Consider the following 243,793-nt stretch of genomic DNA (forward strand, 5'->3'; position numbering starts at 1 on the left):
ATAGAATGCTATTTTTTTTTCCTGACTTGTATTTCAAACTAAACAGGTTTGGTCCACTTTGCTTAGGTCATGACAGTGTCCTGACAGAGGTTAACGGAAGTCACCAGACAAAACTGCTTCACAGTGTTGTTTAATCTGATTCAGATAATCTATTTATTTTTCAAAGATTAAGAGTTGGATCAGCATGTTTAATCATCAGATATCATCAGATACACACATTGCCAATACCCAGATATTCCTTTATTAATAAACTCTTAATACAAACATTACTTGAAAGTATTCCAAAAGAAAAGCCCAGCCTTAAGAGATTTACAACCTCATACATTGATAAGGTGTAAATGGCATATAAAAATAAAATAAAGTTTTCTCATTTGTTTTCTTCCCAAGAGGGAAAAAAGTGTTTCAAACGTAAGCCAGAAATGACATGCAAAAACGCAAACCAAACCAAACCAAAACACCAGCAAACTTCACAGCCTAGGAAAAGCCTAACTAAGAGAATTCCAGAGATGATGGATATTGAAAAAAAGCCATCCACTAGAGAATGGCAATTGCCACAGGAAGCTTCTGCCTTTGGATATTCCTTAAAAATTTATTAACCTGACAGCAGGACACTTTATAGAGATTGCCCCCTGACAGGGTGCCCAGTTTGGTATAAACACTTTGCTATCTTTCTCTTTAGCATAAAAAAAATCAAACCCATGTTAAGTGGAACCAGGTGCCTAGCTGGAGAAATGTGCTTTCTCTTCTTCGTGCCCAAGGAAGGTCTGATAATCAGTAGCCCAATAGCAGAGCTGAACTCTACCCTGCCTCTTCACATCTACTTTCTTTTTAATGTGTGAATGTCTGATGTATTATTAATTCCCAAACATAAACCAGCAAGGTCATCAATTAGAAAAAGTACTAGTTCCCTCACAAATTGTCTGTTTACTGTAATAACAAACAAACTTCATTTGTTTGAAATGGTCCACTTCGATCTTATTTCTGAAGTGGGAGAAGTTTCATTCGGTCAGTTTTTGAAAAGAATAATGCTAACCCTATAGCTAAATTGGTTAATTAAGAAAGAAGGCATTCTACAGGAGAACTGAGCCCCAGCAGCTGGAGGCTGCCATGCACCTCTATTTATTAATTATGACATAAACTAGCCTGGAGGAAACTACAAAAACACAGTAATTCCAGGTAACCTTTAATTCAGAAACATTCAAACAACTCAGATGGATCCTTTAAAAAGCGATGGTGTTCAGATGAATTTTGAATTCCTTGTCTTATTTCTTACTGTTTATGAAGCCACTTAACACAACATAAGAGAGTCATAGCCACTGAAATTAAAAAAAAAAAAGTAAGGGTACATCAGCACTTTGACTTGACTTGCTAATGCATGACCCACCACTTAGCATCCCTGGACACTTGAGAAAGAACTTTGTTCTTTAAGCTGACGCCAGGCCTGAGCCGTGCTCACCCAACCCCCTCCAACCTAAGGCAAAGGATAGGAAAGGAAACACTGCCAAGGTTCCCACTGAACCTTCAATCTTCTGCTGCCCACCGCGCACTGATCTCTCTGAAGTGCCTCTTAGAAATGAGCATGGCTTGAAGATGGATCTGGTAAGAACTTTGAACACCACTGCCTTTCTGTTTAGATTTATTTGTATTCCAACGTTTATACCTCCTTGCTATTTAAAGTCGATTTCTTTACAGTACAGCATTACAATGGTTTTCTGGGAATGGGGGAAGCCCTCTACTGAATCAAATTTGTCTAAAAACAGTCCCTAAGTATACTAGACTTCCTTAATATAAGAAACATATTTCCCTTGAAGAGGTCAGATAACAGTACACAAAGGGCTTGTTTGACTATTAAACCACAATTGGTATCTGACAACTATCTTATCATGCATCTCACTTTCTTGCATAAATACTGGTTTCTACTGTTTGCTGTCAAGTAACTGTTGGGCACACAATCTATCACTCATATTAATTGATTGGTCTTAAAAACAGGCTGTTTTAATATTTTTTCCTAGAAAAAAAATACACATTCTTCAGTAAAATAAAAGGCACACATTTTTTAACTGGCATAGAAACTTTTACAAATGTAAGAGCATGGTCCATATTTTAAATAAAGACTTCTCTCAACGATGTTTCATCTCCCAGCTAAATCCCCCTGGGGCTTCAGCTCTCTGCACTGATTACTGGTTCCAGCATATTTTATCAGAATGTTATGAATACCCAAGGTATTGAAACCTAGAGAGAGACGTTTAAATAAAGTAATGAAGACAGTGATCTCACAATGAAGCGCTCTAGTTACGCACCAAGACTCAGCTCCTCCCTGGAGAGCTGTCCCCAGTGGCCTGCTGTGACCTCTGAGCTAACCTGCAGAGACCACCATCTCAAGGGGTGACAGACAATTTAGTCCTGTATTCTTTTTGTCATTGAAAATGACTACACTGCCATAAATTCTAATCAAGTCCAACTGGATGGCAATTTGGAGGGAAAACAATCTTACAATGTATGTTTCTGTGAGAAAGATCAGTGAGAGGAAAAGAGAAACAATACAGAGGTATATTTCCTAAGATGGAGAGGTCACTGGACTAACTTTCAACCCTTTTTTAATAGTTCACATATAAATGACATTGAAAGCACCCACTCTCACAAATACCATTGTATGCAAGTTTTTCTAACCTAGAAAATGTCAATAGCATAGGAAAAAAACTAACCATAGCTTAAAAAAAAAAATTCAGGTACACTGTTTATAAACACTGTTGTCTTCTCATCTCAGTTCAAGGTTTTGAGCTCTGTGTCAGATTCCTGAACAGGACCAGTACAAGTGAGAAGCAAAGCCACGGAACCTCTCAGTCACCAGCATAGCTGGTACTTGAAGAAAAGCAATTGTGAGGTTTAACTTGAAACAATAAAAATTCTCCCAAGAGAAATACTGTTCATAATTCAGCCTTCACATCTCAAATATATATGGGGGAAAATATTTAGGGTGTGTTTTATGAGGCCTCACTTCTTCAGCAGGGAGTGCATGGAAAAACTTTACTGCAGACATCTTTCCAGGGATATATATTACTTTTTTTAAAAAAATCATTTCAGCATCCATTTTCCCAAGCAAGTTGTTGGAGCTACCATTTGAATTTTAGCATCCAACTGGTCTGAATGTGGAACACTGAATTCTTGATGGGCATAACTAAAAGTGAAGCACCACATTGACACAAGAGCCATAAATGTCACTAGAAAAACACAGCAACTTCTTCTCTTGGAAACTGTTGGCCAAAGGCCAATTTAGAGAATAGTTTCCAACAGGTTCATAACCAGTCAGGTATTAACTCATTAGATCCCATGTTCTCACACTCTGAAACCCAGACCCTGACTCCCTGAGAATCGCCCCCAATAGACAAGCCTGGGCTTCTCCACAGCATTTCACATGGTTCAGCCCTTCACATAGTGCATGTATGAGCTGAAAACCAAGCTAGTTAGCTTTCCAAGAATAAATAATATACCACTTAATGATATCGCAGAGAACTACTATATGTTTCTCAATGAAATGTGGATTTATCTCTCTTAAGTGTACTTTAGATTCCTCGGCTGTACAAGTTAAGCAAAGCATTACCTCTGATGTAATTACTTTATAAAAACACTAGGGCCCTTTTTCCTGAACTTTCTACTTAGGCTGGCATATAGCTTTCTCCTTTCTCTTTCTGGTATTCTGAGCAGCTCAGAGCACTGAAACACTGGGCTCCGTATGTTTCCCTTTGGATGCTGTTAAGTGCGGAGGTGCAATTTAAGGAGAGACATAAAACACCCAATGGTTTCTGGAATTTCCTTTTGTTTATCCATAGAGGGCATCAGTATTAGCCTTCCTCCTGCAGTTTTAGGCTGAAGGTGCCATACTGTGAGAGAAACAGGTTTGTCCTCTGGACTGCTAATTTGAACAAGACACAGGTAGGTGAATAGGCTTCAAAGAAATCTATTTGTTCTGAAATTTCAGGTGCAATGGGAAATCTGAGTTCCTCTTATGGCTTGTTGTTGAATAAGTCCTCCCCAGGAAACTGAAAAAATCAAGATGCACAGAATTGGCATAATCTGTACCTTTCATTAGAGAAGCATAGTTGTCAATAAGACAGTATGATAGCTATAGGAAGGAAGACTCATTATAGTCTATATTATAGGGAAAATCCTACATTCCCTCAACCAATCAGGAAGAACACAAATTCTTCTTTATAATCACAACTACACGTAGACGCAAAAGATAAAAGACCGGCACAGATACATGTCAAATAAAAGAGCATACACATGGCCTTTACTTTGTGTCACCAAAGGAAAATTTCAGAGAGAATTATTCTAGAAAGTTTTGGTCAATTATGGAAACTAAAAATACCAAACCAAAAATTCAAGAGCACACAGGCCTTGTGACTGAATGCTACAAAAGCACTGGAGTGGCCCCTCACTGCACTGCCTACCATCTCGTCTCTCATGAGCTCCAACTTTTACCTCAAGTTTCCAAATACTGTTAATCAGCTGACTGGTTCTCTACCTCACAGGAAACTGGGAAAGATTTCACCTGGTGTTTGGAAAGTAGAGACCAAGGGCATCAAGCCCATACAAATAACTACAACATCGGTGTGAAGATTGTTTTCCTGCATACTCTCACCAATTCAGAAGTTGAAAAAAAATTTCAAAATGAACTTCAAGGCCTTCTAAAGCCCACTATCATTTTTAAAAAATTAGGATTTCATAGGCTATAGCAGCCTCCTAAGTATATTTTCAGTGAACTTTTGATTCAAATTTCTTGGACCCTGTCAGATTTCTCAAAGATCATTTTTCCACACACGTTAAGTCAGGAAGAGTAGAAAATAAAAAACAATCCAGAACAGTTTCCCACATGCAGAAAGCTAAATAAACTAAGAAGTCAAAAGAATTATTCTTCTGTGGTTTTACATGAGAGAAAACAAGTTGGGGATATATAAAGCCCACGTTTACACAATGTATTTCCTTTTTTTAAAAGTGCATACAAAGTTTAGAACAAATTAGTATTTGCAACTATGTGTAACTCACAATTGATTACTTTCTTAAAGTTGAAGTGCTAACACTCAACATCAGAAGGGCTTGAGTTCCACTTCTGCCTTCGTGTAATTCACAATTTTATCTGACTTCTCCCACTGACCTCCAAAAACAAGATGTGTTCGATATATAGATAATTCACACAACAAAAAATTCCTTTGGAATGAAAATGCTCCAAAATTAATACCTAGGTTTAGGAAATTTATATCAAAGCTAATAGGCATTTAAGGAAAAAAAAAAGAAATCTTGGCAGAATTTCTTGATATGAGAAATCTATTCTATACTTCCGTATAAGTCCTGATTTTACCGATGGAAAACATAAAGAACATCTCTGCCACACCTAGCTGATGTTTGATTAAATTAACATTTAGAAATTAAGGAGATTCTCCTCTGTTGAAACTGACCAAGGGCTGTCCAGCTACCAAGGCAGCTTTCTAGAGGTTAAAAACAAACAAAAAAAAGAATGAGCCCATTTCTTACATTAAATTAGTGACTTTCTTATGAAGGTAATCGATGCAGTGGTGTTGTTTTCTGGAGTTCACGCTCATGGCTGTCTTTGAACCCCAGAGCTCCCAGCAGTGATCTGACATGATACATTTCTATCAGGTTAGCGTGTTTTCAGACGTGCGTTAATATGCACACAGCAAGACACACTTGAAAGTAATTAAAAGCCAGTGTTTCTGGGGCAATCGCTCTGGAAACCTGATGTCACTCTGCACCCTAAAGTGCTTCCCCATCAGAGAATCGTATCAGCCCTGACATCCACTCCCCTTCCTGACTAGTGTCCCGGGTTTGAATGACAGATGTCTTTGCTGGAGTGGCACTCTGCTTGTTCTTGTTTTGTTTATGAAACAAAGCATTCTGAAAGGTCCTGGGGCTGCTTCCGTGTTTAGCAGGAGACTCTTAACATAACATGAAAGGGGAAAGGGCCATGGGAGGGCTGGGGGAGGGCTGGGAAGGGACCCACTGTCTCTACTCTTTCCCCTCTTAAAGGAGGAAGCATGCCTGTGTATGGTGCTGTGCACAGTGCTCTTTCTCTGAGCAATTCTCCGTCACCACCTTTGTTTACCTGGCATAGCCTGACTTCCATTGACACTTTTCCGGTGGGTTTTTTTCCCCTCTATCTTTTGACTGCAGATAATAACTCTTTCCGGCTCTGTCCCCTTAACAAAAGGCTGCGAAGCAACCCGAAAACGAGTCGATAGTTATTCAATAAATGTTAACCAATTCTCACAATGGAACTGATTTCCTGATTTCTCTTTCTCTCTCTCTCTCTCTCTCTCTCTCTCTCTCTCTCTCTCTCTCTCTCTCTCTCTCTCTCTCTCTCTCTCTCTCTCTCTCTCTCTCTCTCTCTCTCTCTCTCCTTTTCTTTTGCTCCTTCAAAGCAAGGCATTTCCATTCTGAGGAAACTGCCTGCAAATATTTGCCAAGTTTAAAAAACAAACAAACAAAAAAGGCAGTGAATAAGTTCCTTGCTGCTTAAAAGTTTGGAGGACACCCTGAGAGGCACCTGCCACCGGCCAGGGTGGTTCAGTCCTTGCAAGACGCCAAGCTCCTTTTTTAGTACTTAGGAGGAAAATGGAATGAACGACAGAGGGGAAGGCAAAAGGGGCCGGTGGTGGCGGATTGCGCTCTCCCGGACACCAACCCAGGACTGGAATAAAATACCTAGACAGACTTACCGAAAAGCTTGCTGGGAGTGTCCTCGCTGTCATTTGATTCCACGGGCGCAAGCAGGGGCTCATTGAGCTCGCTGTCTGGAGTAGCAGCCTGGTCCTCACCTCTCAACTCCGCATTCATTTCACTCTGAACTGACAGCACCGGCTTACTGACTTGTCCAGCTATCATTGGATCCTAGGATGGGTGGGGGGGAAGAGTGAAGGGGAGGGAAAAAAAAGTAGCAGCTTTAGAGTGTGTGTCCTCTCTCTCCCTCTCTCCCTCTCTCTTCTTTCCCTCTCTTCCACATCCACAGTCTCCCTCTCTCCTCTCTCTCTCTCTCTTATCTCTGGCTGCTCCTGCTGTTATTGCTGGCTGCAGTCAAGTGAAGAGCTATTACAGATCCGACGACTTCTCCATTACTCCCTACCCTATTAAAGCTCAACTAGCATGTGAGAGATTCAGGATGCTACGGAGCATAGAAGGGGGGAAAAAAGAAGAAAGAAAAAGAAAGAAGAAAGAAAAACTTCTTTGAGAGCAACCTAAGCAGCACAGCTTTAATTGTGGGCTACGCTTTTGTGAGAATGTTTTCACACCTTGTTCTGTCTTTAATGCAGTAAGGTGGGGGGAAGGAAGTGCTGGGTTTGTACCTTAGCAAAGTACCTCTTTAGAAAGAGCCCCCTATAGAGGAACCACGGGCTATTTTAAGAAGCCTTCTCCCTGGGGGAGAAGCAATTAAGCCCTCTCCCAAAAGCCCAGAGAGCAAAGAGATAGGGAGAAAAGAGACCTAAAAAAAATAATAATAAAAAACCCTCTTTCAAGTGGAATAAAAGATAGTTCAAGATAGTTCTTATGTAAATTCTATAAGCACACTTACAAGTTGACTTTCCTGGTCTCATATTGGCGACTAAAGCTGACCCCTAAATCAAATGAATATTTGAAAGCAAACAATACACAATAAAATACACTAATATTGTTTTTTTTAAACCAAAAACATGTAAAAGGAAGTAGGCAAATACTTACAAATTGTTCAATAATTCGGATACCTAAAGCATCATACTCCCACAGCATTAAAGATAACACAAAAATCACTTCCAAAATGCAAGGCCAACCCCTCCTCCCTCAATAACTGAGATCAGTTTTATCTTCAGCTTGGTTAGAAGAGCTTGTGAGGATGAGAAGATATTTTCCAGGGATAATCTTTCATTCCATTTGCAAACTAAGATACATAATAATGCTTTGGCATAAACATCAAATTCAAAAGGGAAGGAAAATACAAGAAGTGCCCTTTTTCCCCGTGATCTGGGAGCTATTTATTGCCAAGTTCATGCCTAAATGGTTCCTGAGCAGGAAACAGGTGACTAGCACAGGAGCAGGTGGGCGGCTTGCACCATCACTGTTGGCTGCTCTATGCTTGTGGGCTTTTTTTTTTTAATGTATTCATGCCTGAAAAGTGAATTTGATATGACACATGATAATCTATGAAAATGTTAATCAATACAAATAGTTTAAGCTGTCATCAAATGCACTTCTTTAGTCAATACTCATAGCACTGAAAACAATGTCACTGTCACCAGGGCTTAATTTGCACAGCACTTAAATATTGGAGTCTGTGCATCAATGCACTTCTTCTTCAAATACTGTAGGTAAACACATTTTCTCCCTATTTAAGGCTGAGGCACTCAGCACGCATTTAGCTGAGCCGAATCCTCCCTTTTGAATACCTTGATAGGTCCACTGGAGGGCAAAATTAATACTTAATTGAATCTCACAGTCATCAAAATAATCAATACTTTTTTATTATTTATTCTTTACAGTCTGTTGACTGTTTCAAACCTCGGAGGGAATGGTGGAAAGGATTCATGGCTTTGAAACACTGTCATTTAACAAGGTAATTTTCAGTGGGGTATTAGGGGTTGTGAAACATATAATAAAACAAAAATGGTGGCTTATAATAGGAAGAAAGAAAAGAATTATATTTCTGCCATCTAACAAAACAGGATAAATAAAAAAAGAAGCATGTGCAGAGAGAGAGAGAGAGAGAGAGAGAGAGAAAGGAGGGGGATGAAGGAGAGAGAAAGACTGGCTTTTGAAGGGTTTTATCATATCAAGAGCAGAGCTGAGCTTTCATAATGCTGACATTTCTCATCCTGACAAACCTAAACAAGAGGAAAGGATGGGATCGCAGATATCATCTTTCATCACATTCCCCAGCTTAGGAACCAACATGACAGCTCCTCTCCCCTTTACACTGTTAATTACTAAATAAAATACTACTCTCTGTCAACATCAGATTATTGCAGATAGCAGCCACAAACATTTCTCCATTGTTTCCCCTTCTGTAACCCGTGGTACCTACCTTGAACTCTTTTGAAAATACATTAGGCTTGTCTCACTCTATTGTAAATATTTGAAATACAATCAATGTAATCAATGCAGTCAATTCACAGCATTGTCAGCCTAAATTTGCTGGTGATAGATTAGCATCTCCTTTACTGGGTTTGATAGCTGGGATTTTTTTGGGGGGGGCAGTGGGAGGGGAATGAGGGAACGGCGAGGAAACAAACAGCGAGGAAGGAGATACACAATTCTCAAATTTTCCCCTGGTTTCTTTCCTACCTATTTAAGACAGACCGTGGGGTTTAATCCCTTTGATTCAGCAAATGGGTTGGATGTAGAAGGGAGTAGAATTGTTTTACCTGACTGTGACTTGAGTACATGCATGATGTGGTGCAAAACCTGGGTTTAAATTCTACAACATTCTTTTTATTTTTGCTTTATAAATGCTTGCCTTTGAAACACCCAGCCTCTGGCTGCACTGCTCATTGGAGCTTTTGTTTTAAGGCAAAGTGAATGGTAAACTTCTGCTGGAGAATTGCCATTCCTAGGATAAGCCACACATGATTATTCCTGTGTCAATGAATATCTGGGTAGTAAACTCACAAAGGAATATTCTTCGGCTTTTTTTAATTTGTGAAGGCCAAAAGAAAAAACAACAACTAAATCTCGAATCACACAGAAAGGCAGAAGAAGCTGCTAAGTTCAAGAGCACTTAGATCTTTAAGATGTTCAGTCGGGCTGACGTGTGCAAAGCGTGGACTGGCATATGGGATATATTTACTGACCATTAGTGGTTCTTTTTAAAATTCCTTTTATGTACCTCCTGTATGGTTCCGATTCCTCCCAGTGACTTAAACTTAGAAAATCTAGGGTTTGTCATTCAAGGGTTTGTTTGATTTTTTTCATCTTTACAAAACATTTTATGGTTTCCATGAGGCAGTTGCAGTGTGCATGTATGTATGTAGTGTGTGTGTGTGTGTGTGTGTGTGTGTGTGTGTGTGTGTGTGTATGTAAGTGTGTGACATGTTTAAACAGCAAACCCTCCAGTGAGGCAGAGAGTAGACAGCTTTTAATCACATCTGTAACCACTGGGGGTCCATTTTGAAAATGTGTCCCAGGCAGTGGCCACTGAGTGCAGTCTTGAGTGACAGAAGAGCATCTTTTTGGAGCATCAGCTTGGAAGTTTCTCACTCTCTGCAAAGAGCTATGGCAGTCTATGAAATCCATTCTTGCTGGGGGAAAGACAAGCTTTTCCCAGGGAACACTGGCAGAAATGTAAGAGAACTGCAATCTCATCTTGCACGAGGATCTCTGCAGCAACAAACAGGAACAGAAATCACTAACTAGAGTTGATGAAGACTTTTTACTTTTAAAAAATCTGAAATTGTTAATACTAAGTAGAAGAAAAGGAGTCTTCCTTGCAATTTGCATATGAACTTGGTAAAAGAAAGTGACTGATACAATGAGGGAACATAATAAAAGGTGACACCTGTCAATGCAGGACACTCATCAGTAACCCAAGAACCCCAGACAGGGAAAGGAGAAAAGAGCTAATTTTCATTAGCAAAATCTTAACACCAACAACAAAAAAGTTATCATGCATAATCATGAACAAGAGAACAGAAACCCACATCGAAACGACACAGAAAATTTTTAAGTCTCCTTTAGGCACTGTTAAAGAATCAAAACAATCTCACTCATTAGACTCCTTTCAGACAGAGACATTGGAAGTCTCTAGTGTTACCCAAATTAAGTAAAATTCTCATTTCACTTTGTGGATTAAAAGACTGACACTCCGGTGGGCTGACTTGACCCAAAGAGAAATAGCTAAATGGCAAAGCTGTACTTTGAATCCTAGTAAATTTATCTCAAAGATCCTTTTATACTGCACAGTAGGCATTGAGTGGGGAAAAAAAAATACTCATGCACTTTGTAACTCCTGGAATTTGAATTATGGACCAATGATCCAGGGAGGCTGTGGTTAAAGCCTGAATAACCAATTCCCAGAGCAGGCTGTGTATCTTCTTTTCTACACAATGGAAGATAGAACATGTCTCTAGCTAGCTCTGCTTGGGTGAAATGTGTGTAAAATACCATACAGGCTACAGGATATATCAGATATTACCCAACATCCAGTACCTAGCACCCAGCTGCATTCAGCTTTCCCCTCTAGATAAACATAACAAGTCACTTAAGGGCTGTTGCCCTCAGTTTTCTCATCTGCAGGATGAAAGATTGGAATAAAACAGTATTTCCTAAAGGGTGTGCTATAAAACATCTGTCCCAAAAAGCTATTTCACAATGAGAGTTACTTGTACTCATGTTAACAACAGCAGGAAAATAAACCTACCAGGGAGGAAACAGATTTAACTCTGCTTAACCTTGTGCTTCTCCAAATCACCTGAGTAGAGGAGGCTTTCTCCTTACAAATGTGTATCCTAGCATTACCTGATAGATCTGTAACATGTAGTCTAAGTTCTCTACAACTCACAACATTCCTTTTTAATGATTCTACAACAGACTAGAAGATTTCCACCCACCTATCTGCCTAGTGCTTTTGACATTTCTAACAGATTTATGTAACTAACACTCCTTAAAAGTTCGTTAATGATTGGGTGTCTGTAGCTCCTATCTGTAATCCTAGCTACTCAGGAGGCTGAGATCCTGAAGATCACATTGAAGGTCACAATTCGAAGCCAGCCCAAGTAGGAAAGTCTGTGAAACTCCTATTTCCATTTAAACACCAAAAAACCATGAGTGGATCTGTGGCTCAAGTGGTAGACTGCTATCCCTGAGGGAATAAAAAAAGCTCAGCACCCAGGCCCTGATTTCAAACCCTAAGACAGGCACTCACACACAAAAGAGTTCATCAATGAACACCTAGTATGCATTTTTATATTTGGTTTTTACAAGTACACATGCTTTCATACTAATTTCTGATATCCTTTAATGCAATTTGAAATAGAAATGTCCCAGTGTATTACTGCACAGACCCTTTATTGGAAGAGTGGACACAAGGCACTGTATCAGAGTATAGAATTCAATACAAGCTGCAAAAAATATCAGATGAAAAAGATATCAGTTAAGCAACAGAGATTTATCAGCACAATCATTCTCATTTTGTAGTCAGAGAAACTAAAGAGATCAAAATTTAACTCAGCAAAGCACCCATGTCCACTGGCAGTCACAGGATGGAATACCTACATATCTTGCATTGGAACTTGAACTTGGTCCAGCATATTTTTGTAGACAAACCAAATATGAAACTGCTTAACAGAACAGCTTTGGAGGAAAATGGAAATAAGATAGGCAGCCTTTAAAAATCCAAGAAAACAAGTCATTTGGTTATGAGCAATAAAATGTTATATGCAACTGCTCTATTTCTAGATTCCAATAGGAAATTGATATTTATTACAAAGGGGGAAAAAAAAGGCCAGATACCAGTGGCCCACACCTGTAATACTAGCTTTTCAAGAGGCTGAGATCTGAGGATTCTGGTTTGAAACCAGCCTGGCTAGAAAAGTCTCCAAGACTTTATCTCGAATAAACCAGAAGAAAAAGCTGGAGATGGAGGTGTGACCTAAATGGCAAAGCAGCAGCCTTGAGCAAAAAAGCCAAAGCAGGAATATGAGGCCCTGAGTTCAAGTATGAGTGCCAGTGTGAACACACGCAAGCACGTGTGTGTGCGCACACACACACACACACACACACACACACACACACAAATTGTATTCTTTCTTAAAATACTACCTTTCTTTTTTTTTTATAAAAGGAAAAAAAAGTACTAATCCAATTTAAGATAAACACAGCATCCTATTCAGCATTTAATTTCTTCCACTGACAAGAGGTAAAATGAAAATTATAGAAAATTAAGAGAAAGAAACTAGATCATAGGAATAAGAGTGAATTTTGTTACCTTACTTATAAAAATCAATTTATTTTTCTTTTGTCAATTGCCAAATATTAAGTAATTTCTTTTCCAATATATTTTGTGTACTAGTGAATATTTCCACCACATATAGGCCCTGTTTAAGAGCCACCTCTAAGTTGAACCTCAGGTAAATACATTCCCTCAACCACTGGTATTCATCAATGTCTCTATTCTCCTCCATTAGACCCTGTTGTATTTAAATACACACATGCTAACAAACAAGCATAACAGCTCAACACAAACCTGTCAGTTGGGATAAGAAAATAACAATCCATCAGTCAAGAATATGTCTGTTGTCGATTGTTACCAGGCATCTTAGTATGCATGTGCTTTACTTGACATATTTTGTTTGGATGATCACTTCGAACTTCTACAGCTTCTTTGCTCCCAAGAGGCCAAAATGACTGCATATACATTGCATCACATCTACTTATCTGGGAAGAAAGGGAGACACTAGTATTGGCAACCTAATAGCACCACCAATTCAATTTCTTCTGCTTTTGTGCAAAAGCATCAATATGAGTTCAATCCAGGCTCATCTAGATCTGGTCTTTGGATAATGGGGTTACACAGCAATATTGACATTGCATATACATACCCTGTATTCATACATTCTTCATAATCTGATGGTTTCAAACAGGTATCAGGGCTCAATCAGACTATAGCTCAGATTAAAGTGAATTTATATTGTAAACTTAGAATGTACACTTGTCCAGGAATTGCTAAGAGAGATCATCTAATTTCTATCAAAAATAAAGCTTGTTTTGAGCATTTTAAAATTCTAGCAGAGGGACTGGGAAGGTGGCTCAGTGGTAGAGTGCTTGCTTTGCAAGCATGAGGCCCTGCGTTCAATTCCTCAGCACCACATAAGCAGAAAAAGCCGGAAGTGGCACTGTGGCTCAAATGGTAGAGCACTAGCCTTGAGCCGAAGAGCTGAGAGATAGTGCCCAGGCCCAGAGTTCAGGCCCCACGACTGAAAAAAAAATTCTGGCAGAGGGTCTCTAGTAAAAGTGTGTGTGTGTGTGTGTGTGTGTGTGTGTGTGTGTGTGTGTGTGTGAGATCGCAATATTAGTAAACTTTTGGAAAAGCGAAATGAGCAATTCTCAGAATGGCAAAATCTGTCTCAAGTGACAGGATTTTTAAACTTAGCACTAAGAAGCCTTTAGGATTATACAGAGTTGCCTCTAGGACTCAAAGGGAAGCAAGAAAGGCCCAAGGTGCCTAGTCTCAGTCTTCTAAAACCATATTGGCACCTCTCCTCTATTTTGTATGGAGTCATCAACTTATTTGATAAAAGAGGTTTCACAGTTGGTCCATATTGGGATTGATAATGCATCGCAGATTGGGTAAAATCATATTCATCTTTTACATTAGTCAATCATTTACCAGTTCAAAACAGTTTGGTATTAGACTTTACAGTTGAGATGTTTGAATGTTGGCACTCAACTACATCTCGAAATCTCCAACAATGGGCACTGTATCTGGTACAAAATAAGCTTTCAGTCAGTGTGATTGCTTCGTGGTGAAGAAATGAAAGGAGGGAGCAAAAGAGACCCCATCTCACCAATGCGAGCCAGACCCACAGTGGGGCCCAGTTCTCATTGTGACTGTGTACAGACCTTCTCCTGTACAATCTGGAATTACAACATCAAACACACAGAGCAGATGTGAAGTATGATTTTTACTACAAATATTCTAATTCTGTCATTTGAATAAATATTAGGTATGCCTCTAATTCTATCCTGAATGACAAAGGATGTACAGTGGAGGAGAAAGACATTTTATTCACAGAAAATGTGCTTATTTATAGTTTCAGAATTCAACAAATAAGTAAATAAATAGAAAAATCCATCCTGCCTCCCACTGACAGACCAATATGTCTAAAACTCCAGTTTAAAACTTGATGGGGTCCACAGAATCTTCCCTGTTGAGTCCAAATTCCCAACAAATACCTTAGCACTGTACACTTAGGCCCTGGTTTAGCTTTTCTTAGCCTGGGACACCCACTGAGACTGCACAACTGTAGAGTTCAGTCTGATGATTGTAGAACTACTAAGATGATTTTCTTGAAATACAGCACCGATGTATCTGGAAGACGCTCCGTCTAACTTATGCACAGATGTCCTTTGACCTACAGTGGGATGTCTGCAGTCAGCCTTGCCCCAGATCTTACGAATCTCCACTTCCCAGATGCTGGGTGCTAGGTGTGAACATTTAAGCCTTGGTGCCTGAAAGACTGTGCTTAAGCCTGGGGTCACCTTCAACTCCCTGAGTGGCCTGGAGCAAGGGACTCCCCTCTCTCTGAGCCTCCAATTCCCTGAGAGGAAAATGGGGGTAATAATAACCTAGGCCTCCTAGGATGGGTTTGCAGATGAAATAAATAATTCACAAATAGTGCTCAGAGCAGGCTAGCCATGGAGTAATAGAGCTGTCTATTTCTTGGTCCTCGCTCTTTGTCTGTGGTGCTCTGACAAGGTGCGGATGATATTTGTGTACTTTATTGTGAAGAATCTCCTTAGTTTGATCAGATCTTCAGAGGGATTCATGATTCACCTCCCTGTTTCCCCTTCCCCTGCCTTGATCCCCCAGACAAAATATAACTCAGTCTGAAACCAGTGCTAAGGAGCCCTGGCTTATCTCTGTGTGGGCCTAGCCTAAAGTTTAGGACAGTGCTTAGCACATAATAATACCTCACTAAATAGTCATTGATTTTATCTGAAAAACAAAAACAAGAATCAATATTTATAAAAGATGGAAGGTTTAAAAAAAAAAACCCTCAATGACTCCAAAGTCCATTGAGAAGGAATTTGAGCCATAAATCGTGAAGCCTTATTATTATAAGGAATAAGTAACTGTCAGAGGGCTGTAAATCCCATCGAATTTTTTATCTCTGAATTAAAACAGTACCTGGCTTTTAATTTGATTTTACATTCTGTAAAGGAGCCATCCTACTCTGTGCAAAGGCCATTGCCTAATTGATTTCAATAATAGGGGTTTTTTTTTTCCCTTCCCTCCACTCTGAGACTGTAACAGCAGCACAGGCTGGAGTGCTATTCCTGCAGACTGCTTCGGGCAGCCTCTTCCTTTCTGTCAATCCCATGTTTCCTCTCTTTCTCTGCCTTGGGTCTGCATTTGGTCTGCACATGGCAGCCCCAACCCTAGCTGCTTCTTGCCCTCCCTCTCACATATCCATTCCCCTTTAATATCCCAAGACCCTTCACTGTCCCGTGAACACTGCCCCAATTCAAAAGGCTTCTGAGCTTTTAAGATGAACAGAGAACATATAATTCCAAGGAGGTGGCAGTGGGAAGGGAGGGAGAATGCGATTGGAAAGATTAGCTAACGCTCCTCATTCCCAATACATGACGTGAGAGCTCTGAATTTTCTAGATTCCCTTCCCTGGCCTCAACGCTTTTTTTATTTATTCACTTCTATTTAAAATATTTTGAGGAAAAACAAATATTTTGTGGAAAAACAAATATTTTGTGCATTTCTTTTTGACCCAAGCTATAAACAGGCTTACTTAAATATTTCTTTAAATGTCTGGTCTTTGAAACAGAGGGTCAGATTTTGAAACCAGGATAGACTTTATTAATATTTATTTAGGTCTTCTTTAGTTTACATGGGTTGAGGCTAGTTCTGATTCTGGGCCTGCTTACGACAAAACTGTCACAATTTAAAATATAATACCTTGTTCATTGTTCATTATGAACAAGGTATTATGCTAAGGGCTGTGAAGAATGGAAAACATCAAGAAATGTCACCAGTAGGGCTGGGACGTTGGCTCAGTGATAGAGTGCTTGCCTTGCATGCATGAGCCCCTGTGTTCAAATCCTCAGCACCACATAAACAGAAAAGGCCGGAAGTGGTGCTGTGACTCATGTGGTAGAGTGCTAGCCTTGAGCTGAAGAGCTGAGGAACAGCACCCAGGATGAGAATTCAGGCCCACAACCAACAGAAAAAAAAAAATGTCATCAGTAGGGTGTCAGCCTCTCATGCCTGTAATCTTAGCTACTCAGGAGGCTGTAATCTGTGGACAGTAGTTTGAAACCAGTTTTGGCAGGGAAGTCTATGAGATTCTTGTCTCCAATGAATCAACAAAAAGCCAGAAGTGAAGGTGTGGCTCAAGTGGAAGAGTGCCATCCTCAAAGAAAATAGCCAAGGAAGAATGCAAGCAGGGCCCTGAGTTCAAGTACCAGTATTGACACAAAAACAACAAAAATGTCACCAGCTTATAGACATTACTGAAGGAGAACAGCAGCATCTTCAATGTGCCCAAATATATTTTTTTATTTTTTATTGTGAAAATACTGTACAGAGGGGTTACAATTACATGGGCAAGATAATGAGTACATTTCTTATCAAGCATTGTAGCCTCCTCCTTTGTTTCCCCTTCCCATCTCTTCCCATCCTCTCCCCACCCCCCCCCGCCCCTCCAAGTATATTTTCTTGCAAGTAGAACATCACTTTGATTCTTTTTATCTTCTTGTACAATGTCAATGCAAGATGCTATTCTGTCTGTGAATGAGGCATACATACACGATCTCTCCCTTTTAAGTACCATTTTTGGCACCATGCTGGTGTTGTTTCAGCAAGGATTTGAACTCAGGTTTTCTAGACTTCATTCTTTTTTTTTTTTTTTTTAATTGTATTTTATTTTATTTGAGAACATACTGTACAGAGGGGCTACAATTACATGGGCAGGATAATGCATACATTTCTTACCAAGCATTGCAGCCTCCTCCTTTGTTTACCCTTCACTTCCCTTCCCCCCCTCCCCCCTCCCCCCACCCAATTTTACCCCCCTCCCCCCACCCAATTATACCCCCCTCCCCCCCCACACCGAAATTGTAAAGCTGGTTTTGACATGACATTTTGTACTTCTCATTGTTGCAACAGGTCCCCCTGAATCCTTAAACGACTTGTTTGTCCCCATTAGACTTCATTCTTTAGAGACATAATCAGCAATGGATGACCGATAAGCTCTCACTCTGAAATATCAGCCCCTGAAACAAGTTGCTGTGGTGGTCATCTAGGAAAGGGGTTGTGCTGGCCATCAAAAACTAGAGTGATGATGGTGTTGATGAAATATTTGACATACTATGGTCAATAGGTGTTTAATAGGAACTGGTTGCTTAATACCTTGACATAGCTTCTGTATGTAAAATGGCTAATGTGTTGTCAAATGGAACATAAGCCTACTTTAACATGTCAGAACCATGCTCCTAAAAGCATAGACTATCCATTTGCTAAAGGCTTTATAAACTATTGTCTCGGGCTGGGAATGTGGCTTAGTGGTAGAGAGCTTGCCTAGCATGCATGAAGCCCTGGGTTCAATTCCTCAGTACTACATAAACAAGAAAGGCTGGAAGTGGTGCTGTCCCTCAAGTGGTAGAGTGCTAGTCTTGAGTAAAAGAAGCTTAGGATCAGTGCCCGGGTCCTGAGTTCAAGCCCCAGGACTGGGACAAAGAAATCTATTGGCTCTTTTAAGGGGATTTAGAAGGATTGGTCCATCTACACCATTTCTGTTCCTCTACCATCTTCTTTCATTCTACTCCATTGAACTTCTGTTCTGTGTTTCCATATGTGCCTTCTTGAAAAGTTTTCTGCTTCCTATTCTAGACAAATGAGAAATGGAATTGTATTGGGTTTTCCTGCTTTCTCATAAACTTCCATGACCAGGGCCCATGTACCTGCCATCCTCGATGTTCCCTAACAGAGCCCCCTGCCACTCACCCTGTGGGACTGTCCTTTAGCTGTGAGCTTTGAACTCAGATTTCTTATTTTGTGGGGGCCACCTGTGGGTACTATTTCCTTTCTAGGTCAAACAAATCTCTAATCAAAACTGCAGGATACTGTTAAAAAAATTTAGCAAGAAATCTTTTAGAAGTAATTAAAAGGTAAATTCAAATAAACAGCCAGATAAATTAGGGAGGCAAATTCCTAAGTTTTTTGATATAAAAATACCCAGTCCATTATAGTCCATTTTTAAACATTTGGAAAATGTTTGGGAAATATTTTTTCACAATCCAATGGAAAACAACTTGATTTGTTGTTGCAGAAGGATGATTGGGATTTTCCTTCTTTTCTTAACTTTGGTATTAGTAGATTCTTTTTCATTTTATTACTTATTCAGCAAATAACTGAGTGAGTGGTACACTCAGCCCACTCTTTTAGGTGATGGCAATATACTGTTGAGAAAGACATATTTAACTCAGGGCTCTTTTGCAGCTGAAATTATAGTGATGATAACTGATTTAAAAAAACAATAAGTGAAGAATGAAGGAAACATCTCGATGTGTTAGTGATAAGTGCTATGAACGGTAAACTCCCTTGCTATAAAAAAAGGATATAAATGATACAGTGGGGTTTGAATGCATAATATACACAGTGATTGCTCTGAAGCCACAGTGGATTAGTTTCTTCACCAAAATCCACAGATTCCCAAATCCTTTCTGCAAAACCCTTTGCATAGAACCCACTGGTGCTTTAAATTATCTACAGTTTAGTTAGGATGACTCATCAGATGCAAATACTGTTTAAATAGTTGTTATACTCTACTGTTCATAAAATAATGATTCGGAAGCAAGTCTGTGCAGGTGCCATATATGTATTTGAAACTTGCAGCTGCTTGAACTGAGAATACAGAACCTCACTCAGCTATGGGAGTCCAACTACATATGGTGACCAGAGTGGTCTCAAAGATAAGAAGTGCTAAGGCAGAGACCACAGTGACTAGGGGGACAGTCATCACACGGACATCACAGGAACCAGAGAAAGAGGCTCTCTAAGGCTCAGAGGCTGAGAAGTGAGTTGGCCTGAGTGTCTGAAAAGTGACCAGTAACACTGTCAAGAGGGGCTTGTGGGTTGAACTCGAAGGCTGAGTGGAGACCCCTAAAAATTCTCAGCAAGTCTCAGTAAGTCTGAGCAGATTTGCCTTTCACAGGCCTGCTTTGTGGGGAAAGCAGAAATGAAAACCCTTGCCCATTTAGGCACTAGCTAATGTTTTAATTAAAAAAATACATGATTGCAGAAGTTCTCTTGGGCCATAGAAGAGTTACTCTTCTGGAATCATCGATTCCACCACAATATAAGCCATATTGGTTTTATCGTCTCACCCTACAGCCTTGAAAAATCAACCTAATTTCTTTTGAGAAATGAATGAGATCAATTATCTCTCATCCTTTCCAACACCAGCACTGGTTGCTTCCTTCTTGCCAGTTAGGCTTAGTTGGATCATTGCCAAACGGTCCTGGACATAGGCAGCTGGTTAGGGGGGGAAGGGAGCAAGTCTCTTAACTGGCTAAAGCCCATTCTTATCAACACTTGACTGGCTCCAGATGCCATCTTAGAAAAGTCATTTAGTTTCTTCAAGTATTTCCCATGGGCTTAAGAACCACACACACACCAGCGCTGGTCAGGACTCTCCAGGCAGGATGGTTCCCCATATTAGCTGGGCCTTGTCCCAACAGGAGTCTCTGCTGGCCTTCTCTCAGAGTCTCCTCTTGAACTTGCATTCTGGCCATTTTCACTGTGTCTCCCATGATGAAAGGCCCTGTTCAGCTGTTCACAGCTTGTACTGACCTTGTTTAGGGTCTGCTGCTTTTAAGAGCCCTCATCTCCTTGCAGCTAGGGGCTGGCGGTCACTTCTGGCAGGAAGAATGTGCTATTTTAAGTCCCAACTTCAGAACTAGGCTGCCTAGTGTTATTCATTCTAGCCACTCAGACCTTCCGTGGCCACTGTCAAGTAGTAGGCTCATGTTCTGTATGATACTTCTCTCTGTGTTTTCAGATCTTTTAGGTTCAGAGTCACCTGCAAGGAGGGAGTTAAGTCATAGATTCCCGAACCCTTCCTCAAATCTCCATATGGCTCCGTGATCTATTCTTTAAACAAATTTTCTCACAAAATGCTTATGAACACTTAAGTGGGAGAAATCCCATATGAAGAGTAAGAAGGGAAGGGCAGCCAAGCTTCCCCAGCACCCAGGGGCACATGATAGCAACAGATTAGAACTTATATGATCATTTAAATAAGAGGAAAACTTACAACTTCTTCTGGTTCCTCTGGGTTATAAAATTTGGGTTCTTGACATGAATTTCATTTTCTCTGTATTTCAGGCTTATCTTTTCAAGACTGACATTGAATGTAATAAGCATATTACATTCAAACTAATGTTTTTAACTCATATGTGCTTTAGTTTTAGTTTAGCATTGGAAACTTGTAGACATTTCTGAAATATACTCACGGATGAGTATATATCTGGCTATATATATATTCCCTTATATAAACACACACATATATATGATCTTTATCTTAGTGTTTATGAAATTATGTGTATATGTAAATTAGTATTTATATTGTATTATAATATAATATGTGTATTATAATATATTATATGATATTGTATATTATATTATATTATTTGTTTTAAAGCAAGGTCTCCATATGTAGCCCAGGCTGGCCTTACAATCACAATCCTACTGCTTCAGCCTCCTGAGTGGTAGGATTATGGATATGGGCCATCTTGCCCAACTAGTATCCTGTTTCTATAATTTACTTTTCACTTGAAAAATATCTGCCACCATGTACTTTTGGCACTGGATCCTAGAGTTAATTATGGCAAGCCAGCTTTGAACCATGTAGATTCTCAATGACACTGTTTTGTCCTTACTCTGGTCCTACAGTGGAATCCTATGACTACTTGTGATTTAAAACAGCTTTATTGCTTTTACTCTGGTAGATGTACAGTGGTTTCTTCTTTGACTGCAAAGTGCTTTGAGATGTGGTATGCATTCCTTGTGGGATCTCTCAAGGCTGAGCTGCGGAGTCAAAGTTTCAGAATTCCCACTCATTTAATTTTTTTCTAATTCTTTGTCACTTATGTTTTATAGTGGTAAAAATGTAGGGTGTAAAAAGACCTACAGATACCTAAATATGCATATATTAAGAGCACGAGGTAAAAGAACTACAAATACATAAATACACGTATGCTAAGAGTATATGACAAAAGTTATTTTCATCAGTAAGTCTAGATGATCAGAAAACTATGGTGTCCCTTGATTTAAGATGTATCCAATTATTCACAAAAATAAAATTGTGACAGTCTTAAATACATTCTCAGGAATTAAATTATAGGTTAAAAGAAGGTGGACCATTACCAAATTGCCTTCAAGATCATGTCATGGAAAATTTATGCTACTAGTTCATGGTAAAGCTTTTCTTATGTACTATATTTCTATTTTTTTCTAATTTATTACATGGAAAGTGGAATTTTATTAATGTATTAATTTACATCTCATTAGCAAGGTTAAAAATTCCAAATTTATTGGCTAAGTTTCTTGTTTCATAAATCACTCAACTCATTTTCCTGTCTTTTTACTGTGGAATCTAAGTATTTCTCATTGAATTTGGTAGAGAGTAAAGACAAGGAGTTATTTTGGAACATAATAACGGACAATTATTGTATGGGCCACTGAGCTGTGTTAGGAATATATACTTTATTTCCAAGTTGCTCAACAACCATCTGTGTTATTTCCCCCATTTCATTGATGATGACATTTAGCCTAATGGAGTAGTTTTATTATTATATCCAGTGTGATTTTAATGTAATTTTTGATTATCGTGCTTAGTTGGTTAAAGTTGTTTACTTACTTCTTGTGTCAGTTTAATGTTGCATTTGTTTGTGTTTTATTGATCTTTGTCAGAAATTAGGGTGTATTAGATCTCCCATTAGTTGTTCAATTGGTAAACCACATAATCCATATACTTAAATGCTGATCTATGCACACCAACTTTTCATGTTTTAGTATCGGAGCCAAGACTAGACCACTTAAACACCTCTCTGATGTTTCCAAAACATTGGATTTATATAGCTTTACACAACCACCAACACATACTTTGTTCTAAGTCTCTAGATTGTACCCCAAATTTGCTATTACTACAAAAATATTCTATAACCCTGAAATTCCTTTCTATGCTTTTCTGTTTGTATCCATTCCTTAACTAGTTACCATCATTACTTAGTCTTCTTGAGTTTAAATGGTGACATCAAAATCTCAGTTTACTTCATACTTGTCCTTTCTGCAGTTTACCTTTCCTCATCTGCTTGTGTGAAAAAAGATTATGTGGGCAATGAGATATTTGAATCCTTATCTATCTGGTTTTGTATTTCTGTTGCCCTCACACATCAAATGAATTCATTTCTTTTGTTGTTATTGTTGTTGTTGTTGTTTGTTTTTTCCAGTCATGGGGCTTGAACTCAGGACCTGGGCTCTGTCCCTGAGATGCTTTGGCTCAATGCTAGCACTCTACCACTTGAGCCACAGCTCCACTTTCAGCTTTTTCTGTTTATGTAGTATTAAGGAATCGAACCCAGGGTTTCAGAATCCTAGACAAGCACTCTCCCACTAAGCCACATTCCCAGCCCATGACTACATTTCTTGTTTGTGCTTTTGGGTCCAAACTTTACAGATGCTCTGGAAATGTCTACTGAGATTTGTTTATAAGTAGAAATATTCTGAAATTAAGCTTGATTGTTGTTCCTTTGCCAACAGCATTCTTTTGATTCTGGCTTTATGCTTATAAAACAAATTCTCTTGGTCATTGTTTTCAAGATATAAATATATACATTAGCACTTACAGGATCACATGTATGCATATGTATGAAAACTATGACTGAAGTATGGATGTATATGCATGTGTGAGACACTATGATGAAAGGCCTTTGCAAAATTAATGTATTTTAATAAAAAAAGAATATTAGTAAGTTGAAACATGTCTGGGGTGTTGGTATTAGTGGGAGGGGGCAGCCAAATGGGGAGGTAGAAGGAGAGCAAAACAAAATACATTATCTTTGGGCAAATGGAGACTGGCTTGAGAATAGTAGAGAGGTGATTATAATAATAAAGCATATGCATCAGTTGGCTTGTTACAATAAACCCCCCTTGTACAACTAATTGATGTCAATTAGAAAATGCTTAAGCTATCTCTAAGGTGAATCTCTTCTTTGGTTTTCTTAAAAGTGAGAACCTTCCCACCCTGAAGTTCTCAGTGATCTACCCACACGTTTTCTGTTCCCTCTCTCGCTGCTACCTAACCTCTCAAAAGAACCTGTTTCACATTCCTGTCATTTGTGTTCTCAGTGTGTATTAGTTGTACAGAGGAGTTTCACCACAGTGTGTCACAGTACTTCACACATGTTTGTGTGTTTTACTATAGTCACATAACCCCCCTCTATTGCTCTCTCGCTGTCACTGTCCCAACCAAATGTTAAACAGCTTTCAGTGAAGCTCTTTATGCCGTTTTCACATATAAAATGCAATGGATCTTTAAAATTATCTTTAAATAATTGCACAAAGGAGTTTTGATTCATGTGTTTTAGTATTTGCCTTCCATCATTCTCTTTCCCTCTTCTCCCTCTCAGTTGACCCTCAAACTGCCCCACAATTACAATTATATACTCTCTCTTCCCCCATCCCGACTTTTCCTGCTAAGATTTCTGATCTTGTGACAGGAAGGCTTGTGTTCTTCCAAGTAGGCCAAGGAATTTCTAAAACATTTTTCTGAGTTGTAGCATAAATGATATTGAGAGGTTTTCTGTTATCTTGTTATGGTTCTTTTGTCTGTAGTATTACTGGAAAGGTCCAACAGTTTTTTTCAATTGATCCATCAGAAGAAAGCTACCCAGACTGTGTTTGACTAATCTAAAGGGAATCCTAGCCCCTTTTGTGGAAGCACACGTAAGTGGATTACTCAGTCTCATTCTCAGATCCACAGTGACCAGCTGTTAGTTTGCTCTACATTACTCTTAGTTTTGCACCCAATGTCCCTCCCTTTTTTTTCTCCTCCTATGAATTTTCCTTTTCAGAACATTATAACACTAAAGATCATTCATCAGGTAAAGTCTTACTGTGTGTGACTTTGTGGAACTAGCATTCTGTCCTTTTTTTCTCATTCTGCTGCCTGACATTCTGATATTGTGTTTGAGAAATTACATGTCTAGTATGCAAAGAGCTAATTGTAGCTCCCCGCATATATACAGACACACAGACACAGACAGACAGACAGACAGACACACACACACACACACACACACAGTGCCTTTGTGACAGATTTCTTATCTCAGGATAGGATGGACAAGTGCTTTCTACATTCGACTTTCTATTCAGCAATAACAAAGTTGAAGAATAGGGGTGCAGAAGAGAATGGAAAAATAGATTTGTGTTCAAGCTGCTTCCAGATACATTGCTCCATGAGAAAAAGCAAGGTTTTTCATTCAATAGTCCTCAAAACATGTTTTTGCATATTCATGAAATCCTTCAGATCCTTTGAGGGGAATCTGAAGGATCAAAATTGCTCTCATTGTAATAGTATAATAATACAATACTGAACATTTCATAATAAAACTTAAGCATTATTTGCTTTTTCACTGCATTAATATTTGTACTCATGATACAAAAGCAATGATGGATAAAATTGCTAAGGTCTTGATGTCAATCATAACAATGACACCAAATGACACTTGTCATACCCATGAACTCGTAGTTAAATTTTGTAAAGAACAAGCAGTCAGTTTTACTTTACAAGTCTGTAGTGGAGTGCCACAAATATTAATTTTATTAAATTGCATCCTTGAGTACATTTTCAAAAGTGTTCTGTGCTATGAACTGGGAAATGCACATGAAGGCCCTGGCTGCATGCCAAAATGCCAGGATTGTTTCAAGAAAAGAACCTTTGAAATTGTTTAAGTTGCACATATAGGAAAAGAAATTGCAGCTAGTCTCTCATCTATAATCCTAGTGACTCAGGAGGCTGAGATTAAGAGGATCCCAGTTTAAAGCCAGCTGGGGTAAAAAAAAGTCTAAAAGACTCCATCTTCAAAATAACCAGCAAAAAGCTAGATTAGAGAAATGGCTCAAGTGGTAGAGGACCAGCAAAACAAGAAAGTGCAAAGTCCTAAGTTCAAGCCTCAGTTCTAGCAAAAACAGATGAACAAACAAAATGCAACAGAACAATAAATACATATTTATACCTCTAATCATATGAATAACTTATTCTCTTAATACTTTGTCAATATTGGGATCACCTAAATCTAGTACATGCAATTCCAACTTTTGATAGTCATTCAGCCCTAATTTCTGATTAAAATAACTATTAAGAACCTTAAAATGACTATAAACACTAGACACAGAATGATGATGGATAAAAATGATAATTTTCAAAATGTCAGAGGGAACGTATAATGATGACAATATCAGTGACAAGTCATAAATTAGATTCAGTGGGAAAGAAAAGATTTTCCACAGTAATGTTGAGAAATTGTCTTCCACCCACTGAAAAGCTTCATATCTAATATAGGAATAAATTCAAATAGAATAAAGAGCTATTCCTACCAAAAAGAAAGAAAGAAAGAAAGAAAGAAAGAAAGAAAGAAAGAAAGAAAGAAAGAAAGAAAGAAAGAAAGAAAGAAAGAAAGAAAGGAAGGAAGGAAGGAAGGAAGGAAGGAAGGAAGGAAGGAAGAAAGGAAGAAAGAAAGAAAGAAAGAAAGAAAGAAAGAAAGAAAGAAAGAAAGAAAGAAAGAAAGAAAGAAAAAGACTACAAAAAGTAGAACTAAAATGTGAAAATTAACAAATCCTGGAATAGGGAGCTATTTCCCAAGCACAGGGATCTATTTTCTGAGGATGAGGAAATGGATGATTATAAAGGAAAATACCAGTGTATACAAAACTACTGAATTTCTTGTGTCAAGCCACTATAAACAATAAGAATGCCAGTAGTGGTACAATGTCAACAAACTAGACACACGATTATGAGGTAATGTTCTTTTGCAAACTGAGAAAAAATAGAAGCAATAAAAATAATTAAAGGTAAACTCAGCACCGGTGGCTCACGCCTGTAATCCTAGCTACAGAGGAGGCTGATATCTGAAAATCATGGTTCCAGGCCAGCCCAGGCAGGCAAGTCTGTGAGACTCTTATCTCCAATTAACCACCAGAAAACTGGAAGTAGCACTGTGGCTCCAAGTGTAGAGCCCTAGCCTCAAATATAAAAGCTCAGGCTCTGAGTTCAACCTCCACAGCCAACAATAAATAAATAAAATTAAAGATAAGAAAGAGAGCTGAAAAGTTTGTTTTGGTTTTGTTTTTGTTTTTGCCAGTCATGGGTCGTGAACTCTGGGCCTGGGCGCTGTCCCTCAGCTCTTTAGCTCAAGGCGAGCACTCTACCACTTGAGCCACAGTGCCACTTCCGGTTTCCTGGTGGTTAGTTGGAGATTGTGGTTTTGAACCACAATCCTCAGATCTCAGCCTCCTGAGTAGCTAGGATTACAGAGGTGAGCCAGCAGTGCCCGGCTTAATTTACAATTTCTTTAAGACTTCCTTCGTTTTAAAAATCTATTTTCAAGCCGGGTGTCAGTGGCTCACGCCTGTAATCCTAGGTACTCAGGAGGCTGAGATCTGAGGATCACGGTTCAAAGCCAGCCCGGACAGGAAAGTCCGTGAGACTTTTATCTCCAATAAACCACTAGAAAACCGGAAGTGGTGCTGTGGCCTCAAGTGGTAGAGCGCTAGCCTTGAGCTGAAGAGCTCAAGGATAGCACCCAAATCCAGAGTTCAAATCCCACGACCGACAAAAAAAAAAAAGAAAAGAAAAAAAGAAAATGTAAATTAAGCTAAAACTACAATCGTCTTTATTTTTCTAATCAAATTACAAAAGCATTTTAGCATATTATGCTTGGTTTGAGAATGCTGATATAAATGTGGCTTTCCACAATTACCTTCTCAAAACTATGCAAAAGTAATGTGGAAAATGAGAAACAGAAGTGCAAATTCCATTTTCAGCAAAAGAAGAATCATAAAAATCAGCAACAACTCAAAGAGGGCAGGAAAGACTTGGGAGCCGTAACTGCAGAACCCCACACACAGCCAGCACTACTCTATGAGGTCAAAAACAACCAGTGTTACTTTTCATCAATGGGTCTGGAAGGCTGGAGCTGACAGAGACATGAATCTTCTCTGAGTCTTGTTTGATTCTAATGAGAAGAAAAGATCACAAAGAAGAGTCAGATTTTTTTTAAGCAGTCTATTAATGAGACCAGAAAAGGAAAAATACCTAGAGTGTCAGCTTGTGATCTACCCTGCAGTACAATCTTCATAGCCTACATGACCACCCCTACATAAACAATCATGTTGTTCTCAAGCGCCTTGTTGATGTGGAACCTCCAACTGACAGCATCACCTAGACCATCTACACATGGGCATGCATAAGATGCACTGGTACACACACACACACACACACACACACACACACACACACACACACACACATGCACACACACAGGGGCACACAGGCACACAGAGATACATGACTTCTGGTGATTTTAAATTCTGAGTTTCTAAAGTAATAATTTTAAAAGGGAACCATCACTTTATCAAAATATTATAAGAAAGATGACAAGAGACAACTAAGAAGGATCATAAGAAGAACAAGCTTTTGCCATGAGGCAGTTCCAAGAACTCTTTATTATTGTACATTTTTAACTTAATGGCACAATATCTCTCTAAAGCAAGAACACAAAGCAGAGATTCAATAGCTCGTGGGAGAGAAGATCACAGAGATGAACCAGGAGTTGACTGGGCTCAAGATAATAGGAAAAAAAAACTCACCAAAGTAAAGACAAAATTAAGGCAGCAACTAGGAAGATAGACACTGATGAAGATATGATGGGCTAGATTGACAAAAATCAAATGAAAATAAATGACAGAAATGAAAGGGTTAAGCAAATATTGATAGGTGAGGAATTGAGGCAATAAAAGCAAAGTGAATACTAGAAGAAGAGAACCAAAACACCTGGGCAAAAAATAAAGCATAAAGAAACATCCTAAGAGTCACATTTTCCTCTTGGTCTCTACCCACACTTTATCCTTGAATCTAATCCACTCATTTTCCTATCTATAGTCTTTGCCTTCTTCTGCACCCTCACTATCTACCACTTCAAGTTCAAGTCACTTTCAATTCACTTTACACTTGAGAATAATTTCTGAAGGCTTAAGTAGAGAAATGGTATCATCTCTCAAATGTCCCTAAGTTTTCCTATCAGATGCCTCAGTCCATGAACAGCATGTGTACTTGTCACTACAAGTAGGCTCCTGAGCATCAGCCTCCACTAGCATTTCTTCCCAAATCTTTTCAAACATGGACAATAAAATACAAGAAAACACAAAAGCCAGCCAGCCCTACAGTTAGATCTTGAGCAAAAATGGTATGTGGGCTGTTGGTATAGATCAGTGATTGGTATAGATCAGCGACTTTCTTGACTCCCCTTGATATCCTCCTTTACCTGTAGTATTTTGCCCATCAGAAACTCACCAGAAGCAAAATTCTGGAGCTCATTTTGCATTTAAATACAGAAGAAAACCAGATTGTGTTCTTCTGATTTCTGGACATCTGAGAGCCATTGCAGAGCACTACATTGGGGTCTTCTAACTTGAGGTGGGCTTTGAGGTATAAACAAGTAACCCAAGATGTTGCTGCTTACAGGAGGTAAAAGGCAAAGGTAGTAGACTGGTGCATTGAGCATTTTCCTCCTAGCTGGTAATGATAAAGAGACAAATGTATGAAAACTACCATTTCAGTGCTTCAGAAATGGACCAAATGCTGAGAACAAGCTGATAGGCACCAAGTATTCAGGAATTGCTGGATTTTGACTAGAAGAGTAAAAATCAATGCTGTTATTGCCTGAATTCTCCCATTTCTTTTGCCCAGCTCTTTCTTCGTGGTGGTTCTAATAGGGAGCGCTGGAGGTGGGGTGGGTATATGGAAGTTTAATTATAGAAAGATAATTTGATTTATAACAGTAGTTGGATAATTCCACACCCAGTATAAATGTCAGTTACAGGAAATGATCTCAATGACAAGAGTATTGGGACAACCCACTACAATGATCACAGTAGAAATACAAAATACCAATTGTTGGCCAGATTTGTACAAAGTAGATCTCTCACTTGCTGGTGGCAGTGTGTGCAAATGGATATAACCAGTGTGGAAAACTGTTTAGAGGAGGGCTTGGAAGTAAAAAGCAAATTAACTAATATGGCTTCCAAATTCCACTTATACAACGCCACCTCAATGTGAAAGCAGACTCACACAACGCACACAAAGGGAAGTCATAGCAATGCTCATCATACCAGCAAAAGTCCAGAAATGACTCAGGCAGCCATCAGCTCTGAATGGACACATAAAATATGGTAAGATTAGGGAAAAACAGAAAATAATGGCAGCAGGGATAGCTTATACCTGTAATCCCAACTACCCAGGAGTTAACATCTGAGTAGTGACCAGGGAAGGAAAATCTGTGAGACTCTTATCTCCATTTAACCTACAAAAAGCTAAAAGTAGAGGTGTGGCTCAAGTGGTAGCAAGTCTTGAATGAAAAGGCCAAGTGAGAGCATGAGGCCCTGAGTTTAAGCCCCAATACCAGCACGCATGCACGCGCGCGCGCGCGCACACACACACATACACACACACACACACAAAGAGAGAAGGGGAGGGAACAGACAAGTGAAATGTCTGGTAAAGGTAAATTTATAGGACAGATCTCTGGGTGCCTGGAGCTAGAGGTAGGAACAGCAACTGACTGCAAATAGGCAAAAGGAAACATTCAGAGTGAAGGAATGCTCTGGCATGGGTAATGGTCATGCCACCCTGTCAAATTTACATTTACGATGAATAAAATTAGCACATATAACATGTGCCTTAGTCAGGATTTTTTTTAATATAAAGGCTATTCCCAAAGTAAGAATACAGATAATAATGTAAAGGTATTCGGGAGAGACCAAGAAGATTTACAACAAATAAGCAGGAAATGATGAATGCCATGAAGTCTACTACTTGCAGTGTGCCTGAAATCTTGGCAGGAAGTGAACACAGAACTCTAACCAGGCCTGGACACTCTGCCCTTATCATCTTTGGCTGATTGAAGGCTGAGATTGCCACAACGCAGAATTCAAGGACAGGAATAGGAAGCCCAGGACTCCTTCTCTGCCTCCCATCGGGTCCTGTAGCTGACCAGAGTGCTGACAATGTCTCATGATGCATGGACAGGTATGTTTGTGGTGCTTATTGCTGTAGAGAATAGAGGGATCATAACTATAGGGTTGAACAACTTTCAAGTGTCTTATGGAATGTAACTGGAATGGGGGAGGGACACATACGTGTCCACTAACATGAGTTCATTAACTAGAAAGCCATGAACTTCATGCTACATGAAGTCCAGCGAAAGAAGTAGAGTAAAAATTCATCTGATGAGGGTTCAGAGAAAGCATAAACCATGTCCCTGGAATCACAGTAGAAATTCACTTTCTGTATCTCCAAATACAACTGATGGTAGCCAGGAAAGGTGGCTCACGTGAGTAATCTTAACTGATTGGGAAATACTGTACAAAGGATGGCATGTTCAAGGTCAGCTGAGAAAAACCAATTTGCTCGAGTACATCTTGACCAATAGCTGATTGCAATGGTTACTTGAGGCACAAATAGGAGAATCACATGTCTAGACCATCCTAGAAATAAAGCAAGAGGCTTTCTTGAGAAGATAAGTGGAGACTGGTGGAGTGGTTCAAGTGGTAGAGCACCTGAATAGCAGGACTGAGCCTTGGGTTAAAGCCCCAGTATTACTTTAAAAAATAGCAAGTACTGATGGTAACATGTTACTGGACACTTTTGGCTGAATACGTGTTAACGTCTACCAGCTAGACATAATTACAAAAAATATCCTAGCCTCCATAAAACAATATTTGGAAAAATACTTTTTCCTTCTGAATGCTAACTTACACAAGCCTTTTTTCTGCAGAAATATACTCATACTTATCAACTTACACATGGGCTCTATCAGCAACTTGTAGCCTGTGAGATATGGCATTCAATGATGACCAAAACAACTTGTAAGAAAGAGAAACAGATTTCTTATTTAATTATTTGCAGTATTAATCCATTTGAGAAAACATTTATTATTGCATGATACATTTTGAGAGTAGTTTTGTTCATTTGTATTTGTTTCAGAAAAACAAAAATCAAAATGTGACAGCTTACTCTTTCATTAGTCACAATTTCCTCAAATATTTCAAGGCATTTCATTGTTGGAAAGGGAATTGGTAAACTCCAAATCATGTCTTTCTGTAAGCTATACTTGTAATTCCTATGTAAAGATAAATACAAGGACATATATCCTTACACACAAGTTTTGAACAACGCCCAGGCCCAGAGTTCAAGCCCCACGACCGACAAAAAAAAAAAAAAAAAAAAAAAAAAAACAAGTTTTGAAGGTGATGTGCCTTAAATGACCATCAAAATCCTTTGGAAAGTTGACGTAAATACAGATTTCTGAGTATCTGTGAATGAAAGCACCTCCCAAATGTAAAATGAGATGATAATGAAAATAAGTCCCACAATTCTTTAAAAATTCATATGAGTGGTAGTTTGTGTGGCTTCTTTCTTCACTCCTAAGTTACTAGAGTCTACTGTGCATAAGAACCTGCTGGGGTGCTTGTTTGGAATGCAGTTTTCATTTCTCTCCCACTGGAGATTCTGCTTCATTGGGCCCATGCAGAGCCCACCAACCCAGTGATTCCCATACAGAGGGAGGAAAAGCATTACTCCTGACACCATTGGCTGCTGCAGGAGAGGTGCTCTTTCTGAGCCTCTGCACTGGAGGCAGGGTATGAGGAAAACAGAGGCTGTCAACTAAACCAAGCAAACAACTTGGAAGATAGTTTGGATGATTCAAACACAGTGGTCCTCATTTTCCATTGGGGCTACCTTCCAATAGACTCATCACAAATTGAAAATATTCTGAACATATTTAGTATCCCCACGCTACTGAGCAACATAAGCTAGCCTAACTTTAATATGCTCAGAGCATTTATGTTAGCTACAATTGGACAAAGTCATCTAACACAAAGCTTATTTGATGTCCAAGTGTTAAACATCTCATGTCATTTATTGAATACCTATATCCAAAGACCACTGTCAAAGCAGTATGCCATGATCAGATGGCTGGGAACTGTGGCTCTGCTATTGCTCATACTTAAGATGGAATGGTTCTGGCATATTGCTATCCCAGGAAAAGATCAAAATACAGACATTGACTTATAGATTCTGCTAGATAGTTGTTACTTTCACCCCATTGTAAAGTAAAAAAAAAAAAACAATAATTGGAACATGCCTAAGTCAGGGTGCATGTCTAAGTAAACTAAAACTAAAGCTAAGTCAGCTAGCATCTGCACCTTTTCTGAATACTCAAGCAGGACAATCGCTAATAATAACTCCCTGATTACTGAACCACCATAAATGCTAGGCAGGCAGAGGAAGCTGTGTGGGCATTGCCATGTTCTTTTCTGGTCATAAAATCCAGTTGGTCTGCAATTACTCCAATGTGACACCTTGTATAAGCTAGAAATCATGTCTTCACTTTAAACATTGTAAATCAATAAAATTACATTGTAGCCATTGACAACACATACAATTTTGCCTGTTTGATGCCCCATTACTGCAATCGCACTTGCCTTGGTTTGGAAAGCAGTCCCTCACTTCCCCGAGGGAGTATTATAGGGCACTGCCCCCCTCCTTGCTCTTCTTGCATCCAGGACATATTTATAGACAGCGGAATAATGCCACACAAATTGCACTCACAAACAGTCCTTGATACTTTGCAACACGGAAGCCCATTTTCAGAAGAGATGGTGAAATTTCCAAGAGTTTTCTATTTTTCTTTTCTCCCAATGTGTTTTCTCACCATTTAAAAAATACAAATTGGTAATGGAGTTCAGAGCTACATGCCTGAATTAAATATGTCATGTTTAACACAGTAGAGCACAAAATACACTTGGAACTTTGCTCCTATGAAACACTTAGGAAATTCCTACAAGAAACACTTTCAAGGAAGATGTCTTTTGTGAGATACTAGGACGCTTGATACTCTCCCATGATCTCCTGTGATTACTAAGAATGTGCATTGTGGATTCCAACTTACAGAGAACATGCATGCATCAAGAACCATTTGCCCTGGTGTATACACACACCATGGAGCTTTACTCAGCCATGAGGAAGAATAGAATTATGTCATGTTAAGAAAATGGATGGAACTGGAGATGCTCAATCATGTAAAGTGAAGTAGGCTGGTCCCCCAAAGACAAAGCTCACTTATTTATTTTCTCTGAGGTGGGAGGAGGGCATGGACACTGCTAGGGTTGTGGAAGGGGAAGAAGAAATGGGGGGAGAAAACTGAGGATAAGAAAGAGGAGCAGAGGAGGGGGTCTATCCCTTTTACTAGATGATCGAAGTATATTATATGCATATATGGGAATGCCATAATGAAACCCCTTTGTACAATAAATATACACTAATTTAGAAATCTTAAAAAAAATTAAAAGAACTCTTTGTCCAGTGACTATTTCCAGTTTTAGTCGTTTCCTGGTAGGTGTCTCCAAGTCCAAAAAGAAAAAAAAGGATTTCTATACCCTCTGCTTCAATTAAAAACAGTTCAGTTTTCACTAAAAGCATGGAACTGAAAAGTTGAAACTAATAATTAAAAATAATAAAGTGTCCCACTAGGTCGCTGTAGGTTCTGATGCCATCCGTTTACCCACATCAGGTATGGATGCAGGTGACAGTCAGCTTAGGCTAGGATCAGCTACAGCAATAATTCCAAAACCTCAGGGAATTAAAACAATACTTTTTCCTGCTCATGCTATGTGTCCAATGCGTGTTGCCCCTACACAGTGACTCAGAGACTGCTAACAAAGGCTGCACTGTAACACTGCTTAGGGTCACTGCAGCTGAAGGTCTCACAGCCTCAAGTGAATTTTGCAGCTGGGCAGAAACACACCTCATCTCTCCCTACAATCGGCTGACCCAACCTCATCAACCAGCTCTTCCCAGCTTCCAAAGGATGGAGAGCTGCCATCTTCCCCTGAATTAGAGAATGACCAACATAGCAAGTGGCATTTGCCTTCTGTGTTTCTCTTAGCTTGATTACTCACAATGTAACTGCTTGTTTCCTTCTTCATCTTCTATTGTCTATTCCTTTCTCCGTAACAGGCATTGGAAGACACTTCTACATAAATGGCCACAGAGAGAATGTGTTCCCTCCATTCTCCCACATCATCTCCTCAAATTCTCTCATAATTTAAAGTCTGTGTCCCAGAAGCCAAGAAGCTGTGCCATTAGAAACTATAGTGTTTAACACTGTGCCCACACACTTGTAAATCTAGCCCAATAAATACTCAAGATTCTCACAGGTCAAATTAGCCACTCTTTTCCCCATGGGCAAAAGTAAAGAAGATTAGATGATTTCAATTCTAGGTCACTGAATGGGAATGGAGTTCCTCCTTCAAAAAAAAAAACTGGAGGGAATCTGAAGACATCACCTAATAACTTCAAAGAAACTTAGATATTACTAAGCAAAATTTTAACCCTTATTAGGAAAGAGTAGAAGGAAAGTGTCCAATAGACATAAAAAGTCTGTATGATTAGTGTTACTGGTACTAAAAGAACATTATTTTTCCTTTAAAACTCAGAAAAAAAATTAAAAATATTGCTAACACTAAGTACTGGACAGAAGACAGAAGATTGGTTGATGTACAAACCAGAACAGTAATTTGGTAAGGCAATTTTCCAAAATTAGTCAAAATAAATGCTGCATGCTTTATGACTAAGTTTCTATTTCGAGGAATCGCTCAAAAACAATCACATAAATATATGAGAATAGAAGCCTGATGCTTGCTCCAGTGTTGTCTGAGACATAAAAAGTTGGAAAACGCACAAAAAATTAATTCACAGAGAGATAGCTGTATCCATAAAAAATAAAATCATATTACCATGAACAAACCAGACAGGAGTTGAGAGACCTCAGGACAAAGCTACAATGTGTTGCTAGATAAAGAGCAAGTTGCAGAATGAAAAATAGAATATGGATAATGCCTGAAAGCCAACTCCCGTTGAACTAGGAAGCCTTGATTAGTGCTTGCTGTTTTCCCGACATAAACACTTTTACAATGGCTGTTTTCAAGCTACCAATCTTTAATGACTAACGAGAAATTTCCCACACTATTGGAGGGGATTATTCTCATTTTTAAAATGTGTTTGTAGCAGGGTGCAGCTCATGACTATAATCCTAGCTACTCAGGAAGCTGAGATCTGAGGATCAGGGTTCAAAGCCAGACTGCAGAAAGTCCCCTCGAGACTCATCTCCAATTAACTGCTCAAAAACTAGAAGTGGCATTGTGGCTCAAGTGGTAGAGCACTAGTTTTGAGTACAAAGAGGCTCAGGGACAGTGCCCAGGCCCTGAGTTCAAGCCCCACAACCAACACAAAAAAATGTGTGTGAACATCTTTTGTGTGTGAATGTAGAAACACTGAAAAATATGCCAAAAAGAATAAACAGCAAATAGCCCAGGAACAAAGTGGTCAGGAGACAAAGAACCATAGTCTAGTTCTCACACTTGGGTGTGGTTTGGATTTGTTCCACTCAACATTGCATTAATTTTGTTTCTTATAATCCAAGCCAGTGCCAGTCACTCACACCTGTAAGCTTAGCTACTCAGGAGGGTGAGATCTGAGGATCACAGTTCAAAGTCAGCTCAGGCAGGAAAGTCTATGAGACTTTTATATCCAATTAAACACACACACTCACACTCACTCACACACACTCACACTCACTCACACACACACATACACACACACACACAGAATGTGGAGCTGTGGTAAAATGCTAGTCTTATGCAAAATGCTGAAGGACAGTGCTCAGGCACTGAGTTCAAACTCTACGACTAACACCAATTTTTTTTCTTTTTCTTTTCTTTTCTTTTTTTTTTCTTTCTGGTTGTGGGCTTGAACTCTGGGCCTAGGCACTGTTCCTCAGCTCTTCAGCTCAAGGCAAGCACTCTACAACTTGAGCCACAGCACCACTTCTGGTTTTCTGAGTGGTTTATTGGAGATCAGAGTCACATGGACTTTCCTGCCCGGGCTGGCTTTGAACTGCGATCATCAGATCTCAGCCTCCTGAGTAGCTAGGATTACAATTATGAGCCACCAGCACCTGGCACCATTTTTTTTTCTTATAATCATGATTACTCATGGGGCTGAGATCTTAGGATCAAGGTTCAAAGCCAACTTGGGCAAAAAAAAGTCTATGAGACTCTTTCTTCAGTTACCCAGCAAACAGCCAGAAGTGAAAGTGTGGCTCAAGTGGTAGAGTGGCAGCCTTGAACAAAAAAGCCAAGTGAGAATGTGAAGGCCTTAGTTCAAGTCCCAGTAATGACATAAGAAAAGTTTTCTTATGTTAAGATTTAAGTATCTATTACTATAAAAGTAGTTCATGATTAGTACAGAAGAATAGCAAAATAGAAAAGAATGCAAATAAAAACATCAAACTTTCCCATAAGAATTGGATGTTGGTGACTCTCACCTATAATCCGAGCTATCCAGTATTTAAGCTCTACAGGATTTAAGTTTAAAGACAGCCAGGGAAGAAAAGTCTGAGAAACTCCATCTATATAATAATCACAAAACACTAGGTTGGTGATATGGCTCAAGTGGTAGAATCCCAGTTGGGCAAGCAAGCTGAGCCAGGGCAAGGCTCTGAATTCAAGCCTCTAAATATTCAATTTTAGAATAACCACTTTTACTATTTTGGTGCATTGTCTTCTATGTATTTTTCTTAGGAAAATGTAATGTTGGGGGTTTATAGAATCAACTTTACATTTTAAGGGCAATTTTTTTGCTCTGTATAAATTTTTATTCCATTTCTGATATGTTCCTAGGAAATGCCATTTATTGTCTTAGAAGAAACATTAATTATTAATGAAAGGTAAGGTTTCAAAATAGGTTTTAATGAGAGGGAAAGCAGATTATATTAAATGCAATAGTAGCATGCCACTAAATTTTCCAAAAAATATAGATACTTTTTTTGTTATTGTTTTTGTTTTTGTTTTGTTGTTGTTTTGGTAAGTTGTGGGGCTTGAACTCAGGGCCTGGGCACTGTCTCTGAGATTTTTGCTCACAGCTAATGCTCTACCACTTTGAGCCACAGAGCCACCTCCAGTTTTCTGGTGGCTAATTGGAGATGAGTCACACAAACTTTCCTGCCTGGGCTGGTTTTGAACAACAATCCTAAGATTTCCAGCATGAGCCACCAGCACCAGCTTATAGATAAGTTTTTATGGGAGTGGAGATGATGATATGCTAAGATACTCATTGTTTAACTACATACGTATTAGTTTTCATGCAGAGAACTATTTGCCCTGTGAGGCTTGCAATAGAGACAAAAGACAGTAAAATTGACAGAGTTAATTTCAGACAAAGGAGTTAGAGGTGGACAAAGAGGTTGTCATGGATAAGTCAAGAAGAAAAGAGACGGAAGTGGCGCTGTAGCTCAAGTGGTAGAGCGCTCGCCTTGTGCTGAAGAGCTGAGGGACAGCGCCCAGGCCCAGAGTTCAAGTCCCACGACCGACAAAAAAAAAAAAAAAAGAAGAAGAGGAAAAGAGATATTAGAAAGAGGACCATTAATAAATAGAATCATATAATTAGTAGTGATTAAAAATGGCAGGGCTACCAATGAACTGCCATGGAATGCATGTATATAAATATTGAACTTTAACAAGAAAAATAAAGCAAGCCAGTGCAGACATTAGGAAATAATGGAAATATTGTCAAAATAGCAAGCGATAAAAGACAGGTGAGGGAATTTGCTACAACTCACTTAAGCCTGGGATTCCCAGACCCCTGAGTGCACAAGGATTTGGAGTCATCCCATGGAGCTGACTTTAATCCTGTATCTCACCAAGTGGAGCCACAAGCAAACTTTGAATTTCCTAATGCATTCCCTATCTAACCTTTACCCATTGCTCAAAAACTGGAAATGCAAAATTTTAGGCCTCTCTTTCATTGGAGTTCTATTCAGAGATGTCTCAGAACCCAAATCTTGGGCATGATCTGTATCTCAAGACATTTTTTTTACGTTGGGATATCAACTTGCATGCCGATGGATCTTTTCCCAACATATCCCTACTTCTAAGCCATTTAAGTGATTGATGGAACTCTAGTATCCATTGAACTAATTAGAATTACTTGGGATTGCTATTGTACCTTTCTTTCATTTTGCAATTGTAAAGAATGTCTATAGTGATGAGCTAAGGAAAAAAGCAGAGTCTTTTCTTTTTACCTTAAGCAAATGCAGTTAGTTGATGTATCCACCATAAAAGGGCTTATTTATACTTAATAAAATTAAAGATGTAAAAAAAATTAAAGATGTAGTCATTAGAGGACATAGATGAGTAGGAAAAAAGTCATTTCAATGGCAATTAATTAAATACAGTTTCTCCATTATTGATTCCTTTTCTTTTAATAAATTCTGGAGCACAAAATGACATCCAAGAATCAAATGAACTGAATGTGACTAGTGTCCTGGAACTTCTTATATCTGCCGTACTCAAACAGGACTTTTGATCCTGGTAAAAACAGCAAGAGAAACATCAAGAAAATTAGGTAGAGAGTAATGGAATCGTGGAACCAATAAACTGCAAATCAGTAGAGAAAGAGACACCCCAGAGGCCCTAATCTGGACTTGAGTCAATATTGTGATACAATTGTCCAACAAAACTTATGTGAATTCAAACTGGCTTGAATACATGCCCTTAACCCATGTATTCTTCCCAAGGAACTAAAAGCATTTTACAAGCAGCTTTGTCTTCTATTTTCACCAAGTCCCTACATTTCCCCCCTCATGTGCTGACCCATTTTCCCCACCAACAGAAAAGAAACTTTTCATCTGTCCAACACAAACCACAAAGATGCAAGTTACTTTTGATGGTATATGCTACACCCATCAAAATTTAAGCACAGAACTAAGTTCATTGAGGTTACAGGAAAAAACTAAAGTAAATACAGTTAATTAATAAAAACAAAGATTTTTAAAGGAATTTACTGCACTACTAAGGAGGTTTTAAAGGGATTCACAAGAAAGAATAAGCACTTTCTTAATTTCAAGGTTATAATAAAATTGTCTCATTGAAAAACAGGAAGATATTTCTCCAAGATTCAATCACCTTAAGGCTAAATTTTTAGAGATGTATGCTGTTTTGTGTGGATGGGGGAAAGGATTTACTGTTGCTTCTCTTTTTTAAAACTAAGTCAAACTGTTAGGAATTTATGTACGTTAAATTTTGCAAAAGAAAGCAATCACCTTCTGTGAAATATAAAAGCCTTAAGATGTTCCCAGGAATGTTCAAATTCCTTAGTAGTAGCCAACCTCATTTGTCACTAAAATAAAGGCAAATTTTCATAGGCAGAGGGAACTCGGGGACCTGACGTAAGTATGAGTTTAACACAATCACCATTCATCTCTACAACTTCCACAGCCACACAATAATCAGCCAGCCTTAGATCAAAAGTCATCTGGCTGCCTCAAGTGGTAGAGTGTTTGCCTAGCTACCATGCACAAGGTCTTGAAATCACCACCAGTACCAGATTTGCATCTTATCAAAAGTAACTATAATGAACATGTACCGTTCTTTTCTTGTTATTATTCTCTAAAGTATATAGCCTAAGCAACTATTTACATAACATTTAGATTATTTAACTCTATGAGAATCTGGGCATAGGTTATATGCAAAGGCCATGGCATTTTTTCAAAGATACTTGAGCATATCAGATTTTGTTGTCTAGAGGGGGCCTTGAACCCAACCCCTTGCCAGACCATAGGATAACTATACAAAAGAAAGGAACACCTCAGTATTGTTTGAGCTTTACCCACCTTAGGGAGGGGCAGATTAAGTCCTCCAGACAGTTCTTTCTAGAAAGGTCTGATCTGATGCTGCAGAAGAGGGACTGCGGGGTTGGTAAACACTTGTTTCTATAACTCATGAATTCTTGGGTAGAGCTTCTACATAGATAACTAGTCCCTTCAGTACATTACCTGGGAATGTTAGATATTTCAGAATGTGCTCTACTCTAAAAGACAACCACTGTAAATCTACTGAAAGATTGAGCAGCTAGACATGAACAATAGGGAAATGCAGAAGGAACTGAACTTAAAATGGAAGATGAGATCACAAGGTCTCAGAAACATTGTTATGAAACTTCCTGACTCATAGGAAGCCTCTAACTGGATTTAGGGACAGGCGTTCCTCACAGACAATCTTAACCCCAAAGATGGCTGCCATCCTCACCTAGTGACCAACTGCTTGCAGTCTAACCTGTATTGTGGTGGCTACTTCAACTGTCTGGTCTGGCTTCTCTGGTGCCATTTTGTGCTTGTCATTGTTCTAAGCGATTCTCCCAATCATCTTGAGTTCCAGCACAGACAGGACTGTTGGATAGCACCTTTATGACAGAGAACTGAAATCATCCCTTCAGGAACAGCAGAGCCCTTAGGACACATCACCCCCAAATGGAATAGTTACCTGCAAAGACCAGGATCCACATTGGAGCCAGAGAAATCATCTTAGAGAAGCCAGATTGCTACCTTCCAGAAATGGCAGGGATCACTACTTCTCTGGAGAACCAGAATTAACATGATGACCACCCAGGCCACCTGGAACAGGAGCTCTTAAACTGCATATGCTTTAGTACCTTGCCTCTAATCTTTCCTTTACTTAAATCAAACACTCATATCTGTACCCCAAAGATGAATGAAAATGAACTGAAGTGCTGTCCTCCCATAATATCATACTATACAATCTCCTTCTCCTGCCATATTTCTTTCCTAATTAACTTGCCAATTACTTTGCCTGAATGCTCTGGCCAGATATAAGGACTGAGTTTGATGAGCGCTGACTTCCTAGTAATGAAGCTATGGATGGAAAACTACTTGTTCCATATTTCTTGTTTGCCTAAATTAATTTGGGGTGGTAAGTATTATATGGAAATGCTTGCTGACTCATACCCTTCAGAAAACTACTAAGATATCACTTTAATACATGGTGGTAGTTGGAAAAAGAATGGGAGTGGTGAGCAAAGGGGTGACAGGGTCATACCTTAACCACTAACCACAATCTTCCCCCAAAACTCTGGGGGAAAATGGACAACCATGGGTTGCAGTACTAGAAACATGGCTAGGGTCCCTAAATAAAATGGAAAACAAGTGAGAGCAGAAGGAATGCCTATAACCACCTCATTCATTCATCTTACACACAGCTGGACACACAAAAGACAAAGAAAACTTAACTAGGAAGGAGGATTTTTCCCAGAAAGAGCCCCAGCAAATGTCTTTTCCAAAGAAAAAAAATTAAGATAAAAGAGAAGGCAGCTGTCATCTCTACAATTAAAGAAACATCAGTTGGGATCTAAGATGTAGAAAGCCTGGTTCATGAGCAGCACATCTGGATGGAAATATGAGCTTGGTGATGTGGCCAAGGTCTGGAGACGCCAGTGCTGTTGAGTACATACGCGTGGCATAAGTTAGAGCGGTGAAGGGGACACTTTAATTTATGTGCTCAATTTTTCTGAGATCTCAAAAAAGAAAAGAAAAAATGAAAGTGGGGGAAAGGGATGAATGAGGTTAATTTTCCGGGTGGCACGTTCAGGGATGCTTTGGAGATTAAGGGTTTTTCCATTACCTCCATATCCTGATCGGAAGGGAAAGTGATTTTTGTAGCCAGAAGCTTCATCCTGGCAGTCTTAATTCACCTTCCCCCAAAGGGGCCCCAGTTCTTTCTTTAAAGAGGAACTAATTTTCTCAATTCATTTTTTGCAAATGAGAAATCAGTGAGAGAAATTTCAAAATCACAATCAGTGATGGATACTCTGTCATTTTATCATGACCTTACAAGTTAACATATTAAGAAATTGAGTTAAATGGATAACTTATCATAACCTATAAATATCAGAAAAAATAAAGATCAGAGGTTCAAATATAAACTATGGCAAAATGTAATGATATATAATGTCAATTCATCTTTGCAAAGTATACTTTTTTTCTCTTTACCAGGCTTTTCTTCTTGGAGTATTGACCATGATTTTTCAAAAGGAAATGGATGTCAGGGAAAATTTAAGCATCCAGTTCATGTCACAAATACAAGTATTCTGGAAAGTAGGAACCACAATCACAAATTATCAAGTTCTTCCTTCCTCTAATTGTGTTGTCTCACAGTATCACAGACAAGCAAAGAGGGGACAAATTCCTCTGCCCAAAATCAAATTATGTATTTCAGCAATGTAGGATAAATGTATATGGTATTGCTCATGTTAATTAATTACAAATAAACCATCCTTTCCATAACTTGCAGGTATTTACTAAAGATTCCTAGGGGTTAAAGTTTTATGCAATAGAAATAGATTTAAAATGCTATTTTCATTGGCTTATTTTTTAGTTGTTTGGAGATTATTTTTATTAAATAAAACTCAGAAACATGGTTAAGAAGAGCTATAATCAACTCTAGAGATAGCTAATTAAAAGAAACTTCTTGTTGAAGGATGACAAACTCCAAACTGTACAACTGGGCATACACCCATGTTTTGGGCACAGAGCCTGTCTCTGTTCCAACTGTCCTGCTCACAAGGTCCTGCAGGAAGAAGGCTTTGCCTTGCTTCCGAGCACTCTCTTCTTACCACACACGTCTTATACTCTGGGTTTTCTTCCAGTTCAGTAAGTAAATTTAGACCTTTTTTGGACCTGTCCTCCTGTCTTCTTTTACTTAATTAAAATCTTGTCAGTTCAAATTAAATTAAATTTGAATGAATAGCTAGGCTGTAATTTAGAATAGAGAGAGGGGAGGGGGGAAAGCAGTATAATAATTCAGTGGTAAATATGTTTCAACTTAATAAAAGGTTAAATGTAAACTTCTGTGGCTTTCTCTTACTTAACAACTATAAGTTTTCTTTACCTAGTTTCCTTAGTAGATAAGAAGCCTGATTTCCAGGAAGAAGTGAAGTTTTACTCTAAGCCAAATGCAGAATCTACCCATGGCCCTGAAGCCCTTCTCATAGTACAAAAACAAGAGTAACTGACATGCTCCTTCAAGCATTTTTTATAGCTCTCACCTACCTTCTCCCCAAACAGAACATAGAGTGGTTTTCCTCTGTAATATTTCCTAAATAGCCTTTCGAGCATCTTAGTAGCCCTATGACATAATGGAGAGACCCCAGAGAAGAGCCTGCGTCAGCTCTGGAGCTTTGATTCTGGTAGGGAAACTGCACTTACAATTGATCCTTTTAAATAGGTTCAGCTTGCCACAGAAGAGAGGAAGACTTAAAGCATCAACAAGAAATCAGAACTCTTCTAGCTGCACACATTAAATACACACACATACACACACACACACACACACACACACACACACACACACACACACACACACACACACACACCTTCCACTTGCTTTCCAACTACAGCTTTTTAAAAATTATTTTAGGAATTGATTTAAAAATGTACATTAGCAAATCCTTCCAATTGGCAAAGCCTGGTAAAAGAGAGAGAAACAGACACAGACACAGACACAGACACACACACACACAGACACACACACACACAGACACACACACACACACACACACACACACAGAGTAACTAGAGCAACAAATTAGAAATATTGTGGTTTTAACATTTAAAAACATTTCCTTATGTTTGATGGGCTAAAAATAGCAAACATAAACAGAAAACACGCTTCACTTAGCAGCCAGGAGACTCCAAATTTGGTCATTCAAATAAAAGGGTGGCAAACTTGATACAGATATTCTGTATCCCCTCTCCCATCTCAATTATGATCATAAACAACCCATATGCCTGGCACTCTATGCTTGCTCTAAAAAACAGACCAACGAAGATTGAAGCTTGGGACTCACACCAGCAGTGTCCACTTTAAATAGAAAAAGCGCACATTGATTGCATGAAACTCAAGGCTCATTTTGGTCCATCGATTCCCCTAGTGACCTTCAGTAGCATCAAAGCTCAGAGCGAACCCAATCTGACCCCGACTTTATGTGCATTATTATATCAACAGACAGGAGCTACTTACGGTCCATGCCATTGTCTCCAGAGACACGTTATAAAGTATTCTAGAGCTGCCCCTGCCCAGAACACCTCGGGTGCATGTCATTTGCTTCTCTATCTTCCTTTCTCCCCCCTCTCTCTCCTATTGTTGCAAGGAAACATATACACGCCAGTATACAAATTCTGTATACAAATTCTCCCTTCATGGAGTATTTCTTCCTTCTCGATTCAGAACTCAAAAAGCAACTTCAGACTTTGACTAATACTCACATAACTCCCAATAAACTACAGCCTTCACCCACATCCATAACTAATAATAATGCTCTTTATTATAAGCTCTTCTGTGAAACAATGTATGATACAAAGCTCCTCTCTGCACTGTTTTAATTATAATAAATCACCTTCATTATCAATATAACATGTCGGCTGTTTAGCTACCTTGGTTACTCCCATAATGAGATGACATCAGACATGTATGTCTCAAAGAAAGTTATTTACACCTACACTGAAAATTCCACAATATCCCCTGGTCTTGCAGCACAAATAACAATAACTTTCATCTTACCTTGCTGTTCAAACATCACAGGTGAGAAGACAAGGAGAGGGAAAAAAAACCACAGCACATCTGAAAAATACTGTTTACACAAATAATAGTACCCTGAATATATCCACCAGCATGGCAAAATAAGTCCTTGCCACACAATCCCCTCTATATAAATGTATGAAAGTATTTTACTGCCCAGTACAACAAATCTGCAATGAGACGCTAGGCTGTCGTGTGCAAGTTCCAAGGGACTGTGTGTCAGTCAACTGCCCCAGTAGTCCCCTGAGAACACACTGGGCACATTCTCATGAAAGGTGTGAAAATCTGATTTTCTAAAATGGATCAGTAATTCTCTATGAAGGGGGAGAGGATCGATAAATCTTTGCTAAGTAGATTGTAAAGGAAAAATTATTCTTTCAGTGACAGTACATTAGGCTCCTCCAAACAATCTCAATAAACTAAAGACATCCCATTTCTCCACCAGCCTCTTTTGACTTCTGATATATTTTTGTAATCTCAGATCATTCTGCAATGCACACACATTGATATTTGCTAAGCAATGTTCCGCACTGATGTTGATTTATGGTTTGTGCCATTATAATGTTTGCCTGTGACTAGAAAAAGAAAATTATGAGCTGCTTGTAACCCAATAGATCTGATACAAGAAAATGTCATTATAGCTGTACACGCATAGATGTTTCTAACTCTATCTAGTTTGGGAGTAGCCACATGATGTGATTTTGGTATTCCTCAGTCAAATATGTCCATATTGTTTTGGGGTAACCGTTCATCAATATGTAGCAGAAATTTTCCCAATGCCTAAAAATACTCTACATGTGCTATGCTTAGAATCATGGGATGTTGATGGTCCTTCTAGGAATTTCTCTCCCCCAAGGCAAAGACCAGGGAAACCTCACATAGCAGTTTTAGTGCATTCATTCAATGACATTGAACGAGTGTCACTCTCAGCCCTTTTGCTCAAACACATTCACTATGTATTTCACCACTGGGGAATCAGGGGGTCTCACTGCTCTGAGGCTGGAGAATCCTTGCTAAAGAATTCACACAGAAGACGTGTGTCAGGAGAAAACAAGCCTAGGAATGGACCAGGGAGTCCCAGGAGGCTCTCTGGTTATAGCATCTTGAGCTGTGTGTGGCTGAGATCTCCCCTGCTCTGTGTTAAAGGGGTTATTAAAAAATATGGCCTGTGTGCTAGCGAGGAATTTCAGGGGTTTGAGAACAAGCAGAACAGCATGTCCTGTAATACTGGGTCAAACAAAGCAGCGGCTCCACACTGGATTTCTCTGTGCTTATGCAAGCAGAGGTCAGAATTAATGCTAGTAAAGGGAGGGTCTTCCATGAGATGCAGTATTTTGATGTATTGCCTCCCTGTATATAAAAAAAAAGGAAAGAGGATTGATATGTCAAATTAGAACAAATAGGTATAATGAAGTCATGGAAACCCTGTTCCCCAGGTGTGTTACAGTAACTACCTCCACCAGTGTCTTGCAGAAATGCAGGCTACATGTCAAAGTTTGTATAAAATATCTAAATTTCTACTTTTTATTTTTGGTGCCAGTACATAGGACTTTGCTCTCTTGCTTGACTTTTTTGCTCAAGGATGGTGCTCTACCACTTGAGCCCAAATGCTACTTCTGATTTTTTGTTGGTTAATGAGAGATAAGAGTCTCAAATTTGTCTGCCTGGACTGGCTTCATACTGTGACCCTCAGATCTCAGGCTCTTGAGTAGCTAGGATTACAGGCGTGAGCCACCAGAGCCCACTCCATATTGACTTTTTAACCAAATAATGCTGCTTTTGCACTTATTCAGATATAAAAGGAGGTAAATATAATTTGGGGGACATGAAGAAAAGGTCATTGTGATTCTAGTCTCTTTCATCATTTGTTTTTGTAATGTCTTCTGGCTAGAGAATGTCAGAGCTCTAATACACAAGCTCCAGTTTCTACATGAAGTCCAAAGAAAATGCTCTGGATACAATCCTGAGCATTGCAAACCACATAAGAGTTCTTGGTATCTGCCAATATTTGGGAAAATGAGCCTTCTCTTCACCATCTAGAAGACAGCATTGGTTTAGAAATAGTAAGTGACATCTTTGTTGGCTCACTGGTCAGGTTCACTGACATGCAATCATTGAAATATGAAAATTCAGATTCCTCCAAACCAGAACTTGTAATAGCATAAAATTATATGACCTACCCATCAAAAGATGAGTGTAATTCTAAGAAAATAATGATAGAAGAGAAGAAGTAAGGCATCACAAATAGATAGTAGATAGATGATAGAAGATAGATAAATAGATAGATAGAGACAGATAAGGTAGATGAATGGATGGCAAGGAATATGAAATGAATATAGGACTTCTATAACATAAAGTTTTAACTTGAGTAGTGTAAATAGATTGTCAGGAAGTTACATAATAGGTATTTGTTGTTTACAAACAACACACAAAAATGACAAAAATATAAAACTTAAGGCTTGCAAAAGTATATGCCAGACATGTACTAATAAAAACAATCTTGGCAAAACTTACCAGTTCAGGCAAATAATCCTTAGGAGGACAAAATTCATTATGGGAGATAGAGATGACCTTTAATAATAAAGGATTCACTCATCTAAAAGGTAAATTTATGTGTTTCTAGTCAAAATAGCTTAATATATACATATATATAATATATAAGATATGTATTATATGTAGAAATAGAAATATTTATACTAAACAGTCATGTAACATGCAATAGTATCATATTAATTCATGGGTAAATATTAATGGACAACACTCAATAGTTAGTAGATATATGAGAAAAACTATAGCAAAAATTCAAAAGAATCAAAAAGAACAAATGAATGAAAAAGACAACAAATAATTCAGGGATGAGAAGGGAAATTTTAAATTAATATAATTGGTTTTATGAGAGTTTTTGAGCAGTTCTTTTTCTCTGTAGAACAAAGTACACGAATGAAATAAATGATTTGTGAAATATCAACATGTGCTTTTTGACATTTGAAAGCCACATAAAATTGTAGATGGGGAAAAAAATCAAGGAACTTTCTAGAATCTGGGGAGGAAATAGCATCTAGAAAATGTAAAAAAAAAATTAACAAAATCAATGCATGAGAATCAATATCTGTCACTGGCAATTCCAGGAATAAGTCAGTAAGAATAGAACGTGAGAAATTTGTCAAAGAAATAAGAGAATGAAATTACCCAAAGTTTAAACATACCAATCAAAAGAATGCAAGTCCTCATTTTGAGGATTCCATCTGATGCTGAAAGAATAGAAGAAAGACAGGAAAACACATTTTTTCTGAAATTTCAGAACACTCAGATTCTACAAAAGATCCTAAAAGCTTCCAAAGAAATTACAACATGTATCTTTAAAGAAAGTAAGTCTAAATTGGTTTCAGACAGATCGTGAGAAATGTTGGGTGCCAGAAAGTTCTGAGTAAAGATTATTTTGAACCTCAAATTATACTCTCCATAAAGACTAAAGGCAAATGAAAGTCACTTTCAGACATTCAGAGACTTGAAATTTTACCGTCTATAGATGTGATCTTGAAGACTTATTTGAAAATATATCTGAACCACCACAACAAAAATAAAATCTGAGAGTAAAGGACAGATGAAACTCAGGAATTGTAGATCAAACAGGTCCTAAAAATAACAGGAAGCTAAGCATTTCTGATGGTTTGCCCCTGCAATCCAAGCTGAGGCTAGGATTTGTAGGCTGATATTTGTAGCTCTAAGGTTCAAAGCCAGCCCAGGCATGGAAGTCTACAAAATCTCATCTTAACTGATAGAGGGACAGGGAGAGTCCCTACTTGCCATCCTAGCTTTGATGAGAATCTCATTTCACAAATAATCAGTACAGCAAAGGGCTAGAGATATGGCTTGGTGGTAAGAGTGACTGCCTTGTAAGCACAAGGCCCTGAGTTCAATCACCAGCACTGCCAAAAAGAAAAAAAAAAAAAAGGAAAGAGAAAAGGGAAATGCTAAGAAGACAGTTGTGAGTGGTTAGTCCTGGAAATCTAGGGCTACATTGCAGAGCCTTGCGAAGAGTAACCCCAAGAGACATATGAAGTTAATAGAACTAGATTGTGTGTGTGTGCGTGTGTGGGGGGCGGGCGCATGCATGCACAAAATCTGTTTAAAAGGGAGCTGACAAGTGAAGGTGATTAAGAAAGAATAAAATTCATGGGGATGAATTTGACCAAAGTACAGATTGGAAATATTACAATGAAACCCTTTTTGTGCAATAATTTATGCTCATTGATTCTTTAAAGAGTAAAAAAAAAGCAAATTAACCATAAGAAAAGAAAAAATATTTAAAATAAAAATGTTCACCCCTTCCCTTCTTACTTTGGACTTCTACTCTTTCTACTTCTGGTGGTTCTGATTTAAAGATAGTAGGTTATATGTCTTAACTTACGAATGGCTATTTTATTTCACAGAAAATATCTCATGCCCTGTACTTTTTCCATTTAACTAACAGATAATTAGAGACAATTTTTAGGCTCATAATCTCCCCCTCGGATTTCAGAGAACATGAATCAAAACTCAGAATTTTAGAAACCTTACAAAAGCAATACAATGCTCATGTTATATATGAAATAACACCTCCAACATATTCAGGAATATCACGCTATTTAATATTTCTTTCTGAAAAAATGAGTAAATGTTTGACTTTATGTCAAGTCAGATCAAGTTTTTTTTGACCAGTTATTAATTTCAGATCATTATTGCAAGTATAGGCAATTTTAGAGCCTGTTCTAGAAATTGAACTAAAAGGTATGTCTGTAACTTCAGCAAGATCAACTAGAATTGCTCCGTATGTATGACTTTATGGAGAGAACATTTCTGATCTTAAACTGATTCAAATAAAAGAAAGGTGAGAGACAGAGACAAACAGATAAACCAGATTGGATCACTTGAACCTTCAAGTTCACCTCTGCCTGAAGACGGTCTGCCCCGTGGACATGGCTAGGTGAAGTAGACACTTCTCCTGCTTAACAAAGCCTTATTTGAATTTCTGTTGCTTGCAACTGAATTAGTAAGAAAAATTCTTCATTTAATACAAACTACAAAACTTCTCAACAGACTGGGAAGAAAGCTGTGATGCTTGTTATCTCCAAGAGTTGCTTATATTGCTTCAAGAATGTTAGCCCAGGAAGAACACAAAGGCATAATGCCTATGTGCCTCTGATCATATCAAGTTTATCAAAATGAATTCCAGGAAATGGAAGCAAGAGGTTTTTTCTTTGTTGTGGTGGTGGTTGTTTTTGTCTTTTTGTTTGTCTTGGGAGGGTAAGAATGGCACACAAATGGAAGGAAAAAGGGTGACCAAATGCAACCGTGTTATTGACTGGACACTTTGTGGAAAATGAACGATACAACTTGTGGGTGGGGATGAGAGGGAAAAACTGACAGACAGTGAGGGAAAAGGTGATATTGTCTAAAAAGAAATATATTCTTTACTTTTTTATGTAACTGTAACCCTTCTGTACTTTTATAATAGCAATATAAAAATTAAAAATAAAAGACTATTAGCCAATTCAGTAAGAACAGAAAAAGAAATTAGTTATAACCAAATATAAAATCCATTAGAAACATCCCATGCAACATACCATGTTATCTAAGAATAGACTGAAAGTGTTACATATAGAGGAGAAGTCATGAAAGTACTTGGGAGAAAAAAGAGAAAATTCAAAGCCTCTGAGGTGAGAATCCATGTGGCAAGTTTGCTGAACTACAGACTGTTCGTTGTGGACACACCAGAGAGGAAAGGACAAGGGACGTGATATCAAAGGAATGAAAGCAGACTAGTTATAGGGAGGTAGAAGGTTAGATAGGTTCTTATTGGCAATTGTAAAAATTTGGACTTATTCTGGGTGATACCCCTAGGGGTTTCAAGTCAGGTCTAAAGCAATCTTTTTTTAGGTAACCATAATATTGCTTTGGCTGCTTTGTTGACAAGAAACAGTGTAAGGACAAAGACTAGTTTAAAAAAAAAAAGCTTGTAATGACTCACCTAACAATAACTCCAACAAGAGATGACAACTCAGGTCAAAGTAACAGCCATGGAATTAATATACAATAATCAGATCCCACATGGATAGCATGAATTATAGTCAATAAATATATAAGTCAGGGCCCAGGCTTCCTGGAATACACTACAAAATAGTGGGGATTTTTGTGCTGGATTCACAAATAAAAAACAGACCCTGGAAATTGTACACTTGTTTCAAAAAATCCTAACAGAAGGGAATAAAATGTCCTACCTCCATCCCTCTAGCTTTGTATTTTCAGTCCGGTTAATTGATCATGACCCTAGAGGTGAGAACATGTAGGGTAGATCTGACTGAGGATTACAGCTCAGGCCTATGACTTCACAGGTCTTCTATGATTGGTTGGTTGACTGATGCCTCATTTGCATAGGGTACAACCAATCAGAGTTCAGCATAGAGTGTTAAGTGCAGGACCAGCTCTGAGCATCTGCACCCTTCCCTGCTCCCACAGTAATCATAAATTCAGTGTCTTCCACCACTCCCTGGACAGAGACAGAATCTCCATATGGCTGAATCTGTGCCAGACTCAACTACAAGATTGGTATGGTCTGGTTCAGTCCATCTTTAAGGTCTTATTGCTCTCTGTGTGTCTGCCACAATAGCTGTCAGTCTTCTTTATGTCCCTTAAGCTATATTCCCTCCAGCCTTAGGAGTAATATTTATGCCATGAAGTGATTCAGAGCATCTGTTGCCAACTTGGTCCATCTGGCTTCTGCTCCTCTTCAGCCTTTACTCACAGGCTTTACTCACCAGAAAAAGCCCCACTACACACACACACACACACACACACACACACACACACACACACACACACACACACACACACACACACACACACACACAACACACCCCATGATGTACTGTCATACCTCCACCTTCCCAGGATATTTTTTTACCATGTTATTTTATATAACCCTTTTGTAATTGATTAGCTAAACTGTTTTCTAATATTAGAGGACAGAATCATACTAAAGCCATGCTTAGCACAAAGTAGGGATTTAATAAATATTGGTTAATTAGATGACTTAAGGTATAATCACTATATTAATATTACCTATTTACTTTTTTAAATGTTAAACCATAAGTCTCCTAAGGGGAAAACCATATATGGTTCACTTTTAAACTTTTTTCTTCAGCATTCATCAAAATGCCTGCTTCATAGCACAGGCTGAACAAATCCCTGTTGATTAGTGAAAACATAAGCCAATGAATGAATGAAAGAGGAAATGAATAAAGATTAGTCTTTTTCTAAAACTAAGTTCTGCTTGTGAACTGAAATGTTCCTACTTTATATCACATTATTATTATTATCATTATTATTATTTGGTTTTCACCAGTACTGGGGCTTGAATTCAGGGTCTTATGTTCTCACTCATCTTTTTTGCTTGAGGCTGGTGCTCTACCACTTTAGTTATGCCTGGCTTTTTACTATTAATGGCTTTGAACCATGATCCTAAGATCTCAATCTCCTAGGTAGCTAGGATTACATATGTGAGTGATTAGTACCTGTTTCTCTCCCTCCCCCCCCTTTTCTCTCTTCTTCCCTCCCACCCCCCCCCCCGGGTTCTGGGTCTTGCTAAGCACACGTGCTACCATTGACCCCAGCACTCTGCCACACTGATATTTTGGTGTTTTTATTAAAAGATAAAAAGCAAGCTAAAACAGGAAATTGTTGAACAACCAATCTTTTACCCTTGAACAATAAATATTTTGACATAATTCCTATCATAATTTATAGAAATTCTTTTAAATTCATAAGTAAATGCTAATTATTCTTAGTGGTCATCTAAATAGAAACCATAATAAGGAAACAATTTTTATAATACAGCATCCTTTCTTCAAAAGCTCTTGAACTCAACTAAGAGAAAAGAAGTGTCAATAGTCCTGGGAAAAAGAAAGTAGCAGATCTATGAACATAGTATGGCATGACTTTTGACAAAAGGAAACTAAGAAAAGGGAGTATCATTTACTAAAACAGGGCATATTTCTACTATCTCCTGTGAAAAAGAGCTCACCACCATTTGTAAAAGGACTTTCCAAGTCCTTCAAGAGGGGAGGAAGTCTGAAATGGGAGGCATCAGAACCTGCGGAGAGATTCCTTTCCAGGTCTAAACCATGAGAACACATAGAGAACAACAGACTAGGGAAGTGTGATACCTCTATAATTCAGTTTTGTCTGAATCAAAGATACTACACGTCATATTCTACTGGGATATGTCAGGTGAATTCACACTTACCCTTCACACAAACTTCTCATTCTGCTCAATATTGTCTTTGTGTTTTCCAAAACATGCCATAAAGGTTTTCTTGACATTCAAAGTAGCCAAAGAGTACACCAGCACTATCAATAGTCAATTTCATGTACAATAGAACACCAGAAATGTACAAAGATGTAGAATTTTATGTGACAATCTTTTTAAAGAGCATGAAAAGGAGACTAGCGTAAAAAGTAAGTTGCAAAACAACATCTGAAATGGTATCATTTCTATAAAAATCGATTGTACCTACATGCTTTTCCAGGTATCAGGAATACACCTGCCATTTAACACAAGCCTGTCTGGAACAATCTCCAGCAGGAAAAGTTTGCTTCTAGCCATGTTCCAGAACTGCCAGCATTGGTTGCTGCACCATAATGAGTCATTTTCTGCTGGCCAGAACACACATTACCACTGCATTTATATTTGATTTTCTGGACAACACATACTTGCCTAAACTTTACAGATGAGCCAGTATTTGCTGATTTTATTCTTATGTTTTTATAACTCATTCAGACAGCTCAGGGAGTAAATATTCAGACACAAAGTAATCCAACGAGCTGAGTACCTAAATTGAGTGGTTACCTTCTTTACAAATAGAGATCTTAATAGTACAATTAAAGTACAAAGAGTCATTCTATAGCACATGCATGGAGTTCTTTTTTAAAAAGAAAAGAAAAGGTGTTGGAAAAATAACATTTTAGAATTATTTTCCCCACTCATTGACTTATCACAGTTCTACTTGCTTAGTACTTTTTTGGTGGGGGAGAGGGTTGGTCGTGGGGCCTGAACTCTCAGCCTGGGTGCTGTCCCTCAGCTCTTCAGCTCAAGGCTAGCGCTCTACCACTTAAGCCACAGTGCCACTTGCAATTTTTTCTGCTTATATGGTGCTGAGGAATTGAACCCAGGGCCTCATGCATGCGAGGCAAGCACTCTGCCACTGAGCCACCTTCCCAGTCCCCTTGCTTAGTACTTTTAGAGAAATGTTTTTATTAGAAAAAAAGAAATCCTAAATAGTTTTGTAAATACTGCTTTCTTTTTGCTATATTAGACTCCCCCCTAAAAAAAACCACCACTACTACAAAAAAAAAACAGTAGTTGATAGAATTATCCCCATGATTCTAAAACTTTGTAAAACAAGATATTCTGAAAGGTGGGTCTATTTAAAAAAAAAAAAAAAGGATATGCCTAATATAAAGAGAGCTTTTGTTCCTAGATCCATCACCAGTGACCTAGGCCCTTCCTTGAAGACAGACTATACCCAACTGAAACTACCTCCCCTGCACTGTCCTCTTCATAAGAAAGGTATGAATATTATCAACTTATATTCCTCAAGTATTTGGGGCTTTCTAAATACAAATAGACCATAAAAACAAATGCAAAATAATTCTCAAGGATATTAGAGTATCTTTTCTGATCAAAGTTAGGTTTTCTCTTATTTTTTAATGAGGTATAATAAAAACAGCTAATTAAAATACCATAAGAAAGTCATTTGCATGCAATTTATATTTAGAACATAAACTCTAATGGTCACATAGGTGAGAAGTGAGGAGGAAGATATATTCAATGTAAGTGTACAGTAAAATAATTCAGAATGTCACCAATAGATTCACAACTAACCGTAAATGAGAACAATTAATAAACTAAGGAGAAAATCTGGCATCCAATGAACTTAGCCTTTAGGGGAAAGCAGCAAATCAGAGTAAAAGGGAATGTCCTTTATTGGACCAGAGGACACCTGGTGATGTTTTCCCTTCAATTTTATACAACGCACAGATTTTATCTTATGGGTAGGCATTCTGAAAAGTCAACATAATACTTAAAGAAGAACGCTCCCCATTTCCTCTGGATAATCACAAAAAACATCCAGTTCTGTCCTGTAAACAGCAAGGAGGGTAACGTAACTCAAGGAAAACCTATGAGAAAACCTCAGTATTTTTATGTAAATGATGTCACTGCAAGGAAATCTCAGCTGAACTGACACACAAACTTTTTGTAGAACTTGGCAGATGAGCCACTGATTTCTAACTCTGACGCAGCCAAAGATAGCCTATCAAGCCACATGGTAATTTTTTTTAAATTTCAAGTGAGTTCTCTCTAGATAAAATAATTTAGAAGGTGCAACTTACTTGATTGATGTTCAAAACAAAATGAAGAAAAGAAATCCTGGATGTCTCTATTAATAACCAGAGTGCAGGACTTAGAAGTGTGAGCAGATGTAATATACTTGCACAGACTGTGACCCTGACTGTTTTATGCATTTTCTTATTATTTTTGTTTGTTTCTATCAGTATTGGGGCTTGAACTTGGGCCCTCATGATTTTGCTTGAACTTTTTGCTCAAGGCTTGCACTCTACCACTTTAGCCACACCTCTACTTTCAGCTTTTTGCTGGTTAATTGGAGATGAGAGTCTCAAGGACTTTTCTGCCCAGGCTGGCTTCAAACCATGATCCTCAGATCTCAGCCTCCTTAGTGACAAGGATTACATGCATGACTTCAGTGCTCAGCTGACCCTGGCTCTTTTAAATTGAACTTTCCTTTAACACATCACACCACCAAACTATGCCTTGTGAATGCATATGAATTTTGGTGAAAATGGCTACTATTTGTGATGCTTCTTTCACCAACTGATGCCAAAATATAATGAGATCTGATTTCTTGTGAACAGAAACAGAATCGGAAGAGTTTGGATGGGTCTTTAACATAAAGCAATCCTGGCATTATGACCAATGACTTGTATTCAGAAAATCGGGATCCACACCAAAAAAATTTAAGACTTCAAACCAAAGCAAAAAGTAGTCCATTTTCTTGCATTTATTTTCTTACATCATCAGATCAGACTCACTTGAGGGATAAAATAAGACAAATCAAAACAAACCTACCATGCAGATCCAAGATAACATCTATCAACCAAATCTGCACACACACACACACACACACACACACACACACACACACACACACACACACACACACACACACACACATGCTCCCTACTCTTGGCCTCCAAATGCATTTCTCATAGATATCCATCACAAAAAAAGCCTCCATTTTTCCTACTGCTTTTGTGAGCTGTGGCAGGAAGCAGTTGTCAGCTGCTTTGGGGAAAAATAACACTGACACACCAGCCACAATGTTCCCGTGGAAATCAAACTCTGAGAAATTTTTTAAATGTTTTCAACACATCAGCATGAAGCATCGACCTAGTTGGAGTCACTTAGATCTAAGGCAAATGCACTGATTGTTTTCACAGCAGGCTTTTCTTCTCCCAGCCGAAACAGGCACACAGGCAAGGGTTGTATGGAAAGGTTTGCAGCCCCCTGCCTTGGTCTGCTATAGCCTGTGACACAATCAATATGGGGTGAGCAGTGCAGGAAGCTCAGGGAAGATTATGAAGATGAAGCGAGTGACAGAATTACCTTATAGGATTTGTTCTTTTTCTCACCTTCAAATGTCAGCCACCTTGGGCAGAGTTGAGGAACAGACCCAAAAGGAGACAGGGAGAGAAGGATTGTAGGGAAACAGAGGGCATCTGTGCGGAGAATCCAGACACTGCCTCTCTATTGGTGATCTGCAGAAAGAGAGGGCCAGTTCTGTGTGTGGCAAATCAGGGGTGGCGCCTAAGGAGTGAGAAGACAAACACCAGCATCTCTCACAGGCCTGGAGTAGAACAGGTGCACAGTATTGCTAGCCTTGGTCTTTGGTAGATTTTTAATTGCAATTAATACGAGTTCTCTTTGGCTTTTTAGTCCCAGAAAAGTACCATCCCTGTGAATTACATGCATAAAGTACCAGTTTGCCCGGTACAGCCTAGACCAAATGTACCCTAGAGTGCCATCATTTGTCTCCTGGGGGCCTTCCAGCCAGGTGATATCAGAACACAGTTCAAATCCCCTTACTCCATGGTCCAGCAATGCCTTAACAATTGGTTTAATTTATCCATTGAAGCTGGTCTTGGAGCTTAATTTGGGTATCTTCCAAATGTCCAGAACGGAAAAAAAAAACAAAAACCTTTAAAGAAGCTCTTCTATTAGCCTGATTGCACTGTTGTAAACCTTGAGCAGAATGGACAATGTGTCTAATTATCATATTAGGAATAACAGGCCCTGATAGGCACAACAGTTAACATCTGTAATCATTGCTACTTGAAAGGCAGAGATTAGGAGGATTGTAGCTTGAGGCCAGCATTGGTGGAGGGGAAAGAGTGAGGCCTTATCTCAAAGAACAAAACTAGGCATGGTAGGGCAGAAAGTATTAGTAGGAGGATCACAGTCCAAGGCCAAGCTGGGTAGAAAGCATGAGACTCTAGCTGGAAAAACAACTAAAAGTCAGAGTCAAAAAATGGCTCAACTTATAATGTACTTGAGGCCCTGAGTCCAAGCAATAGTACTACCAAAAAATTTTAAGTAACTATCATTCTTTATACAATCCAGAGGACATTTGGCTGAAGAGCACGGTAGAAAGAGGGGAGTGATAGATGGGGCTAGTCCAATGTGGTTCTTATTCCGCTGGGCAGCACAGGTGAGCACTAGATACAGCAAAATAATTATATGCAAGTCAGTATTAAGTCATAAAGTGCTGCCAGTCTAGACAGAGACAGACACTGAGGAATTTCCCTCTGAGATAGTGTGTGGAAGCTACAAGTAATGCAGGTGTATCTACTGGCTTAGGCCCCAACTCCCTAGCCAGTGTGCCCACTATCCCCCAAACAGGCAGTCAGGCGCTACCTGACTTCCTCTAAACTGTCTCCTCCCCTGGTCATTGTCTCCCTTTCCTTGCCTTTCATTCTTAAACTATTATAAGAACTAAAAGTTTGATCACTTTTCCAACTTTTGAGAGACTCCTCTGTACAAAATCTGTACTTAAGAAAAGGAAAATCATTATCATCTACCTCAAGGAGACAAATAATGATGTATCTTCTGTTACCATACACAGAATGTGAATACATATTGGGACCAGCTCTTGAACTGCTCTCTCTTTCCAAGACTGTGATTAGAATATAAAAGTTCTCCCCAACAAGTACTAGCCAATGTAAGAGTGGACTTTAAATGATTGTGTTATAGTATTACTTACAAAAGAGACCAAGGCCTGAGTTGTAATATAGATAACACATGAGCTAGTGATGAGATGCAATCTAGGATTAGGAGAGGAAGTTAGGCTTTACTTTTGCATTGAGAGGATGGCTGGCCAGGGCTTCTTTGAGATGGGGAAAAGTCTATGATTCCCACAACAACAGCAACTTAACCAGCCACATATATAGTGCATTATGACATGGGACTTGACACCACATACACATGCTTGATGGGTCCAAGTTATTGTCACTGTGGTAACTGTAGGTTCTGAGTGGCAATAGAAATAGAGTCAGAACTATCTCTGACTGGCCATGGAAAACAACCTTTATGGAAACCTCATGCACTCTTTACATTCCTCACATCTTTACTGAGTACCTATTATGTGCAAAACACTGTGCTAAGATGTGTAAAAACAATGGCTTCAAGTAGCTTATAAACAAAGACTTCCACTGGGACCTAAAGATTCTACAAGGAATGAGACAGTTCCTCTCTCTGTGGCCAAATGGTAAATGACAGCAAATTTCAAACATCCCATGGACATACCTGTGTCAATACTATTAGAATCTACGTCCAACTCTGGCATCTGTCTTCTAAAGCTAACCTTCTGATGCTCACTGCTGTGTTGGGTCATTTTGGGCTTAATGGGTTGGCCTATCCATTCTTCCCTTGCTCCTCCCACAACTAACACAATTTATATCATACTCTTTATGGGTTAAGTTTTCTTAAATCTATCCTTGGTTTAAAATTACTGTATAAAACATGTCCATAGTTTTGTTTTTATTTTTTATTGGGATTAAGTGATTACCTAAATTTCACAGTACTGTGGGATAGTGATACTTAGCTAAAGTCACAAACACATTTTAACCTTCACAAGGTGAATTGTCATTATCATAGTCTACAAAGCTTATGAACTCTACAAGTTTTGACAATACAAGTATTTCTTTTTTAATAACTTTTTATTGAGTGATTACATAAATTTTATAAATTTCAAAGTATTATGGGATAATAATACTTAGTTAATTTCACAAACACATTTTAACCTTCACAAGGAAAATTGTCATTATCATGGTCTCTAAAGTTTGTGAATTCTATGACTTTGACAATATAACTATTTCTTCCACATAGGGTGGTATGTACATTTCTTTCCTTTTGCTTAGTGTTAGCTGTTCCCTCTTTCCCTCTCCCTCCCTCCCTCCCATTGCTGCCCTTGAGCTGCTCAGTTCCTTTTCATCAATGTCCAGTGCAGCTGATGGGCCCCTCTGTTGTGTATTTTCCCGTTTCCCTCTGATTCTGAGTCCTCCTCCTAGCTTCCCTCAAATGTACACAAATATATACCATATATGTGGTCAGGAACATGGAGTCATTTAGAAATGATACGCAAGTCTATGGTTTTTATGCATGTTCAGTTATCTAATGACATCTACAAATCTCAAGATATTTCAGTATCTATATACTTATCTGTATGTCATCTCTCTATATTTTATCTATCATCTGTCTTGTCTACCTACCTACTCTCTATCTATCTACTTTCTATCACCTGTCTCTATCTTATCACCTATCTACTTACTGTCTACTATGGTCTATATAAATTCCTAAATGTAGGTATGAGTTTTTTTGAAAATGAAATCAAATTGAATACAGTGTAAGCTCTTTGGTGTTGGTAGGTGGGTACCACAGCCTTGTCATCCTGAACTGTTATTATACTCAGTTACACCTTAATCACTTAGGACAAGCTCAAGTAAGAACAAACTTAACAAAGAATGTGGGAGAAGAATTCCTCTATCACCCAAAACTCAAGATGTTTCAAGGCCTAAGAAATGTCACAAGTGATTTACTGACTAGGCTGAACGGTCCAGGGGTTACTGCAGGTATTTGTCATGTGGCTGGTGGGAGGGAGTTGGTGGCATGAGGAAAGAAAGAGGCAAAATGAAAAGTCTTTAATTATTGCAAAAATGCCCGTGGAAAATAGATATGCATATAAACACATTTTGCAAGAACCATCTTCTATATTTTTCTAAGTAGGAAAAGATCTTATGCTTAGGGACCAGTCAGAAAAAGCCTGGGATCTATGTTGTAAGAGATCTATTATGTAAGAGAGCTATGACATAAGAGATCTTACTATGAAAGAGATCGATAATAGAAGAGATCCAAACATAAGTAAGAAAAGGAGGCTCACCAAGATTTGGCTACTGAACACGGTTAACTTAGTTGACAAGTTGAGTTACAAACAAGGGTCTTGGGTCATGACAACTTCTTTCCCATGAACATTCCATAACCACATGTGATTTATACTTATACAGAAAAGGGAGAGATTACTGTGTCTGTTTACCTATATCTATATCTAGTTTCAATTCCAAAACATCTGGGACTTGGAAATTTGCTGAACAAATACTGGTAAGTATTAGTTGAATGGATAATTTTCTCACTATCCAAAAAAATTGTATATCTGAGTCTAGGTCCAAGGCTATATGCTTGTGATTACAGGACATAGATGACAGCAGAGAGACTCATAGAGAAACACTAGAGGTCATTATCAAGGGTAAATAGAGGACAAGTGTACAATTCTCTTCATTCAAAGTAGAATGTGGATGCTGACAAGAGTTGAGCCAAACTCTGAACATTCAGATGTAGCAGGAAGACAGGAGAGCATGTAAAGCAAGTTGTTTTTTTTTTTTACTTATTTACTGTCCCTTAAAACTCCAAGAAGAATAAATTCAGGAGGGAGGTACCTTCTTATTTTTTATTAATGTAACTAATAATTTGTCCTAAATTTAAATAACAGGTGGTGGTCCGAGAATATACTCTTCTATTCATTTAGTTTTCAGCATAATGTCAACCTCATGGCAATAACCCAACATATATATATATATATATATATATATATATATATATGTATATATAATGTTTCATGAAGCAGAACTTCAGATAAGTATCATTTCCTTTTCACATTTCCTTTTTCCAGGAAAAGATTTGATCCTACTGAGAAGAAAAACTGATCAAGAATATTGAAGGAAGAGATCCTGAATAGCTTTTCTTATCATGAAAAGAAGACTTCAGGCACAAAACCACCTCATGTCCTTGTCTACTGTGGAGGACCTAGTGTGTTTTCACGCTCTCCCCCCAGGGTCAACCCAATTCCTCACATTGCTGGGCCCTGGCAGGAGAGTATCAGCACTCAGCCCATCCATTTGAACAACATCCATGTGACCTCCCTGCGATTCAAAATAGTCATTGAGAGGAGGATGTATGTGTGGAGACATTGGGAGTATATGATATTAAATATATTATGCCTGACTAAAGGATTGTTGGCTACAGGCCAAAAACTAAATTGAAAAATACAACTCACTCTCATTACCAAGCATTCCCTTGTAATATTCCAAAACAGAAAGCACTCTTCTGTGAAAGGATGTGTCTGTTCATTTCACCAAGATTATTCACCAGATTATTTCCCAACCATATATCCAATGGGCTCTGATATAACTGAACTCCTTCTAATACTTAAAGGACATAATTGAGAGTTAAATCTGGTTGGAGCTAATCCATAACACACACACACAATATTAACATCTAATGAAAATTTAATGAACTTATTAGTTATAGAAGAGATTTTTTTTCCATCTCACAAATACTGGAAGTGCCATTTACAGAAAGAAACAGTAGAGCAGGATAAAAGATTAATTTCTAAAGAGATGGAATTGAAGTAGTATTGCTGCAACATGACTATAAAAAATTTCCCAACTCTGAGTTAAGAAGTATGTTTCTTTTTTGTAGAATTCCTGACTTCCCATTGTCATAATCTTAATGATCAGATCAAGGATTATAATTAGTGCCTAAAATGAACTGTCTGGAACTGAGTTGAAATTTTGGTGAAGAATGGAAAGAGAAAGCAAACTTCTAGCAAACTTAATACTCTGATTTCAGATTCAGGCCAAATTTTTAATCAGTTGAAAGACAAGTATATGCTGTGTAGGTTCATGGTCCATAGGTAAAAATGTTTGTTAGTTAAAAGTAAAGCAGACAAAAGTGTTTCTGAGGTTATTAATCTCAAATAGTCAGGGCGCCATCAGAATCATACTAATATGTCTCCTTTCAAAATGTCTCTGAAGTTGTCTGTGGGAATGTATTTCTCACACACAGCGATCTTGCTTTAGGTTTGCCCTGGCTGAAGGCACAGCTCTTGAACCTGTAGGAATTGACACTCTGAGGCCAGTGTGATTCTTGCTCAGTTAGGAGCAAGCCTTCTGATGTCATGGTCTATCCTAATATCTTGTATTTTATTAAAGAAACACCTTTCAGGATAACATGATACAGATATTGATTGCAACAACAAACTTCTTGTGTACAGTACAGGAAATAAATAGGTCATGATTTCTTAAAAGGGTAGGTGGGGAAGAGGAGGAGAAAAAGTAAAGAAAGAAATGAGAGAGGAATAAGTGGGATGTTTCTTGAAATATTTTATGAATTAGGAGGTTATCATTAATTGTGTTTTTGTCCTTTTGCTTATTTTTTGGGCCATTACTGGTGCTTGAACTCAGGGCCTGGCACTCTTTCTTAGCTTTCTTGCTCAAGGCCAGTACTCTACTGCTTGACCCACTGCTCCAATCTAGCTTTTTGCTGTATAATTGGAGATGGACTGCCACAGATTTTTCTATATCCATTGACTTCCAAGTCTCCTAAGTAACTAGGATGACAGTTGTGAGCTAGGATGACAGTCATGAGCCACCAGTATATGGATGTGATAATCTGACCATATGTGTATCTCTAGGAGCTATGTCATTCAATCTTCATGGCATTAATTGTAACAATTTTTTAAATTTTTGCTTGCTTTTTATTTTTATGGGTGCTTAGAAAGCCAAAGCTTACATGTTAAGCACACTTTGTAGGGGTAAACTCTACCTCCAGCTCTTGGAAAGCTTTTTCAAAAACTACTACTATTCGTATCCCACCTAGAGAATCTGAGTCAGACCTTCTGGAGAGAGGCCCTGTACCCACTACATTTTCAAAGGTTGGCCCTGGTAGTTCTAAGAGGCAGCCAAGGACCAGCGCTGCTGACTCAGGCCTGTAATCCTAGCTACTCAGGAGGCTGAGATCTGAGGACCTCGGTTTGAAACCAGGTGGGTCAGGAAAGTCCCTAAAACTCATCTCTAATTAACCACCAGGAAATGTGAAGTGGTGCAGTAGCTCAAGTGGTAGAGCACTAGTCTGTAAGAGCTCAGGGACAGCACTTCCGCACTGAGTTCAAGCCCCAGGACTGACAAAACGAAAAAAGAAGAAGACGACATTTTTTTAAAAAGGCAGTAGGTAGGCAGTGTGGTTGAGGGAAACCGTGTACTTTAGAAGGACTATCTGGGTTTAAGTCCTACATTTTCCAGTCATGAGCAGTATGACTGCCTTGTGGAGCCAGTCTCCACTTCCAGGAAACAGAAAGAATGATTGGCGCCTATTGGGAGAGCTGCGGTAATTTGTTCTTTTTGTTTGATTGCAAGTCATGGGGCTTGAACTGAGGTCCTGTGCATGTCCCCGAGCCTCTTTGTGCTCAAGGCTCGTTCTCTACCACTTGAACCACAGCGCCACTTCCAGCTTTTCTTGGTGGTTAATTGGAGATAAGAGTCTCACGGACTTTCCTGCTGAGGCTAGCTTCAAACCGTGATCTTCAGATCTCAGCCTCCTGAGTATGTAGGAATTTCAGGCGTGAGCCACTGGCTCCCAGCAACAATTTGTTCTTGACCGTCAGTTTCAAGCATCAAGAAGGGAGCCCGTTGAAATGCCCTAACACGTGGACAGATAAACAGAAGAAAAGCAAACATAGGACCTCCACACAGCAGGCAGATCCATGCAGTTGATTCTGGAAATTTGCACAGTGAAATAGTTCACAGTCAGCTCGCCTTCCTCCCTCTCATATTCAAATGTAAGACTGCAGCACCTACTTCATTTTCTTTTCTGTTTTTGTAAGGTAATATGATTGGGATAAATGAACAGAGACATATCCTAAAAGAAATATAAAACATAACTTCTAATACTTTCTCTTAAATAGTTGCTACATGTTTTCCTCTGAGAACACTGAAGTTAGTAAAATCCAAGAGCTGCATTTGATCCATTTTTATCCCGCCCTTCTCCAGGTTGTATTGTTTAACCTATGAATCAGAATTGAAAGATTAGCCTGACAACATGAAATATGGAAAATAGAAATTTAACTGACATTAATTACCATGAATTTTTTCTGGTCTCTTTTTCACTAATCTATATAGACTGGTGGAATGATGTATTGGAAACATAGATCTACATCAATTATCCGAATAAATATTATTGAGGCCCTTAAAAGAAAAGAGGTTATGTATTTTGTTCAACTTGGTTGTTGGCTTGAAACAACACAGAGGTTTCAAAGTCATAATGTGTACAGCTGAAATCTGCCCTTTTATGTAGTACTTTCTTGTTCTTATTTCTTTACTATTAGAGAAGATAATGTGATCTCCATTGTTCTTTTAATTACTTTGGGTGTTCAACATAACAGTATCTTTACTCTGTTATAAAGCTGCCTTTGACTTTAACTTCACCCTCTCTTATTTGTGAGTTCTTTCTGAAAAGCAAATTCTATTTGGAATATTCTAGAATCTTTTATGTTGAAAGAAGGGGAAATTTTCTACTTCTTAGACTAAAAAAATGACATACTCATCAAAAGAGAAAATTAAACGAACACTGAATGTCAATAAAACAGGATAACACATTGAAGAATGCATGTTTAGAGCTGGTCACAATGGTACACTCCTCTAATCCCTGTAACATGGAGGCTGAGAAAGGAAGATCTCTTGGAATCAAGGAGTTTCAGGTCAGCCTGGGGAAAATAGTAAAACCTTGACTTGAAGAGAAAATAATGTGAATATATTTAGAGTAATATGAGAAGATATTCACCACCAATTTTTTAAAAATCACCAGTAAATTGCAGAACTCTATGGTGAACATGAATCTACATGAATCCTATAAATATTTTCCAAGTATATACATGCATAGAAGAAATTTCTTGGGATTGTCCCAGAGGTGGGGCAAGTGCTATGGTAGGGCATATTATTTTTAGCTGCTGTTCAAATTGTTTGCTGGTAACATGCAAACCTGCTTTTATAATTTTTTAAAGTGTACCTTGTAGCTTTCCTAAATCATGAATTGTGTCTGCGTTCTGTGAACCTGAAATTTTCTATTGACTTAATTTAGTTACTCTGCTCTCTACCTGAACTGGCTGTTTCCATTCTATTTGACAAGGAATTGGAGAAAGGAAGAAAACTACCTCAGGTGATGTGTTTTAGCACATGGCCATACATTGAAAGTACATTGTAAACTAACTCTCCTCTCTCCCCTGGTTTTGTAAGGAAATATCCACAGCTAACCCTTTGCAGGACACTGATTCATGATGTACTCACATTCCTACAATAATCTTGACAATTAAGTCTCAAGGAATTTTTCCTTCTATTTAACAATTGAGTTGATACGAATACTTTCAGTCAGTAGGACACTGGTGGCTCACACCTGTTATCCTAGATATTCAGGAAGCTAATCTCTGAGGACTGTAGTTCAAAGCTAGCCTGGGAAGGAAAGTTAGTAAGTCTCTTACCACCAAAAAAAAACAAAAAAACCAGAAGTAGAGCTGTGGCTCTATCTAGTGCTAGCCTTGAGCACAAAAGCTGAAGAACAGCATTCAGGCCCAGAGATCAAGTCACAGGACTGGCAGATAGAAAAAAAAAAAGAAAGAACACTTTGTTACATGCAATTAAATTTTTCATAAATTAAAATTGAAAAAACTTTAAAATATCTTTAGGTTATTAGAGATGAAGTAATCAAGTATTTTTAATAGGCTTCAAGAGTTTCTGTGTATGTATATTTGAACTACTTTAATTACCAGATGGCCTCATTTTTGTTCTTACTCAAAATCCTTTAGTCTCTGAAAATCTAAATGTAAGTTTGTAAATGAAAAAAAAAAGTTTTCAAAAAAAATCATGAGTCTAGCTCATAAACGTTCTACCAAGGAATAAAGAATGATTGTTTTAGATTTAAGCAAATAATGTTGTCCTTCACTCACAAAAACCATTGAATATTACTATTGACATTTTTTTGTATCAGCAATGTTAGGCACACACCACGAAATACACTTGGAAATAGGTAAAAGATAGGTAAAATAGGTAAAAGATTAATCCATAACATATTTGAAACAGAAAAAAGTAAAAATTTAAAATCTGAAACATAAAATGATTCTGGCAGAAATTTCCCTTTCAAAGACATTTGAATACTCTCTGTAGACATGGAAAGAGAGGAATTTTCAAATGTGGAATGTGTCTATTACAGTCAGATTTCCACAAAATCTCCTATTTTCCCCCAAATTCTGACCTGCAGCATTTCATCTTAAAATTACCACCTCTGCCTTCCATTCAACCAGCATCTTGTCAAATCTGGCTGCAAGATTAAGTTCCCCGATTCAGAATTCAATATTGTAACCCTAAGGATATAAGATCCAAGCTGGAACATTCTGGTTTTTTTTTAAAAAGGGATAAAATTGTTTCAGCCCAGAGACCACAGTTTTCCCTGACCACAAAGATGAATTACCAGGGCTGACACTAAGTGAAATGAGTTTGATGTTCTTGGCTTTATTCATCCACATTAAGTAGCATTTTACATTTGTCCCATCTCCCAACCTTTGGAAGAAAAGGTTGAAAAGTCTTCTTTTCTTGTATTATTTAAGGTGGGCAAAATTAACCAGCTCTCTTGGAAACAAGTTTGGCTGGCTATAGCCTAGATCGGCCTGGCCAGCTCCATTTCTATCCATGCCAGCCTTGAATTGGAGGACTGGAGCTGACAATCTAAGAAATTATCTACTTTTTCACCTGTATATCTTCAATAATAATTAGGATTTCTGGTAACAAGCTTCTGTTGATACAATATTTATCGCAGCAGTAAAACATTTCATTTAAAAATTGTATATGAATTCTGAACTAAGATCTAAGTTTGGTATAAATGATTACATTGTATTCTTTTTTCATTTATTTTAACAGATTTATTGAAATGTAACTTAGGTATCATATAATTATGCATTTAAAGTATACAATGTCATAGTTTTATTGTATTCATACATAGCTACAACCATCAACACCGATATTAGTTACATAGTATTCTTTTAAAGAGGACTTTGCTCCAGTTGTTATATATGCTAGAACACCACATAATAGACGTTTAACCTTTTAAAAGTATACTTTTTTTAATTCCTTAGCATTAGCACCAGAGGTTTTCTTTAAAAAAAATCTCTAATCATGAAAAATTAAAAGTTCTGTGGCAGGACACCAATGGCTCATGCCTGTAATCGTAGCTACTAGGAGACTGAGATGTGAACATCATGGCTGGAAGGCAGTCTGGGCAGACAAACCCAAGAAACTTTTATATACAACTAACCAGCAAAAAGTGGAAAGTAGGGGTATGGCTCAAGTAGTAGAGCTCCAGCCTTGAGTGAAAAAAACAAGCAACAACACAAGGCCCTGAGTTCAAGCCACAGTATCAGCACACACACACACACACACACACACACACACACACACACACACACACACACCAACACACACACCAACACACACACATACACAATCAAAATTGTAAAATACACAGATCTTACTGTTTCACCGCTCCAGAGTGTTCTTTTGTTTGTTTTGCTGATCCTGGGGGCTTGAACTCAGAGCCTGTATACTGTCCCTGAGCCTCTTTATGCTCAAGGCTAGCAGTCTACCACTTGATCCACAGGACCATTTCCAGCTTTTTTAAGCAGTTTTTTGGAGATAAGAGTCTCACGGACTTTCCTGCCCTGGCTGGCTTTGAACTCCAATCTTCAGATCTCAGCCACCTGAGTAGCTAGAATTACAGGTGTGAGCCACCAGTGTCCAGCTTTGGTTAAAATCTTATTTTTTTTAAAGAAGAATATTAAGATTTCCTGAATTTTGAAATTAGTACTTGATGCAAACACGGAGAACTTTTGTTTGGGCTGTATTTCCTCTTCTTCTGGAGTATAATTTTACCCTCTATTTACATAATCTCTATTGATAGATGAAGATGAAGGATGCTTAGAAAATAACAAAAGTTCTAACTAAAGAAACAAATGTGTTGGTGAATTTTCAGCTACATGTTTGCTTCAGGTTCTTGAGGTCACGTCTTTTTTTCCAGTGTCCTTTCCTACCTGAGCAGCCCACATTCACTCACGTTTCACTTCTTACTCCTCACACCCGCACTAGTTTACAGAGGAAAGATAGGCTGATGGGGAAATGACAGTGACAGAAGAGCAGAAAATACCAGAGCAAGGCCTTTGAGACTCTAACCTCTCTATTAGTGTTGTCAATGCAGTCATTTGTATCTTTGACTTCCAGAAAGGAGAGCTAGGAATTATTGGGCCTCCCTTCCCACTGCAATAATTGACATCCTAAGAGGGAATACACGGAAAATGGGTATAATTTAGAATATTCATTTATTCCTATTTGCTTCCTCCCCTTGATCTTATGATCAGCAAAATGGTTGCTTAAAGGAAGGAGTGCTGTGGCTCACTAGAATCAGAACCAAGCATGCTCAAGAGCTAATCTCTGTGGAGAAAGTGCTTCATATTACAGAGGCTTTAAACCTAGTGAGAAAACAAAAGGTATTTTCTGGAGACCAGCTGACTTGAAAATAAAGTGTTCACAAAACCTAGAGAATATCATTAAATATAAATCATCACAGCCACTACCTATAAACTATAGTTTTATATTTATAAAGTTAGCTCTGAAGTAACAATATAATCATATGTACATGGGATAATGAAAATAACACAACCACAGGGCAACCCAAGAAGGAAATTTGTCAAATAAAAAATTAAACAATTTTCACCATAATTGGCTCACTTTATAGAACTGGGACAAACAAGAAAACAATGGAAAGGAAAATGAATCCTTACTGAAATGTGATGACAGTGTCTTACAATATTCCTCCAAACTGAAATTCAGAAGAAATGCACAAATAGCTAAACAAGTCAAAATCTTGAGTATAATTTTGATCCACTTAAGACAATATGGCTCCACAGAATAATTTTCTCATACGAAAAAAGACTTGACCTAGTGATTTGTTTCATTGGAAACATATTTGCCGACAAATGACTAAAAAAAGAAGGAAGAAAAGTAGTAGAAAGAGAATGAAGGAAGGGAGGGAAGCAGGAGGAAAAGAAAGGGAAAAATATAACTGAAGGAAAAGAGGCAGGGAGGGAAAGAAGGAGAAAGGGAGGGAGAGGAAGGAAAGAAGAAAAAGATAATTGTTGATTTAACTTTATATTTAGAACTGGTATTATCTCCCAAGTAAATGTTTGGCAATAAATACAAAATAATTTAGAAGTGATATAATTTGTATTTTCTTCTACAGTTCATATTTTTTAGCTTTGTTTACATTCTTTTAGTCATACTTTTTTTATTGTGAAAATACTGTACAGAGGGGTTACAATTACATGGGCAAGATAATGAGTACATTTCTTATCAAGCATTGTACCTTTTTAGTATTTGAATTTGACTCTCAACTTTATTTTTTACTCAATCAAATGCTAGATAAAACACAACGCTTTATATGTGATAATACAAATGAAAATTAGAGTCATGGAAAATTAGAATCATGTTAAATTCTCATTTCGATCAATGTTGAACAGTTTGGTAATTTGAGGTTACAAACCAAGGAAAGCACCAATGAGGAAATGTCTTTGGCTAACTTCTAGTAGATACTTTAGTTTCTACACACTCGAAGCATATACCATGCAAACTGCCTTCAAAAATAGCCACACCTAAGAATCAAAGCATAAATTTTAAAAAAGCATAAATTAAAAGAATCAAAGCCACCGTTCTATGTACACTAGAGAGAAGAATCCAAATAACACTTTGGAAACAAGAGGCGTTTTTTTTTTTTAATTGTACTGTTTGTAGTTCTTTCTTTTTTCTTTCTTTTTCTCCCTCTTTGGTTTATTTGCTGTTTTCACTTTTTTATTTCTGTACCCTTTTGTCTTATATATAAGTTTATTTGGGGGAAGAAACTGGAAGCAGAGAAATTGTGGAACAAAGGGTGAACTAATTCAGCAGTGATACTCATTAGACACTATGTTGGAAATGAACTTTACAACTTGGGGGGAGAGAGTCAGGAAGGAAAAATGTTGGGAGTAAATGGGGAAAGGGTGACACTGTTTAAAAAGAAATGTACTCATCTTATTCATGTAACTGTAGGTCATCTTTAGCTTTTTTAAATTAAAAAAATGACACGAGTTACATGGGACACTTTCTTCATAGATCTTGGAAATACAAAGAAAATTTAAAACTTGATATCAGAAAGAAGTGACATAAGTCAAAATGCTTTGTACTTATAGACTGACTTGTTGAATGGTAATTTGTTTGTACAACTACTTAAAGATAATAAAATATAAATTTTAAAACCTAATTTTATGTAATGGTTGTGTAGTATTTATTAGTAATGTTATTGTTACTTGTATTAACAGTATTACTACTTGGTACCATATTGATAATTTTACTTTAATTGACAAAATTGCTTTTTAAAATTTAAATGCATATTTCAATTTAAAAACACTGCAAAAAAGATCTTCTAAAGGTAATAAAAATGGAATGGATCTGATAAAACATAAAAGCTAAAATCAGACACCTCTAAATCTAAACAAATTCTTAAATGAAGTACTGAAGACCAATGAGAAATGCACAGCATAAATTCAGTTTTCATAAGTCTAACACTTACCAAGGGAATACAAGCACAATTTTCTATTCAGAAAGAGTAAACCTTAATTGATTTGTTTTTCTAGTATACTGATCATTGTATCATGCCATGGACCAAAAAGTATTCTCTGATTCAAAGCCAGCCCAGTCCTCCAATTAACCACTCAAAAACTGGAAGTGGCACTGTGGCTCAAATGGAAGAGAATTAGCCTTGAGCACAAAGAGGCTCAAGGACAGTGCCCAAGCCTTGAGCTCAAGTCCCACAAGTAACAAAAGAAAAGTATTCTCAATTAAATTCAAGCAGTTATGAATATATATCCCCAAAATATACAAATGTATTATCCATATACATCATCTACAAAACACTGCACACCCACACTTATAACCATGGCTCTTTCTTTGAGTATGTGCGAGTTATGTGTGTATAAAGAAGGTAAGGTTGGTCCCTACAATTTATTTCTTATGTATCAGACACAACATCCATCTGAATAGCCTGAGGGGGTTATTTACCTCCAGGGCCCCCTTTTCCCTAGGCAACTTCCATTTTGCATCAGTTTGAATATGTTCTAGATTAAGCAAATTATTCTTGAAGCTACACTTCAGAAAACAAGGGAGAGCATAAACTATAACATACATAATTAATTATTTTCATAATAAAACAGTAGATTTTTGGGGTTTCACACCAGAGCAGGAAGTGAGACCACACACTCACACACACACACACACACACACACACACACACACACACACACACACACAAAGTACATGAGCAAATTACTGCAAGCCAAAGGCGCCTGTAGGGGGAACCCACAACCTACCCTGAGCCAATCCCAACACACAGACTATACTGTCTTGGCTTTCTCAATTGTGCATTGTCTACATCTACCTGGGGAAAGGCCCATTGAACAGATAAGGAAAATTGAAAACAGCTTTTGATTACACTTATAATACTACTGGAACATACAGTGCTTAGCCTGTTCATGCTTCTATTAATACTTTAGCAATTTACACTTATTCCAGCTGTGGCTTTCCTACACCTGGAAAACCCTTAGATACTCTTCATAAATATTTAAATCTAATTTCCCTTATTTATTGTTTTAGTTAACAATTAATACCCTCTGTTCTGTCATGTTTACAAGAGTCATTCTATAGATACAACCAGGACCCTTCAGGCTTGCATATCAGAATGGTCAGCTAGCCAGGTCCTCTGGGGCCCAAAGCTCTGGGAGGAGATTTGCATAAGATGAAAAACAGCTGGGCGCTGGTGGCTCACGCCTGTAACCCTAGCTACTCAGGAGACTGAGATCTGAGAATCATGGTTCAAAGCCAGCCCGGACAGAAAAATCCGTGAGACTCTTATCTCCATTTAACCACTAGAAAACCGGAAGTGGCGCTGTGGCTCAAGCGGTAGAGTGCTCACCTTGAGCTGAAGAGCTGAGGGACAGCCCCCAAGCCCAAAGTTCAAGCCCCACGACCAACAAAAAAGAAAAAAAGAAAAAAAAAAGATGAAAAACAATAATAATAATAAAAAAACCAGGACGTCTGCAATACCGAAATACCGATGAACTAATCTGTCACTCACAAGCCCATATCTGAAGGAAAAAATATGCTGTAAACATTTAATGACCCTGAGAAGTACAAATACAAGCCTTTCATTTAAAATTAAATCAAACCCCTATGTCCTCCAATGTTCAGCTTGGATTGATTTGGAAATCAACTGAAGAGTAAAAACAGTACTTCCTAGGGTTGGGATGGCTACAGATAATCCCAAAAAATGCAGTCTGATTTCCAAAAACCAAGTTTCTTCATCATGACATACTAGGCAGGGAGTTTGTTCTTCCAAGTACTAGACTGCCTAATTGCTTGCTTGAGGGAGAGAAAATCCTGGGGGAGAGGCAAATATGAGCAATCTCTGTCCTGTGAAACCAGTGAGCTCCGGGGCCAGACCTTGCCCAGCAGCACTGATGAGTCTGCTCTTCATTCCAGTGACACAACTGTAGATATTTGATCCTAGAGGTGAATGGAAAAAAAAAATCCTACAGATCTTATTTCATGGGAATCGTTCAGCATTCTGAATGGGAGCTGGTTATTTGATATGCAACCCAAAGCCATAGAGGAACAGGAATAAGAACAGGGAGGAAAAGTACAAAAATAATTATTATTTTAGTATGCATTAAGGAAGAACAGACACAGCCTTCTCATGACCAAATTGGGCGATTCACACCTGCTCTGGAGGTTTATGATATCTAAATCAACACCTGAAAATTATACCACCTCACTCTGGCATTTGGGTGGCTGCAAAGCAATAACAATTATACTCTCTTTATTTTCCCTTTAATCCATTGAGTAAATGTTCTTATCTATGCTCTAGTGAATAAAATTAATTCATTTCAAATGTGCATACCACTTTTCTTTTTGTATTTATCCACATAGATCAAATTTAGATTTTCTGATTTTCATGGTATACATGCTGTACTGCATGCTATTTTTTCTTCCCTTTTAAATACTTAATGTTTCCACTTCAGATAAAAATAAGCATTTTAGCCTGTGTATTTTTAGAACTGAAACTTTTACAATCTTCAGAACCATTGCTTTCATAATTTCTGTCTTGACAATGGGCTTTTAAAACAAATAATTTACAAGAAAGAAGATCAGAAACCATATGACTACTTGGATGAAACTGTTTATAAAGCATTTGTAACATGTCATTAATATATATAGTTCCTGGCCATATGGAGCCTTATCAAAGAGTCAGACTGAAATGTGTAATAATAAGAATTAATTTTAAAGGCTGACAAATTAAAAATCTAGTTTGGTCAAATAGAGAGTGAGTCCTTTTAAAACTATATACTTGAAACTTTAGAATTGATTTCCAATAAACAATTTTGAATAACAAACTAGAAGTATTTTCTTTTTTTTTCACTAGAAATATACACAAAAGTCTCTTTCTTCTGTGGAAGAGAGGCATAGTAATTTTGCACAATTTTGAATACCATCACCATAAAATAGAGAAAGAAAAAACATGAAGGTGGGAAAAAGTTTTATTAAACAGACAAGACAGTTATCGAGGTCTCGAGCTTGATTTACATACTAAAAGGCCACCTGCTTGATCAGATATTTATTTGATTCTCTACACCACTATCACCTGAGCTCAATGTGATATATTTGTTCATCAGAGAACACTTACATGGAAGAAGGCATTAACAGTATGTCAAATCAGTTTGTATATTTTCTCCTGAAAATATGCTCACAGACTTCACTTTCTGTCAATAGAACCAACTTGCGAGTCCTAAAAAATATTTTTTTCTGCTGGAGCAAACATCTACTTCTTTTAAAATAGTGTGAGCCTGTGAAAACACAGTATTATATATCTGACATTTTCCATCTAAAAATACATTATGAGGCAAGCTGGTATTAATAAACCATGTGCTTCCAGCACCCTGAAGTGATTTGCTATAATTTTGTAGAAAACAGAGTGAGATGGTATATTCTCCACCATGCTATTAACATACAGCAAATACATTTTATGCCAGCACCTTGGCAGCTTGTCTTGATTAGAAAGTGGGCAAAAAGAAAAAAAAACTTTTAAGAGTTCATAAATATTCGTAACCATATTCTGATTTATGAGTTAACAATTTTTAAGTGAGCATAACTGTGAAATTTCCCATCAAAATATATTGTAGAAAAGTATAAAATCTCCAAACCATATATATTCCCTTTCTCCTCACCCCACCCCCATCACCGTCAGGGAAGAAAAAAAAAAAAAATCACCCTCCTGCTGCAGCCACTACTATCATTCTTCTCACCAGTTCAGTTATTGGAAGGCAAATGAAAATACCACGATCCTTTCCTCTTCTCCTTTAGCTTACAAGGCAAACATTTAAACACAAACGCAAAGTACCGATTTCACAGAGAGCAGCAGCATCAGAGAGAGAGAGAGAGAGAGAGAGAGAGAGAGAGAGAGAGAGAGAGAGAAGGACTCACTGACCCATTTGGAAGACAAAGACGATAGACCAGGAAAGCTCTAAAAATCAGCTGGGGAGGCCTCTGAGAAATATTCTCCTGGCATTTCATCACTGCAGTCCAGACGAGTTCACCTCCCTGGATACAAGGAGGAGGAACTACATAGAGCTGTTTATTAAAGCTGTTGTGCTGGATTGCATTAGGAACTGCGAGCAGACCACCTGGACCTTCAGATTCTGACAGTCTTTAATTTGCAGCCTGCCCCTCTGCAGCAGCCAGGAACATGACTAGTACTCAGACTCAACCACACATTACCAGGATTAAAAGTAAATATACTTGTATTTCCATATTTAGATTTTCTATTGGGAGAGGCAGAAGAATATCATCCAAATTTTAAAAAATACTAAATAACACTTTAAAATTTTTAACAACTACCTAGGAAACATAATAACTTGATTCTCTTCTCATACTTGATTTTTCCCAGAGATCACAATCTAAACAGAAAGAAAAAAAATCTTAAAATACACTTAAAGGAAAAAAAATCCAGGCTAAATCTTTGATTTAGACAGATTCTTGGATTTTTTCTTTTTGGTAGTTGTTGTTGTTGGTTTTGTTGTTTTAGTTTTTGTTTAAGAGCATCGCATTGAAGTTTTAAGCTGAGCTTTCCTGGCTGGATTTAATAGGTGGCTTCTGTCTTCTGCCCTTTCAGCACTACCCTGGCAGGTAGCTGAAGATACAGATAGAAAGATGGTACAGTAAATATGAATTATGTGAATCATATGGTGAGACCCTCGTGGAAAAAAAAAAAAACAGGGAGTTGAGAAATGGCTGACTCCATACCTGACCAATTACAGCATGCATGGTCCCAGGGTCCTGCCGAGCTGGGAGATCGAAATCCATCATATGCTGTCTTTGAAAAGGAGAATGGGGGTTTCTGGCATGCATCTGTCAATCAACTTCTGCACTCACAACCATCACCAAAAGCAAGGGGAAAAAAGTCAAGCTGCTTCACCAAATCCGATGAAACCATCATGTGACCTCCGGCAGACACGCACACACAGTCACTACCTCCATAAAGCGTAAGAATTTTCTGTAGATACGAAATGACATTGACAAATATCCAATACCAACTAAATAAAGTGAGACAAACAGCTATTCACCAAGACGAACGTTGGCTGTAATCTTCTGCTAAAGGTTTAACAAACCTAGGAGGATTTTTTTCTTTAATGCCCCCGAAATATATGTTCAAAACAAAAACAATTAACTATTTCACGTGAGTGGTAATTGAGACTGTGGTTTTTACGATCTAATATATATATTTTAAATTACAATCTATTAGCCTACTTCTCTTAAATTGTCTCTTAATGATTTTTGTTTTCCAAATCGCTAAATGACCTTTTGACAACAGCAGTCAGCTTTGCTGTTTACTATAAAAATCACCTTTAGAGCAAAGCTTGAAATGTTAACCAGCCCCTAACACAGAGGCTTTGGTATTTGTTGGTTGGGAATGGATATATACAATCATTTGTGTAAACCGTGATGATCATTCAAGTATAAAATATTCAAAGTGTATAAATACTAGTCACTAAACTTTTCGTCTTCTAAAAGGTTAGGAAATAATTTACTCCAGTCTTATCTAAACTGCTGCACTGAGATGACAAATATTTTTAACTTTTTTTCATTTATTTTGAGCAATTTGATCTCATAGACCTTAGGACAGCCTGTTGATGTATTATAAGCCACTTAATCTAGGACATGAACCTAGTATATTTTTTAACCCTTTCAAGATTAAGAGCAGAATCTGGCTTTCAAGACAACTCTAAAGTGTGAAGTCAAGCCCAAAGCCATAAACATTATCTATTAATTTAGTGATATTGTAGAATTAAGATTTATAGTTGTCTACTGTTTTAAATGCAAGCTCATTCCTATATTCTCTGTAACTGTTCAAAAACAATTAACAAAAAAATTGTGTTGCTTAAATGAGGGTCTTCTTCCCCCTGAAGAATCAAAGCTGGAGGTAGGAAAAATTAAGAGAAATATATAATACAAAATGTGCACGCCTATTATAGTATTATGTAATATCATTGCTTAAATGAAAAGGGAATCCAAATAAGAAATACACTAACAATCTGCAGCATTTTTTAGAGAAATCTTCGCGGAAACAAGAAAGGGTTGAAATCTCACAGACTTAACTCATTAGGAGTCGTGTTGCATAATGTGAAACTTGTGCGCACAGGCACCACGGACGGAGGCTGGAAACGCGTCCTACTAAACACGCCCCTCCCACCCCATGCACGGGTTCGCACCCCAGGCACTCCATGCCCTCCTGGAGACTCCCCCCCCCCCCCGACCCTGTGCTGTTGCCGTGGTCACCCCGGTCCAGCCCGCCCCCTCCCGGCCAGGAGCGAGGGTCAGAGGCCGCCCAGCCGAGCCCTTGGCGGCGGCCAGGACTGAGCCACACTGCAAGGAGCAGGGGCGGGGACCGGGCCATCGCCCGGCTGGGACTCCCGCAGATCCCAGACAGACCCTCGCTGCGCTAAGACGCGGGGAGGGCGGAAAGGAGAGGGCGAGCACAGGCGCTGCCCAGGGTGCCCGAGGCAGTGTAGGAGCCCACCAGCTGCTCGGGCGCCAGAATGTGGGGATCCAGAGTCCAGCGCCTGGAGCCCCGGCCCCGCCTGCTGTCCCAGCCCCAGGCTGGTCGGAGAGCCGGGGTGGGCTCAGTCCAGGTCCCCCACTCTGTAGCACACCCCCTCCTCCAGAGGCCCAATGACCCCACCGGGGCTAATTTCCAGGGACCGACACAGGTGGGGTGCGGCAGGGAGGAAGGGCCTGGCGGGGGGAGGGGATGGGGAAGGTCACAGGTGGGCTTGCCGGAAGGGAAGAGGGGGACCTGGGAGAATGGGGTTAGTAGTGACTCAAGGACACTGCTCTTTGCTTGTACTGTGTTTGTGAAGATGGTAATCTGGCTTATATTGATTATGTCTGTTATTAACCAAAATGGTGAGGGCCTGTACTCTAGGCACTGCTGTTCAACACATCACATTTCCTTAGCTCGCTAAATCCTCACAGTAACTCGAGAGGAGGGACAATTATTCCCATTTTACAAATAAAACCAACCAACAAACAAAAAAAACCTGCTCAAAATGATCAAGGATGTGATTTGAACCTGCTTTGAAGCTAAAGAGGAAATTTACCCTATGAAATCCGGTAACATTCAAAACGATTGCTGCCGTTCAACCAATTGACTCATTCCGCAAGTAAGTATGGGGGTCTTTCTTAGGTGCCCGGATTAATTTTGTTAGCGATCTAACAAAACAGTACACATTGCTTTAAAAACACAATGGAAATAAACTAAGCACTTAAAAGGTCTGTCTGTGGGGATTGTTTGCTTGAAGTTCATGGGAAGAAGCAGGCATGGTTGAGGCACTGTAATGTAAAGTTTAGCTACTCCATCCATTGCTTAGGATTGGGTGTGGCCTTGGGCAAGGGTCCACTTCTCTGAGTCTTGAGTTTCTGTTTTATGCTAAAGATAATTAATTCCTCGGGGATTGTGGGAGATGCTGTTAATGAAAGCTTACTGAGTTACATACTCAGTTGATACTCAACAAATATTAGTTACTTTTCTATATGGGTAGGCCTGGAGAGAGAGAGAGAGAGAGAGAGAGAGAGAGAGAGAGAGAGAGAGAGAGAGAGAGAGAGAGAGAGAGAGAGAGAGAGAGAGAGAGAGAGAGAGAGAGAGAGAGAGATGAGACAGATAAATTCTGCTAGGGAATTGAGGCCCAACCCATGCAGCTGGTACAAGGATTTGGACTGTGATATAAAGAGGACCGCTTCCAGATAGAGGACCAACATGCGCAGAACCATCTGCTCTCCATCAGTGTGGGTGAAAGACATTTTTAGGATTTGAGCCACGGCAATCAAATGGGATAGAATTTAGGTAATTCTAGAATAGAATTTAGGAAAGGAAACTCCTTAAGTGAAAAGCCCCATAGCCATCATCCTTGGTGCTCTCTCCTGTGTCCATCAAATTTGCATAAAATCGGACATTTTCAGATGTTCTAAGGCTTGCTCCCGGAGAAGCTAGACATGCCTTGATCCCAGCCTAGACCTCTTGTACACAGACAGCAACATCAGCCAGCGCTCACCAGAAGAGAGACCAGAAAAGGCCTCATCACTGTCCTTAACTCAACCCCCAGCTTCTCAAGATAGAATTGTCCTGCATTTGTGAACCTTAAACCCCAAAGGACACTGGGAGATATATGCAGTACTGATAAATCAAAAGTCTTGGTCATCTCTGTCTTGGCATTCAATGACTGTTTTGCAATCTTTGGGGTTAAGAAGATGTAATAACTTCTAGATGCTTCTTCCATGTGAAGACCAAAAATGTCAGACAGTAGATGGATGTTCAGACCAATGTCTCTAAGGAGAATTCCCTTACCCTAGAATTGGCATATTTCTACTTATACAATCATATGTGTGTGTAAATTTATTTCAGTTTGGTGTCATCTGTCCTTCTGCCTGTTGAGACCTATTTCTTATCTCTGTTATAGTTTCTTCATTTACAGGTTTTCTCTATTTGTTCATTTTCTCTTCTGTTCCTTGCTTTTTAAAAAACAAATATTTACTTTTCCTTCTCTCTAAAGGATTAATGTCATCACTTCTTCCAATTGGTTTTTGTTTTCACCAGACCTCTCAACTCCCTAGTCTATTTGACCCTAACGTTTTTTTCTTTTTCTTTTCTTTCTTTCTTTTTCTTTTTTCTTTTTTTCCCCAGTCCTGGGGCTTTTGACTTTGGCCTGGGCGCTGTCCCTGAGCTTCTTTTTTGCTCCAGGCTAGCACTCTACCACTTGACTCACAGCACCACTCTGGCTTTTTGTGTTTATGTGGTACTGAGGAATCGAACCCAGGGCTTCATGCAAACAAGGCAAGCACTCTACCACTAAGCCACATTCCCAGCCCCCCAACATTTTGACCCCCAGAGGACAAGACACCACGTAGTGAGAGCACATCAATACCACCAATATCCTCATTGGCCATTGACATACCTGCCTGATTTCATTAGCATAGTCCTTTTTCTTCTGCCCTCTTTTCCAAAGTCAGTTTTTCCTAGAGTTTATTTTGCATTATCCACCTCTGGAATGATCCATTGCTTTCTCAGTATTCTCTCCACTTCTCTGCTTCCCACCACCACTACATTTTTGTCTAGACTTCCAAGTTTTGTAGAGCATTTCTCTAAAATGGCCTTTTCAATCACTATCAATTTACCTTAAGCAATATTAGATGGCTGTGACCTCCATAGGACATTGACCAGCATAATGAATCGGTACCCTGGGATCTTTTGTTGTTGTTATTTTCATATTTCTAGAGAATTGAGGACAGGAAAAATAGCAAGCAAAAGCAAAATGATTATTTTTAAAAGTAGAAAGGGACGAGGAAAGAAATGCCAACACACTAAGACCCTGGCATTGCAGAATTGTGAATGGCTTGATAATGCTCAGACACTGTTAGTTTGCAAGGATCTATGCTTTACAATGTTCTTTTACAATGTGATTTAGGAGCTCTGGGTTTCCCCTTGAGAAATAGTGACACAATATTACCTTCACAATGATCATCTGAGAAGTTCAATAGCTTGGTGACTAACAGTTGTGAATATCCTAACACAGTATCTGACCTCCGACCATTTCCTTTTCTAGCACATGGACTGAAACTAGGACCAAAATAGAAATGGAAGCATGAGAAACTAATTTGTTGTTGTTGTTTTTCATTTCCACTGGACTCTTCCATGAAATGTTTTCTTTAGTCACAGTTAGGCATTTTAGTTTTCTAGAATATACTTTTTTTCTGCCTGAGTATGCTCAGAAAAATAAATACAAATAAAATAAGTACTAATAAAATAAATGGTCCTGAGCGTCACTGTACTTATGGTAGTTTTGGAGTCTGAACTTAAACACTAACAAATAACTTCTCATGGTGGTACAGATACACAGACTGCTTCCTTCCAGGCACAGTACACGAGGGAGACTTTTGTCTTCTTTATTTCATGGTTATTTCTCCCTGTACCTGAGAAAGCAAAGTAACACTGTCATTTTATTCCTAGGTTCCCAGCACATATGCCCAGTTCCAACATTGTGAAGACAAACGTTTTTCAAAGGATGTCTGAAGGGAACCAGAGCACATCACTGCTCTCTGCTCTGACTTTGGGAAACCCATATAATTGTAATCCCTCTACACATCACCTTTATAATAACAATAAAGTAAAATAATTTTTTAAAAACATTGCTGCTTGACCATTATCTGTAATCACCACCATCATCAATAATAATTATTACTGTAGGAGTGGTTCTCAAAGTGAACTGGGCACTCACAGAATGTACCAAGGCCCAACTTTTTTCAAAATAGTAGTAAAATAATCCTAGGCACTCTGGAAGATGAGATCTGAGGGTCATGGTTCAAAGCCAACTTAGGCAGGAAAGTCTGAGATTTTTTTTGGGGGGGGGTCCGGTCGTGGGGCCTGAACTCTGGGCCTGGACACTGTCCCTCAGCTCTTCAGCTCAAGGCTAGTGCTCTACCACTTGAGCCACAGCGCCACTTCTGGCTTTTTGCTTTTTGCTTTATGTGGTGCTGAGGAATCGAACCCAGGGCCTCAGGCTTGCAAGGCAAGCACTCTACCACTGAGCCACCTTCTCAGCCCGTCTGTGAGATTCTTATCACCAATTAACCACCAAAAGGCTGGGAATAGAGGCATAACTCAAGTAGTAAAACACCAGCCTTGAGCACAAATAGCTCTGGACAGCACCTAGGGCATGAAGTCAACTCTAGTACATATTCTCTCTCTTTCTCTCTCTCTCTTTCTCTCTTTCTCTTTCCCCCCCCTCTCTCTCACACACACACACAAATAAATAAATAAAAAGCATAAGACTTCTCCAATTCTAAATATTATTGTTGCCACTGAGGATATTACTTTATTTGATTATTTATTCAAAGAATAATTTATGTCCAATAGTGATTAAATGCTATGTTAAATGTTGAGTACATACTGTAACAAATATTTAAAAAAATGATTCCTACTCTCAACCAGACGCAATGTAGAATCAGATCTTAAACAAGCTCTCAGAGAAATCTTTAAATTAGCAATTTTAAGAAATGTTCTACAGGGAAATAAGAGAATCTGAGAGAATATTAGGCTGTTCTAGCCACAACTTGACAAAATCACCTCAGGTAAGGTATTCCTGAGGTTATAAATAAGTTTAAAATAAAGAATAAGAATAGGTTTTCCTTGATGTTAGAGAGAAAGAAATCTCTCAACATTCAGAGTCACCCTGTCTACCAGTTTAAGTTGTGCCATGCACAAGTCAGAGAATGCCACTTATTGAGATTATCATGGGAACAGAACTCCCAGAGGTGCCCAAGGCAGTGACCCTGCAATCTCAAGCAAAGTCAGAGGACTCCTGGTCCCCAATGATACCGTGAACAAAGGTACATACATACACGACTTTGTGCATACCACTTATATACCACTGAATCACAAAGGTATTGGTACTTAATATAACAGAGTATGATTTAGCAACTTTTTCTTCATTAAAGAAATGCATGGCTACTTTGATATGTATTACTGTTTTGAAAATACACACACACACACACACACACATACACACAACCAAGGCAATAGAATTTACAGTATCTTGTCACTAATATTTTGGTTATAATTTGATTAGAGTTAATTTGCAAATAAATGACATTGTTACTACATTCAGTCACCCGTGTAAGATCTACACTTTAAGCATTTTTCTTGCTTTGTGTTTCTATTACATTTCAATAGAAGGTTCTGATTTTCTTTTCATAATACCCTTGCAGCTCTTCCTGAGGTTGTTTCCAGGTGGCTTTTGCTTTGGGTTCTTATTGCAAGTTGGATCTTTTTTTTTTTTGAGATATGTAAATCTTGACCTTTCCGCTGTATCATACTCCTGTGAACTCTCCCAAACACAGGCCAGGAGCTGTTCTACACTTTATCCTTTGATTCTCTGCTCCTCAACTCTGCCTAATCTACACTGCTCAGTGCCTAGCTAGAGATCTTATATCAAAACCAAACCTTTGATAGTTTATGATTATTGAGTTCCATTCTGAGTAAATGAGTAACACTGTATTTGAAGTTGCTGATACTATGCTGAAAAAAATCTCTGATTCAAGACATCTCTTGCTATTTATTTACTTATTGATATAAAAGGCACATTCCTTTATAAAATGGCCAATCATTGTCATGTTCCTCCAAGTAAGATCTTGTTAAGGAATCCTGGAACAAACATTTCATTGGGCTTTCACTTTGAGTAATGCAATTGCATTCAACTTCAGTTACTTTAAGTAGTTCCTGCTATGAATACTTCTAACCCCTCTTCCTCTGTGTGCACAGTGATGTCTCACTGAGCAGCAGGCTAAGTGCATCAAAGGGAAGTACTGCTTTAACAGTCCAATGCAGTGAATTAAATGTCAAGAAATCTTAGACTGGTAACAGCTAAACAGAAAAAAAATACTATTTATTTCTAACTGTGTATGAAGACTGTGAAGGTGAATATTTTCTAGGTGAGAAAAATATTTGCCATTTCAAGTAGCTTGTACCATGAATATTGAACATGATAAAGAGACCTCAAAAAAAGGCTTTGATATGCCCTATGTTAAAAATAATTAGGGGATAGGGGAAGGAATCAAGGTGGCAAGCAATGATAGGGATTAACCTGAGTTACCTCTGATCCAGCAGAACAAGGCCTCTAATATGGAACTCCACTTCAACAGACCACACCAAACAAATTAGAAACAATCAGAGTTTGGCACTAGCCAAGAAGATTCTACAAGAGAGGAAACAAACACAGAAGAAACAAAGCAGGTGCCCAGCCCAGCAACACTGCAACCATGGAGCAGGTGTCCAGTGCAGCAATACTCTCCAACTGGAGAGTCATCCCCATATATATATTTTTTCTTTTTCTGCTCCTCTCCCCGCTCCCTTTTCCCCCCTCACTGGTGACTCAACCTCACCAGCAGACAGCAACAAAATATCTAGGATACAGAAGCTGAATCTTGGAACTGGATAGGCAGATAGAGCAGCAAGTACCAAGAACATCAGTTTAAGAGACAAAGCAACTCTGTGAATTGGGGAGGAGCCAGGTGGGAGTGGAGGGGGTCCTTTAACTCTGAAAGAGTCTCAGCAGGGTCAGAAGAGAATCTATGGGGCTCTACCTCCAGCCAGCGGAAACAGTGGGACTTCTAACACTTGGGGCATCTAACACTGGAACAGATGAGGTGGGTCTCTAATACAGTGACTATCCAGCCACACCTCCCATCTCCCACTCCTTTACCCCTGTTGCAGCCTTACCAAAATTGTCAATCTCAGAAACAGCTACTTCAAGTTCCTACAATTGAATACAAATGAAAACATCATCCTAGAAACTCTGGGATACAGCAAAAGCAGTGTTGAGAGGAAAGTTCATACCTCTAGGTGAACATATAAAGAAAATAGAAACAGTTCAGGTAAATAACTTCATGATGCAACTAAAGCTGCTAGAACAACAGGAACAAACCAAACCCAAAATAACAGAGTAACAATTAGAGCAGAAATCAATGAACCAGGGCTGGGAAGGTGGCTCAGTGGTAGAGCGCTTGCCTTGCATGCCTGAGGCCCTGGGTTTGATTCCTCAGCACCATATAAGCAAAAAGAAAAAAAGCCAGAAGTGGTGCTGTGGCTCAAGTGGTAGAGCTCTACCTTGAGCTGAAGAGCTGAGGGATAGCGCCCAGGCCCAGAGTTCAGGCCCCACGACCTGACCCCCCCCCCCCCCAAAAAAATCAATGAACCAGAGACTTAAAAAACTATAGATATATCTTGCCCATGTAACTGTAACCCTTCTGTACAGTATTTTCACAATAAAAAAAAGAAAGAAAAAACTGTAGATAAAATCGACAAAACAAAAAGCTGGTTTTTTTTTAAATGGATAAAATTTACAGACCACTAGCTAACTTGACCAAAAAAAAAAAAAAAAGTAGAGAAGAGACTCAAATCCACAAAATTAGAGATGCCAAAGGAAACATTACAACAGTTAAGAAATCAAAAGATTATGAAGGACTACTTTCTAATCTTATATTCAAATAAGATGGAAAGTCTAGTAAAAATGGATACATTTCTAGAGATATAGAAACTGTGTAAGCTGAATCAAGAAGATATAAATTACTGGGATAGGCCCCTAACACCCAAGAAGATTGAGGAAGAATAAAGAATCTTCCAACAAGGACAATCCTGATCCAGATACACTCAGAGTTGAATTCTATACGGCTTTTAAAACTAACACTTGTACTCTTCAAACTTTTCAGTGAAATAGAAACAGAAGGATCAATTCCAAACTCATTTTGTGAAGCCAGCATCCCACTCATCCCAAAACTAGGTAGGGATCCAATTAGAAAACTGTAGACCAACTTCTCTCATGATCATAGAGGCAAAGTTCTTCAGTAGACTACTACTAGCCAACAGAACTCAGCAACTAATCAAAAAACAATCATACATTATGATCCAGTGGGCTGGAAGCTACAAGCAGTGCTGGCCTCTTCTTGGGCATCTCTCCTTGGCCTGAAGTTGGCCATTGTTTTTGATTTCACATGGCCTTCCAGACTATGTGTCTGGGCTAATTGCAGGGGACTAAGGCCCTGTCCTATCCTATTCTTTAATTTAATTAACTTCTTCAAAGCCCATCTCTAAATACAGTCACATTCAAAGAAACTTCAACATGAATTGGAAGATGGGGAGAATGACACAATTCAACCCATAACATCCCCTACTTAAAAACTGCCTCATTCTAACTCTCCCTCATTCTCTTTAGTCTCCAGGTTAGCTGAGGTCCTTTCAGGTGCTAGGATGTGCTGGGATCCCTACTACCAGAGCTTTGCCCTCATTGGTCCCTCTTCTGGAATGCTTTGCCTCCCTACCATTGTCCAACTCCTTACCATTCTTGAGCTGTAGCTCTTTTCCAAAGAATGGAAAATCAAATTAGGCCCTCTTTTTTCATTGTACTCTGAATGTTTATTTCACAGGGCATACTACAGTTTGTGCATATATACTTTCATCATCATTTAAGTCATCATTCAATAACATTTCTAAAAAGACTTTAAAAACTTTTTGTTAACACATAGTTGAACAAGTGAAATTCCACTGTGACATTTTCATACAGGCATATAACACACATCATCTGTAGTTTGGATTTGCATTTCCTTTATAGCTAAGGATGGTGAAACTTTCTTCTTTTGTTAGCCAATGATATTTTTTCTGAGAATTGTCTGTTCAACTTGTTTGGCCTATTTAGTTACTGGGTTATTTGTTCTTGTTTTGTTTAAGTTTGTGGCACCTCCCTTGTATGTTTAGATGTGAGTTTTATTAGCTATTGAATAACTGGTAAAGGTTTTGTTCCATTCTGTGAGTTGTATGTTAGTTCTAGTAAATGTTTCTTTTCCTGGGTAGGAACTTTTGATTTGATGTCAACATACTTGTTAATTCCTGCTCTTATTTTCTGGGCAAATATGGTCTTATTCGGAAAATCATTACCTGTGTCAAGATCTTCCAGCATTTTCTGTTTTTCTGCAATAGTTACATTAAGATCTTCAATTTGGGACTGATTTCTGTTCAGAATTGGAGATAGGTGTTGTTACAGTCTCTTGTACATAGATAATGCATTTCCCCAGCACCATTTCTTGAAAAGACCATTTTATTTTTCTGGCTCCTTTGTCCAAAATCAGATGTCCATGTGGTTGTGGCTTTCTTTCTGGGTCATTTAGTACATAAAGCACATCTTAGCAAGTGTGAGACAATTGAAACAACTCTTCATATGTTATCACACCATAATGAAATTAGAATAGAATTTAAAAGAAACCACAGAAAATATTCAAATACATGAAGACTGAACAACACATTGCTGCATGACTCATAGGTCATTGAAGAAACCGTGAAGGAGGAGAATCCAGGAATTCCAAGCATCTTCTGAAAGTGAAAACAGCCTACTAGAATAGTTGGGATACAACAAAAGGAAAGGAAAGTTTATGCTATGATCACCTGTATAGACACACACAAAAACCAGAAAAACCTAAAATAACGTTGCTAATGGTGCACCTCATGCTTTTAAAACTAAACTAAACAAGCCAGGTGCTGGTGGCTCACGCCTGTAATCCTAGCTACTCAGGAGGCTGAGATCTGAGGATCGCGGTTCAAAGCCAGCCCGGGCAGGAGAGACCGTGAGACTCCTATCTCCAATAAACCACCAGAAAACCAGAAGTGGTGCTGTAGCTCAAGTGGTAGAGCGCTCACCTTGAGCTGAAGAGCTGAGGGACAGCGCCCAGGCCCAGAGTTCAAGCCCCACGACCGACAAAAAAAAAAAAAAAAAAAACTAAACTAAACAAAAAATCCCAACATTTGCAGATGACAATAAACAGTAAATATGAAGGCTCAAATTAATGAAATAGGGACTAAGAAAACTCTAGATTTTAGAATCATTGATTTTTTTAAGTTGCTTCATTGAGAAATAAACAAGATTGATGATTCTGCCGACAATATGACTAAAAGAAGAAGGGAGGAGACATGAAGTAAATACCGATTAAATCTAAAAGGGCATGATAAGAAAACTTCTTGGTTTTTGTGTCAGTATTGGGGCTTGAACTTCTTGTCTTCTGCTCCTACTTGGTTTCTACATAAAGAACCAGTGCTCTACCATTTGAGCCACACAGCCACACTTCCACTTCTGACATTTTTTTGCTGGTTAATTAGAAATAAGAGTCTCATGGTTTTATCTGACTGGATTGACCTGAACCTTTATCCTCAAACCTAAAACTCCTGGGTAGTAAAGATTGTCAATATGAACTACCAGCACTCAGCTTGTAATGGAATACTTACAAAACCTATACTCAAATAAACTGGAAATCTAGGAGAAAAGGTTGAATTTCTACGTACATTTGACCTATTAAAATTGAATCAAGAGGCTATAAACCACTTAAAACAAATTTATAACAACCAATGAGATTGAAGAAGTAATAAAGAATCTTTCAATGGATTTACTGCTGAATTCTATAAGACCTATCAAAAATAACTAACACTAATACTCTACAAACTTTTCCATGAAATAGAAAAGAGAAAATACTACCAAACCAATGAAGCCATTATAACACTATACTAAAACCAGACAAAAGCAATAAAAAATTAAAGACCAATTTTCTTCAATGAACATAGATGTAAAGTTTCTTAACAAAATAGTTGCAGACCAATTTCAATAAAATATTAGAAGATTCATGATCAAGTTGGTTTCATCCCAGGGATGTGAGGATGGTTCAATATATGTAAACTAAGAAATATAATACAGCACATAAACAGAATTAAAAACAAAAATCACATGATCAGCTCAATTGACACAGAAAACACCTCTGACAAAAATTCAACATCCTTTTATGGTAAAAAATCTCTGAGGAAACTAAGAACAGAAGGAATGCATCAACATAATAAAGGACATAGACCACAAACTAATAGATAAACATACTAAATAGGGAAAAACTGAAAATCTTTTCTCTAAATTTAGGACTAAGACAAGAATATCCATGCTTCTCACTCTTAATATAATACTAGAATTCCTAGCAAGAACATTGAGGCAAGTAAAAGAAACAAAAGGGATTCAAAAGGTAAGAAGTCAACTTGTCCTTATTTGTTGATAGCATGATCTTGTCTTAAAAGACCCTAAAGATTCTCCACACACACGCATGCACGTGTGCACTCACAGATGCCCACGCACACACATGCACACACATGCACACAATTATGGATCTATTAAACACTTTTGGCAATATGTAACATAAACATATAAAAATCAGTAATGTTTCTATACACCAACAATAGACAGGCTGAGAAATAAATCAATAAAACAATCCATTTTGCAATAGTTTCAAACAATAAAATACCTCCGTAATCAAGAAAGAAAAAAGCCTCTACAATGGAAGCTATAAAATCTGAAGAAAGAAACTGAAGAAGATTGAAGTTGAAGAAGACACCAGAAGATGGAAAGACCTCCTGGGTTCTTGGATTGGCAGAACATCATAAAATAGCCATACTACCAAAAGCACTCTACAGACCCAGTGAAATGCTCTTCCAAATCCCCATGTCATTCTTCAAAGTAATAGGAAAATCAATTCTAAAATTCATATGGAAATAAAAACAGCAAAAATAATCCTGGGCCAAAAGAGTACCATATCAAAAGAGATATGTTTGTTAACTTAATTAAGGCTATATCGATTAAAAATAACAGTGGCTTATGTCTATGATCCTGGCTACCCAGGAGGCTGAGGTTCGGGAATCAAAGTTTGGGGCCAGACCATGCAGATAAAACTAAAAGACTCTGATCTCCAACTAACCAACAAAAATCCAAGATGGCTCAAATGGTAGAGCACCAGCCATGAATAAAAAAACTGAGAACATGAGGCTCTAAGTTGAAACCCTAATGCCAGCTCAAAAATACTGAGCTGTTCAAAAAATAGCTAAGGCCTTAAGATTTTCAAGTTTTATCTAGTCTCATTTTGCTTCTGCCTAAAAACTTCCTTTAGGACTTCTTATGATGCTGGTCTGATGATAATAGAATCTCTCAGATTTCAGATGTCTGAAAAAGTCTTACAAGTTTTTACAAGGACATTGATAATAGTGGGTTAAGGTCTTGTGTTTTGTAGATATATAATTCTAGTTTTATCCAATTTTTTAGTACTTTTTTAAACTGTAATATTTATAGGATTTGTAGTCATGTTCCTCTTTCATTCCTGATTATAATAATTTTTATTTTCATTCTTCCTCTTGGAAATCTATTTAAAAATATATCTAATTTTGGTCCTTTCAATGAACCTGCTTTTGGGTTCACTGATTCTTGTTGCTTATTTATCTTTTTATATAATTATGGTTTATATTATATCATTTTCTGTTTATTTTGATAGCTAATTCCTCTTCTTTCAAAACTTCTCAAAACTGGAACTTTTCTTCTTTCTTAAAATATAAACATTCAGAGACAGAATTTTTTCTCTAAAGAATCTTGCTTTATGTGTGTCTCATAATACTTAATATATTGGGTTTCAATTTCATGCAAATTATTTTCTGATTTCCCTTATGTTTCTTCATTGATCTATGAGTCACCAAAATGTGTTGCTTAATTTCCAAATTGTTAAAGCTTGTCCAGCATTCTGGGGGGGGGGGGGGGCGGGAGAGGGGCCTGACTTACTGTTGTTGGGGTGAAAGGGCATACCTCATATAATTTCAGTCTTCAATATATCCAGAATTTTTTTTCCCCGTGGGGCTTGAACTCTGAGCCTGAGCGCTGTTCCTCAGCTCTATTAGCTCAAGGCTAGCGCTCTACCACTTGAGCTACAGCACCACTTCCATCCAGAAATTTTTATGGCACTGTAGACACGTATTTTGATAAGCCTTCCATGCACCCAAAACAGCAACACACTTTCTGCCATTGTTGAGTAAGAATGTCAAGTATGAAATGATTTGTACAACTTGGTGGGGGGTGTTTGAGGAGGGAAAGTGGGAGAAAAATGAGGGAGGGGGTAGGTAACAAGTTTGACAAGAAATGTACTCACTACCATACTTATGTAACTGTAACTTCTCTGTACATCACCTTGACAATTAAAAAAATGGGGAAAAAACCTGGTGGGAAGTGGAGTAGGGAAGAGTAAGCAGAAGAAAATGAGGGAAAGGGTAACAGTGTTTAAAAAGAAATGTACTCATTACCTTACTTATGTAACTGTAACCCTGCTGTTCATCACTTTAACAATAATTTTTTTAACATTTTTTATTGTGAAAATACTGTTACAGGGGGGTTTACAATTACATTGGCAAGATAATGAGTACATTTCTTATCAAGTAACAATAATTTTTTTTTAATGTCAAGTAAGTTAATTTGGTTTACAGTATTGTTCAAGTTTGTTGTATCCTTCCCGACTTTTTTGTCTACTTACATTTTCAAGATAGGATAATTAAAATCAACATCTACAATTGTGGATTTGGCAGCCTCATCAATATTTATTTCATGTACCTTGAAGTTCCATGAAAAACATACACTCTAAGATTCTTACATCAGTGAGAATATTTTCTTTCTGTAATGTTCTTCCATTCCTACTCATCAGGGAAGGATACTTTTTTAAAAGAAACTACATAAGCAATAATAGTCCCCTCAATATAAAGAATTTGAAAAAAATACAGGATAAAATGTCAAAGCCCTTCAACTTTCACCTTCCTCACCTTCCTCTGCTTCCTCTGCTCAGATACAATCTTGTCAACTTTTTGATGAAAAAAAATAGTCTTTTAAAAGAGCTTTCTGAAGCTCCCATCTTCAAGTCATACTTTTGATCCAGGGGCAATTTGAGACAGAGATGTGTATCTTTGTGTGATGCTGAAAGTGCTCACTTTCTGTGCCCTGCCATGGACAAGAGATATAAAGAGGAGATGTGTAGAAGTTAGGGTCACAGAAAAGAAACTAATGAATCCCTAAATCGAATGGGCCCAGATTTCAAAATATGCTTTAGCTATTTGGGTGATATGTAGGCCTAGAAAAATATCCTGGCTGCCATATGTGAAGGAAAATATACATGAATTTTTATATTAAAAGACATTTTGTACCATGCTTCTGTTATGCTCTTTGAGTAAACATAACTTGGATTTAGATATGTTCTATCAATGGAATCAATATTTCCCCAATGCTGAGGTGTTAGAAATATACACATAATTTAAATGAACAGGGGAAAGTTTGCTAAATATTTTATAAATACTCTATCTTTTAAAATTCTTTTTTTCTTTCCTTTCCACATTGCAATCAAGATTAGTCCATACATGAAAGTTAATCATTATTGAAAATAGATTTCTTAGATGGTTATAGCTCACCCTCATTTGTACTCTAATTTCATGAATGTAATTTATTTTCCTTTTCTCTTAGCAAAAAAATGGTGTGAAATATTGTGCACAGAAAACTATATAATAGTTCTAGGTCACACACACAAAAAATGTAAAACATTGTTTTGCACTCCTAAGGACTGAATGCAAGTCTAACCTAGCGATTTGAGTCTGACCTCTTCTTTTTCTTTAAAATGATGGGGTAGTTGCAACAATGAGATGTACAAGTCGTTATGTCAAAAAACTTTGGTGGGGGGGACAGGGAAGGGGGAGGGTAAGAAAGGGATGGGAAGGGGAAACAAAGCAGGAGGCTACAATGCTTGATAAGAAATGTGCTCATTATCTTGATAAGAAATGTGTAATTGTAACCTCTCTGTAGAGTATTTTCACAATAAAAATGAATTAAAAATAAATAAATAAATAAAATGATGGGGTAGGGGTGAGGGAATGGCTGTACGAGATTGGCCTGGCCTTATAATTATCAGACCTCAAATATTTATGTCCTAAAATATTTGTAATCTTCATTGCTTTATATATGGTCTCTGGAAGAATACATTTATCTTTTGAATCTATCTTCTACTTTTACCAGGCAAATGTCAAATTTCCAAAAGATAACTTCTGATACTCATGGACCAGAACTTGACAAGTCTATTATTTTTGTGTATCCACCAGGCTTGTGTTACTATCTGCTTTAGTACAGAAATAATAAAATCATGAATACTTATATGATACTGCTTCATTTGTTATGGCTAATTGTTTCTGCATTTCAGCATTTCCAAAATCAGGATGCATCTTATAGTTGATGGTGTTGTAGTTTCATGGACCATATATTTTTTTCTTTCCTTGATAGTCAATATTGGATGAAATTTCCTCAATAAGCTCAGCAGTACTGATTATGTAAAACAAAATATAACAAATATCAAGAAATGCACTGGTAGGTTTCAATCTACTTTTAGTCAATATTAACTTCTAGCTAAGTCTGTCTATGTGTCCTTATACCCTCCAGGCTCCTGAGGCCTGTCTTTAATATCTGAAATAACATGGTAACAGCCTTTCTGACATGTATCATATTGGAAGGAAGTCCAAGCCTTCCTCAAGATTTTCGAGGGTTCCCAGAGGAAGCTTCCAGTTCACGCGCATCTCCCATTCTGGATTTACACTCCTGAATTCTCCATGGTGACATGACACTCATTGGTCAACTCCTGGGCTGCTGTCATCTCTGAAGGATTTACCCCATCCTCAATGCCATCTCTCCTCCCTCATTTTCTCAAAGGGCCACTAACCATGGCAATTTCTCTAGCAGACATTTTGAGGAAGGCTTAGGCTAACAAGTGAATTATGCATAGACAGGTTAAAAATCATCAGCCTCCATAAAAACTGAATATTAGACATCTCTGTGCTAAGATCCAAAAGTCAGCCCCGTGCAGATTTTGAGTGGGTCCTTTTTCCATTGCTTATAGATACCACTTGATTCCATTGCCTGGCTCTCTGCTCTCAGTCATACCACATCTCCATCCTTCCTTTTTCTGCTCTGGATTCCAGAGTCTAAGCTTGGGGCATCAAAATGACTCCCTTAATTCAATGGCAGGGGGGCACATTTCTGTTACTTTATAATGCAAAGTAATTCATTTTTATTGGCCTGGATCTTTTCAGACTATGCCCTACAGACTATTTCAGTAAAATAGGCTATTTTACTGTATGAATGAGAAATTTTTATCCTAAGGAAAATCCTGCCTTTCTCTTATTTCAGTCTGCTTAGGTTGAGAAAGAAAGAAGGAAGGTGGGAAGGAAGAAAGGCAGGCAGGCAAGCAGGCAGGCAGGAAAGGCAGGCAGGCAGGAAGGCAGGAAGGCAGGAAGGAAGGAAGGGAGAGAGGGAGGGAAGGAGGAAGGATGGGAGGGGAGAGTCTTACATTTTTCTTCTTCTAACTAATAGTACGTTTAACCAGGCATGAGTGTTCATTCCTATCATCTTGGCAGTGGAGAGGTTGAGGTGTATTAGTCTATTGAGTAAGACCTTTTTAGAGGGGAAAAAATATATTTAACACAGAGAAAAACTCAAACCTTTTTTTCTTTTTCTTAGTTTCTCTCACTTGACTTAATTGCTCCCAGCTGGCACTTTAACTTTTGTGGCACCTCCAGTTCAGCTTTTTGCAAGTTAACTGGAGATGGAATTTCTCAGACTTTTTGTTTGGGCTGGATTTGAACCATGATCCTCTCATTTCAGCTTCCTAAATAGCTAGGAGTACAGGTATGAGTAACCAGCACCTGATTGCAAGCCCTGGCCTAAAATTCTTCCTGGACTTGTATGCTATTTGGAAGAAATAGCAATGTTATAAAACCGTATAATTGTATAGTCCAGTGTTGCGATTGCTATAATTTGTTTAAAAATGCTTCAGCAGAGACAGCATGATACAAATGGATACGTGTTTGTTGGTTTTAATCTATACTCTAGAAAGCCCATAACTTTGAAGTGATGGCTATTTTTATCTTCAAGCAATTATATAGCTAGTTTCCATATCGAGTATTGAATAGATTTGTGTTTGTTAAATTACTGGTGTCATAATTTGGAAAGAATGTTAGAATGGCAAACATGCCAGGCGCCGGGGGCTCATGCCTGTAATCCTAGCTACTCAGGAGGCTGAGATCTGAGGATCACAGTTCAAAGCCAGCCCGGGCAGGAAAGTCCTAGAAACTCTTATCTCCAATAAACCACCAGAAAACCGGAAGTGGTGCTGTAGCTCAAGTGGCAGAGCACTAGCCTTGAGCTAAAGAGCTGAGGGACAGCATTTAGGCCCAGAGTTCAAGCCCCACGACCTGCAAAAAAAAAAAGAAAAGAAATGGCAAACATAAGTAAATGAGTGAATCACTATTTATTATCTATGGATTGAGTAAACTATGTTAGTTATTTCTTGCCCTCAAATCTACCTGCAAGTTTTCAACATCGTGCCTAGGGCAAAATTTCAGTCTCAAATTTAAAGGCTAGTGGTTGTTGGCCTGTCTTTGGACTGTTGCTATACTTGCTTGAAGTGAAACTTTTGTTCAAGGTGTTTACAGATCACATAAAAGGACCGAGAGCTCAGCTTTCCTGGAACTTACAGAATGAGTTGTGTGATAGCTTATAAGCCTGCTTGCTAAAATTGATCACCTAACAATTAAATGTATGTGCAGCAGAATTTGTTCTGTACGTTTGTTTTCTCTAAAAATGGATTGTGGAGGATTAGCGAACAGTAGAAGTGTTGATTTTAATGGCTACAAATATCTACCTAAAAGAACCTAATAGTTGTGCACAATTAATCTGATTCAGATGAGTTCAAAACCCTTTGGCAGCCAGACCTCAACTGTGCCAGAGTCAACATATGTTCCCATAGCATATGTGCTGGAATGCACATTTAGTATTGCTTAATAAATTTTGGGTAAATGAATAATTAGGGTACACCATAAATCTAACTAGGCTACTCAGGAGATAGGAAGTCATCTTCCTATGTGGGTCACATGACCAATACCTATATGAACATGGGTCATATTCATTCATGTTGTCACTTCGGTATGTCATGATGATAGAAATCTGTGTGTAGACATACTAGAACAAGTATCTGAACACATGAGACAGACGCTCTCCAGCAGGCAGGGATGAGCAGGCACATGAAACTATTTTATAAGACAGAATGTTTTAAAACTAAGGCAGGCATCAGAACTATGGGATTTTGCTTTTTTACTGGGAAGTAAAAATCATATGAGCCGACAGTGTGACATCCCCAAGAAAATATCTAAAACTGTACCTTAGGAGAAAAACAAGCCAAAGTGAAAAAGTCACCAAATAAGCATGATTGTTAAGCAAACAAACAGGGAAGTCAAATGTTTGGCAGACAGGTTACACTTTTTCATCTTCTCTAGCTCTACATTAATGACACTATTGTCAGCAAAATACAAAGTTTATCATTGTCATGGCTTAGATATAAAATACCCCCAAAGGTTCATAGATGTGTTAAAGGGTTGGCCCCCTAAGCAAGCAGTGTTCAGAGCTGCTTGAAGACAAAAATAATCACTGAAGAAAAGTGACTGTATTCCAAAAGTCTGCCTTTATCAGTGAGCTAATCCACTGACAAAAATTTGAATAGCAGACTAGGAGTTGGTAGAGCTGTGAAAGGTCAGGAAGTATCTTGGAGGAGGTAATTTACTGAGGATGTATCTTTGAAGGCCATCTTGTGCTGGTCCCTTCTTTCTATCTCTGTCTCTTAGCCTCCCTCTCTGTCTCTGTTTCTCTCTTCCTGTAGCATTTCCTCTGCCTTGTCTGTCTCTCTGTCTTTCTTTCTGTCTCCCTCTCTCCATCTGTGTCTGTGTCTCTCCCTTTCTTCCTGGCTGACTTGAGGTGAGCCACCCGGCTCTGCTTCTTGCTGCCTTTCATGTTCTGGATCTCACCATGGGCCCAGAAACAACAAAGACAAGGAACCAAAACTGTCAGGCTGAATGCGTCTTTTCTCCTTTTGAATTGTTTTCTCAGGTATTTATCACAGCCATGCAATGTCTGACTAACAAAATTCCAAAAGTGTTAAAATATGTCTTTCTCCAGAAAAATTATAATCTAACTCTTGGTACTATTACATTTTGCCAACCTGAATGTATAATTTCAATTCAGGGTATTTTTTTTATTATTCTTTCTCTAAAGACCTACTAAAATTGCATACATTTGGCTTCCTTGGTACCACCACATGTAAATATCATCCTTGACTGTCAAGAAGCCCAACACTCATTGCAATGTCCTTCACAAATCATCTGCTTTACTTTTTCTGTGCCTTAGCTTTTGTGCTGAAGACTAGGACTCTGCCCTTTGAGACACTGCTCCACTTCTGGCATTTTGGCAGTTAAGTAGAGATAAGAGTCTCATGGACTTTCCTGACTGGACTGGCTTCAAACCAAAGTCCTCAGACCTCAACCTTCTGAGAAACTAGGATTATATGCATGAACCACCCAAGCCTGGCGGTGGTTCATGAACGTCATGATCCAAGTCATAAATACTGATATTTAAGTATTATCCTAAGTTAGCTCATCTCAGATATGGATGCTTAAATTACTCTGTGCAGCACTGTTTTTTTAGAGCTCTTATTAGGAACATGTTACATTAAACCTGATGGACATTTTTTTAGAAGCACCCAAATCGTATCTCTACTCAAGAAAAGTCTTAGACTTATTAAAGAAAACCTGGTTCAGTTACACAGCACATGAAGAAGAGTTACTAGAAAATAATCTAGTTGGTAGATAATCCAGTTTTGAATTCAAAAACTTCATTCATTGAATGAAAATTTTATAAATGCTACTTTGTGATCAGAATTGGAAAAGAAGGAATAGAGCAATCAAATTGTAAAAATGGGCTGGCTGGAATAAGAGAAGGGGATTTCTTGCAGATGCAGGTGAGTTGGACCTTGTAGAACATTTAGAATAAAAGAGAAGGTGGGAAGGTCCTTCTCCATTAGGGCCACTGCAAGGGAAAAGGCAAAGGGTAATAATGAACATGTAGAATGTAGAATGTGATGAAATGCAATGAAGCTAGGGACATAGGAACCAAATGACTAATGCATCCAACCACGGAGAAGAAAAATCACACTTCAGGTTCATATGCTCCAGACCATTGAGCCAACATAAATATTTAGATGTTAATACCCTCATTTACTGAGGAGACAGACCAAAGATCAGGAAGAATTGCTGGAACTTCCCACTCAAGAAGGAAGTAACACTGGGTTCGTCACAGCAGAAAAGCAGACTGTTCTACCCTCTCAGGATGAAATACCACAGAAGGATGATACAACGAAGCATCACCGGCTATATGTCTTGTCAACACGCTCTCTTTGGTTCACAACTTCTGCTTCTGTTTTTTTTCAACTTTGTAGTTGCCCACATTCAAATCACAGGACATTTCGATATACAAATACATTTGCATGGTCACCTTGGATCTGCATTCCAGTGAGACTGGTCTCAGAAAACAAGGGCTAATAAGCATCTGTCACTTCTGGGGAGGCAAATCCTCTCCAGTCATCACTGTGGCTAATCACATAGTCACTTTTTGTCAACAGCCTGGGCTTTGAATTTGCAAATGTTACATTAAGAGAACCATTTTGAGGAAAGGAAATCGCAAAAGAAAAATGAAAGAGGTAACTTTTCATACACATATTTCTATCCCCCCGAAGGCTCTTTTGTCCTCAGAATCTCTTCCACTCCTCGAAGTTCACACTCTGCAGAAATAATCCCTGAATGTAAAAGAAGCCCAGCCTTCTGGTCCAATGTGAATCCCTCCTTCCTAGTTTGCATGTGTTAGATTAACAGTCTACAAGGGGACAGGATATCTGGGCCATAATCACAGCTGTGCCACAGAGACAGGAAAATCAGCACTGGGGACCTGGCACGGGCATAATTCTACTGTTGTTGTAATGGAATTTTCAGCCTCAGAACAGAAGAGATTGTGATTTTATTTAGAAATGATATAAAATCGTTCCATGGATCTTCAAAGTGACTTCAAAAGGCATGAGATATTACATTTGATTCCTAAAACAGCTAGTGTAAAATGCAGAAATTGTCATATACAACAGTTTCCTAAAAGCTTTGAGTGCATGCTCTAGTCAAAAAGACATGTATTTTTGTACTAGAATCATTCATTTTCTTCTTATCACTAAAAAGCATGTTTTAGCATCTAATTAAATCTGATGCTATGCAAGGCACTTTACAACGTGAATTGCCTGTGCTGGGCATGGCAATAGGAAAAACTCATACCCATAATCTTATACCATGAGGGGGGAAAAAACTATTTTGGTAGCACTGAAAATTTTCACAGATATTGCCATGATTATAATCAAAGACAGACATTTATTCACTAACACATGTGTTAGAAACAAATGCAGCAGTGGGATTCAACAAACGATGTTGAAAATGAACTATATACAACTTGTGGGTAGGGGTGGGAGGGAAAAACTAGGAGAGAGCAAGGGAAGGGATGACATTGTCTAAAAAAGAAATGTAGTCTTTACCTGACGTATGTAACTGTAACTCCTCTGCACATCACCTTTATAACAACAATAAAAATTAATAAATGACAAATAAATACTTACAAAAGAAGCCTCTACTCTGAGGCCTGTGCCACAGCCAGTCACAGATGCCCTGCCTGGCATTATGTTTAGCTCCTTTCCTTTCATTGAAATCACATCTAATGATTACAAATCTTAGGTATCCTCTATTCCCTTGCTGAAAATGACCTTCTACACATGTCTTCTCTACAGTGAACCTGAGCAGGCTTTACACAATAAGTACTAATTGGCTATTCCCCAGAGAATTTGCTCAAATACTTACCAGTGCTTTTGGGGTGTTAACATTTCAAATAACATTTATTGGTGGCTCATGACTGTAATCCAAGCTACTCAGGAGGCTGAGATCTGAGGATTGTGGATCAAAGCCAACCTGGGCAAAAAAAAAAAAAATCATGTTTGATTATTATTCCCAATTAACCACCAAAAACCCAAAGTAGAAGTGAACTTCAAGTGCTAGTGTCAGCTTTGAATACAAAGGCAAAATGAGAGCACTCTAGCCTTCCTTCAAGCAGTATCAGCATACACACACACACACACACACACACACACAAACACACACACACACACACACACACACACACACACAAAACCAAGGCAGAAAGGTGAAAGTTGGTCAACAAGAGTCTTATTTCATTAATGGTTAATTCTATTCTTGTGCTCCTATCCCCACTCCAATTAAGTCTAAAATACACATTTCACCATTTGATGCCAAAACATAAAGGCTAGAGACAAGACCTGCCACCAGCAGTAAATATTAAGGGAAAGATTTAATGTAAACTGGAGTATATGGCAGTGTTGATGATTTCTCATAAACTACATAGACTAATTTAGAAAGAAAAAAAAAAGGCAGAGAAGCCTTCAAGGAAGTAATAACCCAGAGGTAAAAAATATTGATTAGGGAAAAATATTATCTTAATCAAAATATGTCTTTTAGCTGGAAGTTGTTTAGACTCCAGAAAGAGAAAACAAAGTAGGTTTCTGTGATGCCTATTTTTCCTTGTGGTAGTTGCCCAATAATGATCATGGTCATCACTCTTTCTGAGGTCTTTGTCTGTGTAAATCAAAATAAAGGCTTTACAAATTCTCCAGGAAACCTTATTTATTAGTCTGATAAACAGTAAGCAATAGTAAGTATTTTAAATATCTTGATAGAAACCTGGCGACTTCTGATTATTTCTTGATGATATATTCTGATAAATGTTACTAGGCCAGCCACAAACTATATTTTCTTCTAATGAGAACTTGTTACCCCTGATCTTTTTCATAAGTCTTCAGAGGCCATGACTTAAAAAAAAACAAAAACATGTTTTATTCATCTACATTGTTTAAACACATTCCTTCTTAACTCCTTCCAAACTCAAATTTGACTTTTTATACATTATGCTTGCACAATATTAGAATATGTCACATTTTATTTTGTATTTTAGGATTTATCAACTCAAACCGAAGTTGAGTTAAGTAAGAGCTCCTTCAAACACAGACACCTCCTCAGCTTTTCCAAAGTATTTTAATGCATGACTATTCTTAATTTTTTACATAGTAAAATGTGGATATGGTTTGCCTTCTGGATATTAAGAAGTTTTCCATATGAGAAACTATCTTTCCCTTCTGCCTTCCATGCCTGAAGTAGCCCAAGCTAAGAGATGTGGGGAAAGCAAAATTAGAGCCTATTTTCTGACTATTCACTCTGCGTCCACATACACAAAGTGAGAAATTGATAAATTGCCCAATAAATTTAGCCATTAGAGCCCAGAAAAGTTGATGATCAATGGTCCAAATCCTTCAGGGACCGGAGTCCCTTGGAACATCAAATATCCATTTTATATATAAATACTGACGCTCCCTCAGGCCCACTTTCCTGACCTCTGTATTTGCTGGCTTCAGTTCGAAATGCATTTGCAAAAACCCTTCGTACATGAGAAGAACTACAGTCTTTACTTTTTCACCTAAAGTAAAAGAAAAATGAAACTGAAGGTCCGTTCGTAGCCCATCTTTTCTTTTCCCCTCATCAAAATATGTAGAGAGCACCCCCTGTTGGCAGCCTAGAACCAGGCACCGCATAATTGGGAACCTTGTCCTTTACACAAAGAAGCCATGGCAATTTGGACTCTTGTATCAAGGGGAGAAGAGGAAATCAATATTTGCTTAATGGAAAAAGGCAACATTGTTAGGGAAGGAAGTTTTACTCACAGGCTTTTAATAGGGGCTTGCAAGCATTGGGAAGGAAAAACATTCTTCTCCTTTCTCTTTTGAAAGCCTCAGACTACATTCATTTTCAGTGCTAGATGAGTAAGAGGTTTTGAACAGAACTGTCAACAGAAAAACCTGGAAAATGTAGTTTCTTTTCCTTAAGTTTTGTTAGATTGTGCCTTTCTTCTACTCAAGTAAGAGCTAAAGACGTGCATGGTAAATTCCAGACTCCTCCTCATATTTTCAAGTGACCTGAACATAAAACAGGGTAGAAATGATTAGGGGAACCATGTACACACACATATGCATGAATTCATTTAGGCATGGATTTATGCAAATGTATACACATATATGTATATGTGTATCTGTGTGTATACACTATGTGTATGTGTATGGGATCCTGCCTTCCTAACATATATGTGTATGTGTGTAAGTGTATATATACATGTATGGTTTCATTTTGATAACTGATATATTCTGATATATCCTTACAGAATAAACATAATATCCTTTAAATTTACCACAAAGATTTTATGCCTCCAATCCTATCTAACCTATCTGCTAGAAAACTTAAAATCTGGTTTTACTTGTCTATAGGGGAGCATAGATTTTATTTCAAAATCTATGCTCCCCTATAGACAAGTCATAGGCATGAGATGGATTGGAAAATATTGTAAACATGTGTGGAACTGGAGTAATGAAAATCTCTCTCTCTCTCTCTCTCTCTCTCTCTCTCTCTCTCTCTCTCTCTCTCTCTCTCTCTCTCTCTCTCTGCAGCACTAATGTGAGCTAATAATTTTAAAAAACACAATAGTGTGTGTTTTTAAGAACTGATATTTTGGTTCCATATCTTAGCTATGGTAAATAATGCTACAATAAACATAGTTGTGCTGGTAGCTTTAGTGTGGTCTTGTTTGTAAACATTTGGGTAAATGCCCAAAAGTGGGATTGCTGGGTCATAGGGGAGCTCTATGTGGAGTCTTTTGAGGAACCTCCATACTACTTTCCAAAGTGGTTGAACAAGTTTACACTCCCACCAACAATGCCCCTCAGTAGATGAATGGATCAAGAAAATGTGGTATATATACACAATGGAATTCTATGCCTCCATCAGAAAGAATGACATTGCCCCATTTGTTAGGAAAGCCAAAGAAACATAGGTCCCATGGTTTCCCTTATTTGCAATATCTAGTATATGTATGAGTCAAGCAGAAAAGGTCAGATAAGGTGATGTTAGGAAAATGAACCCTAAAATATGTATTTAAATGTTTTTTTCTTTCATGCATTTATTTCTAACGCATTTATAAGATTATTTCTTTGTTGCTTTGTATGTCCCTCCCCCACAGTATAACCCCTGCTTTCACTGTATTTGATGTAGGTATAATTTGTGGAGGGGAAGGGGAAAAACAAGTCATTTAAATAAGGATACAGGTGGACCCGTTGCAGCAATGAGAAGTACAAGTTGTCATGTAGAAAACGAACTTTACAACTTTGGTAGGGGGGGCGGAGGATTGGGTGGGGGAGCGGGGGAGGCTGGGAAGGGATGTGAAGGGTAAACAAAGGAGGAGGCTACAATGCTTGATAGGAAATGTACTCATTATCTTGCCCATGTAATTGTAACCCCTCTGTACAGTATGTTCACAATTAAAAAAATGCTTAAATAGGAAAAAAAAAAAAAAGAACTGATATTTTGGTTCTGGGAAGGTAGCTCAGTGGTAGAGTGCTTGCATTGCATGCATGAGGCCCTGGGTTCGATTCCTCAGCACCACATAAGCAGAAAAGCAGGAAATGGGGCTGAGGCTCAAGTGGTAGAGCGCAGGTCTACAGCTGAAGAGCCGGGGGACAGCGCCCAGGCCAAGGTTTCACGCTCCACAACCAACAGAAAAAAAAAAAAAACAAAACATATTTTGTCAGTCCTGCCAATCTAGATTTTTCTTCCCAGGAAATGTCTTAGAACATTTAGATATTGTACTTTTATTTTTATCTTGGTATAACCTTAAATATCAAATATCTAATTAGTGTTCACATGGAAAGAAAACTAAACTAACCATCAAAGGAGCTCGATTTCTCACCCTAGCTCAGGCATCTTTTGTCCCAGTAACTGTGCAGGCTTCTTAAACAATCTGCATTCGTTTCCTCATCTGGAAATGGAAATCAATAATTGGGCCATCAACTTCAAGATACATGGAATGTTGCTTGCGTTTGGTTTAGTTCTGGATGCTCTTCAGAAGAGAGAGTAGTAGTGGTAACAACAAACTCAGATTGGCCTTCCTTATTTCCCTGTTGCTGGGAACATCAGTGACATGACGCACAGTGATGTATAGGTGATTGGCTCCTGTGTCAGATAGACTGTGTTCCACCGTGGCAGCCATTTTCCATGCCAGTAACTTTGGAGAAAGTAGTGAGTGTCTCTGAAACTCAGTTTCCTTATATAGAAGCATTGAGTTCTTTCTCCCAAGTCACAAGCACAGCAATGGCAGAGACAAGACTAGACACTAGACGGGACAATTATGCACTTGAGGACAGCAAAATCTGAAAGGAGAACAGTACAAGTAAAAGAATTTTAGTGCTAAACAAGTTTGGGGGATGGCATACTAAAGAATTTAGGCTTCATTTCATAAATAAAGGAGAGTTAATGAAACACTGTTGATATGGAACATGGTTTGCTTTAAGCAAACATATATACCTATAATGTGTTTGTATAAATTATTGCGATTACATTTATTAACAGTGGTTATATAGAGTCAAATACTTTAGGTATATGTGTGAAAATGAAACAATGAAGCTTGTGACTGGTTTAGGAAAGAGGAGATGGGGAAAATGACATGGGGGTGACTCTGATCACAGTACATTTTAGGCACACATGGACATGTCAAAGATGAAAACCCCACTATACAACTAATTGATGCTAATAAAGATACAGGACAGAAATTATTTTTAATAAAAATTAAAAAGTTATCAAGGAGATTGGCAAGTACTATACGTAGAGGGGAAAAATAAATAAATACATTCTGGCACCTTGCATTGTGGATGAGAATTTCTTTGCAGGTCTTGGTCACATTCATTGTCAGTAGCAAGTTTTTAAAAAATGATACTGTAATTCTTCCATTATTATTATATTTTGGAGCTAAAAATTTTTACAAAGTAATTCTTAACTTTTTTCCTTGTTTTGATAGAATCCATGAATTTTAGCTCTTATAATTTTAATACCAGTGTATTATATTCTTTGGACATTTTTTCTTGGTCATTCAGATCACTGGCTCTTTTATGGAGTCTCATTATTCTTATAACTTTCATTTTAAACAAAAAGTTTTGTGACATAATGTCTGTGGATGTTTCTTCTTCATATATATTTAGTTCATGTTTGTGGAATTGGATAACAAAATCAAGAACATATGAAAGAAAAAGGGGAGAAAAAAGATTCATACAGGGGCTGGGAAGGTGGCTCAGTGGTAGAGCGCTTGCCTTGCATGCTCGAGGTCCTGGGTTCGATTCCTCAGCACCACATAAGCAAAAAGAAAAAAAAAGCCAGAAGTGGTGCTGTGGCTCAAGTGGTAGAGCGCTAGCCTTGAGCTGAAGAGCTGAGGGACAGCGCCCAGGCCCAGAGTTCAGGCCCCACGACCGGACCCCCCCCCCAAAAAAAAAGATTCATACAATGTCTCTAACTCTAATGTTCAACCATTGTGTTCTAATGTGATGTCCTTAGGAACTAAAAGAAGATGAAGTCTGGAGAAGATCAGACATTGGAAAGTGAACCTTAATTGTCATTTCTCTCTCTCATTTCCAGGTGTTTCCCATTCTTTCTTCCTCTCTCTCTGTCTCTCTGTCTCTCTGTCTCTGTCTCTGTCTCCTTCTCCCTCTCCCCCTTCCTCTCGTTCTCCTAGATTATAAGAAAAGTCTAACAAGTGTATACACTGATGTGGAAAACTAGTCTCTACTAACAGAGGCACCAATGTTAAGCAGCTAGATTTTTCCAGTTGAAATTTCTTCCTCCAAATCCAGCCTGAGAATAGACCCGGGTCGCTGTCAGATGTGTAGTATATGGTCAGGTTATAACATTGATATCTTAAAGAAGAGGGGTACATACAAGGTAGCCATAATGCAAATACAAATAAATTTACAATGGAATTTAAAGCTCAGTATCTATTTCTTGTCAAGCAACAAAATAAGTCTCACTCAATATGACATCTGACTAGTCAATATATTATCAAACATTATGCCAGACTTCAGGCACAATTCCTAGTGCATTTAGCTCTGAATTTTATCCTTTAGTTCATTTTGGGGCTAGGAGGCAGGAGGGAGGGAGCTGTGGCTACTATGGGAACTCACTGCAGCAATTGCAGCTTTTCTTAGTCTGGGTCACAGGTTCATAAAAGCCTTAAGATCCATCAAAAGAGCTTTCTGAATCCACAGAAGGAAAAGAAAGAATGTAGAAGAGCATTGTTCAGGGGACTACTCTGCCTGTGATTAAGATGCCACCATTTCAATTATTAACTTATTCTGTAGAGCAATTACCTAAACTAGAATTCTCTTCTTCAGTCTTTGGAATGCCATGCAATCTTTTCAGAGTAGAATATTTTCCATTTGTGAAAAATTCATTGCTCATCCAACCCTCCCCTAATAAGGGCAGACCACCTCCTCCAGAAAGGCCTTTGGCTCCATTTTAACTACCTTGGTAGGGATGCCCCCCCTCTTTTTTTTTAATTCCTCGAAACCTACAAATATACTCTTTACCTTGGAAGAGGCTCTTGGCTCAAAATGTATTTCTTTAGAAAGTCTCACTGAGAAGAAGTAGGAGAAGGGGAAAAGGAAAAAGAAAGAAAGAAAGAAAGAAAAAGGACCACAAAGCCATGTACTTAAGCAGTCTCTTTCAAGCACCACTTAATGGCGTTGAGCTGAAGCAAGGAGATCAGGATTTGATGTGGGACGTTGTCACTCTGAAGCTCCTTAATCACCAGCTGCCCAAGGGTAATGCAGGGCCTGGGGCTCTGGGTTAGCCTCAATTATTGGAGGCGTTTGGAGAGGAAGAGAGGGAATCGGAAGGGCAGGTTATTTCTGTAAAGAGGAGAGACTTCATGCTGGCACTGGAGTGAAAATTGTGAGGAAGGAAACTGCCATCTGGTTGGCAAGGTAAAGTATGAGAGCAGAGAGACCCTGTGGGAGAGAAGGAAACTGACCAAACACCTGCAGTAGAATTTATTTATCAATGGTGGAAGAGGCAATGGGATGATCTACCGACTGATAAAAGTTATAGACTGATAATATACTGAAGATAGAAAAGTTAGGTGAGGAGTTAGTAGAAAAGTTAGTCGAAAAGCAAGCAGAGGATTGTGGCCTATACAATTTACAGTTGGCAGGATAAGCTGATATACCCAAACCTGCCTAACCATGAAATGGGGTCAAGGGGTTACAAAAGAATGAGGAAGTAAGAAGGCAAAAAGAATGAGGAAACAAGACGGAGCACTAAATCTTTGGCAGTTGGCATCACAGCCTTACAGGAAAAGAAAGGAGACTCAACAATTAGAAAGCCAACTTCAAGAGCTCCAGTTCTCACTTTTTAACCCTAGGCCAATCTCTGTAACAAGGAAGATAGCACAAAGAGGGCCAAGATGGGTTGCAGTACTATCCTCCAGGGCCATGTCTGTGCCATGCGCTCCCTTTTTCTCTGTCATAGTTCTTTTCTAATAAACATTCCTATCATCTTTACTATGTTTGGGTCTTGCCTAGGAGTTCTTCTCTTGCTAAGGTTGTTTAGCTGTTCTAAATTTTTGGTAACATATTTGGTGCAATGTTCAGGAAGTGCAGATTAAGTATGTCTTTTATTCACTTGCCCTCATTGAAGTGTAACAATGTTCTTGTTTATATGAATTATTTCTCTTCTTTCCCTTTTTGCATTTTTATTGTTATTTTATGTGTCATAGGCATCTTTTTTTTGTTAAGGCATCTTTTTTTAGTTTTCTGATGCTTATATTCAAAGAGATCTAACTGATACACACACACACACACACACACACACACAGAGTGGCTTTCTCCTGGAAGCATTCTTTGTGTTGTATCTTCCCTGACCTTTGCCCTCTCATAAGTGGGTTCTGGTAACCAGGGAAACCATCTTGGATCTCCTCCCTAAGGGATTAAGGAAAGGTATCACAGAATACATAGAAATGGGGCAAAGTCTCTGTCCTTTGATTGATGCATATAATTGCCACTTCATCTTTTTTTTTTTTTTACAAGTTTCTTTATGTACGTGTGGTGGTGAGGAAGAGTGCAGTTAACCATTCTTCTGATGCTGGCTGAACTGTACAGCAGCTGATTTGATCAGACCTTCTTTTAGGAAGTACTGGGCCAGAAAAGACCACTAGCCTCCATCTCAATGGAAGAAGCTGGGTGTGGTGTCACATGGTATCATCTATGACAGAAAGTGTGTAAATAGGCAGGTTTGGATCCAGATCAGAGCCTGGGTCAGAAGTGAGACACTCACAAATAACCAGTGCAAAAAGCAGGGGGATAGGGTGACTACAGACATGTACTGGGTCAGAGCACCTGCTAAACAAGTATGAGGCCCTGAATTCAAGCCCAATGTCATGCTATGTCATATAGCAGGGAATAGTTTGAGCTCTTAATTTCAAAAGTCTTACACAAAGCATAAAGATTGACACAGCATATTCAGAAGTAGAGCAGCTTCAGAGTCACCCTGTGGGTGATGAGCCAGAAGATTGGGCTGGTGGAGAGGTAGCTCCTAGGAAAAGGGTATTGAGCAGATAATCCAATAAATGTTGATGACCATATATCATAACTACTTTAAATGGAATTTCTGTGTGAGTTGGCTTGTGAGAATGGTAAGGCTAGTATTTTCTGGTTTGGAGTAGTCTATTAGCTCCCAACTAAGGGAAAAACATGAAAGGAAGAGCATTTCAGATGACCTTGGACACAATGGAGAGAAGAAATCGTAGGGAGACTTAAGTGTCAGAGAAGCCCATGATCTCTCAGCTGGAGATGGAGATGTTAGGCCTTTGGTTCAGGTACTGACATTTATTCTAGGGCACTGTTAAATACTCAAATGCTCAGATACTTAAGTTCTTTATATAAAATGGTCTAGTTTTGCACAGAACCTGAACACTTCACATAATTTAAATGATCTCTACATTATTTGTAATACCTAATGCAATGAAAAATCCTCTATTATATACATGGCTATTATATTATATTTGGGGAAGAGTCATGACAAGGAAAACTCTGTGTGCTCAGAACTTACACTCCACACCCTCCCCACTTGTGGAATTTCTTGATGTGAGCCTGGTTGAGCCCGCAGGTGCAGACTTCAACTGGACCACAGGGGACTCTCATAGGGTTTATCTAAGCAGGAAGATCTGGCTTCATTTTCCATTGTGGCATTAGCTTGCTTGCCCATTTTATGACAAATTTTCTTTCTTATGTTCTTATGTCAAGGGACACAACTTCTCTAGGAGTGGTCAAAGTCATTTCTCCCTTAAAGCCACCATCAAAAGGTTTTACACTTCATTTCTCAGTCACTGTCTTGTAACTAAGTTTCTGTTTTCATATGGTAACATTGTCATAAATGACGAATAAGCTACCTAGTGGTCATAGTCAAGCCTTCTTGGCCCAAAAGATGACAGAGATACTCCCCAAAACACAATAAAATAAAGATTAAGAACTGAGCACAGTGGCTCACATTTGTAATCCAAGTTACTGGGGAAGGTAAGATTGGACACAGTTCAAGGCCAATCTGGGAAAAACAAAAAAAAGCTCCTAAGAGCCCTTCTCCAATAAGAAGCTGGGTTCCGTTGTTGGTACATGACAGCCATGCTATAAAGAAGCATAAATAAGAGGATATGGTCCATACCAGTCCAGGCAAATAGTGAGTCCCTGTTCAAAAAATAACAAGAACAAATAAAGACTAAGGATGTGGCTGATGTGACAGACTACCCTCCAGTAAGCTAGAAACCCTGAGTTCAAGCCCCAGCACGTAGTAATAAACATGAGCTCTGTGGTAAATAGATTTGGTTTTGTTTATAAACTAATATTGGAACTAGGTTCAAAAAGTAGGAAGTTAAAAAGTGATTATTTTTAACGGTAGAATAATATTTTCTATTATTTTCATATTGTATATAGATTCAACTGCATTGTGGCTTCCTAGAAGCATTTGTATTACTGTTTTTTTAAGTGTATATTAAATTCCAACCCATTAACATACTGGTTATGTTGAAGTAGAGATGCTGAATCTAACCGGTGCCATCTTAGCCAGTTGGTGGATGATAGGGTATTGGGTTTAACTGGTGCCATCTTGTCTTCATGGTGGAGGCAGGGAAGTCCCCTCTCCCATGTAGGGCATGGTTGAATTCTTAGAGGCAGGGGTGGGGATTTGGACAATAGGTTACTGGTCCTGCTGCTCTTTCTTTCCTCTCCTGCTCTCCTGTCTCAGTTTTCTGACAGTGTTAAGTATATTTACAGGGCTGCAGGTCTTTGTGACAGGAGTTTGCCTGCATTTGCTGGCCTTCAAATAAAGACTCCCGATTCTACCTCTCAAAATATGGCTTCTCTGTTTTCTCACCGTATAACAATGTTAAATCTTAGAACATAAATTGAGGATTGCCATTGTCAGCACAGCAAAACCTTTCACTTCCTTCTTTCTCTTCCTTCTCTACTATATCAAGTTTTTGCTGCTATCTAAAGGATTCAAGATACATAGGAAACAAAGGTTTGTTCTGCAAGCATACCTGAAGTTGAAAAATAGACATTGCTTCACAAATCATATTTGAATCCAAGGGCAGGAGTGCTTAATATTTTGCTTCAAAATTTTGATTGAAAATGAAAGATGTTCTTCGGAAAATAATACATTTTCCTGGCACAGTGAGATATATTTGGATTCTGAAAAGATTAAATTCATTCTATAAGTTTAAAAAATTAGTATTGTGCTTCTCTATTAACAATATTAGAAACAAGGTCACAAGCAAGTTGGTTGCTCATTTGTCCGAAGAACACTCAAACACAGATTTGAACTACTTGTTAGAAAAACACATAGCATGAATCCAGAAGATGAATAAAACCCAATAACTCAAAATCACTGCGTTTCAGTGAACTTTTATGATAACTTTTATGATAACTTCCAAGGCTGCAATGACCAAGCTATTATATTTCAACATACTTTTCTGAGGAAATATTTACAAATTGGGCAACAGTAATGCTAATTACCTATTTATAATCAAAGTATACAAAGAAGAACAACAATATGAATTATGATTTTTTCATAGAATGCAATTATAACATGTGCCATTAAAATAATGTTTCAGGACATATTTTACAATGTTTTGGAAAGTGATCTTGAATTATAACTAAGTAAAGAAAATAGATGACATAATTTGTGTGTGTGTGTGTGTGTGTGTGTGTGTGTGTGTGTGTGTGCCAGTTCTGGGGCTTGATTAGGGCCTGGGCACTGTCCTTGAGCCTTTTTGCCCAAGGCTAGAGTTCTAGCACTTGAGCCACAGCTCCACTTCTAGTTGTTTTTATGGTTAACTGGAGATAAGTGTCTCAAGGACTTTCCTGCTGGGATGGTTTCAAACCATGATCATCAGATCTCAGCCTCCTGAGTAGATAGGGTTACAGGTGTGAGCCACTGGTACCTGGCTTGATGATAGAATTTTTGTTGGAAAAGTAGAAAGCCTAGAAGAGCCCAGAGTAAGCATCCAATTTAGTTTGCAATCTTGATGGGGAAGTCTCCCAGCAGAATCTGAGTGACAGATGAAAGAAGTATGTTCCTTGAAGAATTTGTTGGGAAGATTCTACATTTAAACCCAGGGTTCTCTGTCTACCAGGGAGGAAAAAAATTATAGGAATGTCAGGAGCAGTGACCATGGCAAGGGGCTGATTTGTAGTCTCAACAGATCTTTTCGTGTAAGGCTTTTGATGCCTGCCTTCCTCTCCCTTCCCCCGCCCCCCCCCCCCCCCCCCCCCCCGCCCAGTATCATAGGCACAGAACCAGATTCAGTGGTACAGGAGAAGATACAGCTTGGTTGGTTGGCTTCAGAGGCCAGGCAAGGTTAACAGGCAGTGTGCCAGCCTACAAGGAGAGATAAAAGCCAGCATCTTCCTTGGATTGTGCAGGCCTCAAAAGTTTAAAGGGCCATGACTGTTGGAAAGAAAAACAAAATTTTCAGAGAATAAAAGCAAAATCTTGTTTTGGATTTCAGTGGCAATTTCTGCAGCATTTAATCACTCTTTTTTTCTGGAGGTGCTGTTTGGCTTATCCTCTCCAAAATAAAATTGAGCAATAAAACAAAAATACCTTGGGGCTGGGGAGGGGGAGACAGCCATAATAATTGCCTATTTTCCTTTCCCTTCCTTATCCTGATCACGTCTGTGTTTCACCAAGCAGAGGAGATTGTCAATTTGAAAAAGCTGTAGGCCTAGAAGTTTCTGGGTAGATCTAGCTCATAATGGAAAAAGGAAATTGACAGTGTGAAGAAAGTAGAGAACAGCTAGGCTTATTTCTATTTCCTTTGGAGACTACTCAGATTCTTTCTATAGAGTCTTTGCTGTATATAAATACCTTTCTAGACTTGGGGTTCATCTTAAGGAATGTTTGATCCTGGGTTGCTTCGTAACAAATATGAGAAACTCTTGGATGGATAGGCTGAAATTCAGGGTAGTGGTGATTGCCTATGTATGCCTAAATGCTTCAGTCTGTCTACTTTCTATGCCCTGTGGCTGAGAGGTTAGCAGTCTGGAAAAGGGACCGCAGTAGGGTTTGGAAGTTATTTAGGCTTTAGGAAAAGACAAGTATCAGGAAGATGTCATTGATTTGGCTTCTAAACCACTGACAAATTAGAGGTCCGCAAGCCACAGCTAGAGACTTAGAGAAACAGAGTCCTGAGTCAATGTGGCACGGGAAGTTAAAAAAAAAAAAAAAAAAAAAGGAAAAGAGAAAAAAAAAGGCATAGAGGCATCTGTCACAGGTTTCCCACTATGAAGTTCTCTGTGAGTAGCCAAATACTCAAGTAATTGTAGAGCAGAAAACACTGTTTCCAGACAAGTCAGCACAGCACAGGTATCTGAAGAATTAAAATAGAACTCATGATGGTAGTGATACAGCAGTTTTACAGATACTATAAACCATATGTTTATATTTTATTTGAATATTTGTCTATAAAAGACACCACGCAAATGGTCAGCAAAATAACAATATAGCTTTTTAAAAGTTCAGTGTTCCTATTGTTGTAAGGCGAATCATCCCAGAAGCCACATTTTGGAATATGAAATATTGGAATCTTTATTATACAGTTTTTACAAAGGCTTGCAGCCCCACATAACACAGCTAGGAAACATGTTAGAGAGGAAAGAACAAAAATAATACCAACAAGCCAATTCAGCTCCGATGAAGAGCTGAATTGGGACATCATGATGATGGGAGATGAGCCAGGAGACAGGACACAGGCCTGGATTAGGAAGACACAGGGCATGGCGTTCCTGCACCTAAGCTGGTCCAGGCCTAAATAGGGTCTGGGTAGGGGCGGGGGCAGGGTCACAGGACACAGTCCAGTCCCAAGCACTGGACTGACAGATTCAGCAACCTATCAGCCAAGTGCCCACGGCTGTCTTCAGAGATCCAGGAAGGACTATCACCTGGTGGGGGACGTGGGGTGAGCCGGCAGGTGCATCACCCTCTCCCACCATGAAGACAAGTTGCCAGACCTTAAATGAACATACTCAGGTATCAGCAAAACTTTTCCATCTAGGCAAGATAGGCCTTAACCTTCTATATAGGCTCTACCTAGAGGCTACTCAGAAGCTGGTGATTCAAGCCAATTAGGAAGCTAATCAATGCAGAATCAGAGCCTTCAGCTTTCCTAAGGCTATGACTTCAGCATTTCTCCAAAACAGAGCCCTTCTAGCTCAGTCCATTGAGCCAGGCATCTGCACTTCAAAGGATGGCTTGTCTCGCCTCTAGGCCTTGGAGCAGGGGTGATGAGCCTCGAGTCTCCTTCCTAAGCACCAGGGTGGCTGCAAGAAATTATTTAGGCTCAGCCATCTTACTTCACTATGTCAAAAGGATGTATTTGAAAGTAGCCAGTAGTACAAGTTAAATAGTATGTTGGCTTTTCAAGGTAAAAAAAAAAAATCACTTTACAGTCATTTAATATAGTTAAGAAAGGGACTGGGGTGGAGGGTGGCAAAAATATTAGACTGAACAGACCTTGATGAAAATGAGATTTTGGCATCAGACAGGGACAGAGTCTGACTCTAGTGTGACCTCTGGGGCACGCTGTTCTTTCCTACAAATGGGGATAACAAAAAGGAATTGTGGAGTGGTCTAAACAACTTAATGCCACCTATAAACCAGGGGCTCGCTCTTAGAGTATGTGCTTAATAAACGTTATAAGCAGAACAACAACAGAACAAATCATAGCATCAGCAATGGTTCTGTCTGCATTCTCCAAAGCCATTCTCAACTACTTTTCCGAGCTAGATGAAGTGGCCATGGCAGGTGCGGCTGAAACTACATTTCCCAGCAGGCCTCGAGCCAGGCGCCGGGGCTCCCTCACTTCCGGGTAGGTCATGTGACTCCCCGGCAGCACCATGGCGGAAGCTGAGGAACAGGTAAAGCTGCCAGCGCTGGTTCTGAGCACAAGGGTCGGGTAGATGGACTGTAGTCTGGGCGCGGGGCGGCGCGCGGAGGTCTGCGGGAGAGCGAGGCCGGCCCGGGACGGGATGGGGAAGGGCGGCGGAAGTTCCTCCTAGGGAGCCGGGCGGGCCTGGGGAGAGCGCCCCGCCCCAGGTCCGGGGCGGCCCGCCTGCGGTCGCGTCCTCTCCTCGGTTCCGGCCTCTGAGCCTTTGGTGTCCGTGAGGTTTTGTCCTGGAGCCAGGCCCTGCCACCCCCTGGACCTGCTGTCCGGGGGAGCGGGAAGGGATGTCTTGAGGTTTGAGGTCAACCCCGAGCACCGTGGGAGATGGGAGAGTAGGTGAAGAGTGTTGTCTTGTTCCTGTTGGCTGTAGGTCCAGAGCCCAGGCAGGTGACGGGAGGTGAAGCCGGGATTAAGTACTGATTCTGGAGCAGACGAGCCTTCGCATAAACCTAGTGCCTACTCTTAAAAAGAAAAAGAAAAAGGCGTGACTGAACTATTTAGCTTTCAGATACAAGATGGAGATAATACTTGGTCTGTCCTTCGAGAAGACGTGGAGGTGGAATTACTTTATAAAGTGCTTCAAAGGGCTGGGCGCAGTGAAAGTTTAATCGACTTATTGTTGCTATTTTTCACTGGAGATAAATTTACAACATATTCCCCTTTTCCCCCTTAATTTAAAGTTCCTTCCTTCCTTCCTTCCTTCCTTCCTTCCTTCCTTCCTTCCTTCCTTCCTTCCTTCTTTCGTTCCCCTTCCTTTTCCTTCTCTCCCTCCCTACTTTTCCTTCCTCTCTCCCCCTATCTTCCTTTCTTCCCCTTCCCTTCCATTAATTTTATATAAAGGAGGCAATATATAAAGATGGCAGTGTCCAGTCAACAACTAGTGACATGGTATTGGAGTTCTGGTAGAGATGTATAATGAAATAATGTATTGTTTTTATGCAGCGATGATGGTGGCTACATGATGAAAGGACAAAATAAAATCAGGATGAGAAAAAAGAGAATATCTAGGCCAGACCTTGAGAGAGATCACTGAAGTTTCCATTTTTAGTGTCATTTCACTTTGAAGCAGTTTTCCCTCACTAGTCCATGAGTGATTGCTTCTAAAAAGTGATGTGATGGTTAGCTATTTAATATCAGACATTTACTTATTTAGTAGGTTTTATCATTTGTATAACACGTTCATTTCAAAATTAAAAATGCCATATATACACTTTATATATAGGAGTAATGAAGAAATTTGGCCAATTTTGGCCCTCTTCTATTCTGGGCAGATCAAAGGAAAATTTTTGTTTGTGTGTGTGTGTGTGATAATGTGGTTTGAACTTAGAGCCTCATAGCATAGAACTTGATAGGCAGGCACTCTATTACTTGTGTCAATCCACCAGTCTAAGGGAAAACACTAAGAATGCACCATTTCCTGTTACTGCTCAGTTTGATTAGTGATGAGATTGTTTTTCACTTCATTCTTATTATGTCATATTGAGTTGTAATTGTTCATGATTTACTATAAAAACAACCCTCCCCCCAACTAAAAACAAAATAAAACAAGTTCCTTAAGTTCTTAGATGCAGTGTAGGGAAAAGGAAAGATTTGTCCTTGATGTTTACCACTCCTGTGTGGAAGACACGTTTGCAAAGCTGTCTAATGTGAGGTATAGCTCTATCTAGATATTTATCTATATATCATCATATCAAGAGAGAATAAGTTTTCCGTATTTACAGCACTTTAAAAGCTTAGAAATCCCTTTCACATTGCATTTGTTCCTGTCCAAAGAATTCTGAGGTACATGTTTATACTGGTATGTAAATGAGATCAAATACCTCCTATGTCCAACCTTGTAGTGCTTTCCCATCATGCTTAGTAATTGCCAGTGTTCCTACAGTAGCCTGTTTGGCCTGGAAGACCTTGTCCCTGCCACCTCTTATTCCACATTTTTCTTCTTATTTTTCACTGTGTTCCTCCCCTCTTGTCACTGTATCAGCCACATGGTCTTCCTTCAACCAGTAAGGCATGTTCCTACATCAGGACCTTTGCTAAGGCTAATCTTCCTTTAGGGACCTCATATCTTCAGGGCTTTCTATCATTTCCTGACTGAGACTCTTCCTGACCAGTCTTTGAGGCCTCCTTCCTGTATTATTTTTTCCTATGTTCACTACTCGTTGACATACTGTGTTGTAAAATTTCTATTTACTTCCTATATCATTGTGTATATTCTATTAGAATATAAATTATATGTCATATTTGGATTATTGCTTGGTACTTAAGTTGTACTTGGTACTTAACTGGCTAAACTTCACTTGACTTGAAGAACATATTCAGGCATACATCTGTAGTAGATTTTAGTCTTCTGTCTCCAAAGTTCATGATTTTTTTCTTCACTAAAGCATCCTGCTTTAAAAAATATGTGAGAATGAAACTTTTTTTTTGGTTTTTGTTGTTTATGAAATAGAATTAGCACCTGTGACCTAAGTGATTATCCTTCTAGCCATTATTCCACCTTTGATACGTAAGCAGCAGTACATGGCTGGAATGAGCATTTGCCTCCTATGTAGTGTCAGTGTCACTCTTAGAAAAGACCAGTGGTCTGATGTCAATTGCAGAAAGAGACTGACATAAATACATTCCTTTTTTTTTTCTTGTAAGGAAGGCTAACACATAAGTGTTCTTATATTGTTAGTCCCTTAAAGGTTAAAAATAATTTGGCTTTGCTCACTCTGTGGTAAGGTTATGTTTTGAGTTAATTTCATAGGAGAAAGTCATTAAAATCTGATAGCAGGCTGTCAATTTTTTGAAGGTCAAAAGTGACAATAATGGAATATTGAAATTTGCTAATTGTTCTGTTCTGCCACTGTAAACCTTTTTGGAAGTCATGACAGTGACGCCTTTTTTTTCTCCTGAGCGTTTTAGGCTTTGAAATTTGTAGTAAATGAACTTAGATAACAAGATGGTGAGGGCAAAAGAAGGTATTTTCCCTGGTGCCAAACAAAAACCTGGACCTATCAACACTGACTTTCCTGAGTTGTATTCTTTTTTTTTCTTTCTTTCTTTCTTTTCTTTTTCTTTTAGCCAGTCCTGGGGCTTGAACTCAGGGCCTGGGCACTGTCCCTGAGCTTCTTTTGCTCAAGGCTAGTACTCTACCACTAGAGCCACAATGCCACTTCCAGCTTTTTCTGTTTATGTGGTTCTGAGGAATCAAACCAACGGCTTCATGCATGCTAGGCAAGCACTCTACTACTGAACCATCTTCCCAGCCCCTGAGTTGTATTCTTTTGTGATAGTTCCCTGCTTTTAGTTTTTGAAATGACCCAAACAGTGACATCTGCAGAAAGTTAACATACTTATAGAAACAACTTACAGAGTCTAAAACTAAAGTAACTTCTTAAAGTACGACCAGATATTTTAAAGCAATTGAGGAGTCCTTGCTTTTGCTGAATATATGAGGAAGTTTGCAAAAGTATTTATATTTTATAGTTCACAGAAAGAACTAATACCCTACATTCTGCCAGGCAATCTTCTAACCAGCAGTTTTACTTAGCTCCAAAACGATTTATAGTTGGCCTTCATAATCATGGATGCCCAACAGAATTTTTTCACTCTTCTCATGAATAACGCTCAGCTTGAAGTCTGGCTGTTTGTGTATTTGTCTTATCTTTCCCCAGGGATTGCTGAGTCCTCAAGAATTAAGGACTAGTGCTTACTCATGTCTGTGTCTTCCTCAGAGCTGATGGCTTTCCAGATTCTTGGTGTCTAAATGCATTTATTAGAATAACTCCTAATTGTCAAATTGTAAATTAGGATCAGTAGAATTTTTTTTATCTGACTTGAAACTAGAATCTTAATAATTCAAACGTAATATAGATTACATCTTCTGCATCCTTCATTTTTGTTGTTCTGGATATCCTTTTTAAATTAGTGCTTATCTAATTTATATCATCTTTTAATAGTTGTACACAGAGCTATCCTCTCATTTTCTGGGCACAAAGAGCCTTGAACATGACCCATTACAGTATTTGTGCAATCAGACCATCTATTCCTTGACTAGATGGGAGAGTTTCTACTTTACCTCTCCATTATAGAAATTTAATTTTATGTTTATTATAGACACTTATGGGTTATCAAGTGACACATCCATGCTCATGTATACTCTGTTAGGTTATTAACTTATACATATTTGAGTTCCTAAGTCTTCTTGCCTGTGAAGTAGGAATTTCACTAAGACTACTAAGTATGAAATATGATAGAAGGTATTAATGTGGTTAAAATGGTTAGCTTATGAATAGGACAAAGATGAATCATCCAAGTTTGGACTCAGCTTATATATGTACAGTTCTCTTTGTTTATATTTTGGCCAAGACAAATCTTTTAAAAACAATTTTACCACCAAGCAGCAATGGCTCATACCTGTAATCTCAGATATTCAGGAGGCTGATATCTGAGGATCATGGTTCAAAGCCAGCTTGGGCAGGAATGTCCATGAGATTGTTATCTCCAATTAATCACCAAAAAGCCAGCAGTAGAGTTGTGGTTCAAGTGCTAGAGCAGTAGCCTTGAGTGAAAGAGTCCTGAGTCCCAGGTCCTGAGTTCAAGCCCTAGGACCAGAAAAATGATTTTAACAGTAACTAAAGGTAAAAAAAAAGTTCTGAGTATAGGATCAACAGATTTTTTAGAGGGCCTTTTCTTTATCCTCAAATTAAAGTGTAGTCTCAAGTTAGCCTGCACTTACTTATTACTTTGTAAGTTTTTCTATTTTATGTGGGTTGGCTGGGGGCTGATGTGCTTCTTCTTGGTCTCCATAGCACCCTGTCATGTTACCACCATGGAGAGGTGGCACCCATCTGAGTAGGGCTTCTGTATCTCAGGCAGGACCTTTTCCTAGTGGTTCATTCACACCCGCCTTGGTCTGTTCTTGATGTCCTTCTTTGTGTTTTTTTGTTAACTAATGTAAGCTCCTTATTTTAAACCTGCTGAATCTGAATCTGAAGTATATTAGTGGATATGAATTAGCTCATCCTGATTCTGATTTAGAGTGTTAAAGTAGTCTTGTCCTTTTCCACACTGGGGCAGATCTCAAGGTTTTTCTTCCTTTGTACAATAAGAATGCATGAACTAGTTGAGTTTAGTGGATTGAGTGCATTGTACTCTTTGTTTTTGTACTCTTGCCAGCTCCCCAGATACTCCATTATCTTTCCTACTCAACCTGCCTAGTCTCTATGTACCCTAAACTTGTTCCCTTTGAGTTTTGAAAAATAGAACTTATGCTAGGAACTGGAGGCTTATGCCTATAATCCTAGCTACTCAAGAGGTTGAGATTTGAGGATAGCAGTTTGCAGCCAGCCTGGGCAGGAAAATCTTATTTCTAATTAGTCACCAGAAAATTGCAAGTGGCACTGTGGCTCAAAGTGGTAGAACACCAGTTTTGAGCGCAAAAGCTTAGGGACAGCACTCAGGCCCTGACTTCAAGCCCCACAATTGACCAGAAAAAAAAAATAATAGAACTTATGTGACATGATAGATCAAATACAAATCACAGAAAATATTTCCTCCTTCCTAAGGCCAGGCCAGACCTGGGGATCCATCATAATCCTCTTTCCAAATAAGCTCAGCTAGACACATAGTTAGTTTGGAAGGGAGGGAAGGTAGCTGTACCGTGTGGAGTATCTCATGTCCATCTTTTGCCCAGCCTGACTCCCTGAGACTGGGTCTCTGCTGTCTTTCTTCATACAGAATAGCCCCATGTCAGCCTCCTGCACAGTGTGGAGCTGCTCTCATGCTTCAGCCCCTCATTCTCCCCCCAGTTCTCAACAATGTATATGTTTGCCAAATCCTGGCAGTGTCACTAGTCCTTAGGGAGGGCCTGGCTTCTCTCTCCTGGACTACCTCTTTACCCCTCCTGGCCTCTGGGCCCCCCTGTGCTTGGTTCCCACACCACTGTCAGGCCTGTTCTGGCTCCAGCATTAGGGATGGATGTTGGTTGAAAGCCTTTCCATGGGTTTTCTGAGAGCACAGTGGGCTTGCTGGGTTGTAAACACTGTTGGAATCGCTTTGTCCTTGTTTGTTGTTGCCTTCCTTTGGGATCCCCTCTTGTAACTGTCATGAGGCAGGTTCAACTCTGTGTGGAGACAAGGTACTTGTTACTCATTAGGGAGAATTCTGGGTGTGAGTGGTGGAGCAGAGTTCCTGTTTTCAGTCCCTGCACGTCTCTTCTTGCCATCATCAGCAAACATGCTGAGTGAAGACCTTGAGTAGCACAGTGGGAGACAGAAGTGGCCAGAGCCTTCAATTTTATCCACAAAATGCATTTAAAATAGTTGTGATGAGAATAAGACTTGGTCTTAGGTGCTTTTAACTGAACAGTCAGAAAAAAGAAAGGCCATAGGACACCAGATCTGGACCTTGTGGCTTGGGCTTGCAGTTTGGACACAATTCGCTGAAGGGGGCAAGTCCTAGGTTGGGCTGTTAAAGAAGGTGAGCATTTAGAAATAGCTGGTGATTTTCAAACTTTAAACCTCAGATTGGCAACATGAGACTGTGAGACAGCTGGCTTGCCTGGCAGCATCCTTCCCCCTTCCTTCCCCCAGGGTTCTGGGAGTTGGATTCATATTAGCACAAGTGCTAAGATGGGCCATAGACTGGCTCAGTAGAGGGAATGGGGTCAGGGAAGCTTTGACAAAGATCACAAGTTCAGAGCAGCAGGTGGCAATGGCAGAAATGGATTGCCCCCATATAAAATACTGGGAATGGCCGGGCGCTGGTGGCTCACGCCTGTAATCCTAGCTCTCAGGAGGCTGAGATCTGAGGATCGTGGTACAAAGCCAGCCTGGGCAAGGAAAGTCCATGAGACTCTTATCCCCAATTAACCACCAGAAAACCAGAAGTGGCGCTGTGGCTCAAGTGATAGAGCGCTTGCGTTGAGCTGAAGACCTCAGGGACAGTGCCCAGGCCAAGTTCAAGCCCATGACTGATTAAAAAAAGAAAAATATTAGGAATAATGTTGGGGGATGAAATGGATTCCATTGCCAGCATAGCTGCTAAGTTCTAAGTGAAGTACAGTGGAAACTGTGTAGACATATTTATTTTTTTCATGGAGCCGTACACAATATCTGTGCACCAACCTCCGATCCCAGGCTACCAATTTGCTACCAGGCTGATTTAGAGACACGAGCAGTTGATATCTCATTGAAAAGGGCACCATTTATGGCAGGAGGTGCCTAAGTTTGTGGATAGAGTAGAAGAGCTAAAAGTCTCTTGTCTGGCTGCATTTGATCTTAGCCAAAAGGCTGAGGGGTAATCGGGGTCAGACTACCTTGCTGGTATATCTGAATTCTGTTCTTTAGGATGAAGACTGTGGAGGGCTCTTTGAGGAAAGGCACTGATCAGCATAATCTGTGCTTTGGGAAGATAATCCAGGTTGCAGCTGATAAATACGATGGGGAAATTGCATGTCATGGTGTAGAGATCATTAATAGGTGATTTGAGTTTGAGGAATTGCTTTGCAAAAGAAAGGTTAAAAAAAAAGAAGAAAGGTAAGTTGTTTGTCTAGGTATGTTTGTTTCTGGAGTTCTTTGTTCCACTGGAAGCCTTTGGCTTCAGCCTTACTGTCATAATTGAAATGATACTGTAGCATACTGTCATACCTAGCCTCTTGCATTGAGATGGTCTCTCAAAGACTTCTCTGTTTGGGTGGATCTCTTGTTCTCAGCTTTGTAAGAAGCTAGGATCCTGGGGATTGAATTTAGAGCCTGGGCACTGTTCCTTAGTTTTTTTTTTGCTCTAGGCTGGTGCTCTTCTACTTCAGCCACAGTTCTGCTTCTGGCTTTTGTTGGTGGTTAACTGAAGACTTCTGCCCAAGCTGGCTTTGTGCTGCAATCATCTGCCTCCTGAGTAGCTAGGATTACAAGCATGAGCTGTCAGCGCTTAGCTTTCTTACTATTTGATGAATGAAATAAACAGTTTTTAAACCATTAGAATATGTCAAATAAATTGAACTTATCTTGTTATTGAGTCCTAAGTGAGTAAAGAAAAAATGTACCTGGTTTTCTTTAAAATTTTCATTTTTTTCCTTGAAGAAATATTAAATCTAATTTGTCCTTGCCCATTTGTTTTCATTCTTTCTTTCCTCATCTCATGGATTGTTGTAAAATGCTTACATTCTGTGTCAGCATATTAGCAGTAACCTTTTATTGCTATTGATATCTATAAGTACGTTAAGTAAATCTTCATCTTGCTGACCTCTTGGAGGACGCATGGTGTCAGCAGATTCTGTCTTTCAGTGGACGGGTGAGAGATTAGCAAGATCAAGTCCATTTTTCCCTTTTTGCTTTGTTTCTTTCATGGCAGCGAGATTCATTGTTTAGCAAGAGAGGAACTCTGCTAAAGGGCAGAATTTGTCTTGGAGCCAATGGTGTAGTGTGCATGTAAATTATTCAGTCTTTTTGTGCTGGACCACATAGGTGCCATTGCTGGGAAGTTTCTTTATTAAAAAAAAAACAACTGTTTAAGCAAGATAGTCATTTGATTCAACTAGATTAACAGCATGATGATGAGTAATGCAGAGATATCTGAGTGTTTAGATGATCTGAGTGTTTCCCCCTCAAGATCAGTGAGGCTGCTTTGCTGGATGAAATGGTCCTCAGCTGTCAAATTTTGGGGAAAATAGAAGTGTGGACCCTGGAGGCTGAGGCAGCCCCAGAGTAAGGAGGCTGAGGCCTGCCAAGGTGTGGGTAAGCTGTAAGAGGTATGCAGAAGGCCAGCATTCAGGGTCCTCTATAGTGCAGTTACAGATAACTTCCAGAAAGGGCACATGGGATTTAGATGTAGGACACAGATGTGTTTTATTTTTTCTCTCCTGACCATTCCCTCCTTTGCTTTGTAGGACACTGGATCTCTTGAAGAATCTACAGATGAGTCTGAGGTAAGGTTTTCTGATCTGACACTTGAAAGGCTCCATTATATCCATCCCAGGGGACCACGCGGAGGCAGGCAGGAGAAAGATTATTACAATGTTTATTAGAGGAGCCATATTTCCCCCAGAACGGGAGCACATGGCACCCGTCCCTATCCAGGTAGCAGGAGGGGCTGGGGATGGGGGTAGGAGGTAAGGTAGGTGGGAGCTCTGGTGGGTCTGGGCAGAAAGGGAGTGGCCAGCTGTATGGTGGGGAACTCCAGGGCTGGGAGGAGCTCAGGTCTGGGTGGAGCTGAGGACCAAAGGTGGAGATAATGTTTACAACACTAACCTTAGAACTGTTTGGTCTTGCTCTGCTTTACTAAATCTTTTATTCTCAAGGTCTGAGCTAGCTAGGCTGGACTGGGTGGGTAAAGTAGGGTCATGGCATGGAGAAGAGCATGCTTACTGGTTGTCTTCCAAGATATTACATGGATTAGCTTTAAAAATGAGCCTGAAAAGAATCAAAACATTTTCTCTTCATCTTGAACAGTATTTTAATTTGAGCCATGTGGACACAGAGGAAATTACTGTAAAGTTTTAAAAGCGATTCTTGCCACTATGAAAATGTTTTTTAGTTTGTTTTTAATTTATTCACTATAAATTTTACAGTATTTCCCCCCTCTTCAGCTGGCTTGCAGATGTTGGGCAACCATGGTACCATTGAGCTGTACTTCTAGCCCACCTAATAAAGAATATTACATGAATAAGACATTCTCATATATACTGTATTCATTTTACTCGATAATAATTCCTGAATCACTGAGATTATAGTTTCCTCCCTCCCTTGCTCCCTCCCTCCGTTCCTCTCTTCCTTCCTTCCTTCCTTCCTTCCTTCCTTCCTTCCTTCCTTCCTTCCTTCCTTCCTTCCTTCCTTCCTTCCTTCCTTCCTTCCTTCTTTTGGTCCAGCCAGACTGCCTGCCTGCCTGTCTCCCCTCCTCCCCTCTCTTGTCCTCTCTTACCCTTTCCTTTCTCTCCCCTTCCTTCCCCTCTCTTCCCCCTCCCCTCCTTTCTTGGTGCTGGTCTTGGGGGCCATCCCTGAGCTTGAATTTAGGCCTCAGCGGTGCTACTTGTGGAGAACAGGGCAGCATCCCTCAGACTTGGTGGTGAAGGGACAAAACAAAGACCAGGAAACTAGGTGTGCCCAGGGACAAATGCCATCATAAAACCAGGAGAATTGCCTTTTCTCTCTCCTGTCACCCAAAGCAGATGCCACCTGTAAGAAAAGTACACTTCCTTTTAGTGACATAACATAGAAACCTGAACTATCACCCAGATGCTTTGCTCCTTTCTTATCTGCAATTCCATCTAGAAAACCTCAGACATTTCCAAATGAACTGAAATGGCAGGTAACTTCTGTACAAAGTTTCTGAAATTATAGTTATTATAGAAAATAATATTTAACACTCGATTTAAATAAGTGTCTTTAAGCATTTGCTAACTAGGCCTGGTGGCACATACTTGTGATCCCAACACTCAGGAAACTGAGGCAGGAGAATGAGCTCAGGAGTTTGAGACCAGACTAGGAAAATAGTGAGATTCTGTCTCAAGACAAAATACAAAATTTATAGTTATAATCAGTTACCTTCAATCTGAAAATTTTAGAATAGAAATGACAAAAACACCTATGAAGTTAGGGATGAGAATTAACAAGTGTAAGTACAGAAGTTGAAAGAAAAGGTTGTTTTAAAGTTGAAGAGACTAAGTTCAGTGGCTCAACTACATAGTAATTGTAATCTCAACTACTCAAGAGGTAGAAATTAGGAGGAGATTTGTTTTAGGCCAATCTGGACAAAAGTTGGCAAGATCTATCTCAGTCAATACACCAGTCATGGTGTTGTACCCCTGTAATTCCAGTTGGGTAGATCCATGACTGTCTGGACAAAAGTGTGAAACCCTATCTAAAAAAATAACCATATAAGGGCTGGGAGTATGGCTCAGGTAGTAGAATGCCTGCCTAGCAAATGTGAGACCCTAGTTCAGACTCTAGTATCACGAAAAACATAACTGGATGTGGTGGCCCAAGCTTGTAATCTTAACTACTTGAGAGGTGGAGATCAGGGAATTGCAATTTGAGGCCAGCCTGGGTATAAAAGCTTTTAAGACCCTACTTCACCAAATAGCAAGGGGTGTGGCTTGTGCTTTTTGTCCCAGTTGCTGGGGAAGAAGCATAATGGCTTCTCCATCATCTCCAATGACACATTGAAGCACTAGTGAGAGGATCAAAGCCCAGGACAACCTGGGTATAGATCAAGACCCTACCCAAAAGGAGCTGTAGGTGTGGCTGAGGTGGTAGAGCACCTACCACCTGAATTCAATTCAGGCCCTGTATTCAATCTCCAGTACTACCAATGAATGAATGAAGAAAGAATGAATGAAAGAGCAAAAGAAAGAAAAAAAGAGGAAACCAAAGGGGAGGAGACCCACAAGGAAGCTTGACACTGTCGTATACATGTAGTGTATAGCAAAAGTGGGTTCCAGTTCTGGGCTCTTTTTTTATTGCTTTGCCTTAAATGTCTGATGCATTTTCAAATGGTATTCCAGGACTGCCTCTTGGCCTGGAGTTCATGCCTTCCTTGGCTGTCTTCTGTACTTTGTGTGTGTCTAACTTGGACATCATACCCCTCTGTTCTGCATCTCCTTGTATGACACATGGGCTTATAGACTTGCTGTAGGCTTGAGATGCGGGTTAGATATGATGAATGCTTGTCAACAGTTTGTGGAGTGCCTCAGACATAGGGAGCACCCCATAAATGGTGGTAATCTTTAGCTTGTATTGTAGATGTGGAGTTCGGAGGGACTCCCCAGCTCTACAGAATGGTGCTGATTCTAGTGAGTTCTAATCAGCTGCTGATGGACCAGGTCCAGGTTGCTTATGTGTATTTTCTGCATTTGAGCCTTGAGAGGCGTTTTCTTGGGTTTCTTTTCTGAGTTTGATCACATTCCATTTCTCAGAGTTAAATTTGGAGGCATTTCAGTCTGACCAGGAGTCAGTTATCTTTTTTTCTTCTTCTTCTCTGTATCTTCTTCCCATTAGCTTTCATAATGTTTTCTCAGGACAGACATTTCCATTATGCACATCTTCCTTATTGAAGTGCTGGGATATAATTTCCATTTCTGTGAACAATAATATATAATGTTTTCAACCATGTGTCTAACAATTTATCATTTCTTGAAATAATGCATCTCATATGAACTGGGCTTTTACATTATATTAGGAGAACTATTGTTATTTTAGGTTTATCTCATGCTGCAATTTTAATGTACCTCTGAGAAAAGAATATTGTCTACCCTACATTGTCCATGTATTTCACTACTCTTGAAAACTGCAATTAAATTAAGTGATAAATATAATTAATATAATTGAAAGTGCTGTATATGTCAATATGTAAAGTATGAGATTTTTAACTTGGATTTTGTAATCAACGTAGAAATTCGGAACTGGCATTCCAACCAATATAGCTAAGTGTGTCATTTATGGGACTACATTGAAACCAGACATTGGCAGATGGTGTCTGTTATCCTAGCCACTCAAGAGACTGAGTGAGGTCTGAGGATCTCGGTTTAAAGCCAGTCTGGGCAGGCAAATTGGAGGAACTCCTACCTTTAATTAATCAGAAAAAAGTCAGAAAGTGAAGCCCTGGCTAAGTAGTAGAGAGAGTGCCAGCCTTGAGCAGAAAGAAAGCTAAGCAAGAACATGAGGTCTTGATTTCAGACCCAAATACAAGCATCAAACAATAGATTTTCTTGTTCTGTATTTATGTTAAACTTGGGTTAGTTGGGCCAGATTTGTAAGATATAATTAATGACGGGTCATCCCGTCTGATTCTTTTAATGCATATTCACTGTTTATTCTACCTTGATGGTATTTTATTTTTGAAAAGCATAGTGAAGAAATAAACCATCTTAAAAAAAATTTACTTGAAGCAATAAGATCCTTCCCATACTGATTGTTGTGGTAATAGGTGTTGGGCAGCATAGTGAAGAAATAAACCATCTTAAAAAAAAATTTTACTTGAAGCAATAAGATCCTTCCCATACTGATTGTTGTGGTAATAGGTAATAGGTCCTGTTAGGCAGGACCAGAGGACAGTCTTGAAATAAATATGTCTGGATCCTTTGAAAATGAATATTCATGGATCCTTCAAAGATGATGTCCATTTAGGTCTGACTTAGTTCTTCCAAATACCACAGGTTAAGTTAATAAACATGTTAAAACCAAAAGGACTGGCAGCTATGTAAAATAATCATATGTGCTATTTATGTTAATTGAGGAATTCATTTTAAATGAAATGCAATTTCTAATTGACTAGCCTAAGGAATATTCTTTTTTTTTTTGTTGTTAAAATAAACCCAGGTCTTTTGGCTTGGGTTTTCCTAATTTAATTTAATTTTTTTTTTTACAGGGTCTGTAGCCTAGGCTGGCCTTGAACTTGAACTTGCCATGCTCCTGCTTCTGCCTTCCCAATTCTGGGATCATAGGCATACACCACCATGTCTGGCCAGGAGATAGCTTTTTTAATCAGAAAATATATCACATAAAAATTGTTTATCTCACCTCATGAGCAGAACATTATGAATCATTTATTGGATCTTAAATTGATTCTTTACATGTATTTAATAAATAAAGTTATAGGAACTAGTAACTAGAATGGTTGAGATTGATTGCTGAGAAAAAATGGAGCATAGGATTAAATATTCTATCTTTCCAAATAGCTTTTGGATTAAAAACTTGCTCTTTTATTTAATGAGCTATTAATATTTACAGGTTCAGCTGATTATTGCATCATTCAAGCATGGATAAACATTTCTTTTGAAGCATATATTATAAAGATTCCTTTGGAAGTTTGGTAGAAACTTTGTGGATCCAAGATTTTTTGTTTTTTTGAGATAGGGTCTTGCTATTGGTATGTAGTCCTGGCTAGTATGGAACTTACTAGGGAGTCCAGGATGTGTTTGAACTCACACTTCTGTTTCAGCCTTACAAGGGCTGTTATTAAAACATGCACACTTCACACCTGGTGTGTAAAATTTTTGAATCTCTATTTTTAGCATTCATTAGAGTGAAAGGATGAACATCTGTATCCTTATAGTGTTTATATTGTCACTGCCTAGGAGAAAATGTTACTTTAAGAGACTCCAAGATTGGTCATTTTATTTATTAAAGAAATATTATTGACTATTAAGATGCTAGAATACATTGGTATTGATAAGAAAGGTAGACTATAAACAAAAAGCACTTAAATATATGACATCAGCTAGTAATACACATTCTAGAGAAAATGGTTGCATTGACTATGGGCAATATGGAATGGGCTGAGGAGCTGAGTTTCATTTTGAGTCCTCAGAGAAGGCTTCTGTGGTGACATTGCAGCCTTAGTTTGCAGATGGTGAGTTTAGGGCTTTGAGAATGCCTTTTGTCAAACAAGGACCTCTTTTGGCTTCTAGGCTCAAATTGAGAATTGTATGATTCTACACTGTGCCCTTAAAGTGAGCATGACTTAATTTTGGAACCAGCAAATGAAATTGTGCTTTAGCTTTAAGCTTGGCTTTGGGCATCCGATTCAACAGCCCACCAACTTTACCCCCAAAATACATCTAAGTCCTCATCCCTCAAACCTGTGAATAATATTTATACAGGGCAAGGGACAGTTAAGGTTGCTAGTGAGATAGGATAGGAGTCTTTGTAAGTAGGTAGGAGGCAGGAGGAAGGCCAGTGGTCTGATGTGGGAAGGACTCAGCCTGCCTTTGATGGCTTGGAAGGTGGAGGAAGGGCCACATTCAATTAATGCAGGGACAGGCAAGGGGAGGATTCTCCCTTCATGCTTCCAGAGATTGCCATTCAGTGCATTCTGTCTTGGACCTCTTCCCTATGTAATTATAAGATAACAACCAACTTTTGTTTCAAGCTGCTAAGTTTATAGTTATTTTTACAGTAGCAATAGGAAACTAATACAGGAAATGACTTGATTGGATGGCCTTTCCCCTTTTGACTTTTATTTAGCTTTGTTAGAGTTTGGGGAGTCAGTTTCTGTTGAAACTGATCATCTTGGGGGGGCTGTATTTATAGAGTTTTGTATTTTTCTTTCTGATTATCATTCTCAAATGTTTAAATGATTATTTCATTTGTCAGTTAGGGCTCAGTCTGTACTATTAAGGCTTTAAGGCAATCCTCTCTTTCTAGGCTCAAGAAATGCTACAGCAAATCAGAATAGCACACAGGCTTCTGTCATCCACAGCTACTTGACTTTTTAGTTTGACCAGTTTTAAATACAGAGATTCCTGGGCATTCAGGGCCTCACATTACTTTAGAATGTGACTTTTCTCCAAAGACCTCAGTGGATTAAATAAATCTCTTAGAATGGTATTAGAGAGAGATGGGAGTGGAGAAACGTCTGATAAAGCCTTAGGTTTTAGTCTGTTGTCATCGTTTCCATCACCAGGGATTGGGCAGTTGGGAGGTATTTAGCCTTTTAGTCTTCATAAGCATCCAGGAAGGGCCCTGGACTTACCAAGCCAGAGACTGTAATATTTCCCTTCTCTTTCCTAATGACAAGATTCACACATATGCTTGAAAATGGCTTTTGGGGGGGGTACTGAGAATTGAACCCCAGGAACTTGTACATATTAGACAAGTCTTTATCCCCAAGCTGCATCCCAGCCAATAGCTAATAGGATGTCTCTGTCTCTCTATCTCTGTGTCTACTCTATCTCTTGCAGTACTAAGGTTTGAACTCAGGACTTCATGCATACAAGGCAGGTGCTAGGCTGAGCAATGTCCCAGCTTATTTCTGCACTGATTCCTTTTCTTTTTTTGGTCAGTCTTGGGGCTTGAACTCTGGGCCTGGGTGCTATCCCTGAGCTCTCCAACTCAAGGCAAGATCTCTACCACTTGAGCCACAGCACCTCTTCTGGTTTTCTGGTGGTTAATTGGAGAGGAAAGTCTCACAGACTTTCCTTGCCCAGGCTGGCTTTGAACCATTATCCTAAGATCTCAGACTCCTGAGTAGCTAGGATTACAGGAATAGGCCACTGACACCTGGCTCCACTGATTCTTTTAAGGTAGGGTCTTGCTTCTTGTCCAGGCTTGATCCTGGGCTGCCAGTCTTCTATTTTACATTTCTTACCATAACTGAGATGACAGTTATGTGCCAATATGCCCAGTTTCTTCCAATGACATGGAGTCTCCCAAACTTTTTTCCCCAGGCTGGTCTGGAACTGATACCCTCCTGATCTCAAGCCAGCTATGTAACTTCTGCTGGAATGACAGGAGTAAGCCACTGCACCCTGCTAAAAGTATTATTATTTAAAATTTTATTGTTATTATACAAATGATATACGGAGGGATTACAGTCAGGTAAAGAGTACAATTCTTTTTTAGGGGGAGGGAGGTAAATGTTTATTAAACAAAACATTTAAATTCTATATCCACCTGCAGACTGTAAACAAATACAGTATATGTGTAAGGTAAAGATGGACAAATTAGTGGAAAACCTAAAATGTCCTTTAAACACCAGAACCTCACCTTGCCCTCCTCAGGCCAATGCCAAGGACTCTATCACAAAGTTAAATAAAAAACCATTAGGTTACCTCCGCTCCATCTCCTAGAGTGGATTTCAACACCTGGATTTGTTTCTCACTGCAGTAGGCTGCATTTCAGCAAGGCAACAATGTAAGATTTTGTTTCTGTGGTACTAGGGATGAGACCCAGGTTTTAGACTCAGCAAGTGCTTATCACAGAGATACAATCCCAGACTTGGTTTTTAGAGACAGGGTCTTATTATGCAGTTGGGGATGGCCTTGAACTCCATATCTCAATTGCTGGGATTGCAGGTGCACACAACCATGCCTGGTACAAGTATAGTTTTTATATTCACAGATTAGCTGAAGAGTACAAATTAAGTTTCTAATCTAGGTCTCCCTTCCTATTACCATAATTAGCAAGAAACATGAGTTAGAAATAAATGACAGACCACAGATAGTTACAAAAATAGATGACTTATAGGATAATAAATATCTATAGTTAAACTGATCACAAAACTTACAAAATTTACTTTTTCCCATAATGTGAAGATTATCTAAGTCCATTCAAGAGAGACAGTGGGGGAATGGGCCATGAGAGTTGCTAGCAAAAGGAAAAGTACAAAATCCAGCAGGAAACTGATACAAATGAGAATATGCAAAACACAAAATTCCTCATGATCCTACGTAGACACCAAAGTTAGCTTTCAGCCCTTTTTATATCTTAAAAAGTAAAAGAGTATAATTCTTTTTGGAAAATGTCACCCCCTCAATTGCTCCCTCCCTAAAAGCATTATTTTTAATGATGCAGTAAAATCAAAGCATTTGTCTTCATTTTTTAATAAGTAGTATAAAAAATAATTAGAAGTGTTACTGTTTGTTCAATTTTATGTACTGGTGGTATGATAAGTTAATTCAGAAGGGAGACTGCATTCTAAACTTGAGGTTGAATCACAAACAGGGTAATATTTTTAGTGACTCACATTCACTGGATAATACTATATTCTGTGCTTTCTGTATGCTTACTACATTTAATTCTTGAAGAAATTCTTAGAAGTATGTATCATCCCGGAAAGTAAGGTACCTCAGGTTTTAAGTAACTGGACTAGCATATATGGGTTGTGTATGGTACTCTAACATCTGAGCATTATTTAGTTTACTTTGTGACTTTGAGATGGATTCCAGTTGGATTTTGGATAAAGCAACCTCCTCTCTTCCTCATTCCCTCCCTCCCTTACATAACTTTGCTTCTCATCTTTCTCTCTGCCTCTGCCCTCACTGAATGACAATAGTGAATTCTATTAAGACATTCGACCATCCTCTTTCTTATGTCTCTTACAACATCTCCTGGATTATTGATGTTAATTGAATACTTCCTTAAAAAAATATTTATTTCAATATGAGACTTTGGGTGATGACCCTTCTGGGCCCTTGGGAAGTTCCCAGTAGGTCATTTGCATAGAAGGTGGCCCTGGGAGGGAGTTTCCTGTTCTCATTTGCCTGGTAGAGCTGGAGGAGCAGATGCATCCTGTCAACTGGGGCCCAGGAAACTCAGGAGACTTCTTAGAGAGAGGAATGCAGTATCAGGCCAGTCCTGAGCCTGATCCATTTCTGCTATGGCCCTATGCAGGGTCTTTGCTCCTCCTCATGACTTCAGTTGCTCCATGGGGGCAACTTGGGAGATGTTGTTTTCTAGAATCTCTACTTTTTTCTCACTGAGGGAAGGGGCCAGCTACTGTCTGTCTTGACAGAACCTGTCTTGCTCTTTCCTTATTCATAGTGCTTTCAAATAAGATAGGTAGTACTTTGATGGTATTCATTTTCTCAGTTTATTCTGCAGTTATCTTAACTATTTTTTTCTTTAAAATATGCTGTGTTAGTTACCTGAGATAACTGGTGGCTCAGGTCTATTACCCTAGCTACTCAAGAGGCTGAGATCTAAGGATCAAGATTAACCTGGGCATACAAATTTATGAGACACCTCCAATTGACCAGAAAAATAAAACAAAAAGCAAGCTGGAAGTGGAGGTGTGATTCAAGTTAGTAGAGTACTAGCTATGAGTGAAAAAGTCCAGCAAGAGTGCAAGGCTGTGAGTTCAAGCCCTAGTACTTGCAAAACAACAAACCAAACAAAAGAAACTCTTGGGATAATGGAGTTAAAAGGAGGAAAGGTAATGTTGTTGGTGGTTTTAGAAATGTCAGTTGTCTGTGTTTGTGGCCTGTGGCGGTGCTCAGCTCATGGCATCTAGGAAGTGAAAAGACATGGTGTTTGGTGTCCCGTGTCCTAACTTTAAATCTTTTTAACAGTGATTTCAAGAACCTGAACATTTTCCATTTTCATATAACAACATGCAAATTAGAAAGAAATGTAGATTTTTCTGAACATAGAATTTGCTAGTGCTGTTGGAAGATGCTAGAACTTCATGTCTGTGAACTTTTCTGTAATTCCTACATGGACTGTTGCCCCTTTCTTCTATCTGATACTCCCACCCCCACCCTTCTGTGTCTGTAAACTTATAGCACTTAGATGAGTTCCATAGTTCTTGATGCTAGACTCTGATTTGGAGTGCAAAGCTAAATGAGAAGGTCTTAGGAGAACTGCTTAGTGAACTTGGTATGCTGTTACCACAGATGTTTGTTTTCACTGGTCTTATTAGGTACCCACCGTTTTGTTAGGTGAAGTTCTGAACAATGAAAAGGCATAAACCCTGCTTCTTAGGATCTTGTGATCACCACTAGCTATTGGGAAAAAAGGAAAAGAGGGTTATGTTTTATGTTGGCTTTAGTGGAGGAAATTGTCTACCTGAATGGCGTATCTTGGAGATTGGGGAGTTTATTCCATATGGCTGCAAGGAAATGAAAAGCTTATTTGCTTTTCTCATTTTTTCCCCCTCTTCTCTATATTCTTATCGCTTTCCCAATATAAAATAAATGATGAGAGTTGATCTTGTTTATAGTAGTGGCTTAGGGCATGGGGACCTTCACCTTATTTTTTTTTCCTGCTTGAATTGAACATGAAATTCGAGTACTATGGGCAAAGGAGAGAACAGGGTTTATGAAGACTGCATATCTTGTGAATCTTAAGTGGAGCTTTCCAATTATTACAGGCTTAACTTTTCCTCACTGTAGTATTACAGTGAAGAAAGCAGCTCTGAGAGATAGGGATCTTCATTCAGTTGATAGAGTTATGAGGAAGATGTTCAGCAGCATTTATTTGGGGTTTTTATAAAAATAACATTTTTATAATATGACACGTTTATTTTAGATAATTTGGAAAATGTGGACAATAGTTCCCTCTTATGGTTTCTATTTGCTCTGTGCTAGTCACAGTGACCCCGTGATCAGAGGCCTGTCATCATTCCCTCCTCACCCAGGGATGAAGAAGTCGAATCCTAGGGAGGTTACTGGTTACTGCTGTGCTGTTATTCCTAGTACTCCATTCCCATGCATTGCAGATATGTTCCTTAACAAAAATTAGGATCATGCAAAACAGATTTTGTGACTTTTTAACCTAATGACCATGAGCACATTTTCCCTTGCTATTCAGTTATCCTTTAAAATACTTAAATTTTTTTTTTTTTTTTTAGCTGGGTGCCTGCCAGTGGCTGGTGCCTATAATCCTAGCTACTCAGGGGGCTGAGATCTGAGAATTATAGTTCGAAGCTAGCTCAGATAGGAAAGTCTGTGAGTCTCTTTTCTCTAATAAACTACTCAGAAAAAGCCAGAAGTGGAGCTCAAGTGGTAGAGCATTAGCGTTGAGCAAAAAGAAGCTCAGAGATAGCACCCAGCCCAGAGTTCAAGCCCCAGGACAGGCAAAAAAAAAAAAAAAATCTTTATTTTGAAGTTTCACCAAGAATAGTATATCAAGTTGATAAAGTAGGGAAAAGGAGAAACATTTCCCACTTCATCCACAGGATATGGGAGCACAGAACCTCTATCACAAGCTTTACTGTCCCTGTGATATGTTATCTTGTGAAATTCTGCTAAGCTAGCAATTTTAACTTGAGCACTGTTGGTATTCTGGGCTGTGGGGGCATGTCCTGTGCTCTGTAGGTTGTTCAGCATCATCATTTGAAAAAAAATTAATATTTCCTTAGTAGCAACATTGCTTGGAAATTGCAAGTTTAACAGGTTTATTTGCATTCATAGAGAATGTAAGAGCATAGCTGTCAGCAGTCTCACAAAAGGCAGCCTGGGAGCTTTGACCACCTAGTTTGAGATGAATTCCATTATCTCCATGTTACTTTCTTAAAAAGTTTGGTCATTGAGGCAGCTATAATACCTGTGTTTCTAATGGAAACCAGAAGTTACTCTTTCAGCCTGCTTATGTACTTTTCTTGATGTGTTTTGACACTTCAGAAGAATCTGTAAAGCCATCTTTCCCACCAGATACTCTTTTCATAAATAAAGTGATCTTTCCGTAGTAGAACTGAAGCATACAATTACTAATAGTTGCAGCTACCTTCTTAAGAAGGTACCCATCATTGTGTGTACTGGGGAGGGGCACTGCTTCAGCAAGTGAAAGCCACTAAGATCATTAGTCCTTGATTCACATTGAGCCTTACTTGAAGGCTCTTTTTTCCTCATCAGGGTTCTCTTCTACCCTTTCTAGAAAAGCTCAAGTTCAATATCCTGAATTTGGAGCTGACCTATTTTGTACATGTATATTTCATGATAACAGTATAGTTTCAGATAGTTGTGTATACCCAGTAATAAATATGTTTCATCTATTCATGTTGTCTTTGTTGAGGAGACCCAGAAGCAGTGGTTAGATCTATTGCTTAAAATATTGTTAGTTATGTTTTTGAGTCTTACAGTATGTGTTTTTATTGACTTATTTGATTATTTTTGTTTATCCATTAAACATACTTTTGTTTGTACATGGAATCATTTTTCAATTTTTTTTTCTGTTCCCCCTCTACCTTCTCTAATAAATGGAAACTGAAAAGAAACATTTTGCTGGAAGGCAGAGATCATGATTTGAAGCCAGCCTGAGGAAAATGTTAGCGAGACCCTGTCTTAGTCCACAAGCTTGCTGCTGTGTTTCGGAGCTGCAATCCCAGCTATTATGGAGGATCTTGGTCCAAAGTCAGCCCAACCAAAAAGTTACTGAGACCCACAGTAGCAGTGCATGTCTGAAATTCCTCCCCCAAGAAGCAGTAGGTGGAAGGATCTTGGTCTGAGTCCAATCCCAGGAAAATGCAAAACTCTACCTGAATAATAATCTAAAGCAGAAATCAAGTTGGGGATGTGGCTCAAATGGTAGAGCACCGTATGAGGTTTTGAGTTCAAATCCCCAGGATGGATCCCCATTTCCATAAAAAGGAGAGGAAAAAAGAATTATTTTAATATAGGGCTTTCATGAAATGAATTACTTGTAATCAGAGGATTTTTAAAATGCAGTTCTCTAAATTTCAAATGCTTTATATTCCATTTTGATAGCTATTTTCCCCCTATTTTTTTGTCTATTAAATGTGTAAGATTGACTACTGATGTTGAGTGTTTCAGTTCTCTTGAAGGTAATTAGACTTTTAGAGAGAATGTCCTAGAGGAAGCAAACCTTTATTTTATACCTTCAGACCCATGCTTGATTATTGATTTGCTTTTTATTAACACTTTTTTTTGGGGGGGGGGGTGGTTATACTATGGAAGCTCAAACTGCGTGAAAACTTTGTTTTAAAACCATGAAAATTTCTTTTGAGGATGTTAGTGTTTCCCGATTGTATGGGGCTTTCAGAACATTGGATATTTATTAAAAGGATTTGCCTCTGGTCAGATGTACTTGATGGCGCAAAAGCAAGCAAACCACTCATGTGATTAAAATGGCTGATGCTTTAGCCCAGGTGTTCTGGAAGAGGAAGCTGACTGGGGAAAGGCCATCTCCGTGGAGAGGCAGTAAATTGTCCAGCAGTGGTCACCTCCAATGTGGGTCCCTCCACTGGCTCTGTGTGTTCTTGGCATGATAGCCTACCTTCTTCCTTCAGAACAGCCAGTACCCTTTTATTTTGTCAAAACCAAACACAACTGAATTTTAATTGAAAAATGGTATCCAGAAACAATTTCTGGATACACAGTAGCAAGCAGAAGCACATGTTAGAATTTTTCAGTTAGAACCTCTAGAATTCATGGTGATATACTTTGAGTTAAAATTCAAGTTCTTGGGGCTAGGAAGGTAGCTCAGTGGTAGAGTGCTTGCCTTGTATGCATGAGGCCATGGGTTCGATTCCTTAGCACCACATAAGCATAAAAAGCCATGCTCTGTGGCTCAAGTGATAGAGTGCTAGCCTTGGGCTGAAGAGCTGAGGGAGTTCAGACCCCACGACCGACAAAAAAAAAACTCTTATTGGACTGCAGCTTGTTTAGCAAAAATAATAATATGTGAATGAAAGGTATAGGTGACATTTAAACAGGATGAGGAATGTAGAATCCATTGGTTAGATGCACACATGCACACACAAATTTTAAATGATCATATATTCTTGACAACAGACAAGTCCAAGTTTGCAACAGGACTTCCTCCTGGAAATTAACTCCTGAGGAACAAATAAACCAAAGTTACAAACTACTAACCAGTTTTTCCACAAAAGCCATTAAGTAATTTTCCCCCCATTAAATTCAAAGGAGTGGTCATGATATGACATTTATTTTCAGGTAATGTTCTAGAATTTTATAGGGTGTTTAAAGGATTTGTCTTTAATTAAAAGTGCTATACACTTAGTGAAAATCCATGTTCGTTGAGGAATTGATCTTTTTGAAAGGAAAGCTGCAAGGTTTCCTTGCGTGGGTAAATGTCACTCTGCTCATATCTTCGCTTAGCTGCAAGTCAGGACTTGTTCTGTTCCACCGGGTTGTCATAGTAACGCTGTTAGCTGTCATCTCAACTCAGACTGTTGATGGTTTTATTTGTAGGTTTGTAAGATTATTAAAATTTAACAAAAATTATTGATTTGCTTTTTATTAACACTGGGTTGTTTACCATGGAAGTTCAAACTGCATGAAGGTCTTCAGTTTAAATTTTTTTTTAAATTAAAGTGAAACTATATTAAATCTCTGATTTTTTAAAATGTTGTTTTATTTAAAATGTGATATTGCGTCTGCAGCAGCAGAATAACCTCTGTGAATTGTATTTTGGAACCACTTTCTATTTCCTTTGTTTGTGTTATGGAGGAAAAAAAAATCTCAAAAACTCACCTTTAGCCTGCTTTTAACTTAACATAAAAGAAAAGCGTGAAATAGTACATCAAGTGCCTAATATTGGAGTTTTCATTTTATTTATGGTTTTGAAACCTTGCACGAATGCTTCAGTGAACTGTGTTGTGAAAGTATTTATTTTTGTATATTTATGTGAGAGAAATTATTTTGCCTTTCACTTATAAATAAGACAGGCAAACCTTATTTCTGGTAACTTTATCTAATGGTCCGTGGATGAGTGCTTTTATGCAAAATAGTCAAGAGGCTAGAATTAACTTTTCACAATGGATGCACATTTGATGTCCAGACTTGAGCAACATGTGGCATCTTATTATAGAGCTGGTTGTTGGGGATTTAATTTGTATTTAACACATTGACTGCAGAATGCATACATCCTCTGTGCTACTTATGTTAATTTTGTGATGATTTCTACTTCTTCCTTGAAGATATGTAAGTAAAAGTGTTCTTTTTTTCAGGTTTCTTTAGACTTTGTTAATGAGTGATTCTTATTTTCCATTCAGAATAGGTTGGTTTGGGTATAACTTTCTTGGATCAATTGTCATATGTTTTTTTTAAATTGAAATGTAAAGCTTCTTTGCTTTTATTGTTATTAGTTCTTAAACATATTACTGTAAAGTTAATATAGATATACTACCTTTGATTGTAATACTATTACAAGGTAGCTAATAGCTTTTGTGTCCTTGGATTTAATTTATGACAGTATATGGAATAATGATTTTAAAAACTAGGTTTGGGGGGGGGGGAAAAAAACTAGGTTTATTGTTTCTAATGTTTTATCACTGTATGTGTATCTGGATCACCTGTTATTCATGTCCTTGTGTCCTTTTCTCCCACATGGAATCATGGCTGACCTGTAGCATTAATACATTAACCTAGAAATGAAAGTGTGTAGTCTCAGGCTAGGTCAGGTAAAGCAAGGCTTTTGTTTTGTTCTCTCTGGGGTTACTCACAGTAGGGGAGGGGGTGGTCTTGTGTGTCTTGTTTTGAGGACACAATAAACAGATCTATGGAAAGGCCTACCAGCAAGGAACTGAAGCCTTCACCAACAGCCAGCACTATCTTACCAGCCTTTTGATTGTACCATCTTCGAAGAAGATACCGTGACTTGAGTTAGGTCTTCCCATGATTGCATTTTCAACTAACACATTGCCTAACACTATGAGAGATTTTGAGAGAACTGTCTTTAACTACAGTTATTGATAATTGTTTGGGTTGAGGACCATCTCTTGTTGCTCTTTAAGAAGTGTGGTTGGTGAGTCTTTCAAAACAAATCACAGTGATAATCATTTTTCTGTGCTTTTTTTATTTAGGAAGAAGAGAGTGAAGAAGAACCTAAGCTGAAGTATGAGAGGCTGTCCAATGGAGTGACTGAGATTCTTCAGAAAGATGCAGCTAGCTGTATGACAGTCCATGACAAGGCAAGTTGCCACTTTGCAAGCATTCTTGTTTCTACTTTGTACTTCAAGAGTTCCAGTGCTTTTGATTTTTGTGTGTATGTGTGTCTTGTTCTGTTGTATTGTGAATAGTAATCATATTCCCCTGCTCCTTTCCCTCTCCTTCCAGTCCAACAAAAATGAAAGACTGTCCCAAATATTTATGTCCATATACATACCCTAGTACATTCCACATAGAGCATTCTAAGGGCCTATCAAGTAGAATTTAGATAGTGATTGTTGTGAAAGATTATATGGATTTGAGAACCCATCATTTAATTCCTTAAATTGTAAATATTAGAGACAAGATGGGGTTCAGTGCTTTCATGAGGGTGGGAGAGCTTACATGGTGGGTCTTGGGAGCCACTAGGAATACACGTTAGCAATACATATTAAACAATGAATATGTCCTATATCTTGGTCCTTGCTATAGCAGTGGCTTTCCTTTCTGAATCCAGGCTAGACTTGGCTAACCCAGAACTTTCAGTGTGTGGTCATAATAATGGAAGCTCTGGAGTTTCAGCCATTACTCTCTTTTTTTCCTTCTTCAAAAGGCCGGTGGGATCTACCAGCTGGCTTGATGCTATGTTACCAGCAATGTTGCATCATTCTCTCTTTCCTCTTCAGAATAATTCATTTTTGCTTCAGATTTTTTTCCCATTGTAATCAGAATCTTTCACTCAGTACTTTAGTAGAAGATCTGGCCTCTCTTGTTTATCAGAAACCAATCCTGGAGGCTTCTGCCCTTGGACAGCAACACTGGTCGAGCCCTTCCCATTGTTTCCATCCCAGGACTTCCTGATACTTGCCCTTCACTCAATGAAGACTGGCCTTGCAGTTCTTCAACCTCATTTAATGTCAGTGATCTTCACCTCTTCCTTGTCTCAGCTCCCACTCTAAGGCCATCTGGATGGTATCAGCTGCCAGATCTTAAGGATCTCCTTTCTATTTCCTTTGCCCTTTTGTCCTAGCTTTCCTGTTCATTGTTCCTTGTTCTGTAATGATGGAGTCCTGACTTTTAATCTGTTTTTTTTTTTTTTTTCCTTGTCTCTGTGAACTGCTGTACATCTCTGACTTTTCATTGTGCCTGTCAGAATTGACCAGTGCCTCAACTCTTAGCTGCTGCTGTCATACATAACCAAGGCAGCCATGCTGTGGTATGCTCAGGTAAATTTCTACCCCCAAATTACCCTTGCTTTCTTGTACTTTGTCATTCCTTTAAGCCTCAATAACCCTTTTCAGCTATTTCATGTTCTCTCTCTGAGACAGGGTCTAATTATGTAGCCCAAGTTGGCCTCAGATTCACCACCCGCTTGTCTCAGCCTGAGTGCTATGCTGGGGTTACAGGCATGCGCTCCATTCTCAGAGATGTCATTTCTCTTCAAGAATATTGGAACAACGAGGCAAGATTATTTCGTTACCCCTTTCACCATCGGCCTGGATCCACACCTATCCTTACCCACAGTTTACTTCTCTTTCAGGGATAGATTTGTCCAAGTTTGTTTCAGCTTCATCTCATTTCCTCCCTTCTCTCCTAGAAATGCTTTCTGTGTATGGGACATATTAATACCAGACATAGTTAACCACTAGTTTATTTTCTGTCTCTATAGACTTGCCAATTGGATATCTTAGGTAAATAAAGTTACATGGTATTTGGCCTCCTGTGCCAGGCTCCTTTTTCCTCCCCCTCCCCCTCCTCCCCCTCCTCCCCCTCCTCCCCCTCCTCCCCCTCCTCCCCCTCCTCCCCCTCCTCCCCCTCCTCCTCCTCCTCCTCCTCCTCCTCCTCCTCCTCCTCCTCCTCCTCCCCCCCCTCCCCCTCTCCCCCTCCTCTTTTTGTGCTGGTCCTAGGGCTTAAATTCAGAGCCTGGATGCTGTCCTTGAGTGTTTTTTTTTTTCCCCTCAATGCTAGTGTTCTACCAGCTGAGCAATAGCTTCACTTCTAGCTTTTTTTGGTAGTAATTGGAGATAAGAGTCTAATAGACTTTCCTGCCAGGCTACTTTTGAACCACAGTCTGTAAATCTCACCCTCCTGAATAGTAAGGATTATAGGTATAAGCCACTGGCACCTGGATCATTTCTTTTTATTGCTGAATTATTATTCAGAACTCATATGGGCATACCAAATTTTGTCTATCCACTTAGCAGTTATGGATACTTTGGAAACTTTATCACCATAACACTATCCATTTTTACTTTCTTGATAATTTCTCATCTTTCCTGTTTTTCTTTTTTTCCTCTTCTCCCTTTTTCTCCTTCCTTCCCTCCCTCTCTCCCTCCCTCACTCCCTTGCTTCCTTCTGGCAATACTGAGTTTGGACTCCATGACTTGCAGGTGTTCTGTCACTTGAACTGTACCCAACTATCTTTCATTTCCCTTTACTTCTGCCATTCCCTGGCATGTTACATTTGCCAGAATAGGATCCATCATCCCACATTTCTTGTTAATTTGTACTTCTTTCACTTCGTTTAAATCTTGTGATTTCTGTGACTACCTCAACAGATACTACACGTATCTATCCTTTTGTGCTCCTCACCTGAGTCTCTGCATGTCTGTGTCTGTGATGAGCTCATCTTCTTTTCCTCTTCAGCTTGCATCTACTGTTTTCTCTGCATTCCATGTGGTAGCATTGCCAATCTCCTTTATCACCTAACCCAAAGGTGACCCCTCCCCTCCCATGCAGTCTCCTTAGTCTCCTGTTTTCTTTTTCCTCTGCTCTGGTGTTGGCCCTCACCTTCTTCTGTGTGTACTTGGTAAACAGGGACATCTCTTGTGCTTCTCATTTTTGCTCTTTAAACCCATCCTACCTCCTGGTTGCCAGGATGATGTGTTGACAATACAGGTTTTAAAACCTGTGTATGATTTTCATCATCTATTAAATGAAGTCTAGCCATAGAGTGAGAGTGGTTGCCCCTTATACACCATACTTAACTTGGCCAGAGAGCCTAATGGTTGGGAAAATCAAGTGTTGGCTTTAGAACATATATTCTTAATTTCTAAGGTTCGTGTTTCTGTTAAGAGGATTCTGATCCCAGTTGTGAGTGTTTTAGTTTTTAATTTTAATTTTAATTTTATTTTTGCAGTGCTGTGGAGGAACCCAGGGCTTTGTACATGCAAAGCAAGTGTTCTATCATCTATACCTCAAGCCAGTATATCAGTTTTTAATTCTGGCCCTACCCTGCTATGACTGTTACCAAGAGAGTCTCATCAATTGCCAGAACTTATTTTCTCATGTGTAATGGAAGTCCATCCCTATTCTAATACTTGGACTACTGTCAAACACTTGGAGAACGGGAGATGATGTTATAGGGCTGCTACCTCTTCTGTAGTTTGCCTGCATGCTGTCCAGCCATGCAGAGTGAAAGCATGTTCTTGTAAACCCAATCAGAGAGTTTATAAAGCAGTCAAGTTTCTGTAATTAAACATGAAAGGAGCCAAGGCAATTGTATTTATTCTTTGCTCATCCTAGACTTTTGAGCATATTCAGGCTCCCGATAGAAACATACAATTCAATAAATACAAATTAAGGCTAGAAGACTAAAATTTGAAGGGTTTAAATTTATGTTCTAAAGTAAATTTAAAAATAACCCATGTTCTTTATATTTGTGGATAATTTGGCATTTTGTATTTTTTGTCTTGTTTTTAAGGAGTCAGAAGCTTCAGCAGATGAATATATGACTCAACCATAATTTGCTATTAAATACTTCATTTATCTGTTTTTTAATAACACCTACTTGCTTATTTCTAAAAGAGTTGCAGTAACTAATATTTATGATTAAACATTCTAAATAGAAGGAGATGTCATAAAAATCATAATGAATTTAAAAGATTCTAAAGTACTTGTACCTTTAGTTTACAAGTATGTAATAAAAATTATTTTGTTTTCTATCTTAAATATTAAGTGAATAAAATTAGTAATTTGGAGGAAGTTAAAGAGAAGGAATATGTGAGCACATACCCTGCATAGAAGCTTTAAATCTCCTATAAGATGAAATGAGTTAATTCAAAATGGCCTTCACAGTGGTATCCAAGAATGGCACGGTGTCAAAGCATTTTAAGGAACCAAGCTCCCTTAGTTTCCTAACAAAGTAGATACAGTATTTATGAGGAGAATCAATACTGTGAGATACTTAGGGTGCAGTGAGCTTTTTTTTTTTAACCATTCTTTTTACCACAAAGAGCCACAGAATAGAGTATCATATATTTTTAGTTAGTATTTTATGTGATGCTTTTCTATTCAAATATTATGAGAGTGTCACTGTAAAGATAAAATTACACCATCTGGGTCCTCTAGGTTGTAATTTTGCTTTGGAGGAACCAATCCTGTTGGATTTAAATATTCAGACTAATTTCCCCTCAGATTTACCTCTACTCTCTTTCCCTTCCAGGGCCCAAGCATCCTGTTTTGACCAGGCTTGCTGTCTGCCCTGGATGACTAATCGTCATGGCACCTAGTGCATTCAGGCAGGCCTGTGCAGCGGAATCGTCATACCTAGTTATGTCTGCACACCTGATGTTTTATTAACCAGTATTGATTTTCTTACCCGGGGGACTTTTTTCTTCCTCAAAAAAGGCAACCTTGCAGGAGTGAAAGACATTGCAGGGAGGAATTTCTAATGAGCCCCTTCTTTCCCTTTTTGTAGCTACTCTTTAATGTAGCTTCAGATTTTAAGTGCCTGAACTAAAATTTCATTTTAAGCAATTCCATTTTGAGAAGTCCTTTTAAATTTTGACTTTCTGTAAGGATATTATTACTATTTTTTTAAAGATTGTGCTGCTTGACTGAAATGCTTAGTAGTGCCTGTAAATTCGAGCATTTCATTATAGGTTGCAATGAAGCATGCTCACATGCAATGAAATTCCACGAATTCTAGACTATTTGAGCAATACTTCAAAAAATAAAAAGGAAGAAAAAGCTCATGTCATATTTCAGCTGGTCCTTGAGCTTCTGCTTTAGGATCAACTTGAAGAATAATGAAATCATGAGAGTTACGAACTAGTGTTATAAAATGAATATGTAGCTCAATAGTTATTTAGTGACAGAAAAGGAGGTATTTTTTTTGCATCGGAATATAAACATTTATACTGAGTATTATATGATAACTTTTATGGAGGTATACTAAAGCTAAATGACAGTACAGGTACATCTGAGGGGTTCATTTCTCAATATGGCAGGGATTATCTATTCAGAAAGTAATACTGTGCTGTTTGTGTTCTGTTTTCTTGTGTTGAACTTAAATGATAGCATAGATTTACACATTTGCCATAAATTAGAGGTAGTTTCTTAATCATTCCCCTCTGACTTTGGTTCAACTGTAGGTTGGTTTTGCTTTCTGAGCTACATTTTTAATTTACTGCCTCAGCCCATCAAGCATTGTGTATAGACTGCATACACACTATTAGTTGTCAGTAGATGAGGGTCCTCATGAGTCATTCTGACAGCTAGCTTGCACTATCAAAATAAAGTAGGTCCTGGTCTGTCATTTCCCTGAAGCCAGAAACAAGCCTTCTCCAAGGAATGAATATCTCTGAGATACTGCAGATCATTTACGCATTAAGTATTTTTACTTTCCAAATTATTTTATTAGAGATTATGTATTCATAAGTACAGCATTGATTGACCCCTCTGTTCTTTCTACAGTTTTTGGCACTGGGCACACATTATGGCAAGGTTTATTTACTTGACGTCCAGGGAAATATCACTCAGAAGTTTGATGTGGTAAGTATGTGCTGGAACACAATGGATGTGTTAAACTACATGCTGAAAATTTCCACTATACAATATTAGGTTTAACAGTTTGTTAATATGCTGTCCGTCAAATAAATTAGAGTGCTGAGAGTATAAATCTAAACTTCATGGTATATATGAAAACACTTAAAGGTGACCTTAAAGAGGCCACACAAAATCTACACATGCACACACACACACACACACACACACACACACACACACACACACACACACACACATAATCTATATAATTTTATATAGATTGATATATAAATAGATTAACTGATTCCTTGTGTGTGTGTCTTGGGTGGGAGAGGCTGAGTATTTTTCTTTTTTTTTAATGTATATCTTTTTTTTAATTTTAATTTTAATTTTTTGTGAACACACTGTACAGAGGGGTTACAATTACATGGGCAGGTTAATGCGTACATTTCTTATCAAGCATTGCAGAGGCTGAGTATTTTTCATTTGTAAATTCCATGTAAAATCTATTTGTATAACTTTAATTGAAAATCCTTTAATTATAGTCATCCATTGGACTTTAAGTGGCATATCTAAAATATTCTTTTTTTTGGGGGGGGGGTCCGGTCGTGGGGCCTGAACTCTGGGCCTGGGCGCTGACCCTCAGCTCTTCAGCTCAAGGGTAGTGCTCTACCACTGAGCCACCTTCCCAGCCCCGTATTTAGAATATTCTTATGTGTATTCTTTTAAAATTATAATTCTATAGAATGTCTAGATGAATTACTATTAAAAGAAAGAAATAATGCTTTTGTTTCTGATTCATGGTGCTAATTTACTATTTTGGGAATTCATTGAACCCCTCATTTGATGACTAATATCACTTGTAAGTACAAGCCTTGTCATCTTATTGAGATGCCAGATTGTAATTGAAAATTGATTGATCACCTTGCTGGATCAGTTGATCCCTTCAAAATATATAAAGCTAATACATTTTGGGTGAATATTTTGATGCTTGGCCTTTTAGGAGATTACATTGATTAAAAGCAAATAATCAGGCTTTTTATTTTTTGAATTATGATTTGGAATCATTGAGGATGAAGGAAATGTTAAATTTGAAGCCTGAATTTGAACCTTAAGATATAAAAATATAAAGAACTTCCATTTTTCTGTGAACATGAACATTTGGGACCATTGAAAACCTCAGCACGTGTTGCCAGATCCATCATAAGTTACCGGTATAGTTTACAAAGGAAACTATAGCTTCTAAAGTTGACACATTGTGTATGAAAGGAAAGGGATGCCTTGTTCTGCTGGAAAGAAATGGATCCACAGAAAGATGACAGAATCGTTGGAACAGCCTAGAAAGCAGAGGGGATACTCTAATCACACTGATCCATCAGGATAGCTATAGGCTCTTCTTTAGCTTTAGCATCTCTTGTCAGGCAAGAGGATTAGACTTGTGGCCTCCCTCCCTCACCTCCTGGAATGCATCTTGGTGACCTGAGCATTTGTTTTTTTCAATTGCCATCCCTTTGCATGTGTCCATTAAATTAGTAAACTGTACCTGACCCCTTTGGGCTTTAAGTAGCATACCTTATGACTTTAAGTAGCATACTTAGACATTCCTATGCATATTTTTTAAAATTATACTGTACTGTTACATGTGCATTCTCACTTCACTTCTTTTTCTTTTTCTTTTTTTTCTTTTTGAGCACAGGGCCTCGTACTAGCTCATCTTGCTTACTTACTTGCTGGTGCTCTACCACTTAAGCCATGCCTTTAGCTGGCATTTTGCTGGGGTTTTTTGTATATGTAATCTTGTGGCTGGCTTTGAACTGTGATCCTCTAGGTCCTAGCCTCCTAAGTAGCTAGGCTTGCAGAGGTATACTGCCTGTGTCAAGCTTTAATTGACAGATTTCAGAGTGTCACTGTCTTTTAAAAAAGTCTCAACCTTGGCTGGGAAGGTGGCTCAGTGGTAGAGCACTTGCCTTGTATGCATGAGGCATACACATAAGCAAAAAGAAAAAAAAGCCGGAAGTGGTGCTGTGGCTCAAGTGGTAGAGTGCTAGCTTTGAGCTGAAGAGCTGAGGGACAGCGCCCCGGCCCAGAGTTCAGGCCCACGACCGGACCCCAAAAAAAAAATCTCAACCTCATCTTCTCATCTATGATGAGATATTTTTTTCTTTAGTCTTTCCTGTTTTTGTTAGCTCTGTATTATCCTTCTTCAAAAGGAATTCTTTTAGAACTAAAAGCATAATTATGTCTTGAATTTGCCAGTTTTCTTTGAATGTAATGACTGCCAAATTGAACCAAGAACTTTTCATTAGAAACATACTGAGAGAGAAACAGGACTTTATTTTACTTTGTTCATTCATTTTTTGAGACAGGATCTTGCTGTACTGCCCAGGCTATCCTCAGACTTACTCTATAGCCCAGACTGACCTCCAATTTGTTATCCTTGTATGAATTCCTTGTTTTCCGTCTGTGAATTCTGGAATTACAGATGTACACCATCACACAGAGACAAGAGTTTTTTAAAACATTGATGAACAAACAGCTCTGACTTTAGTTTTCTTCTCTTAGTAAGAATAACTGAAACAAATTAAAATTAGCTGTAATAATACCTTATATTTGTATAACTTTCCTTATTCTCCCAAGAAATACATTTTTAACTCATTCATCATTGCATTGGTGGTTCTGTTTATATCATCAGATTTGTGAGTTCCTCAGCCTCATTGATTTATAAATTCCTTTGACAAAGGGCAGCACCATCAAAGTTTCCTAGGTGATTCTGATATTTGGGCTGAGATAGAACCATTATACCAGAATCTAACTTTCCTTTAAATCTATGTGCTATAAAAGAAGAAAAAAAATTATAAACAAATCATTCTACATGTCTATTATAGATATTTCTTTTCTCACTAATATTTCAGAAGAAATTCTGTTTGGCAGAACTTAATAAAGCTGAGCATATGCTGTCTAATGAGCCAGCAGTTGCATTTTTAAGTGCATAGTCAAGAAAAATGCATACACTACATATGTCCATCCAGATGTAAAGAAGGTGGGACTAGCAGTCAGTGCCTTAATTCACAACCCCAAACAAGAAACAACACAAATGTTCATCAATAGTAGAAGGGACAGATGAATTGTGATGGAGAATTGCCCATTAATTATAAAAGATGATCAGCACATGCATACAACAGCATTTTTGTATTTCACAATCTTAATGTTTAGTTAGAGAAACCGGACACTAGTGTACAGTTGTGTCATGGTTTTTTTGATGGTCAAGGAAAGATAAAACTAAGCTATGATAAATAATAGATGTCAAATAATAGTTTCATCTGGGTGGGGCACATGGAAGTCTTCTGTATTGCTGAAAATATCATCTTGATATTTTCCTAGATATGTTCATATATAAAAAGCATTGAACTGTACATATGAGGTTTGTATACCTTGTTCTATATAACTTGTACATCATTAATATGCATTTACAACCTATACATGTTTATATATCTTTGATTGACCTTGAGCAAAGCTTGTCTATTATAGCAACCCTTTTCATTAGTCTCTTGTATGCTACACAATTTCCTGGGTTGGTGTCCTGTGCTAAGATCTTTATGTCAATGAATTGTGGGTTAGTACTCTGGCTGGCTATTTGTCTACAGTTACAGAAAAGGTCGATAAAAAGGATTGTGTATTAGCCAGCTGTCTATGACCACATTCTTTTGTTAATTAAGAATGTCAGCTGCTAAGAGTATTGTTAAAGGTGATGCTGTCTTATGCATCTTGATATTCAAATTCCAGTATTATATTTTAAAAATACTCATATTTACATTAATGAAACGTTGTAATCACAATTGTTTTGGGGATTATGTCTAGACATAGCTGTTAAATAACTTCTTGAGTTCAGTTTTATTTAGGTCACAGAGTAACAGAAAACTATGCCACACTTGTTACATGCAACGGCTGAAGTTATTAAGGAATAACAGTAATAATATCTATTAAGATATATTCTCCTGAACAGTAGTTGTCTTAACTGCTAAAGTCCCTTTAACTTCTCATATGTTATTATGCCCATATAATATCACTAACGAAAATAATTAATATTCTTCATTTTCCTTAAGCAAATTAAACCTTAACTAATTAAGAGCACTTACTTTGAGTACTTACCAATGATGAAATTATTGTGCTCTGTGTGTAGTATTTTGGAGCATGGTATCATATGCTTTAAATATTTCTTTATGTTATTAGAAAAGCATTCATCAGTAGAACTCTACTGATCAAACCAAATTTCTGCCATTTACCAACTTTTTTTTCCTTTACTAGAAAAAAAAATAGCAAGGTTTTAATGTGAAGGTTTATGGCAGGAAACATTAGATGAATACTTTAAAAATGGATACCTGCCAAAGGCACAGGAAAAGAAAAAAAACAAAATTGGCCTTTGGGGGCATTTTATGTTAGTGATATTCAGATTCATATCCACTTTTTTTTAATAGTAATATATGGAATAATAGGTGGATTAAAGATTCTCCATAAATGCCAGGTGGTGGTTTTATTTAGGTTTCTGTTTGATTTATAATTAAACAGACTTTTCCCTAGTCTCTGTTGGTACTTGTGGTCATTAGCATATTTGGATAAAAACCCAGATATATATCAATCTTCACTAGATTGCAGGAGACTATTTATCACTCTTCTTATAGGTGTCTTTGTTTCTGGTCATCTTCCGCATCCTTCAGCCTAATCAACGTTTTCAATGTTCTAGGAACCTTCTCTCTTACCAGTTAAACCTCTACATAATTAAGCATCCTGGACTCTGGTTATCCAGAATGCACCTTTCCAGTCTTTTAGTTTCTTCCTTCTGTAGTTATTTTGATTCACTCACCCCATTCTGAGTATTACCTTGGGCATGCTTTTTCCTAAATTTTTTATCCTATTATCTTCTAACGTGCCCTTCTTCCTGCTCTATTAAGTCCTTCTTCTGAATGTTGTCTTGGAAGTTTTCTTCTAAATTCTAAATTCTGTTCCTCAGTTGCGGGGGCCTCGTTCTGTCACTTGCTGCTTTATATTGCTATTTAAGGTGTTGCCCCCTGCCACTTCTGCCTCTCTTCTTTCCATTCTCTTCTTTCTCTGAGGCTGCTTTGTACTCAGTAGGCATGTATTAGACATACCCTGATAGTTACACTTGGGTTGTTACATCTGTGTTGGCAGCCAGATTTTTGTTCTCCTGTGTGTCATTCACTTCTGAGTTCCTCATTGTATTAGAACTGCACATTTATACATCACAATCTATTATATACTGAATTCTCTTCCTCTTCTCCTTAATTTATGTGTTCAAGTCATGTGGGGTGACTCTTCACCAAAAGAGCATATCTACAAACTTTATTCACCCTTGAGGAAAAAAAAAAAAGCCCTGCCTTCCTATTGGTCTCATGATAGTTGCTTATCATCCCTGCCTTGATGGCACTGGAAAGTGCAAGGTTAAGATAAGCTCATGAAAGGGGGCCAGTGGTCCTGACAGGATTAGTATCCTTACAAAAAAGACATCAGAGAGCACCCCCAGGCCCTAGAACATTGCAATCTGTAAGCCAGGAAGAGACTCCACATCAGAATCTGACCACATTGGCATCCTGATCTGGGACTTCAGCCTCTAGAATTGTGACAGAGTAAATTTCTGGTATTTAAGTTCTCTCTGTCTCTCTGTCTCTTTCTGTCTCTCTGTCTCTCTCTCCCTCCCTCTCCTCTCTCTCCTCTCTCTCTCTCCCTCTCCCTCTCCTCTCCCTCTCTCTGTCTGTCTATACTGGGATTTGAGTTCTGGACCTCAAGCTTTCATTTTGGGCCATATCTTCAGTTTTTTACCCTTTCTCCTTCCCTCTCTTCCTTCCTTCTTTCCTTTCCTTTCCTTAATTTTTTTACCCTTGAGACTACTGCTGCTGGTCCCAGTGTGTGGTATTTTGTGATGAGAGTGAGCTAATAGGTGATATAGATCAAATTGCTGAGGGGAATTAATAAAGAGTGAATAGTTTATAATCTGAGACATTAAAAGATTGTTGCAGATATAAGAGGTGCCTAGTTGGGTGTATCTTGAGGGGTATTGGGCATGAGCTGTTCTGGTTAAGTGTTCTTTTCCACTCACTCTCTCAGCCTCCTCTTGTGGTACGTACACAGAAGACCTTCTTTCTATGTCTAGACATTTTTGCCAGGTCATGTCCTTACTAGGTTTCAAAGGACATTTTTATGACCAGCTCCTTGTCTGTGAATGATTATGCTTTTATTTTTCTCTCTGGACTTTGGGATGTGGTCACCATTTGTACTGCACTCCTGACCCTTTGTTTCTTCTTTGGCAAAGAAAAATTATCTCCAATATAAATAGGCTTTGCTCTTCCTTGTATTGATCTATAAATGTTGTTTGAGGAATTACCCTTCTCTTCATGTTTGAGTAAAGGAAATGCTTATCTTACCTCCCCCTTCTCTCTATACTGACAGTCCTCAAATTCTCATGGTCCTTTTAGCTTCTTAAGTTGCATTTCTAACATTTACAACTTTTTTACATTTTAGATCGCTTTATCCTCTCTGGCTAACCTCCACTTGCACAGTTGGTCTACTAGTTGAGGTTATTTTCCTAAATTCGCTCTCCCCATAGAGAGCTAGCTTGTTGAGGATAGTTTCTTTGTATACTTTTTCTCCATGTCCACAGTATGCAGCATAAAACTTGATGAAAGTGATAGTAATTGATCAAAGTTGTCTGAGCTAATGCATGAGGACATTTCAGTTAAGGATGGACTTCATAGGCTACTTGGTCCTGTGAGGTTGTGTCTCTTGAAACTGTCCTAGCCAACCTAGTTTGTCAAAGTGAGTTTTGTAATGTCACAACAGCCATGAAGTTGCCTAACAGGATACCTCTCACAGTGTGTCTCCACTGTTGAGTGCCACACGAGTGTTGCTCCACATCACCCATTCTCTCCCCTCTGAACTTATTGCGTGTACATGTAGGGAATTGTGTGCACATGACTATCTATGTGAGAGTTAACACAAGTAGTGCATGCTCATTATTCCATGGAGCAGCCTACCTATTTGTGGCTTATTGATCATGTGGCCAGTGTCAAATAGAAATTACTGTTCATTGAAAGAATCTTTAGCACACCTAAAAAACTTAAAACCTCGAACAAAGAAGCTCTGCTTTCCCATTGGTCTGACAGTACTTGCTTAGCAAATACCATCTGTAAAGTCCTATTATAGATGTGGCATCATTAATTGAGAAGCAGAGCCTGGTTTTTTGATATGATCAAAGTGGTACATTGTTGGCCCAAATATACAAGTGCCTGTAATGCTTGCCTAAGGCTGATTGACACCTCTCAGTTTCTCGTATTCTGTATTTGGGCCCAGTATTTTGAGTGATAAAAGATGTGTCAAATGAGTTGAGAATTATTTAAATGGGACTCGCTCAAACTTTTGATAAATGATGCCAGGAAATTTATACTTCCAATTTTTACGCATTGAAAATAATCTCATGTTTGTGGATTAAATGTCTTGATAACTTTGGTGGCATCTATTCATCTAAATGGCTAAGAAAACATACACAATGTGAAGAATGTTTCTCCCATTTGGAGTAAAGCGTCACCATACTTACAGAATGTTGTGGTAATCATTCTTGAGTACCTGTCCCTTAAATAGTTGAGGTCCAATATTTCTTCACAGAAGGTAATTTCCCTGGCATTCCACTGATTTCAAAGTCAGGGTTGGAGTAATTAGAACTTTGTAGAAAATGACTCTTAAAACTTAGCAGTAGACTGGTAGAATGAGGCTTTGTTATTCAAAGCCTGCAGATTTCCTTCCTTCTGACTACCCTTGGTACTCTTACTACCTTGTGGTTGTACTTTGTAGTAATGCCTAAGAGCATGAAATAGATTATAAGTGAGGTGGATACTCAGGAGGGGAGATAGTTTGGCAGGGAGATCCAGAACACATAGAAGGTGAAACAGATTAGGGCATTTTTGGTGTCTCAGTGATAAAATACGTGGGTCCCACCCTAATACAGAACAAGCTTCTCAAAGAAAAATACAGGTCTGTTATTGCTCCATGGTAGAGTTGTTGAAGAGCCAAGACTGCTGTGTTCCCTTCACTGAAGGAGTAATACTAAATCCTGGAACAGTTTGAGAGGGAGCATCCTTGGGTGGGTTAAGGGATCTTGTGACCAGTTGTTTTTCCTGAATAAAGTCAGGGAGGTCAGATGACTAGGTCAGATCCTATTGAGATTCTCCTGTAATTAGGTTCTGCCAAGTTATGTTACAACCAGCACAGTTTGAGAACATAGTCCTGTGACTCATCACTAACACTGGCTGTTGTTATCTTTCAAAACTTAATTGCCAGGCTGGGAAGTTGGCTCAGTGGTAGAGTACTTGCCTCGCATGCATGAGGCTCTGGGTTCGATTCCTCAGTATCACATAAGCAGAAAACAGCTGGAAGTGGTGCTGTGGCTCAAATGGTAGAGCTACTAGCCTTGAGCTGAAGAGCAGAGAGGCAGCATGCAGGCCCAGAATTCAGCCCTCAGGGCTAACAAAACAAAAACAAACAAAAAAACTGTTAGGCTGGACACTGGTGGCTGACACCTGTAATCCTATTGACTCTGGAGGCTGAGATCTGAGGATTGCAGTTCAAAGCCAGCCCAGGCAGGAAAGTCACTGAGACTCTTATCAACAAAAACTGGAAGTGGTGCTGTAGCTCAAGTGGTAGAGTGCTCACCTTAAGCTGAACTGCTGAGGGACAGCACCCAGGCCCAGAGTTCAAGCCCCAAGACTGACAACAACCAACTTAATTGCCACTTAGACTTCTGGAAAATGGAAAATACATTGATTTAGTTTGTATTTTTCTGGTTACTAATGCGGCTATTTAGTCTTGAGGGTTGTGTACTTTCTCAGTGTATTTGTAATTAACAAGTTCAATGTCTACAAGCAGAAATGACATTAAAAATTAGCAACATTGAAGACAATACTTGCAGTTTACTTCTAAGAAAGCATCTGCTTTTACATCAAGCTAATCATCAAAATTTCAACTTTATTATTGTCAGTAGTTTACCCAAGCTAATTTGATTATTTGGGAGGGTTAAGTATCTTTTATTACACAGTACAAATAGTTTTTTAAGAACTTGCTTAATTATGTAACTAGGTTTTTACAGTGGGACCAGTGTAGATCTTGTGAGTGACTTCAGAATTTTTTTTTTCCTGGTCTACCACTTGAGTTACAGCACCACTTCTGGCTTTTTCTTCTTATGTGGTGCTAAGGAATCAAACCCAGGGCCTCATGCATGCAAGGCAAACACTCTACCACTGAGCCACCTTCCCAGCCCAACTTCAGAAATCTTTTTAATAGAGACATTATGACTTGGTTTATAAGATGCTTTTCTGGTTCTGGGAATTGAATTCAGGGACTTAAGGCTCACTTGGCTTACTTGCTAGGCTGGTGTTCTACCACTTGAGCCAGGCTTCCAGATTGGCTTTTACTGGTTATTTTGCAAATGGAGTTTAGCAGACTTTGCCCAGGCTGGTCCCAAGCATTGATCCTCCGGATTTCAGCCTCTTGAGTAGCTAGGATTACAGATGTGAGTTATGGGTGCTGGGCTTGTAGGCTGCTTGAGAACATTTGGGATATAATAAGCTACTTAGACAATCATCTAACTGGAAGTTAGTAAAGCAGTGTTTTTATTCCAGAGAGCATTATAACAGTAATTTTTAGGGTAAAAGTATAGCTAAGTTCTTATGTTAGAAAAACAGGCATTTTTCTCTTTGTTTAATAATTTGTTTTTAGTTATTTAAACTAGTTGTCCCACCTCTTTTTAGTTATGTGATTTTTCCTAATTCATAGAAAATGAAGGTTTCACTTTCTTTTAGAATGTGTTACTATTGCTGCTGCTATTGAGTTGGAAACAGAAGTGAGAAATTCATTCCTAACAGACTTCACCTTTCTCATTGACAGAATGGTTAACTTGTGGAGTGAGAAATTAAACAGAGCTGCCTGTGGGCATCTGCATTGTTAAAGTTCTTGAGTTGTGTTTGGTAATGAAGTTCATCCTCAGAGGTGCCCCCTTAGGATGGGACAGCCTAGGGAGGCGGGGGGACTCTCTGGGAATCTTGACTGCAGAAGTCATATGTTTACCATGTCAATCTTTTGCCAATCTCATTTGCATGCTGAAACATGCTAAACTGTTACTTTAAATAATTCAGGTCAAGGGTCATGTGACATGAAAATGTGTGTGTTGGGAGTTACTATTGGTAGTGAAGAGACAGTGTTGGACTTTCTCTGCTGAGTGCTGGCTCCATGGGCAGACAACATAGTTTCTTGTAGGGTCTTTCCAAAGGCCAGCCTTTTAATTAGATGGAAAATCTTGTTTTCTTTTTCATTACTTTCTTTTTATGCAATCTAGTAGACTTGTAAGACAAAGTCTCCTATTCTTTCTTAATCTAATTATGGAAGCCAGAGGAGAAAATAATTCTGCCTAGTTGCTAAGACATGGTCTTTGCAGACCCCTGGTAACTGTTGTCTCTCCCAAAGACTCCATTCCTTTCTGCCTTCAGTGTTTACTTCCAGCTCTGTGATTTTGATCTCTCTCATCTGCCTCCATTATTCTCTGTATATCCGCCTGATGCTCTTTTAGCTTGTACTTTCCTCCGATGGTTCTGTATATTGCCACCACCCTTGTTCAAGTCTTTATTGAATCTCACATGGGTTATTGCAGTAAAACCTGACTGATCTCCCCACTTTATGTCTTTGCCAATCCATCCTTCACATAGCCTCCCCAGTAATCTTCCCCAAGTGGTGCTGGGATTTTGTTCCTCTCCTCACGGAAAATGCTCCAGTGACTCCTTGACATCCTTAGAATAAAGCAGCTCTCCGATGTCACATACAGGACTTCTGCTTCCCACCTCCATGCCTCTCTGCACCACAGCACCTTCTGTAGCCACACTTTGTCCTTTGGTTCTGGCTTCAATGTGCTTTCCTGTCTCTGCCCATAGACACATTCAGAGTTCTGTTTTCTCTGGGATGCTGTCGTCCTTTCTGACTGTAGGCAGAAAAGTACATTTTTTTCTCCTGTATTTAAGAGCTGCTTCTTATTCATTTAGCAAACAGTCTCAGAGCATGTGCTTGGGATGGGGAAGGAGTAAAACTCAACTCCTGTTCTTGGTTAGCTCATTTGTGTACCTAGTTATGTAAGGGTCTGGAATGTAGTATGCTAATTAGGAAATAGTGGGATCACAGATGGTGCCCACAGACTTCTTGGAGGCAGCAGGTTGGGTTTGTCCACTTTCTTAACTTCTCTTCCTGTCATTTAGGGTGTTTAGTGATATTCGCTGCTCTTTGGTTAAATGTAGTTTTTAGGGAATTGGTCTCCTTGACTCCCTCAAAATAATTTCATGACTTGATGACATCCTTTCTTTTCCTGTCATTTTCCCTAAATATCTTTGGTGGATATATGTATAGAGAGAGACATAGATCTGTCTATTTATCTGTCTATCTATATCTATCTATCTATAAGCTCCATTTCTAGATTTGCTATTCATCCATCTCACTGCAGAGGACAACCACAGAGTCTGTGGTACCCAAGTACTATTTATGATTCATAGGCATAATGAGGACAAGGCCCGCAGGTCCTTTATACACCACCAGATTCCTAGTGTCCAGCACAGTGTAAAGAAAAAGCAATGTGTTTCATTAATAGCCTTTTCTTCCCTTTTCTAGAAGTAATTAGTGCTCAGATTGTGAGTAACTGTCTCCAGGTCTGGTGTTGTGTACAAGTCACCCTCCTACTGTTGTCCACAGGGTTGTGGCAGGCATAGGCAGAGATGAAGTTTAACAAAAGGAAAACAGCTCTGGGAATCAGCAGTGTGCCAGCTTCTTAGGAGGCAATCCCTTCCAAATCCTCCCTGTGAGTTTAAAGGTTGTTAGGATTTAGAAAACGAACATCCATCTAATAAGTCTTCAGCAGGCAGAAAGGACTCTCTGTGCCCGGCTTCTGCTGAGGTTGTAGTGTCCAGGCAGGGTGAGCAGCAGGTGAATAACTGAGCCTTCTACCAGTCAGCCATACATTCAAGGCTGTTGGTCTTGGACACCAGGTACAGGGGGTGTAGATGGCCATTGCCTTTGGTTGTATAAGTTTACAACATCTCAGTTAAATCTATTGTGTTCTTGGAGGGCAAGCAGTTAAACATTTTTTATCAGAAAATATTTTTAAAAGCTAAAGGGAAAAAACTCTAGGCATATCTGAGTGACTAGCAAAAACTGATGTTAAGCATTCTCAAATGCAGAAAATGTAAACTCAGTCATTAAACAGTGATGACATAGTGATTGGGGGAAGTGGTTTTATATTCTTTCCCAACAGAATGCCTCTTTCTCAAAACTTCTTTCTATTTCTCTCACTCCCAGATAAGTTTATTTGTTTCAATGCTTTTTAGGATATTAGTTTGGATTGAAACAAAGCATAATCATTACCTTAAGGGTATTTTGATTTGTACATCATTGGGATGGAATTAACAATTAAGTGGTTAAATAAAGATACCTACCAAAGTTAATTTTTTTCCAGGCAAGTTAGAATATTTATTAAGGCTGCCTGGAGATCTGTATAAATATGGTAGTGTGTTCATATTTTAAGCCTCTTTGTTATTCACATTAATTTTGTAACTGTTCTCATGAACCATAAAGCTACTTTACTTGAAGCACCTCAGCTTTGAAATCGCTGTGAGGGAATTGTGTACAATTGAGTAGGTCATGATATTTGGGAAGCATTTATGAATTCTTGGATTAGCAGTGTGGCTCATATCACTTCCAGTGGAAGATATGTAATATATTAAAAAGGCAATATTGAGATGCTCAGTTTTTAACTACTATGTACCTTACCTCAAGTACTTCTCACTTAGAAATCAGCTTTGCTTACATACATAAGAGTAAACTTCTGAAAGGATAAACTGATGATTGATTGGTGATGAATGCTTGTTCATGGAATAACAGTATTTCATCCACATCGCCACATAGCCAGGTAACATGACCACCTATGCCACATTTTACAACTTAACCTGCTCTGTTTGTGGGAAATAAGTGACTATTCTGATCTATAAATTAACTAATTATTTCTCAAGTTGGAATCCTCTACTCTTGATAAAGTACTGTCCACATCTGCAGAAACAACAGTTCCTGTTAAAAGCTGGATTATCAGTCTGAGAACCTCAAATTAATATCTGTATTTATTCAGTGATCTTTAAACATGGTCTTTAAAACCTTCAAAGAGGACACCTCCTTGAATATTTGTTTCAGTTAGGGAATTTCCTCGGCATGGCGGAGGCGTGATTGACAGGGTGGACTGGCAGCTCTTTACCAGCCACTCAAGCCCAGTTGTTGATGGTGAGAACCTTGGGGCCCAGAAGGACCATCCATTAACTTTTTGTACTGTACTTATTTTGAGGCTTTACTAGTTTTTAATTTTTTTCTTATATTTAGGAAAATGACATTGCAACAAAATTCTGCATCTGTTTTCATCTATTCTCCTCATTAGTTGTCTTCTTCCAGATCTTCCATTTACTTATTTACCTGGTTGTGATTACATGAGTTGAACCTCAGACTAAAAGACTCTTACTCATTCTTCTGATCAGCCTCACTGAGCTTTTGCATGTGAGCTGCTGAGTTTACAGAATTTTCTAGGAGGGAGAAAGGTGGAAGAGGGACGTGCTAGGCATATTCTAGGCCAAGGACATGGAGTTAAAGAGAACATTTCAGGGAATCAACGTGGCTGGAATCTTTTGGGTCTGGCTAGAAATGGGCCTGGAGAGGTAGGTGGAGCCAGATAATGAATGTCAGTAGGATGATCATATAGTTATTTAAATCAGGACTTGAGAGTGAAAGGGTAGCTGTACATTATCCATAGAGTCTAGGAGTGTAGCTCAATGGGGGTGTGCCTACACAGAATGTGGAAAGTCCTGGGATCTATTTCTAGCACTGATGTGCACACACACACACACACACACACACACACACACACACACAGCTTTTTTTTTCTCCTGGGATCTATTTCTAGCACTGATGTACACACACACACACACACACACACACACACACACACACACACACAGCTTTTTTTTTTCTCCAACAAAGAAAGCACACACACACACACACACACACACAGCTTTTTTTTTTCTCCTGGGATCTATTTCTAGCACTGATGTGCACACACACACACACACACACACACACACAGCTTTTTTTTTTCTCCTGGGATCTATTTCTAGCACTGATGTACACACACACACACACACACACACACACACACACACACACACACACACACACACACACACACACACAGAGCTTTTTTTTTTTCTCCTGGGATCTATTTCTAGCACTGATGTATACACACACACACACACACACACACACACACACACACACACACACACACACACACACACACACACACACACACACACACACACACACAGCTTTTTTTTTTTTCTCCTGGGATCTATTTCTAGCACTGATGTACACACACACACACACACACACACACAGAGCTTTTTTTTTTTCTCCAACAAAGAAAGATAAGTGATCTTGAGATAGTAGTCCTACAGACACTGCTGAGGAACAGTAAGGTGTATGGCCACTTTGTTCAGGAGTTTGTGCTTTACACAGGACACAGCATTCCTAACTTTTAGAAGGACGACTTCAGTGTTAGCTGTGTAGTGAATGGGGTGTTGGAGGTAAAGGTTGGCACGTTTGGGAAATCCAGGTGTGGTTGGCTTGTTTAGGAAAGTGACACCCATTAGGAGACCATCTGCTTCAGCTATATGGAGAGAGAGATTAGAGAGACATTGATAGGGCTGAATGATAGGTCTTGGTGACTTATTTTCAAAGTATGGTCTTGCTTTATGCTGGGCTGTGATCTTCCCACTCAAGCTTCTCTGGGTTGCTGGAGGCAATGTCAAAGCAGTCAAGCCCAGAAAGGCTGAATGAACTCCTGTTGCTTCAGCCTCAGGAAGGTCCTGGTGACTTTGGCTGGAGCAATCGACACTTTAGAGATAGGAACATCAGCCAGTTGTCCTAGTACAAGGGAGCAACCCAGGGACACAAGGCTACGAACAGTGTGGGTCAGTTCTGCTGAGGACATACCTGGAGCCTTACAGATCTTCTCTTAGTCTTACTAAACCAGTAGTAATTTGAGACTTTCAGGAAAGCTTCACAAAAGTTTCCTGGTTTCTAGATTGCTTGGTTGTTTAGTTTATTCCCCGCCTTGAATCTAAGAAGGATTTTAGAGTAGAGATTAATTCTTATAGACACTAAAGATTGAGAGTTTTTAGTTAAAGATGGGGCCCTGATGGTTTTAAAGTGAGTGAGTGAGAAAATGAACATTTTTGTTTTTGTTTTGCTGATTTGTAAAATACCTATGATCGGCTTCTCAGTCCATGTGGGTACTTGCTAGCCCTCCAGGGTGTCTCCTCAGAAGAGAGTAAAGTACGGGGAAAGATGAGCTTCCCCAAGGACAAAGGGACAGGCTTTTGCTTTTCACACTTGGAGTGAAAGTGTGGCTTGCTCACTAACTGTGACTAAACAGCATGAGGCTGCATAGGCAGCTGCCTTGGGCGGTGAGGTTGCTAACCAGTGGATCTCTGAGAGCAGGAAAATGAAATCCTGTCTCCTGCTTCTTATTCTTTCCACTCTATGTCCATGGGGATGCAGCATTTGTGAAGGAATCAATTATCCATTTGTTAGTCAGAGGAGCCTTACAAATTATACATTAGCAGATTGATTTCTTAGGTTCACAGTTGGGGGGCCGATAGCTTAGGTGGGATGAGGGGCAGTGTCAGGGGAAAAGAAGTTGCCACGAAGAACACCATTAAAAGCAGCTTTTCAAATGACCATGAATTTATTCCTAACTGAAGAGCTGGCATAATCCATACTAAGTGTGTTTATTTCAAGCATTTTTATTAGGTAATTGATTATCACATGAGGTGTACCTGTTCCTTTAAATTTAGGAACTTGAGACCACCTGTAGGGGACTTGGATTTAGTGGTATGTTCTGGTCGTCACCCCTCCTGCTTTCTTTATTCTATTGAGGAAACACTTTCATGTGTTCTATACTGTCAGCTTGACATTATTGATTTTTGAGCAGACTCCCTTATATTGTCCAGAATTCCAAACATATCTCCATTAGGAACAAAATTGTAGCTAATGGAAAATACAGCTGAGACCATTTCTCTCTGGTCTTCTTTGGTCCCCTTCCCTTTTTCATGTCTGCTGCAGTGTGTCTTTGCAAATGTGCATCTCAAATTGTGTGTGAGGTGGGACTCTCCGCTCTTCAGCTGTTACAGCAAAAGGCACAGAAAACCAGGATCTCTCTGTCTCTGCCAGGTTTCCCTTCAAGCTTGTGGGCATCCTGCTTCCTTTCTTGTGTGTGTACCTTTGTTTCCAGATACAGAGGAAGCAGATATGTCAGGCAGTTGTTCTTGTGCACGAGAGCAATGGTTATGGATGCAGGCTGGTTGCAAGCACCACTGACAATTGTAATTTGAAATCCTATTATTTATTGAATCTTATTCTTTATTAAATGTTAGAGAATTTTTATGTAAATGGAATATGCATAGTGATGATGCAGAATAAAAATATGTGCTATAGTTCCCTGGAAAGATGGCTTTAATGGTTAATCTTTATTTTGGTTTCTTTTTGTTTTGGGATTAATGAGTTTGCTGCTTAATCAGGTTTTTGAAATATTTATCTTCTGATTACAAATACCATAAATACTTGTAGAAAGGTAGCAGAACATCGAAAGGGGCAACTTAATAATAATGTTTTACAGTCAGATATAACTGGTGCTAATATTTCAGAGTGTCCTAAAGGATGTATGTCTAAACGAGACAATATTTGTAAACATTGGGTCACATTGAACCTGCAGTGATCCTAACTTCATGATTTGAGAGCACTGTTCTTCAGATCACGAGTTCTGCTGGAGAGTCTTCTTTTGGTGATCAGATTCAGGACACGCTGACCTCTTGGAAATCTCTTATACTCTTGTAAAGGTTGAATTCTGGGAAAGGCTGCAGTTCAAAAATCAGCCAAAGAGCATTGTGGATAAATTTTGCCTGAAAAGGTGACAGGAATTGCCTACAGATCCAATATAGAATAGGAAACGAGATTAGGAGTAAGAAATGTCTCCAGGGTTTTTTCCTGGAGCAAGCAGAAAGGTAGAAGGCATTAACTGAGATGCAGACCACATTCGAAGAGCCTCTCAGGGACCTGGAGGTTGTGGCTTAAATGAGAAGAGTGCCTGCCTAGCAAGCACAAGGCCCTGAGTTCAAACCCCAGTACAGTCAAACACCACCACCAACCAAGAACTCAAAACAAAGAAGACCCTCTCTATGAAGAAAGGTGAGAATCTTAGTTTTAGGATACATTTTAATTACAATGCCTGTTAGGCATGCATGCTAGAGCATAAATAAGTAAATCTTACATGTTGGTCAGGAATATGGAGAGTTCAGTTTGGAGCTACCGATTTAGGAGTCATTTCTGCCCTGGAGAAGATTACTAGTACTTAAGATAAGTATAAAAATGTAAGAAAAGGAAGTGGTGCTGTGGCTCAAGTGGTAGAGTGCTTGCCTTGAGCTGAAGAGCTGAGGGACAGCACCCAAGCCCAGAGTTCAAGCCCCACGACCAACCAAAAAAATAAATAAAAAAATATAAATAAATAAAATAAAAAATTTTAAAAAATGTAAGAAAAATAAAGACTTGATTGAGATGTAGAATCAGAGATAAGGACCATCCAGCAAAATGACTGAAATGGAATGGCCAGAAATTTCAAAGGAAAACCTGACCTTGTGACATCTTTTCATAGAGGCAAAGAGGCATTCCCAGCAGTGTTACATGTTCTGATTGGATAAACAAAGTTAGAATTCAACTACAGCCATCAACTTGAGCAACACTGAGGTCATCTTATTTTAAAATTTGCATAGAAGATTAAAATCTTGAGAAAAGCCAAGGAAAATATGAAAATAGGCCAGGCTGCACCTTACCAAATGCCAAAATGTGTATATACATATTCTATACTTAAATCAGTATTGAAGATGAAAACTCATAAAGTTTAGCAGTACTGGGTACTGAATTTGTGGATCCATGCTTGCTAGGGCAGGCCTTTTACCTCTTGAGTCATGCTTCTAGCTCCTTTTTGCAGTGGTTATTTTTGAGATGGAGGTTTTGCATTGTACCCAGGTAGACCTGGGCTGCAATCTTCCTACTTGAACTTTCCTGGCATATATGCCATTGCTACTTATCTCTGTATCTGGGATAATGGGCATATGTCACCATGCTCAGTCATTGGTTGAGATGAGGTCTCATGAATTTTTAGGCCCAGGCTGATCTTAAGCTGGCCTCTGCCTTCCAAGTAGCTAGAATTATAGCATTGAGCCACTGTACCTGGCAGTGTGTATGTAAATATTTATTATATGATAATCACATTTCAAGAGTAGGCTAGATGCATATCTATTTCTAAAAAAATGATTTCTGAGAGGATTTAAAGGCTTATAATATAATAAATAATATAATACCATGTTGCAAAAATATAGAAGACTAGATATACAAGGTATGGATGAACATAAAAAAGAAACATACTTGTAAGGAAAAATGGGCAGAAGATGTGAATGAGCATTTTATACATATTTTATACAAGATCAAATTAATTGGCCCATAGACTTAGAAAAATGCTTATGCTTATTAGTAGTCAGGGAAATGAATCAATGAATACTGATCACTAACAGAAAAAAAGTTTTAAAAAAGTCTGTTGCCAGTAGAGATGAGGGAAGGAGCATGTTCTGCCTCATAGTCATGATTGTTTTAGTGTTACTAGTGTATATATGCTACAACACAGGCTTTCTGTTCAATGGCATGGTGGTGTAATAAGTTTGTCCTCGGAAGACCATTGTATGGTGTAGCCACAAAATGTTGCTATGGATTTGGACAGGATGTCAGGATGTATTCTGTAATTCTATGTACCTATTCTGTAGTTTCATGTAGATTTATTTTCCTTATTAGGAGGTGGGGGTACCATCCTGAGAGGTCCACTGTCTTCCAAGATTGGAAACAGAAGGTGTATGCAGGTCTTTGGAAATGATACAGTTAGGACAGACCATGAATCTTTTGGTCACAGAGTCCAGGAATGAAGTACTTACATTCTGACATGTGTATGGAAAATGAAGCACATCCCTAAATATAGGCTGAAATGAAGAACCTTGCACTGAGCACTTGATTTCTTGGCTTCATTCTGCTTTGGGTCTGCTTTGTAGGTGTACAGCACCACTGTCCCAATAGATTTTCCTGCATCGAGAAGATAATATGAGATTCTGTGACTTTTCAGCAGCCCCTAGTCACGTGTGGTTGTTGAACTACTGACACATGTATTTCAAATGAAGAACTGACTTATGAAAATGACTTAATTGTAATAAGTACTTTTAAAATTTACATAGCCATACATGGAGAGTACTATATTAAAGGCACAGGAATCCTAGACTACACACCCTAAAGCTGCATTTATAGTTATGTTAAACATGTCACTATTTTTTTATTTGCAAAACAAAATATGTCATGAACTCTGGCATGTAAACAGATAAACCACTGATTCTATCATGTGAATGTTAATAAAGTAAAGCATTTATTGTTGATACCTGTTTTTCCTGAGGTTTTACATATCCTTTTGGTTTTGGTTTGTTTTTCAGAGCCCCGTGAAGATAAACCAGATTAGCCTGGATGAGAGTGGAGAGCACATGGGCGTGTGTTCCGAGGATGGCAAGGTATGGGGAGAGGTGGTCCCACTTCTCTGGCCTGTGATCATGCCTGACCCCAGGTGATCAGAACTGCACTCAGCTTCCTATTCCTCTGCATTGAAAGAACCTTGATTATTTTCTTTGAGTATCGGACTTGCTTCCGATTGCTCATAATTAAAGTAAAATATATTTTGCACAAATGTGCCTTAGGAAAAGTAATTACAAGAATGTCAATAATCTAACTAGTATTAAGCTGATTAACAGCTGTGGCAGGGTGGCATGTCACCTTAATCATTACTGAGTGCCACTTAGACTTCAGTGACTGGCCTGCAGCTCCTGCAAGACAGTAGTTTAATTCCTCTCTGCCATAAATCCACAAAATTGGATTTTGTGGGCATGATTTCTGTGGGCTGGTGGTTTTCATTTTCACACACAAGTTATGAATGTTACTCTTGAATTATAGAATCTTTTGATAAGCAATCATAGTTTATCAGAAGAATAAAGTGTCTTACAATGGCCACATTAAATAAATGTAAAATCAATATATGTACAGTTTTCTAAAATCCTGGCACCTACTTCCTTGGCTGAGGACATACATCATTTCTGCAGTGTATAACTAACAATTATCAGTGCTTCTTGCTGATGTTGAGCTGTGGCATTTAGTGCTTGTGGTGATTGATTTTCCACTTAGAAGAATGTCTTTTTTGTTTTTAAGTCAATGGAAGTCTTTTGTAATGTTAGTTTGCAATGATAAAATTCTAATGCACTGTGTATTTAAGCTACTTTTGAAAAGTAAAAGTTTAAGAAGAGATTGCATTGTCATTATAAACCTCATGTATTCCTTACTGAATAGAAATTTCCTAATCTAATTGAATATTTTTATGTGCTTTAAATTCAGTAGACCATGAAAATGAGTAAATTAAAAACAGTATACTCAATGTTAAAGAGATACCTGTTTCTCTCTGTTGTTCATGCATAAGAAATTTTTTTCTATATCTCAGTCTAGTGTTTCCCAGAGAGTCTTTGAAAGCATATCAGGTTTTACAGGACTTTGTGAAATTCTGAGGTGAGCGTGATAATGAGGGAGAGGAGCTGGTTTGTGCAGAAATTGAGAAAAATCAATCATACTATTGAAACGTATGTATGCGCCTAGTATTTAACTGCAAAGAAATGTAATCTTTTTTTTTTGTCAATTTGAGGAACTCTTTCCAGAATGGTACCAGGTTAATTAAAACAAGAATATTTGTTTATGGAGTTAGAAACAAATGTTTTCTTTTTTTTTTTCTTTTTCTTCTTCTTTTTTTTTTTTTTTGCTGGTCATGGGCCTGAACTCTAGGCCTGAGCGCTGTCCCTCAGCTCTTCAGCTCAAGGCTAGTGCTCTACCACTTGAGCCACGGTGCCACTTCCAGCTTTTTCTGTTTATGTGGTGCTGAGGAATCAAACCCAAGGCCTCATGCATGCAAGGCAAGCACTCTACCACTGAGTCACCTTCCCAGCCCCAGAAACAAATGTTTTCAAGACACTTTCAGAGCTTTAAAGAGTTGTTATTAAAGATCCTAAATATAAAGACTATAACTGTGTAAAGACTCTGATGTGTGAAATGATGACACCTATGGGCAAACACCTCTGGTTTCATATTTGAGCAAAATGTAGAACTGCTATATATTTTTTTATTGTGAAAATACTGTACAGAGGAGTTATAATTACATGAACAAGATAATGAGTACATTTCTTATCAAGCATTGTAGCCTCCTCCTTAGTTTCACCTTCCCATCCCATCCTTCCCCTGCCCTCCCATCCAACACTCCTCCCCGCCCCCCACCAAAGTTGTAAAGTTCATTTTCGACATAGCGACTTGTACGTCTCATTGTTAAAATGAGTTCATTTTCGACATAGCGACTTGTACGTCTCATTGTTACAATGGGTCCACCTGTATTCCTATTTAAATGATTTGTTTTTCCCTTCCCCTCCACAAATTATACCAACATCAAATACAGTGAAAGCAGGGGCTTTCACTGCTATATTTTTATATAGACTTGTGATAGGTTTTGTGGAGTTGTATTTTCACACATGCCGGCAGTCTATTTTGACCATTTCATCCTCTCTCACCCTCATTAGTCCAACTCCCTCTCACTGGTACTCATCCCCCAACAGAGCCAGTTTCTCTCCCTTCTACTCCTAGCCCTTATTGATAACAGCTTTGGTTGAGTTGCAGTATATCTCAAAATTATTCACCCTCTTTCTTTATTACCTTCCACTTTCCCTTCTCCTAAGTAGTCCCTTTAGACTTTTGTTCTGTCTAATCACGTATACAGGAATAATACATATGTAGATCCAAGTTCATGAATTATCTTTTAGTTCTAGCTTTAAATATGAATGAAAAAATATATGATATCTTGTTGTGAGGGTTTTTTTTGTCTTGCTCAATATGATACAATCCACCCATTTTCTTGTAAATGACAGGATTTTACCTTTTTTATGGCTATGTAATATTCCATAATATGTTTTTACAACGTCATCTTTATCCATTCATCTATTGTTGGGCACAATGGCTGATTCCATAGTTTTACTGTGGTGAAAAATACTATGATAAGTATAAGTATACAGGTGTCTTTCTTTTGTATTGACTTACGTTCCTTTGGATATTTGCCCAATAGTGGTAGAGTCATAGGGTAGTCTATTTTTAGTTTTTTTTTTAAGGATGTGACATATTTTGAAAAATGACTTTGTCATATATTTTATTTAGCATTAATAGAACTGAAAATCTTACAGTGAACATGTTTGTGTAAAGTGGCCCTTACCATAGACCAGCCATTATTGTGAAAATTGAGGAGCTTGTTAAAAAGGATGTGGACACAGTGATCATAAAGATAAAATCAGAAAGGCCACAGGTCTTCTGATCTAATATCTAGAGGTTTCTTTTCTTATTTTTGCTTTCCAATGCACCTTTGAAGGGCCATTGTAAGTTTTACTCTGTTTACTACATTAAGACTCATGAGGGGCTGGGAAGGTAGCTCAGTGGTAGAGTACTTGCCTTGCATGTATGAGGCCCTGGGTTCGATTCCTCAGCACCACATAAACAGAAAAAACTGGAAGTGACTCTGTGGCTCAAGTGGTAGCCTTGAGATGAAGAGCCCAGGGACAGTGCCCAGGCCCAGAGTTCAAGCCCCACAACTGACCAAAAAAAAAAAAAAAGCCTCATGAGCAAACAATTTTCAATATTTCAATAACGACCTTTGATGTTTGCATTCATTTGTAGAGCTGTAATTCTAGCAGTTGATTAAACTATAGTTGATTGAGCTGGTACTCGCTTCTGGTCTTCTTCTCTCATAGCTTTCTTTGAGTTCTAAATTGGGGGATCCACACATGCCCACATTGTATATATTGTATGTAATCTATGTGTATGTTCAATTTCAACTTATTAACATGTTCATAAGCAACCTTTCAAGTTCACCTTACTGACATAGATTTATAAGTAACTTTTTAGCTTATTGTCTACCAGGTTTATTTCTCATTTCTCACATATACTACCTTTATATCTAAACTAGCCTCTAGTGTAAAATTCTGGTGGAAATGTTTTCAAAGTTTTGGAGATGATTGTTGCCTTTTTCTGACCCTTTGGAGACATGTCTGATGCAGCCTACTGCTTTAAGAAGTCTCAGATGTATGTTTGTTTTGTCCTTCCTTGCAGCTTAGACAGCAGCATTCATAAATTCTCCTTGTAATTGTGCTAAGTTATGACTAGTTTTGCTATCTCTTCATTTTGTCTAGAATGCAATAAGTCCTTTTGAATCATATACTGAGGTATTACTTCAGGTACAGTTTTGGTTATTACTTCAGTTCCATCTATTCTCAATTCTTCAAAGGAATTCAGTCTGGTGAAGCCAGAGGCAATATCACCCAGAGGCAGGAGCAGAGCCCTGTGGTCCACTGCCTGGGCTGCCCACCCACTCTGCTGCCCACCTTACCTCTGCAGGCAGTTGGGAGGTCTGCTCAGGAGCATGTCAACTGTGTTTTATCACCACATATTCATTTCCTAACTTACATTAGGCTGGGATTTCACATTAATGAAATTTACTGAAGCACCAATGGATTTATAAACCACCTCCATTCTGAGGCTGATGCGCTGTATAAAGTTTATTTCTCTGTAGTCAAGGAGAGTGTTACTCAAGCTCAAGAATAGAAGTTGACTTCCTTGTTTTCTGCTTAGGTTTCATGGTTGTTTGTTTTGAGACAGTGTTTTGCTATATAGCCCAGTCTGGCCTCAAATTCTTGATCTTCCTGCCTCAGCCTCCAGAGTGCTGGATTGAAGGCATGAGTCCAGCTTTGAGTTGAATTCTAATCTCACTTTGCTCCCTTCATCAGGTACTCTTTTGGGTTTTGTTTGCTTGTTTCATGATTTTTGCCCTGACTAGTTCCCAGGAGGGAGGAATGCAGTACCTGCCAACTGAGAGCAGTGCTGGTGCCATCCTCTGTTCTTTTCATTCTTCTGCAAATACACCTTATTCTCTTCATCACTGTACTATTGTATTTTCCTAAATTCATGGCTTTTTTTTTTTTTTTTTTTTCTTTTTTGGGTCCAGTCGTGGGGCCTGAACTCTGGGCCCGGGCACTGTCCCTCAGCTCTTCAGCTCAAGGCTAGCGCTCTACCACTTGAGCCACAGCGCCACTTCCGGCTTTTTTCTTTTTGCTTATGTGGTACTGAGGAATCGAACCCAGGGCCTTAGGCATGCAAGGCAAGCGCTCTACCACTGAGCCACCTTCCCAGCCCTGGACTCATGACTTTTAAAGGAACTTTTATCCCTGGCAATTCATAATTTAATTTTTTCACTTGACTCTCAGTCCTTGTGCTTATCACTGTTTTCTAAAAATTACCCTTACTTACTATCTGGAGGTAGAAGGCAAGATAGCCATCTAAATGAGTAATCTGCTTTATTTTGTTTCAAATTCTGTCTTGAAGCTTCAATCTCAGAAGTTTGGCAGATAGTTAAGACTTTTCTTTGTTGTTTTGCTCTGCTCTTCTAATCCTTCATGTGGAATGATGTCTTTCTTACTTGCAGATTTTAGGCTGTGTTATATAAAGATCTCATGTAGAAAAACAGGCTTCTAAGGCCTGAGTTCTGGTCCTAAGTCTTGTGATTACAATTTTTAGAACTTTAGGCAAGTGGTTTATTTTCTGCAGAATTGTTCGTTAAACAAGCATGGTGGTGTTTACTCCCATCCCTCACTAGGCCTTTTTGAGAGCCCCAGGAGGACCAAGTTTGGCAACTCTGGCTGTGTATTGTCCCTAGGGAGCCTTCACAAATGGCATTCATCCCAAATTGAAGTAATTTAATTTGTCTAGGGTGGGGTCCAGCCCTCAGTGTCTGGGGATTTTAACCATGAATATAATCAGAGATGAAGCTTGTTGAAGCATTTAGAGATGTAAATTAAGACAGGTTGTGTTAGCATAGCTGCACTTTTTAATTAAGTAGGAGATCTCACTGGGGTCTCTATTGCTTCTAATACTGTTAGTTAGCTCCAAGTCTTTGAGAACCTCTGGAGTTCTCATATTCTGCTGTTAAAAGAGTACAAGTAACAAGGCAGGCGCCCTGTGGCTCACACCAGTAATCCTAGCTACTCAGGAGGCTGAGATCTGAGGATCACAGTTCAAAGCCAGCCCGGGCATGAAATCCATGAGTCTCTTATCTCCAATAAACTGCTCAGCAAACTGAAAGTGGTGCTGTGGCTCAAGTGGTAGAGCACTAGCCTTGAGCAGGTATTATAGACTGTGTATAACAGTGCTATTCATAACAGCCCCAATCTGGAAATGAATTGTGATATAGTGATACATTGAAATACTATATAGCAATGATAAAAATTCACTGCTGCTATATATAACAATGTACAAGGAATATGTCCAGTAGAAGAACCAGTGAGATAATATGTGATTCTGTTTATATAAAATTTAAACCTTATCATGACTTATTCATGCATGGTGATAGATTGTATGGTAGTGGTTAATATGAAGTGTTGTTTACTGTAGAGACACCAAGGGATTCCTAGAAATTATTCTATGTACTGGGCTGGCTTTTAATTCATAGTCTTCTAGTCTCAGCATCCTAGGTGCTGGGATTGTGTCTGTATGCTACTGCACCCAGTTTGGATTTGATTTGGGTGATGGTTGAAGGGTTAGATTTGTGTCATAAACATGTGCAAAGCTGCATGGAAAATACAGATATGAATAAAGTAGCCTGCAATAGCCTTAAAGTAGGAATTGGTAAGGAGGAACTTACATCTTTCCCTGATACATTCTCAGTATTTTCCATGTAAGATTGTAAATGAAGTTTTTCTCATACCAACCACATTGATCTAGGTGCCTGATTTATATATGTATGACTCAAGAAAGAAGCTCTGTTCTCCTTAAGGGGTGAAAAAAATGATTGCTTTAAGAATAGCCAATGAGATATTCATTCAAAGAATATTAATAAGCTTTTCATACCTGTGTCATTTTTAAAAGTTGAATCCATTTACTAAAACAGATTTGTAGAATAGTGGGGACTCTTATCAATGGAATCCTATAAAGTCTTAATTACAGTAGCTACTGTCTCCCTGAATGGATTGAGTTCATTGGATATGTAGTAGTGGTTACATGGGCTCGGAATTATTAAGTGTTCTACTTGTCTTTCTTACTTTCTAAAATTATTGATAGTATGTTCTGCTGACTCAGCAGCTTTTGTCTTCTTATGGTGATGAAAGGCATGGTCTGTTTACAGGTGCAGGTTTTTGGACTATATTCTGGAGAAGAATTTCACGAGACATTTGACTGTCCCATTAAAGTAAGTATTAGGAAGCTTTAATTTTTCGAAGAATTTCTCAGCTCGGGGATTGAAATTATGGTAATTCTGTTACTTCTGATTCACTCATCACTATGCTACACCAATACCTTTGGGTACTGTGTGGGTGGCAAGAAGCATATGATGGGATTGTGCTCTTAGGCTGTGCTTGGAGACTTCACTTATTAGAAGTCACTTACACACATACACACACGCACACACACCAACATCTGTAACTAAAGACTGGAAAATACAAAAAGAGCTTTAAGGAACCCCAAACTGAAAAGAGCCTCTTTTAGCTGTTCATTTGGAGTGATGGCTTCATTTGGAGTGATATTTGAGCTTTAATTTGTGAGTAGTGTCACACTTAGAAGCAGACTTTCTCCATGGAAGAATAGAAGTGCAGAAGCTGGAAGTTCAAGCTGTGTTCAGTGAGTAGCAAATGGTCTAGTTTAGATGCTGTATCAAGCTCTGATTTGGCAAGACAACAGTCGAAGAAGGTGGGAGCTTGCATTGTATTGGAGCCAGAGGTATTTGGATTCCATCTAATGGGCAAGGAGAAATTAGCAAGTGTTTTAAGAACGAGAGTGACTTAAACTAAGCTAAGCTTAAGAAACTAATTCAATATAGATTGCAGGGCTGACAAGAGGCAGAAGACCAGTTTTAAGTAACAGTTACACTGAAGTATTAGACTTGTTAGAGGATGTGGACCTTGTTAGTTTTCACTTGTTTATTCAAATGTTTGTTGACCATAGGTGAAGGAGAGATAGGATCTGACATGTTTTAGAAGGCAGAATGGAGGGTAGTTTAAATATAATCGAGAATGAATACTGGAGGGATGGGAGAAGAGAGACTATCTAGTACCTGTGAGACTCCAGATGTTACAGGAGCTCCATAAAAAAAATGATGGTACATATTCTAAATAGAACAGAGTAAGCAGAGAGAGCCTTTCCTTTGTAGACTTAGAGGCATCCTGGATCAGAGTGATCACAAATGGAGTTGATGAGACTGAGTCAGGTTCTTGCTCTGGCAGTGGTCTGTGGGAATGCCATCTAGTGGAACAAGGGACAGTTCACATAAGGGTATTGCTCATGTGGTCTTGAATTTAAGTCAGTAATACATCCAGTAGAAACCTGTGGAAATTTTAGGACCTCAAGATGGAGAGTCTCCTTTAAAGACACAGTAGATAATCACAGCTGAATAAGATGGGGGCATTTTAAGGGTACCCAGTTTTTAAGTATACAACCCTAAAAAGAAGTTCCAAAGCACTCCTAGGCAACAGAAATTTAAAAAAAAAAAATGGTAAGGAAGACTGAGGAGGACCAGAAGACATTCAGAGGGCAGCATCAAAAGAGACCAATAGAGAGAGATTTCTAATAGAAGCAGTAGCAGTGCCAAAGATAGCATGTTGGTTAGAGGATGGGAAGACAGTTCAGGGTATGCTATCTGATAATTATCAAGTTATGGACCTCCTTACTGAGGACATCCTGGAGTACATTGCAAGTCAGGGAGGTGAAACACCCAATGAGAATGCTGCCTTCAAAAAGTCTTGTTAATGAGGCAGAAGGATACATGACAAGGGGCAAAGAAAGGAGATGTAGAGGTAATTTCTGCACATTGTGTTTGATGGATGGTAAGAATGAGTAGGAGAGAGGAGGAAAGGAGAGGGAATACTTCTGGAAGGGAGGATGGTAACCTGAGGAAGAAGACAGCACTATGCCTGAGAGCTGGGGGGTAGGGAGGGCAGGGAAAGAGGTGAGGCTCAGCCTATTTCCACTGCTGCAGAGTGGAATAGGTCTTGAAGGGGAGCAGTTTGTGATCCTGGCCCGAGCACTCTGAGCTGGCTTTTCACACAGAGCAGAAGACTAGTGTCCTGACTCAATTCAGAATGTTGCTGAACACACTGCCTGACACTAGGGCATTGATGATGCTCATGGTGTGTAGTGAACTGTTCTCAGAAGGGCTGGGTCCTTGTTCTCTTGCAGATCGTTGCTGTGCACCCCCACTTTGTGAGATCCAGTTGCAAGCAGTTTGTGACCGGAGGGAAGAAGGTAATCATTGTGTGTCTGTTCAAGAGTATGAACTTCTAGAAGACAGTTTGAGAAAGAGAAAGGTAATGAAACTACAAGGCTGTCCTATCTTGGAGTAGTTATAAAAGTGTCCACAGTACTAATGTGTGGGACGCACAGCCTTAACGTGTCCTAGATTTACAGCTGATCTTCTACATGGGTGACAGCTGATCTTTCCTGTATGAGTAAGAGCTGCTCCTCCTAAATGGGTGACAGCTGATCTCTCCTGCATTTGTGACAGCTGTTCCTCCTACATGAGTGACAGATCCTCCTAAATGAGTGACAGCTGATCCCTCCTGTGTGAGTGACAGCTGATCCCTCCTATGTGAGTGACAGCTGATCCCTCCTATGTGAGAGACAGCTGATCCCTCCTGTGTGAGTGACAGCTGATCCCTCCTATGTGACAGCTGATCCCTGCTGTGTGAGTGACAGCTGATCCCTGCTGTGTGAGTGACAGCTGATCCTTCCTGTGTGAGTGACAGCTGATCCCTCCTATGTGAGTGACAGCTGATCCTTCCTGTGTGAGTGACAGCTGATCCTTCCTGTGTGAGTGACAGCTGATCCCTCCTATGTGAGTGACAGCTGATCCTTCCTGTGTGAGTGACAGCTGATCCTCCTGTATGACAGCTGATCCTTCCTGTGTGAGTGACAGCTGATTCCTTCTACATGGGTGACTGTCTTTCTAGTCTCTGTCTCTGAAAATCATAGCTTTAAAATTCCTCTTGCATTTCTTCATCAAATAGTTTTTGGTTTGGAAGAATGCATTTACTTGGCTAGGATGGAAACTGATGCATTTTCATTTAAAACTATGAGAATAGAGATTGGTGAGGTGCCACCACCTGAAAAACAGATAAATGCGTTTGTGTGATAATTTTGAAGCAAAACAAAGCATCACCTGTTTACCCATGCCAATGTCCATGATATTAAGTCATCTTTTAGATTGTTTAATATCTTCACTGGCAGATAATTTGTATACCACAAAGTTCAGTGGTTTTTAATATATGTACAATATTGTATGACTATCAATGTCATCTCCTATTAGAACATTTTCATCATTCCCAAAGAAATCTTGGACCTAGTAGCCATGACTCCCTCCCCTCCTTTTATTCCTCCTATCCCTAGGCAATGACTAATCTATCTTTTTTATTCGTGTTGGATATTTCTTAATATTCTAAATACTTTCTATAAATGGAAGCATGTAGTATGTAACCTTTGGTCTGGCTTCATCAAAGCTTTCTGGGTACATGTGTGTTGTGATATGTATCAGTCTGTCATTTCCCTATGCAGATGCATGTTACTCCATTGTATGGATCTGCCATAGTTTATTTTACAGCTTATTAGCTCATGGTTTGGATTCTTTCCCACTTTGGCGACTGAATAATTTTGCTTTGAACATTTGTATGTAATTTTGACTATATGTTTTCATTTCTCAAGTGAAATTGTTTCATACTACAGTAACTGTGTTTAGCATTTTGAAGTGTTGTCATTTTGCATTTCAGCATGGTAGCTGAGGGTTTGGGCATGTCCCCAGTCCCCACATTGATTAGATCTGTCTTTTTTGGTCCCAGCTGTTATGGTACAGTTTCACTGTAACCCAGTGTGGTATTGACCAGCATTTCCTGGTGACCCACGGTGCCAAGAATTCTTCCTTGTCTCACTTGGTTACTTCCTTATCTTTTTAGTTTGTGTTGTGGATTTATATTTCTTATCAGAAAAAAGACTTGTTAATATTTTTCCCAGCCTATGAATTGACTTGTCTTTCCAAATATTGATAGTATCCTTTGAAACACATATTTTTAACTTTGGTAAAGTTCTATTTATCTTTTTATGCTTACGCTATTGTATAAAGAAATCTTTGCTTAATCCAAGGTCATAAAGATTAATGCTGTGTTCTCTTTAAGAATTTTGGAGCTGTCCCCCTCCTTCATTTTGCCTGCTCTGGGGAGTATTAAGGTGCTAATGCCATGTGTTCTACCACATAAGCCTTGCCCTCAGTATTTCAGTTTGTTTTTCAAGTAGGGGCTTGTACTTTTGCCCCTTTTTTGAAAACCACTTACCATAAATCTCAGTTTGTTCCTGGACTCTCACTTGTATTCTCAGTTATTGTGCAAGTTTTTATGGGATGACACATTATTGCTTTTAAAACATTTTTTCCTTTTTATAAGCTATTATAAGGCTGGGCCCAGTGTCTCAGGATTACACCTGTAATCCCAGTTGCTCAGGAAACATATTGCAGTTTGGCCAGCCTGAGCAAATTTAGCTGGACCCATCTCAACAAAAAAGTTGGCATGGTAGAATACACTGTAATGAGGCATAGGTAACTATTTTGGTCTGGGGCCAGCCTGGGTAAAAAGTGTGAAGCCCTGTCTGAAAAATAGCTAAAGCAAAAAGGCCTGGGGACATGGCTTAAGTGGTAGAACACTTAACCTGTTAAGTACTAGGCCCTCAGTTCAAACCCCAGGACCACCACCAATACGGCCCTCAGTTCAAGCCTCAGTACCACCATCAAAACAAAAAATGCACTCATGCCTGTAAACCTAGTTACTCAGGAGACTGAGATCTGAGAATTGCAGTTCAAAGCAAGCTGGAAGAGTAAAATCTTTGAGACTCTTACCTCTAAGCCAGAAGTAGAAGTGTAGTTCAAGTAGAAGGGCTCTATCTAGCCTTGAGCATAAAGCCCAGGCCCTGAGTTCAAGCTGCAGGACCAGAACAAAACAAAATAAAACAAAACAAACAGTTATTATAATTATCTCAATAGGTTAAGAGATCTTATAAACATGTAAATATAGCCTCCATTCAATGATTTATTTATTTGGATCCATTAAAGTTTATTATGCAAATATATATTTTGTAAACATTTAAAGTAGTACTATTTAGTATACTAGTGTACACTTAAATGAGATTTTAAAAATAGGTAGTAGGTTGAAATGCTTTCAGAATGTAGAGTCTTTTAAAGATCACTTAGGGTAGATTTTTTTAATTTTTTTATTGTAAAAATAGTTTACAGAGGGGTTATAGTTACATGAGTACATTTCCTATCAAGCATTGTTACCTCCTCCTTTGTTTTTCCCCTACCATCCCTTCTCTTCCCACGTCCCCAACCCCCATGCCAAGTTGTAAAGTTCATTTTCAACATAGTGTCTTGTACAAGGGTAGATGTTTTTGACATGAGTATGTTCTATTTGTTCTGAATAGCTTATTTAGTTGAAGATATTTTAAGAAACATTTTACTAATGTCATTGAGAAAGACAGCTTTGGTTTTCAAAACTAAAAAAAAATACTTTTGATGCCTCTAAACCAAGGGAATGATGGTGATATGGTTGTTGCTTTTATAACATAACTCAGCAGTGAACATTTGTACCTCTGAAAAATGAGATAAACAAAGACTACATTGGCCCAGTAGCAACTCTGACCATTTCAACTCCAGTTTAAACTAACACCATAAATAAGCAGAACAGTTTGCCCAGTATTTCCCTGAAGTATAGCATATTGCAGATCAATGACAAGTGTCATAGAACTAAAAGGTTCTGACCTTCTGCTTCTAAGAAGTAATTTCAGCCACACCAAGGCTAGAGCAAGGACTAGTCAGATGGAGTTGAAATGTGGAGTAGAGGCAGTCTTTCCTTAGCCTTAGGAACACTGATATAGAAGCTGATCTATATGATCCTTGAAATTCCATGCAACTTCTGTAAGCACATGGCTCAGACTCTAGAGCACCAGAACAGGAAGTGGATGAAATAGATACTCAGGATGCTCATAAGAATAGCTGGGGGATGTTTAACTTAATGTTTTAGTTATGTTTGCTGTTTATAAACATTTTGAAGTAATTAGAAGGTGAATTTCAAAATAATGCTACAAACTACAGAAATATGGCAGAAAAAACATGAAACTAGTTTGACATGTTTTTAAGGTTCTAGATTCTTTGGTCTACAGAGAAAGCTTATTTAGGCTACAGTTAGGTCTAGTGTAAACTTCTGTTTTAGCTCTTCAAGGTAATATCTTAAGAGCTGAATGTGACAGTTGGATTTAAGGACTCAGTGCTTGACACATGAGCATAAAAAGCTTATTCTAAATTCTGTTTTGTTTATATGTTGCATTATTTTAAAAGAAGGGAAGAAATGAAAACACACATATTTTAGAATTGCCATTGGAAAGAGAGCTTTAAAAACACATGAACCAGTGTCCTTTTCTCTTCTTCTTCTTCTTTTTTTAATGTAACCTTGTATAGCAAGAATTCCAATACGTGAGCATAGCCAGTGAAGTTTGTGTTTTAGAAATAAACCTGCCAAGTGCATCTTGTCTAGAGTGTTTCTTTCTAATTGTACAACTTTCTTTGTCAGCAAGATAAACTTGAGTTTCCTTATGACCTTTACCTTTGACCTCTGCAATACACTTTATAATAACTGAATCTACTACTATGACAATTATTAAATTGTCACAATGCTGTGTACAGTGCAGTTTATTTTTAGGAGCAAGATAGTCAGCTCTTTGGTGGTGGTGTGGGGCAGAATAAGGAGACCTGGCTTCAGAGATGAGTTGCTTTGTAAGCTAGAAAACGGCAGTCCGCAAACACAGAAGGACCTCGTGAATGAAATGAAGACAGCAGTCACTGTTGAGCACTGGAGCCATGTGGGAAGTTTTACCTGTAGGATGCATCTGGTGACATCAGGCTCTCTCTATGTTCCTGTTTGTAAGCTGCAGATAACAAAGTGCATTAGGAATCCCTTTGGAAAGCGATCCAGTGGCAATTTATTTAAAAATAAATTTAAAAATTCCAAGATTATTTTTAATGCTTGCAGCTTTATTGAGGCATGTTTTGTTGGACAAAACTGAGTATCTTCAATGTGTGAGGTATGATTGGATATGTGTGTGTGTTAAAGTTTCTGTAATCAAGATTATGAAGATCAACAGTACATCAGGTGAAGGCGTGTTTCAAGTGGTAGAGCACCTGCATAGCAAGTGATAGGTCCTGAGTTTAAGCTCCAGTACTGCTACAAAAGTGCTAAATAAAGATATCTATTACTCACATTAATTATGGGTACTTAAGGCCAGATGTGCTCTTGGAAAACTTCAGTTGTCCACTGTAGTGTTCCTGTCTGTACTCACCAAACTATGCATGAGACCGCCAGAAGTCAGCCATCTTTCCATTCTCCCACCCCCAGTTGAAAATATTTTAAAAATTGAGGTTGTCAAAGAAGCCTTTTCTTAGCATTGCAGTCACTAAACATAAAGTGTACAGGTGTGTCCACATGTGTTTGCCTGTCTTTGGGCCTTTTGCATCTAGAGTTCTTCGCAGCTCTTTCTGTCCACTGTCTGACACTTGCCTCTCCAGGACCCTTCTGCCAGTTGCTGGGTGCTTGCTCACAGGCAGCCTCCAGGCACACACCATCCTCACAGCCCTGACTTTTGAGCTATTCACCTGAAACCAGTGGACATTTTTTATGAGTAAAATCACAAGTTTTTTCAGATGTAGTGAAAACTAGCTTGAGGAATGTGTCAGGGTACGCTTAGCAGGAGGATATTAGAGCAACACGCCTTTTTTCTCTGTCATACCTATATTTCACATAGCTCAGTGAGCTCCAGCTGGGTGCTGATCGCTCATGCCTGGGATCTGGAGGCTGAGATCTGAGAATGTAGTTTGGAGCCAGACTAGACACACAAAACCTGAAGCTCTTACCTCCAGTTTGCTAGCAAACTGGAGGTTTGGTGTGGTTCAAATGGTAAAGCACAAGGTCCTGAGTTCAAGTCCCAGTGCACATGCACACACATGCACACACATACATGCAAGCATGCATGCACACATACATGCAAAAATCCACTTTACAATGTGCTAGACAGTTCAGTGCTGAAACATAGGTAACCACCAAGTTCATATTCCAATGGTTGCATGTTAGAGCCATTGTAGAAAAGTATTTTTACAGTATTTTTCTGCATACTGTGTTAAAAGTTGTTGTTCAGTTCATGCTATCAATATACTGAAATTGAAATACTACTAGCTAATAGAAAGCAAAATGCAAAGTAACCTTCAGAAAACTCTTATATTTGAGCTGCATCTGGTTATGTTCAAGGTAGTACTATTTCCTGCTCAGGGCACTGTGATTAGGTTGCTGTCTAGACAGACAGCATTCTAGGCTTCCCATTATAGCTAAGATAACCCACATGCACTGTATCCAGATCTCCATTAACAACAACTCTAGAGAACTTTTCTCCTCAGAGTAGCCTTTAACTGCAATCCTCCCAGTTTCGACCTCCCAAGTAGATAGGGTTATGGGTATAGGCCACTGGTGTGCCCAGGTAAACTGAGGTATTTTAGTGAGTCATATTCAGAAGGAGAAAAGACTAAGCCAAGGATAATGGTTGTAATTGTTAAAGGAGCAATCTCTCTTTTTATCCAGAGTGTGTGTGGTCAGTATTAGAAAGCATTTGTTCTCATATAATTATGGAATGGTCTTATTTTTGTCATGAACCGTCAAGATCATAGAGTGTTTGCATCTAAGTGTTCTGTGAAGTTGCTTGCATTCCTCAGGACAGCATCAAGGACTGCTGTGAATGCCAGTGTAGCTCCTGGATGTCAGCTTTTCACTTTTTCTATGGGAGCAAGAAGAATGCCCAATGTTTACTAAATTGCTTTTGCTAAGGTACCTTGCCTAAATGTTGTGGATTTTTTTTTTTTTTTTTGCAGAAATATACTTCTGTGTGTAGGTATATTCATGGCAGTTTTTTGTTAGTAGTGTTAGAACAGGATTATGAATATTCTTTCCCATATTAACATTTATTTTTACTTCTTTATAGTTAGCAGTCATTACTTTTATAATAATGATAACAGTAGAAGAATGTATAAAACCTCAACAATTTTAGGTCTTTGTTGTAACTTCACATTGTGCAGCATAGAAATTTCCCTATATTGTTGAAGTCTGTTGTGAGTTCATAATAATTTCATTGTATGAATCTGTTTCGTTTCCTTAGCTATTCTCCTGTTATTGGACCTTTAAGTTGTATCCAGTGTATGACTGACAAACATCATGTTGTGACAAAAGTGGAAATCTTTTTTTCTTTAAGTTATATTTTATCAGTGCATGTTACTTGTTCAATTATTGGATTTCACTATAATGTACATATGTACATATATTGAGCTTTGATTGTGTCCACCATCCCATCTGTGCGCTCTTAGCCTTGCCTCTCCTTCTCTCTGTCCCTGTCTTTCTTTCCCTTTCCTACTGTCACCTGCCTCCTGCTACCTCCTCCATGTGAGAAAAACATGCAATACATGTATTTCTGTGTTGGTCTTATTTCTTAAGACAACAACCTTCAGTTCTATACATTTTCCTAAAAATGGTATAAGCTCATTCTTCAATGTAGCTTGTTTATGTATACCATACTTTAAAAAAAAATTCATCTATTGATGGGCACATAGGTCGATTCATAGCTTGACAATAAACGTGAGTCTGTGGGTATTGTTTTGTGTGCTGACTTTGCTGTTTTCAAGTATATATTCCACCCAGAAGTAGTATAACTGGAACAAATCACAGTTCTAGTTTTCGTTTTTTGAAAAATTTCCATAGTGACTTGATTAATTTGCATTCCCACTAACAATGTAATGTTTTTTGACTTGCACTTGCTAGGCAGACCCTCTACTGCTTGAGCTATACCTCCGTCCCCTTTTGCTTTGTGTTGGTTATTTTCATGGTCAGATCTCACTTCATGCTTGATCTGTTGTGGGCTGTGATTCTCCTGCCAAGGTTATGAGGACTGACTGTTCACTTGATATTTATTGCCAATTTGAGCACAAATGATTGCTACTTACTGAATGGTCTACAATCTTTTCTTCATTTGGGAGTAAATCTAAAATAATTATCCTTGTGCCTAAAGAGTCAGCATATAGGAGTCTGAATGAAATTTTAGGTAGACACTAAAGATGTAAGGAGAACATGGGTAATAGAACTATTAATAAATGCATCAGTCATTTCTGAAGTCATGTTTGCAGTTATGAGTTTACATATGCAGAATTAAAGATTGCAAGTTTAAATAGGCACCTATCTCCCCTACTGGGTGCAACTGATTGGATAGGTAGGCACATAGATTTATATCTGTCGTGGCTAGTTGTTTTTCTTAGTGTGTATGAATTGTACAGAGTAGTGGGTTTTACTAGATGTTTTCATACATGTGTATTGGATATTTTGGTTGTATTCATTCGCTGATGGGCACCTAAGATGATCCCAAGGCTTAGTTATTAAGACTAGTGTTGGCATGGCCATGGGTTTATAGGTAGTATTGGATTTTTAATACAAAGGATAGTGACACTGAAGCTTAGATTTTTTTTTTGCTAATTGATTCTCCTTTGAAATAGTAAAATTGTTGGTAACTGTAAGAGCTGTGTATTTTAACTTTGTCTTAAGCAGACAGAGGGCTCTTGCCTGTCCCTTGGGTTCTTGGCCACACTCACCTCTGTCAAGGTCCCAGGCTTCTGTCTGCTCTGAGCCACCATCCGGGTCTTCTGCATATTACTCCTACATACTTCACTTGTCTTCTTTGCTCTTTTAAATTTAATTCTGGATTGTCACCAATTTTGAGTATCCTGTTCTTTGTCTGCTTTGAGATTGTCTTTCTGGGTTCTAATTTGCTGGGGTTTATGCTTCTTTATTTATTTTTATTGAACGCTAGCGTCTTCTGTGACCTAGCAGAGGTCATCTTTTGTGTTTGTTTTCAAGCCTGTATAAGGATGTACTAGTGTCTAAAACCTTGCGTGGCATTAATGCGTCTGCCTTATCTTTCCTCCTTCTTCCTGTTGGCCTCATAGATAGCAGTGTTGCTGGTATTGAGAAAGCCTGGAGGAACCAACTTGAAGTATCACAGATGAACAAAACAAGGCCAGTCATGCTCTTTTCCTGCATTAGGGGAAAGTTGGTGATAGGTGGTGACAGACACTGCTCTGCTAGAATCTGTACCTTTATTACACAGGGTAGGAGACTCTGGGATGTGCATCCTAATGCCTTCTGCAGTGTAGGGAAGCTTTGGATAGATTTATCAGCACAAAACGTAGGAAAATAAAGTATGTTGCTGGGATATGAGGGCTCCTATTGAAATATAAGTACTGAGAGTGCTGACTGCCAGAATGTGGATTTATGGGAAATAAAGCCTGAAAATACTTGCTCCAAGAAAAAAAAATAGTCCTCTTGGAAAGAGCTTTGACTCTCTATGTACTTAGCTCCCATCGAGCTTAAATTGCTCTCAGTACTGTGATAATGACAATTCAATATTACAGGATGTGGAAGATGAACCAAATAAATTAACCAGCTGCTTTTAAGGATGGTTCGTTCAATGGCTTACCCCTAAAATGCCTTGTAGGAAATTTGTGCTCAGTAGGTCTCTAGGCAGTTTTATTTCTAGAAGAAAGAAATGGATTTTATTAAATGGCAGTGAAATAGAGGCAGATAGCTTTGTGGTAGTTAAATTAGTGTCGAATGTTTATCTTTCCTTCCAATCACCAAAACATGATGTTCCTTGGCATTCCTGCCAGAGAATGTGTTTCTGCCCCACTTTCCCAGAAAGCAAATGGAAAACAGATTGTTGGGTCCTTGTTTCTGTTCTGGGAGGCTCTATGTCCCCTGGAGTAACTATCATGAAGCATCCTATGTGAGGACAACAAAAATAAGCTGCCATTCAAGGGGTTTGTGTGAGAGTGGGCAGACGGACTAATGGATAGAGGGTTGGAAGTGGACTGGGGAAGAAAGGCAAAAGTAAATGTTCCCTGTAAGTCATGATTCCACCCACACTATGAGGTGTGTCATTGAAGGAGAAGTGTCAGGTTCTTCAGCTCTGTGTCAGAGCAGGGTCTCCAAGATGTTTTGAAACCAACTTTCAGACTGACTGGGTTCAGAACTCATCCCCTTCCTTTTCCTCCTGCCCTGTTCTGGTAGTCCTCCTGTGAATGAGAGCAGGAGACACTCAAAGCAGAGCCTGGCCGCCTCAGCTTTTCCCATAACCAGAAGCCTGCAGTCTGCAACACAAGGGCTCCGTGGAGTGAGTCTGGATTTTGTTTGCATTACAACCCGGTTTTATTGAAGATTTTCTAAAGAAACTAATGTTTTATTTTAAACAGTATGTTTATGCAAATTAATGTTAATGCATACCACATGTGCCTCAGACATTGTCTTAAGTTCCAGTGAACTTTTTGTTGTTTTATTGTTTCATTTAAACTATTTACCTCAATCAACCTGGTTGTTAACAAGAGAAGGAATGGATTATCATCCCCATTCATGTAGTAACATTATAAAAAAGAGCACACATGTTCAGTATAGGATGCTTAGAAATATGGATAGTTGTTATAAAGTCCCCTATCACCCCCTTCTAGAATTATGGTCACTTTGTAATGTGTTTTTCATATTTTATTTTATTTATATATGGATATGTATCCATGTTCAATTTAAGTGGCATGATAAGAAATACTGTTTTGTAATCTGCTCTTTATTTAATATGTCCCAAATGTCTCTATGCTGATGAGTATACATATATAAAAATGGGTGCATACTCTTCACATATCTAGCTCTGCTGTGTTGTGTCAGTCATCCCAGTTCATTGTAGCTCTTACTCACTGCTCTGATTGTTTCTTAGCTTTAATTTGTAGGCATGGTTTTCATAAGGACATTTCTTTTTCTTTTTTCTTTTTGACAGCGCTGGGGTTTGAAGTCAGGGCCTTGCCCTTACTAGCAGGCATTTTACCACTTAAACCATCCCCTCCTGGCCCTAAGGTCTTGGGTTGAACAATGATCTGATTTATGCTTCCTGCATAGGTGGGCTAATATGCCTGGCTTTTTATTGGTTGAGATGGGGTCATGCAAACTATTTTTGCCTGGTTGGCCTTGAAGTACCATCCACCCTATTTTATCCTCCCAAGCATGTGCCACCATGCCCCTCATTAGGTTACTCTTAAGATTTTGGGACCATAATGTTAAATGATCCTCTAGGAAGATGGTACCCAGTGGATTGAGGGCCACTGTTTCCTACCTGTCCCTACCTCCACCTCCAGGCTGAAGGCCTTAATGGCATTGTTTTAACTCATTTCTATCTGTTGTTTCTTTTCTTTCTCTTTTATCTGTCAATTCGTCACTGTACTATTTAGCTATTTTATAAAATGTCATGTAAATCTACCCCTCCCACAAAATGGCTTAATTTTTTTAAAAAGATTCCTCATATTTTAATATTTTGTTCAGATGAAATTTTAGCAGTTCTAGATTGTCTTAGTCCCTGAATTAAAATCCCAGGGTAATGTAGTGTAATGTAAACTCTCCAATGACTTTTGGGTCTTACTATCCAGGAACATAGTCTGACTTTCCATTTATTTAATTCTCTTTTTACAGACCTCACTGATATGTTTTTAGGTTTATGCCTGTGGCCAGCACACATGAAGCTGGTTTTTCTTCATCGAAGACTTTGAGATCTGTGGTCTTTCTCTTGTTTTCATCTGTGCTGATACCTCATGCATTTATGTTTATAGTATGGTGCTCTCGTTCTAGAATCTTAGACTTGTACTCTGATTTCCTCTCTTACAAGGGGTCAAAGTATTAATCTTCATTTTGTTCTCCTTGTCCTTCGTTATTTATGAATAATGATGATAAGAATTAGATTTTTCTTAATCCCAGAGTGGGAGATTTTATTTCCTGAGTGGTTTCTTTTCTTTTCTTTCCCCTCTTCCCCCCAAATACAGAAGCTTTCCGCAGATGCTCTTCTGTTTCCAGTCTGCTTGCTTTCCTTCCCAGCTGGGCTCTCCACCTGGCAGTTGGGGTGCTGTCAGACTCCCTCCATCCCCCATCCCAGGATTCGCCTAAGCCTTCTTGTTTTGTGTGACTTCCTCACAGAAACAGCCCTGATTTTGAGTGTGGCAGGGATTTTGCATTTTAGCATCTGATTGGCCAGCTGCTTCTCAGGCTAATTGTTTCTGGGGCCTTATTTTTAGCTGTATTGCAGGATTTTTAACTTGAAAATTAGAATATGTTTAATTTTCTCAGTGCATTTGTTCATTATTTCTCCTCCTTGAATACTGCTTGGTTATTCCTAGGCAAAATAGGTAAGGTAGAGGAGTTTAATGCCAAGTTCCACCAGCAACCAGTTCCTTGGGATTTATCAGGCCCTGTCCATTTCTAACAAGCACTTCTGCCAGACTCAGCCCACAGGTGGAAGGTAGATGTTTTCATCTTATCATTTCCTTCTGTTTGAAAGAGTGTGCATTAGCAGCCTGGTTTTAGTGAAGTGTTACTTATTTTCTATAGCAGCAACTGTCCTCAAACCTCAGTTCCTTTCTAGTCTGCTTTATGACAATATACTGAACACATTCATCATCCCTCTGCATTTGGCTGGCCACACTGGCTTCCTAGCTCTTTGTTCTGTGTGATGGCAGAAGAGACTAAATCAAGAAGGACACCACCAACGCTTTCTGGCTGAATGGCAGGTGTAGGGGGATGACATCTGAGCCAGAGGGGTGAGATGAATAGCAGGCCTTGGATAGATATAGGAGATATCTAAGTTCTAACAGGAAGACTGGGCTAAAGATGGTTATAAAAATCCCTGACTCCAGGGAAGGACTCTTGCAGCTTTGGGGTTAGGATACTTTACATGGGGACAATGGAAAGCTTCAAATACTTATGGCATATTAAGGTGACTAGACATATTTAGTAGTGAAAGTAGATACTATTTAGTTTTAAGGTTTATTTTTCTTTTGTGTCCCTTCTGACTATAGAAGCATAAACTTTGAGAAAGATATATAGGAACTACAAATAAAATGTGAATTTACTCATCCTGTGTCACATTTTCTCCTCTACTTTTCTGGAGCTGAGAGATGCCGAATATGTGAAGATGAACCAAATTTGTTTCTATAGATAGGAGTTGAAATTTTCCTTATGGGATCTGTTATTAGCATTTGCTTGTAAGGGATAAACATGTATTTTAGGGTTATGTGCCATGAGTTATATGTTGTGTACATGTATTTTCATAAAGAATTTAAAAGGGATGTACCAAGAAAAAACATTTTATTGTGTATCTCCATCAGTATTAAAGTTTTGGCCAGTTATATTTGCATTTAAATTTTGCTATGGGTTTTTATTAGATTCTTCCAGGTGCTAGATTCTAAGCCAGGGGCTAGTAGCTCATACCTTTATTCCTAGCAGCTTGGGAGGCTTAGAATGGGAGGAGCACATTTCAAGGCTAGCCTGGTCAAACCAGTTCAGGATACTTTTTCAGCCAATATGTGGGCACAGTGGCATGCTCCTGTCATCCCAGTCTATATGGAAGGCACAGATTGGGAGGATTGTAATGCTGAGTCATCCCAGGCAGAAAATTCCAAGAGAGACTCCCAACTCCACCGTAAGTAACTGCACATAGTAGTGCATTCCTATGATCACCTAGAAATAATCAGGGTAAAACAGGCATGGCTCAGTGGTGTCATGCCAACCTAATAATGGCCAAGGTCCTGAGTTCACATACCCAATATCATAAATCTCACCCCCTCAGGGGGTGGGGAACAAAACAAACCCTAGCTACGATGATATATATATATTTTTAATGCTGGTCCTGGGATTTGAACTCAGGGTCTGAGCACTGTCCTTGAGCTGTTTTGTTCAAGGCTAGCACTCTACCACTTTGAGCCACAGCACCACTTCCATTTTGCTGGTGGTTAATTGGAGAGGAGTCTCATGGACTTTCCTGACTGGGCTGGTTTTAAACTTTGATCCTCAGATCTCAGCTTCCTAAATAGCTAGGAATACAGGCATGAGCCACCTGTGCCCTGCTTTATATGAACTTTTTAAAGATGCTTGATCCCAAAGCAAGTATCTTTTATTTTGTGATGCAAATTACTGATCAAGAATCATTGTCAAATTGTTTGTTTTGGGTTAAAATGAAAAACAGATTGCTTCCAATTATTACAATTTAATCTGTGACTAATAGTGAGTTTTCCGTGAAAACCTTTGAGGTTCTGATTTACCAATTTACACAATAAATTAATTTCTAGGCAATCATCTGAAGAACTTTTCTGCAGTACTAATCTTTTATCAATGTTCATTCTTTTCTGTGAATCTTGATATTTTGGTGCCATCTTGTGGCTTGGCTTTGTAGTAATGTCAACACAAATCCATTTTTAGACCAAGACCCGGACAGTTTAAGATATGTTGAGAATTTTTTCCAAAATGCATATGAACTACATAAACACATATTGATAAATGTGTGGTTCTAAATCAGTGTTTATGCTGTTGGTTCCTAGTTGCTGCTGTTTGAACGATCTTGGATGAACAGATGGAAGTCATCAGTTCTGCATGAAGGGGAAGGGAACATCCGGAGTGTGAAGTGGAGAGGCCATCTGATTGCTTGGGCCAATAATATGGTAAAAGTCCATCTCTATGCTCTTAACACTTGTTCACGGGCAGAAGTGTGGCCAGATTGATAGCTCTGCACAAAGAAGAAGATGCTATGTGCTATGGTGGTCATTTCTGAAGATGCAGATGGCTGTTGATAATAATATACCTGGAAGGTTAAAGAAGCCATATTGCTTTTGGCTTTCCTAGTATAGAAATTCCTAACCTATTCTTTTTTTTTTTTTTTTTTGCTTTAATATCTATCTTTAGGCTTGAACTCAGGGCCTGAGCACTGTCCCTAAGCTTTTTTGCTCAAGGTTGAGCCATAGCTTCACTTCAGGCTTCTTGGTGGTTAATTGGAGATAAGAGTATCATGGACTTTACTGCTTGGACTGACTTTGAACTGTAATCGTCAGATCTCAGACTCCTGAGTAGCTTTGGTTACATTGGAGATAAGAGTATCATGGACTTTACTGCTTGGGCTGACATTGAACTGTAATTGTCAGATCTCAGACTCCTGAGTAGCTGTGGTTACAAGCATGAGCCATTGATGCCCAACTTCTAACATGTTCTTGACTGTGTGTTAGAGTTAGACACCTGGAGCAGGGGGAATAAACAAGAACATGCAAAGCTTAGTAATTAAAGGGTTGCCTGAGAAACAGACTCTTCCAACACCACTCCCTACTGACTCACTAAGGAACAAGTGCAGAGTATTTCTGGTTTTTCTTTACTCCTATTATAATTAGGCAAAAACAGGTCTGCCTTTAAGAAAGTGGATCATAATTTTCCATGCTACACTTATTTTAAGTTTTATTAGATATGAGTTGGGAGCCATAGAAAATTTAAAAATAAGTCTTACTCTTACCTGACGTATCTTCAGATTTCAAGGTATACTTAGTTTTAAATAGGAAAAAAAAACTCCCCAGAATTCATCTTTCAATTAAGAACTTTTCTTCTAGTCACCCCAAAAAAGTAAGTAAACCTGTGGTCTTGTGGTTCATTTTTAGATTTTTGGTTAGCTGCTTGTTTGATGCTTCTATTTGAGAACTTTAATATGTCAAATGTAGTTTTTTTATATAGGTGGATTTTCAAAATCAAAATTTTTCCTTTAAAACAAAGCTCATATCTGTGGTAGAACAACACAATTAGAAATGATATTCATCTATCATTTTGGAAATAATTTTTTTAATCTGTGCATTTCACATTTGTATTGGATTTAAGTCAGCCGTGCCATGCACTAAAAAAAGACACCATTTGTCCAGTAAGAAGTGTGAAGGTTTCCTTGTAATTTTGGTTCTCATAAGGTATATGTGGAGCTGAAGCATTCTTTGCATGGCTTCTAGCTGTCTCCTGTAAACTGTCAATATTTTGTAGTGCTGGCTTTTGGTGGCATGTAGCCAGGTCTGGTTGTCAGTTTGTCTCTACTTTACCTCTGAATAAAGGATGTCTTACACTTTTTTGCTTTCTAGGGTGTGAAGATTTTTGACATCATCTCTAAGCAGAGAATCACCAATGTGCCACGGGATGATATAAGTTTGCGCCCAGATATGTATCCTTGCAGTCTCTGCTGGAAGGACAGTGTGACACTGATTATTGGCTGGGGAACCTCCATCAAGGTGGTGTTGCTTGCTAGTCCTTGCAATAAGTCTTTGTTGTTGTAGGTCTGTTGAGGGTGGTCTAAAGGCATGTTAGCTCCTGATTGGCTACCCAGAGCCCATTTTAATCTGAATATTATGATAATGTGCTAATCGTTGAGTGCCCAAATTCTTTCAGTTGTATATGTTTTAAGACATTTCTTTCTGAAGCTGTGTAAATCTGAACTTTCCTATGCTAAATATGGTACTGTCTCTTTAAATCTTCTGTTGATGCTGTTGTTTTTAATTTTCTACAGCCCAGTTGTGGTGCCTTAGCTATTTGTAGAACATGTGAATTAGTTCTGTTGGTTAATCAGGTTTCCCTCTCTGTTATTTTATTTCCCTTAGCTTTGACCCTTGGCTTCTTCATCTTGAGTTATTGATGGTAGGAAGAAAAGGTTAAAACTAAATCATTCTGCTTGCTTGGTAATAACTTGATGGAGGAGAAGCCTAGACTTATTATCAGTAATAAGATTTGGGAATAGTTTCTAGCATACAATTATCCGACCCTTGTGTGCCTTAGTGTATGAAATTTATCTCTTGTACAAAAGAGGCCTCAGAGCTCATTCACATTTCCTTCATGCCTACCAGTGCCTCAGTTACTATAGACACTATAGAAGTTGTTTGCTTCCTTTTGTAAATATGTTACTTAAGTTAAACAAAATAAACTGAAAAGTAGATGAAATAAAAATAGTATGAGGAGTCTGGTGGCAACGCTTAAGTGGTAGATGACTAAACTGACAAGTGCTAGGACCTGGTTCAAAACGCAGTATTACCGAAAAAAAAAAAATGGAGCCTTATACTTGTATACTCATGGGTTTCTGTGAATTGTCTCTCTCTCATGCATTCCAAAAGTTGCAGCAGTGGTGCTAGATGGTATTTAACCAAACTAATCAGGAAACCTTAAGTGTTTTTGCTCACTGTGGCTTTATCTAAGCAGAAGTCCTGGAAGTTTTGTATTCAAGTTTATTGATTGTGCTTAAACTTATAATGAAAGAAAGATTGAAATAAAAAACTAAAGCTCAAAAAAGAGGTCAATCAGTATTTAAGTAAATGATAACAGTAACTACTTAGTATTTAAGTAATTTGTAGTAAATTGTTATGTTAATGCCAGTAACTACACAGAATAGAAGTCTGGTAAGTGTTATTGTCCGTGCTAGGACACTGAATAATGCCTGTTTTCCTTTGGAGTTTTTCTCTTAGAATTTTCTATAGTGTAGCTGTACTTAGGGAAACAGCTATAAAATACTACTATCTAAAAGAAGAAAATTGGATCACTGACACAACTTTTGAAGATTGATAATTGAGATTTCAGTCTTGCTGAACTTAAATTTTTCTTCTCTTTATAAAATTGAGTAGGTTCTCTTTAGAAAGTACACCACAGAAGATATAAAATAGTGTTACCAACCCAAGCAAACATTGTTAACACACATGTGTTGCTTGTGTTTATGTATGTAAGAGGGGGAGGGAGAGAGGGAAAGTAGACATATTGAGCTGTAGATTGGGATGCTTTATTTGTATACCATATGTGTATATTTCTACCCCAGCTTCCACAATGTAATTTAAAACAAGTCAGTAAACTTTGCCTGTACCTATTACCTGGTAGTAAAAATATCAGTCTGCAGACCACCCACTATTCTGTTGTTTTCTTCCCTTAAAAAATATGTGAAAATTATTCTTACCTTATGGGCCATCACAAAAACAGGTTAAGGGCTGGTGGTTAAATTATGTAATATATTGATGATAATCTATATGAGCTAGAAGGATGTGTGCCACTTTTGATCTAATGTGGACATGGTGATCCACCATGGTGATTTGCTATTTCAAGTCATGTACTTATGCTGAAATTTTGTTTAAATGGCAATAGAAATACATTCATAGATCACTTACTAACAGGGGTGAATTCTGAGAAAACATCATGGGTGGTTTTATCATTGTGTGAATGAAACAGGGTATATTTGGACAAAGTTTGATAGCCATAATATCACTAGGTAGTAGAATGTGGAGGGACACAGTAGTGTATATCCCCTGCACAGGACTGTAGGCCTTAAATAGAGTTTCAGAGAATGGTCAGTAGAAACATATCAAAGCTTTCTTAAAGTTCTCTTTTCTTCTTTGTCCTTGAAAATAACTGCTAGGGAATATGGCTACTGGTTGCCACATTGAAATAAATTTCTATCATTTGATTTCTAGGATAGATTGTATTTCTCCATGTCTGTGTGGCTAATTTAGGCACATTTACATTGAAGAATCTCCCATGAGATGCATAGAATAATCTGTGCATTTGTCTTCTAGATCTGCTCAGTGAAGGAACGACATGCCAGTGAAATGAGGGATTTGCCCAGTCGCTATGTTGAAATAGGTATGGCTTCCTTATGTATCTTCTGTTGAGTGCAAACTTGAGATGATCATCTACTTTGTCAAGTAGAAATCTAAGCCATGTTGCTCTTCATCACAACTCATCTTTTGGTACTTTGATAAAGTAGATCTAGAAACTTTCAGGTTTTGAAACTTCATTCTGAGAACCTTCTCATTTAAAACAAAACCAAAAACAATTGTATTTCTTATTTTCAGACTTGAATTTTGTAGTTGTCTTTGAAGTCAAGTAACTATGAGTTTAGGTTCTGGTTTTGTTATTAATCATCTGGACTTTAGGGACAGATTCCTTTTTTTTTTTTGGTCCGGTCGTGGGGCCTGAACTCTGGGCCTAGGCGCTGTCCCTCAGCTCTTCAGCTCAAGGCTACCACTTGAGCCACAATGCCACTTCTGGCTTTTCTCTTTTTGCTTATGTGGTGCTGAGGAAATGAACCCAGGGCCTCGGGCATGCAAGGCAAGCACTCTACCACTGAGCCACCTTCTCAGCCCCGAGACAGATTTCTTTATGCAGTAACATTTTCCTTTATACAACGTGAGAAAGAGTGACTGTGTCATAGAGTCATCATGAGAGGTGAGAATTAATGTATTTCTTTGACAAAGTACCATCAACTAAGCATTTGAAATACTCATCTTCATCAGTGTTGTCCTGGGCCACTGCAGCCACCTCCTGATTAGTCATCTCCTGCCCCCCAACCTTCCCCCCTCCCCCACATACACACCGTGAATGACTCCCCACTACAGCCAAACACAAATCAGATCGTGGCCTCATCCTTCAGCCTCTCCCATTGTTCTGAGATGAAGGGGACAATTGTCCTTTGTGTGGACCACTGGGCTCTGAGGTGGCTTCCTTTGTCTAATACTACCACCAGGCTTCTCCTTGGGCTGTACACTGCGGCCACATTTACTCTTCTCCACCCACCCAGATTCCTCCTTCCCTTCTGCCTAGAACATTCTCCTCCTTTTTACCTCATTAACTCTTAAATGTTATTTTCCTGCGGAATCCCATTGGATCTTCCTGCCCGGGCCAAGCCCTTCATTTAGGCACAGAAAGCACTGTATCTCCCCATGGCCATACAGCAATCCAGTGGTCATTTGTACATTTCTGAGTTTTCCACCAGATTGTCACTTCATTGCAAGCACAGAGTGGATCTGTTTACGCTTACTATTCATATCACCAGGGTCTAACATAATGTTTGTCATGTAGTAGGTACTTTATTGAATGACTCAGTAACTTTGGGAAACAACCATTAGGAGAAGTTTACCAAAGATGATGTATCATTACTCTTGTGGAAAATAAAAAAGTTTTGGCATACTATAACTGTTTATAAAATGGATTTGCACATTTGGGATATGGATGGTAAATATAAATTTGATGCATCATTGTAATAAGGCAAAGCTCTACATTAGCTTCATGACCAGTATAATTATAGTATTTAAATCTGTGCTGTTTTATCTTGAAGAGTCAAAATTAATGTTAAAGTTTTCTGTTTTAATAATTTTTGTAGGGGCTGGGAAGGTGGCTCAGTGGTAGAGCGCTTGCCTTGCATGCATGAGGCCCTAGGTTCGATTCCCCAGCACCACATAAGCAAAAGAAAAAAAGCCGGAAGTGGTGCTGTGGCTCAAGTGGTAAAGCGCTAGCCTTGAGCTGAAGAGCTGAGGGACAGCACCCAGTCCTAGAGTTCAGGCCCCACGACCGGACTCCACCCCCCAAAAAAAAAATAATAATTTTTGTAGGTGTGTATTGTACAAAGGAGGTTCATTGTGATAGTTCCATGTATACATATTATTCTGTATTTTGATCACATTAACTTCCTCTACCAAATTATATTTTTGTGTGTTTTTTTTTTTTTTTTTTGGTCGGTCTTGGGGCTTGAACTCTGGGCCTGGGCGCTGTCCCTCAGCTCTTCAGCTCAAGGCGAGCGGCTCTACCACTTGAGCTACAGCGCCACTTCCGACTACCAAATCATATTTAAAAAACATTTTATATTGCAAATACAGTATCATTAAGTGAAACCATCAGGGCTTTTCCAGGAATAATAGTCACTTTATTGAAAGCTCTCATACATTCCTTTATAATATTTTTGGCAAATGGTATACAGGTTCCTTCTGAAATTCTCTAGTGAAAATCTTAATTATTTAAAGAAGCCCTTTTTAATTCAACTTTTAGGTAGCTCATCCTCATAAAGTAGTTGAAATCAGTTCTCATTTTTTTCTTTTTTCTTTATAATTTAATTTTATTATCAAGGTGATGTACAGAGGGGTTATAGTTGCATACATAAGGTAATGAGTACATTTCTTGTCAAACATTGTTACTCCCTCCCTTGTTTTTCTCCCACTTTCCCTCCTCCCAACTTCCTCTCCTCTCAAGTTGTAAAGTTCATTTCCAGCATCTTGTCTTGTGAGTATCACTGTTGCATTGGTTTACCCTTGGTCCTTTGTGTCACCATTTTGTTGTTCCCCTTCCCTTTCTCAAATAAACATATATACAAGACACAGGGTACCAAAATCAAATATAGTGACAACAGGGGATAAACCAAAGGAAAAAGAGATTAAAAAGGAAAAAAGAAATAACTTCACATAGTACATTAAAAACAACAACAAAGAAAAACCTCGTTTCCATATCTTGGAGTTCATTTCACTTAGCATCATCTTAAATGGTCGTATGTACATAGTTATTGAGCTATTATGAGTCTCTGCTAGGACTATCCTAGACATGTACTAATTATTACAAATGAGGGCAAGCATGGAGCCTATGTTTCTTTGCGTCTGGCTTACTTTTCACTTTATATGATTATTTTCTGCTTCTGCATGGCAAAGGACATAGCTAGCAAGATAAATAGAAAGGCCACAGATTGGGAGAAGATCCTCACTAGCCATATAACAGACAAGGGCCCCATATCTAAAATATACTTAGAACTCAAAAATTAAATCCCCAAAAACAAATCCTAAAAATAACAAACCACCCCATTAACAAGTGGGCTTAAAGTGAGTCTTCTCTGAAGAGGAAATAAGAATGGCCAATAGCCCTCTGTACAGTATTTTCACACACACACACAAAAAAGGCCAATAGACACATAAAGAAATACTCAACCTCTCTGGCCATAAAAGAAATGCAAATCAAAACAACATTGAGATTCCACCTCATCCCAGTTAGAGTGGCCATTATCAAGAAATCTAATAACAACAGATGCTGGAGGGGGTGTGACCAAAAGGGAACCTACTATGCTGTTGGTGGTGTAAACTTGTTCAACCACTTTGGAAAACAGTATAGACTAAACATAGAGCTTCCCTATGACCCAGCAATTACACTCTTGGGCATTTCCCAAATGACCACAAACAAGGCCATACTAAAGCTACCAGCACAACCATATTCATTACAGAATTATTTACCATAGCTAAAATATGGAACCAACCCAGATGCCCCTCAGTAGGTGAATGGATAAAGAAAATGTAGTATATATACACAATGGAATTCTATGCTTCCAACAGAAAGAATGGCATCACCCCATTTGTAAGGAAATGGAAAGACCTGGAACAATCGTATTAAGTGAAGGAAACCATCAGTTTTTAAAAGGTCTTGTAAGCTCATACTACCAACATATATTGGCTTTTAGGAACTAGTAAACGTTTCAATGATATGCGTATGTTTTCCTTTAGAGAGGGATGTCTGTGTGTCTGTGTGTCTGTGTCTGTGTATTTCAGATTTACCAGTATAGACCAAACAGGCCAAGGGATCAGATGATAAAGAAGACTGGTAACTAGAAGACAAAGGTCATTGTTTCAGTATCTCTCTTCTTTCCTGTCATTCTCTTGCCTTCCAAGGGGGAAAAAGAACTCTTCACATCTCAATACCTAGGATCCCAAAGGTTACAATATAGATCGGTTTAAAAAAAAATAACAACCTAGACGTTTAAAAATATAAAATTACCAGTGAAGTATAAGAATGTTGCATTGTCTCCTCTCTAGCAGGTACTTAGCTGCACACATTTTTGGTGTGTGCTATGCACTGTGTGCTGTGTGCCTCCTCTGCTTCAGGCTCACAGTATGCCTTTCACATGCAGGCTCTAATCTTTCTTCCTCTCTAGAGGGAGGTGACCATGATATTACTACCACACTGTTAAAGCAGATGACTCCACCTTTGCAGAACAACCAGAATGCTTCCAGGGAAGTAAAGTTATTTGCTGGATTTGTGGTATCTTGATAAGGTCACTTAACCTTCCTGAGTTCTTCCCATGTGTTAGGTGGAGATGAGAATTAGACATGACAAAGTTATGTGCCTCACTTAGTGCTTAGCACCGTGAGGTGCTTACTCAGTCTGGTAGGTATTACTGCTTACAGACATTCATCTCAATATCATGACTGCTCATTATAGCCCCTACAGAAACTCTTGGCCCTTTCTATCTAAGTGGAGTCCATCTGTACTTATAATTTATGTGAAAGAGACTATGTGTGGGTACTAATAGTATCACATTACTGACACTTTACTAGTGTGGTCAGTGGTTAAGTACCATTCCTCTCCTCCCCCCTTCAATCAGAATCTTATTTTTGGGTGGGGGGGGTGGTCTGGTCATGGGGCCTGGGCACTGTCCCTCAGCTCTTCAGCTCAAGGCTAGAGCTCAACCACTTGAGCCACAGCGCCACTTCCGACTTTTTTCTTTTGCTTATGGGGTGCTGGGGAATCGAACCCAGGGCCTCATGCATGCAAGGCAAGCGCTCTACCACTGAGCCACCTTCCCAGCCCCGAATTGCAATCTTTTTAACAGTGTAAACCATTTTCACAGCAGAGGTTTTGGTAAGAGTTCTTGAGTAGGATGGAGGAAAGGGATAGTAATAAGAAGTCTGGATTATACATTGTAAGCCACTGTCCTTTAATAAATGAACTGAAAGTAGCATTGAGATTGAAGAAATATGTGTAGCTGTACATTTCTTAGAGATGTTTTCATTCTTCCTTACAAATCACAAGAGTAAGACTAAAGCTATTCCTATCATTTGGATACTGATACTGGTGAATGAAAAGTAATGATAATAATAAAGAATAAGCCTCCTGGCTGGTCACCTACCCTGAAGTGATTCTCTGTACATAGGGCTTTAAAGTGTAGGTACATTGGGTTTTAGATAACACCTCTTCTCTCCTGGATCACATTGCTAGTGTGATAGTAGGTCTCAAGGTCCATACCTCTATATCTCCTTTAACCTCACTTGGATATCTTGTAATTTGCTCAAGACTTCCTAACCTTCTGGAACTTTCCATTGCAGTCTTTCAGGGTCTCTATGGAATTACAGTTGGAGTCACATTGTTGGTAATGAAGCCAGTATTTGTGTCATTTTCTGGTTGTCTGTCACCAGCACAGGTGACTTTTTTTTTCTTTTTTCTTTTTGCCAGACCTGGGGCTTGAACTCGGCCTGGGCACTGTTCCTAAGCTTCTTTTGCTCAAGGATAGTACTCTGCCACTGGAGCCACAGAGTTACTTCCAGCTTTTTCTGCTTATGTGATACCAAAGAATGGAATCCAGGGCTTCATGCATGTTAGGCATTCTACCACTAAGTCACATTCCCAATCCCCAGCATGGATGACTTACATGCAAGGAATTAATCATTGACTTCTTTGTTTTCACTTCATATGGGAGATTTTTACCTTTTAAAATATGTTTATTATCTGTTAGTAGTTGATGCATTGCCATTTAACAAAGCAATTTAAGAATACAGTACATTTTGAATTTAATTGAGATAACTACATGGGAATCTATATAGAAGGACACAGAAGCCAAAGAATCTAAAATTCATCAAGTCATACTATTTGCAGCCTCTTGACTGACACTGGGAATACAGTGATCAGGTAATGGAATCTGGGTGCGGGAGAGCTGGGAGAAATTCTCTTAGATCTAAGTATCTCCCTTCATCCCCATTCAATGACTGTGTATTGAATACATGAGTGTCCTGTATTTCCATCTTAAGCTCCCATCAGAAGGGACTATATCTGGTGTTGGCCTCAGTCAAGGTGATTTTATTTCAGGTTCTAACTATGTGTAGATTCTCTGCTGCTACAGTTTAGCTTGCTCTCTAAAATCTATTACTTGGTTAGTATTTCAGTTATGAAAATATTTTAGACATAGAAAAGTAAAGCATTTTATAGCAAATAATTTTTCCATATATGTTCAGTCTTCATTCTTCCTCCTATTGCCACATGGTGCTAGAACCTTAGATGGTTTGTGTTGGAAATGAGATTTATAAATTTTCTTCATAGAAAGTAGGTTTAGAAATCTCGAACTTGCTAGGCACCAGTGGCTTATGCCTATAATCATCTACTCAGGAGGCTGAGATCTGAGGATGGTAGTTCTAAGATAGCCTGGGCAGGAAAGTTTGTGCAACTCTTATCTCTAGTTAGTCATGGGAGGAAAAAAAAAAAAAAGCTGCAAGTATCACTGTGACTCAAGTGGTAGAGCCCTGGCCTTGAGCAAAAAAGTAGTCCAGGGACAGTGCCCAAGCCCAGAATTTGAGCCTTAGGACTGGCAAAGGAAGGATTGGAGGGAGGGAGGATGGAAGGGGAGAGATCAATCTGGATCAGAAGTAACAAGTGCATTTTGCTCCTTGCACCCCTGAGCACAATGCTAAATATCTTACAGAGTATCGTTAGATCTTCACAGTACCCGTGTGGGTAGGAGCTCCTCTCCCATCCTACAGGTGCAGCAGCTGAGGTCCAGGGGGGGGTCAGGTAACCTTCACAAATGCTAAGCAAGGAAGGCAGTACTTGGGCTCAAGGACACCTGTTTTTCATAGAGCTGCTGCTCATAATTGGGGCCATACAGTTCTTTCCCAGCATTCCCTGATTCTCACTCTCCCTGGCCCTGCTTCATAGCCAGGGGAACCTGGACAAGGACAGAGCCTTGTTCCAGGCATTCAGATCCAGACTGCTGGAGAAATTCTCTAGAACCCAGAGGCCTTAACCTGTGCAGTGCCTGTTGACCTGATCTTTGAACAGCCATACAAGAGGGAAATGCTGTGACCGTTTTAATGTTGGTTCAGAGAAGTAACTGATAGAGAGCAATAGTTTTTGTATTTTTGCTTGGCTTATTCTGAAGTTTGTGGCCTTTTATTATTTCTCCTCCAAATTGTTAGAGAATACCTAGAATGGGCTTGCCTTGGATAGCTCACCAATCTGTTCCTAGGAAAAAGGGATCAAAAACTTAGATCGTGATTCTTTTCATCTGTTTAAAAGATAATAACCCCTTGCTTGCTGTGTTTCAGTATTTGATCTAAGTTTAGTTGATGCACCCATGTAGTTTTATATTTATGACATAAAGTGTAACTCTCTGTCTTGGACCCTGGACCTAGCAGATCCATAACCATCTCTTTTATTTAAGCAGTGTGCTATCTGCCTGAGATGTTCCTCATTGTTGCTTTGTCATGAGTGCCAGGTTGAGTTTAGATGATCATATCATCTTACCTGGGTTTCCTCTACTGATTACTGTGAAATGTAGTAGGAATGTGACTATACCTCCTTGATGTGAGCAGTCTTTTAATTGTGACACAGTATAGCACTGATGGGGTGCAATGTGTTAGTTCAGTGCCAGTATACAGGGTATGGTCATCAAATCAGTGATTGACCTCTCCATCACCTTTTAAAATGGATCCATCTAGCATGCCCCGTTGATGTAGATTTCTGGTTGTTTGTGTTTTTTGCTCCTTTAAAAATTGTGACTCTCCTTTCCCTTTGCTTGCAGTGTCTCAGTTTGAAACAGAATTCTACATTAGTGGACTTGCACCTCTCTGTGACCAGCTTGTTGTACTCTCCTATGTCAAGGAACTTGCAGAAAAAACGGTAATTATTTCCCCCCAAATATTAAGGCAGGTATGGTTCACTTTTTAGTGTTAGACTCAGTGTTACACTGCTTCAGGGGAGTCTGCTATAATCTGAACGACACTTTTTGACCTATAAAATAAGACTGGCATGGATTGCCCTATAAACCTAACATACTTGCCTTCAGAAGATCTACTCATTGGCTGGGCACTGGTGGCTCACACTTGTAATCCTAGCTACTCAGGAGGCTGAGATCTGAGGATCGCGGTTCAAAGCCAGCCCGGGCAGGAAAGACCGTGAGACTCCTATCTCCAATAAACCACCAGAAAACCGGAAGTGGTGCTGTAGCTCAAGTGGTAGAGTGCTCACCTTGAGCTGAAGAGCTGAGGGACAGCGCCCAGGCCCAGAGTTCAAGCCCCACGACTGACCAAAAAAAAACAAACAAACAGATCTACTCATTGCCTGCCTGTGTTCCTTTAGCTGAACAAGAAAGATAGCCGCCCTCCCCCCCCCCCCCACTTTTTTTTCCACTGGCCTCTCAGTCTTTTAGTCCAAAGGAATGAAGGATTCCTCTTGCTGAAAGGCAAAGAAACTAATCTGACACTGTGCATTAGCAGAAATGACAGCAGTGATAGGCTACAACAGCTGGGGTCCCTGTGGTCAGAGGGAACATGGAAAGGGCAGTTCATTATTTCTTGTGGTCCAGGCACTTCTGTTTACTTCCCAGTGGCTTGATGATTGCTTCAAAAGGGGTTGTTGCTAACTCTCAGCCATCAACGCAGATGATAGCCCAGTGAAATGTGTGGCTAGTAGAAAGCATCAGACGATTAAATTTTGCTGTAGTGACATTGGAAAGAAGTTTACAATTCAGATGTATGGAGGGTCATCCACACCCAGTATCCCTTTGAAGCCTGGGGCAACCTCTTCCCAGCTCGTTTCATTGCTAGAGTCCAGGGGTCCTACTGGGAAGGGTATAGGGGCAGCTTCAAGGCACAGACACAGAGAGCTTATTATAAAGGGCTTGCTTCCTCTTGGATGCTGTATATAAAAGTAATTGCAATTGATTCTCTAACCCTTTATAGTAAGTAGACAAGTGTGCTCTCCTTGTTTTATCTTCCTTTTTTTTCCCCCCTCTCCAAATGGCAACGAGTGAAATGGGGAGAGAATCCCTGGGAGCCCTTGTTTTGAAGTGGTAACTGCACTGGAGCATTTCTCTGAGAGAGCACTTGCATTAGGAAGCCATCACTATAGTAACTAAAGCTCTGGGTACCCATGTTGCTAGGCAATGAAATGCTGCAGACTTAAGTGAACACTCAGACCTCCTAAAATCAATAGGGTTGGCTTCTAGCCCTATTGCAGGACATCAGTTTATTATTATTTTATTTATTTTTTGAAAATAAAGAAAAGCAGTGGCTCCTGAGGGAGTAAGTACAATGCTTTTTGATGAGGAATGCGGGAAGATTGAAAATGTGATCAAAAGAAATAGGGAAAAAGCAGTACATTGAAAAAGGAGAAGCCTAATAAACAACTGATGGGTACAGGGGTCAGGGTGGGGGAAAGAAGGAAGGAATCCTTTGTTAATAAAAGAGAGTATTGGAAAGGAATACAAACCAAAGAAAGTTCAGCCTCATAGGACAAATTAGGAAATGGAATCTTTCCAGAGGAGGAAGCCCAGGGTATTGCAGATGAGTTAAAATGTGTATTGGTATATGTATATCATTTGATACAACACCAAAAGTACTTTTGATTCTTAAGTCAAAGAAAAAAACTAATAAAATTAATTACCAAGAGTAATGAGGTCAGCTTCGGGCCATCTTCTTTCCCCTTTCTCTTTTCGCATATTGAAAAGATGTTTAACTACATGAACTAAAATTTTTTTATGTCACCCAGTGTTATGTACAAAATGTGATGATTGATGCCTTTGTTGTTTCAATATGTGTGATTTCTGTTGTTACTATTAGGTTTGTGTTTAGTAACTGTGTATTCTTCTATCTAGCTAACACTCTGACTACTAAGCCATTCCCTTTTTAAGCATTTTCTTTTGCTTTCCCTCATTGATAAAGTATCTACATATTAAGAACCAGGTGCTGCTGATTACAGAGCATCAAAACCAAATTCCTACTCATGAGAAGTTCACAATTATGAAAATATTCACCCAGTTCTGGGAACATGAGCTGGAAAAGGAGATAAGTCACATTATTGATAACTTGCTTTACCTATACAAAGGAGAATTTTTTTTTTTCCCTGTGCTGAATCCAGGGCCTCTGGCATGCTCTGTACACACTCTAGCACTCAGCTCCTTCCCAGCCCTGAAGCAGTTTTTAATAGGGTCTTATGAGGTGATTTCAATTTTATTTTCTTTGAATTTTTTTTTCTACATTGCTATTCTGATTTTGATTTTTGTACTCATTTTTATAGCAGATCACTCTAAATAGTTTTATGTTGGCAGTTTCCTATCCATTTTTTTCTGTTTATAAGATGAGAAATTTCCCATTTCTCTATGATATGATAAATTTTGCTATAACTATTTTTCTCTAATCTTTTATAGTTGCTGTCTTTTTAGAATTGGGTCAATGTATTCGATGCAAAGATAATGTAATTGTTTTTCAGAAGCTAACAAAATTGCTTAAAGAAGCCCACATTTGCTATTTTCTTTAGAAATTTACAAAGCTAGATGTAGTTCTAAATTTTTTCTCCTCATTTTTTTCCTCTCTTCTTTGTCTCCATACCAATACCAAAGTTCTTTAGGAGTTATTAGTTTGCATAAGTGAAGTCAAGTGTAAATCTTAGGTCTGTAATATGAAATATTAAAAACCATGAACTTGAAAATAGAATAGACTTGACCTGAAAATCCCAGGTCTGCTATTAGTCTCAGTTTCCACAGCCTTACCACAGTCTGATTCAACCTTATTTTTAGTTGACTTTTCGATCATCAATTGCTTTATGTCTAAAATTAAGAAGAATAGCATTTAAGTACTCAGCCAGAGTAATTTGCACATAGTCACCTGCTGGGTTTGTTGAACTGTCACAGGTCCTCAACAGATGTTGGCTCATCCTTCCGGCTTGATCTACAGCTTCTGTCCAAATCTGTCCATACCAGTTGTGTATGACTGCTTAAAGTTCAACTAACTAAAATCAAATAATATTAAAAATGGAGTTTCACAGTCACAATAGCAACATTTCTTACGCTTGACAGTCATCTGTGACCATTGTCTGCCATGTTGGGACGTCAGACATCTGCCAGAGTGACTCTAATCTGGCTTTCACTATTCCTGGGAAATGTACTAGCAGTGATGTGGATAATGGCACAGGCTGACATTATTTTACTGTCCCTCACATTCGAGTAAAAGAGGTACATAAAAATTCTCTGGGCAGGGGCTGGGAAGTTGGCTCAGTGGTAGAGCACTTGCCTTGCATGCCTGAGGCCCTGGGTTCGATTCCTCAGCACCACATAAGCAAAAAGAAAAAAGCCAGAAGTGGCGCTGTGGCTCAAGTGGTAGAGCACTAGCCTTGAGCTGAAGAGCTGAGGGACAGCGCCTAGGCCCAGAGTTCAGGCCCCACGACCGGACCAAAAAAAAAAAAAAAAAAAAATTCTCTGGGCAGCGCAAGATGGCCCGACTTCAAGGATCTGGTGTCGGATGAGGAGAATGTATGCATACCTGCTAAATTCATCACCATGCACCCCCAAGAGAGTTTAATGCAGTATTCAATGATGTTCAGCTATTACTTAATAATGACAATCTCCTCAGTGAAGGGACAGCACATGCATTTGCTTAGTATCACATGGATCAGTTCATACCTGTGAAGAGAGAAGGGTATAAAGATCAGGTCCTAATAATGGAGCACCTGGGTAATAGACTTTTAGGTACAAGGAACAAAATTTCCTTTAAGTTTGTCACTTATGGAAAGAGGAAGAAGATGAAGGTCTGAAATCTTGGAGAGAATCCTGTGACAGTACTTAAGAGCCTATTTGAAAGATCATTTTTCCAATGGCTTCTGTACTGTTTATGTTAAAACAGTACAACAGACTTTAATTGCATGTATGAAAAGCCACCAGTTTCAGCCTAAAAACTTCTGGAATGGTTGTTGGAGATCAGAGTGGAAGTTCACAAATCACACTACCTACAGCCCAAGTGGATGAGCTTAAGATTTGAGTTCACTATTAGGAAGATGGCAATGTTCAGTAGGTTAGTCATAAAGATGTACAAGATCCAGAAACTATTTCTAATGAAGTCCAAATGGCCAAGGACTTTGTTAAAATTATAGAAAGTACAGAAAATGAGTATCACACAGTAATTAATGAACACTACCAAACAATGCCACATACCATATCCAAGGCCTTATACCAGCAACTTCCATTTAACTGCACCAGAATTGACTGGACCAAGATACTCAGCTACAACATTGGCAAGGAAATGCAGAATGCTTAAAAACTGACTATAGGATTCTTCAGTGTGTGGAAGGAAAGGGATTCAGTGTTGGAATATGATAAATAAGTGACTTATAAACGAGTGATACTTTTCTAGGGTTTTCAAAGTTAACTGATTTTCTAGCCTCATAGAATACTGTTGAACCTACCTTGTGGTTCTCCATCATCACTGTATCTTCTAGTGTAAATCTTTTTTTCCCTTGCTACATTTAATGGAGAGATCTATCCTGAAGTCATTTTACTGTTTAGAAAATTTTCCTAGCCATGAATTCCTGTTATTGATTTAAACAGAAAAAATGGTCAGTAGGTTTTTTTGTTGTTTTTAACCCCTATTCTTCACAGCACTTCTGGTACCTTCAGTTGTTTTACTGATTCACCAACAGCTAAAGAGGCTATAATACAAACTAGCTAAATGGAAGACACATTCATCCTTCTCCCTCTGACTGCTTTGATCATCATCTATAACATCTTACAAATACAGTTTGCAAGAAGTTTAAATGGGGACTTTTCAGGTCTATTTCAGGGCAGGGCAGAGAAAATTTTCTAAAAATTCCATGATACTCAGCTTCCCTGGGGAATCTTGTTTTTAAATCTGAAGACTTGAACCACATTTCCAACACATGAATGTTTGTTCCCCCCCACCCCCATTCTCGCATTGTTTTCTTCTCAAGTACCAAGTAGTTAGAAACAACTACATTTTTAAGGAAGTTTTACCCATTTATATTTTTGTTTCCTCTACAAGAACTGCTGACATATTGTAGATATGCTAGAGTATGAAATTTAAACAATACAGATCTTGAAGAAATAATAGGTATTGTGGGCTTTAAGATTTTGTGGCAGGATTGTAATATAAGCAAATTAAACGGACAATTGTGTAAATCACAAAAACTAAAAATGAATCAGAGTAAAAAGCATAACTTCGAGGCAGTATCTTTCTGTAACCTGTTATTTTAAGGGAATATAGTGTTTTCTTCTAAATAGGTGTAAAACTTGTTCCAAATTACTCTTCCTTGATCCAACCTGCCAAGAACTCATGTAACTATGATATAAGCAACCCTTCCCAGGTATATTGGCAGGTATGTTTATGATCTCAGAATATTCAGGTAACAGAGATAAGATATGACAACTGGTAATTGTAGGTTCATTTACATTGTTTACACTTCTATGACCAGGCCTTAAGGGAAGGTCAGTTTTTTTAAAACTAAGTAGTGTCTTCCTACCTGTCTCCAAATAATTGTCAATACTGAGGATGTTTGTGCTTTGTTTTTGCTCCATAATACAGTCAGGTGACAGTTTGTTTCTAAGTGAAAGCTATATAAACATTTTTATTTCAAATAAAATGTATTTGTATAACAAATTCTCTGGATTGCTATTGGGCTGCCACTCTCCTGACACTGAATGAGGGGTGGAGTGCCCAAATGACAGGATCCTATTTATCTTATATAAAAGTTCAGGAAAATAAGACAGTGCTGGGGGACCAACTGTTAGAAGGTCTTCTCTATGCCAGCAAGTGGTAACTTGAGTTAATCTATGTAAATTATGATTAAGATGAGTCTTCTGTCTTTATCCCTCTAGGAAAGAGAGTACTGTGCCAGGCCTAGACTGGACATCATTCAGCCACTTTCTGAGACCTGTGAGGAGATCTCGTCTGATGCTCTGACTGTCAGAGGCTTTCAGGAGAATGAATGCAGGGATTACCATTTAGGTGAGACGTATCAGAGAGCTGGCTCCTATGATTTCTTAGATTTATGTTCTTTTCCTTTGTACTCAGCCCTTGCAAGACAGAATTGAAATGAAGGTGATGAAAAGACCTTAGAGAATATCTGAACAGGCCTCTTCAATTGCATACCACAATATCTAGGTCCAAAAATTTTGCAGAGCTTTCCTGAGCAGCTTTTGCCAAAGGCTACTGTAGTAAAAAGATACTACAGTTTCCCCCCCCCCACGCCCCCCCCCCAAAAATGTCCTGATAGGACTGAGATGAGAAATAGTCTCTATCTCCTTTGGTATTCTTTTCTGTTGTCCGAACTATTTAAGTGGCATGTAACTTGAGGACAAGCTTCATGACTCTGTGATTGTCATATCGCCTCCAACATTATTTCTCCAGAAGGTTTGCTGCTTTGGGATGATAGAGTTGTCTGTCTATTACTAACCAACTGCTTAAAGCTGAGAGGAACCCTACCAAATCACCAGGCCTTGGATGAATATTTATGAAGTAAATAGCTTCATTTCTGACTGCTCAGAAACAAAGGAGAATCGTTGCTATTTAGTCATGCCAAGGAATCTCTGTTTCAATATATTGTAAAATATATTGGAAAATTGTCGAGTAACCTTTTTAGAGGTTCTTCCTTGAAATAATTGCCCTTTTTTTGTTTTCAGGACATTTTGAGTTGCTATTTTGGCCAAAGTAGTGAGGGAGAAATATTCTGTTTGTTTGGTCTTTCTGATATGATGCCCCTAATTGGTTAAAACATGTGAGAGCAAATCTGGACTTGGCAAAAGTGACTGATTCACAACAGTTTTCGTACTTTATTCAGAGCAAACTCTGCTGCACACTTAAAAGCCCTTCAGAACAGGTTTTGTAATTGAATTCGGTGGGAAAACCTCAATATTAGCACTGTACGTAGCATGCTGAAATGACAGATCATGTCCCCTGGGCTCAGATAGCTGTCATTTATGCTTTAGATGACCTTGACCTTGATGAGAAGGACACATTTATCACTAAGTGAGGTAAAAATAGAACAGTAATATAGATGGCCATAGATAAAGTTTATATGTAGTAGATGAATTCCAATATGCAATAGACATGGGAAATTCTGGACACTATTTTTTTACCTGAAGTCATAATGTTAATGTATTAAACAGAATTTTAAACCCATCTTATTTTTTTTCAAGTTTTATATAGTATTTTCCTCTTAATCTCCCTTTTTTCCCCCATTCTTTCTCTCTTGTTTCCTTCCTTTTTGGGTAATTTTGCACTTATATATATTTGAAGACACTGAAATATATTCTGTCATTCTCTATCCTATCTTCCTCCTTTTCCTTCCAGCAGAGTCAAGTATACATGATTGCAAAGTTATATAATTTTCACTTACACTGAAATAGGAAAGCTTACCAGGTCCCGTGAAAGCATTGCCACATTCGTCATGTCAAGTCACCCAAGTGACTTCTCTTCTCTCCCTCCAGTTTACTCTGAAGGAGAATCACTCTTCTACATTGTGAGTCCAAGAGATGTCGTAGTGGCCAAAGAACGAGACCAAGATGATCATATTGACTGGCTTCTTGAAAAGAAGAAATATGAAGTAGTTTTCGCTTTAGATTCTTGCAAGTATTGACCTAGATATAACAGAAGATAAAAGATCTTTTTTATTTGCTTTTTTTTTTGAGGCTAGTTTTTTTTTTTTATAAACGTATTTTTTAATTGTGAAAATACTGTACAGAGGGGTTACAATTACATGGGCAAGATAATGAGTACATTTCTTATCAAGCATTGTAGCCTCCTCCTTTGTTTCTCCTTCCCATCCCTTCGCATCCTCCCCCCCCCCATGCCCCCCACATCTCATTGTTGCAATGGGTCCTCCTGTATCCCTGTTTTAACGATTTGTTTTTTCCCTTCCCCTCCACATATACCAACATCATATATAGTGAAAGCAGGGGTTATACCATGGGGGAGGGACATACAGAGCAACAAAGACATAATCTTATAAATATGTTAGAAACAATTGCATGAAAGATCTCTCTTTTTTTTTTTTTTTGGTCAGTCATGGGAAGATCTTTACATTATAAGTTTTAAATAGTTGAATTAGAGTGCCACAAGCCAAAAACATGTAGGAAACCAGTACCTTTCCGATGTCTATGTCAAAAATTTTAAAACAAAAAGACTACAAGAGGTTTACTGTTAAGTGGGGAGGGTTGGTAGGAGAGGGAGGGAGTGGATAGGATCTGGCCTATGAGCTTTTGTCATATTTGTATTTGTCTATGAAAGGTGATTCTAGTATTCTAATGTGTAAATTAATTCACATGGAAATAGCAAAAGTGAGCCGGGTGCCAGTGGCTCATACCTGTAATCCTAGCTATTCAGGAGGCTGAGATCTGAGGATTTTGGTTCAAAGCCAACCTAGGTAGGAAAGGCTGTGAAACTCTTATCTCCAATAAGCAACTAGAAAACCAGAAGTAGTGCTGTGGCTCAAGTGGTAGAGCGCTCGCCTTGAGCACAGGGACAGCACCCAAGCACAGAGTTCAAGCCCCACAACCAATCAAAAAATTAAAAAAAGCAAAAGTGTTCATTTTACATACTTGCATATACTTTAATTCAGTGGAGCTTTTTGAGCCAGTGTTGAAACTTGCAGCGCTTTGAGCAGCAGCCATAGGAAGAGAGGCTTCATTCATGTAGTCCAGAAAATAAAAATACCATCAACATAGTGCTTATAACTACATTAACTTTCTCTCCATCTCTCCCCTTTTCTCTTTCTCTCTTCTGCTTGTTTTACCATGTCCATATACATGTAGGAAGCCTTGATGGCAGCTGAAATTAGCCAAAGGAACATTAAAAGACATAAGATTCTGGTAAGTGTGTAGTTTCAGTATTTAAAGCTATCTTTTACTAAGTAATAACGAGGCTGAAAGTAATTTGGAAAGTGCAGACTCTTCTCTTTGCAGAGGAACTTACTTCAAACTAATGTTCTCACCTATGAGGTCAAAATAGTTGTCTTTATTGAATCAGTTTCTGCTTGTAAACAAGAATTTTTTACACCTGCTAAGAGGTAGTTGTAGATAATTTGGAAACTATATTTGTGAAATAAACTTTAAATACAGAACTTGCCAGTCATACGTATGGAAGTTTCTTTAAATCATAGGTAAAAATCACATTACCACAACACTTATCAAAAAAGGGGTTTCTTAAAACTAGATTGCTTTGGTGTCTCTGTGATAACAAACTCAGTTGATTTTGTTATGGAGACTAACCTAGGACATCAAATACATTTTTATTACATTGTGGGTTCTGGAAAAATACAGTGGCAGAAAGCCCATTTCATTGCTAACTGTGACAGTGACTGTGCAGATGGAGAGCAGGCATGAAATTTCTGCTGCGTGTGAAGGGCCCTCAGGGAACATAGAGCCAGCTTCCTAGTCTGTAAACAGAAGCTAGAAACAGTTGCAGCACAAACTCTTTCGTCCTACTCCTTCCCTATCTTGAACTCTGTAAAACTCCATGTTGAAAATACAAAGAAAAGGAGTCTGATGCAGACGTGGCCACAGAGAGGCCAGCTGAGGTGGAGAGAGAGGGCATCTGGTGGTCAAGTGGGAACTGATAAATCCTCGATTCCAGAGAGCTAAAAAATACCAGCTAACAAAAATATATCAATCAAGGGCTTGAATTTGGATCAGCCCACCCAGGGCTAGAGCATAAGTCAGACAACATGGGGAGGTGGTGTTTCTGTCAGGAATGTTGTCCTTCCAGGAATGATGACATAAAAAGCAGATTTGGACCTGCCAGAGGTAAGCTGTTTCCTGGGAGAGGAGAGCATTCAGGGTATAGAGTTAAAAGCTGACATGGTTGAGGTAAGGTCAGAAAGTCCAAGCAATTTCAGCTACTCAGGCACACCGAACTTGGTAATATGTATGTACCCAGTGAGTTTTCTGTTGATAGATTTTTATTCTCAATGTGTTAGAAGGAATAAAAAAAGTAAGTAGGTGATGATAGAGTTGAATATAGACCATCAGGTGAGCTGTGAATAGAAGAGTGTGAAGCCTGTAGCTAAGTACCATGTAAGGGAGATGCTTAGGCCTGCTTGTGCTTAGGGAAAAGAGGTAGAAGAGGTCTGGCACTCGAGGTGCACAGAGAATGAAGTGGAGGACACAGTGATTACACAAGGTGGGAGGGGTGGTAGGCTGGGCCTTGAAACAGGTTACAAAGGTCTGTATTCAGAGAAATAGTGTAGACACCCTTCCTTATCTCAAGTTCCTGCAGATATCAAGTATGACTTACCACATAGCAATTACAGAAGACAATGTAATAAACAGTGAATATGTCCCTCCACTCTTGAAACAAGACTGTCCCATACACTGAATTCTGTGTAGCCCTATGTCATTTCACACCAGTGTGCAAAGAAGAAATGGGCTCCTGCCATTTCTGTCATCCAGGAGGAACTTCCACGTATACCTTTGGTACATAGAGAAGTTAAAGCCCAAGCTTTGTTTTGTATGCCAAGTTTAAGCATCCATGAAAATGCTGGAAATAATGCTTTGTAAGAAGGATCTGGGGAGATCAGCAAGAACCGTCGCCCATATGTACAGTAGTAGCACTGCCATCCAAATCCTCTCAGAACCCAGAGGAGTGAGTGAATCCACGCAGTGCTCAAAAGCGGTCATCCTTGCTGTCAGCCCAGCATTTTCATCTGTGAACTTGGAACTCTTAATGGCTTGTTTTTTCCAAATGAATTTAGTTTAATATTTCATATTTCTTAATCTAATAGTCGATCATTGCATATTTTTCTTACAACAGATCTTCAGACGTGGGGTAGAGGAGGTTTCCAGATGCAAGCCTGAAAAACAGAAATTTTTATCCAGTGACAACATGGAAGTGTTAGACCATGTTTTTAGTTTCCTTTGCAGAAAATCTTAAGAGGGCAGCAGATTAGAAGTCTTTAAAATAGCAATGCTGTGTCTTTTCTTAAACCTGAATATCCAAATTTGTTTTTTAAGGTACAAGTACATTTAAATAAATATACTAGAAGACACAGCAAGCATAATTACGTAAAGCAGCAGGCATCTGGACAGATTACAGACTAACAGGACAAGACCCCAGTGTCACAGCTCACTAAGAAGCTGAGACTCAGTTTCCCAGCTGAATTATGAAATCCTTTCATTTGCTTTTCCCTAGGATATTGGCTTGGCATATATAAATCACTTGATAGAGAGAGGAGACTATGACACAGCAGCACGGTAACGATGTTTCCATGATTATTTATTAATATTAATATGAATAAAAAGAGGACACTCATTGCAGCTTACATTTTTTTTTTTTAGTATTAATGGTTCCAGTCACAAAACAGATTCACACACACACACACACCACTTTCCCCAAAGGGAATTGATTTCTCTGATGTTTTAATGAGAGGTGTGTCAAGGAGAAAGTATGTGTAATATTCCTGTTGATAAAGTAAAAAGTTAATGTGCCAGTTTTGTAGTTCTGGCAGATGACACAAGACTCTGGGATTAGACCTAAGGAACATCTTAGGAGCTGATATGGCCAGAGCACTCCTGCACCAGAACTAATAGCAAGTAGATCAGCCTTTTACCCCAGACCTGCAGTCCCTACTTCTCATAGCCGAGTAGTGTTCCACTGGCCCTGCCTAGCCATGGTTTGTGTTACTGGATAGGGACCCTGAATATAGGACATCTTTTCTAATGGGCTGTTCTGGAAGAATTCATTGCCCTCATTGTGCTGGACAGTAGTCAGACTTGCCATTTGCCTGGAAGGAGACATTGTGTCCTGGGATTTCTTGGGCTATTTGCATTATACACAAACTGGAAATACTGTCCCAGAACAAACAAGGAGAATTGGCCTCCCAACCAGAGGGTAGCAGTTGGATGGAAGAGTCAGACCCTCGAGTCATGGGTTTCAGGGGTCTGTGGTAGGCAGGAAGTAAGAATGAGGTCATATGGTCCACTGAGAGCCCCTGGAACTGCAGTGTATATCCTGAAAGACCTCAGGACTGCTTCTCCCCAAGGGAGTTTAAAGAATATGTGTTCCTTCCTGGCGTAAATAAGGTTTGACTCAATTACATGAACAGTTCCTGAGGTTTGACTTTGTGGCCCATGTTCAAAACCACTCAGGAAGGAACTGACAGTTGAGGGAGGCTAAGTTTTCTTCCAGGCAAGAAGGACCCCAAACCAGCAGTGCTCTACAGAAATAGAAGCTCTGGAGAAGAAAGTTATTGGGGAAAACTCATTGTAGTCTTCTAAAAAAATCTCATCATTATGTTAAATACTTTGTTTAATTTTCATTGTTTCTGTCAACCTCAGTAGCCAAAGTGAGAAATTAGTACTTCTTATTCATTGGTGCTGGAGATAGAAGTTTGTCAAAACTCAGAGAGGTTGGGCTGGGAAGGTGGCTCAGTGGTAGAGTGCTTGTCTTGCATGCATGAGGCCCTGAGTTCGATTCCTCAGCACCACATAAGCAGAAAAATCCACAAGTGGCGCCGTGGCTCAACTGGTAGAGCACTAGTCTTGAGCTGAAGAGCTGGGGGACAGTGCCCAGGCCCAGAGTTCAGGCCCCACAACCGACAAAACAAAAACAAAAAAACTCAAGACAAAACAAAAACAAAAGAGAGAGGTTAATCTTAACCACTGTGGAAAATGTCCATTCTGACTCTTTTTTTTTTTCATATATACTTCATTTCCCCCGGGGATGTTTTTACTGCCAGCAAATGCCAGAAAATTCTTGGGAAAAACGCACCACTCTGGGAATATGAAGTTTATAAATTTAAAGAAATTGGACAGCTTAAGGTATGCACAGCTTTATGTTTGACTTGTAATTTTTGCATGTAATTTATTGAGATAGAAATAAAATTAGTAGCAGTTTTATACTGAGGAGTAATAGTATGAAAGAAAAAAAACTTTGAATAATTTGTTTCAGAATATGAAGTAGTTTATATTTTGTCTGTAGAAAATATAAATATCTGTATAATTTTTACTTATATGATATGTTTGATTTCTTAGTTGTTTCCAGCTTTCATTGTATGTGGATAAAGTTTTCATGTTTATTCTAATGATTTTGGGAAATAAGAATACTTCTATTTAGTAGATTGTAAAATGTAAGACTTCTTCAAATTTATAGAAGAATTACTGTAAAGCAGAGTATAATTGTTAGCCGTGTTTTCAACATTCAAATAGTATTTACCTGCTAGAAGACAAGTGACAAGACTTGACTGCCTAGCTCTAATAAATAAATTGCCTTAGTATGTAACATTTCTATCAATCAATAAAATAAACACCCAGGGCACACCTGTGAGGATCATAGTTTGGGGCCAGCCAGGGAAAATATTAGCAAGACCCCATTTTAATGAGAAAGCTAGGTATAGTGGCATGCTCCTGTGATCTCAGACGCAAAGAAGACATAAGTAAGAGGACATCATGGTCAGAGGCTAACCCTGGGCAAAACACAAAACCCTATCCAAAAAGTTAAACAATAAAAGGCTGGGGATATGGCATATTGGTTAGAGTACCTGCCTAGCAAACATGAGGCCCTGAGTTCAAATACCAGTACCAACAAAAAGCTGAAAAAGCTTTTTTCCTATGTTTATTTAAAACAAAACTTTTGTGATATAATAGGCATGTGAGCCTTTTGAGTATTCTGTCATAATTATATATGTACTTTTTTGAAAGTCCCAGTTATTGCTTCGCCTATACCTGCCACATAAACGTTCTCAGCCTCTCTCCTCAGCTTCTGCTCTCAGCTTCTGCTGAGAGACTATCTAGTCATTGGGCTTCAGGACCCAGACTTTGATTTTCCTTGTAGATAGACTGCAGATGTTACTAACTCAGATTAGAGTAAATCCATATTCTGTCAAGATTTGGTCCTTCTCCTGTGAACCTGTGCTTATGACATGCTGTATGCTCATTCTCCCAATGTAATAGCTCCAAGCCGCTGCTGTTGATGAGAATTTGTCACTCTTGCTACCTACTCTCCAGTTCTTGAAAATTTTAGCACATCAGTCCCAATGGGCCCCTCCTATTCCCTTGGGAACCACTGCTCCCACCCTTGTGGAGAAATCTAGGGACAGTCCTAGTCCAGAGATCACTGTTCAGAATATAAATTCAGACTCTGAATTCTATTGGCTGTTACTTCACTCCACCTACAGGGTAAAATTGGGATTCCTCCCATGGCCTCACATCCCTTCCTCCCTAGCCTCTTGTCCCGTCAGTGACCTCATCTGGCAAGTCTGGGCCCCTTCGGCCTCTCTGAACACATGTGTGTTCATGTGCTCCAGTGGCTCCTGCCATGTGCCTTCCTCTAATTTCTTTGCCCAGTAGAGTCAGGCCTTGGTCCATAGAATCCTCCTCTGTAGCAGTTATTTAGCCCTATGGCATTGCCCACCACATCCTATTGCCATTATCTCCTTAAGGATCTGCAAGTTTTCCCTCAGGAGCTGTGAGCTCCCATCCCCAGTACCAGGCGTAGCAATGGGTGACGTGTAAGGCACGAGGGTCATTAGGCAGAATTTGGACACAACATTGGAAATATTTGAGGACACAGATGTATTTTTCTTCATTTCAAAAGATAAAATTGAGTTGTTGAAGACTGATACACCAAGTCACTGAGAAGAGAAAAGATGACCCCTGCTCTGATTACTGAGTTGTTGTAACCTTCATGGCCCTCAGTCTCCTCTTACTAAAGATTTTCAGTAAGAAAAAAAAAATAGACACTGACTTTGACTATTTTTTATCCATTGATCAGGAAAAAGAAAAAGGCTAGCCTTGGCTGTTTTTTATTCATTGGTGTATACTTACATACATGTAGGTATCTGTGTGTGTGTATACTTTTGAAAATATATTGTAATTTGTTGTTAGAAAATAAGAATTCTTTCGGATCTTTTCTTAACAGTTTCCCAAAGAAAATTCTGCTTTTATGTTTTCTGCATGATTGGAAAAAGTTTTGTCGTGGCACTTTTTAAAGGAACTTTTTATCTTTCTTCCCCTAGGCCATTAGTCCTTATTTGCCCAGAGGAGATCCGGTTCTGAAACCACTCATCTATGAAATGATCTTACATGAGTTTTTGGAAAGTGATTATGAGGTGTGGTATATGGAAGATGTTTAAAAATGTAGAGATTTGACTTACATGATTTTGTCACAGTTCTTTCATATGATTTGACTCTTAGGCTGTTTTAAATTCCCTTCACCAAAGTTATCCTACAGATTGCTGTCATCTCTGGAAAACTTTTTAGCCAAAGTAAAAGAAATAAGTATAATTTCAACCTCAGGCTTGTAGTATTTTGCTCCTGAATATTTTAGAGTATCTGTCTTGTTAAGACTATTAAGAAAGTTACAGATACTTTTTATTATTTAAGGTCTTATAAATAATTCATACTTTAGTTCCCATTAGTCTCAACTTACAGTTTGATTTTGAATTAAATTACCCCCAAGAAATAAACAAGCAGTATTCTATTTTTGATAGTATGTGGATGAGAATTTTGTGCTGCTAATAGCATTAAAAGTCAGTTTACTAACAATATATAAGCAATTAGAAAACAAACCAAGCTGGGTACAGTAGAATACATCTATAATCCCATACTTGGAAGCTAAGGCAGGAAGAATATGAATTTGAGGCCAACCTGAGAAAATTAGCAAGACTTTCCCAGCCACTCATCCCAAATCTCCCTGAACCTGCCCATTCCCCTGAAATAAAGATACTTCTCTAAAATATTTTCTTCCTAAAAAAGATAAGAAGCAATATGCTTTTCTTGCAGGTAATGATGCCCCATAATGTGTTTGTATTGTGTTTCCAGCCATATAGCTAGTTTCCAATCTTTGCCTATTAATTTATAACCAAGCAGAAGTGTGTTAAATTCTTAAGTTTTGTTTTCATAGTATTAGTGTAATATGTGTGAGGTTAAAAATGGCATGATTTCTGTGGCATTTCTTTTTTTTGGGGGGGGAGGGGCATGGTTCGGTCGTGGAGCCTGAACTCTGGGCCTGGGCGCTGTCCCTCAGCTCTTCAGCTCAAGGCTAGTGCTCTACCACTTGAGCCACAGCGCCACTTCCCGCTTTTTTCTTTTTGCTTATGTGGTGCTGAGGAATCAAACCCAGTGCCTCAGGCATGCAAGGCAAACGCTCTACTACTGAGCCACCTTCCCAGCCCTGTGGCATTTCCTTCAATGCACACTTCTTCACCTTTGACTTACTGTGGCAGGTGTTGTTCTATCCCCTGCTTGCTCTGTCCTTACAGTTAGTTCTCTGGCTATGTCCTTCAAATACTCATTATGGCCACAGGTCGATGGTGGCAGTGCTTTTTCACTTTTATTCAAGGTGCATGAAGCCAATTAAGCAGACAGAAGCTTAGTGTGGAATGGTTGCCATGGACTCATCCTTTAAATCACAATCACACACTCCTTATTCATTTTGTCTTTTTTTTTTTTTTTTCCTGTTCCTGGGGCTTGAACACAGGCCCTGGGTGCTATCTCTGAGCTTTTGTGACCAAGATAGGGCTCTACCACTTGAGCTCTACATCCAGCCTTTTGGTGGTTAATTGGAGATAAAAGTCTCACAGACTCTCCTGTCCAGACTGGCTTTGAACTACGATCCTCAGACCTCTCCTCCCATGCAGCTTGGATTAATAGGCATGAGCCATCAGCACCTGGCTTGTCTTGTATTAGAAGTAGGTAATATGATGAGGGGTTTGTGTGGATAGGAAGGAGGGAAAGCAGAGCCATGCTTTTTTCTTTGCTTGAACAGAATTGTTTCTATTCTCAGGACTACTGATAGTTGCCCATTTGGTAGAGTCTTTACAGGCTGTTTCTTCTCATACATTGCAAAGTCTTAAGAGAAATTTCATCCAAAGTAATCTTTTAGTTAATGAATATTTTATGTTCTGTTTGCATTTCCTCCCCAAATCCATAGAGTCAAATTGCAATCATGCTAACGTGCAGAAAGGTTGTGGTTTAAATGGCAAATGCATGTCTATTACTATTTCTCTTCATCCTTTTCAGGGGTTATCTTAGTTGAAACTGAGTGACATTTCAGTGAAAACAATATTACTGGTCCTGTTATTTTCTTCTTACCAAATCCTGGTATTGTACAGAAACAACTTTTGCCAGATTGTGTTCACTTTCAAATATTTAAACTAATTCACTAGTTGTCTACTAAAGAATTAGTGGAGTTAGTTAATATTAATAATATGGCTCTGTTTAGTAAATTGGACATTTTTACCCCTTTCTTTGCTGACGTACAAATAAGTCTAATTTTTTTACCAAACAAAACCAGTAAGTTAACTACACAAATTTTAACTTATGAGCACAGAAGTTGAGAAGCGGAAGACATAGGCAGTTTAGGCTAGGCTACTGGCCAAGAATCAGCCATTGGTGGCAAACAGTGTCAAATCAGGCAAGCTGGGGTTTCTCTCTGAGTCATAAAATTTGGGATCCAAAGATAGAGCTAGGGATTAAGACTTAAGCCATAGTCCTAAAACCCAACACAAACCAGAGTTAGAAGCCACAGTAGAAGGAAAACAAAGACTAACTTGTTAAAGGTTTAGAGCCACTGTGGGAGGAGTCTGTCCCAAGTGGGAACACCCAGCAGCCCAGACCTAAAGTGTATAGAAAGCGGTAGGAGTGAAGGTGACTTAGATCATATCTGGAAGATGTTAGTGATGTCATCCAGATGTGGTAGTCTACAGCAGAGCTAACCTTTGTGTGGGCTGTGGCACCTGTAGAAGGAACAGGTACATTGCTTTTCGAACATTTCATCAGGCACAAGTGGATGCCTGCCTTCCAGGAACAGTAAGTGGAGGACTATACAGTGATTCTCCAGCCCTCTTTTCACTTCCTGCAAGCTCACAGTCTAAAAGCTAACTGAGCTCTTTATTGACCAAAGTTGTAATCATACATTCACATCTAAGCATTGTTTATTTGGGTTGTTATCCTATTTTTATGTTGGAAAAACACCATTTTCCTCTGTTCTCACACCATCCCAGAGCAGAGGACTTCTGTGACTTAGAAGTATAATGTTTTACCAGCAAGCAGGCCATCTATTTTGCAGCAAACACTAGATGGGCATCCGCAGTCCACTTCAGTTCTGACACAATCTGTCTGGATTGATGTTCCATCCCACAGATTGACCCCCAGTACCTTCCCCTGCCAGGTCAAGCTCCAAGTTCTTTACCTGTGCATCTTGATTGGCTATCCATGGAGGTTTCCACAAACTTCCTCAGGTTTGATTAACTCAGGCCAGCATGTTCAACACCACAGAGATGGAAAAGAGATGCGCAGGTCAAGGCGTGCATGGGGCACAGTGTTCCTGCACCCTCTCTGAGGGCACTGCCCTCTGAGAATGTATCATCTTTGCTGATCCAGAAGCTTCCACGGGCTCTGCTATAGGTGAGGTTTTGGAGCCTTCTTTGCATGAATACACTGGCTATCAGACTATAGAGTGAAACCCCAGGAGGCCTACCTGGCGAGACTTCTCAGCATGCCATGCCCTCCTCTGGGTGTTGATAGGAAGCCCCAACCCCTGGAATGAGGAGGGACTATGGTGACTGAGTTTCTATATGTATCCTGGACTGACAAGGTGAAAACCAAAGTGTGTACTCCATCCCATCATGCCTGATTGTAGTGTTCTTTTCTTCTGTTGTTTACTTTGGTTAGGGTTTTGCCACACTCATCAGAGAATGGCCTGGAGATCTGTATAACAATTCCGTAATAGTCCAAGCAGTTCGGGATCACCTGAAGAAAGACAGTCAGAACAAGACATTACTTAAAACTCTGGCAGAATTGTGAGTATGTTTTCCTTTCTCCCTCCCCGCCACCCCCAGATCAGTATATATTGAAAAGTTTCTCATGCTTAACATTTGGCAAACTGAAGGGTGAGGGTGCTTTTTGTTACCATTTTTCTACAGGTACTCCTAATTTAAAAAACTTTTTTATAAATCTCAAACAATTAGAAGATAAGGACAGTGGGTGAAACTGTTTCCCAGAACTAGTGAATATTAATGAAAAGTTTTTCTATTGCCAGGTATACTTATGATAAAAACTACAGCAATGCTCTGGAAATATACTTAACATTAAGACATAAAGATGTTTTCCAGTTGATCCACAAACATAATCTTTTCAGTTCTATCAAGGACAAAATTGTCTTATTAATGGACTTTGATTCAGAGGTAAGGTGCTGATTAGTAGTGATAAACTCTGTCTCATCATTAGACATCTCTATAGACCGCTTAACCCTCCATATGCTCACTGATCATAGCTGGGACTTGCCTTCCCATGCTCGGTGTTATAAGTTAGTTTAGTACTTGTATTCAGGTGTCCTTTGTTTGATATGATTATTCTTTAAAAACAATTACCTTTTGGTGTAGAACTTGCAAAGATGTCTGTCTGTCTGTCTATCTGAAGTACTTTTTAGCCAGAGATATGCTGGGACAGTAAAATCCCTATCTAGCAAGCATAACACCCTGAGTCAAAACCTAGTACCTCCTAAAAATTCCCAAAGTAATTTTTAATAAAACATTCTATATGTTTCATAGAAACTTGGTGTATGCTTTGGGTCATTTAACCCTCTTGTTCCATGTCCCAGAATTTAAATTTAAGTGAACTTCTGTTTAGATCCTCTTGTTACTGTTTTATTTTCTGGCACTCACAGATCCAGCATGTGTGTGTCCATTGGTCTCAGTGATACTTAGGCCCAGGAAATATAGAATGTGTTATTTTGTCATAGTTTAGATTGAACAGTGGAACCCCACTCCACCCTTCATAGTTCACAGTGGTTCTTACAAAGTGATAGTCTCTCTCAGCCCCTCTCATTCCCTTTATCCATCTTCTCCCCCACCTTCCTCTCCCACCCCTGCACTTCTCCTCATAGTCTATCTATTGAGGAAATAGAAGTTTTGTTTTTGTTTTTGTTTTGCCAGTTGTGGGGCCTGAACTCTGGGCCTGGGCACTGTCCCTCAGCTCTTCAGCTCAAGGCTAGTGCTCTACCACTTGAGCCACAGCGCCACTTCCAGCTTTTTCTGCTGAAATAGAAGTTTTAAATAAATCTAGAAGCAGAAGCCCAAAAGCTCCAAGAGGCTTATTGCATGTTTCAGTTACACTACCAGGACTGTGATGTACAGTAGTAGTCATCTGTTCAGACAACTCAGTGAAGGTTTGAGTCATTGGAAGAGAAGCTCATTTTATGTTTACAGTGATGAGATACTATTGAGAGTCACAACAGAACTGGCAAAGGTACCTGAGGAGGCTAGAATATGGCAGATGTTTTGAATATATCAGGATGCTTTTATTTAGCAAGTTACTGCAAAACATCATCTTAGTATATGCAAATTGCTCAGACCTCAGAGTGAAATATATTCGGAAATCCGTATCTCTGTAAATGTCATATATAAGAGCCATTGTAAAGCTAGGTGCTCCTCCACGAGCCCTCACCGTTAACTGCAGTTGTGTATGCACTGCATCGTGTTTTTCATGTAGCAGTTTTTCAGTGACTATTTTCTTATATTTCAGAAAGCTGTTGACATGCTTTTGGACAATGAAGATAAAATTTCTGTAAGTATCTTGTTATTTTTATATCTGGAAGTCCTTTTTCTGTTGCTAGTAAGACCATAATACATACTGGGTAACTTCGAGAGGTAGGATGTTTCTTTTGACTCAGTGCACTGGTCCAAGTTCAAGGCGATGCATCTGGTGATGCCTTCTTGCTGACACAAGGCCCTGCAGAACAGCCCATGGCAAGAGACGGGGGGGGGGGGGTGGGGGGGGTGAAGGAGAGGGGGAAGGGGGAGAAGCAGCAAGGGAGAGACACATATGAGGCCCAGCAGTGCTCTTGTAAAAGAGAGAAGACGCATGGAAGATAACTGGGAGGGGAAACTATCTGTATCTTTTGTCTACAAAAGACCTGCAGTCTTTTTACAACTATCTCTTCTTGTTTGCATCTACTCTACTCTGGGATTAACATTAATCCTTTTTCTACTTCGGAAGGGTTCTTCCACCTTTCAGGACCATCATATTAGGGAACCAAGCCTCCACAGGGAATAAATGACACTTAAATCATGATGTGCATTCATGAATGAACATCTGAAACTACTTGAGCTAGAAGGAAGAGAGATGTTCATTGGGTAATTTTACCACTGTGTTTGTCTTCCCAACTACATTTAATCTTTGTTTTCTTCAGATTAAAAAGGTAGTGGAAGAATTAGAAGACAGGCCAGAGTTGCAACATGTGGTAAGTGTTATTGTCTTCTTTGCCTTTGTTTTAAAGATTTTTTTCTATTTTAAATTAGTATATATTAATTGTGCAGAAGTATTGGTAAGGATACAGGGAGTGGGGAGAAAAGAACCTTTATACCTAGTTGTGGGAACACAAATTAGTGCAGCTTCTAAGGAAGTCAGTGAAGACTACAAATAGAACTACCCCCTCTTGAGTTTATAGCTGAAGAAATGTAAGTGTGCAGACTTAGAGGTACTTGCAGCCATGTGGAGTGCAGTACTGTCTTTCTCCCTTTTCATGGAACAGTAGACCACAGCACCTTTCAGTACTGGTGGGTGTTATAATGGGAACTTCTCACAAAGGTCACTGTGCAGATCGGCAGTCTGACTGCAAACAATCCGCTGAAATTGCTAAACTGTGGCAAATATTAAGAATCCAAGGCTTAATTGCAGGACAGGCATGTGAACTTTGGTTTATAATCGAATATGGTCATTTTAGTGCTTCATACTAGGAATCTAGAAGTAGGCTCCTTCCCCCATAAGTGTCGTTAAATATAACCAGGTCATGAATTACTGCAAAAGCCAAGTATACTCTGTGGATGTTGAGTCCTCCTGCCAAGGAGACACACACAGCTGTTCTGCGCTCAGTGCCGGAGTGGTCAAAGAGCAGATCCTCATTTCATCCTCACACACTTGACAGTGGCTAACCCATGTCCCGTGCAGTCTTGGGGGCTCTGCTGTGAAGGCTTGTCAGTCTAGATATCCTTATGACCACTTCAATCCCATATACTGTACTATCAGGGAGTAAATCAGGAGCAGCTATTTTCTATGCCCTTTAAACTTGTAGGAGAAAAGCTTACAGTGGCCGAGGAAAGTCTAATGGTAGGAACAGGGATATCAGCTACATGGCACATTCCTTTCTTCCCCCATTTCCTTCATTCCAGGAGGAGGCTAGGGCAGAGGTAGTGGGTAGAGCATTTTTTTTTCTCCCATTAGTATTTATGGGTTATCTTGTCCCTTGTAGTATTTGCATAAGCTCTTCAAGAGAGACCACCATAAGGGCCAGCGCTACCATGAAAAACAGATCAGTCTTTACGCTGAGTATGACCGACCAAACTTACTTCCGTTTCTGCGAGATAGTACTCACTGCCCACTGGAAAAGGTAAGGTGGAGACTTTCCCATTTGTGAACTTTGTAAGTAGCTGTCATCAGGGCTAAGTCATTTGTCATCCTTGGCTTTTCCTCCCTTTTCCATCCCTGTTCAAGAGGAAGACTGCTGCTCATACTGCAGCTGGTTCTAGGTGTGAGTGAGCCATTCTGACAAGAAATGTATTTGATGTTGATGAAGAGTCCAGGAATAATGGTTTAGTCCAGGATCCAGGCCCTGGCAACCCTAAGCTGAAGCAACAGCAGAGTTGGGAGCATTGGGTCAGTCTTCCAGGGCATGGGAGGCCTCTCCAGCTGAGCCTTGAGCAACATGGACTGTCCAAAGCCAGCAGCAGTCACTCCAGCCAGGCGTCGGGTTTTCTAAGCCAGAGCTGATAACTTTGGTCCTGCACACTGTCTGCTCTACACATCTGCCTGTTTCTGTATTTCTCTAACACTCTCTGTTGCATTGTGATTGTCTGCTTACTAGTCCCTCTTTCCCATTTACCTGTACATTGTACAGGGTAATGTACAGAAGAATATACAGAGGAAGAATGTATGGGGTCACTGATGTCTTCATTAGAGAATATTCTTTGTCATTGTTCACGATGGGAAGTCTGTGAATGTCAAAAACAGCTCACTGCCCCTTTCTGGAGACACCCAGAGATGCTCAGGATTTCCTGACTCTTAAATGGATCTCATTCCATTTTTTTCTTAAAAGAATTCTATGTACATTTAATCATCCTAGGAACTATTTCCATTTAGGTTTAGTTGTAACAATAGAATGCTACCCTTGTAAGCAGTTCATGAACGACAAAGTGGATTGGCCAGCAGATAGCATTCAACCTAACATTAAGTGGAAGTCATGGAATAGAGAGGTTCACCTGTTCTATCTAAAGATAGATGCACAGCAAATGTAATCTTTTCTTTTGAATATTAAAATAGCAACATCATTTATTCTCTCAGATATCTCTGCATTAGAAGAGTCTGTCTTCCTCTTTTATTAGTTATTTGTCTTTGCTGGAGTTGAGCAATGGTTAAAAGGAGGAGTGATTGCAAATTGGCAACTGGTTGAAATCTTCAAGAACCAGATTGACCTTACTTTGAACTGATGAAACTGAGTCAATAGGAATGAGTCAGAAACTGATAGATACCCTGATATCCTATCAAAGGGACAATTACCTAGCACCAGAGTCTTGAGAATTAAAATCACCACAATTCTTAAATTTAAAATCACCCACAGTTTTGTATTTTTAAGTGAGTGCTTTTTGTTATTTTCTTTTTTTTCAGTTTTTTTTCTCATTTAAAAAAATTGTTATTATTAAGTAGTTGTACAAAAAGTTAAAATTCCTACCCCACACAGCTTCTCAAGTTACCTGGTTCTTGTTCATTTGAGAATGATGCAGAGTTTGTGGAAATTTATAACATATTATATGTGCTCTTTTATGTAGCTGGTTTCATTTAATCTCTACAAAAGTACAGACAGGAGGTAGAGTGGTTTTCATGACCAAGGTGAATCTTGGGTTGCTGAATGAAACAGCCCTCAGCCTAAAGCTGAGAAGTCAAGGGGCCACAACAAGGATCTTTGATCTTGTAAATTGAGGTCTTGTCTTTGCATTAAAGGGAAGAATTATTTTTTTCAAGCTTGAAATTTTAGTAGGATAGTAGGAATTAACGTATTACTTAATACTGCAAGCAGTATTAAGCATTACTGTCCTTTCTCCTGCAGTATAGATGTGGTTCTCAGGCTCAAATCCTGCCTTTGTGAATCTGATTTGATTATGCCTGAGAATCATTAACAGCAGAGCACCAACTTTCTAGCCTTGGCAAATTTATTCCTGAAAGTATGATTGCTCTCTATGTCTAGCCACATTCACAAGGTAGCAGCTTTTATGAATTTGGAGTAATACTCTGGAAAACAGTGTTCACAGATTTTCTTTCTCTCTTTTTTTTAAAGCTTAAGCAAGGATTTACTTTAGAGGAACAAGTAGGGAGAAATAGGAAAAAGAGAAAGATACATTTCCTCCTTCACTTGTAGAAAATGGAAGTTAAAAATTCCTGGTCACAGATTTTCACTAAAGAATTTTAAAAGATGTTTGGCTAACAAAGTCAAGGCTAGGTTAAAGTAATGACTGAATTTATACGTGATAAGGTTATTACTCAGACTTCCAAGTCTCATTCACACTTTTATGTTAATTAGGGGAAAAGAGTATTAAAACATTTCTTTCACATAACTTTTTACTCAGTTTGTCATGATTCTGCTTTTTGGTTTTTTTTTTTTTTTGCTTTTAGTTTTGTTCCTTTGCTATAGGCTTGCATTTGTGTGTCTGTGGTGTAGGAACCTGAGATTGCATTCTGTTGCCACTAGAGGGAGCACAAGATCCCCCGAACACTCCAGCATGGGCACAGGTCCCATTGGTCCATAGCAGAAAAATTGAGCTCTAGAAATTTTGTTTTTTACACAAAATGTTTCTAGAGATTTCTAGAGTCTATGTTCCTTGATAGATGATCATTTAAGGTGTGATAAGCAGCTATTCATAAAACATTTAATAATCCAGGAAATTCTAATTTCTTTTTTTTGTTTTGTTTTGTTTTTGTTTTTATCGGTCATGGAGCCTGAACTATAGGCCTGGGCACTGTCCCTCAGCTCTTCGCTCAAGGCATACGCTCTATCACTTGAGCCACAGTGCCACTTCCGACTTTTTCTGCTTATGTGTTGCTGAGGAATTGAACCCAGGGCCTCATGCATGCAAGACAAGCACTCTCCCACTGAACCACCTTCCCAGCCCCAATTTTTTTTTTGACCAGTCCAGGGGCTTGAATTCAGGGCCTGCGTACTGTCCCAAGGCTCTTTGTGCTATAAGGCTAGCACTCCACCACTTGAGAGCTACAGCACCACTTCTAGCTTTTTCAAGTAGTTTATTGGAGATAAGAATCTCACAAGAACTTTTCTGCCCAGGCCGGCTTTGATCCTCAGTCCTCAGATCTCAGCCTCCTGAGTACCTAGGATTACCATCAAGAGCTACCAGTGCCTGGTTGGAAATTCTAATGTCTGAGGCTCCAGTTATCCTTAAACTCAATGACACATTTCACTTTTGGTGTGTCACAGCAATAACTCAGAACACCTCTGTTCTGTAGAATGTCTGCAGGGAGGGATATGTGTGCTAATCTTCTCTACACTGTGGAAGCCACTCCTGAGTACTGCACTGTGCCTAGGACCTGCACTGTAATTTTACTTCAATCCAGTTGAGTTTGTCTAGCTGCATAGAGCAGGTCGCCACTGTGTCAGACACCTCAGATAGGCTTCAGACTGCAAACACTCCTGGGTGTCAGACAAGCCTGTCCTCAAGTAGTCTTGTTTCCTTGCCAAGGAAAGGGGGGTGTTTGGGGAACCTTTGGGTTACACTTTAACATACTGGGAGCAGAGGCAGACAGTTCATCCGCAGGAACACGGGATACAGGGAGAGTAATAGAGACATGATCACTTGTGACTCCATGACTGGCAGAGTGTGAGATGCCTCACAGGGAAGTACCTTGGCCTCGCGTGATCCCCTTGCACCAAGCTCCCAGAAGAAGTGACACCTGAAACAGGTGCAGGTCAGTGGGGCAACCTGTCTGCCAGCCTCCCAGATCCCCTCCTCCTCTGCTCTCTCAGGCCATCATGTGTGTGTACTTTTGTCATCACTGTTGCTCCTCTGTCAACCTCACCCTCCAGCACCCAGCACAGAGCAGAGTGATGCATTCCCATGCAGTTAGGATTACTGGCTTGTTTACCCTTACGTCGTGTGTCCTTTCAATACCAGGGGGCTTCCTGCATCTGTGCAGTCCCGCTTCTCTGTACTTGATCTCCTCTTGCATCCTCCTTCATCATCACGTGTGTGTGTTCCTCTCTTAAACTCTGTGAGCTAGACATAGAAGTATTCTCAGTGTGTGCCCCTTCCTCCCTTCTTCATTTTCTCCCCCCCCTCCCTCTTTCCCTCCCTCCTACAACAAGCACATCTGGTATTGCTCAGTACCAGGAAAATATAGCAGTGAGCGGCATGCCTGTACTGGAGCACCACTACAGGATGTGTTCTAGTGTCAGGAGACGGTTTAAACAAATGACTGTAGTGAAAAGTAGTACAGAAAAGAAACAGATGATGGTGCATGCCCTTAATCCCAGCCTTGTGGGAAGCAGAGAGGGGGAGGTTCATGGCTTGAGGTCAACCTGGGCAAAGTTAGCAAGCCAGGTAAGTATGGCTCCTCTTGTAATTCCAGCCACTTTTGAAACATAAGTAGGAGGCTTGTAGTCCAGGGTCAGACCTGGGTAAAAACGGAGACCCTATCCAAAATATCACTGAAAAATAAAGAAGAAAGGAAGGGTTAAGGGAGTGGCCAAGTGGTGGGACAACAAGCCAGCAAGCATGAGGCCCCAGGTACAGTCAAAAACCTAAGAAAAAAGATGCATAACCTAGCATAAAGAGAGCTCCACAGGAAGGGCTTGCTCCTGCCTTCTGCACAGGTGCTGAGCGCCTCACTTCTGCTCTCAGTGAAACCGTGCAGGCACCGTGACTCTCTCTGAGGCAGCCAAGTGTGGTTGCTATCAAGATGCAAAATTCTCTTTTGATTGTCCACTTTGTCATGTTGATAAAGAAAAAGCAAATGGAAACATTCTTCCAAGTTGGTAAGCCTCGGTTTGTTCTTGTTTGGTGGTCTCTACTGATATTTTTACCTGCTTTTATTGAAGGCTCTGGAGATCTGTCAACAGAGGAACTTTGTAGAAGAGACGGTTTATCTTCTGAGTAAGTACTTTTATTTCTTTGGGTCCCCATAAACAAGTGGAATGGCAGTGTGATATAAACTGTGTAAGGATGGGTGTAGGTTTCAGAGCAAAGTATCAGACATTCAAGCCTAGATTGCATAAAAATTTAAGATATGAACAGAGAACATTTCTGGCACAATAGAGAAAGAAGAGTTACTGAAGAAATACTGTTGAAAGAACATACTGGTAATGTAGACTAAACAAAAGAGACAGCCAGGTTACTTACACTTCTAATCCTAGCTGTTTTGAAGACTGAGATCTGAGGATCTCAGTTTGAAGATAGCTTAAGCAGAAGAGTCCATGAGACTCTTATCCCCAGTTAGCCAGCAAAAAGCCAGAAGTGGAGGTGTGGCTCAAATGGTAAAGCACCAAGTGTGAACAAAAAAAATGAAAAAGCTAGGTGAGAGTGTAAGGCTCTGAGATCAAACTCCAGTACCAGCACAACAACAACAAAAAGAACAAAGAGACACACAAAATTCACATCTCACAACATAGATTAAAATTATAGGTGGAGTAATAATTTCATTTAAAATTATAATCAGCTACAGGAAGACCGTACTTCAGTACATCTTCAGCTATCTTCCAGGATCACAGATATGAGACTTCTTAGGGAGAATTAGGGGGAGAAAGTGAGGAACGTTTGCATAATCAAAACAGTCCCAAGTCACAGGCCAGTCAGAGGAGCCATAGCTAAGGTCCGGTGGTGTCAGAATTAGGCAGATGGGGCTTTGTTACAGTAGGGGTTGACAGTTGGCATGTGGTCCCACACTTGCTGGATCCCAAGATGGCTGCAAAGTGACTTCAGGAGAGAATGGCTCAGGGCAAAATACAGAAGTCTAGGATGCCTAACCTTTATCCTGTTCTAATTAACTTGTGGGTCCAAGTCAAGTCAGTGTTGCCCAGCAAAATAAAATGCAGCTGTTGTCTCTGACATTACAGAAGATAATGGTGGCTCACAGAGGGAAGGTCCAAGATCCCTAACTAGACCTTGTTTAAGACAAGGGACAGGGACAGGGGTGAAAGAAGCCCACAGCCAGCCCTCTCCTACGTAAAGCCTTCAGCATAAGTTGTACTAACAGCTGAATTGTTACATTATTATTAAATTATTTAAAAAACCATCCAAATGCCATTAGATCAGTGAGAAAAGTGTATATGAGCTAAAGGAAGCATAGTTAGTAAATACTTCATCTCATCAAGACTGTTGAACTTGGAAGAGGAGGGAATTAGGGAACCTCTGATAAGTCAGTCTGTAGTTACATCAGAAGAGTGATGTGCAAAGCTTCAAGAGGCAGAATGATTCTCAGGGCCTTTGAGACTGAACTATCATCTGAATAGGATGGGATTAAAATCTAAAAGAAATCCAATAGACCTGGCCTCAGATTCAAACTGTACCATTTAGTCACTATGTAATCTTGGTTACTACCATTTCTGTTTGCCTTCTGTTAAATAGCATTGATAGACGGTCCCTCATAGGGCGAGAGCGCCCATTGAATGGTACTTTGATATGAAGCACCTAAATGGCCACAACTGCACTTACTAAATAGGGTTTGCTCTCTTGTTGTGTTGGGAGGAGGAGGTAGAAAGGGGGGTGGGAATGCTAGTGTCACAGTTGTAAACAAAGATAGGCTCTTTTCTTTTTTTTCAACTAATGGTATCTTTCTCATACTTCCTCCCCCTGCTAGGCCGGATGGGTAACAGTCGAAGTGCCCTGAAGATGATTATGGAGGAATTGCACAACGTTGATAAAGCTATTGAATTTGCCAAGGAGCAAGACGATGCGGAACTCTGGGAAGATCTGATTTTATATTCCATCGACAAACCACGTAAGTAGAAGTCATCTGTGAATCTGCTTTTCTTTCAACACAGCCAGTTGTATCTAGAGTAAGAGTTATCTCAGGTTGCGCTGGATTGAAAATGTGGCGACATGTATGCAGTAACAGGCCAGTTCCTTCATAGTGAGAGGATTGGAGCTTCACCCCTTTATGTTGCCTGAGGGAGATAAAGAACAGGTGGCTACACAGCGTATTGGCTGTGTCCCCAGGAGGCAGACATTACCTGCTGTAGCCACACTGGATAAGTGCATACTAGATAAGGTTGGGGTGGAGTGGGTGTTTTCATTTGTATACTGAGGCCTTTATTGTGAATATATAAAGTCCTTGCTGTTCTCCTTTCATGGAAATATATAACTGTTCCTGCATTCTGACCATGACTGGATATTTTCATTATAGTATTTAGGTTTTTGTTTTTTGTTTTTGTTTTTTTTTTTCTGGCAGTTTTACTAACACAGTCCCAAAAGTATTTGTTGGTCTTAAGGTTGACTGACTGTATTTGTTGGTCTTAAGGTTGACCATTTGCATTTGGTTGACCATTTGCATAAGGTTGACCATTTGGTATCCCGTTTTGTTTCAAATAAAGCCACCCAAGTTCTCTTTGGAAGACCCAGAAATAATTCAGAGACTAGCAAGAGTGGTTTAAAATCTTCTTGCTGTCTTTTCTAAGTTAGGAAGGCTTGGTGCAAATGTAAACGCCTTGATCTGACATTGACACTGACTTTTCCCTCTTTGGTAACAAAGAATGTAACTTACCATGATAGAGTAATAGCCACTGAGAATATTGAAATATATTTTGAACCTGGGTGTGAGTCTGGATTGCCTGCTTCTGACTTTATGGCTCTGACTAAATTAAACACTGTTTCCCTTGTTTTTAAAATGTAAATATTGCACATTCCAGCCTTGCACAGTATTGAAGAGAAGTATGTGATAGCTCAACCACAGGAAACTCTCCGTTATATTAGTTGTGCCCCTTTGGCAATATAAATGATATTTTGAAGATATGAATAAATCTAAGGCTTTCTTCAACTATTTTAAATTGCCTCCTCTCTCTTACACTGGAGATTGAATCAAGGGTCTGGACTTTGTTAGACAAGCACTCTTCCACTTGAGCATTACTCCAGCCCTAGACTGTTCTTCAGAACCAAGATGAAACAAAGAAGAATTGGTTCTTCAGGGTTCAGAAATCCAGTGGTTTTTAACACTTAGTTGAAAGAAATAAGGTTTTTAGTTCCAAATGCATTCTAAAGTCACCTTCATGTTAACTATTTTCTGTGATATTTGACAGCATTTATCACTGGCTTGTTAAACAACATCGGCACACATGTTGACCCCATTCTCCTGATTCACCGCATTAAGGAAGGGATGGAGATCCCCAGTCTGAGAGATTCTTTGGTTAAAATTCTGCAAGACTACAATTTGCAAGTAAGTATCCTTTCTTAGTCAAATGAATATGCTGAATGAATGACTCACTCTGGATATACACTTCTCAGATTGATATTAGATGTCTGTCAGACATTTTCAGTATGGTAGCTATATTTCATTTGGAAAAGCATTGCAAGAGAGAACATAGAAACCTTACTGCTTATCAAAACACACTATTCTTCACCTATCTCCGCATTTTCTGTGCATGTTGAGAAGGCATGTTTACATTTGAGGAATGAATGTAGCAAGTGTGGTGTTGAGGAGGGTAAGAGAGGAGTTGACTAGCTGTTAGGTCTGACCGCTCCCCTGTTTATAGGGAAAATCACTCTTGTGTCCACTTAGAGGGAACAAAAAACCGTGTTTAAAAGTTTAATACGTTTAGTTGAAGTCATTCAGTCACACCTGAAACGTGTTCAATTTTGAAGCTTTCTGTTCAACCTTTGGTTTCTAAAATAATAGAGCCCTTATTATCTGAATTAATTCAGAATTTGTGATAAGAAAAATGAAACTCATTATTGTCATATAAATAAGAGGCTTAATTATCAGGCATCCTAATCTTTTTCTTAAAAGATTTGAGAAATTACTTTTTTTTTTCAGAATGTTGTTACCTTCTGTAGTACTTGGAACTATTTTACACACATTATCTTAAATATTCAGGCTAGTTTATTTGAAAATGAGTTTGGCTTATAATAGCTTACAATAGATGCAGTTGCTTTCTGGGAACAGTTCAATTTTGCAGGTAAAATGAGAAGATAGCATTGTAAGTGGAACATTCTGATGCATGGTTGTTGGGCCCACAATCGGTGTGAAGACTGCAGAGAGGACGCCTGCCTCAGGCCACAGCCTGTGCGGCTGGATGCAAGGCAGACATAGAAGGAAGATGCGTGACACCTGACAGAGGCCAGAGCTGGAAGATGAGAAGTTGTTGCCAACGAGTGTGAAACTCACTTTAAACATGTTCGGGAATAGGGCACAGTTTTGGAGTAGAATTGCTCAGGAAACCGGAGGCCACAGCCATATTGACCATGAGGATGGGGGCTCCAGCATCTCCCATGAACTAGAATGTTAGCAGTGGCTAGTCCACAGAGGACTGTGTGGTGCTGGGTGACAGAACTTGAAGTGAGTTTTCCCTGCCTGTGGGGGTGAATGATCTTGGAGCCTTTGCTAAGGAGATTTTATGGGAAATGGGCTTAATGAGAAGCACTTAAGCCAAAGACATGGAGGACCTGTTCTGCAGAGAGCCAAACCAAGGGCAAGTGTTTTTCCCCAGTGGGACTTGGAGATCTGCAGATGACCCAGGGGGAACTTTACTAAGCTAGAAAGAGAAAGGCCAGAAGGCAGTAGGAGCTGGGGGGCAAATTCATAGGCAAAGGGGAGGCCTGAGTGGCACAGTGCCATGCGCTGCTCTAGGGACCTCCATCTTGGCCTGGAAGCCCCTCACTTGGGCTTGAATCGGGCTTCAGTGTGGATGTTATAAAGCTCAGGGCATGAGTGTCTTGAACAGCAGCCAGCACTTTGGTCCTTACCTCCTGGGGCAGGCAGAGTGTGCTCAGAGAGCCACATTGAGGAGTCATTTTGTCCTCTCCAACAAGTCAGCACTGGTCTTTCTCCTCCCAACCTCCACAGTGCCTGCACGCTCACCCGCAGAGCCAAGCCTTGGACACCATCATGGGCTCGCTAATCATTCATTCTTCATGAGCAAATCTGCATGGCTCTGAGTTGGCTCTTACTAAAAATAGTAGATGCAAAATGAATGCCTAACAAAGTAGCAGGGTATAAAATTAACCCTCAAAAATCAATGGCTTTTCTGTATGCCAACAATGAGAAGAATGTGGCTGAAATCAAGAAAGCAACTCCTTTTGTAATAGCCCCACAAAAAATAAAATACCTAGGAGGTAACTAAAGAAGTGAAGGACCTCTACAATGAAAACTTTAAAAACCTGAAGAAGGAAATTAAAGCAGAACTTAGGAAGTGGAAAAACCTCCCATGCTCCTGGATTGGAAAGATCAGCATCATGAAAATGGCAATACTTCCAAAGACTACCTACAAATTTAATGCAATACCTATCATTATTCCAACCTCATTCTTCAATGAAATAGAAGCAATCCAAAAATTCATATGGAACAATAAAAGACCCTGAATAGCAAAAACAATCCTTAACAGAAAGAACAGTGCTAGACGAATATCAACACCAAATCTCAAACTCTACTACAAAGCCATAGTAATCAAAACAGCTTGGTATTGGCACAAGAACAGACCTGAGAACCAATGGTATAGAACTGAAAACTCAGAAATGAACCCACAGACTTATAGCCATCTAATCTTTGATAAGGGAGCTAAAAACATACAATAGAAGAAAGACAGCCTCTTCAGTAAATGATGCTGGCAAAATTGGTTAATCACCTGTGGAAAAGTAACGCTAGATCCTTATATATCACCCTACAACAGAATCAACTCCTATCACCCTACAACAGAATCAACTCCAAGTAGATCAAAGACCTCGAAGTCAAAGCAGGCACCCTGAAAACATTATAGGAAGGAATAAGAGAAACTCTAGGGCTCCTTGGCACAGTCCAAAATTTTCTTAATAGAGACCGAGAAACACAACAAATCAAAGAAAGGTTGGACAAATGGGATTGCATGAAACTGTAGAGCTTCTGCATGGCAAAGGACATAGCTAGCAAGATCAATAGAAAGTCCACGGATTGGGAGAAGATCTTCATTAGCCATACAACGGACAAGGGTCTCATATCTAAAATATACTAGGAACTCAAAAAATTAAATCTCAGGAAGTGGCGCTGTGGCTCAAGCAGTAGAACACTTGCCTTGAGCTGAAGAGTGCAGGGACGGCACCCAAGCGCAAAGTTCAAGCCCCACGACCAACAAAAAAAAAAAAAAAAAAATTAAATCTCCCAACAACAAATCCTCAAAGAAACAACTGCCCAATAAATAAGTGGGCTAAAGACTTAAAGAGAAACTTCTCTGAAGAGGAAATAAGAATGGCCAATAGATACATGAAGAAATGCTCGACCTCTCTAGCCATAAAAGAAATGCAAATCAAAACAACATTGAGATTCTACCTCACCCCAGTTAGAATGGCTAGAATCAAGAAATCTGGAGGATGGGCTGGGAAGGTGGCTCAGTAGTAGAGCGCTTGCCTTGTATGCATGAGGCCCTGGGTTCGATTCCCCAGCACCACATAAGCAAAAACAAAAAAGCCAGAAGTGGCGCTGTGGCTTAAGTGGTAGAGCGCTATCCTTGAGCTGAAGAGCTGAGGGACAGCGCCCAGGCCCAGAGTTCAGGCCCCACGACCGGACCCAAAAAAAAAAAGAAATCTGGAGGAGATGTGGCCAAAAGGGAACCCTATTGCATTGTTGGTGAGAGTATAAACTTGTTCAATCACTTTGGAAAGCAGTATGGAGGTTCCTCAAAAGACTCCACATAGAGCTCCCCTATGACCCAGCAATCCCACTTTTGGGCATTTACCCAAATGATCACAAACAAGGCCATACAGCACAAGTCTACCAGCACAACTATGTTTATTGCAGCATTATTTACCATAGCTAAAATATGGAACCAACCCAGATGCTCTCAGTAGTGGAATGGATCAAGAAAATGTGGTGCAATTTTATCCCTCCATCAGAAAGAATGGCATTGCCCATTTGTTAGGAAATGGAAAGACTTGGAAGAAATTATATTAAGTGAAGTAAGCCAGGCCCCAAAAAAACATAGGTCCCATGGTTTCCCTTATTTGCAATAACTAGTATATGTCTGGGACAAGCAGAAAAGGTCAAAAGCTATGTACATATGACCATATAAGATGATGCTAAGTGAAATGAACCCCAAGACAGGGACACAAGTGGTTTTATCTTTGTTGTTATTTTTAACGTACTTATAATGTACTATGTAATTTATTTTTTTTTGTTTCTTTGGTATGTTCCTCCTCCACGGTATAACTCCTGTTTTCACTGTATTTAATTCTGGTGCCCTACATCTTGTATATATACACTTTTCTAATTTGAGTAGGGTAAGGGAAAAAACAAAATGCTTAAATAGGGATACAGGTTGACCCATTGTAACGATGAGATGTACAAGATACTGTTGAAAGCAAACTTTATAACTTTGGTGTGGGAGAGGAGTAGTTGGGGAAGTGGGGAAGGGATGGTAGGGGAAAAACAAAGGAGAGGCAACAATGCTCAATAGGAAATGTACTCATTACCTTACTCATGTAACTGTAACCCCCCTGTACAGTATCTTTACAATAAAAAAACATATTAAAAATGAATGTATACGCATAGAAAGAGCCACTACAACTGCTGTTAAATAAGTATTTTATCGTCTTAACTATATTATAAAATATACCTAGAGCTTCCCCTTATACTATGTAAGCTGTTGGCTGATAGTCTAGGTGGCCCAGAGTTACTTAGCCAGCAGGTCCAGAGATCCATTGCTGCCTATAAACCTCCAACCAAGGAGTAGCTTTGCAAGAGAGAAGAGAGGCTCAGAGGGAAGGTAGCAGAGACTGAAGATAACACATGTGCTGTTCCCACTGGGGTCAGAGGCCTCTGTGAAGGTTGGTCTATTGGGAAGGCTGCTCAGAAGATTCCCTGGGCTGCTTCCCTCTTGAGGATAAAAGAAAAGATTTGGGATTTTTGTTTTTTCCTGTGAGAAAGGCTGCTCTTTCACACTGGTGGTTGTTTATTCTCTTTCTCAAAACTTCTTTTAGAGACCATTATAAGGTGGACCCATTGTAACAATGAGATGTACAAGTCGTTATGTTAAAAAACGAACTTTACAACTTTGGCCATGGGGGGGGGGGGGTTGAAGGGGGCTGGTGGGAGAGATGGGAAGGGGAAACAAAGGAGGAGGCAACAATGCTTGATAAGAAATGTACTCATTACCTTGCCCATGTAATTGTAACCCCTCTGTATGGTATTTTCACAATTTTTTTAAAAAGCTAAAAAAAAGGGCATACAGTTCCAAGAGGGTTCCATAAACATGTTATTATTTGATTTTTGTTTTGTCTTTGTTTATGCTTCATAAAATCATAGTGATTAATGTACCTATTTATGGATTCAGAGCATCTTGATCAATGTTACCTCTCTATTACTCTCACTTCTACCCCTCTCCTCCAGTCAGTCACACTGAGCTTGCTCATTCCATTTTCAGATGTGTGTATAGATTCTTAGGACTGCATTGCCCTCCATCCTTCTTACCACCCACCCACTGCTTCCCCCACCCCAGTCCATACATGCCACGCCTACTCCGGTGGAGTCTGCTTAGCATGGGAAACCTGCTTTCAGACCTGAGAATGGGGCTTCACAGAGACCTGTCTCTGAGAATGGGACTTCACCGAAGTCTACCTCAGAGAATGGGGCTTCAAAGAGACCTGTCTCTGAGAATGGGACTTCACCGAAGTCTACCTCAGAGAATGGGGCTTCAAAGAGGCCTACCTCCTGGAAAGGCTGGCAAGCCCCTGGGAAAGATGTGTTTCTGTTCCTGTTTTTCTTTTCTTCACTGTATAAGAGTGCCTATTAATCTTTTACTGTTTCTGCTGTTCATTGTACTTACTCATTGTCAACGTTCCCTTATTCAAAGCTCTTTCTTAAGAGTGTTGACGACTCCCAACATCTGATGAGTGTCTTAAGAATATGACTAACTCACCAGAGTTAAATGCTACCCTGAAAGCCCCTCTTATGGAGGCTAGTAGACAAGTCATAAGTAAATATAAAAGTATTGGGGGTTTCACGACGTCATTTCAGCAGAAGGATTGTTTGTAAGAGATTTACAAGAAGCTGTAGGCGCGGCTAGAACAGAAAGAGTGTCTGGCAATTGCTGGGAAAACTACTTAGGAGAAAGAACTTTCTGTTACTCTCTTTCATTTACTAAGAGACTTGCTAGATCTAGGCCTCCTTGGTGCTTACTATTAAAGAAGGAACAGGAAAGATCTTATGGGACAGTTAAGGTCTCTATAGAAAAAAGTAATGGTTAATTGGTGATAAACATCGAAACCCATTGTATTTCTTAAAAATAGAGGTAAAGCCAGGCGACCAGCTGGTGACCACCCAAGAATGAAGCCCTGCAGCAAGATTGTGTAACCTTTTGCCCTTTCTCATGGAGACTTTTGCTATAAAAGTTTGTTATCCTCTGCATTAAATCGCACTCAGCATCCACTCCTCTTGTGTGTGAGTTGTCTGTTTGCCATCTCCCCACCTATTCCAGTTCCTCCACTAGGTGTCCTCCGTCGTCCCCACAGAGCCGGTCCGCAGCACATACATGTTTCAACTTCTTAATATTGTTATTGTCACTTGCTTGCTAATTGTTGTAACAAAGGCATTTCACCATGATGCTTGGCACTTGTAAATACTATGTTTTAGTCAGGGTGATTGTTCGTGTGTGTGTGTGTGTGTGTGTGTGTGTGTGTGTGTGTGTGTGTGTGTACATATATACATATATATGGTTTCAGGGCAGCTTGGGCTACATAGTGAGACTGTGTCATTGAAAAGGTAGGGAAAGAAGAAGGAACAGATGTCAAAAGCAATTTCTCAATAAATGCAAGCATTCTCAAATCATGTAATCTCTTGCTCATCAGGACTAGAGAAGGCCAGTGTAGAATTGTATTGTAGACATCAGTTACATTTCCTAAGTGTTTGCCTTGATATAATTAGGATGTGGTACAGTTCTGGCTGGATTCTCCCAAGGCCAATGCTCTCAGGGGTTTAGGGAAATGAAGTTGCTATAGATGACTACCTTAGATGACCAAGATTGGCTGCTCTTTCCCTTCCCTTCCCCAGGGTGTGAATTCACACCTGCACAAGCAAATTGGTCCTATAGCCAAAGCACAACCCTGCCCAGATGCACAACCACTCACAGTCACGTGTTTTTCTGTTCAGTTTCCTATCCACACACAGTGTGTTATGCCATGTGGACCTGGAACATACGTGTTTGGCAAATAGATGGGTTTATGAGATTAGTGGAATTTAGGGGTTTTAGGAGTGGCAGTTTTCCTATCCTGGGCAAAGATCTCTGCCTAGACTTCAGAATTTGTACTCCATTTTACAATTACCACAGAAACATTGTATCATCATAAAAGCTAACTAAGTAAATTGCAGTGAGTAATGACTGAGTCAGGCCTGCAGAGATCTGTCTGGTGACAGTTGAAACAGAAGAGGATATACTGAAGCAGGGGACCCAGAGAGCCCCTAGGAGTATTTCAAGGGTACAAATTCTCCAATTTATCTAAAGACTCCCCTCCCCACTGTATTTGAGTCTATTTAAGATTGCTTTTTTTTTTTTAATGTGTGCATTAGATTCTGCTTCGTGAAGGTTGCAAGAAGATTCTTGTAGCTGACTCTTTGTCATTGTTGAAGAAAATGCACCGAACTCAAATGAAAGGTGTCCTGGTTGATGGTAGGTAAGGTTTAACAACTCACATGGCACCATGTGCCCAGCTTTCAGAAGATGCCAAACCCACACTGACCCTGCTTAATCCGAAGCATGTGTGTTTTCTTGCAGAGGAGAATATCTGTGAATCGTGCCTGTCCCCCATCCTTCCCACAGGTAAGGAAGCTCACTTCTCAGATGTGAGTGATGGCTGCCATTCAGACTTTGAAATTAGCTAGTTCCTATATATGGAACTCTGTTGCTTCACACAGCTTCAACAAAGGCTCTGCTTATATCCCAGGGCACCCCAGTGTGCCGGGCTAACCCACCATGTGCAGCGTGCAGAGCCTGGGAGCCCACAAGGCAACTCCACTCAGGGCCTGCTCTGAGCCCAAGCAGGACCTGACAATGCGCCCTCCTCACCAGCTCCCATCAATGCCAGTGTGCTGGCTTAGAGGCCATTCTTTGAGAAAGATAGTTCCACAGTAGAACAAACACTGCCCACACTTACATCCCAGGTGGAAGAGCCATAGAGCCGTGCATGTGTCTGGGAGATATCTCACAGGTGCTCTTCCTTAATCGTCTCGTAGCTGTGTGGGGACAGGGCACAGATGGTCGCATAGCTCAGGAGACAGTGTGTAAGCCACCTGTTGATGGATTCATTACTCATGGTTTTGACCACCAGTAGTCAAAAAATATATCTATAGCACATTTTTTTTTCAGATCAAAATGTGGGATTCCCATACATACAAAAGTACAACTGAGTTGTACTTTATTCACCCAAGTTCTTATGGACATGATTTCCCTCATAATCATAAAAAAAAAAGTAAAGAATGGAGGCACTTCCCTCCTGAGCTGCTCTCAGGGGTGTCTCATCATGTCTGATCTACTGGGTGCCCTCCGGCTTTGATTTTGTGAAAATATGTCCCCACAAAGCAGACAGTGGCCAAAACCAAGGGAAAAGTGAGGACAGCTCCTCCAAGCCAGAAGTAACATGATTTGCTAGTTGAAGTGATAAGCTGTTGAGATTTGTTGAAAGGTGGAAAGCATGTCCACAGCCGAGCTGGACAGCATGAGGGAAGAGAATAGCCTACACGTCCGTGGTAGAGTACCGCATCTGTGTCCTCAGTGTCTGCGGTTTTCCTCAGTGATGGCCTCTATACAGCTTGATACCCACCAATGTCAAGGGGCTACCAAACTCAATATCTCATTGGACAACAACTCTTTAAAAGATAGAAGCTGTTGTTTGCTTATTTGTGTCATGCATAATGAAAAAGCCTCTTAAGGATCATTAGGATGTGAGAACAGGAACTTACATAATTAGAAATTGAAGAATAATTGATATATTAAAATGCTGTCTAAATGCAAACTTGTCATGGAGATGTGCTAACAATTCAGCTGAGCTATAGGCCATTGGTTCACATCTGTAATTCTCATTACTCACAAGGCTGAGATCAGGAGGATCACAGTTCCAAGCCAGCCTGAGCAGAAAGTCCATAGACTCCCATCTCCAAAGTAACCAACCACATGTTAGTTGTGTGGTTTAATTGATGGCTTATCAGCATAGCAAGCAAGCCTAACAATTGCAAGCCCTTGAGTACAAACCTCAATATCACCAAAAATAAAACAAGAAGACTCCACTGACCTGCATTTACTTAACATTACAAGATTCTTCACTAATGATAGGAAAAGTAATTGTTTAGCTTTTCTAAAGGAAGCAGGTTTGAATTTTCACTGCTTTAGGGGAAGGTGTGGGCTCTCCTTGTGTTTTAGGTCATGTTCTAATAGACGGGCCCTGTGTATCCCTCAGCACCATGTATTTACTTACTTTCTTACTTTCCCTGCCCAGGGCACTAAGCCCTCTCAGACCTGAGCTGGGCTCAGGAAGCAGGGTGAGGTGCTGTCCAAACAGGCTCGTAGCCTGGGCTTCCAACCCTGGCTTGGCAGCCCCAGCTGGCCTGGGACCCATTTTTATAAACCACAGTGTAGGGCATAGTGGTTATGTGTGGGTTGGGTTGAGTGGGTTGCACAAAGGAGCACGCACATACTGGGTATGAGTATTTTCTCTATTTTTTTTCTTTTCTAATGACTACTGCTGATTTGCCATGAAACTGTCTCCTTTTCTTATTTTGGTGAGTGGCACAGAGGCCAAGCAGCGAGCCTCTGCCTCTGGATCATGCAGCACAATTACAGTGCCTGCTTTGCATCTGGTCACCTCAGCCCAAAGGCTGCCCCTGTAAGCCAGGGCTTCACTTAGTCAGGTTTGCATGGCCCTTCCATTCTCCGCTTGCACTGACCTGTCCTTTCTTCTGCCCACTCATCCCCCTCCCAGATGCGGCCCGGCCTTTCAGTGTGGTGGTCTTCCACTGCCGACACATGTTCCACAGGGAGTGCCTGCCTGTGCCCACCATGGTGAGTGGCTGCTGGCGCCTACCAATCAGAGACATGCGGGGGCGGTCAGGAAGAGGTGTGCACTGCCGTCACCACTCACCCATGGCTTTGGCCTTGGAGAATTGTAAGCTGTGGTTTCTCTGCCAGCTGTCAGCATTCAGCTGACATCCAGCAAACATTTTGGAAGACAAGAGGTGGAGATACAAAGAATTATAGAGTTAGTAAGACCCCATCACAAAAAAAAAAAAGGTAGGCCTAGTGGTGTACATCTGTGATCCTAGCTACACAGAAAGCAGAGATGGAATTGTGGTCCATGGCAGCCCAGACAACCGGCCTCGTAATAACCCATATGGAGAAATACAAAGGACTAGAGACATGGTTCACTTGGTAGATTGCCTGCTGCCTGCCTAGGAAGCATGAGGTCCTGGTTCAGAAACCCCAGAACAGAAAGAACAATGAGTGAAACATTGTGTCTGTGCTATGTGCAGACCATGTTTTTCATTAGTCCTGAAATGTGATTTAAAGTACGTGGAGGACTAGTGGATGTTACGCCATTTTCTGTAAGGGGCTCAGCATCTGTGGTTGGGATGTCTCTGAGGAGGCCTGGAACCAGTCTCCTTCAGATACCCAGGGGTGGCAGTGCTGTCACATTCCAGGACAGAAGTTAATTCACCGACGTATAGGTGCTAGCATGTATAGTGCACTGTAGGAAGCATAAAAGCATACCCAATCAAGTGGATTAACCGGGGGACATTGGAGGCTCAGGCTGAGCCTCAGTACTATGCAAAGAATCATTTTAGTTCCTGTTGCTGTCCTTCACCATGAGGTCACAGTCCCGAGCCACGACACACTAGTCTTGCTGGAGGGGGAGGGGGGGGAATTCCTTGAGTTGCAGCGTGAACCAAACATAACCTCCAGAGGAGAGACATTTCACTACTTGAGAGCTCTCCCCCTCCTAGCCAGCACTACAGTAACATTACAATTCTAACATTACAATTGCAAAAGGAGAGAGAAGACATGTTTCTAAGCTGTGTTTTAAATTCCATTTCAGAACTCTCCAACCCAGCACTGCAGCATCTGCAGCGCTAAGAACCATGGGCCAGGTGGCGTGGTTTTGGAGATGAAGAAGTAGCTGGTGCCCGTGCGTCTTAGCACCACAGACGCGTGTTTGCAGCAGGCTGTTCAGAGCCTTATTCATGCCCTCTTAGGCTGAGCTCCAAGCAGTTTCTCCATCTGCTCCTGCCTTTTCCAGGTTCCTCCAGGCTGTTGAATGAATTGGGGGTTTTCCCTAGGTCTTGGGTTCAGGGTCAAGATTTCAACATTTACTCATTTTGGCTTGTCACCATCTAGCAAGCAAACACATGAGACTTGGAGTTAGATATAAATATTGCAGGCCTTGTAAGTCCTTGTAAATGAAGTGGTCTGCTGAGAATTGTATCACCCACCACAGGCACCTAGCAAGCTCCTCCCACAGCTCACACCTTGTTTCCCTATGCTCTACCAACATCAGTTCTGGCATTCTGGCCTGGCTCTTTTATCTCATGATCTGTGGTTATCTTCCTGATGGGCTTTTAATGAAACTCTGCAAATTGTCACCATTCGGTGACTTGTGGGAACAACGAGCAGGCTGATGTCTGCAACCTGCTGTATACTGATCCTGTGTGCTGTATGTTCTGACTAGTCAGTGTCTGGCCCTCCCCAGTTCTCTGTGTTTGTTGTTTGAATAAATGTTTGCTCTTCTCATTGTGAAAGATATTGACTGCGGCCACAGCTGTCATGAAATCTATTCCTTATGAGGCACAGATTTGTCTGAAGACTTGTGGATGGATTTTGTCAGCAAGGAGCACAGGAGTAGCCTGTTAATCAGAGCAAGGTTCCCAGAAGGGATAGCCTGATGGCAGAAATGGCAGAGGATGGGCCTTCCATGAAGCCTTTTAATAGAACACAAAGTTCAAATGTGTCGCTGTGTCTTCCAGTCACTGATGGGTCACATGGCCTCACGGTTGTCCTGTAGGCTGTCGAAGCTTGAGGACACACACCCATTCCTGTTGTTGGTCACATGGATAGGAACAGAGCAGTGCTGTGCTCTCTTTGGAGAGAAGGCAGAATGCAGGTGAGCACTGCAGACCCAGGCTGCATCCGCCATTCCCCTGAGCTGCTTCTTTTTTTTTTAATTTTATTTTATTTTATTTGAGAACATACTGTACAGAGGGGCTACAATTACATGGGCAGGATAATGCATACATTTCTTACCAAGCATTGCAGCCTCCTCCTTTGTTTACCCTTCACCTCCCTTCCCAGCCTCCCCCCTCCCCCCACCCAATTATACCCCCCTCCCCCTCCCCACACCGACATTGTAAAGTTGGTTTTGACATGACATTTTGTACTTCTCATTGTTGCAACAGGTCCACCTGAATCCTTAAACGACTTGTTTGTCCCCATCTCCTCCACATGTTATACTGACATCAAATATAGTGAAAGCGGGGGTTACACTGTGGGGGAGGGACATGAGCACTCCCATCCCCAGGAAGATGCTATTCATTCATTTAAGGTAAAGAAACAAAACACAGAAGTGTGATTGGGGTCACAGAGGAGAGTGCTGACCACAGAGCGAGCTCCCTGTCCCTTAGGTCTAGGGCCTGATGCAGAAGAGAGGCACAGCACATCTCTTCACAATAGTTACCACCGATTTGTTAGTCATGAAAATTGAGGACCAAGCTCTTACTGTTGAGTGGCCCCCTCTGCCTTCTCATCCCAAGACTGCATTCTTTTTTTTTTTTTTTAATTGTGAAAATGCCGTACAGAGGGGTTACAATTACATGGGCAAGATAATGAGTACATTTCTTATCAAGCATTGTTGCCTCCTTCCCATCCCTTCCCATCTCTCCCCCCCCCCCGCGTCCCCTAACCCCCCACCCTCACCAAAGTTGTAAAGTTCGTTTTTCGACATGACGATTCCAAGACTACGTTATTTTGTTTGCTATAGGAACCCATCCTTCACAAACAATAAACACAGTTGTTTTCTGTACAGTGAGAGTGCCCCTACCACAGCATGCGCGCACACACTCACATGCACGCACACACACACACACACACACACACACACACACACACACACACACACACGAGGCAATTAGGAGAGAAAAAAGTCCCTGGGCCCATCAAGAAGAGCCTGATTTATCTAGGTTTACTATAAACCAGATTGCAGTCACTCCACTAGGAAGGACGTGAAAAAGAACCTGACAGTGGTTAGTACCAGAGACTCACTCTTACAGACCAATTTGCATTCTCTCTTTCATTATACTAAAATATGTACTTTAACACCATCACAACCAAATTAACTAAAAATTTGCTGCAAACAGGAAACTTGTCAACATCTGTGGGTTGAGAATTCT

The 243,793-nt window shown here is 39.2% G+C and overlaps 2 protein-coding genes, 1 long non-coding RNA gene and 1 pseudogene across 4 annotated transcripts in view; 2 read left to right on the plus strand and 2 right to left on the minus strand.

Moving 5' to 3' along the window:
* The window catches only part of Pou6f2 (POU class 6 homeobox 2), a 400,415-nt gene extending 323,842 nt beyond the window's left edge, over positions 1-76,573 (minus strand). Inside the window, exons 1-2 of one of the 2 annotated variants that reach the window (XM_069998484.1) lie at positions 76,469-76,573; positions 6,735-6,906 (exon numbers count right to left, since the gene is read on the minus strand). In XM_069998484.1, coding sequence (XP_069854585.1) covers positions 6,735-6,906; positions 76,469-76,573 — 277 coding nt within the window. Of the gene's footprint in view, positions 1-6,734; positions 6,907-7,731; positions 7,809-76,468 lie in introns of those variants that run through there. The other variant, XM_069998492.1, reaches the window with a different exon arrangement.
* Positions 76,574-114,394: 37,821 nt separating this feature from the next.
* Vps41 (VPS41 subunit of HOPS complex) lies at positions 114,395-242,141 on the plus strand. Its single transcript, XM_069998503.1, has 29 exons — positions 114,395-114,439; positions 123,338-123,376; positions 139,450-139,557; positions 145,211-145,288; positions 164,995-165,069; positions 171,798-171,860; positions 173,843-173,908; positions 188,178-188,297; positions 189,738-189,884; positions 192,198-192,264; positions 200,000-200,097; positions 206,081-206,210; positions 207,692-207,807; positions 209,015-209,071; positions 211,389-211,450; positions 212,935-213,016; positions 215,212-215,304; positions 218,870-218,997; positions 219,237-219,381; positions 220,721-220,762; positions 221,388-221,438; positions 222,447-222,584; positions 227,295-227,349; positions 229,052-229,192; positions 230,487-230,623; positions 237,935-238,034; positions 238,140-238,184; positions 240,340-240,419; positions 241,450-242,141. The coding sequence occupies exons 1-29, from the start codon at positions 114,419-114,421 to the stop codon at positions 241,528-241,530; spliced, it is 2,565 nt and encodes an 854-aa protein (XP_069854604.1). The 5' UTR covers positions 114,395-114,418; the 3' UTR covers positions 241,531-242,141.
* Positions 147,633-150,282, minus strand: LOC138810627 (uncharacterized). Its single transcript, XR_011367206.1, has 3 exons — positions 150,161-150,282; positions 149,432-149,583; positions 147,633-147,752 (listed from the first exon to the last, which is right to left on the minus strand). It is a non-coding gene; the product is annotated as an uncharacterized lncRNA (long non-coding RNA).
* Positions 203,642-204,571, plus strand: LOC138810556 (F-actin-capping protein subunit alpha-1-like; annotated as a pseudogene).
* Positions 242,142-243,793: the final 1,652 nt, after the last annotated feature.

This window comes from Dipodomys merriami, unplaced genomic scaffold (assembly GCF_024711535.1).
Source record: "Dipodomys merriami isolate MVZ:Mamm:240054 unplaced genomic scaffold, mDipMer1.0.p SCAF_104, whole genome shotgun sequence".
Classification (NCBI taxonomy): domain Eukaryota; kingdom Metazoa; phylum Chordata; class Mammalia; order Rodentia; family Heteromyidae; genus Dipodomys; species Dipodomys merriami.

Excerpts from the sequence above, each read along its gene's own strand:
- Vps41 (XM_069998503.1), top strand. The coding sequence starts at position 114,419 with ATGGCGGAAGCTGAGGAACAG. Across the intron at positions 188,298-189,737 it reads TTGCTTGGGCCAATAATATG|GGTGTGAAGATTTTTGACAT; the intron begins GTAAAAGTCCAT and ends TTTGCTTTCTAG. Across the intron at positions 227,350-229,051 it reads AGAGACGGTTTATCTTCTGA|GCCGGATGGGTAACAGTCGA; the intron begins GTAAGTACTTTT and ends TCCCCCTGCTAG.